This window comes from Molothrus aeneus, chromosome 3 (assembly GCF_037042795.1).
Source record: "Molothrus aeneus isolate 106 chromosome 3, BPBGC_Maene_1.0, whole genome shotgun sequence".
Classification (NCBI taxonomy): Eukaryota; Metazoa; Chordata; class Aves; order Passeriformes; family Icteridae; genus Molothrus; species Molothrus aeneus.
Genome location: NC_089648.1, coordinates 69,885,352 through 70,165,651, shown reverse-complemented (window position 1 = coordinate 70,165,651; position 280,300 = coordinate 69,885,352). Strand labels below are relative to the sequence as shown.

At 43.0% G+C, this 280,300-nt stretch overlaps 3 protein-coding genes and 1 non-coding gene across 4 annotated transcripts; 3 read left to right on the top strand and 1 right to left on the bottom strand.

Annotated features, from left to right (window-relative positions):
* Positions 1-6,911: 6,911 nt before the first annotated feature.
* GCFC2 (GC-rich sequence DNA-binding factor 2) lies at positions 6,912-24,323 on the top strand. The gene is made up of 18 exons (XM_066546130.1): positions 6,912-7,485; positions 8,618-8,725; positions 10,125-10,295; positions 10,791-11,018; positions 11,975-12,054; positions 12,966-13,081; positions 14,807-14,993; positions 15,475-15,598; positions 16,877-16,955; positions 18,172-18,284; positions 19,021-19,220; positions 19,627-19,777; positions 20,051-20,172; positions 21,325-21,401; positions 21,579-21,645; positions 22,315-22,461; positions 22,797-22,921; positions 23,254-24,323. The coding sequence occupies exons 1-18, from the start codon at positions 6,912-6,914 to the stop codon at positions 23,366-23,368; spliced, it is 2,784 nt and encodes a 927-aa protein (XP_066402227.1). The 3' UTR covers positions 23,369-24,323.
* A 405-nt stretch (positions 24,324-24,728) lies between these two features.
* On the bottom strand, positions 24,729-29,569 carry MRPL19 (mitochondrial ribosomal protein L19). Its single transcript, XM_066547149.1, has 6 exons — positions 29,474-29,569; positions 29,162-29,273; positions 27,429-27,547; positions 26,746-26,880; positions 25,817-25,998; positions 24,729-25,064 (listed from the first exon to the last, which is right to left on the bottom strand). The coding sequence occupies exons 1-6, from the start codon at positions 29,529-29,531 to the stop codon at positions 24,849-24,851; spliced, it is 822 nt and encodes a 273-aa protein (XP_066403246.1). The 5' UTR covers positions 29,532-29,569; the 3' UTR covers positions 24,729-24,848.
* Positions 29,570-43,246: 13,677 nt separating this feature from the next.
* On the top strand, positions 43,247-246,054 carry LOC136554032 (protein eva-1 homolog C-like). The gene is made up of 8 exons (XM_066545826.1): positions 43,247-43,346; positions 99,497-99,711; positions 109,920-110,043; positions 127,146-127,298; positions 141,401-141,544; positions 233,731-233,895; positions 237,637-237,828; positions 244,891-246,054. The coding sequence occupies exons 1-8, from the start codon at positions 43,247-43,249 to the stop codon at positions 245,259-245,261; spliced, it is 1,464 nt and encodes a 487-aa protein (XP_066401923.1). The 3' UTR covers positions 245,262-246,054.
* Positions 165,738-165,809, top strand: TRNAC-GCA (transfer RNA cysteine (anticodon GCA)). The gene has a single exon. It is a non-coding gene; the product is annotated as a tRNA-Cys (tRNA).
* Positions 246,055-280,300: the final 34,246 nt, after the last annotated feature.

Below are 280,300 nucleotides of genomic sequence, written 5' to 3'. Positions count from 1 at the left end.
GCTTGCAGCAGGCATAACAGTTTACAGAAACACTATTGTAGGAAGGATTAAGATAACAATAAACCAGATAAACATGTTTCTTCTCGTAAGACAAAATTGATCACAATAATGATTACAGTAGTTAAGGATTCTGAGGGCAATGTAAAAATCTGTGAAGGAAAGTCTCTAAGAACAGCTTAGGCAGATGTTGAAGGAGTTTGGTAAATACAGTTGATTGTGCCTTGAACATTGAACTCGGTGACTTTTCAAAGAAACTCACAGTTCCTTTCTTCTGTAATTGATGTTACTGCCACATTCCACATGCAAATGAACTTGGGCCATGTCTGTGCTTAACCACTGGCTTAGAGGTGACAAAATTCATAAAGCAGGAATTGCATAAAGGATGTTGGGATATTTGATTCCATAAATATGACAGATAGGGAATGAGCTGTCTGCTTTATTAAATGTGAGATCCCTATAGGTAAGCAATGTACCTCAGTTGGGGTAACTACACCTCCTCCTTTGAGACAAAACTGAAGCCAGGAAAATCACAGAATAGTAGCATAGAGTTGGAAAGGACCTTTAAGGGTTATCCAGTCCAAACCCCCTGCAATAAGCAGGGATATATTCAACTAGATCAGGTTGCTCTGAGCCTGGTCCAACCTGGTCTTGAATGTTTGCAGAGATGGAGCATCAACAACCTCCCTGACAGTGTTTAACCCCCTTCATTGTAAAAAAAAAAATAAAAAATCCTTCCTTATATCTAATCTAAATCGATCCTCTTTCAATTTAAAACCATTACCCCCTCTCCCACTGAAACAGGCCCACTGAAAATACTTCCTCCCATCTCTTTCAGGCCCCTTTAAGTACAAAAAGGCCACAATAAGGGCTCCCTGGAGCCTTTTTCTCTTGGGCTGAACAATCCCAACTCACTCAGCCTTGCTTCTTACCAGAGGTGCTCCAGCCCTTTGAGCATCTTCATGGCCCAAACTGGACTAACAGGACCACATCTTTCTTGTGCTAAAAACCCCAGAGCTGGACACCCAGTGGGGTCTTAGAATCACCTCTTTTGACCTGTTGCCTGGGGAGGGAGGAGTTGTAGGGAATTAAAAATTCAGCTGACTCCCTAGCAAGATAACCTGGTATAAAAATTTAGCACATCAAAGCTTTATGTGTTCTGATTCTACACAAATTGAATGCATCTACATTATCACAATGAACTGGAGCTGATCAGAGATACTAGAAGAATAAATATCTCTAAGATTAATTAATTATCAGGAAGAGGAGGAGGACTCACAATCTGTATTACAGACACATTTAAATGCAGCAGCCCCTCAAGTCACTCTTCCTTGGAAACAGAGTATGTAGACATACAATGTTGTGTCAGCTATGAAAAATGCATCCTTGAAGTAAAGCTGAACTCTTACTCAACCTAAGAGTCTTACAGAGATGTTTTATTAGTAATGTCTAAGGCACAAACTAGTATTACATCTTTAAAATGGAGAATGACATTTGTTTCCACTCAGAGTTTGACTACTGCTTGAAGCATGTTCAAAAGAAAAGCACTGCTTTTATGAAGGTGGAGTTTCTACAGGCACTGTTGCAGATACTGCCTTTGGGCATCTCAGGGTTTGGAAAAAGTGCTTTTTACAAGCTTTGACCTGTAGTTTTGGGGGCTGATGTCAAATACATGTGCCTTCTGATGACAGTACCCTTCTAGCAAGGAGTAGATAAGGAAACTTAAAACTGCAGGAACGACTTAGTTTGTTCCAAAAAGCCATTAAAGTAAGAGAAATTGTTTAATAATAACTGATAATAGAAAAGGGAGCTGAAAGGAGGAGAAACCAAAGGTATGGTAAGATAGAGGCTTGTTCCAGACATAGGGGCAGGGTTGCAGCACAACAGCTACTCAGAGGACACCAATTAAGATGAAAAGTGTGGGAGGAGCAGAAAAGAAGTAAGGTTTACTCTAAGCAATGTTTCATCCTCTAGGATTGTTATGGTATCATTTTTTTTATCCTGGGCTTTTAGTGGGAGGTGTCCCTGTCTGTGGCAGGGAGATATGAACTAGATGACCTTTAAGGTCAAACTCAACCTCAACCCATCCTATGGTTCTATGATATCCTTGTCATGTCTGAGCCAAAACCAACACACAACAGCAAAACCTAACAAGATATAATGATGGAGAAACTATTCCTATTACTAGCAACTCAATTTTCACATTAAGGCTTTACTTGTTGATCATTATCTGTACTCTGTCTCAGTTTCCTGTTAGAAGCAATTTTCCTATCTTTAGAGTAATAAGGAAAGATCTCCACCGACATAAAAAAAATCATGAATAAAATTGCTTAGTCTGAACTGAGTGGCAAAAGGTAACATAACTTCTTCTCTGCTCTTAGCTTACCCCCTAATATTGCTCTTTTTCTTTGCTCTGCTGCAGGAAAACACACCAGAAGTGAATGCTTTATTCTCCCTGTGCAAGCCCTCTGACCAGGCAGTGTCTAAGCTTGATGACAGCCATCTTTCTGTAAATGTATGTTTAAAATACATAAAGTTAAACCAGGACCAAATGTACACCTGAAATCAGTTACTGCAAGAATAAGCCATGCTTTGTGCACTGGTCAGAGATCAAGGGACGTAAAGTGACAACTATTTCTGAGTGGTCAAAAAGCAGTAATTGCTCAATAGTGACCTGCACACATTCCTCCTGTAGTGACCTGTTTAATTTTGCTTCCTAGTAAGTGGCATTTCCTCATCTGGAGAGTCCAGCTCGTTGTCCCAGCTATAAAGAACTACTAAGGAACAGCCACACCTACCTGATGAGTGACAGCTCTGACCCCTTTATTAGATTCATCTCTCTTATTCATGCTACATTTTCTTTTCTACCTCCTCTTTTTTCTCTCCAGCAAACAGATAAGCAATGAGCCCTCACTCAGTGCTGCTGGAGGTTCCATATTTACAGCAGTGCCAATTGCTTTCCTCCTTTTGAGTAAATGCTAGATACTGTCTTTTGACCCACATCTTTATTTAAAAATGGAGGCAAAAAACCAGAATGGGATAAACAAAAGGACAGGTTAATATTTGCTTTCCACACCTAACAGAAGAAACATTTCTGATATAGATTCTGAGTAACAATTTATCAAAAAGGTGTAGAAGGCACAAAGCACACACTGCATCAAAAATAGAAGTTCTAGAGGTGTTGGTTTGGTTTCTGAACCAGAAGCCCATATAAGTTTCAAAATAACAAATGGCTACTGTATTCATTTTGCAGGATTTTCTATTACTTCATAGCTGTATGAAATAAAATATTCATGTCCCAACTTTGCTCCCTGCCAAGCACTGATATTATTTAGTAGGGGATGGGGAGCTGGACTGTATTTGTTCAGTGTGGCAAAGGCTTCTTTGCCTACCGCACTGAAATTATTTTGAGATTTACAGAACATCTATGTAACCATAGAGAAAGCAGCTTTCCAGACAGGCCAGACCATGCTGTGAAGGGAGGCAGTGCTGACTCATGCAGACTGAATTATTGCAAATAAAACTTTGCCAACTGCTGAGCAGACACAAGGATTTTACTTGCTATCCCTAGCTGCAGTGCAGGCAGGCAGAAACGCTCAAGCACACAGGAATTTCACAAGTGCCAAGTGCTGACAATAGCAGAGTAATAGGGTTAAGCAAGGTTATTTGTTGCAATTTTACAATCCTGATGCCACAATTAGTAAATAAGACCTCGGTAAGAGAGAGTTGCAGGTTCATTTCAGACACATTTGTTTGTCTGTGCTCAGGTTTTGATGCAAGCCAAGAAGCCACTCTGATCCCAATAGGCTGGGATCCCTACTGCATTTGCAAATGTGAGTTTCTTTTCCCCAAATATTTCACTTTTGGGTGCTAAAAACCTGTTATTTCATACATACAGTTGGGTTCTGAGGACCAGTACTACTTTTGAGTAGTGTACCTCTCGTATACTGAATTTTGTGGGGTTCTCTGGAATTACACGTTGCTTTTAAGGGATGAATAACATAAATATTGTGGAAAATTTGAAATAAATGGTCTCAGATTTCAGAATGTTTTGTGAGTTGCTGTGAAAAGGAAATTTTTTCAGATTCACAGATTTCTGGAAAGGTGCAGGCATGCTATGAAACAAGTATGTCCTATGCTAAAGATATGCAAAACAGTGTAAAACAGTAAAGTGAGTTTATGATTAATAACATAATTAATAAAAACAGGGTTTCATTGAAAGGGCAAAGAGATCACTGTGGTTTTAAGCTGGCTTATGGAAGTTTACACAAAAGCTCTGTGTTGATGGGACACAGAAATTTCCCCTGGCTGTAGCTCTTGCTTGCCTGGTGTAAAGCTGAGAGTTTGAGGTGCTGCTGCCCCCATCTGCCTGACATCCTGCAGGACTTTTCCATGAAAAACGGAAGCAAAGGCAAATTCTTCCACCAGCTGCAACTAATAAGGTTGTGCTGTACCTCGAATCAGTGGCAAACTTGTTGCATTCAGGGGGTTAGAGTTATTTTTGCAGTCTTTCCCCAAGACAGAGTTGACCTCTTAGGTTTAGGGTTTGGTTTTTTTTTTTGCAGTTAAAAGTTGTTTTTGACCAGAGGTAAGTCTGTCAGAGCAAGTCACTTTGTAACTTACATTGACATTAAAGTTTAACAGAGTTCAAGCCAGAGCTGAAATCAATGGAGTGTGAAAAGAGATCATACTATCAACCATTAATGCTTCACTTGAATTTTCATGCAAGGTTTGTCTTGCTTTTATCCTGCTTCTTGCTTTGGAAAGGGAAATCTATAACAATTTGCTGATCTACTTCACTGATCTACTCCAAGTCTTTCTGAAAATTCATTTCCCAGAGGAATTTTGGCTGCAGAGTCACTAAAACACTTAAGAACAAATGATTCTAATATTTATGACCAATAAATCCTCACCTGTCTGTTAAGTTTAACCTTCATGGCTAAATAGTTTAAGGCAAAATTTTCCTTCTGTTCTGTGTCAGCAGTGTCAGGAAAAGGGCTTTTACTGCCTAACAAGATAAATCCATCAGCACTTAGCATTGGCAGTCCTTCCAAGAAATACTGTGCTGCGTTGTTGAGGCTGAATTTGCTTTTCCTCTTCTGAACTGGGATCATCATGGACTGGATGCCACTGCCTAGATCAGTATCTTGGCATTTAGTGAGCAAATTAACTGGAGGGACAACTGCAAACATGGCAGTTTCAACCTGCAGGAAAGACAAAGAGTACAAGGGTTGTGTCCCCTGTTTTTGCCATGCTGAGGTCCTGGCCCATTTTGTCTAACAAGGAGCCAGCTCAGTCCTGCCTGAGTAGTGCTCACAAGACTGACAGGATTTAAAATCAGATTAAAAAAACCCCACTTAAATACAGAGACACAGCCAGGCAAAGAAGCTCTGTCATTATTACAAAGATATTAAAGGCTCCTGGTAAAACTCCCATCTTTGCTTGGCATGATGAAGCCTTCATCAGTCATGGAGGGGTAAATGAGAAACAGGAAACTTATGGGCATTATTCCAGGTAAATGTACATCTGCAGACTTTGCTTTGCCCAGGTTGCAATGGAACAACTCAAGATACCTGTGCATCCCCAGACCATTCTTGACTCCACCTTTCACTCAGAGAAACTACCCATGGAAGTCCATATCAATTCCACAGCAATAAGGCAGTTTTGAATCAGAGCCTGCAATAAGTCAATTTAAACACAAATCCATGGACAGGTTTAATTTCAGCATTTACATAAGTACTTTATTTTTCCACCAGACCCCCACCCTTTTTCAGTGCAGAAAATGAATAATGCTGCAAGATGAATTGTGTTTCCTGAATTCTTAAAGTTTTTATAATCTTCCTTATTCACTAAGTAGCCTTGGGTTTTATTTAATAATAATTCAGAAGCTGCACTGAATAAAAATATATTTTAGTTGATTTTCTCTTGGGTTTTTATGTTATTCTTACTGTAACTGGTACTTCACAAATGCAGCTTTTTCTTCACAAGATTCCTGAGGCAAGTTAATATTAGCATCCTCATATTACAGCTGAAGAACAGAAAGGTGGAGCAATTTGAGCAAGAACGCTTCAAACGTTTGCTATTCTTGGATGCTTCTCTTGGGACACAAAGGCTTACTTGAAGGACTTGCCCTGCCTGGATTCATGGTTTCATTTGGAGTGGGATGCACTTTCTTTCCACAGAGCAAATCACACACAGCTCAAGTCAGCACGGCAGAAATCAAAGGCTGGTACAAGCTACAGTGCAACTCCTCTCTAAGCAAACCAATTTGTCATCACTTGTCACATTCCCACCTTCCTTCTGTTCCCAGCCATATGTTCCCCTCCCCTTCCACCAGCACTGGCACCTGCCTGCTCCTTCTGTGAGCTCAGCCTGAGGAAAGGGAAAAAAATGTGTGATTACTTTTTGACAACAACAGAGTCAGTTTTATATTTATAATAATTGCAGAATCATAGAACGGCTTGTGTTGGAAGGGACCTTAAAGATCATCTAATTCCATTTGTCCCTTCCATGGGCAGGGACACCTTCCACTAAACAGGTTGCTCAGAGCTCCCTCCAACCTGGCCTTAAAAAGTGTATTTATTTGTTTGTGGTGTATGTTAGTACTAATTCTAAAACAGCTATTTTATTTACGTGTAGTTAGGCATTAGCAATTACCTTTCAATTTACTATTCACTTACATAATACATAGCAATCACAAAAGTTTATCAATATTAATTATTAATTATCGCCATATAACTTTTGCATATTGAAATAATATCTTACCATATATTATTTATAAATTATATTTTATAATACCAGAAGTCCACAAGCTTTCGATGGTACTGCAGAGGAGGGGGAGCACCCACCCAGCACGGCAGCCCCTGCACTGAAGGACTCACGGTTTACCCAACAAGTTACATTTTTAGGCATCAATGAATCACCAAAAAACGCCTTTCACATTTTTTTACACCTTTCCCTTCTGCCCCTCCGTCCCGCCCAAGCTCCCGCCCAGCCGCGGGCGGGGCGCGCCGGGGTCGCCGCGCGTGCGCGTCGGGTCCCACGTTGGGATCGCGGCGGTTCCGGCAGCGATTCCCGGCAGCGATTCCCGGTCGCGATCCCGGCAGCGGTTCCCGGGGGCGATGTTCCGCCGTCCCCCGCGCAACTTCCGCGGCCGGCGGCGCGCAGCCTCCAGCGGCAGCAGCGAGGGCGAGCCGGAGCCACAGCCGAAGCCACAGCCGGAGCCGGCCGCAGCCCCATCCCCGGACTCAGCCCCGTCCCCGGACTCGGGCGCCAGCTCGCCCTCGGAGCGGGAAGCGGAGCCCTCGGAGGCCGAGGGCGATCCCGGCGCGGAGCGGGCGCTGCCCGCGGAGGAGCCGGCCCGCAGCCACCGAGGGCGGGCGCGCAGAGCCGGGGCGAGCCCGGGGCAGCGCCGAGCCGGGGCCGCAGCGGGGTCGGGCCGAGCCGGGAAGGAGCTGCTGAGCTTCGGCGGCGAGGAGGAGCGGGAAGGTGAGGAGGGATCGAGTGTGTGTGAGCCGCAGAGCACGGCCCGGGAGCGGAGGGGCTCTGCCTAGGGCTGCCGCCTCAGCGAGCCCCTCCTGCCTGTCTCTGTAAACACACCCAGCCGTGCTCTGTCAGGGGAAGGGCTCTCGGGAGGGTTTGCGCGGTAAACCCGGACTAAAACCTGGGCTGGGCCTGGTTAGTCTGGAGAAGCCAGAGAGCTGGGCTCATCAGTCCATCTAAATATCTCGAATGAGGGCGCGAGAGAATGGTGCCGGACTCTGTTCGGTGATGCCCAGCAAGAGGATGAGGAGCAATGGCCACAAGCTAAAACACAATAAGTTCCACCTCAACACGAGAAAGAACTTTTTTACATCAAGGGTGGCAGAGCACTGGAACAGCTGCCGAGGGAGGGCGTGCAGTCTCCCTCTCTGGAGGCATTCCAAGCCCACCTGGACACATTCCTGTCTCACCTGTTCCAGGTGACCCCGCCCTGGTAGGGGGGTTGGCCAAGGGGATCTCCAGAGGTCCCTTTCAACCCTGACAATTCTGTGATTCTGTGAAAAGTACTTTGGCAATTGTGTATGTCCACGTTCTTTCGGCTGAAAACATCTGAAATCTTCTTACAGTTGGAGAAAACCAGAGAGAACAAGTACTGTGTGGTTCCATGACTGAACAAGCTTAAATAAATGAAACTTGAATGTTTAACTGACACTTCTGGGCTGTTACTGTTGTGGTTGATGAGAAGACATCAACCTTGGTGGGCACAAGCTGCAGAGAGACCCTGCATTTCAGCAGTGCAGTGTTGCTGTGTAGAGGAGGCTGAGCTGCAGCTTTTACTAAGAGGTGATAGATCATAAATGATAAAGCCACTGTAATATTCAGAATTGATCCAGCCAGAACTGAAAGACTGGACATAGATAGTCCTTAGTGCCATGGCCTTGTTGACATGTTGGTGTTTGGTCATAGGTTGGATTTGATCTCAGAGGTCCTTTCCAACCTAATTGATTCTGTGATTCAGAAGTTATGCTGTGCACACATGGAGTTTACATGCACGTTTGTATGCAGTACATACACATATATGTGTGTATATTGTTGGCTTTATGAATGTTACTCAGAATCACTTTGTTTTATCTGGTAGGTGAAGAGTTTTTTAAAGTTAAAAAGCCATCCTTCAACGAAGTAACCTTTAGAATTAAAAAGAAGGAAAGCTTACTGCCTGCGCAGACAGAAGCTGAAGAAAACAAAAGTAAGTACTTTTTTAGTTAAATATTTTATGAAATACATGAAGAGTGATGTAAAAATACTGCTGTTAGATGTTTTTTGCTTGTTAATTGAATGCAGAATTATACTTGCAGTTGTAATTTACAGGTTTATAATTGTGATGTATTTGTGCTGAAATTATTTTCAGTTTGACCTTGGTAAAAGTTTATCAGAACTTGGAGGCTGTTCTTGAGAAAACCTGATTATGCAGAGCCATGTGCTACATCAATGTTAACAAAGTTTTGATAAGTTTATACCTCAGCATCATATATTTCAAACTATGGGCCAGGTATCCACTGCTTTTTGCTGTCAGATTGCAGTTTGATCTGAGTATTGGCATTGAGGGAAAATGTGAGCTTAGTTGCATTTTGTCTGATGAAAGTTAATGCAAACATTATTACTTTGTGTGCTCTTACAGCATTTAAATGTTTTCATTGAATTCAGTCAATAGCCTAGATTATTCTGGTAGTATCCCTAGTTCCATTGAAATACAGTCAGTTGCCCAGAGAGGCTGGGCTCCCCATCCCTGGAAATGTTCCAGGCCAGGTTGGATGGGGCTGTGAGCACCTGGTCTAGTGGAAGGGGAATTGGAACTAGATGATCTTTAAGGTGCCTTCCAACCCAAACCATTCTGTGGTAACTCTCTTGTTTGAATATTTGGAGTTTGTGTGTTTTAGAAACAAATGCATCTAAAAGTTCTCTTTATGTATTCCCCTTTTGACACTTCTGTCAATTCACAGATATACCATATTTGCTAATGTTAGATAAAAGTAAATTAGATTGAGATTGGTCAATAATTCCCTTTGAGGTTGTGATTCAGCTGAGATAGTAAATTTTCTTAGTAACTTATAAAATCATATCATGTTCTTATAAAAGGTGGTACATTCTGTTGTTCAGTAATCTTATGATTTACTGAAAGTGTAGTGGCAGATGAAGAGAAATCAATATTTTTAAAGTATTTGATAATAACTGGAGACAAGATAGATATAAATGTTTATAGTTTAACTAAGACTGCTTTCTAAATGCAGTTTTTCAAGTCAAGAATCCAAATACGCTGTGAGCAATCAGAATATTAATTAGTTGTTATCTGAGAGCTGATCTCATTGCTTTTGTGCATCTAAATACACTCTGTGTCTCAGAAGGACTCGTAGTCTTTCTGTGGGAAGCATCATCAAAGATGCTTTTATTCAATACAAGAATTGGCTTGTAAGTGACTCTCTTGGAATGTTAAAATTTGACATGTTTTGGTGAGAACAGGTGGAGATAGACAAGTGACCAGTCTTTGCAGCAAGGTGTAAATAATTTCTGGTAACCAGTTATGGCACATCATATTCCAGCAGCTGAAACTGAAATAATGGATCATACTTTTTTCCCCTATAATGAAGAAATCTGTCAGTTGGAGCCTGGAGTTGGCAACACCAAAGATACTCATGAAGAGGATGAGGACAATGAGGATGAAACTTATTCTTCACTCAATGAGGATTACAACAGCTCAGATTCTGAAAATGAATCCAGCTCTCCACAGAGGGCACAGAGGGGGAAGGATTTATCACCAGGTTAGTTCCCTAGCTTTTTTTTTTTATCCAAGAAAGCTATTTTAGAACATTTTGTGTTTGAAGGACATGACAGGTTAGGTGAGATGAGTTCCACTAAGCTTAAACCACCTACGATATTGGCATCTGTTCATCTGTTTATCCTGATTCAGGGCTACCCTTCTGGAAGAATAGGGGTTCCCCCACATTTTTAGTTGCAAACATTTGTTGTCTATCTGTGCTAGTTTTGGGAATGGAGCAGAAATTATGAGCCCTGGTTATAGAAGAAAGGCAGCAGAAAATTCCTCTTTGGTGATGCACAATTCCCTTCATGAGGAGAAAATAAAACCTCACTTTGAGGTTGAGAGCCACTTTTTCATCTCCACATATTCTACATGGCAGCCATCTTGTGTTCTGTATCCAGGGTTGTACAGTGGTGCTGAACAGTTGTCATGATTGGCATTAGATACAGAGTGTTGCTTTTAGTCTTTTCTTAGATTTTCTCTCTCTTTGATGCAGGCAATATCCCCAGTGCAGCTCACGTTGAGGCTGCTCGGAGGAAGCGTCACTTAGCCAGGGCAGAGGCTGATTATCTTGCCCTGGATGTTTCAAACAGTCCTCAGGTCCCTCAGAGAAGAGGAAGCAGTGATTTGGAGAGTGAAGATGAGTCTGAAACAAAGAATCTCGATTTTGCTCCTAAAATGAGACCTCTTAGGCAGAGGATGACTGAAGACATGGATAAGATGGGTGAGTTTGTGGTGTTTCTCCCAGAGGCTTTGTTTTAGTCTCTGGAGCCACGTGGGACTTGTCCAGTTAGGAAGTGAGGCTTTGCCTCCTCAGGGCTCTTGGAAAAAGGCTGTGCAGTTGGTACTTGAGGTTTATTTATATGGGTCATAGGCCTGGTTTAGGTCTCACTGGTGGTGGTGCAGGATACTTTGAGAAATGTTTACAAAATTATTTTTGGCCTTGTTGACTGCAAAAAAAAGGCCTTGTAAGAGGCATATTTACTGTGAATAAAGTTACTCTAGGTCCTGTCTCCTGCTTCTGGTCTGGCCTTCTAAGTGCTCTTCCTGCACTGACATAAATTTCAAAAATGGAAAACAAACAAACAAACCAGCATTCCAGCCCTTCAGAAGTAAACAAACCTACTGCATGCAAAACATAATTGGCTTTTCCATTGTTTTTATTCCCTTAGAGCTGCTTATAGTGTTATGAAGCACAGGTTTACTTAAGTATTTGAATAAGGGCTATAAGGTATGCATATCTATGAGCAGAATCTGCCATTCAGGTTAATGCTAACGAGATCTTTTTGTATCTGTAGTTGAGTGTATGTTCTGGAATGCTCAAGGGTTTGTTGGGTGTCATGTCTTGGTCTATACTTACACTCTTGTTTACATGTATTATGCGTGTAAACTTTGTTTTGAGAAATAAAAACAAGATGTTTATGTGCCTCCTACTACAGTAGTAGTTGCTTGAGAAACAGTTGGGGGAATTAATGTTGGTGTGAATCCTACAAATCCCAGTAGCCTTTTCCAAGCCTTTCTTGCCTTTCAGTTTTGCAGTCCTCCATCTGCAGGTTTTTCATCTGCTGTTTTTTGTGTGTATCACTTCTCAGTATTGGCTGGGAGACCCATGTTGCTTTAGATGGAAGGGAAAAACTAAAGGGTGTAGTTAGATCTAATAACAGTTGTTTTACCTTCCAGTGTCTCTGGGTGATGCATCAAGTGACGATGAAGCCAAGTGGGAAGAGCAGCAAATAAAGAAAGCTGTTAAGCTCTCTCAGGTGACACACATGCTTTCCTAACCATTGGAAGTTGCTTTTTGCTTATAGGCAAGAGAGATTGTCTGGAATACTGTTGTGTCTCTGTTCTGCCCTCTTGTTAGGGAGGGTCTTAGGAAGTTATTCCCTGATTCTTCAGGGAAAGATGATTAGAAATATGGGAAGATGACAATGAAAATCTGTAATCTCTGTCTGCGTGTTGAGAAGCAGTGTGGTGGTGTCAGCCCCAGAGGCAGATACCTGTTGTGATTAGAGATCACAAGAAGCAGAGAAGAAAATTCTGAACTCTGATTTTTTTGCTGCTGTGCAAGGGATCTTGAAAGCAAGAGTATGCAAGTGATACAAATGTTGCAAAGTTGCAAAGCAAAAATTATTGTTTTATTCTGCTGAATTTCTGTTGAGTGGCAATCTGGGAGCTCTCTTCACAGTTCAGCAGAATGCTGTCTTTTTCTCAGTAAGTAATTGGCAAAAACTAACTATATTCTGATATGCTGGCTTGGATCACTTGCTCTGGATCAGACTTAGGAGTATTTGAATAACCAGCTCTTTATTGAAGTCAGTATTGACAGTTGTAGAAATTTTTCCAATTTGGGGAGTAGAGGAATGAGAGAAAGTTACATCCTATTGAGACTGTGTTCAAATCCAGTATGATCTTAGGTCCTCATACTCCACTTGCTTATGGAAAAGTTAATTCTACTCTTCAGGAAACAGCAGCAATTTATAGCTGTAGACCTTGTTAGTTATGGATTTAATGCTTGAGTTGATTGGGTTTTGTCTAGATTTTTTTGTGGTTGAAATATATAGCTTTGTATTGGATGTTTAGTATTCAAATAGTATGTCTTGATGATCTGTAGAGTTGCAAAGGGAGAAATTGTGTAAATGGTGTATTAAAAATTGACACTTAATTTTTGTAGGAAATTTGTGATGACGCCTCTGTGCGTAAATATCAGCCAACCAAACCCAAGTTTGATACCTCTGTTTCTCTACCACCTGTGAATTTGGAAATTGTGAAGAAGAGACTGACTGAAAGGTAATGCCTTAACTTACTAGTTGTCTGAGTTTTTGTCACAGAATGAGGCAACAGCTTTGAAGTCTTACTCTTTTTTCCAGAGTGTTGAGCTTTGTTTGGGTTGTTACCAAGTGTAATAATGTCTAATGGAGTGCTACAAATTTTTTACTTTATGTGGCAATACTTTGTTTCAGGGGAGCATTTGGACTTTCCAAGAGTGTTTCTGTCAACTTGAACTTTAGAAAGTAAATTTTTTATTTGGCAACAGCTTTTTATGGTTACTGGTGGTTCTTGACAGGAGCCTTGGCTTGATGTTACATTTGCCCAGCAAGCAGAACTTCTCTGGGGGCAGGTAGAGCTGGCACTCCCAATCCTCCTTCTTTTAGTAGTTCTTCTGGTAGTTCTTATACCAGCTGCAAAAATATTTCCTAAAGCAGCCGAAGTTCTTTACAGCCTGTTCAGAACATGCCTGGATCTTTTTCTTTAGTTGTGTGCCAGGCTGTGACTTCTTTTGAGCAGCTCAGCTGCTGTGTGGGCAGCTGAGGTGGACATGGGAACCTCCTAGAGGGTGTGTGGGAAGGACAGCTGGGTCAGACATCCCAAGGTAAGCCATCCCCTGTCATCCCTCCCAGCACTGGGAAGCAGCTGTTCAGATAAGTTTAGACAAGTAACTTAATACAAGTGAGACATAAATTCTGCTGTGAGCTTGCACCAAGCTCTTTGTAATCTTTACTTTGTACAGACCATCATTGCTGCATTTGTTCAGAGAAGTGAAACTAAGTTGGACTAAATATTTTTGTGGAACTGTATGCTTTCTTAATCACCTAAAGGAATTGATGTACAGAGTTATGTACAGAGTCAAATAAGAAAGCATGAGAATACAGCTGTCAAGAGTGGGAAATTTTTCTGGGAAACAGCAGGAAGGGGAGGAGGAACCTGTTTGGTGTAGGTACAAACCTGTTTTGTTTGTAGATGTTTTTAACATATTAAGTGCTGAAATAAATTAATATTTTTTTATTTATAATATGTAGCACAGTAGAACACAATAGCTTAGTTCATCTGTTTTCTTTGGAAAGTGTTTAGTTCAGGGAAGTGAAATAAATTGTAGTCTGTGCTTTGATTCTGTTACAGACCTGCTCAAACTGAGCAAATACTTGGGATATGTAAGGAGGGAAGGGGTAAAAAAGAGAGGAAGCAGAGTTGTAATATATGTAAATGTTTGTATGCTACCTGTCTGCTAGAGACAGCTGTTGACAGAAGCTTTTGGTGTTTATCACACAATAGTAAGAGTTGTCAGTTGGTTTGTATTTAATAGTGAACACATAGTGAATGCTTACAGGTACTTCTGTCCATACAGCTTTCATTAACTGGTATGGACATGCTGATGTGAGTTGTAGTTTTTACCAGATTACTTTGGGTAGAATCTATTTAATAATGTGATACCATGTAATTTTGGCTTTTATATTTTTGGGAAGTGTGGTATATTGAGGAGTACAGATTAAATACCTGTGGTGCTTTCAAAACCAGCACCATATAAATGACATTTGGGTTGCCAAAGTGTGATGTTTGTCCCTACCCTGTAAATGTTGGCATGGGTAAATCTTTCAGTGCTGCTCAGGTCAAATGCAAGTGCTATTATTAGCACAGGCAAAGATTTTGTATGTGATTATAATGGGTGAAATGTTTTGGAGTGCATCAGCTGTTAAATTGGCAATAGTTCTGATTGTCTGGGTTTCTCTCTTTCAGGATAACATCCTTACAGGATGTGCACCGTGCCCACCAGAGAGAGTATGAAAAATATATGGAGGATATTGAGAGCTCAAAGATGTCTGTCCAGGAGCTGGAGAAGTCTTCAGATGCAGCTATGAATTATAAATTCTACAGAACCATGAAAACATATGTAGAAAACTTGATAAACTGTTTGAATGAAAAAGTATGTATATTTTTCTTTTTTTTCTTTTTTAAAGATGATAAAGGTGTATTCTGTCAGGAAAAAATGAGAGATACCACCCAGTTAAAAATCAGTTCTATCAGAATCAAATTTAATTTTAATTTAATTTTGTGTCACTTTGCAGTTGTGTATTTTTTCAAGTAACTTTAAAGAGAAAAAATGTTAGTTAGGGAATACATTTTCTTCAGTGGCTGGTGCCTCAAAAGCAAACTGCAATAAAACAAGGGACACCAGTGGTGTCCTGGTGAACCCTTTTGTATGAAGTCTTAGTCCTTGATGTGTAACTGGCATACAGTTTGTGTTTTCAGCCTGAAAACTCCCATGACCAGGAACTTAGTTGTCAATCTCTGATACTTCTGTTTTAATTTCACAGCCATACAAAAACCCCATTGAAGTTGGTTTTTGCTCATTCTTGTGAGATTTAAACTGATTGAAAGCCTGATTGGTGTTTGCTGTATTGCAGCTGAAGGACATTAATGAGCTGGAATGGGCTATGCATGCCCTTCTGCAGCAACGAGCCGTGAGAGTATCGAAGCGAAGGCAGGAGGAGCTGAAAAATGAATCTGCTTATATTCAGCATCTGACAAGTTAGTGCAAAGTTCAAATTTTCAGTGAGAAAGTAATTTCTGTCTTTGAGCAGAAATACAGTTAATTCCTGGTTTAAGATTTTAATTTTCACCTTTGATCCCCTTTCCCCTTCCCATTGTCAGTAGGTGTGTTTCTACTGTACCTCATTTGAAATTCTTGCCTCAGTAATGCCCATGACACTGTTTTTCTCTGGCTTAATTTCTCTGAATATGAGGTGACCAAGTACCTTGTCAATTTTTAATTGTTCAATTTCCCATCAATATTTAAAAAGAAAAATGGGAGTCAGTTTTCCAGTAGGTTTCAAGTTGGAGAAAGCTTGCTTATTACTGAATTCTGTGAATACCTGAAAAAGCTGAGTGTGTAATTGGCAACATCACTTTTACCTGAGGGTGTCTGTAAGGCTATGTATGTGCCCAGATTGGGGATTTCAAACCAGGAGGTGACACCAATGCGGCAGAATATGAAGTGAGAAGCTACTCTGTGTAAGGGTTTTATCTAAAAGAAAACTGTGTTTCAGTCACTGTAGGAAAAATTAGTACAGTTTTCTCAGCTCATATTTTCTTTCCTCGCTAAGGTATTGTTTACATGCTGTGCGAATCTCTAGCTGCTGCTATTTAAAAAACCCAAACAAACCAGACCTCCAAAACCCTTTAAAACTGTTCAGGCAAAGCTGAGAGCAATCTGCTTGGAGCTGCTGGAACAGATGGAGGGCAGATGCACTGGATTCTGGTAAATACTAAATCATATGGGTTCAGTCTTCTCACTTGAGGGGATAAACTGCTGATGAGAGAAAGTAGCAGCCAAGATGGTTTTGTAAAATGGAGTGGCCAACTGACAGTAGGTGTAAGGAGAAAAGAGTAATGCCACAGTAAGAATTGCTATTAAAATGATTTTACCTCCAGCTCATTACAAATGAGACTGTAGTTGCATGTTTAGCAGCACATAGCATTGTTTTTTATGTTCCTAGTTGTATTTAATATAGTGGAAAGGCTGTTTTTTCTTACATGATAGTACTTCAGTAGTAGTACACCCTTTCTCTTTGCCATGTTTTGCACATCAGCCAGTTATTAAGGCTACAAGCAATTCACTCTGACTTACTCTGGGTACTGTTAGACTTTTGATTAGGTTTGTTCTTTTGTTGGCTATTTTCCAAATTAAAAAAAAAAAAAACAACAACTTCAAAACAATAGAAGGAGATTCTTTTTTTTTCCTGTTTGAAAATATAACAGTAACTTTAAAAATGTACCACTTTATTTTTGGCTGTTTCTGTCTTATAGGTGGGAATGACAAACCAGTGAAAAGCAAATTGGGAGGTGATGAGAAGACACAGGTCCTGGAAATGTGTGAGCATCGAAGGTAACTCTTACACAGAGGTGCACTCAATTCTGATAAATGTGCTGTGCACTGACTTCCTGTCATTCCTGCAGTCATGAATGTAAACCTGTAGGATTACTAAATGAGATTACTCTAAAAATATTTCAGTATTTGCTTTCCAAAACTTGAAGTACATGGAAGCCATCTATGCTATAATGTCATTCTCTTCATATTGATTTGAACCTGAATGCTAATAGAGCTGGATATTTTAAACTAAAAAGTCTTAAGTGAGACAAAATTATGAGGGGAGCTTTTTTCTTCCTATTTTAATTAATAATATTATTAATTTCTACAGAAATATATTTCTGTATTATGTATAAATAGCAAAATTGGGCAGAATTGTTTCTGCTGGAGAGGCAATGGTGAGTGAAACAAATCAACCTGTAGCCCCAGGTCTGCTATCAGTGTAGGTCAGACAGATGCTACATTTTGGATGTTAGTGTTCACGGATTGGTACCAATTTTTTTTTTTTCATATTATTGGGAGCTTTGAAAATTTTATAGTTGGTACCTCAAGTCATAACTATACTTTGAAGCAGCAAGTACCTTGAAATTTTACTGGAGGAAAAGTGGTATAATAATAATAATAACTTCCTCTCAAAGCAGTTAACTTTTAATGGTAATGGATGTGAATAACTGTTTAAAAGTATTTATGTAATATCACTTCCATATTATTTATCATTTTCCTGTGGTAGAAATTCAAGCCATTGACTTTGCAGTCTGTTTCTCTTGATGCCATGGCAATAGTTTTTGGAACCCCACTGGCACATGGGTGCTATCACCTTTTTCCTGTGGGTTGTTGAACAAGTGGTCCAGGACTGGCAGGACAGTCTGAGAGCTCAGTAAATACACATTAAACTGTCAGACAGGATCCAGTTGAACCACCAGATGCTCAGGTGGGATGAGTTGTTAGCCTCATCAGTGGTGATGAGGTTAAGGGAAGGTTATTGCAGGGCTCATGGGGGAGGTCAGAGATGTTGCTCTAAGCTCTTGGATGTCAGTTTCCAAATCCCCTCATTTTTCCACAGTTTAGGAGTTCTTTCGGTTCTGTAGTCACTGTTGTTCCCCCATTGCCTCTCCTCAGGCTGTTGTTCTCACGACTTGTTTTAAGTACATTTTTTGAAGTTGGATTATTTTTTTAAGCTGTTTCCTGCAGACACAGGAGAGGATAACTCATCTGAGTTCATTCCCAAATGCAGGGCTTGCAGGAGGCAGGCGAGGGAGCACTCAGGAGAAGGAGATCACCACGAGGGCTTGTCCAGTGATGAGGAGCTGACTCCCACAGAGGAGGACGAGTTCCAGAAGAGCAAAGGTTGGTGACAGGCCTAATGTCATGTCCTAGAACAAGATCTCTTGTTGATATTTCTTTAATGGTTTGTTTTTTTTTTTTTTAGGGAAAAGTAGAGGAATATTTCATTTGAGTTCCATGTTTGTATTTGCACACTGTAGAAAAAAATGCACCCAGGCAGTTCTGACTAATGACTTAGGAGGAATGAATGAATGGTTGTAGATTTCCTGTGGTGGCAGCACTCTACATGGCTTTTTTAACTAGAGGTTAGCTCTGTCAGATTCTGCCAGAGCTGATCTGGCAGTACTCAGTGCAGTGCTGCAACATGTTTTGTACAGTCAATTTATTTCCTGAAGCTGGAGTGTGAATTAAAGGTTGCTTACAGTGTTTTAATTATCTTGAGTGAATGGATGAAGAGGAGGAGAGAAAGGTATAATAACTTTTCTTAACGTAACAGCAGAAGGGATTTTCATGCCTGAAATTTTATCATTCTGGAACGAAGTTTGAAATACAGTGGTTATATAAATCTGTGAAAAAGGTCATGTCTTTCCTTGGTCTTCTGACACTATTTTTCTGTACAACTGAGTTTTTGTGGGAGCTGCTTTTAAACCATTTCAATGTCAGGTGTGTCAAAGATAAATAACAAATGCAATTCTCATAAAAATATCTCTTATGTCCTATAGATGCATAAACCCTTCAGCTTATGCCTCAATAAGTTCTGTGATTGTTTCTTTTTATTCCCAATGAATATTATCCATAGATAATGTTTTAGAGGATAGTAGGAAAATCTTTGAAGATGTCCACGCAGATTTTTGTGACATCAGAAAAATCCTGTTGAAATTCCAGGAATGGAAAGAGAAGTTTCCTGACTCTTACTGTGATGCTTACATCAGTTTCTGCCTGCCTAAGCTATTAAACCCATTGATCAGAGTTCATTTAATAAGTTGGAATCCTCTTGAGGTAGGTGCATCAGCTGACATTTTTGTTAAAAATTGTGTCTGTGTGTGTATGATGTATTAATATGAAGAATGATTTTTTTCCTATACCTAGCACAGTGAATTAGAAATTAAGAAAGCTACTGTGTTGTCTCCAAAACTGAAGCATATTTTGGAATATTCTTAAATTTCCCCTTTCCTTTTACCTCCAGCTCCTTTTACACCTCCTGTAAAAACAGTTCTCCTGGGTTCTTTGAAGACACTTGAAGAATCCTACCCATTAAATTGCAGCTTTTAAACTAGTTTTGCTGTTTTGGCCCATTCAGTGATGAGGATGAAGCTGAAATTAAGTGGGAATTTGGGTGTTGCTGGATTGAGCTTTTCTGTTAATGCTGACAGCTGAACAACTAACAGGATTCATCTTTCAGCAGAATTTTACAGAGTTAGAAGAGATGCCCTGGTTCAGAGCTATAGAAGAATTTGGTGATGCAGAAAATATATCTGAATCAAAAAGAGATGATGATCATGATAAAGAAGTTTTGCCTAGAGTGATTGAAAAAACTGTTCTTCCCAAAATTACAGGTATGATAAGATTGTACTGAAAGCGTTCACTGCAGCTACGCAATCAAACCTTAAATAAAAATGATAATATCAAATAATGTGGGTGATATCCCAGTGCTCCAAGATGTAATGATTGTGTAGTTCCACAGAGTGCGGCTGAGGTGGCCTCTTCAAAATTATTGGGGGAGGCTGAACTTTTTATATGTTTACTTCTGTTACATTGTAATGGCTTGAAACTAGGGCAGATAAGTAACTTGCATATTATGAATGAAATAAATTCCTGTTTTTTTTCAGCACTTGTGAAGAGTGTGTGGGATCCTTTATCTACTTCACAGACAAAGAACCTCGTACAGCTTTGCAATAACATCTTTGGGAAACAAATCCTTGCCAAAAACGAGTCCAGCCGAGCAAGAGAGGTAAAAGCTGTGGTACCGAGAAAGGGGAACTTCACCCACTGTGTACTTCTGTGTGTGCTCCTGTGGGCACTGAGAACATTCTCCTGAAGCTGTTTGGTTCTGATTACATTTTTGTTTTGCCACTTAGATGATTGAGCAGTTAAAACTTCCAGCTCATTGATGCTCTCCTTGCTGAAGATGATGAGGCAGAAATCAGCTGCTGTCAGTTAAAAAATTCTGCCTGTATCTATCCAGAATCTGTTTTAGATCTAATCTTCCTTCACTGCAATAACAATGATTTGCATTTAATTATCTTTTCAAATTTGAGCTTTATATGCTAGTAATGCTTCAGTGGTGCATCCCTTAAGCTTTTATTTATAAAGTAGGCCTAAAATTTTAAAACTTGAGAATCCCCAAAGGTTGGTTAATTGGTGAGGAGGAAAACTACTATGTAATCCTAGCAATCCTTTAATAATTACTTTTATATACACAGTCACTCTAGGAAGCCCTTCTTAGCCTGATTCTGGGTTTATTCTGATGTAAATCAGGAAGTTTATCTAGTGAAAATGGGATGGATTAAGTGGTGAAATGGGATGGATGTTTGGGCCCCGAGTATGAAAAGAAATATTTTAAAGAAAATGTTTATGCCTTCCAAAGTCTGCTGTTTTGAAACCATGGCTTAAAGTCAAGTGATACAACTGATCTTAGCAAGAACTTAAATAAATAGGCTTAAAAAAAAAAGCTAGGTGGCAATCTATGGCACCTGAAAACATGTTGCTCAAAAATGCATGCTATCCTAGCTATGGTGATTTTTCTTTACATAAAATTTAACATCTTTTAATGGAGATCCCATGTGTATAACTTGCTTTGATTTTAATCTGTACAGTTTTCTTGCTGCCTTGCAGATTAATGTGTAAAAACAGGCCTCACCTAGGGATATAGCTTAGGGATATAGCAAAACCCTCTAGGCTAAGCCTATAGATAATTACAGCTGTGATTTGTCTGCTGTTTCTATTTTTTATTCAGGGTCTCAATGTGTGTTATATTCAAATGGCAGCTGCACTTATCTCTAAGATATCAGACCTCTGGAAGAACTAAATAACCTTTGAGGTTGTTACAAATGGAATATGAAGTCTTTCTTCTGAGGACACATTAATAATTCTTTTTTAATAGGATTTGATGAACACGGTTGTCCTAAGAATGAAGAAATCTGTAGAGGAAGATGTCTTTATTCCTCTGTATCCTAAAAGGTAAGCTAACCCTCTGACTCTCTTCAGTTTGTATTTTTTTAGTTCCTCTACCTTTCTCCCCTACAGATGTAAATGAAATATTGTACGCATCCATGTCTGAGAGATCAGATGTCTGTTTATCTCCTTTTAAATCCAGCAAAAATAATCTTTATTTTGACTTTTTCTTCCCATGACCAGCACTGTGGAAGACAAGTCATCAGTACGTTCCAAGTTTCAAGAGAGACGATTTTGGTCAGCTGTTAAGGTAGAGAAAATAGGGCTGGATTTGTTTTGTTTGTCCTCTCTGAAATTCATTTCACTGGAAACATTAACATCCCAGACCATATTTCAGTTTTTCTGCTATTCATGTTGCCTGTCCTCCTCCTTGGCTCATAGTAGTTAATTTTCAGGTAGCTTAACCTCAAGGTGTTTTCCCTTCACAAACACAGCCTTACACCACACTCAGAAATTACAGTTGTAAGGATTTATAGTGATAGAGGCAACAGAAAAAACCCTCAGTGCCTAATAATACTGATATGAACTACAAAAAAACCTTTGTGATGCCACAAACTGTAGCATCATCATGTCATGAGGGACTGTGTGTAGTCTTGTCCTGAGCAGTTGATGTAACTTTTTCACTTCTGTCTTTGCTTCTCTGACAGTTTTCTTAGTTGCCTTCTGTACTTAGCAAATTGTTATACCCCCTAGCAGGGTAAAATTTTCTTCCCACCCTTGGGAGGTCATGTATAGACATATACAGGTGTATCTATACATACAGAGAGATCCACTTGTAAAATTAATTAGGTTATTTACTGTACTTGCATTGGATGCACATATTACCTTTCTATGGTTTTTTTTTTAATGAAACTTGTAAGAGTTTTGGCACACTTAGAGCCAGCAGCTCTACAGATTCTTTGTTTCTTCATTACTGCAGCTGCTCTCCAACGTTGTTCTTTGGGATGGGATTGTCCAGGAAGACAAGCTCCGTGATTTGGGCCTGAGCAAGCTGCTGAATCGTTATCTTCTGCTGAACATCCTCAACACACCACTAGGGCCAGATAACATCAAGAAGTGTGATAAGGTAAAAGATAACAATCAGTGGAAGAGGGTGTATGCTCAAAGCCTTTTGTTTTTTATGAAGAGGGGTCAAAACTGAAAATGGAATATTTTAAAAAAAGAAAATGTAAACATTTAAAATTTTATTTTTTTTAGCAACCTTGCTGCATAAGAGCATTTTAGAGCAAATACTGGTCTGTAGGTTCTTAAGCATAACTACTTAGAGAGATAATCAATATTGGTTTGAAGGAAAAAACACAGTAATAATGACTGAACATGCCAGAAGGTTCCTGTCAGAAATGATGTGACTTGGTTATATTGAAATGCTTGTTAAACTTTTTCCAAATACTCTGTTAACAGGTGGTTGCATGCCTCCCAGAAAGATGGTTCCAAGATCTCAAGGGTGGATCAACTCTCCCTGAATTACTGAACTTCAGCCAGCACTTGCTGCAATGTGCCCGTGCACTACACAAGGAAAATCACAGGTAATGGACGAGGCTGTCCTTGACATTCAAGTGCTTCCCCAAATACTTTGTGTTAAAATTTAAAAAAATTCCTTAAATACCATATATTTGACACTTTAAAGTATGCTCATGTCATGTGTATATATATATATATATATATAAAAGAAAAGACGGAGTCTAATGTGAAGGAGCACTTGAGCAGTCCTTGTTTACTGTGAGAGTTTGAGGTGGTTGATGTTGGGTGCTGTTAATGATCACGGTAGCCAAGATCAGGAAACAAAAATTCTAGTTTACACAGGTCAATAAAAGTGCTGCTATATTTTTAAAATTTTTTTTTTATTATTCTTAAATAGTGATGAAACAAAAGAAGTTCTTCTCCTGCTGGTGAAAATTGGAGCTTTGCATATTGTAGAAGACTTCATTGAAGAGCATAAACTTGAACACCTTAAAGCAATGATTGGGAAATAGAAACCTTTGAAGGAATGTTTACATTACTGGAACAAGCCTGCTATGCACAGTAAACCAGTTCTAATATGAAATTTAATTAGTTGATCCTGCCTGCTCAGAGGTAGTGGTAATCACTTTCTTGGTATTAAATACATGAGGTGTTTGTTCAAAATGTCTTTTACGGCCATCTACTCCTAGATTATGGAATATTTAGAAGTTGCAGTTGTCAAAGCAATGGTTCAGGCATTCTTAAATGTGTGACAGTGCTTTAGTGCTGTATCCTTCTTGGATGGAATCCTGCAAACAGAAAGTGCCTGTGAACTTCATCACTGCTAGCCAGTAGACAACTGGAGAGGTTATTTTCAGTATTAATTGCCAAATGCCATTCTGACTCAGCAGTCACTGAGCTTTTCTGACTTGTGGTCCACAGTGATTTTTGGTGGGGTTATTGTTCAGCCATTCCTCGGCTGAACAAGGATTCATGATGCCCCTGATACAGAAACAAGGGGGGGGTCAGTGTGCAGGTAAGGAATTAGGATTGTCATCACAGACACTGTGATGATGAGAACAGAACAAGTTACTTTCTAGTAACTGCAGTTCTAGAAATCTCCCTTTGCTTCCCAGTAAGCTCTACAGAGCTTTACTTCTTCATATCCTTATTAGGATATTATTGCTAATGTTTTGTAATTTTGTATATTTGCAATGAATATTGTTACAGAATAACAGGGATGTTTCATTGTAAAAACTGTAATGCATCACAGAATCTATGTTTGTGACTATTTCTCCAAAATCTTCTGGGAATAGAATTTAAATCTTGTAGACTTAATCCTTATGCCTTCTCTTTATATTTTTTTAAGTTAAAAATATATTTTTGTAAAATATTTCAATTGTAAATAGGTTTGATCAGTATTACAGACAAAAGATTAAAAATAATTTGGGGTTTTTTTGAAAATAAAATATTTTACTTTGCTAATGACTCTTACAGCTCAATTCTTTAACATGTGACAAAATGTTATTAAGTCGTATGAAAAGAAGCTCCTCCAGCTCCACTAACTTACAGTAGCTTCAGGATTTATGTTGCAGATGCTACTTTATAATAATCAGTTTCTGCTGTTTTTCCTCTCAGAATGCCAACAAAAATGCAACTGCTGATCAGCAATCACCACAAGCTCATGATCTCATTGCTTTTCTCTTGTTCTGCTTTGCCTCATCCCAGCTTGTCTCTAGCACCAGCCTTGTGCTATGACAAAAATGTGATTGATGTTCTGTCACAATTTAGCTCTGTAGATGTTTGTTCCTGGAAGAAAGATTCCTTGTAATGACTTGTAGGCATTGAGAGGGCAGTGGACACTTAAGCCACAGAAATCTGTTCATGCCGAAATCTGGAAAGGTTAACTTTATTGTTGCTTTACCCATGTATATACAAAACTTGACAACTGATCATTCATACAGTAAACTAAAAATATTAATTTTCTCAGGAATTCTAGACCACAAAAACCCATTATTTTTCAAGTTCTTCACTCAGTTCTTTCCGAATCTTTTCCTCTATTTTTGAAGTATCATATTCTCTCAGCATGTCAAACTCCAGCCATGGCTGGCTCCACTTCTGTGCTGCTTGCATTTTATGTTCTGGTAGCTCAAACTTGATTCCCTTTATATTGTATTTGGGTCTTTCCCACCGTTTTGACCATGGTTTAGGTTTCATTCGTACCTGCACCTAGAATGAAAGATTAAAAATTTTTAAAACCCCATAACAATAAAAAGGTACTAAGAAAGTAGATTTTTGATTGTGATCTTAGCAAAAGTGACAACTCCTGCTCTAACAGGAGGAAAGTAAGAGAAAACGGACCAATCTGTCAGTGTGTTGTTTAGAAACTATTATGATACTATCATTGTTATTGTAGTATCTTGTAAAACTTTTTAATTAACTCTGTCTTGATTTATCACAGAAACATAAACTGAAGCTAACTCATCTTTTCTAGTTTTACTCCTTATTAAGAAAAAAAGAAAAGTAGCATGAGAGGGAAAGGGGGGAATTACCATACTGAGTTTCTACACAACACTCTGGCAGGGTCTGATGGTTTCTGGATCTTCCCAGAGATGCAGATTTTAGGTGACTCTTCTATCTTTCTTACCTTGTTTCCTGACACCAAGCACTCCTGAATCAGTAACTACATTAACAAAAACATTCCTGTAAGAAAAGCTTTCCCTTCTGCACAGTTCTACAGCGGAATGTAGAAGCTGCTCCTCTTTGTGTGTCTTCAAAATGAACTCCAGAGGATGGTAGGTGTTTACATTCTTACCATTCTTTCATTATAGAAATGGCACAAAGACTTGCCTGATTTTATCTACTTTTGTCACCCTGGTAACTGATGTAGAGCAAAGAGCTGCTCCAGCCTGCCAGGATAACAGTCATAATGGAAGCTGTAAACAATCCTGTGCTTTGCCCCTGACACACGTGGCTCCTACCTTGTTCACAGGGATTTCCTCATGGTCCATGCGAGGCACAGGTTTCATATTGACATCGACAGTGCTGTACTCGGGGAGGGCGTCCCGCAGGTACATCAGGTTATCATCCAGCCTCTTCTCCAGCTTCAGCACCTCGATGGCCTGGATGCGAGGGCTGTACAGTTCGTAACAGATTTCAACCCCTTAGAGACAGAAAGCCTGGTTTAATGGACCAAATTCAGGAGCAGTGTTGCTTCAGTTACACATTTCTGTATCATTGCAAACTGCTGTTTACTACTCAGAGCACTACAGTGCTGTGTGCAGTTGTGATTGTACTTGTGCACTGTGTCTGCACATTTCTTTGTAAATCAAATCTATGAAACCATTCTGTAGAAGAGACTTCAATGGCTCGAATTTAAGGAAGATGAGCTTGGGTTTTCAATTTCATTTCCTTTTGGTTACAGTGGGTGTTAGTTACACATCTCAGTGTAGGTGTAGTGTGTCCAAGGAGACACCCACCCTTTTCATATTTGCTCTCAGAACTCCACTATTTGCACTGTCCCTGATTTTGTCATAATCCAGAATATGAACCTGTGATAAAACTCTTCTAATCTGCTGCTTATTAAAACAGTTCACACCTACATCCCTAGTTTATGAAAACACACAGTGCTCAAACTGGGCTGGTATTTACATGGTAACACACAACCCAGGCTCAGACATAAGCACAACCTTCACAAAATGTCTGAAAATTACTGTGCAATTCCATACCTTCAAGCACAGAGCACATCAGCATTTCTGTGTACACAGTTTTAAACTTGCACAGTATACTAACAGGCAGACTCATACTTACACTTCAATCTGCTGTTTTCCTCCCCACAGACTAAACTTCTACAACATAACTCATTTTTTGCTGAACATTTGCAGCACAATTACCACAGCTGAAACCCCACCTTGGTCTTCTATGACATTGCGGAGGACAAAGGTGGCGCCGAGCCCTGTCCCTCCCCTCTGGATGCAGATCCCCACAAAGCGGCTGGATTTGTCACTGGCCAGGGGATTCGCAGTCGTCACAGCCAGTATACTGCCTACCAGAAAATGGATTAGAATTAATAGTTAATATGTTCATTTAATATGTTAATAAACAGTTAATGTGTGCCAAAATGTGGGAAGAATCAGGCAAAGTGCATTGATTCAGGTGCATTTTGAAAATACTTTTGCTTCCCATAAAAACTACCAGAAACAGAAAAAGCTGCTAAGGGCTAAGGTGACCTGAATTAATATAGCCTGATACTGCAGGTTAACTGCAAACTTTCTTCATCTTTTTTTTTTTTTTTTTGCTCTTCTCAATCCAAATTGAATATAATTAATCTAATGTATTTTTTTTTCCTTAGCTCTTCTGGTAAACCATATGCTCAGGACTGAAAAATACCCACATAAGGAACACATTAGGATTACTCTTTTAGTTAATCAGGATACAAATATGAGATTAAAATACAAAGTGTTACATATAGAAACACATCCAGTTGATCTAACACACCTGAGACTTTATGTTTTATGCTATTCTACATATGACCATACCCCACACAATATAAAATACTGACAGAATTACAAAAGTTTTAGTGCTGACACTGACCAACATAGAATTCTGGGATGTTGAAAACTTTTCTTCTCTGTATCATATCCTTTCTTTCTATATAGTATTTAAGAGGATCTTTTCTCCCTCTGGGAGGTATAAATTCAGGGCTCAGGAACCTGTAAGAAAAGCCAGACTTTTAGAAGTATGAAACAAAAGCATTTGCATAAAAACTATGAGAAAATTCTAAGTATTTGGCCTAAGAATTACCAGCTGTTGCCTTTTCAGAGATATGAACTGCAGTCTCTGAAGTCACCAATTTTATTTAATTATTGGCTTTGTTATCTAAAAGGATTTTTTGTGTGGTTTTGATGTTGGTTTTGGGTTTTTATGTGGCTTTTTTGTTGTTCTTTTAAACAGATTTTTTCCCAAACCAGTAATACATGTTGGTCTCAGAGGAGCTGACTGAAAGAGGCCAGTTCAATTAGTGCTGTCACAGCTTAGAAACAGGTTATTTCATGGTTTAATTGTAATCACCATGACAAAATTCTTACTATTTGTTGACTTTAATAACAGATATGGAAGAATCTATTACAGTTTTCACAAACTGATTCTACAGGACACACCACATAAATGTCCTTCTGTGTTACAGAAGCTTAAATAGACTGGTAAAACTAATTTTTGCTACTAAAAAATTACACCATGCCAAAGAATTTCTCCATGGCCTGGACCTCAGTTATTGACTGTTGAGCTGAGTGCATATTTCCTGACATGGATTGGCTACAGCTGAGAACCATTTCCATGAGATATTTGGATGTGCTTACTCAGGTTTGGATGGCAAGACCACCTGCCCTCAGAGCAGACAGATGAAGGTAAACTTAATTCAGTTGTACAGATGCATCTTAAAAGTCCTGGATCTGGCCAGGAGAGAAGTGCCCAACAGAGAGGAGGACAAATGCAAATCTGCCCTACAAACTTTATGGGGCTGTGGGGGCAGCAGAGGTTCTGGCTGGTGCTGCTACCCACAGGCAGCAAACAACACCAAACCTCCTCATGATCTTCAAAGTGAGGTTTTGGAGGGGGCAGATGAATAATACAGTGCTACCACTCTTCTTCCAGACACAGCACTGCACTTTGAACCACTGGGTCACTTAAAGTAGGGCAAATTTGGTTTAAAACCCAGGGAGGTTGTGGATGCCCCAATCCTGGAAGTATTCATGAAGAGGCTGGATGGGACTTGGAGCAAGCTGCTCTAGTGGGAGGTGTCCCTGCCCATGGCAGGGGGGGGTTGGAATGAGATGATCTTTAGGTCCCTTCCAACCCAAACCATTCTGTGATTCCATGAAATGGGCTGAGGTGACATCAAAAGTACCCAGAATGAGACATCTCATGAAGGCTACCAGAGATATCAGGTCCCTGTCACAACCAGTGATGCACAACCAGCACTCAAGTCCAAGGCAAAGGCAGACACAGGACCTGTGTCCCTGTCACAAAAACATGCCTTTAACAGACATGATCTCCCACATTAACCCGAAATTTGCAAAAGTATTTACTGCTCTATGTTTTTTTTTTCATGTTTCATTGCTTTCAGAAACTCCAGAAACAATGTTTTAAGGTGTTTTGAGCATATTCCAACTCAAATGTCTTTGCTAGAATTTTACAAACCGTGTTGGGTTTTTTCATTTTTGTTATAGTAATTCCTTGATTCTTTAAGTGAGTGCTCACACAGTGAGAGCCCGAGCACGGCCCAGGTGAGGCTGTACCAGCCCAGGTGAGCAGTGGGACACCCTCACCTGCTCTCCTCCTTCTTCGTCTTCCTGTCGATAATGACGGGCTTCGGAGGCGGCTGGAATTTCGGTGTCTTTCCATCGCTGCTCACTCGATATCCCGATAAAGAAAAACACCCTGTAAAATACAACAGAATGTTTAAAACACTCGTGATTTCAAGTTTAACCTCTCCCCACTAAAGCAGGGCATGGCACCACAACCCGCCCGCCAGGCCAGGAGCCTCCTCCCCCCCGATCTGTGGGCCAGGGAGGGCAGGAGGAAGGCGCGGGGCCCGGGGAAGGCTCCGGGGTGAGGGTGAGGGTCCGGGCGGTGCTCACGGCCGGGCAGGGCGACGGCGGCACCCCTCGGCACCAGCCTCCCACAGGCGGCCGCCATGGCGGCTGCGGCGCGGCCGCTACGGCGAGCGCGGGGGGACAAAGCGCGGCGGGACGGAGCGCGGAGGCGGCACCGCCTCACGGGGCGGAGCCAAACTGGAGCAGGTTTGGGTGGGATACCGGGACGGAATTCCTCGCTGTGAGGGTGGCGAGGCTGTGGGACGGGCTGCCCGGAGAAGCTGTGGGCTTCTCATCCCTGGAAGCGTTCCAGGCCGGGTTGGAAGGGGCTGGTTTAGTGGGAGGTGTCCCTGCCCCAGGCAGGGGCTGGAAGGGACATTAAATCCCAACCCGTTCTGTGATTTGAGGATGAAGGGGAACAAAGCGGCCCCTTTCACCTCCATCCCTCAGGGTGTGGCAGGAGGCCCCAGAGCAGGGGAGAGCGGCAGGGGCTGTCCCTGGGATGCGGAGCTGGAGCTCCCAGTGCATCCCCGGCATCATCACAACTCAGCACAGGCACATTGTAGGAGCTCCTTGGACATCACAGAGGTTATGAATTCACCAGAGGTTATGAATTCTGACTTTGCCATATGAAAGTGATGGTGTGTTTTCCAGGAACACGCTTCTGTGTGTTTTCATGATAAAACCACTCAACTAAAAATTTTGTTGGAGGCCATTGTGTCCATAATTCAGATATCCTGCAGTCCCAGTGCTTTTCACCAAGATTAGTTTAGAAATTATTATATGCAAAAGTACTGCTTGTGTCAGTTGGGTTTCCTTGGCCATCAGTCTGGATTCAATTAGTGCCTACAGAGGCAGGAGGAAGGTGAATTGTAAATGCAGGTCTATAAATAACACCCCACAGTTTAAACTTTGCAGAGATTCACTTCAAAATATCCCTGACCCCATGAACTAATTAGATCCATCATGTTATCTGTGATGTTCCCCCAACCCTTTTATTATTTGCAGATAACTGCCCAAGCCCCCTCATTAACACGAATAATTTCCTACTTTGTGATCTGTTGCTTGGCTCCTTAACTGTGCTTCAGCAGACGATAAGGTGTGCAGAACACAAGTCACAGGTTCTGTAATCTGGTTAACAGCGAGTTAATCAGCAGGACATGGATGGTCCAGAAGAGGGCACTCTGACCCTTAAAATACAAAAAAATCGCCCGTAGTGAGCACACACTCCTCAAGTTTAATCTTTTCTTTTTTTAAATGTTCTTATCCGTTATGTGAGCATTATTAAAAAGGCAGCATAATATTTTTCAGGGGGTGAGGAATTATCATGTAGAGGTAATTCCAATACCTTAATGATGATTGAGGAGATAACAAAATAGCTGTAAGGAGATGTGTAGGCTATGACTTGGGAAGTTACAGGTTTGTAGCTCACAACTGTCTTTATGGAAGAGAATTGGATGTTTCAGTGTCAGGGAGCCACTTTTAACTCCCTGACTGACCACTGTGGATTGCAGGCTAACAAAACCACTTTGGTAGGCTGGAACTGCCCTGAGCTCAGGGAACTTCCCTTGAGGTGCCCTACAGGGCCCAGTAACTTGCCCCTGTGTATTTCCCAATTCCCGTGTGGGTTGTTGAGGCACCCTGGCATCGAGACACTGGAACATGTGTTGTTGGGTCTCTTTTTTTCAGGAACAGCTTCCTTGAGTTTGAAATGCAGGGGCAAGACACTCCCCTTGAGTTTCTTCATTCTGTCATATCAGACAGAGTAGGAGAAGGGCTGCCTCCCTACTCTTCTTGACTGTATAACAAAATCTATGAGAATATGGATCACTTTACTATCACTGGGATAGGGTGAGGCTCATAAATGAAAGGCATCACTGTTCTCAGGTGTGATATAACAAGGAGGGCAATGAAGATGGTGAAGGGCCTTGAGGGGAGGCCACATGAGGAGTGGCTGAGGGCACTTGGCTTGTGCAGCCTGGAGAAGAGATTGAGGGGAGACCTCACTGCAGTTACAACTTCTGGTGAGGAGAGAGGAGAGGCAGAGGATGATCTCTTCTCTGTGGTGACCAGTGACAGGACTTGAGGGAATGGCCTGAAGCTGTGTCAGGCAAAGTTTGGGCTGGATATTAGAAAAACGTTTTTCACCCTGAGGGTGCTTGGCACTGGAACACGATCTTCCCCAGGGAAGTGGTCACAGCACCAAGCCTGACAGAGTCTAAGAAGTGTTTGGATGATGCTCTCAGGCTTGATGATCCTTGAGGGTCCCTTCCAACTCAGCTTATTCTGTGATTAAACAGACTTTGGTACTTCTCTGAATTAATTCTGACTGAGTTAAACTTATTTCTAGTCCCTCCTGTCCAATCCTGGGGACGCTCACTTATGGTTCCTTACTAATCAAATCTGAGTTTCTTTGGGAAGAAAAGGAGGACAGGTAGTAAATAGTGCTTAGTCTGATCCTCTCTCATCTGTGGAATTAGAATGTGACCAAGATCTTCCATTGAATGCCATCCTTCATGTTAGTGTCCTTGAAGTCTCCTCCCTAATTTCAACACCCTTCTTGAAGTATTTGTTTCAAAACTGAACATGGCAGTTCAGCACTGCTTGCAGTCACCCTAAACACCCTCAGTTATCCAGCTGGACAAACTTCCACCTCCAGCCTATTTCAAACCCAAATCTCTTTTGACATCAGCATTTCAGTGTCTCCCTCCCTTTATGTATCAATAATGTCAAGAGATTCTCTCCCAGGTCAGCAGTAAAGAGATCCCTCTTTTCACTTCCTTGCTGAAGATTTCACTGAACGATGGTCCTGCTCATTAGAGGAAAAAAGGCCAATGTTTAAGGAGGAAGGAGACCTTGTGTTTTGCTCCCCACATTCTTTGTCACTCTGAGCCATTAATTTTTGATTTCTTTGCTTCAACTCAGCTTTGTTGTAACAAAGGCTGAAGAACAGACCTTCTCTGACCATATGCTGCATTTGCAAGGTAAAGGAGGGGTGCACATTTTTGGTGTGGAGATGCCCAACAGATTGTACTGGCCTGAGCTGACCTGCTTACCTGGATTTAACCTGCTCATGTCCCCAGGAATGCAGTGCTTCAGTCCCAGCACCACCAGGATCAGGGCTGTCAGTACCACCTTCCAAAACAGTCTGCATTGCAGGCTGAGATCCCATAGATTTCTTCTGAACACCTGAAGCCACGTTGCAGCAGCCCCAGCACAGCTGTCTGTGGCCTGTCAGAGGGTGTGAAGAAGGGAGTGAGTTTTCATGTTGCCCAAAGGAACATGGATGTCTTTTTGTAGGAAACACAGCCAAAAGTGGTGACACCTGCTGTTATTATTACTGTGTCTCTAAAGAAAAAGAGGTATCTGTGAGGGGCTAAGCTGCTCTGGAGATCTGGTCTGTTGTCCCTTAGGAGCTGAGAAGAGGCAGCTGGATGTCCCCAGATTACAAAAGAAATGGGACTGGCTCATGGAGCGTCTCTCCACCTCATCTTCTAGCTAAATTACACCCATTTCAACCTGTCAAGCTATTCATAGCTGCTGTAGCCCCAGCAGTGGCTGGTGGAGCAGACATATCTCCTTTCAGACTGTCCAGAGGTATCTGAATCCTTCAGGCTCTCTTGCAAACCTGTGCGAGCAGAGACACAGGCCATGCCTGGATTCCTCTGTGTCCTGTTTATCCCAGGTACCAAAGCAGCCCTATAAACTACTCTGGAAAGGTTTGAGTATAGTGGATTTTATTAGAACCTTGAAACAATCTGATGTAAGTTCTAGTCTTTCTGGAAGATTCCCTTTAATGAGACATTAATTATTGGTTAACTTAAGGTGATTCGACCTAGCTGAAAATAATCAAAGAAATCCCAAAATGTTGCTTAAAATGACGTCAGGTGCCAGACCCTTCTGGATAGAGCAGCTGCTCATTAAGGTGGCCATCAAGCATCCACAATTACATTTTTTCCTTACTGTAGAGCAAGCAAAGAGGAGAGGGAGAGCTGTTCTTCTGACACAGCATCCCAGCACTGAGCTCAGGAAAGCGATGGACTGGAAAATCTTCCGCTCCTTCTGTCAAAACAGCCCCGGGCCTCTGTTGTTTTGGAGCCTGGGTTGTTTTGGAGCGTGCATCCTGCTGGAGCCACACACAGTTAACCCTGCCAGGCCAGTGCCTGCTCTCCCCTCTGTGCAGTGCTGGGAAAGTGGTCACATCTGCTCCTCTGAGCCTGAGGCTTCCAGAGGGCCTCTGGCAGCAGGCATGGCTTCTGTGGCACATCACTGCCATGTTCATGCACACCCATGCTCTTCCATTTCCTTTTCCCTTTGTTGCATTCCAGCCCTGGAGGGTAAATTGTTATTGTATAACCTGTATGGGAAAGGAAAAAAAATGTGTGCCAGTGATTTCTGTCAGGGTGCAGGGGATGTATGAAATGTGGTCTGGTTTGTTGGTAGCTTTGCCAGTGCCTCAGTAGTTACTGACTCTGTGTTCAGAGTCAGAAGTGTCTTTAAATTCCTCTTGGAATCTGTGATGTTTTAAGATCATTGAGAATTTGAGCTGTGTGGATTTGTTGTTTTTCTTGTCTTATGCTCTTGATTATGTCCCCACTCCTCTTGATTATGCCCCCACTCAGAATTCTGTTTCCTATGGGATGCATGGCACCCTTACAGGTTACGGAAGGGAACTGGCTGACTTCAGCATTTATAAAACACTTGATTCTACTAATTTTCTGATTTAGTAAGAAATTTTAAAGAGGAATTGTGTCTAATATGGAAGACAATGTTGAAATTACTCCAATAATCCAATAAACTGTGTAGAAGGTATATAATTGCTTAGAGGTTAAAAGAGTGAGATGTTATGAGTTTGCAGAGTTATGAAGAGTGTGTGACAAAGCAAGGTTAAGTTCAGTAAATGATGCCACAGGTCTTTCCCTTAGGCAGTAAATTCTTAAAGTCTCCTTGGACTTCTTGAGTCCTGTATGGGGCAAGATGCCAAGAGGTGTTTTTGCCTCCAAGCTTCTATAGTCTGAGTGATGGAGGCCAAGTTCCAGAGCCATTTTACAGAAAGCTGCCCCAGGAACACCATTAAATAAATAACTCGTTGATGAGTCCAGGCAGCTCCTTCAGTACTTATCTCAAACTGGAAGACATGTCTTGGGTTGGGAGCATCTATCTCATTCCAGAAATTGGAAGTCCTGTCCTTCAGAAACAGTTGGGAACCTAAAAAGACCTCCTGTTTCCTGAGATGCTTAAAAACCCAATTGAAATGAATTATTAAAGAAATCCCATTTATCTTGAAAGGCAAGTGTAATCGAAAGACTGATGGGTGAACTCCCAGGTACCTTTACATTTCATAGAGTCAATATTTGTTCTTTCTCTGTTTATAACCCCATTACTCTCTCTAGGTGGGCAGGAGATTTCAGGGGGAACCATTTGTTTTTCTTGATTAACGCATTAATGCTGGTGGTTTGTCATAGTAAATTATATCTATTATCTCAACCTCTGTATGCAGGAGGAAAAGCAAGTGAAAAATTTATGATCATATTGCTCAAAGTTGTGGCTTCTCATTATTTTTAACAAAGCCAATCAACTTCTGCTCTTCATTTTTGAATGACTAGTGACTAACCTGAAGAGAAAATGTCTTTTATATCTTTTGTTTAGCAAAAGCCCTTAAGAAATCATAATGTTATTTTCCAATGCACTGGCTCAGCTGTATGCATTTCTATTGTGTGAAAATAGGCGGGAGAGAGAAACTGCTGCCTTGTCTTATGTCTCACTTTGCTTCCCTCTGGACTCACAGCAGGGCTTTCATCTGAGAACTGGGCTTTACAAGCTTTGAGTCTCTGCCTCTTCCACCACAGAAGCAGCAGCTCTGGACACTGGCTTCCTAAACCAGTTGAAGAAACTCTCAGCTCTCCTAGTTGTTCACAGCACCATTTGTGGCAATCTTCTTTCGGTGAAAACCAAACTGCCTCAAATCAGACTCCTTTTAATGGACAAAGCTGCTCTTCCTCTACCAGAAGGAAGCTGCTCTTCCTCTATCAGAAGGAAGCTGCTCTTCCTCTATCAGAAGGTTCATTTTACAGAATGAGCATTAGGTGGAGATGAGCTGGGATGCTGTGTTGGGATAGATTCAGTGAATGGAAAAAAAACTGGTTTACCTTTCCCTGTGGGAAAGAAAAAGGGAATTTGATTAGTTATGCATGTCCAAGATGGGGTTAGCAAGTGAAGCAAGAAATTACCTGCAGTGTAGTAATAAATGTAAGAGATTCTCCATGGGCAGCAATACCTGAGATTGAGAATGACCAGGGAAGGGCTGTGCATGAAACAGCACCCAGAGGATAAGTGCAGGACAGGGCAGAGCACAGCGCCAGTGTTGGGCAGGGTAAGGCTGGGAGGGTGATGCTGGCTTGTCAGTCTTCACAAGGGGATAGTCCAGCAAAAACTGAAAATATTTTGGAATCTAAGTGGGCTCTAGTCTCTTTTTGCCTCTGCTGAGGTGTTTCTGAGGCAAGTTACTTGTGTTAGAAAAGCCATTTCATATACTTATTTTATGTAGTCTCTGGATGCATGCACCCACTAAGCTATGCCCATACACACACAGCTCTGCACATAACACTGCTGTCTGTCCAGGCAATGCCCAGCCTAGTGAACTCTGACATTTTCAAATCTCATGTAAAATAGCTGTAAAAACCTGTAAAGTTTCCTTCCTTCCTCTGCATCCTTTCTAGCTGGTCTGATGAGTAGTGTTACCACATTAGGTATCAGTGATGTGTGGGCCAGGTGCCCAGAGACAATGACTGCAGCCAAATTTCAGTATGAGCTTTCTGCAATGAAAAGCATCTCTTGCCCTAGAACCAAGTTAACTAATGATAGTGTTGTGGCTACAGAGCGTGGAGATTTGACTGTCTTGGACTTCAATGCCCTTGTAAATTCCTGGGGTTGTTTTAGATGACATAGTCCAGTGCTGTCTGTACTGCCCAGCACACCTGGACTTTGTCACTGGATAGTCTCTTGGGACCACTGTGAAAGAAAATACCTGGTGATATTTTTGGCCTGAGTACTAAAATGCATGTGAAAGCATATGGTTACTCTTGAAACAGCCCTCTCAAATGGAAAAGATTTAAAAGAGGAAAGGAAAATGTATATTTAAGTGCATGTGAAAGGAGAACACAAACCTGTTCTTCTTGCAAATGGTAGATGTAGTCCATTGTTGAATTTGCACTGATGCCAGTGAAATTACACTTGGGATTAATTATCCCCATTCAGCAGAAAAGCATTTCCTCTGATTCCCTTTGATTTTTTACCAGTTTGTGATCTGTGAGCCAGAGGTTTTTTGTGTAATTTGCTATCTGTCCAAAACCAAGGGAAATACCCTCTGCTCCGGAGGCAATGATAAATCTGAGGTGAAAGCTGATCTGTCCGAGTTATGTTGGAACCAGGGAGCCCAATAAGATTTTTTCATTGACTTCTCCAGATCCAGCTTAAGCACAGTCCATGCTGAATGCTCCTGAAGGAATGGTCTGTCCTGCTGATGACTGTAAATAGGTGGAGCACAAACTCATGGCAACCTGGGCTGTAGCTGTGCTGGAGTCAGGAGACTACAGGATGCCCTGTCATTCCTGGGCAGCTGTGATCAGGCTTGCCAGAGTAGCAGAAAGAGAAGATGCTGAGCATTGGCAGACAGTCTGCTCCGGGGTTATTTTTTCAGTTCTCAGCCCATGCCACTGTGTCTTTATCAAGGATATTACAAATTCCTGAAACACTCTTGGGTCTCTTAGAGCACATCATCTGTTTGTGGTCACGCTATTAAACTCCAAGCCATGATTCCTTCCTGCCTATTGGGAATGGCCAAAGCTCCTGCCAACTTCCAAGCCATGCTCAGAAATGTTCTAGATTGTTTGATCCAGGTGGCCTGGATCAAAAGTGAACCAAGGACTAGTCCAAAATGTGAGTGGCAGTGCCCGTGTTCAGACCCTTATGTGGTTCAGACTATTAATATAGAAGTGGATTTTATGAAAAGACTTCATTACAATGTTTGGAAACAGTCTTTTTTGTGGGAAAGGTCTCTGGCAACAAAAATGGCTTTTTCAGTGTAAGTTATAACAGTAGTTTCCATGAGGATGGGCTGTGTGTAGAGGATGTATGCCCATGAGGACAAAAGAACCTGGGGAATGCTGAAGGATTCTCTTGTTGTCCTACAATCTACTGCCTTGCCTGCCCTCAGAGTGGAGTACAGAGTTTGTGATAAATGCCCATGCTATCATTTTAAGAAGGAATGTTGAGATTATTCCTTTTTTAATCAAATAACATAATAGCATGTTACTTCCACAGGACAGGCAGAGAACTTCTAAACAAGTTAATCTGAGAAACAATTCTGGTTCCTGTGGAAATTAGGGACAATGTAAATTATTTGTGAGGGTTGATAGTAAAACAGGAAAAACAACAGGGAAGAACCTAGTGGAGTTCCAGATTAAAAGGGATCTGTAACCTGAAGTGACTCATGCCTACATAGCTGTAGGATTGAGACAATTCTCCCTTGATTACCATAGGTGAGATAATAGGAAAAACATACTGCTGCTCACATTGAACCAGCTGGGATGTTTCTGCTCTTCAAAGCCAAGACCAAGGAGGTCAGAGATAGGTATCCTCAGGTGTCAAATTCAGCCTCTCATCTAAGAAGCCCTCCCAGAGAGCTATTGAACATACTAATGGAAAGATAGGGGTGGAAAACAGTAAAGCCAGTACCCACCACCATCCAATTAATGGAGAAATCTACCCAGAAAACCTGTTAGAAGAGGACTTATGAGTCAGGTCAAGTGGAGAACAGTTTCACTCTACAGATATCAGAAGACAGTGTAGATCCTGAAGGTCTCAGTGAAACTTGTCTCTTTAAACCTTTATGTGACTTGCAGTGTAGTACAAAGATCAAGATGAGTCCAGATTCCTGTAGTTCTAATACAGTGAATATTAACCCAGGAACATCCTGTGCACAAGATACCAACTAAACCCAACTGGATATGCTGCTCCCAGAAAAATCACCAGATTACACAGCACCCTCTGACACAGACCATGGAATTATTAGAATAAAGAGAACTGAGAGAGGTTTCAACACCAGTTACTTGGTCAGGCATGAGGAGAAAGTTTTCAGCTTTTTTGTGGATCACTTTGTAGTCTTCAAATATTTTACTTTTTACATTTTCATGCATTGGAGGATTTTGCACCACTTTGTTCAGTTTCCCAATGTTTCAGTGGGATAAGTGCATCACTTGAGGCTTTTACACTACACAGAATTTGGTTGAAGCATGACCCCCACTTGAAACCTTTCCCAGTATGGAGCAAAGTCCTCCAGGTTTTATGTTCGTTTTGTAAACTGAAGTGATTGAGTGACACAAAATGTGAAAACTTCAAAGGCTTTTGAGTTTGAATATTCTGCACAGCTGTTGTTTAGCATTGAATATGGATTTTACTTGTGAGATACTTGGTGTTGTATTGCAAAACTGCATTATGTGAAGTCCTCTGCCTTCAAATTGATGAAAGCAAACAGTGCTTACTTCCATGAGTAACCCCATCTGTTTCCATAATACACTCTTAGGGGAAAGATTGAGAAAAAAAGGAAACAAAGAGCTGTACTCTGCTGGGAAACTTTGCTATTTTATATTGAAGCTCTGACCACCCGGTTTACATTTCTTTCTGTACGTATAAATGCACATATATTTTGTTATTAATTTACATTCATTTAGAAGGAATATGGCCAAGTGGAAAGAGCTCTGGCTGGACTTAAAAAGTATTTAATATTTTCTTATCTCTGTCAATTTCCCCTGGCTGACGTTGAAAAAGTATTGACCTTAAACATGTGACTGTTCTTTGTCCATGTGTGAAATGGCAGAATGCAACAAGGCCTTTTGGAGAGTGCTTTGAGACTTTATGGAAAAAAACAGTAAGAAGTGAGTAATGTTAGTAGGGTTAGAAAGAAAGAGTAGTTTTAGAAAATTTTGTACTAATAAATCTGCATGTGACTGTGTAAACAAACAGGACTTCAGTCCTACAACTGGTTCTCTAGCTGAGTTCTATTCCTAGTCCAGCTCTTCTACTGACCAGCCTTTGGCTGTTGATGGTTTAATCAGAAAGGAAGAGGTTAATGGTGCCAGGTCAGTAAAAAATAGGAAAACATTACCAAAAATCAGCCCTGAAAGGAAGCAAGATCAGCACAAACAGCATTAAACTTGGAATCATCCTAACTGGGTCCATTCCTGATTACTATTTATGAACTGGATAATGTTGGGGTCACAAAACTGAATGACAAATTACTTTCTTTCTCACTGCCTCAATTTCCCCACTTGCAGCTGTACTTAACTGTACTTTGGGAATTTACATGCATGTTTCAGATATTACAGTTTTATGTGCAGCAGGAGAAGGAGAGGATCTACAAGAGAGGAGCATGGGAGGAGAGAAAAATGCACTTAAGTAACATAGTCTAAAAGGAGGACTGGGGTACAGTTGTTAAGCATCTTAGACTTAGTGAGACTTCTCCACAGTTAATCTGTGGAGGGAAAGAGAGCAAATATCATTCCTCCAAGCTAAGATGTAATGCTGGACTGCATCAGTACTGGCCTATTCCCACTTCTGGGTGGCTTTGGGAGCAAGAGATGCAAGAGAATGTATATCATTATATGTGTTATTACCTATCCCCAGGGACGTATTTGAAGGCATGGATGGATTTCAAGGGCTGTTACTCCTAAAAGTAAAGTTCCATTTTGGTGTTGCCTTGATTCATGTTTACCCCATGAGACTGCCCATGACAGACATCCTTTATCTGTGCTGTGCTGGGACAGGTGGCCTCTTTGCCTTGCAAACACAGCTGATGTTCCCACATGCCCCAGGGAATAAGGGCATTATGGAGATGGACTTTAACTGAATTGTCTGTTTCTCAAAGGCCAATGTTTCTTTTCTTCTTTTTTTTTTCTTGTTCTTTTTGGCAAGAGTTGCTTTCTTCTTCCTTTTGGAAGGCATCTGTACAGACTTACTTTAAAAAAAGCCCTCAGAGGACAACACCCTCCCCTTTGGTTTGGCTTTTTTCACATTAACCTTAAGGGCTGCTCAAGCACACTGCCCGTGTTTAGCCTTAAGCCCTTTGTCACCAGAAGTTTTTTTTTTCTTCCCCATAGACTGAGTCAGCCAAACCTAATTACCCTTTAATCAGTAAAATCAATACCTGCTAACAGGGTGGGCTCTTTTCAGCAAATAGTGCTTCCCTTTTCCAGAGGCTGCTAAATTTCCAGGGGTCCTATTGTTTCTTTGTCTTGCTCATAAGGAGCTTTGACTGATAATCTGGTAATGGGTATGGTTATCTCATGCCTGTAAAACAGCAGTGGTGAATCTTCCTCTTGGCAAGGGTAGCAGAACTAGATGAGACAAGAATTATACATAGATGCCAGGAGTCAAAGCTCCTGGTATTTTCCCTTTAAAACTTAGGTCTGCCCTGGAAAAATATGGGTCAGAGGGGTTTGGCAGGTGGGATTAAAGTATCAGGTGAAATAAAGAGCAAGGCAGCCTGTAGAAGCTCCTGGTTTTTTATCTTGCTTAAGCAGCCCTCTGCAAAAAAAAAAGTAAGGGGGCAGAATTGTCTGCAGAGAGCAGGGACTGGGGCTGGATTTTACAGAGCCCGTTGGATCTCAGGCTGTGTCTGTGCTGTTAGGGCAGCCCAGAGCCACCACTGTCCTTGAGGAGACTCATCTGCAGCTTCACGGGAGACGCTCAGGGTGTGAAGAGGTGTTGTGGGAAGGAGGTGCTTAGGTGCAGACCAGGACAGAACAGCCTCTTGTTCCTGTGGTCATGGACAGGATTTGAGCTCGAACTCCAGATTTACCACTCTGCTCTCCTCTGGGTGGCTGCTTGGAACCTGAGCAATTGGCATATGGGCAGAAGACAAACAGGGCCACGGGACTTACAGCTCCCTTTGGGGTCTGCTTCTAGTACACAGACCATCCCAGGACAGACTTCTGGTGGAAAAAATTACTCTGGTATTCATGGCAGCACTCTTGAAAATGTCTTTCACATGTAATCAGGCAGCCAGTCTGATATTCATCTGAGAACAGCTGAAACATTGTTAGAAATTTCGGAGTAAGAAACACTTTACAAGTTCAGTCAACTCTGAAAAAACCTTGGAGCCCTTTGCGCTGAAGTTTCTTATACTTGTTTTTAGCTCTAAAATCAATGTTTTTGGAGAGCTCCACTTAATTTCTTGTGGATGAACAGGACAGAGGAGTAAAAACCACTTGTGGTTTTCCTTGGATGTCTCCAGTGAGGTTGTTTTTGCTGGATAGGTGCTGCAGCTTTGTTCAGCAGTTGTGTGTGAGCCTGGCCCTGTGGCTGCCACCCTTGGCAGCCCCACACAGTGCAGCTCCTTAGTTTGAATGTATGGTTACACAGGCTGCTAAATTGCTGGTGCTGGCTTTGCCTGTGAAATACATCCTCCTCTCTCTGCACCAACACTCAGCTCCTGCCCTAGCCTGGATATGTGGGATATGGCCATTATTTACATGCAAACATATGCCTGAGCTGCAGCTAAAGCTGGTGACCAAAGCCTAGGATCTCCTTCCTGTACCCATCTATCTGTGTCCCCAGTTCTCAGCTCTTTCAAATTAACATGACTAACTTGATGCTGCCAGGATACGGATGAAAATCAGGCAGGATCAAATACTGGATGTGCTTCCAGGTGAGGTGGAGCCATCATTTGACTCCGCCGGGTGAGCAGTGCTCAGTGAGCATCTAGAGCCGTGCTAGGAAGTTAAAGTAATTGCTAAGGAAGGAGCCAGGACTCCTGGGTCTCAAGGCCAGGTTGGATGGGAATAGAACAGAATATAAAAAATTATATTCTGAGCCTGTGTTCTCTTAAGAGCAACTTGGTCTAGTGGAAGGTGTCCCTGCCCATAGTAGAAAGGCTGGAGTTAGATGATCTATAAACTCTGTTCCAACCCAAACCATTCCACAATTCTATGAAAACCACAGGTCTGGATCTGCTGAAAAACCCTCTGTTGAGTTTGATGGAGGATAGAGGAGTCCAGTGGGTTAGGGGAGACTGGCATGGCTTTCTGCTGTCAAAAGATAAGAGAGTTTTGGATATGTGGCTGACACCAGTCCCAGTCCTGCAATGAGATCCAGGAGGGTTTGATCCCTGGGCCTGTGCAAAGTCTCCTCCACTGTGGGATCACTCTCAAGAGGGGACACAGAATTTTCCTGTCACCAGTCTGGCAGGACACTGCTGCTCACACTGATTTCAGCAGCATCTACAAATACCTGTCAGAGCAGAAATCCATGTGAATTCAGATGCTTTGCGTTGGGCTCCCTGCTTTGAAAACTCTGCTCATCCTTCTGTCTGTCTGTGCCAGAGAGACAAGAGCCCTGCATATCTAATCCAACAATAGCTGGGCTCCTCCAACCCAGCCCCTCGGGGCACCCCTTTCCCCGACTGCCCCCCCAGCAGCTCGCAGTGCCACAGCTGGACAGCTGCACAAATCTGCAGCACATTTGGGCAAAGACGTGAAGAGGTGCCTTTTAGGACCCTGGGAACTCCGCCAAGGCTCAGGTAGGTCTGTCTCATTCGTCAGCCGGGATTCATTCACTCCCAGGGATGTGTGTGTGTGTGCGTGTGTGTGTGTGTGTGTGTGTGTGTTGTGTGCGCCGAGTGCTTTTCCTTCCCCGCCGCTGGCTGCGAGCCGTCCCAGCAATGGGACTAACGCTGCTCTCCGGGCAATGAGGAGTGCTGGGCAGGGACAGGAACCGCTTTCCTTTCCTCGGGAAGAAAACAAGCCGTGAGGACACCTAAGGATGTGCTGCCCAGATGTGCTGCCCACCTCCACCTTCCTCCTAGGACTCATGTGCTTGACAGCTTTCAGCAACTTTGCCAAGACTTCTGCAGACTTCTCAGGTAGGGAGAAGCTCCGATCCCTCCTATCCCTCCGTGTGCTGCTCGTGCATGGGGGCTCTTATCCCAGTGCTCAGGAGCAGCTCGGGGAAAGGGGATGTGAGCAGATCTGGGATAGTTATGTGGGAAGTAATTTTAATCTTTTAAAAATAAGCCAAAGATGAGAAGTGTCTTCCGTAAGAGGATTTTGAGTTTCTTAAAAGCCTTTCTCAATAATTAGCAGACCTATTTCAAAAGAGTTAGTCTGACTAACTTTGGGAACAAGAGAAACAATAGTGTTAACTTGTGTAAGTTTGTAGCAGGAATGGTATTAACCTGTGTAAGTTTTTAGCAGGTTTTGTGCTGTGTTTCTCACAGGAGTGAAAAGAGGTGGATTAGGAGACTGGGATGGTTTAGGGCGTAAATTAAAGCTAACATAGCAAGTCTGAATTATTTTGTAGTGCGCCAGATTCCCTCATCTTAATATACAGCTCCTGGTTGTTGCAAAAGCCCCTTGAGCTGAGATAAAGGAGGTGCATGCACAGAACAAATTATATTCTGAACCTGTGTTCTCTTAAACTGCAAGAAAAAGTCTCATTTAATAATATCTTCTGAATCTAAAAATGTTGATAGCACTTGTTTGGAGTTGTACACAGCAGGTAAATACCCAGTACTTTCAAAGTCTGGAGCCCCATGTAAGTTTTATAACTTTATAGCTGCACTAGTTGATTTAAAATTATGTTTCTGCTTCTGTTCTTTCTGGATGTGCATGTGGATCTGAGAAAACAACAGATTTCATTTTGCAGCTTCAGCAGGGCTGATCAGTTTGCTTGGGAGTGCCCAGTGAGGGCCACTTTTCTTTTAGGATATTGGTTCTAATTTTGGGTCTTAGTGTGAATAACTAGCCTGGCATACTCTTTAGGGGTGTTTTGCAAAACTCTTGTCGTGGATAAGAGCTGCCAATTATAGTTTGCTGATGAAAAAGAGTCATTTGCAAGGGTTGAACCTCACTGGACTTGGGTTTCAACACATCCCAGCACTGCTGCTCACTGCCTGGGAGTGCATGTGTCTGTGTGCTGTGAGAAATTTGTGTTAGAAAGGAGGAGCTTGTGGTGGAGGGTGGGGGAAAGAATATGTACGGTGCTGGAAGTCTTAATGTGAATTGAAGGGGGCTGGCTTGCCTGTGATTCAGTCTCTTTTGGGGGCACATCAGTCCTGGGGGCTCCCATTCAAGGCAGATCTGCCTCTGAATGGAAAGGACTGAGGCATTTCCCTGTTTCTTGTGTGCTTTTATCCTTTTCTTGGCACTGAGCTTTCTCTGTGCTCCTGCTTGCAAGCAAGTTGATTCAGAAGGGGTGCATGGACTAGGCATGATGGGAGCAAAAGCTGCAATGGGGAAAGGAGTTGTCTTTCTGAAATGTAGATAAAGTTTTCCCAGCCAGGCCAAATTGCTAAGTGTTAAAATGTGTCCAGGTGTCCCAGGGCAAAGGTGCTTTACATCATGTTTGTACAACATAGCTGCAACAGTGGAAGGAAATTAGATAGGCTTCAGTGATGCTGGCAGGAGGACCAGATGCTGTTCTTTTAAAAACGGATAAGAAAGTTGCTGATAACAAAATAATGTTTTCTGTAGCATCCAACTGAACTGTCATGCTTTGGGAGAAGAGGGGTGGCTGGTATCTCTGCATATGTTTGTGGCAAGACTGTACTCTGAAGCAGGGTCTGTAATCCCAGCAGCACAACCTCCCATGAGTTTCCATAACTGTTGAAACCTTCTGCCAGGTCCAACCTATGTTTCCTGATAGCAGGCTTGGCAAATGTCCCCAGTCTCGTTGGACTGACTGTACCTTGCAGGACAGGAAACATGATTTGCTGCAGGAAAGGGCTGTACCCAGTGTGTAGCAGCTCAAATGTAGTTTTGTAAGCTCAGGAGCTGAGTACCCACAAGATGATAGGGGGTAGGGAAAAGTACAGCATTTCCCAAATCACACCTTATGCTTTCCCAGCACATTTGCATTCCCTCCAATGCATGAGGTTTTGCACCGTGTGCCTCTCTGAAGGAGCAGCAGCCCAGGTAACTCTTCCTACCTGATGGAGCATCTTGTTTCTCACTGTTATCCCTATGAGTGAATTGTCAGCTGGCTTAAGGAATGCAAGGAGGACATCCTTCTAATATTATTTGACTGTAGTTGTTTCTGGCGTGTTATACACTTTTCTATACTTCAGCATGTTCTGAATTCTTCTCTGGCATGACTGGAATTGAGCAGGTAAAAATCTTTGGGGACAATTTATAGCTTTACATGTATGCCATCCCACCTAGAAGTGGTGCATCCAAAACATAAATTGTCTGCACCCCAGGGAGATGAGTGGATTTGTATTGGGTATTACTGCTACGGAATGTAAGGCTTGCTGTGATCCCTCAGAGTTTTCTGCAGCAGTTGGTGCTGCAGAGAGATGACACAGCTCTTTGGGATGTAAAAGCTTTTCCAGCTTGCAAATGAATAGCACTACTGTCCAGAGACAGCAGCTGATGCTCTTTGGGGAAGAATGGGGGCTTAAAACTCAGTCCTGTAGACCTTGTATAGCAGCAAAACCACTCTGGCTTCTCAGCTTGGTTTCACCCAGCATTACCAGGAGGTGCTGCTGTTTGTAATAGGTCATGGTTGTGTGGTGGGGGCCAGAGTTTTTGGATTCAGCCCTGGAGGGAAAAGCTCAGGGATAACCAGTCTTGAGCTCTAAGAGATCATAAGTCAGCAGCACTGACCTGACTCTCATGCTGCAGCTCTACAATAGGGCTGGATAAAAGACTTACCAAGGATTTCAAACCCAACCACATCCCACTGCTCCCAGTACTCTCCACTGCCGGGGTCTTCAAGGGATGTGTCTCTCAGCTGCAGGAAGATTTGATTTTTATGCAGGTCATGGCAAGGCACACCCTGAGAAGGTGGTCAGACATGTGGTTAATTGAGTCTCAGCTCTCACAAGAGAGCACAAGCAGAGCTGGTGGGGATTTCTAATCCCTGAGCACACAGCACACTCCATATCCCTCCTGTTTGAACAGCTCAAATGCCACAACGTGAACATGAGCAGTGCGTGTCCTGCTGGGGACTGGTGCAATCTGAGATGTAAGAATTCAAATTCCTTTTAAGTGAAGTATTTGAACTATGTGAAGAGTTTTGAAGTTGTTTTCTTTAATAGTTCTTTAAACATTGATGTTTGTAGCAGGGTGTGGGGGTAGGAAGCAGATCCTGAGGGAGAAAGTGGACTTATCAGGCACTTTGCAGCCACTTCTTAAGAAGACCTGGACTTTTTCTCTGTGGCTGCTTTTAGAATGGACTCTTGGTTTAATCTCATTCTGTGATCTGTTCTTGTGCTCAGGACTGTTTGAAGACTTAGAACCTGCTGTCTTGATGTGTCACTTTCCCCTAATGTTAAAGGTGATACTTGAGGACTGTGATGAGGTGTGGGGTTAGAATCTGATCTTTTGAATCTCTGTACATTAACCATAAACCTCTGGTGCTAATCTCTGCAGCAGCAATGAATTCTCCAAAATCCTTGCTGTTTGATAAAACTTGACCTTTGTTTTAGTCCCTTTCTAATTTTAGTGAGAGTCTAAGACAGAGCAATACCCTTGGCCCTGCCAGGGGAAGCTGTGCCATAGCTCCTCTGCATGGGCTCTGGGAGGCAGTGATCCATGTGCACTGCACAGGCCTTGCTCCTCAGAGGGACAAAGTTAATGAAAATGTGGCCAAAATTAGGCTTTGGTGCTAACTTTAAATGCAGGCATTGAAAGCTAAGTCAACAGCTATTGCTCATATCCTGTGTGCTCTCTCTGCTCAGCCAAGATGTTCCTGTCTCGGAAGCTAAGTCATGCAAACACATTTTGAATTTTGCTCTGCCCAGTGCTGCCAAGGTGACCATTTAATTTCCAGCTGCGTACCTGCAAGGAATTAGTGTTGTTATCCTGCCATGCTCTGATTCTCCTCAAGGATTTTCCCATTCATTAGCTGATTTCAGGCATGTTGGGCAGGAGTGTGGTGGCATCAGATCTATGGGATTGCCACAAGTTTCATGTTAGTGCAGACAGGTACCTCCACTACTGCAGAAAGGGTTGTGAACTCAAGCATTTACAGACATCAGAGAATCCACTGCAAGCACCTAATCCAAAAACTTAGGTTTCTAGGCATGGAAACAGCTTGGCTGGGAGCAAGTGCCTTTTTTGACACAGGAGAACCCAGCTGAAAGAAAAACCAGCCCTGGTATGCTGCTCCCCTTGGGCCTGCTTTAATGTTTATGTTCTTTGCATTAGATTTTGGCACAAGCTGGATGTGAGCAGCACTTTGCTTAAGGGAGCTGATGTGGCATTGAGCCAGATGAACACAGGTAACTCCCATCCACACCCTGCAGGTGAGCCCTGGGTAGCTTTTGGAACCTCTCCCTGGGGGCCCATCTTGGTTTTGAAAGCATAAAAATTTTTGTTGCTGTTGTTATTATTATTGGTGGTGGTGATTGGTTGTTTTTTTTTCCTTTTCCCCAAGAATATCAGGTTTCAAGTGAAAGCTGCTCTTGCCACCTCCCTGCTAATTGGCTCAGTGTGTTTGTTTGAGTGATGAGGGTTGGAGTTGGGGAGGGGAAAGGCACTTCTCCCTGATTGCATTTAATCAGTCCATAATAAAGGCAATTTGTTTGACAACTCCATTCACCAAATTATCATCAAAATCTACATGCTAACAGGTTCTGAATGCCTAATAGCCCTGAATGGGTCCATGGTGTCAAGGGGGATCCAGGATTTCCATGTGTTGAAGGTTTCAGGCTGTAAAAGAGGGAATTTTCAAGAGAAAGGCAGCCACACTGGAAAATAAATTTTAATTCAGTAATGAGGGTTGAGTTTTTGACCTCAAGGGCAAGCAGACATACTTTAGGCTTTGCTTAAAGCCTGGGCCATGTCCAGGCCACCTCCATACCTTGTCTTGGGGAAGGGCTCCGAGTGATGAGGTAGGATGGACCTCAGGTTGCTGCATAGAGAGGTCCCTGCCCCAGGTGATCTTTTCCTCTTCAGCTGGAGGCTGAATGTGCTACCCCATCCATCCATCCATCCATCCATCCATCCATCCATCCATCCATCCATCCATCCATCCATCCATCCATCCATCCATCCATCCCAGCTGCCTGGGCTGCAGTTTGTCTTACTGAAGGCAAACTGCCTGTGCTGGGGCAGAGAAATTCTCCTTTGCAGAGCTGACAAAATCCAAAACCTCATCAAAGCTGCTTTAAAACCACTTGGCTTCTTCTGATAACGTTCTGGAGATGTGGCTGCATGGGGTGGGAGCTGAAGAGGGGATGACCGTGTCTGGGAGCCATGGCTGAGGGCTTCTTACAGGGGGAAGCTGTAGCTGGGGTTTGTGTCACATATGTCTGTTTGCCAGTGGAAAAGAGTCTAAAGACCTCAGAGAGCTGGGAGATGTTGGAGGAAGAAATCAGTAGGAGTTTGGGTGGGTATCAAGTGCCAGATCTGCTGCTCTTGGGAGAGCAGGAAAAGAATCAGCATAGAGGCTGGGGCTATTTGCATGCCTGAGAGAGTTGTTCTGGTTTATCAGCAGGGATGCAGCTTCATGTTATCAACAAAACCATGTTATCCACACCAAATACCATTTTAAGCAATGATACAGGTTTCTGTCCACCTCTGTATGGAGGCATGCTCCAGAAAACACTGTGGCTTTCCCAACAGTTGTGATGAAAATGCTGTGAGGGAGGACTCTGTGCCTGCTGATTGTAAAAATATTCAGCATTTACTTTTACTGACAGCTGAGGGGAGCAAATTGAGCTGCAGGATGACAAACACGTGCTTCCAATTCCTTGTGTTTGTAGTCCTGGGCAGTCACCAGGGGCACTGCTGTTACTGCTGCAAAAACACAGCTGCTGGCTGGTGTTTGTGGAGCCAGGGAAAGGAGACACAGTCTGGGAGGGATGGATGGGGCTGCTGTGGGTGCCAGGATGTCTCATGAGGGGTCTGTGTGAAACCTCATGTAGGCAGTGACTCCAGGCTCAAGAGCCATGTGTGTGCATCTGGCTCCTGTGATGTGGAAATCCTCTGGTTTGGCCATCACAGCTGGCAGCAGGAGCCAAGGGACCTCAGGGATCCCAACATCTGGGTGATGACTGGCAATATTTATATTGTATCTACTAATTGCAGGAGCCTAGAAAATGATGAAGAATTTTGTTACTACCAGGAAGACTTTATTTAATTAGTAGTAACAAAAAAAGGAAAAAAAATAATCTGCTGTGGTAGTTTTAATAACTTCAGAGTATCCCAGTATCCCACTAGATGCACAGACAATTTGAGGAAATGGTCCTTGCAGCATTCTTCCTATGTCTGTGTGTTATCAGGGATACAAATGCTGCAGAATTAAAGAAAGCAACTGTTTATATCCTCAGGTAAAATTTTTCCCTGACTTAAGGCACTGTGAAAGCAGATTTTATATGCCACAAATTTTATATTTTTAGTTTGGTCAACTAAAAATAAAAAAGTGAGAATTTTGACATTCTTTTTTCGACTGAGATACTTAGAAGCTAAACTCACAATTTCATCTGGGGGATGGGGAGAATAAGCTTAGTCTCTGCAGGAGGAGAAAAACTGTGTATTTATGCTTGGCACTGTGCTGATCCTTTGTTGATGCTAATTTAAACACAGCCTGATCTCCCAAAGGGCTCAGTGTTCAGAGCTGAAGATTGGCCTGGGCTGTGTTTAGGTGGGTGTGCAGTGATTTAGTTGGCCAACACCAGGGCTGTTTACATGTCTTATTTGAGACTGGCTGCTTGTGCTTGGCATGTTTGTGCAGGTAGAGATTGAACTTTCTGTTTTCTATTCCAAAATAGCAATCCCAATCCCTGGGGGTGGGGGGACGGACCATTTAAAGCAGCTACCCATTTTGTTTTGGTTTTTTGTACTCTTGTAATTTCTTTATACAGGTACCCAAGAGTTTCACAGATTGTGTCCCTTGAAAGGCATGTGACTGCCTGCAGGAAGAGAGCCAATGTGCCCCTCAAAGTGGTTGAGGGGATTTTTTGGTCAGGATGGTTTGGTACAATACTACAAGGCTCCTTGTGTCCTTGCCAGTGCTGTGCCTCATTGATCCAGCATTGCTGCTGTCTGGGATTTTTGTGTTCTTTCCAAAAGGCAGCCATGGGCCAAAATCTGCTCAGCTATGAGGCAGCTTTGCTGGCTTGCCAAGAGCTGTGCAGAATGAACAGAAGCACAGAAGTTAATCCCAACTCATCTTCTTGCAGATTAAAACTAGTGTAGAAGTAATAATTAGGAACATGCTTAAGAGAGCTGCTTGGGTTACCTGTTATTATTATTTATTTACTTTTCTGCTTCTTTTGCCCAAGGATGGATGGTGAATTGTGACTCTTTCAGCCTGGGTTTGGGCTAATCCAAATATGCCTGGCTCAGCTCACTGACTGAGGGTATGAACTCATTTGTAGTAATTAAAACTGTGAATGTCTCCTCTTTCAGTGTGTTCAGTGCCTGGCTGCCTGGAGCTCAGTGTGTCTCTTCTCACATCAGAGAGACAATGATGAGTTGGTAGTTCTGGGTTGCACAGGAAAATAAATCTTGGCTGAGTCTTTTCAGATATACTCTGTGCTCTTGAATTGTGGTGTCAGTGTTATTGGGGCTCCTTTGGATGCTGAGGCTTGCTGTTCAATAATCCCTCTTGGATCCATCTGGATTCTTGCATGAAGATGGAGCAGTGTGTGTGTGAGCTGCAGTTTGGCCAAACCCTCTGAGAGCTCAGGTGTCAGAAGTGTGTTTGAATGAACAGATGCATGTAGGTGCTGCTGAGGAATTTGCAGTAGATGTTGTCCAAGCACTTTAGTTGTGGCAGGCAGGGGAGCTCACATCCAGCTGTTGGCAAAGTATCTCACATTCTTAACAAAGAGGAAGAAAGATTTAAAAATATATTTTCTTTTTTTTTAATGTTATATTTAGAGAAGGCCTAGAGACCTAGAAGAGATTCCTCAGCCATTTACAATCAAAAAACTTCACTGTGTACTTTTGTGCACCAACTTTTGACCTGATATCAATACACTGTTTGCCAGAAGAGGGATTTTTTCACTCCCCCAGCAGCCCATAAAAGAATCAGAATCCTCAGGGTGTGAGAGGGAGCTGACTTCAGGTGAAATAGACAAAATCCTTGACAAACTGGGTACCTGATGGTGTTGCTTCTCAAGAAGGGGCCATTCAGACCACCTACTCTGAGACCCCCAGTGTGCATGTGTTATTTTATTTTCATCTGCTATCAGATGCCTGTGGTTTTGCTGCTATGATATTATCAACATGTGTTGTATCAGCCTCAAGGGTTTAAAGTGGGCTTTTACTCCCATTAGTAAATATGAAAACAAACACAGCAGTGTGGGGATTTTCTGCTAATGTTTCCTCTGTGATTTCTGTATCATACTGTGGCTGGTGTTGAAATTAAGGGTGCTCTACAGCAGGTGCAATTCCTGACATTAGTTTCCCATGTTTGCTGTATTATGCAAAGGCTTTTGGCTCACACGCTCTTCCTAAAAGTTGTGTTGGGCCAAGAGTGCAGACACTTGGTGCAATTAAAGTGATAGGTGGTAACTTGAGCTCCTGTGGCTGGGTTATGGATTATTGTTTTGGGCCTCAGTCTTTGGGAAATCTCCTCCCTCTGTGGTCTGTGTGGGGCCTGTACATGCAGTGCTGCTGTGGCCCTGGGTGCCCACAGGATGCTATGGGACAAAATTCTGCCGTTCGGTTTGGAAGAAGGTTAGCTTTTGTGTGAAACATTTGAATAACAGTGTTATTATTCAATCAAACATTTGGAAGTTAAGAAAAGTTACAATTAAGGTAGTCTTAACTGCTTGAGTCCAGCCCTTTGGGTGTTTAAGTTACTCTTTAATGAGAACATTCTTTTTCTCTAATTCCTTGGGATTCCTATGTTGTCCAGGGCACGGAACAGTGGCCTTAAAATTGCTTTCTTTATTCTTCTGTTCTTTATAGCCCTGGGGCCTTATTGCCTGTATGTTTAATGGTATTTAAATCCTATTATGTTATTTAAACACTATTCTGCTTGTTGTGAGGGATGTACTTACAGGGATGTACTTACCCTTCTGGAAGGAGTCTGGAATGTTACCTGCATTGCACACATAAGGATCCAACGCAGAGAGATTGGCATCAGGAGCTCAAACTGCCCAATATTTCAGAGATTGTTTAGTATCCACCTTCTTCTCCAGGAGCAGCCCCTTATCTATTCTCTTAAGCTGTCGTAAACAGCTGTGTACTCAGTACACAGTTCCTTCTCCAATATTATGTTATCTGTGTGCAAATGGATGGCACAGGTTAAAATGGACATTTCAGTTGCCAAGTCAAGTGCACAGAACTGAGTGTTGTGGGTTAACACCTGTAGGCAGCCAAGCACTGCCCAGCTGCTTGCTTGCCTCCACTTCCTACCTCCAAGTAGGACAGGGGAAGAGGGAAGACTAAAAGCAACAAAAGTCATGGAATGACATAAAAAATAGTGAAAGAGAAGTGGATGAAATAAAAAAAAAAAAAAAGCAAAATAAGTGATGCAAAGGCATCACCACTGCTTCCCACAGGCAGACTGATGCTCAGTCAGTTCCTAAGCTGATTTACCCCACTCCACTCTGTTTTATTGCTGAACATGACACTACATGGCATGGTAGATCTCTTTGCTTGGCTGGGGTCACCTGCCTGGCTGTATCCCTCCCAAAATCTTGTGCACCTTATAATCTATTTGCTGGGAGGGCAGAGTGAGGGACAGACAAGGTGCTGATGCAGTGCAAAAGCTCTTCAGCAATAGCTAAAACATTAATATATCATCAGTAATGTTTTGGCTGTGGATCCAAAGCACAGCACTGTACAAACTGCTACAAAAAAATTAACTCCATCACAGCCAGACACAGTACACTAAGGAAAGGGCAACATTACACCTGTATTTTATGTGTAATATGAGCTAGAGGTTGATATTATAGGAAACCTTCAGCTGGCTGATATGATCTGAGCCATAAAGTGCAGTTGTGAGAAGGGTCTTGTTTTGCATAGTTTTGGTTGAGGTTTCCTTTTTTTCTTTTTCCTCTATTTTTTTTTTTCCCTAGAGCAGTCATCCTTTGAGGGTACTTTTAGGATGAGATAAGAGTTCTTAAAATTGAGTTACAAATCTGGGGTCAGTCCTTGAAACACATTCTAAAAGATCTTTTAAAATGAGTTTTGAAGACATTTCCCCCTCCAAATAGTTCTTTTTTTTTTTTTTTTTGCTTTCTTCTGTTCCTCCATAAAAGAAGAAAAAAAAAGTTTGTGTGTCTATTCAAAGGCACAAATAAAGATCCTGCAGTGCAAGTGATATTGCTAAAAATAGATCCTCTGGGATTTGTTGAGTTTATTTCTCTCTGGATTTTTATTGTGTGGGTAACCCCTTGGAAACCGAGGTTGTTGATCTGACTGTTTCCAAAGCATGCCCCTCTCTTCATGTATCCTTTGTGCAGGGGCCACTTCTGTTGTGTTAACACCCTTTGCTTCCTGGTTTATGTGCTCATCTGAATTCCAGCTGAAAGAGGTTCCAGCCTTGTAAAAGTGAGTGTGGCGAGGCCGTGGCTTGCGGTGGTGCCGGAGCGCGCACATCTGTGACCCACGCTGTGCTCACATGCTCCTGCATTGTTGGCCTCACAATAAAGGAGAGAGCTGGGGTTTTGTTCAGCTAAACAACTTGGATGGAATGGGTTGTATGGGAAAAAGAATAGATGAAGCTTGGCTGTTATTTGCCATAATGTTCTTTGTTTTAGCTGCAGTGTGGGGGATGCAGCACTCCCAGAAGAGGATGGCCTCTATAGCAGCCAAGGGGAGCTGATAGGTTGGAGAGGGATGCAGAGAGATGTTCAGCAAGAGGGGGTGAAGCATTTTTCTGATTTGGATTTGCTTGTCTTTAGCTGACAGCCCCAGGCTTTCACTTTGGCTTTACTACAGGAGCAGAGACTGCTGTACCAATAAGTTGGAGTATTAATGTGTTTGGTGCCATTTGCCCTGGGTTTGGTGCAGAGTTACTGTGCACAGATAGTAGTTAGTGCATTTGGCAATGGTACAGCCCAGGGGCTGGACTGTAAAGGTCTATCAGCAGCTGCAGGAAACTCAATGCTTGGTGTCAGACAATCAATTCTTCTTGCTGGATAAATGAAAATCTCTTTATCTCTCTTTTCATAAACATTGTCCATATAATTGGAGGGCAAGGTTCAAGTTCAAACTGATAAGATTATTTTGCTTCCCTAAGCTCTGTGACAATGGTCCCCTTGGTAAATTAAGCCATGGATCTCCTTTTGCTGTAATGGGAACCAATCTCATTAGAAACAGAGCTGGATTAGTGATGAGTCCAACCTCCCATACAGATACACATTCTGACCCCAGCAGGCCTGAAGTGCCTTTTGTTCACTCAGCCTCCTGTGTATTTTCCCAGCGCTCCTGCATCTGTGTGATGGAGCTGAGGGTGATTATTTCTGCTCAAGCAAAGCCTGCTGAGGGTGGAAAACAAGCTGATTGGTCAGCATGATATCAGAATAGGAATGATAAGGTGTTTTTAAAATGTTTATCTTGATTTAAGTCATGGGAGTACAAGACTGATTAAGTTGCCTGTTACAGGGTATTGAAGATTAAAGGCCAATTGTCACTGCTTTGACCTGTGAGGAAGATGATCCTTTTCTGCCTCTCAGCACTGCTGTCATCTACCCATCAGAAAATCTGAATCTATTCACACCAGCCTCCCCAACATCTGAACACAGGAAACTCTTTTTTGGGGACAAAGAAAGACAAACCTTTTCACCTCTGACCTGTGTTTGTTCTGTCTGTCCTTCTTCATGCCAGTTTTGACTCCTGAGGGATTGTTTGCAGCCATGTCCAAGCTGCTTTATCAAGGAGGTGGGACTGTCAGTCCTGAGCTGGCTCTGGACACCAGTGCCAGCAAGAGAGCAGCATGGCTGTGCCTACAGCAGCCTCCTGGGCAGATGTTGTGGCTCAGGAGCAGTGCTGAGCTCTGGGGGTGCTGTGCTGGGATCCACTAACTCTAGTGAGTGGAACTCTATCTAGTCTGTCTATCTATCTATCTATCTATGTCCATCTGTCTCTGTCTATCTATCTATCTATCTATCTATCTATCTATCTATCTATCTATCTATCTATCTATCTATCTGTATTATCAACAATTTTTCCTTTTGCTAAGGGTCCTTAGCTCTGGGAGATTAGAGGTGCAGCCCTGGCTGATTACAGCTGTTCCCATGAGATGGAGCCTTGCTAAGGATGCTAAGAGGGGTAAATCCCACTGCTTCCTGGGTTAAAAGCCATTTTCTGATCCTTAAGGAAATCCTTATGCCCTTACATCTCTCTTAGATCCTACTTTTCTGATCTTGGAGGTATTGCCAGGAGCTTGATTCCTGGATGGAAGTTTGTGCTTGAAGCAATCTGGCAAGGAGGGCAGACTGTGAGTGTGATATTTGAAATTGGCACCAATGGAAAAATGAGCCTGATCTGTTATTGTAGTAACTATTTGCTATTGATTGGCCAGGGGGCTGATGCTGAAGTGGAGGGGAGTCCTGACTTGGTGAGTAATTCACTAAAAATCAGTGGGCCTATTAACATGAGGGAAAGTTGGCTTCTCTATATGCCCACTCCTGATGGGTACAAATGGGTACAAAGTGTTTTTTTTTTTTTTATATTATTCTTATTAAGTGTGATTTTCAAGAACAAGGGTTAACCAGGTTAACTAGCACTGCTAAGTTGTAGTCTGTGTCTCACCAGCCAGACTGCAAACAGAAACAGATCTGTTTTCTGCTCTTGTTACATTTCTGGATTTATTTTGAGATTTCTCAGAAAGATCAGAACAATGAAACACCCTTTGACAATAGCAATCTCTTTTCTCCGTGATGCAGCCTGAGGAAGCATTCAGACCCTTTCCTTCTGGGATTGCTCATTTCCTCTTTTTTTTTTTTCTCCTGAAATAAAAACAATACTCTCCCAAAAGCACAACTTCTGCAGTGCTCTGGCAGAGCCAGCCTCTGTCACTCCATCAGGGAGGCATCAGATGGGACATTGTCTTCTGTTTTCCCCCTCTAAGCTGCAGCTCAGGGACAACAAATCACAGCAAAAAAACCTCCACCAAAAATAAAACAAAAAACCCCAAACTACTCCCTTTTCATATATTGTTTAAGGGCTGTCAAAAATAGTAACTAATGCCCACCCTGAATTTCTCTCAGTCTTTTTGCCAAAGTTTCCATCCTTTATGTGCACAAAGGGGAATGAGGCGTGTGGGAAAGAAATCACATGCAGTGAAATGAAATATCATCAAGTCACTTGGAGCCACAATCCTTGGGTGTCCTGAAGTCTGAGGCTGCAGCCCCAAGCCTGATTCAAGTGTGAGAGGAGCCTGTGATTAAAGAGACTGTCACAAAACTCCTGTCCCTGCAGACACAGCCCTGAAGCTCACTGTGAGAGCTTGAGATCTGCGGGACTCTGCCTCTGTTTTCATGCCTGTCCCTTTTCATTACATGATTCCTAATTGTCTCCATATGTCTTTCACTGTAGCTTGAGTTTTTGCTGGTTTTCTTGGAGCCCATATTCCACAGTTACCTGAATTGTGGTGACTTCTAAATAGTTTGGGGGCTGAGAAAACCTCTCAGACTGATGGTGGCTGCCTGCCTATGCCAGGCAGATGTGGCTGGTGGGAGCATTTTCTTTGTCAGCTTGGCCTGATGATGGGCTGTGCTACCTTTTCTGTTGTCCCCAGGCATTTCTGGTGGAGGTGGTAGAGCATTAAACTCTTCTACTACTTTTTTTCACCACTGCAGCTGTGTCCACCCTCTTCTGCTCTCCAGTACAGTATCAGAATTATTTTGGTTCAAACTTTATTTTTGTCTTATTAAGGACTAAATCAGCCTGACCCACCCTGATCCCTAGGGGAGACCTTGTCACAGCCTTTCAGTACTTGTAGGGGACTTAAAGACAGAGAGAGAGTTTTTGCCAAGACCTGCAGTGACAGGACAAGAGGTAATGGTTTTAAACTGAAATGTTTAGATTAGACATAAGAGAGAAATTTTTTATGATCAGTGTAGTGAGACATTGGAACAGGTTGCCCGGAGAAGCTGTGTGTGCCCCCATCCCTGTTCAAGATTATGATGGAGAGGGTTTTAGGCAACCTGCTCTGGTGAAAAATGTTTGGGGGAGTTTGACTAGGTGGTCTTTGAAGATCCCTTCAAACCCAAATTATTCTAAGATTTCAGAATTCTGTTTAAACTCAGGCTTGTTCCTTTTTGCAAAACTTTTCTGTTGGTTGATAACCACTTTTCTTCTGTAGGGTTAGAGAGGGCTGCAGGATGCTGTTAGTACTCTGGGTGAGAAGGTATTACCCTTGTATCCATGCCTGTTGGATGTGGAATTGCCTTATAAAGCTCTCCTCAGCCTTGTCAATATTGGTGGATTAGTGCAGAGCTGCATTTCTGTCTCTGCTGGCCAAAGCTAGAGAATGCTGCATGTGGAGGGAGGCTGGCCAGATGCCTGGTCCCTTGTTTCAGGGCCTTTGTGGCCCAATTCCTGGTATAGTTTTCTGAAGAACATCAGAGCTGCCTCTATCCCAGCTGTGTGTCATTGGCACTACAACAGCACTGATGGATGGGGAGAGAGATCACGCCTTTTCCTCAACACCTGGGCTGGTGGTGGTGGAGCAGGAGGGAGGTCAACACCCTCTTCTGCTCTGAAGGAGTAGGGGCAATCACTTCATTTAGGGTTTTTCCCACTGGCAACAAAGAGTCTGATTTGCATTGTGGAGAAGCTGACATGTAGATGGTGTCTGGCTCATTTGATAAGAGAACTCAGCTGTGCTCCAGCCCCTGTGAGATGTGCAATGAGGGCATGAAGTTTTCTTGGACATTAGGCATGGGGAAGGAACAATTATCACAGAAATGTGGTGGGAAATGTCTGTCTGATGGTGTGTTTAAACAGAGAGTGAAGATGCACAAAATTGTCAGACAGAGGTGAAAATTTAGTCTCCCAGACTCTTCTCCATCTTAATCTTGCCTGGCTATGTGAGGGGAGGACCCAGGCTTCCTGCTGCCCCGGCACAAGCAGAGCTTGCTGTATTTTCAACACTCTGAGGAAGGATGTTTTTTTATCAATCTGATGGCCTGATCATACTAGTACTTCACTGATAAATAATTATTGGTGTTAATGAGGCTTTTAGGATTGCTCTGGAAACTTTAAAACTTGCAATAATATAAGGCAAGGCTGCAAAGGAAACACCTTAGGGGCTTGGTGTGCCTCCAAGGCAAGACGGGCCAGGTGCTTTTTTGTTTGTGACTTTACTAAATGTTCTAGCTTTACTTGAAAGTTCTAATTTTCCTTCCTACTTCTTCCTCTAGTCCTGAATTTCCATCAGATCTCCAGCTAACATGTTCAAGCACATTAAATAAATCTATGAAGTGGAACTCACAGAGATCATTGATCATTCATGAAGAATGAATGTAGAGAATAAATACCAATAGCACTATTTTTTAGCTGAAGAAACTGAAGCACAGATTGTACCATTAGCAGTGGAATTCCGTTTTCCTTGGCTGTCCCAGAGACCTTCATCTCACCTAAGTTGTTGCTTTGGACTTCTAGGGGATGCATCATCTGACTTATATTACAGCTACTTATAGAGATTATTGGCATCCCATCCATGGTTGCTGGTTCCTTCTGACTGTCTTTTTAGGATTTTCTTTTCAGGAAACTTCCTATTAGGGGTGTGAGGTGTGAACTGGAATACCACCCTCTGTCAGTGTCCTTACAAGGAATGTCTGGGCTGCATTAGCCTTGCAGTTGCTCCCTTACCCTGAGGAACACCAGATAAAACTCCCTGTACTGCTTTGATGGAGCTAAACAAGCCCAAAGAGCCTCGCTAGCCTCAGTGGTTTGAGATGAGTGTATTTGGGTTTTCTATTTTTCACTTTCCATCCTAAGGATGTTTTGATTGTTTTGATGTATGTGCCATCCCCTATTCTTAGAAATGCTGTGCTTGTTTAAAGAACAGAATGACATTCATTCACTCCGAAACAACCTGGGGATTTGTTTTCTTGGTCATTGTAAAGCAGACAAGGTGTAACTGCTGCAATTAGGAGGTGATGGGCTAATCTCATTAGTCAGTGGGAGGATAACTAGGGTCAGTGGGCTGGATAAAGAAACGTGAAGATGGATTTTGATGTGCCAGATGGCCTGGCATAGTGGTTCCACTAATTTGGGAGGAAGGAGAGCCAACAGTAGCTTTGAAGAACAAAAGCTGTAGCAAGAGTTGGCATGTGATTTCTCTGAGCAAAAAAACCTGTAATTTCTCAGCTGAGTGGGGACTTGTGGGATCCATCCATGCCTGCTGTATTTTATTTTATCTTTTTTTTTTTTTGCCTTATAGACCAGTTTTGGGCAGTAAGAGACAGTCCTCCAGCAAAAGTTAATGAGGCACTGGCATTATATCGATGTGCTTGGATGATTAGTGGCTGAGCAAGAAGAAATAATCCTGACATCTCATTCTTTTAGAAGAGGTTGATAATTTAAATATCTCTGTGGGGAAAGTTGTGTTAATGGTGTCCCCTTATCCACAAATATGTAAGATTTTAGATTTAGAAATACCAATACTTCTTTTGGGGATGAGATTGTAGGCTTTCAGCACAATGCTTTGGGCTCAGTCCTTCATTTTCTGACATTAGTCTTTTCATCCTTATGGAAGTAAGCGAGAGATAGAGGTTTGGGGGATGAAAGAATAGAGAAGAAAAAAACCTATAGTTTTCAAGAGTGAGCTCTGAGACAGGAACATCTCTGCTTTGGCTTCGCCCAACTTGAGATACTGTCACCAGATTTTGCTTTCACAAAGAACCCAGTGGCTGCTTTAATTTCCACTCATTTTTGTGTTCTTAGTACACACAGAAGCACCAGCACATGCTGAGGCACTTTCCATCCTGAGTCTCTGCAGGGCTGTGGCCCAAGAGATACCCACAGGTAGGTAGGAAGAAGGTAGATGGAGCCCTTCTCCTTTCCACTTTGCTCCACACTCAACACAAATACTCATTCCTTACCTCTGTCACCTACCCTCACCTGTATTTTTCCAGGAAAAAACCAATAAGTAGTCTTTGCCAAGCTTGGCTGTATTGCCTAAAACAAAAGCTGAGGAACTCAAATTACACACTCTGGCCACTTCACCTGGCAACACCACAGTGCTCTTTTCTTTTAGTGAGCATCCAGCACAGCAAAAAGCTTGTTCTGGGCTCTGGGCCATTACAACAGTTCTACTGAGGAGTGCCCTAACTTGGAACAGTCTGATAAGAGCTCTTAGTCTCTATAGCAATGGCCAGGCTTAATCTGGCTGTGAAATAATGAAAAGTATATTTATGATAAGAAGCCTTATTGAAAAATGTACTTGTAACTGGGACACAGCCAGTCAGCACCTGTATTTCCTGGCAGTAGGAAAAGGAAGAATTTTTCACACTGGTTAAGTGTGTTTGGTATTATGAATGTTCTAGGGGCTGGATCTTCAGCAAATGGACAAATGTGGGTCTAATGGCAGTAATAATGATCTGTGTACAACCTGAGAGTGCCTCAGGTTAAACATAGCTGCATCCTTTCCATCCTCAAAGAGCAATAAGGGCTGGAGTTTCTTAGCCCCCATCTTGAGTCCTATTTACATTATCATTAGTAAAAATCAACACATTTTTTAACCTATAAATGCCATGCACACAGCAGCACTTTGACACAATACATACAGCCTAGCCATTTCCAACCTAATGCCTTCCTAAGAGTAAGCCATGTAGAATTTAATGTGGAAAACATTAATTTGGCAAGAGATTTCTTCCTTCTGCAAAGGGTGTGGGTTCTGCTGCTCAGAGGACGTGACTGCCAGGCACTCCAGTGAGCAGAGGCACTCACAGTGTCAGGGAGAGTCGCCATCAAGATGCAGCCCTGGGGAGGCTGTTGTAAATCAGAGTGGCCCCAGATGTCCTACAGGGCAGAGGGGAGATTGATGGGGTGGGTGGGGAAGCCGAGGCAAGGAAAGTTCAAGCATCACCCTGACCCTCAAGAAGGGAGAATAGCCCCAACCCTCAGCTAGGTTTGATTGAAGCCTGCTGTTCCCCCAAAGGGGAAAGGTCAGGCTCTGCTCCGTCAGGCTCCCTCAAACAAAAAACCTGTTTATACAGGACCCACCCCTGTACCTTGTGAGGTGGAGGGTAAGTGGGCTTGGAGACATTCAATGCTCCTCTCTCTGGTAACCCTTGTGTCAATGAACAGTGGAAATTCAGATGGGGCTGGTAGTAAAAGCCTGGAAGGAAGTGGTCAGCTTAAACCCTACATAAACATTAACTGGAGTTAGCCCCCATGAGCACTCCATTGGTGGTCCTGGGATGGTTCAGCTATGGATCCCTTGCAGAAGGGATGGTTTGTGTCTGGTTGGTGGTGGTTGCTGGCATGTGCCTGAAGCAGGTCACCTCTGTGCCCAGCCCTGTGCCCCACAGCCTGAGCACGGCTCAGGGTGATGCTCACCCGGGCAGAGGAGGGTTCCCACACCTCTCTGCCAGCCCAGTGACCTGGAGCAAAGTTTTGCCAGCCCCAATGGTTTGGCTGGAAGTAAGATGTATGTATGCTGTGTGTCTGGGGACCTGTGGTTAGGAGGGCAGACAGAATTCACAAAACAATTAAAGAAGAGACCTTAAAGATCATTGAGTCCAACCCATGCCCTAACACCTTAGCTAAGACATGGCACTGAGTGCCACATCCAGTCTTTTTTTAAACACATCCAGGGATGGTGACTCCACCACCTCCCAGGGCAGGCCATTCCACAACTCTGTCACCCTTTCTGTAAAATATTTCTCCTAATATCCAACCTATATTTCCCTTGATGCAGACATTTTGATGTGTCCTGAATTTCCTGCAGTGGAGGTCTCTGCCAGAAAAATTGACCTTCTCTGCTCCCAGACATCATCTTTCCTGAGTCCACTAAATGTGTGGACAGGGAATAGCTTCTGGCCACCTGAACTATTAACTGTTATTGTGACCTGTGGGAGTCTTACAGAGGGACTCTTTTGATCCCATGTCACCTGATGAGCACTTGTCCAAGTGTCATTTGATACAAAATGCTTCTGTCACTTGTATATACAGGACAGAAATGTAGATATTTGGGTTCAGGTATGATTTTCTTGTCCTGTCCTCCATCTGGCTTGTGCTCACATTGTAATAAAGCTGTTTGGAATAAGCAGCCTGTTTGACTTGCCCTAGCCAAAGGTTGGGCACCTCTTCAACTAACCACAGTAAGAACTGGCAATTTCTGGAGTGAATTGGATGTTTCCATCATAGGAGAGGAAGCAGGAAAGTAGCTTCAACCATCTGATTTTAATGTAGCACCATGCATCTACTGGCGCCCTCCCAGCTGCTTTCCAAACTCTCCTCTTCCTTTCTACCCTTAGAAGAAGCTGAAGTAAGTACAGCTCAGCCAAGCATGGCACCTCTGCTCTGGTCCTGCATAGCTTCTTTCTGTTTGAAAGGTACCAGTATAGAATACATTGATTAATAGCCCAGTAAATTAATTGGCAGCCTCTGTAGCTTGCTTTGCAGCTGATGGCTTTCAGGGAGCTGTTGGAGTGGAAAAACATCACAAAGTGCCAACTTAGCAGGCGTGGTAGTGCCCACTGTATGGCAGGCGTTTTCCTCACAGGAAAGAAAACAAAGGCTTTTCTCTCATGAATGTTGCAGGCAGAGACTGACTCACAAGTAGGGTGAAGGAAGGAGTTTTTAAAAGTCTAAAACCAGGGGGATTTCCTTAAACATGTAGCTCAAACACAAAGTTGGCACTTTTCAGGTAGTGGAATTTTTTGCCATAAGATTGTAGCTGAAAACTGACCTGGATTTATTATTTACAGAATTTGATTCTATGGTGATTCCTGTGTTGAAGGGAAGATAAAATTCTGCCCAGATCTGAAGCTGTGAAATTTTCCCTCCTGCTCTTTCTTTCCAAGGCAGCAGAGGTGTAACTAAAGAGGGAAGTACAGGCTGTATCTCTGCCTGTATCTCAGCTGCTGCTGAGGCACTGGCTTTCCCCAGCTCTTCAGAGTCACTTTTGGAGTAGCAAGCAGAGCAGAGACTGGGAAATATGACCTTAGAATACTGTCCATGTGAGCCAAAAGAACTGCTGATATTAAATATCAAAAGCGAAAATTTCTGTGTTCCTGTAATAAATTGATATTCCGATCTGTGTAGGAGCAAAAGGTACCATCAAGAAAGAAAAAAAAAGAGACTTGTCAACAAGAAATGAAATAAATTGTATAACATCATTTAAAAAATGTTAGGGAGAACATAATTTTGTCTGCCTGATGCATTCACTCAGCTCTTTAGTGTGAGCCCCATTGCTTTGTTTCTCCAATTTTGTATCAAAATCTATTGAGGCTTATTTGAGTTGTCTAGGTATTGCAGGAAATAAAGCAAAATTGCCTTGCTCTGCCCTGGTCTGAGGTGGTTTCTTGTGCAAAAATACTGCTCTGCAAAGATGCCTCCCTACCCGGGGGGCTTCTACCACATTCAGTTTTGTTATTGTTGCTTTAATGGAGAGCAAGGAGCAAGATGCAGCTCCAGAAATCAATTCCTCTAAACAGACTTTGAAGAACTAAGACTTAAGTTGGATCTTAACCAAGTAGCATTTTAGCTCTTGCTTAAACTCCTGGTTTCTTGGTTGTGTTTTGGTGGGAAGTAAGGATTCCAAGCAGGACTGGAGAGCCAAATATTGTGTTAAATCTGGGTCTTAAAGTCATGGGATGGTTTGGCTTTGGCATAAGGAATGGAACAAAACTTTGCTGTGGGAGTCTAATCTTACCAAAAAGGAAATCTGACTTTATGGCTTTTGTGATTCAAAATGCTGAGCATTGTAATACAAGAACTTCCTCTGTGTGTTCAAAGTTGTTAAAAATGATTTTGATGGGTTTAATTTTATATTAATTCAGAAGTGTGGTCTTGTTCAGCAGTTGGGATAAGAGAAATGTGTGGAAGGGATCACAGTAGAGAGCAGATTTCCAGCTGTTTCCTGGCCCCATGCTTTTTTCCCCACTATGTGGCTTGCTGTCCCTCTGCCTGCCATGTGAGGTCTGTGCATGGAATAAAGTGGAGCACGGTTTGGAGGTGAGAGCTAGAGATAGTGGGGCAAGTCTGCTTGTGTGATGTTGGCTCTGGGTTCCTCAGAGAGTTGCGAAAGACCAGGAATATTTTGCCTGAAAGACCTTGCTGTGAATTTCTGCACATTGTACATCCAAGGTGGTTGATCAATAGGATTCATTATAGGAAATTAATGCCCCAGCCAGCAGATCTTTATTTAAACACAGTTGTGCCTCACACCAGTTTATGTGGAGACAGACTGGCAGCCTTCGTGTTTTGCCTTGTCTTTGCATAATGAGACACTGAGATATTGCTTGTCTTGGCTAAACAACAGAAACGGGCTGTGATGAATTGCATTTATGCCTGTTCCTGATTGTTTTAAGGTGCCTATTTCTGGTGGCCAGGAAGAAATATGAGTGTTTACATTTTCTTTAAATGCTGACACAGACTCTTTGCCCCTGAGTAGTCCAGATTAAGGCATAGCCAAGAGTTCTGGCATAGGGCCACAAGGACAGATTATTCACTGTACTTTGAAAGGGTGTTGGGTTTCTGTATCTGACCTTTTGGGTGGATAAATGGGAGGATTAGCTGCTAAGGAAGCAATTATCCACTCTCTATAATTAATATCTCCTTCTTATTCTCTGGTGTTACTTGACCTGGAACTCTGAGAGTCTGTTGGTGTTGCCAGTTCTGTAATTACCAGCTTTAGAATGAGGCCTGGAGTCCCCGACCTTCCAAAGTCAGCGCGGTGGAAGTGGAGAGGAAGAACACAGGGGTGAAGTTAGTGAATCCAGCTCCAGTGATGAAGACAATGGAGATGGGGATGATTAAAGACTGTAGTTTTGTTCCTGAGGTAACTCTCTACCCTTTAATGCCACAGTGGCTTTTGACATGAAGATGAAACATGCCTGCTATTCTTGTGAAACAAAGCCCGCCCTGTCAATAAAGCAAACAGGTGCCTAATGCCTCTGCACATGCCTTTGGGAAGGTTGCCTTTCCCATCAATCCCACGGTGTTTTCAGCTGTCACTGCTGAAAATGCCATCTTGATCAAGTGCAGCTAGGGATTGTCATTCTGCACTATCATTTCCCATTTGCAGATGTAGCCAGAAGCTGATACCATCTGACAGTTCTAGGAGGAGGATGCATTCTTTTTACTCTACCTTTGAAAGCAATTCTGGATTCCTCACTTATCCCTCTCTGTTTTGAGGTACTTATGCTGTCCATTGCCATTGGAAAGGAGATTGAGACTCAAATATTTAATGACTCTTGGGAAATCTTAAATTTTGTTGTGTATCTGGATTTAAAAAAAAATATATATACATTTGTTATATATAAATCTATCAATATATAAATATAATTACATACATAATAACTAAATCAATTATTTATATAATTTTACATAAAACAGAGCAGTGCTTCGGCCAAATCAAATTGGAATTTTTTATTTGAATACATTTCTTGTTTTCACAAAAATCACTTTTGAAACAAAAAGCCAAAGGAGCGTAAACTTTTAAAACATATAAGTATAAAGTTAATATTTAACTTATTTTTCAATTTCCAAAAGGATTAACTGGTGTTTTTAAATTGTGCTTGTAATTTAGAGATTTATGGCAGACTCTTATTTGATGCCATTGCTGAAGAAGCAGCATAGGTGGAAGTTAGTTATTTTTCCCCTGCACTGTATTTTGAGATAAAGGGCAATCAGAGTTAATAAATTTAAGACAATTAAACCTTTTATATAAATTTTGTTATTCAGGTATGTGCTACCTGAATATCAAGGGTTTTCAAGGGGATTTCACCTGAGTGAAGACTTGGGAAAATTTTCTGGGAATGATGAGGCTTGAGCAGGTAAGGTGGGACTTTGTACATCACAGAGGTAAATGGGAAAATCACATAAAAACATGGTGAGATTATGCACCACATCTCAGCTGTGGGATTATCTTCTGCCTGCCACACACTGAAAGCAAATACAAGCAAAAAGGGTGAAGCATTTACAGTGCTGAAAATCAGCATTTACTCAGAGGAGACCTCCGAAGTTGTCTCCTGGGACCACATCTAAGGAAGAGCTAATCTGTCAAATGGTCTTCTGCAGAGCACTAATTCAGGAAATAATCTGTTTATCAAGCCTTGAGTGAATAGAAATTTTCATTGAATAGTCAAAAATAATGCAGAAATTTGCTATAATGTGAGCAAAGATTTTTTTCTCCTACTGAGCAGGGGAGGCTGAATTCCCAGAGAAAGCACCTTCCATGCTTACAGCAGACAGTAGAAAATGTCACTTTATTGACAGAAGAGGGTGTCAACTGCTACTAATAGTGTGGAGTCATTCTCAGAGCAGTGGGGTCCCCCCTACCTGGGCTGGGCTGTTTGTCTGAGCTCAGTGGGAGACAGATTGAATTGGCCTGACTTAACCCTGTGCATCACGGGAACCTGAGGACTGTGATATTACCCTTGAGGCAAATTGAACTGGGAGACAAACATTGACAGTGCAGATTCAGAAGAAGAAAAACATGTGAGGAATGTGAAAGCTGAACATCCTGTATGCTCTTGCTGCTTACTTGGTGCTGCCTTTTATTAAACCATGGAGGTCACCTTGTGTTGTAAAAGATGTTTGTCTTGGTTTTCAGAATCCACATGGACTAGCCTATATGGAAGCTTCAATCAGATCTCTGCTGTCTTCTGATAAACTTACTGATTCAAATAAAATAATAAATTCAAATCATAGAGTAACACAAATCTTCTTCAATTAATGAATCATAATTAAGTAGTAGCAGCAATAGTTTATAGGAATCATCATTTCTCAGCTGCTGTGTAGAACTTGCATGTCTTGTGTCAACATTTGCTTTTTATTATCAGGACTTTTTAATATGCAGGATGTGCATCTACCTGGACAATCTCAGATCAGGAGCATGCTGAATTTTCTGCATCTCAGCTGAAATTGCATAGAGCTATAGAAGCACAGAATAGTTTGGGTGGGAAGGAACCTTAAAGATAATTTATTTCCAAGCCCTCTGTCAAGGGCAGGGACACCTTCCACTAGATGAGGTTGCTCAGATCCCTTCCAGCCTGGCCTTGAGCACTGTCAGGGATGAGGTATACACAGCTTCTCTGGGCAGCCTGTGCCAGGGCCCCACCAGGGCCTTCTCAGGGAAGAATTTTTGTAGACTTTCTTGGCTAGAGAAGATTTCCTTTGGCAAAGCAGTCTTTGGATGTTTCCAGTGATGAGATGCTCAATCTCTCAGAGCTACCAGCAGTGCTCCTTTGGTGCCTGTGTCATTTCTGCCAGTGGTGACTGTCCCAAGTCTCAAAACTCATGGTCACCTCTTATTTTCTCAGCCCCAGAAGAAGAGCTTTCTGGTTCTTTTGATATTCTCAGCCTTTACTTGTCTTGGGTATAACTGCAGTTTCTCTCCTCCAAACATTCAATGACAGCAAATCATGACATCTGCTAGAGCAATAATAATTACTTTATTGAGAAATAAGTAAAGTTAGAATAAATTCAATCTGTCTGTGGTTGTACCCATACATCTAATGGGGTTATTCAAAGCACTTTTAGATTTTTCCACAGTGTCTAAAATGTACTTTAAAAGTAAGTAAAATAAGGGTTCTCCCATAATCACCTGTCTCCAGGAGATGGAGCTCCAAGAAAAACACCAATTACTGTTGGGTTTGTAATTTAAATTATGAAGGTTAGCAACACTAATTCTATGTCCCTGGCTGGGAAGACTTGTCAACAGCTCAATTACCATGAGTGGATCTCATTTTGTATTCCAGAAGTGTAGGGAAAGAAACTGAGAGGAGAAAAATACACCAATTTACCTCAGCTACAGAGTGCCTGGGCCTGTATCCAGTTGTGAGTACTTCTCACTGGAAACAATACATGAGCATTTAACAAGGAGAGTAATTAACTGTTAGTGTAGCATATGAAGATTTGCCACAGATTTTTTGCTTGTTTGGAGCTTTTCAATCTGAAGCTCAAGGGTTTGCTTCATGAATGCTTCTTTTTGAAGTTACTGAGCCTCAGTGAAAGGTTTGCCATGTGAACACCTCAGGCCTGTGTTACAGTGGAGGTCTGGCTAAACAGCCTTAATGGCTCTGCTTGGCTTTGAAACCTCCGTAATTGGGTTGCACACAGTGCTAAGATTTGCTCTTTACTGATTAAAAATAGTCATGCCAAAGAGACCCTCTGCATTTGGAACTTGAATAGGCCACTCGCATTTGGCTCTGACAGCTTTCAAAGGAAAGCCCTGAAAGAGGGGAACCCATGGGCAGCAGAGCTCCTGCTGTTCCCCTGCCCCAGCTGCTTCTCCTCCCTCCGGCCTGGAAGTGCCTCCCTGGCCTTTGGGAAAGCTTTGCCTGGAAGGGGCTCTGCTTCCTAAGGGACAGCTGGCTGGGCACAAATGCAGCTCAGCAGTTCCTGGGAAGAGGTTTAATGGAGAGAAATCCATACTGTTCAGTGCTGGACTTTGCAAATGGGTTAATGCAAAGTTTTGCTTCTTGAGAGGGACTATGACTTCACCTTGGCCACAACAGACCAGCCAAATATTTCAGAGCTGTCTAGCAAATGACTACTCAAAAGTGTTAATTATTATTGTGGGGGTGGAAAAACATCTCATTGTAAAACATAAAGCCAAGGAACAGACACAGTTTTTATTTAAATAAAAAGGAAAATGGGTTCTACAAGTTTCTTTTTTTTTCTATGAGTTTTTCTCCACCCTCATTTTTTAATTTGAAAATTTTAAATAAGGTGACAAATTTAAATTAAGAAAACAAAGCTTTAAAAAAAGGAAAAGTGATAAAAAAAGAAAAATCAATAACAAAGTGCACAGTCATGTTTTTAAATTTCTTTTTATTTTAAATGATCTAAGACAGGTAAGGGCCTTTGGTTACAGTGAATTTTTAAGTGCTTTAGGAGTTTTTTAACCATCACTAAAATCAATAGTGAAGATTATGAAAGATGGCAGTTCAGCCTGAAAAATAGCTGTTGCTTGTGCAGGCAGAAATGTTCACATATACTCAGCTGGAGCCCTGAATATGTTTTTATGAGTTCAGACCAAACATCTACCCCAATAATATTCCATCTAGGGGATAAAATCAAATTAACAGACAGCTTCACACTGTTGGAAATATTCAGAGCTCTTTTTCTGACAATGAATAACGCAGAAATTAAGATATACCTTCAGACAGTGGAACCTGCTTTTGTGAGTGCAATATCACTGTTCTTTAAAGTTATTTTCTGACAAAGTGGGAATGCTTTTGTGTGCAGGTGATATTTTGGAGTGTTGAGTTCTGTTTTTATAAGCCATAATTCTTCCTGGATTTTATTATTTGCCATAGATTTTGGGCATTGATATCCTCCAGTCACTTTTAGACTCTGCATGAAGTACAAAAACAACTGAAGTGCTCCTGAGAAGTTCCTGCTAAGTCACAGTTTTGGTATTGGCTGTATCCTCTCTCTGGTTTTCCCTTGTGATTTATAGATGAAATCATGGATCATGACCATAGTGCCGAGGTTTTTTGATGGTCTCTCATACTGTCAGACACTTGGCACTTTCCTAAACAGTTTGAGTCCAGTTTCCGGAGTTAAGGATGGGCACAGGCCCAGAGAGCTGCTTTGAAGGCTACAAGGGTTTAACCACATAGCCAAGGCCAGGCCATGTCAGTTGTCTCAGGGCAAGAGAATGGATCCACCACTCATTACTTTTGAGGCTGTGCACGAAAAATAGGTGATCAGGGCATCCTTTTTTGTCATATTGCAAATATGTGAAGCCCAAAGAGGGAAATCAGCCAGGTGAGGATTATGGAGTCTCTGGTGGGGCCCATGTACACCCACAGGTGCCTGCATGGTGTGGCAGCTGGAGGAGGAGCTTCTGTGCTGCAACTCCGTAACTGCAGGAGCTGCCTGTTAGGGAGATCTCCAGGCAGTATCAGTGTTATGGAATTACAGCAAAGGCAAGTAGGATAGATGGGCAGAAATAAAAAGTTGTGAGATAAGCAAGGCCTTGAACACAACCTAAAATTTAGAATGATCTTGGGGCTGCCTCTAACATCACCAGCTCCACTGGCGCTGCCATTGCAGAGGGTTAAGTTCTGTGGACAGCCTCAAATAAAGCACCAAGGCTGCCCTTGGGTAAGGGTGTGCACACAGATGATATCATGTTAACAATCACTAACACGTTGCTCTCTTCAGGAGCTCAGGGATCATGTCCTTTCTGGAAGAAGGAACAGTTCCTCTGGTCCTTCTGTCATGATCTAAGAGCAGCTTGGTGAGGAAATATCCCAAGTATCACGTATTCATGGGGCCAGACTGTTTAAGAAATAACTTGGTGCCACACAAATTTTGGACCAGTGTTTCCAGAGAGTCAGTGGTCCTCATAGCTGCCATTCTTAGTTCTGTGGAGTGTTTGCAAGCACCAGCTTAAATTCAGCTGTTTTAATGGTTGGCAAGAAATTGGTTTGCTTTGCTCCTTCTAGAATAATAAAATTGCTAGAGGTTGGAAAAGAACATTCAGACCATCAAGTCCAAACATCAACCCAGCAGTGCCATCATGTTCACCAATAAACCATGTTTTCAGGTGCCATATCCACACATTTTTTGGAATGCTTTCAGGGATGGGTGGTGACTCTAGCACTTCCCTGGGCAACCTGTTCCAATACTTTACAACCTTTTCTGTGAAATAAATTTTTCTAATATCCAATCTAAACCTCCCCTGCCACAACTTGAAGCCATCCATTTCCTCTCATCGTGTCATTGTTACCTGGTGGGAGAGATCAACCCCTACCACATGACGAGCTCCTTCCAGGTAATTGTACAGAGCAATAAGGACCCTCCTGAGCCTCCTTTATTTCCAGGCTGAGCCCCCCCAGCTCCCTCAGCTGCTCCTCATAAGATTTCTGATTGAGGTGCGGGTGCTTGGCTCCTTGAGAATTGCTGATCCTCATTGTTTATTACTAGGGAGAACTGTCAAAGGCTTGGGGGTCTGTAAAAGCAGTTGAAGTGCATTGCCTTTCTCCCTGATTTTCCATGGCAAATTCTAGAGGAGGTCCCTCACTGCTTGTCAATGCAGAGTCATGAACTGGGCTTTCTATGAGCCCAGTGTTTCTTGGCAGCCTCCTCACATGGGGTGTCTGAGGAAATAGATGTTGCTGCATGCATATTTTCCCAGGATATTCCAGGGGTGATTCAAAGAATCATGGAGGGGTTTCATTCCTCACCCCAGCAGACCGTCTCTCCCACTTCTCCCACCAGAGCAGTGGAGCTGCCACTAATTGGCCTGACAAGTGGAACAGCTCCTTTCTGAGGGGACTCCACACTCCCTTGTGGAGAGGAATTTGCTTTGAAGTCTTCTCCCTGCCCTGCATTGACTACACACCTTGCTTTGTGTGAGTGTGATAAATGGAAATCAAACAGTCCCAGATCAAGGAAACAAGCACTAAGTCCTGCCTGCCTTTCCAAAACATTTGCTGTGTTTATTACAAAGCTGTCAGGACTGCACAGAACAGCCAAATTCAAAGCAGCCAAAATGCTGAGTAGCCAAATGCTGCTCTCATCCTTTTGACTCATTTTTTGGTGTAAGAACACATCAAAGCTGATGGAAGTGGGCTGAAGTGAGCTTGTTAGTACTAATGTCTGTGTGTGACACAGTGTCAGAAACACTGTGACCTGGCACAGCTATACTGTTGCAGTAAGAGGCCCAAATCAAAGTTTGTAATTAGGATACTCAAATGGATTATTCCTATTATTACTGCTTAGAGCCCTCAAATTCTTCTCAGCCATGAAAAAATGGAGATTTCATGGTCTAATGGTTTGATGAGTAGAGCAGTATCAGGAGGGCACAAGGCTGGGCTTCTGTTCCCTGTTACTTTCACTGAATTGCAATGTGAACTCCCTAAGTAATTTCATCTCTCTGTGTCTCTCCTCTTCCTCTCTGCCTCTATTGTCTGTTCTGAATCAGATGGTAAGACTGAATTAGACTCTGCACTTATAGGGGTAATAAATCCCTCAATTTTCTTTATTTAGTGCATCTGGATGTGGAAAAGGAGGCAACTTTCCTTAAGAAAATAAAGGGGGAAACACTCATTAAAAAAAACCCCAAAGGTGCAGGTTTTCAGCTGCTGCTCATAACAACCTCTGTGGCTTGAGAGGGAGCCTGGGACAGAAGGGGGAAATCAATATTTTTCAAAAGATGGGATTTCACTACAGGGAAATCATGGATGACAAATTTGGTGACCCTCTGTAATGGGGTTACAGCAGAGGTGGACAAGGGAAGCACAACTGATGCAATCTACCTGGACTTGTGCAAAGCATTTGACACTGTCCCATGTGACATCCTTGTCCCCAAACTGGAAAGACATGGATTTGACAGATGGACTGCTGAATGGATTAAAAACAGTCTGGATGGTGGCACTCAAAGAGTTATGGAAAATAGCTGAATATCCAAGTGGAGACCAGTGGCAAGTGTGATTCCTCAGGGCTGGTATTGGGATTGCCACTTTTTAACATTCTGTCAATAACTTGAACAGTGGGACTGAGGCACCCTCAGCAGGTTTGCTGGTGACACTGAGCTGTGTGGTGCAGGTGACACGCTGGAGGGAAGGGATGCCATCCTGAGAGGCCTGGACAGGCTTGAGAGGTGGGACTGTGGGAACCTCATGAAGTTCAGCAAGGCCAAGTGCAAGGTCCTGCACCTGGATCAGGGTAATCCCAAGCACAAATACAAGCTGGGTGGAGATTAGATTGAGAGCAACCTTGGGGACAAGGATTTTGAGTGCTGGTGGATGAAAAGCTCAAATGTGACCTGCCAAAGTGCACTCACAGCCCAGAAAGCCAAACGTGTCCTGGGCTGCATCAGAAGCAGAGTGAGCAGCAAGTCAAGGGAGAGGTTTCTGCCCCTCTGCTCTGCTCTTGTGACACCCCATGAGCAGTGCTGCATCCAGCTCTGGGGCTCCCAACACAGGAGGGATGTGGAGCTCTTGAATGAGTCCAGAGGAGGCCATGAGGGGATCAGAGGCAGCAGCTCTGCTGTGGGGACAGGCTGAATGAGTTGGGTCTGTTCAGCCTCATGGAAAGAAGGCTTTGAGGAGACCTTGAAGCAGCTTTCAGTACCTAAAGAAGCTACAAAAGAGGTGGAGAGGGACTTTTGACAAGAGCATGTAGTGATTGCATGAGGTGGAATGGCCTATTGGCTCAGCAGAATTTTAGTTTCTCACCTAAGAGATTTCTCTTTCCCAAAGATGTAAACTGTGTAGGGAGGGAAATTATGTGGCTGTTCAGCCAGTCCTGCTACTCTGGAAGAGTGGAAGAGGATCTCTACCAGCTGAAGAGCTGAGCTGTGTGGGGTGGGGTTCAGTGGCATTGAATGCCAGCAGCTCTGTTATCCAAACTTTTTGTTTCCTGAATAACTCAGTTTCTGGGCACAACTGGGCTTTGGTGATGTGGGAGGAATCTTATTAGGAGGTTGCAATGAGGAAAGACTGGCTTTTGTAAGAGGTAAATGAACTAGTTATTAAAAAGGAAGGACAAAGCTACCAAAAGCCTCATTCATGTTACAGGTTCAGGCATGGGACAGAAGAGAAATCCACAAAAATCTGCCTTTCAGCTTTTTCTATTGCCTGTGTTTGAATGGGAAATTGGATATCCCCAGGATCCTGGGAGACAGCACACATGAAAACAGCACTGAATTCCTTCAGGGGGATGTGAGGAGGAAGTGACATCTGTTTTGCATCCAAACATTACTTGAAGTCTAGTTAAAACTCTTGTTGTGACAGGGAAGTGAAAAAACACAGAGAAAATCCCCCTTCCTTTATGGTTGGGAATCACTGCAGCCAGGCAGGGGGAATACTAATGGGATCTCTGATCTTTCCTCCACTTACAAATCAATGCCATCCCAGTTTCAAACAAGCCACTTAGTCACCCATGATCAAGTCTTCAGTAAATGTGGAACAACTTGTTAGTGATAGATGGGATCATTCATGTTGGGCTAACTTGACCTCTCTGTATGAGAAAGAGAACAATATTAATCTAAGCAGGTATTTATTTGCTGTTCTTCAGTTAATTATCTTGACTTAATTTGATGTATGGAGAACAGTGGCTCATGTAAATTAAGGCTGGTATTTCAAAGGCAACATGGGGATTTGGGATGTTGAGACCTCTTGGATAGGGAGGGACAGAGAACAAACCTGTACGTCATGAAATGTTTTGAGGCTTTTGGCTTTGAAGATCCTTTAACTTTTTCACAATCAGAGCTGCTAGCTCTTTGCCTTTATGCTTTTTCTAGAATAAGCATTCTCTTTGTATGCTTGCCTTGAAGCTGGAAGAGCCATATACAAGTGCCTGAAGGCCCAATTTATAGGGTCAATTTCTTTTTGAATCCCCCATTTGAAGCTCTTCTATCCTGTGAAACATCCCTTTGGTGTATGAGATATTACCTGATCTTCACCATGTTCAAGAAATGACCTGGACATGGCACTTAGAGCTATGGTCTGTTTGACAAGGTGGTGATTGCTCAAAGGTTGGGCTTGATGATCTTGGAGGTCTTTTCCAATATAAATGACTCTGTCTTGCTTATCATACCACCCAGGTAAATCCTCCTGACTGAATATCAGCAGTCCCTCCCCACACTGGCCTCTGACTGCAGTTACCTGAGATAGAGAATTCATGGACAAGGACCTATCCCATACAGGACAGCCCAGGGATTTCCTTGTCAGCTGTTCTAAGGCTGTAGCTACCCTAGCACCTTGCTTTGGAAATCAGGAAACATCCCCATCAAAATGAAACCATAATGAAAACAAGTTTGGAAGCGTGGAAATATTGCATTTTTCTTTGGATTCTTACACACAGAAGTAACTTTGGGGTTTTTTTTAAAGGGTTCTAGTTCATTCAGCCCGCAGCTATGCAAGTAGGCACACCTAATTTAAAATATCCCCACGTTTTGCATGTGCCCTCCACTCAGCTGCTGTGGTGCCCACGTGGAAGGCTGTGGTGAAACAAGAGAACAGCTGAAGGCTGCATGTGAGTGCCTCCCCCAGATCCTCTCTTTTGGGGCACTTAGGTGAAGCACATCTCTTGCCCTGCTTGCCAGGGGCACTTGAGCTGCTGCTTTCTGAACCAAGATGCCTCTAAGCACCCATGTAAATCAGGCTGAAAGCTGAATTATTTCTTTTTCTTAAGCAGAAGGATTAAGCAGGCAAGTTTGGGCTAAAGATTACTTTGCTCTATGGGACCACACAGCCTATCTCACCTGCTGTCTACTAGACAAAGCACAGAGCCTGGAGGTGGGAACAAATGCTGGAGGAGGCCAGTGTGGGGAAGGACTGCTGATATTCAGTCAGGAGGATTTACCTGGGTGGTATGATAAGCAAGACAGATGTGCTGGCTTTCCTCTTCATACAAAAAATGAATGATCAGCATATAAGCTGCTGGCATTTTCCCTGTTTCATATCCCAGTTTGGACTACACTTCTAATTAGCAGAAGACTGAAACAGCCTCATGCTTGCTCTATGTCTAATCATGGGAGCAGGTGCTTAGGAGATTTGTAGATTTGTCTGATAAAATCCTACTTTCTCCCTTCTTCCTTATTCTTGACACAGTTCCACAGTCTCCTCAGGCAGGCTTGAGCTCTTCTCTGTGGAAAGCAGAGAGGGAAAATGGAACACCAGAGGTATCCTGGCATGTGTGAGACCGAGTGCCATCAGTCAGATGATGTTAGTGTGAAATCTGCAAGGAAGAAGATGCTGCAGTGCAGTTATATTTGGCCATGGAAAATTGCCAAAGAGCAGCTTCTGGAGCTGAGCTCCTAATCTTTGTTGTTGTTGTTGTTGTTGTTGTAAAATTATGAATAGTATTAGCATGAAGGAGATTATTAGAAGGTCAGACCTTTGTGTGGTGTGGGGCGTTAGTTTGACTCTTGTAGAATTAAGGTGCTGGTGTCTTGCATGGCCTTTCTCAGACTGACACAGGTAAGAGGTACATCTGCACAGACCCCTCTTTGGGAGGCAGAAGCTGAAGAGTTCCCCTTGCTCATCATGGCAGAGATGGTGATTTAATGCCTCAGATCTGCATAGACCAAAGACCTGGTCAACCAAGACAGGAGTGAGTGCATGCTCACGTTTTCAGAAGCAGTATATCTTGTCTGAGTTGAGGGTCAAATACATAAAATATTTGCCTGGATTTAGCCCTAAATGACCTAATAGCACTAGGTTCTGGCTGAAATCGCGTCCAATGTCAGGAATGATGCCCGTTCTTGATCATAACACTTGATCAGGCTCTGACTACCCCAGCAATCAGTATGTATAAGGCTCTGGAAGGGAATAATTCTGTTAAGTTTTAGCTCCTCAAACTGCTCTGCTGTGGTTTTGTTCTCCCAGGGGGCCTGATGTACTCCAGTGGCTGTTCTTGCAAAGAGCTGGATTATAAAAGTCTCTTGATTCTTCCCTTGTTAGAGGCTTGTGGTTTATGAGGTTAGATACCTTTCTGGCATAAGCTTTCACTTTGTCATGATAAGCTGTTTTACATGAGTGAAATTAATTTCTCTTTGGTTAATTTCAACTAAATGGCCCCTTTTTCCCTACAGCAGAAGAGAGACCATCTTTGGGATTTTGAAATAAAGTCTTGCAAGTGAGAAAATCAAAAACAAACAGTGGGCAGCTGTTAAACTTCCTCTGCACAGAAAAGCAGAGGAAGTTTATTGAAATCAGGAGACTTTTTTTTTGTTGAACTTGGGAATTGAACTTCAAATTTATTTTTTCCATTACCATAACACCTTTGCACAGAAGACAATGCCTGATACAGCTCTCCTGCAGAGACTGGGTGGATTGTGAGAGACTGGATTTCTCTGTGTGACTCCCCTAGCTCATGGATTCTCCAAAACCTGCCTAACAGTTTTCAGAATCTAAGTGTTAGTCTTCCTGTGGGCGTGTGTTCTTTGTGCTGCAGACTGTAAGGCAGCTGCAGCAGAGAGTGGATTTGAAAATTATTAATTTTGGTGCTGAGGTATTGGTATTCTAATACTGGAGGCAAAAGAGGTGCTGTAGGAGCACCTGTGAGACTTTCAGAAGCAATATCTGGGGCATAATGGGAGAGGATCGAATGGGAAGTTACATGAAGCAAAGGAAGACTTCAAGAACATCACAAATTAGTTCAGTGACATGGCTGGAGCCCCAAAAACCCAGTCTATCCTTTTCTCCACTAGACAGTGGCCCATTCTTGGCACATTCATGTTTTATGAAGGTTGCATCCTCACATTTCCCTTAGCATAGCAGCAGTAAGTGTGATGGGGTGTGGAGTGAGCTGTGTCACAATTGACCCTTGGACAGTGTCCCTTGTGCTCTCCTGTTCAAGGGACCCTGTGCACATCTCCAGAGAAAGTGATGGAGGTTCATCTTCACTTCTTCCTCAGCCTCAAAGTGTTCCTGCCCTGGGAGTGACCCTGCCCATTGGAATTCTTGCCCAGAGGGCTATGTGGGGACATTCTCTGAGGATTTCTTTTCCCCATCACATTATGTTCATTCAGGCAGTGTGTGGCCCTGTTGACTGCAGAAGGTCTGGCTTCCTTTCTCTGTCTCCCTAGCACGCTCTAATGTTTGGTACTGAAAGATACAAGCAAAAGAAAGCCAAATAATTAGCTATCCCAGCCCTAATTCCCTGGGCAGAAGTTCACTTTTCAGTAACTGAAACTGGCTTAATCCTAATCCCCTGCAAATCCCCCTTCCTAAGAGTCTTTGTGAGGCTCCCTTATTGGTAAGAGCTTCCAAAAAGACCAGTGCTGCTTTTAGGCTGCTTTTTTTTAAAGCCTTTAAGTGTTGTACCTGATGTGATGTAATTCAAGGACAGTGAATCTCTGAAGCCACAAACCCCTTTCTGTGGGTTATTAATGTACAAAACAAACTGGAAGAAGTGCTCTGGTGTTGCAGGCACAAATCTTCTCCCCTCTGTTATTGCTATAAACCTCGTTGCTTGCCCCTCCTGCAAGCTGGCCATTTTCTAGGAGACAACCTTCTCTGAAAAACTCTCACTGCCCCTTCTGCTTTGCTGACTGACAGTGGTGGATTTGAGGGGATGCTCTGGGATAACTTGTCATTGCTGCTTTATTTAGCCAGTGAAGAAAATTTCCCATAACTGATACATTTGGTACGTGTTTCTGATCATCTGAGTCATGGGTTCTGCTTCTCTGTGTTGTCCATGTAAGGAACCAGAGCCTGACTGCCCAGATCAGATCTTTGTGCTCTTGATGACCCAGTAGTCAAGGCACTGAGTTGGCCTGTCTGAGTTGTAATTCATGGGCTGTGTGTCTCAGGCATGTATGGGAGTTAAAAAAGGTGGAAATCTCAGCGAGGAATTCTCTTCAGCTTCACAGGGAGGGGGGAAGAGAAAGATTTGAGGGAAAATTAGATGTTCCTGTCCTTTGCCTGGAGTGGATATTGCTGATGAAACCTACACTTTTCTTTTTGCAAACAAATGGGTCAGATTTCCTTGTCTCCTCACATCCTTCTTTTACCTCTTAGTTCTTACCTCTGCTGTTCCAGTTTTCAGTCCTGGGAAAGGACTGGATGAAAGACTCTGAGTTTTACAGGTGCTGCCCTCACTTCCTCTACCTTTTTTCTCTGCCACAGGGATCAGGTGGAGCACACCTGGACTAAGGGGAAAAGGCCAGTTATTTATTATGACAGCTTGATAGGTGAGCACCTTTCTTTGAATAGACATGGTAATTAAAGGCAGTCTGTGTGCTAATTATGTTTTTCTGCATTGTAACCAAGGACTCTAAGAAACTTGCTGGTCTCAGCAATAAAATGGAGAGAGGTTGGTGGTAGGAAATTTACAGTCTAATGCTGAGGGAAACTTTCCTTGTTATCACCACAGATTTAAAGAGTAGTCTCTTTCTGCTGTCTGCTTTACTTATTTCCTTCATAAACCTTTGGACTAATTAGCTTCTATGACTTTCCTCCTGAAAAAGGATTAGAACGAGGAGTTAGGAGATAAATGAACATGGAATGTGCATTTTTACAGTGTTGCTGGTATTCTTCCCCACCCCTTTCTCCTTTTTTTTTTTTCTTTTAAAATCCCAAGATACTTCCATCTCCTTTTCATTGTGCACTTCTGATGAAGTGTCAGGGGTCTGATACAATTCTGAAGCTTCATCCAGGCCTTGTGGCAGAGTTGTTTGGTAATTGCTTCTCCTCCTCTATGAGCTTAAGTCTCACCCCAGTTCAGCATATGCAGCTCTGAGGAGCAGGGTCATGGTGGCTTGTCCCAAGCTAAATCCTAGATCAGTCTTAGATCCAGCTGCTTGGGAATATCTGGGTAGGATTTAAAACAGTCATGGCTCAGATTTGTGAAGCTGTTACTCAGACATGAAAAAGATGATGTTTCTTATCTTTAGATGAATTCACACCTGTCAAAGGCTTAAACAGCACTGGCAGAAGTAACCTGCTCACTCCTGTATTTAAAGACAATGTCTGTGTCAGGAATGTATGTGTCCTGGGCACACTCTGGGATCTGTGGAGGGACAGGAGGCCAACTTGAACCCCAGGCTGGCTGAAATGCCCTGCTGAAGTGCCCTTCCATCTCCACAGATGGCAGAGTGACCCTGGGGTGATGCTGCTCCTACATAGCTCAGTAGATTGGCAATATTTGATAGTTGACCCTGCCTGACCAGGACTGCAGTGCTGGTTTTAGAGATGCTGTACAAATGCCTAAAAAATGCTTCTCCCTAACCTAAAGTGAGCATGAAGTCCTAGATTGCAACATGGCCAATGAAGTGCCAAATGCATTCCCCCACCTTGCTTGCAGAGGAAAAGTTGTTTTTGTGCTGGGATAGCCACTGACACCCCTGGTTGCTGAGCTGTCTCATGGTCAATGAGTGAGCCTTAGGATGTTTCCAGAGCCTCAACTGATCCAAATAGCTCATCTGAGGGAGAAGAGATGCACTCATGTGACACTGGCTCAGCTATCCTTGAGGACTTTCTATTTTACTGGCTTTTGCTTCTTTAGCTAAATCTACCAGCCCTTACCTTTCTGCAAAGTTGCATTGGTAGAAGTTGATAGCCCTAAGGTGAGGGACCCTGGCTTTAATGAGGGAGCTGACTTGAGTGTACTGATGTGCAAAGAAAGGCTTTGTGAGAGGACCTGTGCTCCTGAATCGAATTCTCTGTGCTTCACTGCTCCAGAGACTCACTTGTCTGGGACTGGGAGAGTTGGATATTGTTATGCTGAATTTTAGGAGCTGTCTAGGAAATGACCTTCCCGGCCTCCAGGCTGAATAGGGCTTACACCAGCCTCCCCTTGTGTCCATGGGTCATTTACATTTTATGTTCAGGGACAGCATAGCTCAGATCATAGTGCTTTTCAGAGAAAGGTGATAGTTCCACTATCAGCTGAGATTTAATACCTCCACAGCAGGCAAAGCCTGTCATATCAATTTGTTGTTCTGGCCCATTCCCAGGCAAAATGCCATTCCCTGGTACAAAAGCTCCTATTGTTGGCATTGGGCTGATTCCTAACATGCTCAATGCTTCCTCCCTCACAGAAATGCAATGTGCAGTATGAAATACAATTTTAAGGCTTGTAGATTATAACTAATTCTCAGTAGTCCAACAGAGCAGACAATGATAATTATGGAAATCTTAGGAGCTGCCTGAAGATAAGCAGGAGATGGAGAAATTAGTCTACTATTACAAGTTTTTATTCTTCCAATTATTCAAAACACATTTAACAAAACATTCTATCTTTTGGCAAGAGGAACTTTGATTAAATTTTTTGGGGGAAAGAGGAGGTAAAGAAACAGCTCCCTGACTCAGGAAATCATACCTGTCCTGTGGAGAGCTGCTTACCATATGGTTATGCCTGTTTGAGAGAATTAAACACTTTTAAGGGATTGGAATTCAATCAGAGAATAATCAATGGATTTAGGGTGGAAGGGACCACTGGAGTTCTTGTAGTTCATGCCCCCACTTAAAGCAAGGTGCACCTCAAAGTTGTGTTAGGGGGGTGTGATCTTGCCCAATATACGCTGAAAATATCCCAAGGATGTGGCTTCCACAGGCTCTCTGGGCAACCTGTTCCAGGACTTAACCACTCTGGTGCTGAAAAATTTAGCTTGGTTGGGTTTTCCCTTGTTGTAACTTCTGACCTTTGCATCTTGTCCTCTGTCTGTGCACTTCTGGGAAGGATCTGGCTTTCTCTTCAATAACCAACCCCATTAGGAAGTGCAATCTGCAGTCAGGTCCTGCCCTTAATCTTTCCCAGACTAAACAAACATACTTTCATTACCCCTCTGTGTTATGTGCTCCAGCCCTCTAATCATCTTGGTGGTCCTCTTGGTGAACTCCCTTCAGTTTTTCAGCATCTCTGTCTGACTGGGATTTCCGTGAGTGCTGGGGAGATAGGAATCATCAGTCCCTTGGCTGCTGAAGTGAGGAGGATTTCAGCACATTAGTGTCTCTAAGTGCTTTCCTGGAGCTGGAACAAAGCTGTAACCACAGAGGTTTTGAAGTTGCTCAGGGTCTTGTTCAGCTAGGTTTTGAGCAACACCAAGAACAGAGATTATACAAATTCATGGCAAAAGGATCTGGGATAGCTCACAAATCGTTCTTGGGAGGTGACTGCTTCTCATTGTTGACTTTAAAAAGATGCAAACAGTGATAGTCCAGATTTTGATGTAAATTTAAATGCCCTATTATGAGGTTGATGCCTGCAAGATAATGTCCTTACACAGTCTGTCTCAGCTTAGATCTGCTCCTGTAGCCGTGGGTGCTGAGTCAGGTGCGAGCAGGGCAGAGCAGGTATGCTCTCCTCTGCTCACTGGTGTGGGAGTTTGGGTTTGAAGGAGGATGTTTTATGGGTATTGTAGTGGTAAATTTGTTCAGTATTCCAAATAGGGAAGGCAGAAATGGCTAAACTTTGTATCACCGACATTAGAACTGGGTAAATTCCTATTTCCTGCATTTACTCCAGTTTTCAGATGAGTGGATGTTTCACCTGGTGACTGAAACGTTCTCAGATGTGATTTTGAGGAGTGTGATGTGCTGCTAAAATATGAGTATTTTTTTTGTTTTTAAAGCTCCAAGTCACCTGAAAACATCAAACTGGCTTTGACTCAATATTACCCTTCTCAGTGATGGGCATATTAAGCACTTAAAAGCTTCCAGCTCACACAAGCCTTCCTTCTACCTTTGGAAGGATTGCCAGGGATCAGCTACCTCCAGCCCTTTTTGGGAAGACTATGTCCTTCAATCTTCCTTTGATATTTTGATTGAGAACTAGGTGAAGGGTTGGAGTGACCATGAGAACCTGATAATAGCCATATGCCCTGTCTGCATGTGAGCTATGCTGAGAGTTGCTCCAAGTATTTATAACCCTGTCCCCTTCTGCCTCATCTGAAAAACATCTTGATAGCCAGGCTGGCTCAAGCCTGAATGAAGAACAATTCAATTGCACTTGTGTTAGGTCTAGTGCTGTAATAGAAAGAAACAGACTTTAAAACTCTTCCAACCAGCCTTTCTGCCTGGGCTGGACAGGTTGTTGAAAGGCTCTTTGTATTACTGTTGGTTTTGGAAATCCCTGGATCACAGAGCTGTATGTGAGGCTCTGAGCAGCAGATCAATCTCTTTTAGCTGTTGTTCCCAGATGGGATGTATCCCAGTAACCTACCACTTTTTCCTTTTCCTGTGGGGAACAAGAGCTGCTGGGAGGAATTATTTCAGTCTTGTGAGATCTTAGAGTCACTAAGCTCTAAAAGCTGCTTTTTGGAATTGTTAATTTGTGTTTGGCAATTATTCCTTGCTGTCCTACTCTTTGCAGTCCTGAGGAAGGTTTCCTTCCCACCTAAATGCTCTGTTTTTCTTTGGAGAATAATTCTGCTTGACCCCTATGACTTTATAAACAATATATAGAAGGTTTTTGGTGCTTTTCCCTACAGCTTAGCCAAGATATAGCAGTTCTGTTGTTTCTCAATGCACAGAAAGTAATGTCTATACTGAAATTGTATCCAAGAAGTTTCTCTCCTTGTTATGGTGCAGTTTGTGGAAACCCAAGATTTTGCCCTTGGTTTATCCTCTGGGAGGGACAGTTCTGCTCCACAGAACCCGAGGCATTCTGCCAATTCCCCACTGTTGTTTTCATCCCCTGACCTTTCTCCTGGCTAACCCCCCTCCCACCTCAAGGGTGAGAGGCAGTGGAAGGAAGATGGAGTTACAGCTTCCTAGACATTTGGCTGTTTTGTCTTTTGTACATCACTTTGTGGCTGACAGGACGTTATTTTTTTTCTTCAGAAAATGCCTTGCATGCTAATCTCTGTGCATTAGCTGATCACAACATAAATGCTTGTCCATTATTCCAGTGTCTTCCTGTGTGTCTTTCATCTCCATGCTCTCCAGTGTTCTCCTGTTTCACATTTTCCCCTCTTTTGTCATTAACTCTGCTTAATACAATCCACCTCAGTACCACAACTCCAGGCTACAGAAACAGGGACAGATACTGTAATCAAATTGATGGACTCAGTTAATAAACCTATTATTAGCTGACTTAACTATTATTAACCTGATTCTGAAGTGCTCTGCAAAGTCCAGGCTTCATGGGACTGTGACAATGATGTCCCTTTCCAGTATTTATTTATCTGCTAATAATAGAGGCCTATTGACTTTTCTGCTGTACTAAAAGCTAACTAGTATGCTCCAGCTTATTTCCAGAGAATTGCTGTTATTGTTATTATTATTATTATTATTATTATTATTGCTCTTTTACATTCTGATATTTTGGGTAGCTTGAGAGCAAAACTCAGTGCAAGTAGGCTTGGGGTTTCTCTGTCCTTACTTCTGAGTCTACCATGCAGATTTCTATATCTAAGATCCTGGGCTCTCTGTACAGGCACTGCAGAGATGGAGGCATTCTTACATCATGCAAGAGCAGCTGTACCAGCCTGAACTGAAGGAACGTCATAATCACTCTGTTCTAGTGTCTGAACAGCCTCACAGCTCAAGGACTTCATAAATCAAGAGCTGTATGTGAACTCATTGGTTCTTCCTGGGGTTTTTTTCCATTCATGGATGTTTTAGTGGTTTTGGTCCTTGTGAATATTTGAGATCAGCAGAAGGGCGGTGGCAACAAATGCCACAGTTCAGCTTCTCAGGTGGTAAGAAAATCCCCCCTTGTGTTTAATCAACCTTTTTCATTTAAATTGAAAGAAACAGCACTTTCAATCCCTTCATCTCCCTTCCTCACTTCCACTTTCTGTGTGGTCTCTCACCTCCCAGTTGCCTGTCTTCCAGGTAGAGGAGGGTTAGTTGCAGTTTAACACCTTTCTCTTAAATGTCTCTGAATTCTCTGCATGATTTCTGAGTGGGGAGAGGGATGGGACGTGGATCTAGCAATGTAGACACTCTTCTGGGTATGAATATGGAATGGTTACGCAGTGACACCATGGTGCTTTCTGCATTGCCTTCTATTCCTTCCTAACAATTCCTAGGTTTTTTTCCTCTGTTATTAATGAGTATTGTTTTTTATATTTTCACAGAATTTTGACTACTCCAAGACTCCTATCATATGTTCCTTTGTTTTACTTACATTGTCTTTTATTTGGGATTTTTGACTAAACTTCAGTACCTGCAGTAAACTTGGCAGAATTTTCACTGTGTGACACTTCAGACCTGGGCTAGGTGTGTGCTTTAGCATGAGACATTACAGGAATGACTGCCTGATTTTTCTCCATTTTGCTGAGAGATTGCTTGTGGTGATCCAGGAAGGCATTTGTTGAGATTCGGAGACAGAACTTCAGGAGGAGTAGTCAAGCAGGCTACAAGGGAATGCTGTTGGTTGTGAAATATCTGGATGCTAAGTCATTATGTAAAACTCATAACAAATTTTTCAGATTTCGTTATCTAAAATTGTTCCTGTAGCTCTCTCCATGTTTGCATCAGAATAAACCTAATTAATAAACACAGATGTGAAGACTAAACAAATCCTGAAAAGTGGTATTGTTACAGTGCTTACTCAGCAGTCAGAGTGGCAAGTGCCATTTCCATTGTCTGGAGCAGCAGTTTGCTTGAGTGATAACATTGTTTATAAAGGTCAGTGATGCTGTTTGTGCAGGAGATGTACCTGGGAGGGCCTTTTCTTGCTTCCCTTCTGTTGCAGGACAATTCAAGTATAACTAATAGGCATCTCTGTGTGAGCAGAGCTGAGATGATGCTGAAATGCACCTGGGGTCATAACAAACAGAATTTCTACTCTGAATAAAGTTGTTTATTTCCAAGCTGTTTTAAAGGAGACTGGGGCTTGTCAATGCATCCTGAGAAGTGATTATATCACAGAATGACTGAGGGTAGAAAATCACAGAATCATAAAATTATTTAGTTAAAAAAGACATCTAGATCATCTTGTCCAGCCTATCTGCTTAGAGCAGGGTCACCCACAGCAGGTTGTTCAGGGCTCTGTCTAGTTGGATTTTGAATATCTGGAAGCTTGGGGACTCCACAATGTCTCTGGACAACCCACTCCAGAGTTAGATCACTCTCACAATTACACATACATGTTTAAATGGAATATCCTGCATTTGATTTTGTTCCCACAGCTTCTTGTTCATTCACTGGATACCAGTGAGAATACCAATCTGGCTCTGTGTTCTTTTCTCCCTGTCCCATCAGTTATTTGTAGACATTGATGAGATCCCCCTGAACCTTCTCTTGCCTAGTCTAAGCAGTCCCAGCTTTCTCAGCCTCTCGTTATGTAACAGATGCTCCATCCCTTGAGCTTTGTGTCCCTTTGATGGACTCATACCAGTGTGTCAGTTCCTTTTTTGTGCAGGGGAACTCAGAACTGGGCACAACACTACAGCTGGCTCTCGCCAGTGCTGAGGGGCAGGCTTTGCTCTCCTGACCTACTGCTGATGCTCCTCCCAAAGGCTGGCTTTGCTGTGAGGGCCCATTACTGGCTCATGGTCACCTTGGCATCTGCCAGAACACCCTGGTTCTTTTCTACCAAGCTGCTTTTCAGCCTGTGGTTCCCCAACATGGTGCACAGGGATATTCCTCCCTATGAGCAGTCTTGAGATTTCCCTTTAGTTAAAATTAATGAGATTCCTGTTTGCTCATTTCGGCAGACTGTCAGAATTCCCTCTGAATGATGGAACAACCATCTGGTTTCTCAACTGCTTCTTCCTGTTCTGTGTCATCCGCAAGTATGCAGATGCCATGCACAGGTTCAGAGGTATTCCTTAATGTTAGAAAACATAACATTTACCTCAACAGCAGAAAACCTGGGTGCAGGTGCCTGTCCTGACCTAAACCAGGATAATGTAGGAGGGAATATTCTTCAATCTAAGGTGTCTGAAGAGAAAAAAACCCAAACAAACAAAACCCCAAAAAAACAAATCACTTTTTCTGGGGAGGGATGATGTGTCTGAATCCAGCATGGGGTTGGGATACAGCTGGGACATGCACTCAGATGCAGCAACTCAGAAATTCTCACAGGTCTTGCAGTTTAATCCCAGCCTTTAGCTGTAACACTGTACATATATGAGCACAATCCTCACTGACTTTTCCAGCAGCTGCCCCTGAAGCTGTTTGGGCCTGGAATACAATAAGTACAAGGAAAATGTGCACTGTGGATGTAGCTGTTACAGCTGTGAGGCAAAGAGCCCATCAAAGTGCTACTCTGCTAAAGAAATCCCTTCCTCTAATCTATTAGTCAAAACAACTGCTCTGTGTCAAAGCAGCACAAATAGCTTTTAGCCAAAAAGCTTTTCTAGCTGCTGTTTGGCTGGGGCCTGTCTGCCCTGCCCGAGTGCTGTCCCTATCCAAGGGGTGACTGCAGCACTGGGGTTCATAAATTCCACTGTCAGCTTTCCATTGTCCCTTTGTTCTTTGTTGCCAAGGAAGCCAAATATTATTTCTGTCCTTGAAAGAAGTTGCAAATATGGGGAATGGCTTCAGTAAAAGGTGGGGAGAAATACCTTTTGTGTTCTCTCTTATTGCCTTTAAGGAGCTGATTTGGGTGATGTGGTAGAATGGGGCTGTTCTGTCTTTTCTCTGTTAGTCAGATGTCTTTATCATTATTATTAACTTATATTCCAGACTAAGCAGTTCCCTCTCTTTGTGTATCCTTTCACGCCCTTTGTCACATCCTGAAGTGCTACTGAGTGGTCCTGAATAAAAATCAGCCTGCATTTATATCTCTTTATCCCCAGGCTTTCTGTGACCCCTGCTACTTCACATTCACAAGCCCTTATTTTTTTTTTCCTGGTCTTCCCATGAATATAGCTGTAGGATCATCCTCAGCTGACATTTGGAAAACTGAGGTGCAGGTGAAACTGATACCAGATGAAGTGTACTGGGAACTCCATCTGGTCCTGTGGCTTCCAGACAGAGGTGACCATTTTTGATCACAGGATCAGAGAATGGTTTGGGTTGAAAGGAAACTTAGAGACCCTCTCATTCCAACCCCCTGCCATGAGCACAGACACCTTCCACTAGACCAGGTTTCTCAAAGCTTTCTACTTGAGCACCAGGAAGGTAAAGCTTGTTTAGCAGGTAGAAAGGAAACTCCTGCATTAATACTTGATCTTCAGCCCAAGGTACAGAGACAGTCCTGCCTTTACTCCCCAGTGCTAATTTCCTGTCTTTTCCAGGAGGACCATGTGTAACTTGAGGTTAGGTGACTTCAGGCTGCCTGGGCAGTGTTACAGCTTGGACTGGTGATGCTCAAGATGCCTGTCTATTGATAGTATTGTTTATATCAAACAATAAAAGAGCAATTTACCTGTGACATCATCATTCCTGCTATCCTGAGTACATTTATCATGGCTTAAAGTTGTCCAGTTGCTGGTGAATAATAAATTCCCTCTTGGCTAAAGTCAATGGCTTAAACAGCAGATGCTGATCTGGCAGTTTTGCCTGGTTGTGTCCTGTTAAGACAATACTTGAGGTTTGTAGCCAGGTCATCAGAGACAGAGCACATCAGAACTCAGGAGAGACTTATGCAAATCTACTTTTGATCTTCATTTTTTTTACCCCCCTCTTTTTATAGCCTCTCGGAGATCCCATTTTTCCCTGGATTTTTTTTTTCCTTTTTGCAAGCAGGTATGATTTGGAAATAAGAGATCACATGAGGACATAAAGACAGGTCACTTACAAATGGATACTCTCGCTTAAAATCTTTATCTTTTCTCCTTTTTACTATTTTAAGGCTGCTCTCTGTTCCTCCAGTTTCAAGTGACCCAATCTCCACAATCCTTCCAGCTGATTCTTGCTGTCAGGATGAACTCCTGAGACCACCCTTCTAACTGAAAAATGAGAAAGAGATTTTATATGTCTATTCTAACCTCTGTCTTCTTTCATTTTCCCTTTTTCATTTCCTTCTTTTTCCCTTACTCTGCTTTATCCTTTGACTGTTTAGCCTCTTCTATCTTGTCTCAGTCTCTACTCATTTTCTTTCCTCTCTTGAGGTTCATAAAGCTGCCAAGGCCTGGCCAAAGCAAAGAGAAATATGCATTTCACAGGCAAAGGTCATGCAGAGGGCAGCATCATAGCTCTTACTGCAGGTCCTGGGGAAAAGGATGCAAGTTTGTTTCGGAGCTGTTGCTTTCATTAAATTTGACAAATCTACTTTCAATAAGAATAAATAAATAAAATATGGAATGTAAAGCAGAAGGAAAAGGGAGATGTGAAAATCTCAGTGCTGGAAACAAGCTTTTGCCTAACTTTTGGATTGTCCTGGGAGGTGAGTTCTGGGAGAATTAAGCACGAGGTCTCTATTCTGGAGGGAAATCACCAGTGTGGGTTTTCTGCAGTGTCTCAGCAGAGCTCATGCAATATGACTATAAGCAGTACCTACCCTTCCCAACATAGGCTGTGATTTTTCATTATCCTCTAAAATTTTCTGCTTTTTCACTGGAAAATTTGCCAGGTGGGAAAGCAATCCAGTGATTCGACCTCTCTGAGCGTGGAGATTGCCAACCTTACTTATCATTGCACAGCAACAAATGAGAGAGGCCTTGAATTTTAGTTTGCAAGGCAAAAAAGAGTCTAATAAGAATGACCATTGCAGTGCTGAACTGCTTTTTAAAAACAGTGGGGGAGACTACAACCTGATTGCAAAGTTTTTCTGTAGGAAAACTCTTCTCTGCCAAGTTGGTATTTGCACATGTAAGTCACACTCTATTATTTCGTGCAAGGTAACAGGATTTCAGATTTGCTCTCTGGGATCACAAGAATTGTTCAACATTTTCACCTGCCAGTTGAAATCTACATTTTTCAGGGATGTGTGGTCACTCAGAGAGCCCCAGAGCTGGCTCCTGGCACTGTGTGCAAAGCAGTCATATCTGCTTGTGATGGCTTTAGCAGCAGCTCCCATGGGGTTATGCACTTTTGCCTTCCCTCCTGCCACTTGCCCCAGTCTAAATAAATATGCCATTTCCCTGTACTCACAGTCTTGTCAGAATAATTTCTTCTGAATGGGCAGAAACCTGTTTATCCAGTGTTGGTGTTTCTTAGCCCTTGTCAGATTGTCATGGCTGAATTCTTGATTTGTTTAAAGGATTGGTCAGTGTGCATAAAGTCTTGTCTGTCACTTGTGTGGTCAAATAACCACTTTCTTTGTCCCAGTGTGATATGCTGTGCAAAAGATTTCTTTTAATTTGGGTGGTAGCAGGATACTTCCCTGTCACTCCCAGTAAAGCTGTGAGCAAAGGCCAGGCTGATTTTAGGCACATCTTCTGCTGTAGCTCTGCTGAGGCTCACAGTTATAGAATGGCTGATTTATAGTTCCCTTACTGCATGTTCTGGTGCAAAAAAAAAAACCCTGCCCTCTGTGTTTGCAATGGTGACAGCCTGGGTTTGGGTAAAATTTGTTCTGTTTCTCACTGTCACACTGTGTGGGGACATGAAGGAGCTGTTACAGACCTTAATAGAGATAAACACTACCTGCTTTCATGAAAAATGCCAAATATTTCCTATTTCCAGAGTAGATTTGGGATAACATTTTCTTTGGTGTGTGGTGAACTGGTAAATCCCTTGCTTCCTAAATACTAGAGATAAAAAAAAGGTGCATTCATTGTGCATAAGGGTGCATCAGGGGGCTGCTGACAGGTTCTGTGCTTGCCAGCATTCACTTCTGACACAGCTGAGGGCCCAAGAAGGGATTTGATGGAGATCGAGCTGCCAAATGACACAAATTTGATTTCAGGAATTTTAGTGTCTGGACCAGAAGGTGCAGAACAGTTATCAGTCTCTTGCCCTAAGACATAGTGATGCTTCAAGGACAGGCTGAGTATGGGGACAGATCCTGTTTGAGCTCTTAAACCTGGCTGCTGAAAGACACCAAGCTTTGGGATTGTTTTTAATTTTGTAATGATGTTGATTTTCAAGGTTGAATTTTTCATAAGAATTTATCACCTGAAGGGGTGGGATCAAAAGGACTTTAGTAGGAAAATGTAAGTCCAAATGAACACCAATGAGACTTTAATACATGAGGAAAGGTGCATTGGTAGTTATGCATGTATCATGAAGTGTTATATGGGTATAATTATGGCAGACTAATTATATCACTGTAGTTTTGCTGTTAAAAATCTCTTGTATATAAACCACCTAGATAAAACTGTCTTTTGAATAAAATAAATCTGTTATAACTTAATTTAGAAGAGCTGCATGGCCGTGGGGGTGTTAAGTTCTTTGTTGCTACTTAGAATGCAATGGCAAGGCCAGAGTGAGCAGTGCTGTGATTTATGTGTGGGATGACTGTGTTTTGGAAAGGACTTGGTTGGGAGCCAAGGAGAAAGAGCCAGCTGAAGCTGCTCAGGAAGTATCACCCATGCAGTTCCCTCAGCTGTAAAGCAATGACCTTAAGCCTTACTGCAGCTGTATCTCTGGAATGAAATAGTGCCCAGCTTGTCACAGTGTATGGAATTGACCTTTGGGGACTGTTGGAAGTATAGTCTAAATCTCTCTCAAAATCACAGCTCTCATTCTCTGAGTGCTGAACAAACCCCATAAGGCTTCCCAAGACGACCTGGATATGCTATAAGATGTATTTTATAAATTTGATTGCACTATATGCAATATAATTTATGTATTTGACACATAATACATACCACTGAAAGTTATCATTTTTTCAATTAAAGCAAGACATTAATATTTATAATGCTGTAACACTACCATATTACTTATATAATATATTAATATTTATGAAGTTATGACATTATTCTAACAAAGTGTTATAAGAAATATAGTACTGCAAAAAATGAATTCCTCAATTGTAGTGAGGTTCAGGTTCTTCTGCAACTTAAATTAGGTAAAATATTCTGCAAAGTTGCTTGGTTTTTTTAATACACATGTGTGTGCATATGTCTACATATAAATATATTTTTCATAAATACACATACCCATATGTACACACACATGGAATTTTGAGTGGGAAGGGTTAGGAGTTGCCAAATCTGGCAGCCTGATAGAGGCAGAGAAACAAGAGCCCTGTGTCCCCGGGTGCAGGCAGCTGTGGTGCTGAGCAGCTGCTCCTGACAGAGCAGGGCTGGGTCAGGCCACTGGATTCAGGCAGGAACACTTGGCTTACACACAAACACAAACAGCACCAGTGGCCTCATCCTGTTCCCCTGTCCAGCTGAGCAGGATGAAAGCCTGTTAGTAGGAAATGTAAAATAAATACATTTGATGTGGCCCTAGAGTGTCCACTCAAGTCTGTGGTCCCCAGTCACCTCACACAGATGGGAGCATGCAGAGAGGCTTTGTTGACTCCTGGTCTTGCCGTAGCTGTCCTGGACCTCCTGTAGACAACTCAAAGCCTCTCTGGCCTTGGCAGTATTTGACTTGTGGCTGCTTTCATACCTGCCTCCTAAAGCTTTTATTCTACTTGCCAGCCAACCCAGCTTGACAGCCAGCAGTGGCCACAGATGTACCTACACACTGAGCACTCCATCTCTTGCTCCAGTGGCTGGCAGGACACATCCATGGACACTGACCTTGCTCCAGCTATGGCTGCTGTCAGCTCCATACATCACATGCACACAAATCACTGGAAGAGGCTTAGATCTGAAACAAGGGAGCAGGAAGGAGTAGCTGGAGAGAGGGTTGCAAGGCTAGTGAAGTCCTTGTGCACTGCCTTCCAACCAAATTCTCTGTACTGTCAAATTTCTTGCAAAATTGTGGCTGCCTGCAACCATACAGCTCAGCAAACAAAAGTTTTTTGAGAAATTCCTGAAATCCAAAGGAAGTGGGTGGACAGCACCTTGAGTCACCAGTCATGATACTGGTGCAAATTCTAGGAGAAACACTGACAAATGGAGGGAGTCCAGTGGAGGGCCAGGAGGATACTTTGAACCTGAAGCACATGGCATAGAAGGGATGGTGGAGAAGAGAAAGCTAAGCAGTATCCAGATGCTTCCTTTTGCTTCCTGAAAATGGCTATACATAAACCAAAGCTGGGCTCCTCTCAGAGCAGCAAGCTAACAAGGCAGGAGGCAAGAAACATGAATTGTGGCAGGAGAAATTATGAGCACTTATTTGAAAAAAAAAAATGGAAAAATTTGAATGACAAGGGAGGTGAAGCCCTGGCAGAGGTGCCTCAGAGGCTGGGGAATCCCTGTTGGCAGCCCTTGCTCAGGGCTGAACAAGGTGCTGAGCAGCCTGATTTCATTTTGGTGTTGACCCTGCTCCAAGCAGCAGTCTGGGCTGGGTGACCTGCAGGAGGCCCTTCCAGGATAAATATTCAAACATTAAAAAAAAAGATAATTTTTTAAACTCTGTCCATTTGTTTTTTCAAAACATAGAATTTCAGGAAAAATAAATCTCCATAGGTGTAAAGGCTTAAAAAACTTGTTTTAGAAAAAAAGTAAGCTCTCAAGAAAATATGGACTTATGGGACAGTCAAAGAAAATCATCAAAGATGATAATTCAAATAGCAAAAAAAAAAGATTTTTGGTATTGAATTTTTAGACTGATTGTTCAAAGTTGTAGACCAAAAATACTTGCAGTTGGAGTTGCTTTTTAAATTCTCCAGAGTAATTCCAACTGTCTGTGTAAAAGCTGTAGTGTTTTATTGAATTTTGTAGAAGTTTAGAGTTAGAGAATTTAAGGGAATAATTAGTAATCCTCAATAGTATCTGTGTTGTATTCAAGCCTGCAGAATTGAAAATGACAGTGTTTTTATTCCTGCCACCCCTAGCCTTCACCAATCTAACTTCCAGTACTTTCTCATCCCTACACAAACCTGCTATGAAATACCCATCAGCATTTACAAAACCTTACCTTGTTTAGACTTTAGCTGGCACTCAGCTGCAGTTCTAAGTGCACTCTTCTTTCAAAACCATTTTTCTGAATTAACACTGGATGCTGCTTGGAACTGTAGCTGAGGTACAGAAGATCAGATAGTGGGCAGGGAACTGTTGACTTAAAATAAAAATATTTTCCTTAATATGCTTACAAGATGTTCAGGTTTGTTCAGAGTTGTATGGTATCTGAAAGGTGAAAGGCTTGGGGAGTAGCTGAACTGAAAGCAAATCTCTCTGTAGAAGGATTGTAATAGCACTTTCAATCTCCAGCATTAGTAACAAAGCAAAACAAACCCTACTTGTCTGTACTGGGCTGCTCTGTGATTTGAGAGAGCTGCTTTTGCTGCCACCACCACAGGATTATCAGTAATGCCTGGTATGAAATGCACTCATTGAGTCCCTGCTCTGGCTTCAAGCCTGGCCTGGGGTCACATTTCAGCCCTGTTGGCCCATCCTCGTGGCTGTCACTCAACTCCCCTGGCTCAGCTCTGTTTCTGTGAGATGTTACAAGGATCAGTGCTCTGCCCATAAAGGAAAAAGCTGAAATTCTCCACTCCACAGCCTGCCTGAAGACCAGTGTGGTTTAGGGGTTGTCTGAACTCCAGAAAATCTGATTAAGGTATCTCCTGGAAAAAAGTTCTGTGTCACATTCAGTGTCTCTATAACATCTGCAAGGAAGCTGAGGAAATTAGAAGAAAATGGCAGCAGATACTGAAAAAACAATATGGATTTGGAAAATAAGAGGATTATAAATAAAGAATCTGTGTCAAGCAGCAACAAGGGAATACTTTATTCACTAGCAGTTAATTGCAGTGACTCCATGTGTTTCAGTGATTGGTAAATCACTTATTTCTAAGTATAAAGTCCTTTTTTTATGAGGTTGATTTGTCTCTATGATATGTATGTACTCCTGTATTTGTAACCACAAGAGCTCAAAATGGGATATTTTAAGAAGACATTACAATAGCTTGGATGTAGCTCGATGCAGATGTTTATGAAGCTCTGGCTTTAATTGTATGTAGTAATTCATTAACCATTAGGATCCTTTGAATTTTCTTGTAATTTATTAAAAGTTTTGGATCACATCCAAACTGTAAAAAGAGTTAGTTCTATTGTGATTTTCTCTATTCTTCCAGCACATTCCTACAGGGATGTTCCCTGGTGAAAGATAAAATCTCTGTTCTGAGGATTGGTGAGCTGGTGAGTTGCTATGTGCCTTGTCAAGAAAAACTAGAGCTGGTTTTAGTGGAAGCCGGAGAAGAGAACTTGCTGGTTTTAGACAGCCATGGTTAATTGGGATACATGAGTGAATGTTTGTGTGCTCTGCTGTTATCAAAGAACAGTTACAGACTCATAGACTCATGGAATCATAGAACAGTTTAGGCTGGAAAAGGACCTTAAAGACCATTTCATTCCAATCCCCTGCCTTGTGCAGGGGCACCTTCCATTATCCCAGCTTGCTCCAAGCTCTGTCCAACCTGGTCTTGAACACTTCCAGAGATGGGGCAGCCACAGCTTTTCTGGGCAACCTGTGCCAGGGCCTCACCACCCTCGCAGTAAAGAATTTCTTCCTAAGAGGAGAATTTTCTAGTTTAAACCCATTCTGTCTTGTCCTCTCACTTTGTGCCCCTGTGAAATGCCCCTCTCTGGACTTGTTGTAAAGCCCCTTTACGTACTGGAGGCTGTATTTTCCTACTTCTGGATGGGGTGGAAGCTCTTATGCCATCTGTGCTTTTGTGAACTGCTCCGTCAGCTGCGTTGGTTTCAAAAAGGAAGGGCTGTAGCTCCATGAGAGTAATAAAGAAGGATGTTTAGATTTAAAGTTCCTGTAAAATGGTGATATTCTGTATGAAGCTGTTATGTTTCTCTTCCTCCATATGTGTTAGGATTTAGAACTGACTGTTAGATGGGAACTGATCAACAGTTTCCTGGAGAGGCAATGGTTCAAATGATTCTTGGGAGCTGACATTACTGGGGGGATAAAGTTACAGTCAGGATTAAGCATTGTGTTTGGTGAGTAGTGTAAAATAATTGCTGGTGACTGATAGCCGGCAAACCCCACACTTTGGAAAAATAAATTGCAAGTGGTGTTTGAAGGGAACATTTCCTTCTTTTTTGAGGGAAAAATGATCAATCATTTCATGATGCATTTCTTTTGGTTGTTTATTCTGTCTCCAGAATGTAAATCCCTGCTTTGGTGGTGACACTGTTTTTTTTGAATTGAGGAGATGTTTAACTCTGTCGCTCTATACATTGATTTAACTTGGGAGTATGAAAACCCACCATCAAAGATTCCACATCCTTGACACAATCCTTAAGAAAAGAAAAGTGTTAACATTCCCAAAAACCTTTTGAGATTATTTTTCTTATCCCAGGTTTTCAAAACATGAAGCATTTCAAAAAGGTTTAATGGGCTTAATTATTTAGATTTCTTTGTTGCTTTTTACATGTTTTCAAATGAAATTAATATTTTTTAAGAAAAGCTCAAAAAAAAAAGCTCATTGCCACCTGCTCTAACATTGTCTTACCCTGGTATACAAGTGCCATTAAAGTCCTCAATCACCTGCCATTGGCTTCATGTTTAAGTATTTCATTCAGCAAAGAGAGTCCCAGTAGTTCCCTCCCTGGTACCACATGTAAGGGTATAAAAGCTTACTTGGAGACTTGTTATTGAAAATTCAACAAGTGTCCTGAAAAGAATTCAGATTTTGGGTTACTGAACAATGAATCAATGGGTAATGAAATGCCAACACTTTCAAAAGAACTACCAGTGAATTAGTACAAATCTGACACACCTAAAGAGAAAAAAAAAAGCAATAATTCTCTACAGCCTCTTCCTTTTGCACTTTGAAGAACATCATCTCCTCCATGCCCATGCCCATGCCTAATCCAGTCTCTTCTCTCTGACAGTGGTAGTGCCAGATGTTTCAGACATTGTGCTTTGTGTATTATGAGTCAATCACCATCAAAGCATTCAATTCCATCAATATCTTGAGCTTGAGTGAACTCAAGTTATTTTGAGATTGCTGATGGAAGATGAGAGGAAGGAGCTGTTTCAACAAGTGATCTGCACTAATTGCAGGGGCTGAAACCCTCCTGATTCTGAATTGGCAATATGAAAGGCATGCTGTAGGAGGCTGTTCTGACAGAGTAGTTGAATATTCAGAGGAGACAGCAGAGTCCTGACTGCACTTTGGTTGTATTTCTCTGGCTCCTTAATAGGGTGGCCTCGGGGAAAAGTCCTAATGCACTGGACTAACAGCATGGAAATGCATTTCAGTATTTTGTGCTGTATTCTGATTCTGTTTGTGGTTTGCCTGCCCTGATGGCCATCCTGCATAGTTGCCCTACTTTTGAGGGAGAGAGCTGAACGAATTCCAGGACTAGGTGTGCAGCACCCCCAGGGCATGTATTCTACCAGCTGGGAAAGCAGGTCCACCCCAGTAGTTAATTTTGTCCCAGAGTGCCTCCTTGAACAAGTGAAATAAAGGCACTAAATTAAGTTGTGTTTTTTGCTGATCTGATGCAGCCCTGTCACTCACTCTGATAACTGAGGCTGTGTCTCAGCTTTTTTCTTATGAGCAAAAGCTGCCCTTGGGACTTGGAAATTAATATGCTGATTTGAGTAAATATTTATTTGGCACACACCTCGAGGCACTGCAGCAACGGAACTGTTAAGTAAGAACTACAGGCTAAAATTTAGAGAAATCAGAGAATCCAGCCTCCACAGTGGCAGCTGAGCAATGATGCTAAATTACTGTGTGTTGGTTTTCTCTAAAACCAGTAATCGTAGTTGTTTTAAACACCTTGAAATTTGTTGAGGCTGGTGGTCTTTCACAGCACTCATGAGCTAGGTTTTGGTGTTGGCATGGAAGAAGAGCTATTCCCAGTAAAAGGTCTGCATGTGGGAAGTAAAAAATTAGGAAAGTGGGATTTAATTATTGTTTTAAAGTACCTAAAGGTATAGACAAAATGGAAGCAGTCTTCTCTCTGAAAGGTTTTACTGTGACAGCTGTTAGGCTTTGGCACAGGGTGCTCAGAGAGGTTGTGGAGGCTCCACCCTTGGGTTCAGAACTGGGAAAGCTGGACTAAATTGGCCCTGCTTGGAACAGAAGGCTGGACTAGATGTCTTGCAAAGGTAAGAACCTAAGTCATTCTGTGATTATGGGTCACCAAGAGAATAGTCTTTTTTTTTGAAAAAACAAGTTTTATCTTCCCTCTTAGGAATTTGTCCAGGGATTGTTTCTTTTAATTGCTCTGTCTTTTTTTTCTACTGTATCTCTTAAGAGTATAGCAGCAGCCATCCCACCATGTCCTCTCTCTGTCTTCCTCCACAGAGGAAGAGGAATATAGGGACAGGCATTGTGGGGTGGCTGCTTGTAGGCTTGTGTTGGTGGCAGAAGTGGGAAGGGGACTTTCAAACACATTGCTGAGAGGTCTGTGGGGTTGAATGGAGCCATAGCTGACACTGACATGGGGCATGCTCTAGGGTTCCCTGTATGGATGGATGTCTCTGTATCAGCAACCAGGAGGCTTCCCTGAGTGTGGCAAAGCCAGGATTGTTAGGGAGCTCCCATGGCAACCTGACTGTAATCAGCCCTTTTGACTCAGTGTGATTTTAATGAGACTTTGTCCCCCTGCTTCATTCTTGTCAACAACTGCATTATAGTGGATAACATAATCCTCTAAGAAACAAGGAGAGATTTGGTTTTGTGCAGTGCTTTTCTTCTAAAAATATTGTGACTGTTCAAAATGAGAGAGAAAGTAAAGCTCTGAGGAAGTGTCAAAGGCCTAGGACAGAAGGTGCAGCCAGAAGAATTAAAATGGTATAATGTGAAAGGAGATCAGAGATGGGACTGATGTGCCAGGATGAAATAGGACCTCATACAACCAGTTGTACCTCAACCTTCCCCTTAGTGACTCTGCATTTGGGCCTTTTTGCCCATGATCATTAGTTTATAGGAGAAGTGATGTTGGAAGGGACTTCTGTTCTCTAGTCTAACCTACTGCTCTAGAATGTCAGACCAGGTGGCTCAGGGCTTTAGCCAGTAATGTCTTGGGAACTTCCAATAATGTAGGCTGCATGGCTTCTCTGGGAAAGCTGCTCCATGGCTTCACTGCTCTCTGAAGGAGTTGCTGCATATATCTGGTCTAAAACTCTCCTGTTTCTCATTGTGCCAGTTATTTCTCATTCTCCTACTGTGAAGAGCCTGGCTCCATCTCTTTGATAACCTCAGAGTAGATACTGGCAGGCTGCTGTTATTTTCCCCCCCAAAATGTCTCTTCTCCAGGCTGAAGAAACCACTTCTTACAGGGAAAGTGCTCCAGCTTCCAGCCTTTCTGGTGGCTTTCTGTACTCACTCCAGTTTATTCAAATCTGTCTTGTATTGGGGGGCCAAAAATTTCATGTGGCATCTAGATTGAGTCTAAATGATGAGTCTGGCTCAGCATTTCCTGTAAACTTGACAGATATGCTGATGTAAATAAGTTGTGTGATTCAACTAAGAGTTAGAGCATCCAAATGTTCTTTCCACTAAGGATATGAAACATGGCTGAAGGTCAAATCAAAAGTGTACCTAATGTCCCTGTCATCGTATCTCTCCTTTGCACCTTTGTGAGATGAGTAATAAATTTCCTATTATTTTGTATTTGTTGGCTGCACTGCTGTAAATCAACTAATTGTTAACTACTTTTCCCTAATGATGGTTTTTGTTGTGTTTTTTGCAGGTTACATATCACAGGTACTAAAGAATTACACTGACCATGCCTGTGATGGAGAATATGTGTCCCTGAGATGTCCCCACAGAACCACCATCAGCATCCAGTCTTCTTTTTATGGCCGAATTGTACCAAGTCATCAGCTGTGTCCTTCTCGCTATCCCCACTCCTATGCAACTTTAATTAAAGAAGATGTTGCCTGCTCAGTTGGCACTTCTCTTCAGGTATTGTTAAAATGCATTTCTTAATTTTGAACTTCACCTTTCCTTGGTCAGGCAGCTGCTCTCAGTGTTGGTGCAGCACAGACCTGCCTTAAGCAGGGCTACCCAGCATGGGAGCTTTGATATCTCACACAGCTTAGTGGATAATTCATCCTTGTAGTTTAGACAGGACTGAATTAGATTTTGATAGTGAATTTCTTAGTTTTCCTGCAACTCTAGTCAGTAACAGTTCAGGAATGTGGTTGAAGGAGAATTACACTTCAGGACTGCATTATGTTTGACTGGGTTGAAGAGCATTATTTTTATAGTTTTCCTTCCCAATTACTAGCTTTTTCAACACATTCAGAAATTGCTGTAGCATTCTTTTTACTTTAGATACTATTTCAAGAGGCTTTTACTTTGGTAACTTGAAACCCAAAAAGAATCCTTGGCTTTGCTTTTTGTGACTCATTTGGCTCTTAGGCCACTGTAAGTGGTCATACATCACTTAACTCGTAACATCCCCCAGTAGTTAATCAGCTCTGACCATCTGTGTAGGGAAAGTTGTCTCTGTGTATTGTCCCAAGAGCACGTGTGACGTCAGCAAATCAAAGGATTACTTGGAAGGTGCCAGTGTTACTCAACTGTCAGTAGGAGCAACTAAAATTAGAAACATGAGTTGGCTGATGTTGTTGAGATGAATAGGGTCTGCTCCTGGGTATTGGAGCAAGCACAAGTTTTTCCAAGTGCCAGATTTGGGACTGTGAAAACTTTTGGGCAAAGCTCTCAGTCATCCAGTGTGTTTATGGCTTAGAATCAATAATAACTCATAATAAAAAATTATAGCAGACTAGATTAATGAACCTACAGGGTTAGTGAGTAATTTCTTTTATAATTTGGCTAAAGGCCAGCATTTTCCACATCACTTCTCCCTCTTGCATCCAGGGTTTTTAAAAGACATTTACAGCATTTTTTAAAAAGTTGATGTGAGTGCTTTGGCTTCCAAATGCCAGTGGTAAGTTCTCAAGAATTTGCACAAGGTTGGTGTTTGGCTGTAGTGTAACCCTTAAGCTGACAAATTTGAAGTTGCCTTCCTGACACTACCACTGCTCAGCGAAGGACTGGGCTGTAGTATGGGAGGATGTGGTCCTTATCAGTGGAAGGTTTTCCCAGATATGATAACAAAAGTTCATAATGAAACAGGCAGTTGTGTTGTTTAGGGTGGGAGAACACAGAGAGAAAGCTTTGGCAGAGGCTAGCCTTCCCTTCTTTTATTGATTTACTGAAAAATTTACTTGCAACATTTCATTTACCAAGGTGATTGATAGCTATGAGCATCACCTGAACCCTTGTGGGTGAATGGCCCACTTAAGGCATCTGGAAGAACTTGAGAAGAGGGAAGATATTACCCTAGGGTTTCCATTTCATGATTTTATGTGTAGGAGGGATTGAAAATAAATCCTTACCTGCCTCTCTTAGCTTTTTATGTCCTCAGACCTGTTCCCCATTAGCTTTGCCTTCAATACTTTGCCTTCAATACTTAGGTGGCTTGTAATTCCCAATCCTTGTTTATCAGAGTGAGAATTGTGTTCCCTGTAGGTAGTCCTGCAGCAGATCCCTTGTGCAGTACATTTCTTACATGACTGTGACCAAAACACTTTTATTAACCCATTTTGGGGGATGCACATGTGCTGGGAAAGCAGCTGACATTCTCTCTTCTGCCACAAATTTCTTGGGAGACCTTTGGCAAGTTCCTGAGCCTCTTTGGAGGAGACTCACAGCCTCTTTGGTGCCTCCAGATGTGGCTTTGATTCTTCCCTGTCTTGTGGTTGCCCAGGGTAGGATGAGTCCAAATGCCAGAGATGAATCTCATCTTCTCTCTCAGTACTGGAGGGGGTGAGGCCTCTCTGACGGGTAAGCCAGGAACTCCACAAGCTGAATGGCAAGCTGCCTGCAGCTCACTGGTAGGAAATGCATGTGTGTAGGAAAATTGGAAAGCTGTAGACAAGGAAATTGTGTGTATTTTTGTGGTTTTGCAACTCAGATATATGGCTGCTACAGGCAGGACCAATTGTGTGTATATTCTGCTTGTCAGTAATTGAAAAAGTCAGCCAAACCAAACCCTTCATAACTAAGTATATAAAATCACTGTGTCTAATCAAACCCATGACTGTATAAATTTGCTGCTTCTCTGGAGAGTGGTCTGGAGGGAGTGAGCAGCATTTATTAACTGTGCTCTGCAAACACTAGCTGTGCATGTAAACTCCCTTTTACAATCTCTCTCCACTGTAAATGTCCAGTTCAGATATTGTTTCTATATTAAAAAGGGAAAAGAAGAAGTTGATTACACTGAGAGAACCACTACTAATTCAGCTTTAAGGGATTGGCTGCCAGGATTCCTTGCTTTAGTCACTTGTTTTGTTTGCAGACCACCTGGGAGAGTGTGTATGAGACATTAGGGCAGTGACCCAGTGACCCCAGACTACACATTTCTGTTGTTCTAACACTGTAATGTCAGATTCAGTAGGAGCTTTCCAAATGCACAAAGAATTTGGACATTCATAGAATCATCACAGATTCATAGAATGGTCTGAGTTGGAAGGGATCCTAAAGATTGTCTTGTTCTAACCCCCTGCCATGCGCAGGGACACCTTCCACCAGATCAGGTTGCCCAAAGCCTCATCCAATCTGGCCTTGAACACTTCCAGGGATGGGACAGCCAGAACTGGGAAGTCTGTTCCAATGCCTCACCACACTCTGAGTAAAGAATTTCTTAGTATCTAATCTAAATTTACCCTTCTTCACCTCAAGGCTTTTCCCCCTTGTTGTATGACTCCACTCTCTTCTTGTAAGCCTCTTGTAAGCCCCCTTTATGTACTGGAAGGCTGAATTCTGGATCAGTATTTCTGATGCCACTTGTTTTCAACAATGAAACACTTGAGGTTTGTATGGAAGAATGTGTAATGGTTGGCTAAAATTATTGCTTATTACCAGAAAACTATATTACACTTTACAGCTGATTATCTGCAATTTTCTCATTTTGATAAATTAGCAGAAAATAAAACCACAGCTTATTTGTAAGGAAAACAGAAAACCCTGGAGAGCCACTTAATTTGTTGTGCTTCTGCCTCCTGATATTTACCAAAGACATTGAGGGCTAACTTATCTCTTCATTTGCACAGGTACTTAAATCAGCAGATAGATGCTCTTCCAAGGGCAATATTTTGCCATGTCACTTGTTTTCCCAAGAGGAGCTGTGCTTAGAAGGTGCTCTGGAGCTGAATCCCAACTGTCCTTAGAAAGACTAGCTAAGCTAGGGAGGTCCTGTGGGCATGGCCTGTGCCCTGGGTCTCTTTCAACACTCTCCAGGACAAGCAGTCCTTGGTGACAAGGATCACTAGTGCTGCTGATGTGGTATTTCCTTTTGTCCTTTGGGTGAGAGACAGGACACCTTTGCTGCCACCGTCTCCTGCTGTTGCTTCAGCAGCCCTGCAAAAAGGAGCAGATTCCTTGCATGCTGAGCCCAGGATTCCCTGAACTCTTCCTCCCCCCTTTTTTTTTTATTTTCATCCACCAAGAAGGTTTCTGTGAAACAACAAAACAAAAACAAAAACAAAAACAAAAAAACAAAAAACAAAAAAACCCAAAACCCAACGAAACAAAAAAAAAAGGAAGCAAAAAGGAGCTACCTCTTTGCTGATGGAAAGATGAGACAAACTTCCAGAAATGGCTCTCAAAGCACAGGCCAGCTGTTGATCACAAGAAGAGAGGGCTGGTGTTGCTGTTTCCAAAGTGGATTTTGTTTTCCCTAGTTATTCTGGATTAAAGGTAAAATACCAACTAAAAGGAAACATTCCCAGCTGCCCCAGCTTTCTTGGCAGGCCAAGGACAATGGCTCCTGACATGTCCAGTCACCAGATATTGCATGGTCCCACTGATGTCACAGCCCTAAGTGGCCTCAACAGGAATAGAAAAGGGGCCTTTCTCATGACTTTGAACATCTAGAAGATGATGATGGTCAGGGGGAAAGAAGGAAGAAATTGGTAGAAAGGAAGAATAATGGTCATCAGTACCACTGGGAGGAGAACCCATTGTTATATTGAATATTAGAACTCCACAGTTTCTGGGCATTTTGAACAAGGAAGGTTTCAGTCTAAAAAATGTCAGTGAACTAAAGAGCAGCGTGGGAAACTCTTTTTCAGACCACATTAATTACCTTGCAGAGGATGGTGAGCAGTGAGCTCAGGGTCCAGAAGAGTTTTCTGCACTGCCAAAATTGCAGTTAAAAATCACAGAACCAATGCTGTTTCATTCATGAATCTTGCCTAAGCTGAAATAGAACTCTCTGGCAAGTGGCTCCTCCAGCTAGTTATTTGCAAGTAGAACTGTTGGATGCAGAGGTCACAGACTATCTCTAAATTGCTGTGTCTGTGAAATCTTTGGCATGACTGAAGTAGCTCATCAGAGCAGAGTGATTATGTCCTGCAGGAGAAGAGGCACTGGAGGCAGAGGTGGCCAGTGCAGCCTGTCTCCCTGATGAGGTAGGACTGCTCCCCAGGGTGTAAGCCTCCTAATGCTTTGTTTACTCTAAATTTAAACTTTCCAAGTCATGGGGCTTCCATCATTGCCACTAAGACCCTGCTTGACAGTGTAATGGTTTGCTCCCAGGGCTTTTTTTTTTTCCACTTTGTGTTTTAAGCTTTCCCTTTCTTTAATCCCATGACTTTTGGTTATGCATCCTTTTGTATTTCTTCAGCTTAGACCTCCTCTCCCTTTGAAGTTGACCCTGCATACAGATTAAGTTTCCTACTGTTAGGAAATGTAGGTAATGTTAATTAGGTGATATTTGTAATGCAGCTTTTATCAGGCCCTTCTATTTGGTGAACATGTTGCTGCTCTTTGTGAATTGCTGTTTCTGGGCTCTTTCAAGGCCCTGCCAGAGGAGCACTGGTGAATCCTGCTGGTGTTTTAACATCCCAGCCCACTGCTGTCTGCTCTACTGTCCTGCTGGCATCTACTACCCCCATAGCAAAGCTGGTGACAAGGAATGCATGCCCAGTTTTCAGTCCTTTATTTCACAGTCTGGTATGTTTTTGTGAATCTCCAAACATGTGGGCATAGTTCCCTCCTGCTGACTCTGCTTTGAGCACTGCAAGATCCATGGGAGAGTGATAAGAGATAGTAGAGCACTAAAACCTGCTAAAGATCAAGATTCAGGGCCTTGATCTCCTCTTCAAGTGATGCACAGATGGAATGCAGTAATTTGGGCAAAGCTGAACTAGTTTCTAGTGGAGCAGGCTGGGAAGGTGGCTCAATGAAGCCATAGGCAGGTCACCTGCACCTCATCAGCATGGATTTCACTTCCTTATGTAGTCTGTGCTTCCCTGTTTCTTATTCTTGGAAAATCTTCCTCCATGGACTTCAGTAATTTGCATGAATGGAGATGAATGTTCAGTATTCAGAAACAGGACCTGTAAATAAGTTTTCAACTTGAAAGCACTAAGTTTATAGCATGTTTTAATGTATTACCAGTGTTCAAGGGTACATAAAAGAGTATAAAAATTCGAATGAAATGTGACATGAAGACATTATGAATGCACTGTGCTGTAGGGAGAGTTCATGCTGCCTTGTTTATTGTATTTACTTCTTTCCATTACAAGAATTCTGAAGGTGCACCAATATAAGTGTCGGTGTAACTCCACCATAATGTCCATGCCTGGACTGAATTTGACCTAAAAATACTTAAAATTACTGGTATCTTCTTGCATAAATGTCTTAATACAAAGCTATGTGCATCTTCATTTGACTGCACATGGCTCTGATACATTCATGCAGCTTGGTCTGTGAGTTACTCTCCTCAGCAACACACAATTTGGGCAATTATTTAGTAGGGCTCCTCTGTGTAATTTCATGCATGACTGATATGCCCTGCAGTCATCCTTATGGTCCTTTGAAGATGGAGGCTGCACAGGGAGCAGCCCTGTGATAAAGCCCTCGTTCCCTTTGAGTTTCACCATTGGCTTCTATGGGCCCAAAGTTTCACCCTCAGTGTGTTGAATCTCTGAACTGCTCCAAGGGACCAAGAACTGAGATAACTTTAATTGCCTTGGGTGTTAAGCTCAGTTGTGGTTTATTTTAAGTGTGCAGGGGAAGCACTTCTTGAAGAGTGATTTGAAGAGACAGGCTAAAAACGAGCACACCCCTGGGAATGGCTGAGGATGGCCTCCTTGCAGAGCTCACATCCAGCTCCTCATTTAAAAGGTTGTTATCTAATGAGCACAAGCAATTACTTAGCTAATGAGCACAACAAAATGAGCACGAGAATGCTGTTTCATCTGCAGTGGCTACTTGAAAGACATGATTTTGAGCTTGAGGCTGCCCTTGCTTTAAGACCCAGTCACTGCAGGGAGATTAATCCAGGGCATAAATCACAGGGGTTAGATTAGTGTTTGTTTTACTTGAATTCACTTTTCTTGCTCTCTTATCTCCTCTAAATCTTGCAGCTTCTTAGCTCAGTCATGAACCAGGGAGTGGAATGGGTTTAAACAGCCACAGCTTCCCTCCTGAGCACTGGCTGTCAGCCCTCAGGCCTGATTTACCACTGCAACGCAATTATAAAATGGCACAGTGCAATTAATGTGTCTTCCCTCCCCTTTCATGCCAGACAGGAATTCCTGAATTCCTCCTCCACCTTCCTCAGTTGGAGTGATTGTTATAGTATAATCTAAACTGAGATGACTTTATTTGGCTTTAGTCAGGGATACACCAGACTTGGAGACATTAGGAGCTGGTTGTACTTCCCAGTCAGGGACAGTTCTGTGGGCCTATTGCTGTTCCTGTGCAAGTCCAGATTGTTTGTGGGCCTCTTTCTGGCTGGTTTTGTGGTTGTGTTTTCCCACCTTTTCAGCTGACAGTTACAACCAGAATAACAAGGAAAACATAGAATTAATTGCCTACATTTTTCCATTGATTGAGCAAAAACCATGTGAGCTCAAGATATGCCCTCACTACGAAGTGAACTCCCAACCTTCCTGGTGTCAGTCTACCTGATCATCTGCAAATGCTTCAGAAAAAACATCTGACATCTGCCAGAGCTCTGATACTGCCTAGATGTATGAATTTTGAGAGTAAGGCCAGAAAGTCAAGGTCTTGGCTTCTGGTAAACACCAGAACCTCTGGACCTGCAGGGAGCTGTACCTTTGGGGGATCATCTGGTCACACATGTTCTGCACAGTGTTTGAGATGCTGGTATATGTACCAGCATACTGATGAAAGCAGTGGGAAAGAAAATTTCTGTGCATGCAAGGATAGGTAAAAGTTATATGTGCAAGTTTTTAAGTTAACATTAAGACTGGTGTAACAACATTTTTTTTTATTTTTAATCAAGAAAATGCACCGTCAATGAGAGGTAATTTTCCCTGCATTTTTTCCTGATATATTTCAGGAAATATATACATGATGAATATATATATTTTTTTATTTTACTTCTTATGGATATGTTTCATTATGCATGAGACATTACTCAAACTGTGTACAAGAAACCAGAAATCTTAATGATTTTTTTAGATTTTCAGGAAAAAATGTTGTCCTTTGGGGGAGGTAAAATAGAGTTACATGAATGAAAAGGAAATATTGATTTCTTTCCCCCCATGAAACTTTTCAGTCATGGCTATTGTCAAATTAAATTGGAACTGTAGCTAAACACTATAACAAATTACTAAATGGCATATTGAGACTCAAGGAAACTTCACTTTTTTCTGTGCTCTCACAATGGTAGGGATGACTTTTGCTCCTTAATTTAGTTACAAATTTCTCCCTAAGGCTTTGTTTTTTGCTGCCCTCCATCCTTTGCATACCACAGGAAGTAAACTCAGGAGGTTTCACTTATGTGGAGTACAAGGAATAAGCAGGAGCTGCCAAAAGTTAGAGCAGAGCCAAGACAAAGTGGCACTGCCTGAAGGCTTCCCATGTCCATGGTTCTCTGAGGTCAGTGAATTGTTGTCTTTGTTCCTGATGCTGAGCCTGAGGACAGATGAACAAGTGCTGCAGAAGTATCTCAGCTGAGGTTTTCAAACTTGTTTTCTTGTTGGCCTAACTCAGTCTTGCTGAAACCCAGGGAGGTTTTCCAACTGGTTTTAACAGCACCCATGACACAATGCTGAAGGTTCTTGAAATGCCCACCTGTCTGCTGTGAACAGGTTTGTAGTTCAAAACCCGTCTGATGCCTTTGAGGAGAGAAAGCTTCCCTAGAGGGAAAGGAAACATTTGGGATCCTGCTTCTTTTCCCTTGCTCAATATTCTTAGTTTTACTTGTATATAAGCGTGGCTGTCCAGTACCAGAAAATCTTTTCAGGTGCACAATGATTTGGAGAAAATTTCTTTCAATATGTGTAGCCCTTCAGAATGGTTTCAGTTTTTCTTTGCTTTTTTGAGATGAAAAGAGTTATCTGTGCTGGAACCATTGCTTAAATTCCTTTGCAACTCACTGGATTTTGCATTAAATTAAATTTCACATGCTGAGTGAGCAGCCAACCCTTATGAGCCTAGAGGAAAGAATATGCTCTTTCTATGCATTTTAATGTGATGGTCAAGCTGGGGCTAACGCTCCCAGGCACCTCCTTCAGTGTTCACCTCACCATCCTAAATCCTGTATTTTTAAATGAAATGCCTGCATTTTATTACCTTTGTAAGTGGAAAACAACAGCATATGTTCTCTGCCTGCTAGAAAAGGCCTGGATTGTTTTGGTTTGAACTTTAAAATAAAGGTCAGACTTGAGGCAGGCATGAATTCTTGCATGTGTCAGCCCAAAAGGTGAAAGCTGTAGGAAGTTATGAGCAACTGCAAATGAGGCAGCTTCAAATTGCACTTGAAACTGGAACAGCTGTTGTTCAAAGCATGACATTCAGAGTTATAATGCTAAAGATTCTATATATTACATTCAGGAAGAACTCAAAAATAGAAAGTACTCACTGAAGCAGAGAGAAAATTGGTTTGGGTGGCACATGGTTGAGCAGGAACAGCCTTTATGTTAATGGCACAGGGAGAAGATTGTGGGAAAGCCCAAATATCGAGGTAGGTATAAGAAAAGTGAACAGAGAGAAGACAAAAGAGACCAGGGGAGCCTAAGGGAATTTCTGAGGAAGGATTTTCCAGTGCCTCCTTGCAAGTGAAATTAATTGTTTTGGGGCTGGAATTCACAGCTCTGTATCACAGGGACTTAACGAGGCTGGTGGATTACCTCGCTCTGTGGTCTCAAAATGCTCTGACAGGTTCATATGTGTCAGGCAAACATTATGGTAATTTTAGTGCTTTAGGGGCTCTACAGGAGTACATAAATACCACCCTAGCCATCCAGCTGAATTTAAAACTTAATTACTGCCCCACTCAATAATATTCTCCCCCCCTACCACTGCTTTAGAGGATCACAGGGTTAAAAGAAATCATTAATCTTCCTTAATGAAGCTATTTTCTAGCAGGAGACAGAATGTCTTGCCCCCGAGGATTCTGAGATGGAGTTTTTGTGAGTGTTGTGAATGGGGGAGTGGGGAGCAAGTGCTAGAGGAAAAGCAGAAAAGGGGGTAGGACCCAAAATGCCAGTAGTGGGAGAAGCCCCTGACTCACAGTCCCTTCCTGAGTTTAGCTAAATGAATGTAATAATCATGGGGGAAGAGGAATGAGCCCTATTAAAAACTGTCTAAATTGGCTGTATAACAGTGTTCCTACCACAACTACTAATTATTGGAATACCAGCAATTTATATATCTATGTATTTACCAGCTTTTATATAACTGAGACAAGACCTGTCTTGAAATTGTGTATCTCCAGAGAAATCTAAAGCAGTTTGGTGGTGGCAGAGTTCAAGTCTTTACTTTTAACTGTCAAGGTGGATCCATGTCCTCAAAGCTGCTTTTCCTGGGATTGTACTGTCTTGTATTATGATTAAATGGCATGCAAGTGTTTCAAAATATCTGACCATCCCAGTGCAAATCCTTCCTTTTGCACCCATTCAAGGGGATGAAAACCTGCTCTCCAAACAGTGCAAGGAGCACTGGGTCCGTAGCTCCTGTGGCACCCGCTGTGTTGGGCACCATCACCTGCCTCCTGCCAGGGCTGGTTGTGGAGGCAAGGATGGCCTTCCCTCTCTGCAGGTTGTGTCTGTTTGATGTTCCCTTTAGCGGGGACACTGAAGTGCTTTTGTTTCTCTGTTTCTGGTGCCCATCGCCGGCTGCAGAAGATGCTGGATGAGTGCCAGGATAGGCGGAGCTGCCAGTTCCTCGTCAACAGCCGGCTCTTTGGGACGGACCCCTGCCCCGGGACCGGCAAGTACCTCCTCGTCTGGTACAAGTGCAGGCCAAGTAAGTATTTCTCTATCAAATCTCTTTGCTCTGTTGAGACCAAAGCATTTTCATACTTAATACTCACCAGAGAGCCCTTCTAGGACTTGTTCCTTTCCACCTCTATTTTCAGTGTAAGACAACTCCCAGTGTGGAGCATTTCCCTTTCGCCCCTCACTTGCTGCCTTGCTGGGATGCTCCTGCTCTGCCTCCTTCCTGCTTGCCAACAGCCCGAGTTTCTGCAGGTGCCAGTGCCAGCCTTTGCCAGTGTTCAGCTCATGGTGTCAGTGGTGGGTGGGCTCCTCCTGATCCGTCCTGCTGCTGCCTTCCTGTCCTGGTGGGTAGAGGCACTTGTCCCATCTCTGCTGGCTGCTCCAGGGGCAGTGGGAGCTCCTTGCCTGGCCCTCAGAGCTGGGTGCCTCAGCAGGCCCTGGTGGTGGTGTGACAGGAACTTCACCTGCCCACACCATGCCAAAAGCCAACTTTTAATTGCTCCCAGATCAGGCTGGGAAATATTACCCTGTGTTTTGCATGATCTCATTAGCTGTTTTTAAATTAAATGGGGCTGTATACTGGGGTGCAGTCATGTGTGCTGCAGAGGAGTGAGCCCAGAGCAGCTTTGGCTCAGGACAACCAACGCCTTCTTGGCCAATTCCTGGTCCCAGCAGGGGAGTTAGCACGGCCTAGACACCATTCTCCATCAGGGCTTTGGAAGCAGATACATTGTTTTGGAAACTGATCAGGTTTGATGTGGACAAACTGTGCCCACTGATGTCAGCTTGAGAGCAGGACCCATTTCTATTTAAGCACAGGTCTGATGAGGAGCATCTGAGGGAGCTGGGGGCATTTGGCGTAGAAAAAGGAGGCTCAGGAAGGACCTCATCACTCTACAACCACCTGAAAGGAGGTTGTACCAAGGTGGGGGTCAGCCTCTTCTTCCATGTAACAAATTATATGACAAGAAAAAATGGCCTCAGGATGCACCAGGGGAGGTTTAGGTAGGTTCTAAAAACTGGAAAAATCTCTTTACTGAAACAGTGGTCAAGCATTGGAGCAAGCTGCCTTGTTCCACTCTTCCAAGGGAAGTGGTGGAATCACTGTGGTTGGAAGTATTCAAAAGTGTGTAGATGTGGTGCTTAGGGACATGGTTTAGCAGTGGACTTGGCAGTGCTGAATTAATAAGACTTGGTGATCTTAGAGATGTTGTACAACCTCAATGATTCTATGAATTAACTGGTTATGGCAATTAATCTGGACATGGCATTTCAGACCAGCCTCAAGATTTTTAGATGACCTTACAAACATGGCCCCAGCATCACAGCAGCAGTATTTTTGGGGAAGAAACAAAAAACTGGAAAGTTTTCACAGGAGAGAAAAACAGATCTGACTTCAGAAAAGGTTTAAAACAAAAGCAGAAACATTCAGACTGCCAGCAGCAGCACAGAAGAAGACTTTTTGCCTCAGCAGGCAGAGACCTGTGTTAATGAAATGAGGGGGTCTGGCCAGATCTGTGTGGAATTCAAATCAGAAGTAGGTAATGAAGCACTTACATTTGTTGTGGGATTTTCGTGGGTGATTGTAACATCTCTTGTTGGGCGAGAAATGCATCTCTTTGACAGGGGTGTTCTCACAAGTCCTCCTGAACCTGCAGCGGTTGTATCAAAGCTCACTTGAAAAATGTGACTATTGAGGCCTGAGCTGAACTTCTGAAGGTACTTCAGAACCCTTCTGTGCATTAATATTTATGGCTTGGCATTCTCTGCTAATTACAGATATAGTAGTAAAGAAGGAGTTTGTCAGTGTGTAGAGTAGGTGATTTTCCTGAAAGAGAGCAGGGGAAGCTGCTTGAAAATATTTCCCCCAGACCTTTTTCAAGCAGCTCAAATTTTGCAGAGTGAAACAGGATAATCTGACAGAAATTATTGTTTCTTAGTGATTGGGCAAACTTTTAATCGGAGCCCACTAGATTACTAACAATGTTTGAAATATGTGAGAATTAGCCCAGTGATACCAGGTCATAGTCAGCCTTTCCCTGGTGATTCAAAATGTTAATTTTGAGTCTCACAAACAGTATCTAGTGCTGTTGTGAGTTCAATAAGCCTTTCCACCTCTCTATAGGGAGAAGACTAATGAGGGGACTGAGGAATGATGCATTCATAAAATGCGAAATACAGGACAATGAGAAATTTTGGTGGGCTTTTTGGGTTATTGACCATTTGTGTATTGTTTATGAGCTGTAAGTAAATATATGCTTAAGAACTGAACCCCAAGACTGTGGTCCTATGAAGTTTTGAGCTGTTCCAGAAAGTGTGAGCACACAGAGTTGTAATCAGAGTCCTTGTGAAGAGCTCACTGCCTGGCACAGAATTTGATCATAAATTTACCAAAAGACAAATATAATCTTTTGTGTTATGTTTCTAAATTTGTCTTAACAGCAGACATAAGAGAAATACTTTAATAAGAAGCTATTTAAGGTCTGAATTGTCTTGAATTGATATTGATATCTATTTCTTTTTGTTGCTTATTGAGGGAGCCTGTTATGATCATGTCTCTGAAGTAGATGTTTTGGTTAAGCACCTACTAGGTAAAATGAGTGTGAATTTTCTGGTATACAGGTGTTAGAGGCACTTTGGGAAGTGGCCTGCCGAGTTTGGACAGGACATCTTTAATATAAAATAAGGATACCCAAGCTCCTCCATTGCCAGAGTCATGCTGAAGTCTCAGAAGGCCTCTGATCAGAGGTAGTTATCCAAAGAGAAAGACTTCCTTGAAAGAAAGCAAAACTGAAGGTTGTGGCATTTGCTTGTACCTTTGCTGAGGGATTAAGAGATGGTGGAGTCATCCCCTCGAGCCACTGTCACTGCAGCTTTGTCTCCCTGACATTCCCCTGCGTTTGAAATCGAGTGGTTCCGATGCTCGGTGCTCTGTGAGGTTCATGCACAAGGCAAGGTGCTATTTTTGGGCAGAATTTCAAGGAGATGGAGGACAGTAAATCAAGCTGAAACTGAAAGACAAAGATTTTTCAGGTGATGGGGCTCTGGGGGGCAGAGCAATGAGGGGATGTCTCCTGTACTCATCCCTCACAGACTGCTCTTGCTGGATGCAGGGAAAACTTGTGCAGAGGTGTTGCAGCTCACCTCCTCTAGAAATTAAAATAAATAATTTAGAGAAGTGCATGCTTAACTAGAAGCAGTGAGAAAGGAATTTGCTTGTGTGTTTTTTGGAAGCCTTGTGCTATTCATGGTCTCCTAGGATCCAATAGATGGACCTGGGATCTAATGGGCACTCATCTTGCATGTACAGGAGTCAGATATGTGCAAGGAACTGCTTTTAAGTGTCAGGAGTTTGGCAGTCCAGTAAATTCTCTGTGCCTGTAAATAAATAAATATATGTGTGTACTTTTAAAAGTTTAGGATGTGTAAGGAGATCAGAAATGATCAATAAAATACTCTGTTCTGTCTCAGTTTGGGGAAAGGGGGATTTACTTACAACTACCAAGTGTCTTGAGGGCCAAGGTCCATCAAAGTGTAGAGAAGCTTAGATTTTATTTTCAGCTGACGTGGTGGTGTTTGATCAAAGCTTGGACTCTATGATCTTGGTCTCTTCCAACCTCAATGATTTATTGGTTATTGATTTATTATGGTTTATTTTCTTTTTCTATATCATGTGTGTCTTAGTTCCTAATGTGTGCCACCCTTTGGGGGGATGGTCAGAGGCACAGTACGGGTCTCAGCAGAGCACAACTTGTGCTTCTTTCCTTGGAGGTGCCTCTGCAAATCTCCTGCTGTCCACAGTCTCAGCAGAGCCTCTGCAGGCTCCCTGCAGCTCAGGGTGGCCATGTGCTGCTGCAGCACTGAAACCTGGAATTGTTCTCTCCTAGTGTAGGTTTAGTTTGGAATTTAGCACTGGCCAGAGATGGTTTCCAGTGGGAAGTCTGGGTATGGGCACCTTGTTTTAGAAGCTAAAAAAGTTGATGAGAAGGGTGAATGAAATTTGGTCCTACAACAGTGGGCCTTGGTGCCAGGGAATGGGCACATTCAATTTATCAGGGCCAATGTATCCTGAGATCCACATCCAAAGTGCATTGAAGCCTAGGATCAAGCCCTGAACACACAGGGGACTTAAATCTCCAGGGTACCTTTCAGGATCATTAAAAAATAGCACATAAATCCAATTATTTCCCAGGTAACATGCTGATTTGATTTAGACCCATTAAGTGTAATTACCGGGTGGGCTGCAGGAACAGATAATTAGAGGGAATTGACATACTATTTAATTGGACTAACATGAATTCCCTCTAACTGAAATTTGGATTCACCAATATTATTCAAACAATTCAGTGTTTGTTCATCCCCCTCACTTCAGAGATAGAGAACTGTGTAAGATTGTGTGTTATTGTAAGCTAGGAAATATTTGCTCCGTGTGCCAGACTTTCTGGAGGGGCTGTGTGATCTAATCCTGGCTGGGAACAGGATCTATGGAGCTGCCCAAGTCATGCTGAAGAAATAACTTCACCTCTCTGCATCCCAGCAATACCACTGCAGGTGATTTTATTTGGTTTGGTTGCTGCTCTGGGCTATTGCACCAGCAGAGATCCATCTGCCCCTGCACAGCAGCTCTTTGCCCATTATGGCTTTTTGGTTGTTTGATTATTTTTTGGCTTTGCTGTTTCAAAAGTGTCAATGCTCCTGAACAAAATAGGGACATAAATGTTTGTCCTGCTCTGCAGAGGGAATAGTTAGGGTGAGATGTGTTGTCTGAGTGGCCATTTCAGGCAGTGCTGTCAAGAAAGGAGATGGCTTCTACCTTATTTATTTGACTTACTTCATGAGATCTCCACCTAGTGCCTTTCTTTTGTGTCCTTCTTTGCCATTGCCATACTGTCCTGGATGGAATGATTCCTTCTCAGCTCTGAAGAGCCTAAAGCTGTAGCTTCCCATAAAATGCTACAGTGATATTTTCCCACATTTCTCTTGGGCAGTTACTACTTTAGCTTATGACTTTAAGGATTCTGGGAGGGATAATCTACATCCATTTTTTAAAAATTATTTTTCTTTCATTTTAAAATGCTGAGTGAAGCAGCTGAATGTGATAATTGAAGGATGGTGAATATGAAGCTCCTCTGTACTAATCATCCCAGTCATGTAACAAAGTGTAAATCCAAACTTTGCTCCTCTACCTTCTATTCACAAATGTAAGCCTGAAGCCTTTGAAGTTTCAGAAAGACTGGATTGTGGAGCCTAGGCTCCAATTTCAGCTCAAATCCCTCTGTAACAATACAAAAACTTATTTGGGAAAGGAACATCAAGGCTCTGAGAAATGTATCTGGAAAGGAAACGTTTGCTGGCAAAGGGTGAAGTGCCAAAAGTTTCTGAGGAGTTAGAAGGAGGAAAGGGGGTGAGGGAGGTCCCTTTGTCCTGGTTTGGAACCTGTAGCTTTGATTTACTGGAAAACCTTTGGGCTGAGAACCAACTGGACACATGTTTTGAGGAGAGCAGGCTTTAATTCTCTTCACCATAGATTTGACAAAATGTAAGATACAAATGTAAGAAGCCCAGTTAATTCTTGTGAAAAGTCAATGACTGATTTTCAAACATGGGAATGACCATCCTGAAGTCCTTACCAAAATCTTACTCAGACAACTTTATTTTTCTTAACAGCCCTAGGCAGCTTTAACTAGAAAGCAAATGAATTTAAAAAACAATTAGGAATTAATCCCATTTAGATCACCTTCTGATAAAAGTATCATCTTCAAAATTCTGCTCTCTATCATACAGTGACAGCACTGCCATTCTGTATCCCAGAAGTGTCTGCCTTATGGTGAAGATGTGCAAGTTTTTTTGCCACGGCAAACAGCAGAATGGCATCAGTGTTGCCAGAGCCATTCCAGCTATCAAAGAACAGTGAAGAGTCCTGTTCCATGTTGTGATTTCATGTCTTTTGGTGAAATGGTCAGGTCTGCTCATCAGATTTCAGCTGAATTGGCTGAAAAGTATAGAAAGGACATTTTGGAAGGACCACCTAAGCTTGCAGTGAGTGCCTCTTGTTCAACTTTTAATTTTCCTACAGCCCATTCCTTCAGTATTGAATCTTGTGTCTTCTTTGCCTTTGGCTTTGCTTGGCTGGGTATTGCATCTTTTCTGTTAAATTCAGTGAACACAGCCTGAAAAGCCACATCTCATCACACATCTTCAAGGCTTGCATTCCCTAGACAGAATTTGTAAAATGCTGTGAGGAGAGCAGAAGGCTATAGAAAGTATAGAGGTTTTGTGGAAGTTTAAGATGAGACCAAAGAAGGACCTAAATGTATTCCTGGTTGCTTTAATGCTGGTGATTGATTCTAGTGCTGGAATAGATTGGTAATTCAGTGGTCATCAACCCTTTCAGAAAAGCATTAATCTCCTTCATCAGACAGTTTTATTGGTGGCAAGAGAAGTTCACTGTATTGTTTGCTGCATTGCTTTTTGGTGGGCCAGGCTTCCCAAAGCAGCATGATGGAGTTGGGGATGTTTAATGGGCACATCCCCCTGGCCCAGCCACTGAGGCAACAGAAAGAGCCTTTTGCTTCCTGCATTCACCAGCTCTCTCTTGCTTATCTGTATTATTTCAAAACTGTTAAGGTGATGCAGGGAGTGGAAATTTATAAGGGCAATAAAACCTCAGGCAGCAACTGCTGTGGTGATGAAAAGGTGTAAATAAAGGAATGGTGTAAATAACAGAGGTCAGATCTATCAGCCCATAATTGTGGCCAGAGAAATGCTAATGCTAATGATTAATACTGTTTTAAGCTGTTGATGCACAGAGATTTTCAGGAGCTGTCAAATAGCCCTATCTCTGTAGCACATTAATCACTTAACTGCCAGAAGGAGGATTAACAGGAATATGTGATTCCAGTGTCAGCAAATGCAGAGATTGTTGTCAGTTTAATTATAAATATGATTGCAATATTAATACAATATATTAACTTATATAATAAATGGAAATATTATATTATCACTAATGTAATTATATTACAGTATTTTTATTATAATCATAATTTCCTGCTCCTGCAGAGAATGAAACTGCTGCTGGACCTTGGAAAGTAAAAAAAAAATAAAAAAATCCCATTTTGCTTTCAAACGTAATAGTCAGCCCCATAATAAGGAGGCAGTGAAAACCATGGTGTTTCCTACTATGTAGATATAAGGATTCCCTTTGCTAGATCAGGTCTCCAGTGTCCAGATGTGAACCACTAAAAAAGACAAATTCTGAAATCTGCCTAAATTGTTGAAATTTCTGAGCTGTGACTTTACAGATCCTCTTTGTCCATTGTCATTTAAGTTTTCTGTGGGTTGGGGAAAAAAACCCCCACAAACCAGGGATAACAATACCCTTTTCTAAGCCATGAATTTTAAGTGGAGGAAAAGGAAGGGTTAGACTTTCAGTTCTGGGATAGGTGAGTCCACAGCAGTGCCAGGAGGAGCTCCCCGTGTTCCTCAGGAGATCCAGCCCATCCTTGGGCACTGTGGCACCCGTGGTGCCTTTCTGTGCTGAGGGCAGAGGCTGTGTGGTGGCTGGTCCTGCAGGTGTCAGAAATGGCATTGGCTGCTGGCAGGGGCAAAGTGATCAGGGAGTCTTCTCAGAAGATCCAGGAGTGTTGGAGCGATTAACTGGAACACAAGGAAACCAAGTTGTGAAAACAGAGCCCATAAGTCTATATCCCACCAGAGTTCTACTATGGTAGAGGTTTGCAAGCTCTGAAGGACAGATTTCAGAATTTTCTGGTGCACTGGTGAAGAGCTGAGATGAACAACTTGCTCCAGAAACCATATTCTTAAAAGCAAACTGCGATGCTGCAAAAGTTAACTTCTGTGGAAGTTTGGGTCTGTTGTATTACTCCACAGATTAACCTGTGAGTGTAGAACTCACAGAACAGAGTAGTAAATTTATACAGCACTCCTGCAGGATGTCCTATATATGGACTAATTCAAGACTGAAAATATGGACCAATTGTTCTCCTCAAATAAATGTCTTTTAGGGGAAAAAAAAGAGGCAAAAAAAAAAAAAAAAGCAAAAGAAAAAAGGCAGAGAAGAGTAAATCTCTGGGGCATTGTCATGGTTATATACTCTTTCCATTACTGTGCATTTCCTCATTATTTTTTCAATATCTGTCCTACACTTGGTTTGCAAATTGACTACATATTTTTTAAAACAAGTATCTCCTGATAGTTTGAATGTTTTATCATACTAATGGTGTATCAAGCTCTTCTAACTTGCACACTGATTTTTCTGACTACTTCAAAGGCACTGGAGGTTGTCACCTATTCATGTATCTGTGAACTGCGACCTCTTCTAAAGCATCCATGATGAATTTTGGAAATTTGGTTACTGTATTTCTCTCAGCTACATTCTTTTTTCCTTTCTAGGCAAAGCCATTGAGGGAATACTGTGTAGTTAATTATTTAGGACAGTAGTGAATTGGCTTTTAATCTAGTAGACCTCATTTTCCCATATTGTATTCTCTAGGCAACTCAGTGGGTTATATGTAAAAATATCAATCAGGTGTCCTTTTAATGTTCCTGTGTCAGAATTATTATCACCATTATTTTAACGTCTGGAGAAGACTATTTTAATGATATAAGACTAAGTTCTCCCTTTCAGCTATTTCAATAATGACTTTAGCAGCATTACTCCAGATTTATATAATTACTGGAAGAGCAGAGCAAAACTGCTGTGAGCAGTGGTGCTAATTAAGTCTTTTTCCTTATGTATCTTTAAGCTAATTTCCCTTATTGCATCTCTCTCATCTTTTCATTGGAGTACAAAATTTTGGCTATGCTTCCCATGTTGCCTCCTATAATGTTGGTAGTCCTGATTTAAGTCCATGATAGCTGGCCAAGTTTACAGTTTACAGTTTATTAATTGGCTGCTTTACAGGTCATAAATCCATGCTGGTTGACTGGTGGGACAGTGCAATGAATACAACCAGCTTTGGCACTGGTTTGGCTCTCTTCTGAAATTGGCTACCAGCTCTTAAAAAATGTACAGGGACTTCACTACATTTGTCATCTCGATGTTTCTGTCAAATCTCACTGAACTTTGGCCAGCAGGTCTTTGGAAGCAGAACTAACAAATGGTGAAGCAGAGGCTTAGGCAGCAGAGCACCAGTAAGCCAGAGCTGCTTCAGAAAATCAGCCCAATTTCAGTAATGGAAGAAATAGGAAGAAAATTAAATTTGTCCTGGGCTCCCAGGTGTTATTTTTAACTCCTACCTCATAGTCTAGTGCACATATTTTGATTTTTTCCTTTTTTTTCCCCTCCTTAGATAAACATATACCTCTCTTTGTCCAACAGGAAAGTGCAACTAGGTGCATCTGAACTCTGCTTTGGAAATGAAGTGTAGCAGTTAATTTGCAGCACGGCCAGCCTTTTCACAGCAGAATATAAAAGGACAGCTACTTCAGACTAATGAAAGTGACAGTGGGGAGAGGTGCCTTTTAAACACTGCAAATTGGATAGGTGCATCAGGAGTGTAATTTTAAGGGAATCTGACAAGGTCGTTTGCAAAGAACAATCTTCTTACTTGTCAAAAGGGTTTCAGACCTCCAAAACTTGGCACTCTTGAGTTTTCAGGGTACTTTTGAAGTTGGCAGGCTGCCTGTTTAATATAATTTTGGACTGTCATCTGAATTGTATCTTTCAGAATTTCAGATTATTTCCTGTAGAAGTAAGTGGTGCACGCCAGGCTGCCGAGGGTGGTGAACTTCAGTTCTTAAAAATTATATGAGACCATCTTCACAAAAATTTTCTCAAGGGAAAATTGAACTGAAATAATGTTAAAAGATATCTGTATGCAAATATATGATTTTGTGACACTGACTTTTTTTAATGCTCCAAATAAAGGTAAAATCCTTTTTAGATTCCTTTGAAATGAAGGAGTCACCTGGTAGCCCACAGTAAAATGCTTGTGGGGGAGTGGTAGTGAGGGCTGTACTCCAGGACTCTGGAGACTTTTTTGTCCTGGAAAGGTTTTCTCCATCCAGCCCTGCCTAAGGGAATGCTGACTGGATTGATATGGATTTATTCAAATCCTGATATGAACAGAAAGTTCTCATTAGTAGCAGGGTCGCATGGAATTGGAGGAAGCTCTGGAAATCAGGATATGAAGTGCATATCATAAGTAAAATTAGAAGAAAACAGAAAAGAAGGGAGCCATAGCAATGTGAACTGGTCTAAATGTAGGCTTTTTGTCATTGGGAGAAACTTCTGACCTTTGTTGACTGTCCCCTGAAAAGATGAGGGGGAATGGCTTTAAACCACAGATCTAATTTAAGTCTACTCTTTAAAGGAGGGTAAATTCAGATTGGATATTAGGAGAAAATCCTTCACACTGAGTGTGTCGAGACACTGGCACAGGTTGCCCAGAGAAGCTGTGGCTGCCCCATTCCTGGAAGTGTCCAAGGCCAGGTTGGATGGAGCTTGGAGCAAACTGGGATAGTGGAAGGTGTCCCTGCCCATGGCAGAGAGTTGGAATGGGATGATCTTTAAGGTGCCTTCCAAGCCAAACCATTTTATGAACCTGTGAATCTATGATTTACATTCAGGGTCTTGAAGGCCAGAACCTGCTTATGTCTTTCAAAGCTCAAAAGAGGATGAAATACTAGAATAATAAATGCTTTCTTCAAATGAAAAATAAGTAAATATATAACGTAGGAATAGAAGCATGGGGAAAAGATTTGAAGTGCTGCATTGACTGGAAAATACTCTTTAATACAATTTTTTCTTCTCTGCAGGGTGTAGTAGCAGTGAATGCTGTTGAAGGCACTTTTTCTCTCACTGCTTTGAGATGCACTCCCTTATTTTAGTTTTGGGATGGACTTAGTTCTACTTAACCCTAAAATTATTCTCTATGTTTTACAAAAGTTCCTGGAAATTAGCTGATTGTGGAGAAAAAGAAAATATAAAAACAGGGGTCACAGGTTACTAGGAAGGGCACTGGATTGGTATCTCCAGGATGAGTTGTTCATGGGCAGTCCTGTGCACAGCACTCTTATTCAAGGATGCTGCTTAAAGGTGTTTGTCCTAGTTTTTAATAGGTTTACTGTCTTGGAAACTCATTTTTCCACTTCTCATGGAAGAGATGTAAGCAGGTTCTCACTATACTCATCTCTCACATGACTAACAGGATTGCTGGAACAACTTGCCCAAGGAAGTTGTGAAGTCTCAGTCCTTGCAAATGTTAAAAGCTTGAATGGATATGGCCCTCAGCCACCTGCTGCTCCAGTTTACTCTGGTCTGAACATGGGGGTTGGCCCAGACATTCTCCAGAGGTGCTTTCTGTTCTCAGTGACTCAGTGAATTATGGTCTGGAGTGACAATGTCCACAGTAAAAAGTTCAAATTTCCATGGTTAACCCTTACTTTGGCTTCTCTCTTTAGGCTGACACAAAAAAATTGATGTGGTGGCTTTGCAATGTAAGTATTCTGCCCAGGCATGTGCTGAAATCACCAAAATCTCACCACATGCTTTATCACCATCTTTATTATTTGGGGATGGTTTCCAGTGTCCATAAAAATTTGTTGAAATTTAACTGGTGGCTAAAAGGTTGTGTATTCCACTTGTGCATCTCAGCTGTTCCACTTTAAAATCAATCCATGCCTGACAGGTGCAGTAGGAGCTGGAGGAGGGAAGAGTGACATCAAGCATTGGAGGTGTGCCCACCATTACTTGTGGAGAGAGTGGCTGGAAGAGAGTTCTCCCTATGTTCTTTTTCACAGACCAGCACAAACCACCATCCAGTAGTTAAATGTAGCTATTTGTCAGCTGAAGGGAATTAGGTGATGGTGGAATGGTCACAAATAGCTACATCCATATAATGAAGAGTTATGAGTTTCAAGGCAAAAAGTGTTCTTTCTTTTGGGTGGCATGAAGAGGAACATATAACAAAGCTGCGATGAATGTGAGTGAGGCAAAAATTGGGTTAAAGAGAAATTACTGGCTAAGATGATGTCCAGTTTGGTTCTGAAGTGACACTTTGGGTGCAGTCATGTTAATTTAACAGTTATAACCTATATAAGAAAGTCTTCTATGGGAAACAATCCTGACCTGATAAAGAATTGGGGAAAAGCATCTCTGTTTCCTACAAATTCACTTTGCTCAGATGCTCAATTCTAAGATTTAAATCCTTTAGGATTTTGTGAAGAAAACAGATTTCTCTTTACATGTATTTCCAGCTCTTTGATCTGGGAAATAGGGTCAGCTATTATGCACTGATTAAGTGAAGTATGCATACTTGGAATAGCAAATTTCATAATTTTTTCCACAAGTTCTGTTCAAAATTATAATTTTAGGCAAGGTGAACCTCTGGCATTGATGCATTTCATCATTTTGTTAGAAGCAAAATATCTTTAGGAGCTTTTGTGTCTAAGGTCTCACAGAGATTGAGGCAATTGACATTTTGTTTTGAGATTCCAAATCAAGATAATTCAGAAAATTCTTGTGAGCCAAAAGGGAAATCATTCTTAAGATACTGGCTAAATGTAATTGCTAATGGTCATACAGGTTAATATTATTGTACACATCCAATAATTACTAAAGGTCTTCTTATTGACTTTACTGTTTGAGAGAGACCATTTTTCTATTAGAAACATTTATAATTGTTTTCCTGTAATTGTCTGAGATAAGTTACAATTGTGTCATATAATGACCTTTAAAAACATGTCTAGAAAAGCCTGCAGCTGTTCCCTCCTTGGGTTCTCTCTACCGAGTTATATTTAAGCCAGTGTCTCTGAAACCAGGCGGTAATAAAAGGGATATTATCCTTAGCAAATATCTTAATCATGGTAAATCTCTGTTGCCCTACAAATGACTGCATGGGGGATTAGAGTGGAGTAAGCCATTTGCTGAATATCACTGCCACCTTTCCGAGGCCATTTAAGCGTGTTTAATTTTTCAGGGTGAAACATGAAACCCACTAATACAAATGTTTGCATTTGGCCTGAATTATATCCAGACTGTAACAGTTAGAGCAGGCTTAGGACCAGATTGTGAGTGATCTGTAGGAGGCCAGTTCTGCTTAGGAGAGTGAGAGAGAAAAATGCATTTTTGTTCCCAGTCCCAGCTCTCTTATGTCACTTACGCTGCCTTGCTTCTTTTCAATATTTATGTGAGGATATCATGGGGTTAAGTACCAGTAAATATATGGATGATGCTTAGCTCTGTATTTTTTAAATATCAATCCTTACTGTCATCCAGTGCCTGGGAGCCGTGAGTGTCTGACTTGGGTTCATCCTGGCTAAAATGGAGGTGACAATGCTATGAAGTACAAAATACTGTCAGGGACTTGTGTCCTCCATTGCATCACTTCCTACCTGTGTGTTTATGCAGATTTCTATCAGGTTGCCCAGAAACACTGAGATGCCCTGTTTTCCAGTGGTCAAGCTTAAAATCTTTTGGGAGACTGAAATGCTACTGTGCATTTCATGCTTTCTTTTTTCCCTTTTAACAAAGCAGTGTCTTCTTTCTGTGCCTGCCCAGGCAAATGCAACCCTAGCCAGTCAGGACTCAGCCAGAGCCTTTGGACTGGCAGCTCCAGGAGGTGTTTCCTGGGACAGAATTCAGTGACTGGGAGATGATACATGTTTCAGGTGGCACAACCCTCTTATTCCACACTGCAGTGTGCCAGGAACACATCACCCACATTCCTTGTTTCCAAGGATTCTACACTCGGCTTCACCTCCCCAGCCTGATTTCTTGAGCTTTCCATCAGGCAGCTTTCCCCATAAGCCTGAACATGACTTCCCAGAGTGGCTGTGAGGATAAGAGCTGTGAGTGTGAGAGGCAGTGTTTTGTTGTTCATAGAATCATGGAATCATAGAACAGTTTGGGTTGGAAAGGACTTTAAAGACCATCTAGTTCCAACTCACTTGCTATTATCAGAGACACCTTCCACTATCCCAGGTTGCTCACAGGCCTATCCAGCCTGGACTTGAGCACTTCCAGGGATGGGACAGGCACAGCTTCTCAGTTCCAGTCCCTCACAGTAAATAATTTTTTCCTAACATCCAACATAAACCTGCCTTCCTCCAGCTTAAGGCCATTCCCCCTTGTCCCTTCATACATGTCCTTGTGAAAAGTCCCTCTCCAGCTCTCTTGTAGCCCCTTTAGGAACTGGAGCAAGTTGTTGTTTATGGTCTCATGACTGCTGGACAGATCTTCAGCAAAGGTGTGAATGTCTGTCCATCCCAGTGTTTACTGTGCTCAATGAAATATTCTCTGCTTTTAAATCCCAGGCAAGTTTCCAAATGACAAGCCTTGACTTTGAATGGTCAGCAGACTTTAATAAATATTCTAACGACCTTAAATGAGATCATAGGATGGGTGGTTAAGCAGTTATACTGTTAATTGGGAGATGTAGCTAGTAATAACCAAATTGAGAGAGAAAATTGAGTTAGTGCCTGTAAGAAATGAGACACTCACAGTGGACCCTCTCATCAGAGACTTAAAAATGATTATTTTTCTAAACTTAATTACCTATTTCATTTTTCAACCACTTCAGCCAGACATAAGTATTCTTTTCTGGGACAGTGGTTTAACATAAATTACGTATAACTTGTCTTATTGGAGAGTTTGTGTCTTTCTGCTTTTAGCTTGAATCCATGTTTTTTCTCTAAGGAAAAAATAAATTCTGTTAAATGGATAAAGTTTTATTATACTCTGCTAAGTTTTCTACTGTATAGGAAGGTTAAAGCTTTTATTTAATTTTCCTCACAGAAGAAATGAAATTCCTGTGGGAGACAATCATAGGTGAAGATGAAAACCCCTTGGTGTTTTCAGTATACCTTTCAGATGCTTTCATGGTGATTTTGGATGAAATACCTACATAGATAAAATGGACATAGAATAATAGAACTATTTGGATTAGAAAAGCCCTCTAAAATCATCAAGTCCAACAATTAACCTGACACTATCAAGTCCACCATTAATTCTTCACAGGTGTATGAGGTTTCTGTCTCTTTACTTTGAAGGTGCAAACTTCTATTTCTGATTCCAGCAACTGTTTTGTACACTCAGTGGTTGTGGGTTTATACCTGTAGCTGCTGCTGAGGGATGTCTGCTCTTTGCACAGACTCTCCCATGAAAGAGTGAGGCCTTAATTGCTTCATCTAGAGAGGTGGATCAGAAAGTGTTTTCACATTCACTAAATATTTTAGAGGTTTGAAAGTTTCTCTGCAGCAGGATAAAAACTAGAAATGTTCAGAGATTTTTGTAAAAAGGCTGCAAAGTGTGAAGAAAAATGATGTACTGGAATAGGGTCCAAGGTTAAGCTTCTCAGCTGGACTGAAGGTTCAGAACAGGGTTTTCACATTCCAGTCGATACTCTCATCACCAGGTAATTGGCTGTTTTGAGGAGGGTATTTTTTGGCTTCAAGCAGGAATTTTCAAGCTGAGCATGAAAAGTCATTTTGTTCTCAGATGTTTCTTTTAAATCAGTATGCCTCTGTTTTGGTATAATACATGTTTTCTCCATACAGTTTCTTCTGAAAAAATCTAATCTAAGGTAGAAATTAGCCCTTCTTTGAACATGGATTTAACCAGATGACCTCCTGAAAAGTTCTCCAACCTAAATTCTGTGATTCAGCTTGGAAAGATCACCCTTGATCTCTAATAAGCAAAAATGATTCCTGAACCAAGAGTTACAATACAGTAAAAAATGTCACATTAAGTGCTGAATGCCATGGTCTAAAGACTTAAGTATTAACTTATAAACAAATTATTAGTTAGTGTTCTCAGTTGCTGAGTAGTTTTATGCATATGAACTTTGCATAAGTTCTCATATATATATATATTATATATATATATTTACGTATATTTATTTATTTATTTATTTATTTTCATATAGATAGATATATAGATAGATATATATGTGTGTGATATTACACACAGAGAACTGTGTAAGGGAAGGACAAAAATCATGTCTATGCCAGTAAGTGATGCAGGGCCAGGGGCATCCCCAGGCACTGGATGATGCTCATGTGCTCTATGGCCCCACTTTGACCTGGTACAAGTGGAAGCATTCAAGAGGAAATGACTGCTCATGCCTGGGATTTTACCATGGGCACAAAGCCTTCCCATTTAGCAATCTGGATGCTGTTGTGGCTACATTTCAAATGGTAAATAACACAAGGAAGTGGAAGGTCACTCTACAGAGGCTGGGGAAGTTGAAGTTATATTCCAGTCTGTGTCCTGAGTTGCCTGCGGTGTCCATAGACAAGCCACTTCAGTTCTTATAGTCTCTTTATGCCACTTGCATTATCTTAGCCTCTTTCTTTCATATGTGTAAGTGTCTTGCTTTAAAAACTCAGCTTTTCAAAATAGTTTTTGTTTTCTGTGGTATATTGGCAGGCACACATGGGAAGGGCCTGTTCTAGGTTGGGACCTCTAGAGGTTCCCATAAACCAAATAATAAAGACAAGGGAATGACATGTGATTTCTTATGAAATGACCATCCAGTGTCCTTGAAAGATGTAAACTGAGTGATTGTTCTGTGTGTACCAGCTTTACAAGAGCAAGAGTGCCCATTTCAAGAAGGATTTGGGGACAAGCTTCTGCATATCTGTGTTTGCAACAGGCAGGAGCAGCTTCTGAAATTATTAAATTTAGTATAACTTCCATAATTATTAAATATAGTATAACTTCTATTGGATCTGTCATGGAAGAATGCTGTGAAAAACAAGTCATGGAGCATGATTATGTTTGCATTTGAGCTGCTGTGATATAGAATAAATGTCTGGCACATAAAGGGCTGCTTCATGGATGAGATAGGTTCCTAAAGATGGGCTTTTACCTTCCCTTTCCATATTACCATGTAGAAAACACTCAAATGCCATGCCTCTTCACTTATCTGTCTGTAAAACGAAAACATAGGCTATTTAAAAGAACTGACATGTGCTGGGTTAAAATACATTTTTAAATCTGTTAATAATGCCACAGAGGGAATGTGTAATGGGAGAGATCAATGCTCCTGTAGCAAATGCAGTGCTGAGGCTGAGGCTGTGCTGAGGCCGGGGCTGTGCTGGGAGCTGAGGTGTATCCCTGAGCCCACCCTGGATCAGCTGAGTAATGAAGTGTTTGTTTGCTTCCAGATGAATACAAGAGTAAAGTAGCCTGTGAAGATGACAAGCTGAGGCTGAGCTGTAAGAAGAGCATGGTGATAGCCATTTACTCTGCTGTCTTTGGGAGGACACAAGGAGGCAGCCTGGAGTGCCCATACCAAAACCTAGGGATGCCCATGATTGGTAAGCAGGGGAATGGCTTGATGACACACTGATGTGGGCAGAGCTGGCACAGACCCTGGTCAGAAAAGCAGGACTGGGAGGTGCAACCTGCCATGGTGGTGCTCCTGATGTGTGGTACCTTGTCAACCATCAGTGAGCTTCAACATGAGCACCAAATGAGGTGCAACTATTTGTCCTAGCTGAGTTCCCAGGCCACAGGCTTTTCACAGATCCACTGATTGTATGATTGAAGGTGCTTGAATTTATTGTTCAATCTTCTGTCTTTGTGGTGGTTCATCCACTGAGCCTCTGCCTGTAATTTGGAGGAACATATTATCTGGGGATGTCATGTACCATCTGCAGCCACTGAAGCCTTGACATTGCATTTAAACTTTTACTGAAGTTAAAGCAAATTCAAAAAGCAAGTTGTTAAGTTTCATCATATTATGGTTGGCTTACAGTACCTTCAAATATCTTCTTTACTCTCAGACTATCAGGGTCTCTTACAGTCATGAGTTAAAGATAAATAATTGAAAAACATTCACTGGAACTTGAGCTGATGTGAAATGACTTTGAATATTTTAGGCTGTGGCAGAGAAAGCAACAGTCACAGTACAAAATCCTGTGCTCAGTATTTGTCAAAATTCTTTGCAGAGCTGAGAGGGAATTAACAGGTTTCCCAAAGGAATTGCCTCCAGAGAGGGAAAGGCTTCAGAGGAGACTGCGCAGGGAACCTTGATCTGCTGCTATTGCCCGTGCTGGGATCTATTCAGCTATATCTGAGGATCTTTGGCTTCACAGCTGCTGATCCAGTGCCCTTAAGGAGTTAAATGCTATTCAAATGGAAGCATGTCAAGTGAGCAATATGATATTCAGATGATGGGTGTCAGTAGAAACCCACAGGTGGAATGAGGCCAGTCAGGTTATTTGTGCAGCGTGGTGAGTGTCTTGCTTGTGTGGCTGTGCAAATCTGAGCACTTGTAGCACAGCTGAGTTGTGCAGGGTCTCCTGAGGTGACCAGTGTTCCTGGATGTGCTCCTGAAGTCCCTCAGTTGCCAGAAGCCAAAACAGATGTGTGTGGCAGGTTAGCCTGGACCTCTTTGCTGTGGTCTTTGGGGTGGGCTGTCTGTGCCCTGGGTGCTGTGGTGGTTGGGCTGCTGGGTGAGAACTTGCCAAGTCAGTGAAACAGGATGGGTTTCTGGAGTAGACCTGAGCACCCCATCGTGTTGTCCTTGCTGAGAGGGCAGGAACAGGCACTTGCCAGTGACAAGGCACCAGCACAGGGACCCACTCTTCAATGCCAGCATGAAACAAAACTCTATGTGAAGCCACAAAGGGTAAAGTTTTATTCTTCTTTTCCCAGCTGCAAAATCATGAAACTGGTACTGGCTGAGAGCAGGGTATGAGGGACCAGAAAATGGGACAGCAGGCACAAACAGGGACAACAAGCAGTGGGGTCTGACAGCAGGGCTGCATGTGCCATATGATCTCTAGCACCTGTATGCCCTGGTGTTCTCAAACTGGGCTTGTGAGCTCTACAAATTGGGATGTTTGCCCAAGGAAATGAGGTGTCAGATCCTAGAGTGCAGCACTCGGTCTGCTGCTGGGATGAGGCAGGGCCTTCCTCAAAAGTCAGCTCCTAAATGAAATTACTTACATGAGCAGGCTCAGTGTAATGCCAAGTCAGGGGTGGGAATGCTGAGGAAACTTTACACTGAAAAACCAGCTCAAGGTTTTAAGCTGTGAACAGATGCTAAAAATGACAAAGTTGTTGTACAGGGGCAAATATCCACATGTTTGGAATTGCTGGGGTCTCAAGTATCTTAAGTCAATCTGGTGCTCCTGGGGTGCTGTGGGAGTTGGTATGTCCTATCCATAAGAGCAAAGGGAGGGTGGGAAGGGGTCTGGAATGTCTGCTGGCTGCATGCCCTGCAGGGCTGGGGAGGAGATGTGAGGAACTCACCATGGAGCAGTGACTTCCCCAGGCCTTGCCCTCCACTTGGGCTCTGTGTGTGTGGGGTGAAAGACAGACTATGGCTGTTGATGTTTCCTTGAATGATGAAATCCTGAGCGAATTGTGGGGGCAGGGTGAGCTTAACTAAAAGAAAATTGGAGGTGAGCAGATGGTCATTGCCAATTCACCATGCTCCAGCCCTTAAATCCCAGTCATGTTTGGGAGTGTTTGTTTAGGTTTCCTCAGCTACAGCTCAGGGATCCCTTTGGCATGAGTCTCTGCTTATCACAGCCTTCCCTTCATCTGCCTGTGTGAGCTGACCCAGTGGGGCAGAGCTCCAGTGCTGCAGGAATGGGAAGGTGAGCTCTGGCTGTAGTTTGCACTTCTCTTGGTCCCACAGGAGAAACTGGTGTAGGATCCTCCTCCAACCCAAATCAGCAAAAATCACATTCACACTGTGCTTCCCCATGGCACCCTGCAACCCTCCCATTCCTGTCTCCAGGGACAAGAGCAGGTTGTGCTCCCAGCTGCCAGGAGTGATTGTGGGAGCAGCACTCAGGGTCCCCCAGCCTGCTTCAGAACTGCTCTTCTAACAGGCCTGCCTAGCCCAGCAGGCAGCTCTATTCCTTCAGGAGCAGGTGGAAACATCAAAATTTATAAATCAAAGCTTCTGCTAGCTGGAGAACATTTCCCTGCACGTTTCCACAGCCCTGCAATGTGGGGAGGGCTCCTCCGTGGCAGACTTTGATCCCAGACATTCACAACAAGCTGATCTTACAAACATGACTGTATGAGTCAGACTTTGCAGCAACATCCAGTTCCTGTAAGGCAGAACCCAGCTATGTTCTGTGCATGGGAGATTTATTTTGTTTGAATTTCATGGGTGTGATGATTTGTGTCAAGTCTGAACCTTAGCAAAGGGCATTTTGCTGGAAGTAGGACCTGCACAAGTTTGCAGTGATTATTTTTATCCATGCAGCCTGAGCTACTTGATGAGTGAAGAAGTCCTACTTGCCTCAAAAGCAGTGAAGATTATCTGTTCTTCCTCTCCTAATGAAAAGCAGTTCAGAAAATTTGGTTCCATTTTTCTTTCTGTGGACAAAATGCACATTTTGTATTGAATTTAGAAATATGCAGCTTCTACAGGTGAGGATTTTAAAGAACTGAGGTCTAAGATGGGCAGGAGAGTTGACCTAATAGAGCATTGCATATGTAAGGTAAACCAATTCAATTTGTGTTGTTTCTGCCTTGTACTCCTGTGGAAGTGTTGAAGTATACTACCTGAATTTCCTGGATTCTGCATTAGGTGCTCAGCTGGTTTCTGAGGTATCCTGGTGTTGCAGACATTTTAACCCAGCTATTGCTGTGCTGCTTTTTGGGTGATGAAAGATCCCCAAGTCACCCTTGACATGCCATGCCATGCCAGACACATGCTTTCTCTTTGTATAATGTCTATGTGAATGTTCTTAGCATGTATGAGGAGAAAGTTATGGTGGAGAACTCCATCTTACTGCTGTCATGTTAAAGTGAAAATCTGTCAGGATCCTCTTTTAACTGGAAGCATGCTGAAACTTGCATCTCTGTCCGTAATGGGAAACCCCTGCAAACAGCTGGAGCCCTCCTTGAATGCCTTGGGAACTCTGAAAAGCTCCTAAAAGAATTTGACCTTATTTGTAACTCTCTTAATAAAGCCTCCACTTTCCTGCCAGCATGTGCAGTGAGCATACACAGAGCATGGAGAGGTCTCTGGGGAAAGGGCTATTTACAAGCAATGAACCATTAATATCCCTCAGCCAAGTGAGCCCTTTGCCCCCTTTTCCTGCTGTTTACAGCTGCCTCTGCCTGCATCTCCAAGTGGCTTGTTTATTCTGAGAGAAGTAATTTAAAAAATGGCCTTTTTCTACATGTGTCTGAGTGCAAGGTAGTGATCTAATTAGGAGGCTGAGGAGGAAGATCTTGGATGTAAAATGATTAACCTTTTTGTTGCTTAGTGCAGGAATATCTTTGCTCATGTTCAGGACACCTGACTCGTTCACATTATTCATTTTTAGTGTCTCTCCCCCTGAACCACAGGGAGTGAGATGGACGTGTTCAGCTGACTTCTGACACAGGATCCAGGACTCCTTCTCAAGTACCCTGTCTTTCTCATCATGTATACAAAAAGCCCAAAGCAATTTAAGGGCTCATCCTGGGTAGAAGGAATCTGGGCTTGGTTTTGGAGTCACAGCAAGATCGTGGGAACCCTGGCTCCTCAGCCTTGCTCTGGGTCCTGGGGTGTGGATTAATCTGAGGCTGCTGAGACTGAAACATCCTTGTCACTTAACATACAAGTTGTCTCCTGTGCCCCTGTAAAGGGGAAAAATGAATGTGTTTACAAATCCCTGAGGAAGCTCAGATGGTCGGTGGCACTCTCTGACTCATGGGATCTGATAATGGAAGAGCACAGGAAGGAGTTCAGCAAATAAGCCCGTGCTTTAGGTGCTCATTCCCTGGCATTTTTCATTCTAATGCAGTGACAGAAGGTGATCCAACCCAGTTTGTTTTGATTTCCCTCTCTTAATGTAGATGTATATAAGACTTGAAGCAGAGTCCTCATATAAATATTTATTACATCATATAAATAATGGATCGTTCTAGTTTGTTTATCTGTGACCAGATCTAGCATGTGAATGAATATGAATTACATGCAGTAAAAACTCCATTCTATTCCAGGGTACATGTTCCTGCCAGCAGAAGAGCTGGCTTTAAGAAACTGCTGCCCCTCCAGCTGTGCATTTCTGGCTCTCTTCTGCTTTACCATCTATGACCATTTTCTATCCTGTTTCCATCAGGACAAGGTTGTGGCTGTGCTCTAATCTTAGTCTTAAGTCAAATGCTTAAAAGTGTTGAGCTGGACAATGAGGAGTAGCAACCCCTGACACTACTGGGGGAAGCAGAGGATGGCTGGGACTGCAGGAAGGAATGGGATATCCACAGAAATCTGTGATGGCCAGACAATGCTATGTAGCACAGCTGACCTTCAGCAGATCCAAGTGGCTGAAAGACTCTTGGGCTTCATCCTGGTTTCCCTGTCTGGCCTTTAAAGCAGCTGCAGTGCTGGGTCTGTGGGATGAGCAGCAGCTGGGGGGCTCAGAGCCTGCCATTCCTCTCTACAGAGCACACCAGGCTTCCAAAGCACCCCTGCTGTAGGTGTGACTCTGTGTATGCTTCATTTACATTCAGGGCAGAAACTACTTTATTATGTGTATAGCTCATAATTAAGAACATGTTTTTAGAGGCCAATCTGTTTGTATGTAATAAAACCCATAAGTATCCAAATCTGAAGGCTAAATAAATATCAGTTGCTTTTTAATTCACATATCATACCTTGTTAAATTTAAATTGAAATGCAGTTCCCATTTAGAATGCTGAGTTAAAGTGGGACAAAGCCTGCTTTCAGAAAGTTGTTCAATTTTAGATACTTTATGTGTTTCACTTTTTGTTTCAAAACAGCAGGAGGTAATTAAAATCACTTTACAGCTGTTTCTAGAAGACTCCAACTATTGTTGGATTCCATAGAGCCATAAAAATGATTTATATGAAATTGTTTTTATATGCACACAATAGCTATTTTAAAAAAATAATTAAAAAGTACATTCAAATGTGAGTCTGGACAAGATCTTTCTCTAAACCAAGGTTCGAGTTGGTTTTGAAATGCTGTTTACAGTAGAGTATGACCCCACAGAGTGATTGTAATTAAAAAATCTGAAACTAGTAATTGAAATAGCACTAGCAGGCTCTGTGATGGTATTTGAAGAAGTATTTGTGTCAGTAATATCAACTTCTTTAGTGGCTGATATTATAAAAGTTGCTTATTGCCCAACTGTTAGTTAAAAGCAGCCCCAAAATACAATCCTAACAATAAAAGGGCAAAGTTCAAGAGATTTAAATGTGTAGCATCTCAGTTGGTTTCCATGGAGTTGCTTTGAATGAAAACCAGTGTAACTTGTTCAAAACTGATAAAGTTCCTCTTAAACTAATTCAGATGTCACTCAAGAATATTGCAAAATTGCCACAGTGAGAGCCTGAGAAACAAAGGTAATGTGAAACCTGGGAGTTTGCAGGCATGCCATGCTTTATTTTAGGGACCAAGGGCAAGAAGTGACTTGCAGGCTGTGTTAGCTGGGTAATCTCTTTAGAAAATGGGCCAGTCCTGCAGCTTGTGAAGTTCAGACCTTGCTTCAGACTAGGTCTAGGCACTTGTTGAATATCCCCATGTTCAATAAAAGACTTTTTTTGGGCTATAATGAATAGGAAGGAGAAATGAATTCAAGGACTTCACAGAGAGTAGATACATTGAAAGCACTATCTCTTTATTCTGATATCTTCTGAGTGATGCTAAAACTGTTACCTTCTTTGCTTCTTTTCTTGAATGTCTTACAGCCCACGATCTACTCTGCTGCAAATTAAACAATAAAATTTAACTGTTTAAGTGATTTGCCACAGCAAATCTTTTTTGTTCTCTGAGACTTGGAGCCACGTTTGAAGCTGTCCTTGGATTCTCACTTCAGCCCCTAAACCTGAGAAATGATAATAATTTGATCAACTTTACAAACTCTGAATCACTCCCTGCAAAACTGGGGGCTCGTATATTTTATGTGATTTCTGGTTCCAGATCCACGGGTGATAAGATGATTTAAGTTCACATTACTAAACCAAGTGTTTCTAAATGTAACTATAGGATATGTAATTAAATCTGTAATCGATCCTTCAGTTGCAGTCTGTAAATGTGATAGGTTTCTTTTGAGATAATTTTCTCTTTTCTGACCTACTGCTGAAGTTTCCAAAGTTTTATGAACTGTATAGTGACTAATTTTTCTCTCTCTTTCTGTAAAACATACTTTTTTAATGTAAAGTTGGCGTTCTCTGCATATCCTTCTAATGTTTGGATATAGATTTCCTTTCTAGCCTGTTCAGTGACATTGTGCAAGTTATATGTTCTATATATAGCTGTATCAATGTGAAATTCTCTGCTGCTATTTGTAATATGATGATGACCATTTATCATTCTACAAATACCAGCAAGGAACTTCACCTTTTAATTGTTTTGGGTTCCTGCTCCTGAGCTTCTTCTGTTTATGTAAATACACTTCTGCTTCTGTACCTTTTTTGTTTAAGGGCAGTTTTTGGTTTCTATTGGCTGAACTTCACATTGTTTGGTCTTAAGGATACTTAAATATTTGAAGTTTGGTTTTCTCCCTCTTGTCTTGTGGATCTAGACCCAACTCACTTCTTTTGTTCTCTATTGAGACTTGTGTGCCATGGCAGGGAAGAGAAATCCGCTGTATTTCAGTTGCCCCCAACTGAAACTGACAACTTTACACTGATAAAGAAATTAATTCCCCAGGCTGCTAAATGAGAGAGAAAGTGGACAAAATCCATCTTTATTAACAGTCTTCTGCACTGGCTTTTAAAGAGAACATTAAACTTAATGGGTATGGGCTTAGTCGAAAATGCCTGGGGTTTGATGTACTGCACAGAGTGCAGACTGGCTCATTGATATTCCGTGAAGACATCCTTCACAGGCTGCTGGATGGCTAATTTTTGGCTGAAGCTGAGGCTTAGGCACCTCTAGCAGCTGCCCCTCTGTGAAGGAGCTGATGTTTGTATCAACCAGAGCTAATAGAACATCTTTAGAATGGATGAGAAACTGCCCAAAACCAGGAGAGCTTCCTTCCCCCCTACTTATGAAGGAGGTTCTTTTTCAGATTGAGGCAGTCACTCCTAGGTAAAACATGAAGGAATTTAGGCAGTTGCCTCACCTGAAAGGTTGGAGTTACTTCCTGCTTGTGTCCTTCCTGCCATTCTATTGAAATTTGCTTTCTCTTTTGGCAGATAAGTGGATAACCACAACACTGATTCAGACATCTGTCAGCTTTCTTTGCAGGAATGAAATTTCTCTCCTCTTAGTTAACTGACTCCTTCCATCTTTCATTCTGTCCTCTCGCATTCATAGCTCCCAGCAAGTAACCTTTCCTCTTTTGTTCTCGAGCAGGAAGTCAGGCTGGCTGTTTTAGGGGAAAATCCTGTCCTCTGCTTGAGGAGTGTCCTCCTCAAGCTGTCAATTGTTTGTAAATTACATCCCTTACAGGAAAGTTTATCTTAAGTTGATCCTTTCACCTGCTCCTCAAAAGACAGCAAGGAAAGCTAAGGTTCTGCTGATGATTTAATTTTGAGATTTGGGTCTGCTCCTGATGCCTTTACACTGAGCCAAAGCATCCCACAGAATTTGTCTCTTGATCGGCTACCACCAGTCCTGTTCCAGTTCCTAAACATTTACTTCCTGTGTACTGCTGGAAATAGTATTTTAAGGCAGTAATCCCCTTTCTGAGGTCTTTAATTGTGGCCAACCATTTGGTCCTTTTGACACCTCAAGGTCTTATATTTTCTTGGCTGAAAAAAGTAATATGAGTGCCCCATTTTTCTTGAAAATTCACAGACTCAAGAGTCTGACTCATCCACTTATGAGTGGGTGGAGTTTTTTCTCAGGCTCCAGTTTTCTTTCTTTTTAAAGTGTGTGCATGTTAATATTGGGTTTAGCTCCATGTACTGCTGCCTCTCCAGCTCCATGGACAGCCCGTGGTAAACTCCTGCCTGGCAGCTTCACAGCATGCTAACAGATTCACCTGACCAGCTGTGTGTGGTCCTACTTGCTCTGGACAGCCTGTCTCATTTGTGCAGGAGCCCACCTTTGCAGGTTCAGCAGGGCTGTGACAGGTGAGTATGATCATGAACAGATAAACAGATGTTCTTGAACATCTGCAATATGCCCAACTTCACTGTGGGATTAGTCACCCTTCTCAAAACTCGGGGTTTAAATCTGTTTGTGAATCCATCTGTGATGGCTGCTGCCTTGGAAGAGGCTCCAATCTCCAATAGAGCATTTAAGAGTTACCAAAATGCAAAAATTAAAGAGTTTGGAAACATTCTTTCAAACCCAGATAGGTTTTGCAATCAAAGCAGCAAAGCATGGCTCGGATTTCAGATTTGGATGTATCACCCTTACTGGAGAAAAACAAGTAACAGGGAGTAACCAAAATTAAGGATATGATTAATAGGCATTGGCTCCAGTTTATTTTATTTTATTTTTTTTACCATGAATAAAGAAATATTCATGCTGGGAAGCAGCCTTAGACTGACTAAAATCCATTCATTGTGGTGAGCTTGATGATATGGACATTACATCACCGAGACCAATTCCAGTTTTAAAGCCAACATGGTCTGCAAGCTGAGCCTGGTAAAATCCTCCATCATCTCTGTTGCCCTGGTTTGGGTTTTTACCCTGACAGAGGCTGGGCTGATGGCGTAAGTAAGGTGAATTACTGGTAAGGTGAATTACCCACCGAGGACTTAGATGGTTGTGAAATCCTACTGGCCAGTGGTCTGCATTTGTGAAGTGATCCTGGGAAAGGGAATTCACCTTGCACCAGGAGCAAGGCTGGAGGGATGTGCAACTTCTAGAAATTGGGGCCAGAGGTAAAGAGAATAAAGTGAGCTGATCCCACTCCCCCACAGCCCCAGTTTTAGCTGAAAATGCCATGTTTGAAAAGCACAGATGATACTTTTAAACGCTTTCACATGTGAAAGTTTCACATAGCCAGGATTCGTATGTGCTCTCTGGCAGTGTACTCAAGCAATCCAAGACTAATGAAAGCCAAGGGTAACTCTGGCCCAACCTCTCCTAGAGGGCTCTCTATCATCTATGAGGTCTTAAAGCAGTTTTTATTGCTGTATCATGGGATTTGAGCTTTTTTGGCTTTAGGAGGTTCTCGACAGGGGCCTGGCTCTGCTTAGCAGTGCTTACCTCAGACTTAGTGATACGGTGTTGGCGTTTGTGAGCATCCTTCCCACATCTCTGACACATGGAGTCACTTGTTTGTTACTGGTGCCAGGGTGGTATTTCATAAAACATTTGGAATTTGCATTTAGCAAGCAAACAAGCAGCAGAAGAAAGGAGATTGTGGAATATAAAATCATTAAGGTTGGAAAAGACCTTAAGATCATCTAATCCAACTGTCCTGACTGAGCATGACATCTGGTACAATAAGTGCCATGTCTAGTCTCCCACTTCTGAAGACCTGGAAAAAATGAATTTGACCCACTGAAGGGGACCACAGCCCAACTCTGCTGCACCACATTGCTGGGCTTGGCTTCCCCGCATCTTTTTGGCAGGATAAATGCATGATTTATGGATAAAACCCCTCTGTTTTCTTGCCTGTCTGAGCTCTGAGGATGGGCACCTGGAGGTGAAGATTTCTGACCTAAAATCACCTTCTGAAGAGGTATTAATATAATTGGAGCTTTCACTGCAATGATCTCCCCAAGGATTTATCTACATTTGGAACTTAAATTACCTATGTGCACTTCATAACATCTAACAAGATTGAATTCACTGTTTTTATAAGCCCAAGACACAGGGGTAAAAGAAAATACCATGTTGTCCCTTCTAGAGCTCCAAATGCCATGGTGGTGACTGTGATTTATGAAGGTGCTGTAGTCTCATCTATCATTCAGCCACCTCTCAGATGTACTATTGACATCTTCAGTGCCCATTAGTGAGGGAATAAAGATGCTTGAATACGACATTTTGGCAAGCAGCTAAATGAACTCCTTGTCAGAAACCCTTTGAAGTGTGTATGGAAAATGGTCCCATTTGGAGGTTGTGATTGCTGCTCTTACATTTTCCAGTTCAATATGTTATGTGGAAGATGAACATGCTGACAGACAAAGAAATTCAAGATGGGAGACAAAGCTAATTTCAGCGTTGGTGTAGTCCTCCCTCAAAACACTGAAAGCTGCTTGCCCTGGCCCTTATGAGAATGTACTAGGCACTTTTGCATAGAAATTGTATGGAGGCAAAACCAGGGAAAATTCCCTGTTGTGAGCAAAAGGAAGTCTTTGAAGTGAACACTTGGTCAGAATTTGTGCCTAGACTGCATTTCTGTTTTTTCAGGGCTAGAAAAATATGACTGTTTCCATGAGAATGGCTCAGGTCTTTCCATGGGGAAAATGGGAAGAGTATTTGAATTTACCATGTGGGAGATTGTTGCTCCAGTAGAGTTTAGCTGGATCTTGTAACATGGATACCTCAGATGACTTTCTGCCACTTCTGCATTCACCAGATTCTGGTGTTCATTGGGTCTGGAGGTGAGGGAAAACAGTAAGACTTTCCTAAATTGTGTCTGTTTGCAGCAAGAGCCAAGGAAATGGAGCACTACAAGAAACCTCCACTGTGCTATATTGAAGTCACACTGGCAGCCACTTAAAAAAGCAGTCAGAGATTGCTTGAAATCTTCAGTAATGACCTGGGACAGGGTTTGTAGGTGGTACCAAATTGGGCAGGACTTGTTACAGCTTAACTAGAACACTGAAGTGTCTGGTTTGGGGTTCTCCAGGTAAGAAGAGATGTTGGAAAACAGGAGCAAGTCCAATGGAGCTCCACCAACCTGTCAGGGGCTTGGAGCATATAGCATATGGGGGAATACTGAGGGATACAGGGTTGTTCAGTTTTCAGACGAGAAAGCTTTGGGTGGGATATTATTTCTGTTTTTTACTAAGGAATAGGTGGTTCTACAGAAGATTCTTTTTGGGAACACACAGAAGGAAACAGCAGTTGAACACCAAAAGCAATGAACATGAGTTGCACCAATAGAAACCTGATTATACACAATGAAAAAATTCTTCACCTGGAGAGGGGCTTAGCCCCGGATCAAGTGTCCAAGGACTTTGGGAAATATTTCTCTGTGGAGATTTTCAAAACTTGCCTGGGCGAATTCCTGAGCAACCTGATGTAACATCAAAGCTGGCTGTTCTTTGGGCAGAAGGTTGGAGTGGATAGGATCCAGATATTGCTTTCAGCTAAATTATGGGATGGTTTATGTGCTGCAGTCCCAGCAGGTGATGTTTTCCCCAAATATATTTTTTCATGCTATGGTTTGCAAAAAGTCCATGTCAAAGAGCCTTTTACAATCTTGATGCCCTATTTTCTATGTGAGGGACTTTCATCTTCAGCTGTAATTGAAGCATAGAGAGCTCCTTCTACTCTTCTGCTCATTGTGGCTGGTGCAGCTTGAGCTGGAGCAGGGGAGTTGGAGAGTTGAGGACTTCACTAAGGGTGTTTGTGACTATGGTGGCCTGGTCTGTGCCCAAAGAACTTGGGTGTCTGGGGTTATATGTGTACTGGTAATTGAGTAGTATCAGTGGCACAGGTACTGGAAATTGATCTGTACTGTGAAACTGCAGCATGGTCCATGGCTTGTTGTCTTGGCCGAGATAACTCTCCCAGGCAGTCCAGAAGCTCATAGAATTCTGGAATGGTTTGAGTTGGAAGGGTTCTTAAAGATTATCTTGTTCCAATCCCCCTACCATGGGCAGGAGCACCTGCCACTAGACCAAGTCGTTCAAAGCCCCAAAAATACAGTGGGGGCCTTCTGCAAATTGACTATTAGCACTAGCCCTGTTATATCTCAGGCTGTATTACCTGTTTGGAGTAATGCTAGCTGGCAAGATCATTCTAAGGTATAGGGTATCACTTAAACAAAGGGGGTAAAGGTGTGTCCATAATTTAGCCCTCTTTGGTTTCCTGATACAGATGCTGCTGATAATGTCAGTTTGGGTGGAGACCATGGCCTGTTCAGAACTGCTTGGGAGGAAGGAGGCCATCAATACCAGGACATGACTAGTGAAGGCTAAAAAAGCTGTGAATGTTAGTGTGAGAGTGTATGACAAATAAAACTCCTAGAAGCATTTTCAGTCTGATGAATCTACAGCTTTGGCACCTGAAGAGTCAATTTGATCTGTTAAGGTGGAGAGCAGAGTCTGTAGTTTAGTGCATACATATTCCTAAATGAGGAAGGTCCCAAAGGCTGCCCATCTCTGGGGATGCTGGATGCAAAAGCCTTGTTGGGACTCTCACAGGACCAGCAATGTGTAATTCCCCATGGATACAGTATGCTCCTGTGCCAGAGGGCAAGGCCCCTAAGCAGACAGCTGTGGGATGTTCTCTATTATGTGTGAGAACAATAACAAATAAAAAGAATAGGCACCCTCCAAGAAATCCTCTGCAGCATTTAGATTTGCTGAGTTTCTCTAGCTGGACGTTTGCAAAAAGACAATGAATCAGGATTGCTGCATGCCAGATGTTTCCACTGAAACCTCTGACACTCATTGGATCAGAAATCCCCTAAGGAAGTTTGGGTCATTCAGTATGAAAATGTTCACATGGAGCCTTCTTCTTTTGTCATTTGCAGCATGTGAAATAAAATGCTGCCCTTGATTTGAGAAAAAAGGCATGTTACCATGTAGGCTTGGTTTTCTGTGGCTTTCCCGTGTCTCTCATGGCTTTTATTGTTATGCTGGTTCTAGCATTCCGTACCTTTTGAGGTCCATTTTTCATTTCCCTTCCTCCTAATTAGTGACCAAAAGCAGTTTGTATTCCATTCTCTGTAGCTGTCCTGTTCCTTTTAGCAATGATTTGATGTTGAAGAAATGTCTCCTTGCAAGTTTCCCCCCTCATCTTGGTTCTGGCTAGACAGTGAAAGCAAACTGTCAGTCTTGCACCTTAAAGCTCAGGACTTTATCTGTGCAAATTGTTCTCACCCTAGGTAAGAAAACAGGCAAAACCACCTGGTAGAGAAAAATATATGGGAAAACAATTTTGGACCTTCCCATATTCTAAATTTCTAATAAGAAAAATGTTTCTACTTGCATAGAATGAATGTGATTAAAACAATATTTCTGCTTACATGGTAGATGATAATGTTATAATTATTACACCTCATACTAATTTTCATTAGATTTAGAAATGTAACATCAAAGAGCAGAGACACTGATCACCTTTGTATTCAAGAGGGGTCAGAGAGGGGGATTTGAGACACCTCTTGTGGTTGTTACAAAGATGAAACATCTTTTATTCTCAGCCTTCTTTGTATGGATGTGTGATTATTCAATGTTCTTTCAATTTATTAGAGGTGTGTTAGAGTCAGATGCACTTTCTCATGTAAACATAAAGACTTTTAAACATGGAAATCTTGTATGTACTCTCACAGTCTGCAACTGGTAAATTATTTTTAAGCAATTTCTGTTGTGAATGGACAAATATTCACAGATAGGTATTGTTTTTCCCTTTTAGAGTGTCAGTCAGCTACTGCTCTGCAGCTCATGATCAAGCGTTGTCATGGGAAAAGAAGCTGCAGCATATATGCCAGCACCTATGAATTTGGAGATCCTTGTTACCCAGGCATCCAAAAGCATCTTAATGTCATCTACACCTGTGGTAAGTTACAAAATTCTCTAACTCTCACTGGGCTCTATGTTTGTTGAGCAGTGGTGTGTGGAGAATAAGAGATGCAAAAAGTTGTTGAACTTCCAGTTGGCTCCTGGTGATTCATATTTGGTTGACAAGGAAAAGCTTTGGATCACCAGAGTAGTTTAATTCTGTCACTTTTTGTACTCATTGGCTCTATAGAAAAAGCAAAAAATGTGGAAATTATATTTATTAACCCATTCATCTGCTTCTTCAAGGCAGGAAGATCTGGCAGTGAAGTCAATCTGCTCAGTGGACATTTACACACTGAATGTTGGCATCCTGCAGCAAAGCTGTGGTTATCAGTAGGATCCTTATTACTTTATTCTGTATTTATTTCATTTTGTACCATAGAATCAGGTGATTACTAAACCATACTCATTCACTGCGTTAGTAGAAAATCACTCCCAAAATCCTCAGGTAAACATTGCAACAATTTTTTTAACAAAATACTATTATTAAACAAAAAATAAACAGTTTGCTCTCAGTTGGGAGCTTAGGTCATAACATTGAGCAGACACTCTGCTGTTACCTGACTAGTCATCTTATTTTGCAACAGAGGAAAAATTGTTCCTGTCTGAGCTCTGTAGTATAAAAAACAACATCTGTCTTCATACTGTGATGACATTTTGGTCATTTGTAGCTGACATATCTTAAAATATTTCCTTCAGGGTTTTGCTTACATAGTTGTCACTAGGATCAGCTCCGTCTCTCTCTCTCAGTGTTCCTTTCTGTATCCATCTGGAAGTGCAAATTTTGGTGCTGTACTGAATGTGCTGAGCAGACAGTGGCTCATGTAGTGAAAGAGAAGCTGTCTGTGCCCTAAGACAGCAAAGGGTCTGTGGGTCACTCTGTGTGTAACTGCAGCATGCTGAGTGTGACAGAAAGCATTTGAGATGCAGTCACTGTAACATTTTGTGTAGTGGCTACAGCATGGTGGCTGTGCAGCACCCTGAGGAGCAGAGACATTGATGTAGGAGCATCAGGCTCTCAGCTTGTCTGGCTGTTGTTTCATTTGGCAGGAAGTTTGGGTTTTGCTTGAAGTGATGCAGCAAGAAGTAGCAAAGCTATCCTTGCAAAGCCCTATGAGATTTCTAGTCAGGAAGGTGATGTTTTAATATCACTTTTCTTATAAAAAGGCTGGGGAGAAGCTTATCCTCATGGGGATTTGACAGAAACAAAGGCAATGTAGAAGTCAAAACAGGAGCTCCATCCCTCAAAAATCCAGGGAAAACAAACAGAGCCCCATGATGTATTTCCAAGAGGATTTCTCCTTCAAAGGCCTCCAGGGCCTTATTCTAGAATTGTGGTCCTGGTCTCAAAGTCCACTATAAAAAGCACTAATGATCTCTTAATATGACCTTAACTCTCTAGTCCAAGCCTAACTGCATCAGGAAATGAGTCACACTTGAGAGCACAAAATGGCATGTTTTGCTTTTCTGTGAGTAAAATCTGCCTCATCCTTTGAAGGTGGCCATGGCTCCTTTTCAAAACCATGATCTCAGACATGTCTCTGAACTGGATTTTGTGATCAACAGACACATATTTCTCGCCTCAAATAGCAAAGTCCTTCAACATGTGAAAATGAAATAAACAAGAAATCAAATTCCAGTTTCATGTGCTTGTGCCAGACAGAACTAAGTCCTGGAATTCTTTTAGAAGAAATGATAAAACCAAACATTTTGGTATTCTCATGACCTAGAGAATGATATCAGTGTAGAAAACCTCCTGCTGGCTGTCTTTGTTTCAGGTTTCCTTAAAGCTGTACACATTATGGCTCCTGGCATAGTGCTCTCCTACTTTCACCAAAACTGTGGGAGTGAAAGGGGACAGGCTGGGATAAATGGGCATGACTGCACTTCCCTGTTGCCTGTATCTCAATACATATCCCTGTTTCCCACCTCTTACACTTGGAAACATGTTGTCTCTTGCTGTTGTTGTCTGGAGATCTGTGAAAGATGCAGTGACCCTGGCATACTTGGGAAATGTGATGGGTGTACAAATGGGTTTCTCCAAGCATCACTTCATTGCTTTTTGCTGCTGCTTCAAGTAAGTGACCCCATTACTCTCTGAGGTCAGGCAGTGCAGTCAGCCTGCTCCTCTCTGTCACTCCCTGCCTGCCCAACTGGGGTAGAGATGTCCTGCCATGTGTCACTGGTCTTACCTGTGAGAAAAACTGCCCTGTGTCCTTGGCCAGTGCTGCTGACCTGCTGCGCTGCTTCAGAAGAGTTGGTGAGAGCAAGAACTGTGATGGAGGTGGCTGTGGATGGGAGAGTCTTTATGCAGACATTTCCTTTGTGAGGAACTTCAGTATCTATAGGGACAGAGCAGCTGAGCTTGGCTTCTGGTGCTAAAGCATGGGAACGACTGGAAGGAGACCAATATTTCTTCTTCTCATAGCAACTAATGAAAAAAAGTCTGCTGAGTAATTTATGAGGTGACAAAAGATAATAATAATGAAAAGCTCATGAGCTGTTAGCAGAAATCACAGCTGAGATGGACCCTGTGAGAGATTGGTAGTGTTTATGTAGACCAAGGCCTAGTGAAGAGCTAGTGAGGTGTCTTATCTCCCAGTCCTGGCAGGAGAACATCTGTAGGGTCTCTCAGGTCATCGTGTCCACTGTTCTTCTCTAGCCTGACAGAAGGACCTGGGCCCTATTCCAGATCTCCAAGAGGTAAATGGATGAGGCAAGAACTTTGCTTTCTTTAAGCCATATCCATATTTCTTGAAGGTTCATTCCTCCAGCTTCCATGTTTTATTGGACATGAAAATTCCTGCCAGATACACACAATTTTGCCAGATGAATCTGTTCTTAAATAAAGGTGTCATCTAACTTCTTGCCCAGCTGTATATTTTAAAAATATTGGTTGTAATTACTTCAGCCAGTGGGAATGGCTCAAGTCAGCAGATCTCCATATCAAATTATATCCCTTTGCACTGTGGGCTCAAGGTCTGTTGGCATCACCTAGCTGAGAGGGAAATGCCACCAGTTTGTGTGTATGTATGAGATGATTGAAGCAAACAAGCACCCAGCAGCATGGTGTGATAGAGATCTCTCATGTGCATTAGGGTCCCATTAGCCCAGCCAAGGAAACAGATGAAAAAACCTCCAACATAAAAACATTCCAAACCTGAACCTTGGCAGGAGCTGAAATACAAATATTTGGCCCAAAGCCACATTTAGCTAATGAAATGGTATGGAAGGTGGGATTTTCCAGTATGTGGGTCCCATTACTGCACTAATAAATACATTAATTACTTTTTCAAAAGAAAAAGACAAGTTCATTCTGGGAAGCACATAAGGCCTGGTGAGGTTGAGCTCTGAGTGTGGCAGCTGTAATAGAGGCAAATGTAAAAATTTTAGTTCTGCCTTTTCTTTAAAATACCCTTAGAGTGGAAAAGAAAATAAAAAAGCAATTATGCAAGTGAGAAAAATAGTACAATAAAGACTTACTAGAAGTCTTTCTCTCCTTGTTTCCTCTTCCCCTAAACTTCTTCTTTTGTCTCTGTATAAAACATTGTAATTTTTTGTAATAACTGTGAGTAGCTTGGTAGTGGTTTTGTACTTACTGATAAAACTTACTGTGCTCACAATCTTTTCATTTTCTTAATTGTCCAGTTATTAACTTCAAAGTCACTCTTTAATTCTCTCTATCTCTTTCCTCTCTAGTTTGCTAGATTAGGTTTTTTTGCCTGTGCTGAAGTCCTAACTGAGCACTGCATTAAAACCTGTGGAATTTTTTCACACACACAGTGCCACTTGGACTCAAGGAAGCGTTGAAGTGTGTGCTTTATTTTAGGACCTACGGATAATTACCATGAAAGTTAAATATTTTCTCAAATTCTTCCTTGAGTGGGGATGAGGGACCTGTCTGTGTGTAAAGTGAAACCTTATTCTGAAAGTCAAGGGAGCCATTCAGAGAGCCCACTGTCCCCACTGCCAGACCTGCCTCCCTGTGCATTCCATGCAGGCTGCAAATATAAACCCTCTGCTAAGGACCTGCTGTTCTTTAAATGCAGGCATCCATCAGAAACGGTTTGATGAGAATAAAAGAAAATAAAAGAAGGGGGATTGTGAATTTCTTTGTGTCTAGATGTGCTTCAGTGGGTTGGTTATCAGTCCTGATAACTGGTGACTTTTTAGTGCTGCAGTTGGACATGTGCTGAACAAAATGGAGGAAATATGGCCTTGGATGTGTTTTTGATGTGAATATCTGTCTTACATTTAGATGTGTACGTGCCTCCTGCTTGATTCATGCTTGCCAGGAAGGGGTCATTGGGCTGAGAGCTAATGAACTGCCATGGTAACTCATAAATTGCTTAGAAAACCCTGCAGTTCTGCCACATTAATAATCCTGCCATCCTGCTTTATGAGGCAATAAGCTGAGTCCCAGGGGCCAAGTGCTGCACATCCCAACGAGAGAATTGAGCAGGTAAAGAACAAAGCCTGAGCACAGGAGCAGCAGCTACTGTTGCTTTGGGGTGTCTGGTGCTGCTGGGAGACCAGATGGGGTCAAGGAGAGGTGGCTGAGGTGCTCTGGGGCAATGGGGGGGTGCTGACCTTTGCTTTCTCTGAGTGCTTGGGAAAGCAGCCTGGCTTTCTCTAAAATGTGTTTAGAGAAATGTTCTTTCAAGCTGGACTAGAGGCAGGGTCTTTGTTGAACAAGGCAGCTCTGAGGTGGTTGCCCTCATGATGATGATGAGGAGGAAAGGAAAAAAGCTGCACAAATTCTCTCCTGTCATCTCAAAGGGACTGTGCTCTGGTCCATTAGCTCCTGTGCAGTAAATCTATCAATGCCTCAGGCTGGATGAATGTAATGGTTCCTTTTCCTCTTAAAATTTATGAATTCATGAATGTAGAAAATGTATTTTTATCACTGCAAAAAGCACTTTCTGTTGCTATAAAACTCAATTCCAAGACCTACATAAAATAGAAAAGGAGCAATTCCAGACTTCCAAGAAAAAAACAAAAGCCTTTTACACCCCTTTGAAACAGGGCAATGCAGGCAGGGTCTTGCTAGGGAAAGACACACAGAATGTGTAATGCAGACTTTCTTTCTTCCAAAGTTGAAATAAAATTTCTGTTTACAAACAAATAAACATTTTAGGCAATCTACCTCTAGGGATGTTCCACTGAATGTATAATGTCTGATAATGTTTGTTTAACTGGGTTTCTTGTATAATGCTGTGAAACAGAACTCACAGACATGTAGATTTGAAATGCATGGCCACATAGGTTTGACCTACCAAATAAATAAAGAACAGAATAATGATATGATATAATTCCATGTGGCTACTTTCATTGTCAAGACACTGAGTTCAGATATAGTTTAGGACATCTATTCAAATCCTTTGTCATATTTTCCTAAGTTAATAGAGGTTTGTCAAGCAATTTTTGTATCAAGCCTATGCTTCTCTTCAAGCTATAGAGTATTTTAAAAAAGCTATCCAATCTTCATGTAATGACTACAAATATTGAAATATTCATGAAGTGGGATTCATTTGACCAAGTGTAGACATATAAGCCATAGAGATTTATAGTGTGTACATCACCTTCTGAGAAAAACTCCTTTTACAGATAATGTGGAGAAGCAGCTGCTTTTGAGGCACAAATCATCTCATCCTAAAGTAAGTGCCTGAAAGAGATGAACTGCATATTTGAAGTGACAGTTCTCCTGTACTGACTGTAAATGGGGTTCCTGGTGCTTAGCTGGAGTATAGTTATCTACATGTAGAACCTCTACAATGCAGACGTCTACATCTACATCCATTCACCCCTGGAAGTGTTCAAAGCCAAGTTGGATAGGGCTTTGAGCAGCCTGCTCTGGTGGAAGATGTCCCTACCCATGGCGGGGGTGGGTTGGAACTAGATGAACTTTGAGATCCTTTCCTACCCAAACCATTCAGTGATTCCATGGATTCATGACCTGGTTAGATGCTTTCAGCCACCGTGTTCTTATGCAAATGCTTTTTTGGTCAAAATTATCATTTCTACGTAATGATAATACCACTGTTTTGTCCTTATTTATTGGTTTCCACTCCCACTCTTTGACAGATCTCCAACTCTTAAAGATTCATCCAGGTAAGAGAAGAATATAATGTTTATTTAAGTTCTTGAGAAATTACCTCTAGCCATGAGTGTTAATGCTGAAAAAGTTCTCAAACAGCAGCTTGGTCTCTCGCACCTCAGCTCATAGTTATATCAATCTCTACATGTAGGTTTGGAGAGGGGTTTTCCTATTAACTGGTTTTGAATGGGACTGAGGTCAATTTTCTGCATTTTATCTTTTTTAATTCCCTAAATGTTTCCAGGAGTTAGGATGGGATCAATGTATTTGCTGACTTCTTTGAGTGGCTGATTGTTCTTTTGGGCTTTTGTTCTCAAGGTCAGATTTGTTCTAAACTGTCAAGGAGTGCATCTGGTGGTATGGCAGAGGGGGCAGAGTAGATGTTCCCTGGTGATGTAACATTTGTTACCAGGTTCTGCAAACAAATGGATTTGTTGACCCTCCTCCTTCTGCATGTTTCCATCCAGGTGAAGAAAAAGCAAAGAACTTGTTTTCTTTTCAGAAACTTAGACCTCAGATTCAGAATTACTCATACTTCAACAGACCCTGTTAAAAAAGCTGTGGCAGCGTAACTAAAAACTGCACCATGATAGGTGACCAGACAGATCAAGGCTGATGTTTTCTGACTTCTGAGGCTGTGATTTTATCACCTTTGGTGATGACTTAACAATTTTTGTGGATGCAGTTTCCTGCATCTCAGTGAAAAGCAAAGAGGAAACCCCTCAGTCAGCAAGACTCATAATCTGGATTCGTGGCATGGATCTGTTGGAGTTCACGGATTACCTGAGGGTAAAGGCAAGATGCCATCTCTTTTGCTTGCCAGTGCTGAAGTGAGTGGGGCACATGTTTTACTAATGGACTTGGAGGTACCTGCTCATAACAGGCCACAGCAGCTCTGCCATCCTGCACCAAGGAGGAACCTGCTACAGGGACAAAGAGCTGTTTATGTTTAACAGTAGTGATTGCACTGGGATGTGAAACTTGACACAAACAGCCTCATTAGTTTTAAGATGAAGGTTGGTAAATCAGGTAATTGAAAACTGTCATTGTGCTGCTCCTGTTTGTCTTTTCTTGCTGCACAGCTCGCTGTAGCTTGATATGAATCAACCCAGGAAAGTCCAAACACGCCTGGCCTGGCTGGCCCAGACACAGCAACTCTTCATTACCAGGGTAGAATGAGCATGTTTCTGATGCAGATTAAGGTAAATGAATATTCTGAGGAAGCAGAGCTCTGCATCTCAGGTGGAGGAGGAACAGGTAATGCTGTCACCTCAAGGGAAAGGCTTGAAACCCCTTTGATTCCTGCAGAGAAGAAATGGAGTCTTGGAGATAAAGATCATTGCCTTGGGAATGGGGAGGAAAGAAGATGGGTCTGGAGGAAGCAGAGAGGGAGTTCAAAGGACACTTTTTATGATGAGCTTAAGCAGAATGAGCTGTAAAACAAGTGCTACCTTACAATTAGGGAAGGTTTTCAAGCCTGCTGTGGTCCTTCAACTCTGTGAGAGCTTCTGCTATGGAAAGAGTCCCATAAAGAGTTAGCTAAATTACTCTGCAACCCCTGAGCTCCGTTGTTCATGAGGTGTGTGCACCTGAGACCTTTAATCCTTTTATCTCTGTGTTTCATATGTTTTAATTTGTTTTGTTTCATTTGGTAAAGCCTGTGGCCTAAAAGTCACAGGGGAAGACAGCAGGGAAGAAGGGTCAGTCAATTGTAGTGAAGTGGTGATAAGAAGGAGGCAGGTGGGACTTTAGTTTTTCATTCTGGTATTATTAATATATTTTATAAATTTAGAAATTTAAGAAATGTTTTATAATGGACCTGTAGTTTCCACTGTAATAACTGTAATGCTAAACTGTAATGTAACCAAGGTTTTATGGTGGCTGACACAACTTTGAGGTTACTAAATAGATTTTCTCATGGAATGATTTCCTCTGGCATAAATATGCCCGAGTCCTTGAAGCTGAACAGCAATCTGCCATCTAGAGAGTAGATTTCAGGCCTGGGGTGGATCTGGAGGGTTCTGCCTGGCTGTCTTGAGATCTCCATGCTTGAATAGGAGGGGTGCAGTCTCAAAATGACTCATTATCCACCCATGATTTCACCCCAGAAAAGCAGTTCTACCTGAGAATGATTGTGCAAGATGACATCTGAATGTCATATGTCTAAAGGAAATCTTTCAGAAACTCTGGAGAGAGAGAAGTGGAGCAGAATTAAAGTTATATTGTTTCTGTGGTGATTTTTTTTCCCTGTAAGCTTAACCCTGCTCTAGAGACGTTCTATTCTTTGTCATATCGATGCCTTTAATGATGCTTTAAAATTCTGACCATGAGTAAGTGGTAGATATTTATAATTTTAATACCACAGGTTATTTTTTTTACCTGGGAACCACATTGAATAGCCTCATAAATAGGGTTACTCTTGTGTCTCCATGACTGCTAAGACCTGTGCAGATTTCAAATATAGTAATTAACTGTAATGTTGGCAGGTATGAGACTTTTTTACTGGTGAGGAGTTTGGCAGCCAGTCTGCCAGCCCTTTTGAAGCAGGAGACTGCAAGCTGCAGCCAGAGGAATGTGTCAGCAATGAATGGCTGACCCTTGATTCAGTGATCACCCTAACTCCTCCTAATTGAGGTTAATGCCAGAAGCACTGACACCTTGATGCTCACTCATTAGTGCCTGGAGGCTAGTGGAGATTGCTGACAGCTCAGTGAAACACACATTAGATTAAATGTAAAGGGAGCATTTGACACCATGACCAATTAAGATATATTTGCATTTATGTATATTTGCCTTCTCTTTTTTAAAATGTATCAAGACAATGACATTTCCTTCCACCCTTTATAGAAGGATTCATGGCCTGTGCCCTACTGCCAGCACATGCACATTTGTCTGCTGTGCACCTACCACTGCCCTGCTGGTTTCTACTGCCCTCTCTCCACTTTATTGTGAAACAAATAGGAAATCTTCTGGGATTTTGAAAATGAAAATTTGGAAAATTTGTTCCTGACCATGAAAAGAGAATTAGAAGACTAGGACAGCGAGAAGAATAAAAAATAGCAGTTTTTTGAAAGTTACCAAAGATGCAAATATATGTGACCTCTGTAGTGGTGTCTTGGTACAATGGAGGTTTGTGAGCTGTTGCTGTAATAGAAAATCAATATAATAGGCACTCAAGGGTGTCTATAGCCCATTGATGAGAGCTACATGGGCATGGGTACATTTGAGGGATGTGGTTTACTGGTGAACTTGTCTGGGTTAATGGTTGAAGTCAATCTTACAGCCTTTTTCAAGCTAAATCATTCTATGATCAAATGTGTAATTTAATTGCTGGGAAGTTCACTAATGAATGTTACCACAGCTACAAGAATCAGCAAGGATTGTTGTGCAATGTACTCAGTCCCTAAGAAGCATTTCCTGCTGTGGGTGATGTTACACCGGCAGGGCCAGCCAAACTTTGGGAGAAAGTGGTAGTCTCATTTTGGGTGTGGAGAACATTTACACAGGGGTTGTGTCATGGCAGATGAACCAAAGAACTGCCAACTCTCTTACCAATGTATATTCTGTGCAATATATATATTCAAAGTATATTCATTGTTAGATGAGTAGATACATACTTTGTTCTCCAGGTGGAATTCTCACCATGCAGTGTTTGCTGCCCAGTCTTTGATTACATGAAAGAAAAGAAAGCAGTAGGATATGGCAAATTAATTTCTAATTCACTGCTGTTTTGAACCTGAGGTGTGGCTCTCCATGGTCAAACCACTAGTCCTGTGTGGACTAGGCAGAGAGGAGGATGCTGTGCCTTGTGTGAATTATGTGATTTATAACAGCTGAATGATGGCCAACCTGGGTCTCTTTAGTGTTACTAAAAATAATTTCCCTTATTCTAGTTCAGGTTCTTGGTTTGGGAGAGGCCAAATAATGGCAGAGTGTAGAGACTGACATTTATGAGTCTTCTCACTACCTGTGTTAAAACCCAGCCCTACATCATCCTTCAATACTATAAGAGAACTCCAGAGAATCACTCTTTCTCCTCACTTTGGACATTTTCTTCCTTTTCTGCTTGATCTCTGAAGCCCAAGGTATGCGTATTTTATCTTCTGTTTGTAGGGAAGTTTTGGAATCAGCTTTTATTGTCATGCTGTCTGGTTGTCTCTGCCCTGGTGCTTAGAGATGGGGATGCCAGTGAGGCATCCTCCATCCTCCATCCACACCTCCCAGAAGTTCCTTAGGTCATGTCTGCTCAGCACAGATGACTTTTTGGGGGGCATCCCACCTTAGAATGGGGAGGAGATTGCCATGGAAGTTTTGTTCTTCAGGAAACTTTCCTTAACATTCATCTGGCACTTGCATTTCCGACCTCCTTTTCAAGACCTCCATTTATTCAAAATATCCACACCCAAACAGTTAATGCCCCTTCAGAGAGACACTTCAAATACTGTTGACAGGGGCTACTTTTCATGTCCTGTTTTAGTCACTGTTTAGCTAAGCCATTCATGTTCAGCTCCTTTAATCTTCTCTCATAAATCAACCTGCCCAGCCACTCAATTGTCTTTTTGTTGTTTTTTTCCACAATTACCTGTATCTTTTAACAAACACTGAGATGGCTTATGATTATTTTCTCCCTGGGGGCCAGCAGAGACTTACAATCTCTTTGCCATATATTAGCCATGACTTGTGTTTCAGCATTGGGCAGCAGCAGCACCATTACCTGGGAAGAAAAGCTGACTCTCTGCAGTTTCAGTCCCAAGTATCCTGCTGCTCAGTATTTCACTTATTATTTCTTGTTTAGGTGAAATGAGCCAAAAAATGCAGGAGTTTCTGAATGTCAGAGGAGGGAAGCATTTCTGCATGGGGAGGACAGGATCCTGAGGAGCAGTATCAGGATCCTTTGCTGGCTGGTTGTGTTTCCAGCTTTACTGACACACAGGCCTGGAGTCTTAAGGATGACCGATACTGCATAATATAAACAAGGAAGCAAATCCTACTAGATCCCTTCCACAGATATTTTACTAAATTCCTTACCCTTGAGCCCACCCTGGGCCATCTCTTATCTTTGAAAGCCATCTCACAGCTGCCTGCAAAGACTCTGAAGCTGGTTAATCCCAGCAGATGGACCTTGGCGTCTGTGCCTGGAGGGGAAGGAGCAAGGGTGGGAGGGCAGAGTCTTGGAGGTCTCTTTGTTAATGGGTGTCACTCTATTTTGGTTCAAGCCAAAGCCTCAGGGAGAGGCAGAAAACTGGTATGCAGCTTCATTTGGAGTCCAACAAACCTGCTTTGGGTCAAAAGTTGCCCCAGCCTGGATAAGCTCATAGCTTGCAGGGACCCAGGAGTGTGTACTAAGGACCAACCTGTAAATGAGGATTGCACTATTTAGTCCCGGATCATATGTATTTGCTTCAAACTTTGATGAAATTCTCAAAGTATTTTCTTTAGAAGAAAAAAAAAAAAAACAACAAACTCCTTCTTGGAATGGACAAAAAATGCCTTTTTTGAAAGGGTCCATGAAAAATTAGAAAGAAAATAACAGCTTACAAAAGGGCAACCCTCTACTACATCTCTTCCCCAGGCATGGTAGCCAGCATGGCCCAGTGGAGGGGTGCTGGCCTAAGGGCAAGAGGTTTTCTGCTTAACCCTGATCAATCATCAGCTCCTTGGGCAGTCACTGTGCTTCCTCCTGCCTGGTGTGGTTACACCCTGGGGCTGTTTGCTCAGCATCTGGCAGAGAGAGCTGCAGCCTCCCCACCTCCCTGGTGTTTTGGTTTATGCATCGAGTGCAGACATGATCACACAGATGTGAGGAGTCTCAGCTTTCAGTGCCTACAGTTGCTGGTGAACTTTATTGACATGAAGCTTCAGAATGATTGGGTGTTAAGCTCCTGCCTCACATGTCCATTGCTGTCATGATCATTCACTCAGTCATTAATTCAATGACAGTCTCACATTTATCTCACTTTTTTGTTATTGTTTCTTATTGTTATTGTTTCTTTTTTGTTATTGTTTCTTATTGTTATTTTTATTACTATGAAAAGGAACCAATAAATTCTCCTCTTTACGTTTTCCCCAGTGAAAAAAATCACTAGGGATATAACTCAGGATTACATACTAACACACGTTTTTTAACATGCTACATATTGATCAAAGGGTCTGACTTCTGCTGTGTGAAAGCTGTATCCCATAAGGAGGAAAGGCAGATTTTCTCCTCTGTGCTATTAGAGATGATCAAAACCTTCTGCAGATGCTTTGAGTATCAATGAAGAATGAAGTATAGGATGTTGGTGCAATGCTGTGGCCATTTTGGGAGGATTGAACCACCCAGAAAATTGGAGTTGGAGCACATGTAAAGTAAATTTTCTGTCAGATATTTCTTAGCTTGTTACAGTACTAACAAACAAATGGATTTACTTTCCTTCCTCACCTCATAATTCTTTGTCCTTTAAGTTGTGCTGAATTAGATATGAGGGTTCCTCTGACAGTACAGAAAATTAAATGGGGAAGGCATAGATACTGGTTTGTACTTTCTGTTTTTCTTTTCTCCCTGTCCTGTTCAGCGTTGTCAGGGTAGTGATTTTCTCTTAAGCAACACTTAGGCCTATGCATATGTTTGCATTTAATTTCCAGATGGGGAGGCAGGCCTCTAATAACAGTGTGAGCTGCTGCTTTATGGATCTGGCTGGCTGACTGAGTTACCTTCTTTTTGCAGCTGGCCAAGAAACTGCACCCCACACCCGGGATGCCGACACACTCATGGCTGAGCCAGGCTTTTGGACTCTCAAGCCAGACTAGTGCAAAAAATTATTTACCTGTCCCAGGCTGTGCAAAGGTTCACCAGCTCTTTACATGTGTGGGGCTGTTGAACCCAGGATCATACAAACTGCTTTACTTTCTGACTGCTCTTCATACATGTTTTTCCTGAAGTCTTGGGCAGATTTTATTCAAGAAAATATATTTAAGCATTAGCATTGACATTTTGGTTATGGCAAGAATATTTTCCTGTGTAGAGGGACTTTTAATGATCCCTGTTTCTCTGTAAGTGCTCTTCTGCAGGCTTCCTGAAGGGATTTCTGTGTTTCTGTGTCTCAGGGGTCTCATCCTGGCTTGGAGAATTGGGTTTTCCTGAGGGACCTTACTTAGCAAGTTGTAGTTCTCAGTGTAGCTGGGTCCAACCCACTTTGAAGTTCAAGACTAAGGTTTGGACTAGCAACCTGGAGTCTAAGTAGAAGGCTGGAGTACTGAGTGCACAGACATATTGATCTGAATAGGAATGCATTTGCAAATAGGTGTGTTATTAAACACGCTCTAATGCTGACCAGATGTAGCTGTCTATGGTATAATCAGATACATATGGACTAGATACCTTGGCCTCCCTTTGTAGTCAGTATATGAAAAGAAAAAGGCATTTCTAGGTTGCAGCTCATCTCATTTTCAAGTAGATGTCTCAGGTACCCCTTACAAGTGCTTGTTTCTCTCTCATTTTTAAAGGAACCCATGGTGACTGGACCAGATGTGAATATCTGCATTGTTGACATCTGAAGTTATGCCAGATAGTTCTTATCTTGAATATGTTTTGTAGAAAATTGTCTATTTTCAATAATTATTTCTCATTACTTTCCTGTCTTCAAACCTCATGATGTCTAAATTATCTTCAAGCACATTGTTGATTACAATTTTACTAAATTGCTTCAAATAATCTCTTTTTTTAAACATATTAGTCTTTGACAGTTTCACATCTTATTACCAGACAAGTAGAAAATTAGTGCATAGTTAAATAATATCTGCTTTGTGTAAATAACATCTCTTCTGAAGAGTTCTTAGTCTTCAGTGGGTTTGAACCATATTTTGCAGGATGGGATTCAGGTTTTCATTATGATTCTGAATGTAACTGTCTAGAGGTTTCGCAGCTCTTGCTGTAGCCAAGGAAATTTGTTTTTGTACTGACTAGATACATAGAGCTCAGTAGCCCATATATACTCATAAAGTGATATTTTAGACAATTTGGTTTATTTATAGATCCTGCCTAATATTTGCACAATCTGTCTTTGATGCTTCAGCCTAAGGCTGTTCAAAAGCACTCAACAGTCATATTTAACTGGATCATGGGTATTGGACCAGCTGGATTATTCTTGGATCAGTGCTGACAATAATGGGTTCTCACACACGGAATGCCCATGTGGACAGTTACATTTTCACTTCCCAGCTTCTTGTCACTGTGCAAAGATGAAACCTTGGGAAGAGTTTATCTTTGAAGGATGCAGTGGTCTTAATATAGTTTCCTTGCTCTGGCAGCTGTTCCTGTGAAGGACACAAGAATGCAGGAGAGAGGCATGTTGCTATTTATTTCTTGTTTTTACCCATCTTTGAAAACAGTGAATCCCAAAAATGGACATGGCAATGATGTCCTTCTTACAGCACAGAAAAGCAAAGATTCTCTTTTCTGTTTTGGGACATCAAAGGAATCCATGTCCTTCTGAAATGCATTTCCTTTTCCCAGTTCATGAAAAAAGAAAACCTTTCCCAGTCTTTTGTTTCAGTGGAAGCTTACCCAACTCAGAAGCAGGAGTTTGCTGTTAGGGCTAGAGTTTGTAACATTGAAAACATGAGAATTCTCAACCAGAAATGCCTTGAACCAGCACAAGGATAACAGTTTATCCCACAGTCAAAGCTCCTGGTGTGTTTATGCACTGTATCAGGCAGAATGCTCCTGCAGATCCAGTTTCACCAGCTCTGTGTGGTGTTTGTCCTCATGGAAGCAGCTGGGCTCACACCACTTCCAAACCCTCCTGCTTCCTGGCTGTCCAGCCATCCTGTGTGCCCAGCTCTGCAGGGGAGGTTCTGCCTGGCTGGAAGGATATGCTGCAGCCAAGCCTGCAAGGAACTGCTTGCTTGGACAACCTGTGTCACCTGGAGAAGGGACCAGGCCCCTGCAATGAGGTGAACACCTCCAGAAACACAGGGAAACTCTCCATTCTAAGCAGAGCATTTGGTGCATGCAGCTTCCAACTAGGTCCAGTGGTTTGTGAGGCTATACCAGGATCTACCCAGTCCTAATCTTGGCAAAAGACAACACAGCCTGATTAGGGCCTTCTCCAGCTGGCTCCAAAGCCATCAGCACCATCAGCCAGTCTTGCAGCATGCCATGCTTGGCCACTCCACTGTCCCTGCCCCATGGAGGTGTCCTGGGAGTTACTGGCGTTGGTTTGGTGCCTACTGGTGGGAAATCCCTGTGCCAGGGTGAGTTCCCCAACCCGCAGCTCCCAGCATCTCCTGTGCACTTGGTGTCTCCCAAGCAACAGAGGGGGCAGGGAATGAGTCTGAATACATCAAGGAGGCAGCTATCACCTGCCAGGCATCCCTGATACTGGGCAGCCAGATTGGAGATTTAACTGTGTTTTGGAGAGAATCCCCATGGGCTACAATTGTACAATTAAAATGTTCCCTGGCCCTAAGGGCAAGTGGCAAGGCATAGCTCATGTCTGAACAGAGGAAATCTCTATACGCAAACTAGCTGCAGTGAAAAGCTGTGCTGTCCCCTGCACCATTCCATGGCAGAGAACAGACCAAAATTCCTCTGGAAATTTTATGAGTTACAATATGTGTACAATTCCAAGCCAGTGCTTGAACCCTTTAGTTTATTTATATATATATATATATATATATATATATATATCTCCTGGATTTAAAGTTCAGATCAAGGAGTTTTATTCATCTTTATTCTTCCTGTCCCTCTTTGTTTATTCTTCAGTCTTTCTGGGATAACAGGCTATGACATTCATTATCCTGGCATGCTAAAAAACATCCCTGCTACAGATCAACCCAGCTTTACTGTCAGAAAAGGCTATGGAGCTGCAAAAAATATGGGGGAAATATTGAGACTGCCCTGTGAGCTGGAGAGTGAGTCTGGCATTGGCCAAGGAATGGCCAGTGAACCCTGAACTTGGCTCCCATCATAGTTAGAGAGCAAGAGAGGAGCAGAGGTGAGGGCTGTGCCCTGCCACTGCAGAGGATGCTGACCCATTTTTTGTTCTTAGGCTGTTATCAAATATTTTTGTCCAGTTCTTTCTCTCATTTTTGTTGCCATAAGGTTGGCAAAGCAAAACCAGCTAATGCTAGTTGTTCCTTCTGTCTACAGGACACGGCCACTTGGCTGCTCAAGTTTCCTCTTCTCCTTTTGCTGTTCTCCCTCTCTGAGAAAGGAGCAGCTGTTCCATGCACCTCTGTTTGGGACATTCAGAGACAGAGAATGCCTCTTCTCTCACACTAATGACCTTGTCCATGATTCCTCAGCCTCCTTGGAAGGAAAAGAGATTAGACAACATCCATCATTATTTAGACAGGCAGTGGAAACTAAACTGGGCTAATTTGATAACTTTGAAAAATACAGACTTCTCAGACCAGTGTTTCTTTTGGACATGTACCTTCTAGTAGCATTTAATTTATTTCTTTAATTACCCCTCCAAATCTTTATTAAATATTACCAGTTCAGTCTGAACTCTGGTTTTCTTTGAAGGTTCTTAGGATCAGATCCTATTGCCAAGAGAAGCTGGAACATTTCTAGTCATTAACCAAAAATGACTCTGAAAGGGGCTTTGGGATCAGAAATATGGAGATATTGAAGTAACCTTTCTAGTCAAAGTTTGAATCCCTTCTTAGATAACAGCTCTTGCAGGGAGAAAGTTCAAACTCCCTAAACACAGTGGGCAGAAAAAGTCAGTAAGAGATGATGTCTTGTCCAAGTGGCTCCTAGGACCTGCTGCAAAGTACTTCCAGTGGAGTCAACAGGTTTTGAGTCAGGTCTTGGGTGACTCTGTTCTGCAATAAACATAGCAGTAATTGTAGACTTGTAGACCATGGTGCTCATTTTGGTTACCATGATATTATTATAACAGATTCCCAGTCCATAAACACACCCTTTCCTTTGCTAGCCCAGCAGATCCTGTGAACCTAACATGCTGTTGAAAGAGAGTTCCAGATAATGTGGTTTCCCTGAGCCTTTCAAACACGTCATAAAACCAGAGGAGCTGCAGTAATCATCATTATTAGTAACCGGACTTGGAGCCTGAGTCTGAATCTGCTGTGAGTATAAACAACCTGTGTTCGTGTGCATTCTCCCTGCCTTTGGTGATGAGTGTTTCGCTGGAAGATTAGAGGATGAAGGCTCTGAGATAATGATTTCAGCTGTGTGCCTCTTAGCACTGTAAAGCCCATAGAATATCAGAAAATTTATTGCTGTGACTTAGTTGCAAACTCCCTGGAGTGGACAGGGGTTGTGGACCTCATGATAAATAGCACACGCTAATATTTAGCAAATGATAATGCAGACCACAGAAAAATGGGAACAGAGGAAAATATACTCCCAAGGGCTGACAACTAATGCAAAGAGCCAAGAAATAGTTTATAGTGGGAGGGAATTTCCCCAGCTTCCCTCCTCCATGCATAAGTCACTGCATTATGGATGCATTGCACAGGGCCCAACATTGATCCCTCCAGCACCAAAGTTACTCCTGGCAGGAGTTCAGAACATACAAACTCACAAAGCCCTGCAGGCAGAGCAGACCTGATGTTTTCCAGCCCCAGCTGGAAGGTGGTAGAGCCTATATTTGAAGCAGATGAAAGGGCTTGTGACTGAAGCTTAACTGGTTGTTTATAGGGCTTCTCTGATGTGTCTGTGCCATCTGCTTCATGCACAGGGCAGGCATCTTACCAGACCACTTCTCTGTCAACCCTTCTCACTTAGCCCCTTTCCAGAGAGCTAAAAAGTCCTCCATCTTCTTTCACCCAACCAACAAGAACAAATTTGCGCTAGAAATCTCCCTCTGCCTGGGGTATGCCCTCCTGGAAGAGTGACATTCCCTGACCATAAACAGAAGTGTGTCATTGCAGGGGATGAGACACATACAGCATGATGTCAGAGGGTGGTGGGTGAGCCCTTCTGGGATCAGGATTCCTTGGTGAGGTATTGGACATGCACTTGCACAGACAGCACTGCTCTGGTGAGTGCTGTGCCAAATTATGTCAGCCCTTGAGGCAGGAGGTTTTGTGCAGCTGGTAAGGGGTTGGGGTAAGCTGGGGGCTGGGGTGACCTACAGCCCCTTTTTTATGACCTTTAAAAGAGGCAGCTGAAAGGTGGATGATGCCAACCAGCTGTGCCTGCCACTTCCAGTCTGGGATGGGCATGGTGAATTCCTGATGAATGAGTAGAAACGAAAGAGAGGGAGGAATGAGGGGCGGGCAAGTCACAGTCTTGAGACATGACAGGTCTGCAGTGGATGAGGCAGCTTCCCCTTGATGCCTGCAGGAAATCTGGGTCATTAGAGGGTGATGGATGCCTTAGCAGAGCTGTCTGTCCTGTGGTGATGGAAAATGTCCACCTCATGCAGCACCACTGTGCTTAGCCCACAACTGAAATGAGAAAACTCAGAGGCAGAAGGTGGCAATGACCAACGGCTTTAGATGTTACTTTGGGATAGAAGGTGAAAAATGATGTGGGTAAACAACTGATTGTGAGAAGCAAGGCTCTGATTGCAATTGAATTTGATTTTTCCTTCATTTGTGGGAAATACAGACTGTTGGAAATCAGACATTCAGTCATGACACTTGTGAGAGACAAGGATTAGAACTGCAGACTTGGGCTCATAAGGTGAGAATTAAAGTTTCCTGTGTGATTATATGGAAACTACAGTAAAACACACATAAAACCAAATTGCGAGTCATGCATTTCAGATGCTGGGAAGGGAGGAATGATGGATAGCCTGTGGCAAAATCCAGTGTATGTACGTGTGACTGCAAAAGATCAGAAGAAGGCATAAGCATCTGATTTAGAGTACTTGTAGTGCAGAGGCAGATTCGTAGCATATGTTGAGAGCTTATAGGGAACAGGCCATGCAATATGTGATACCACACGCAGAGAGCCAGCACTCTGGAAACTTCCTTCTCCTGGGAAAAAGATCATGGAGCAACATTTATTTTTAAGAGGCACCCTCATGTTTTATATATTTGCGCTTTCTGTCATGATATTTGATATCATTGCATTTCATCACTTGGAGACACATTGCTTGGGAAGGCAGGCCTGGATAGTATACCTGTGCTCTGCTCAAACCCCTTGTTGTGGCTGCATGCCATACTAGTCCCTTTATTTGGCCATTGTGTGTTCTGAGAGCAAATTGTGTGTAGTTGGGTTGAACTGATGAAGTATATCCTGGGAGACACGCACTGGAGGAAGACACCATGGATTGATAGACCCAAGGAGTAGATCAGTGAGATGCTCACAAATAGCAAGTCCAACCCTTTCTCCTGAGTTCAAAAAGAACTTAACATGAAACCTGTATGCTTTCAAAACCCTGTGTTCTCAAATCAAAGCAGCAATGCCCTAATTAAAGCCATGTCTAACCCTGACTCCTTACACATAACAGCTCCAGAGGAGCTGGCTGTCCTGCTTGTGCCCTCCCTCTGCCCTCCCTGACAGCCCTTTTTATGAGCAGACTGGAACACTGTGCATTCACCTCTGGCTGTGGGCAAGCAGGAGCTTCTGATAGTGTCCTGCCTCTTGCTGGAGTGGAGGTCACTGGTGGAGGCACATCTCTACCAGCCAAAATACCTCATCTGTGATGACACAGACCCTTCTGTCAACATCTCCTTCATGCTGGATGAAATATCCTTTGGTTGAGGCCAGGGGAAGCAACCTTCCCCCTTCAGATCCATTTTCCAGTGAGTAGGGGCTGCTTTCAGGTATTGAACAGGCAGCCAAGGCCTCTTACTGCTCTTTGCTGACACCATCACTCAGCATCCTCCTGCAGCATAGCTGGGGGGGAGTGGGGGCCCTATGGCTGCTTTCCAGCCACCAACAGCTGCACATTCCCCTCCAGAGAGGTGACTCTGGTCTCAGGGAGAAGGCCCGATGCAATGGTGTTTGGAAAGACCTGCAGCAAAGAAGCAGAACTGGGAGGAAGGGATCATTACTAGGGTAAGAATGTTGGAAAAGACTCCAGGAAGGAAACTGGCAATGAGAGATGTGGTTGGCAATGGGAGAGAAGTGGGAGTGATGGAAAAGGAATGACAGAGAAAACTCTGAGAGGAGCAGTTCAATCACTCTGTAGATAATACAGGATACTTGAGCCAGGATTTCAATTTTTCTTTTTTCTTTTAATATTCCAGCTCTGATCTGAGTTACTGCAGAAGAATTGTTTTATTGTTTTGTGCCTGACTTTCCCCATTTATGAACCAGATAATGGCCATTAGCAAACCTATAGCAGGTGAGGGCATCTTCAGATCCAAGCCTGGAAGTGTTGACACTTGAGCATTATTGATAGACAAGTGGAGACAGGCTGTCTCGGTGAATACTTCTGCAAAAATCTTCTTGAGTCTCTCTAAATTTGGCAGCTCCTAGAGCACATGCACCAAACCTGAAGAACCTTCCCAAGGTCTGACACTGGTACTTATACCCTTAACTGTTCTGCCAGCTCATGACAGATTTTGCAGTGCTGGTGTCGTGAGGGGAGGGAGCAACAGAGCTCCGAGCACATCCTTAAGGACCAAGCACCCATAAGATTTGTCTGCAGTTCCAAAAGTGCAAGTGAGGTCTCTGTCTGAACCAGTTGGGGAAGCCTGGACAGGCCTGGGTGACCTTAGACAGGTCAATTACTCCCTCATTTGTTCATCTCTGCATTTAAAAAATAAAATATGAGGATACTTTGCAGAAGAGTGATGAAGGTAAGTAAGATAAAGAGTAGGATGTGATGAGATATATTCAGAATCAGTGGAAGTGCTCAGATAAAAGTTCTCCATGAAGGTGGATGCTGTTATATGCCATTCATCTGCCATTCACCTCACTGCACTCTACCCTTGGTCACTAATCATTAACATCACTCAGAGACTTGAAGTGATTTCAACAAATTGTCTGAGATGTGCTGCTCTCATTTCAATAAGTCTTAGGCAAGACAACAGGAGAAAGTAATGCAATGTCACAATGCTGATAGCAAGCGAGTCACAGATGCTGATACCAAGAGACTTATTTAGTCCATTTTGATCTTTTTTGCCTTGCTTTTCTGATCTCATCAAACAATCATTGCTGTACTCCACAACTGTGTCTCCTGGAGATCCTTCCTTACGACCCACAGCCCAGGCCTGAAGCTCCTAAAGAACTGGCCATTTTGGAGATCTTCACTGTGTCTTCAGCTTTGTTCGCATCTCTTTTCAGAACCCGTGTAAGTGATGAGGTGGAAGTATTAGACGCTTCAGATGGAAACATTATAGACACAGTCCTGACTTTGATAGGCCACTGCTTGTGCTTCACTGGCCTGTGTGTGCAGCAGCATGTTGGAACTGGTGGGAGCCAGGGATGTTCAACAGTCTGGTGTTCAGTTACTTGAAAGCTTCACATCTTCTGAACCGAGGCAGTACTTGGCCTTTATTTTCTCCCCACTTTGCTGTCCCAGAACTGTCCTGGCCAGTTCCTTATGCCAGTCTGAGTCACACAGCAGCTGGAACAAGCTTCTTTCTGCATTAGTTTTTGGAAATGTTTGTGCTTTGAAAGGGCAGGGCCCACGTAGAGGACTCTTCATTTTGTCCAATTTACATAGTTTTGCTGCTCAGATGTTTGGTTGTTTTTTGGGGTGTGTATGTCTTCAAACTTCCAGAACTCTGTTGAAACAGCTATTTCATGACTGGTGATGGAAATTTGTATTTATGTTTAGTGGAATGACACAAAGAAATAAAGAGTTTAGACATGAAGCTGATACAGAATCTTGTTCTTGTACTGGGGTGACCCCATGTCCATGGTGGAAAAGGAGTTCTGATCTGTGCAAAGGGTGTCTGTAGGCACTACAGACAGAAACTTTTTCACATGCCAATATACCTTACTGCACTTCTAGTGGGTTAGCTGACTTTCACCAAGTTGGGGAACATCCATAGAGTGCCGTGAGTGGAAGTGACATATTTACCTCGCCTTGTCTCCTTTCATCCCATTTTAGACCTCAAACTGTCTAACAGCATTAGGAGGCCCCACAGAATAAGAACTTGAAGTCAGTAGTGCTGGACTTACTGAATCTCTGTGCTATCTCCTGACACTAACATTAACTGAATACATCAGGAAAGGGGCAAATTTTTAGGGATATGGGAAACAGGAAAATCTTAGAAATGAAACTTCGGAAACCAAATCTGCCTGCTGTGTTTGTCATGCAATTAGTCAAGGAGCTGGCTCACAAAGTTGTCTCTGAAAACCAGAAGAATCAAATGAGAACCAGAGGACAGAGGAGAATATGTTGTATTGATCTTTACAAATGAGCAGCAGTCACTAAAAGAGTTAGTAACTATCCGATAAATTTGGCTTCCATGTCTAGTGAAGGAGTCTAAATAAGGAAGGAAGAAGAATTTGCTGTGCCATGCATTCACATGGAGCCATATGTATATTAGTGAACCCTCAAGAGAGTTGCCAAAATGGAATGTAAATGATGGAAAAAAGAGGGGGTGAATTTTGTTGTCATAGAATACTGGAGAAAAGACTAAACAAAGTAAATCTGTAAGCAGTTAAAGCAAACCTCATCCCTGGTGAAGAAGAGTTTATCGAATTTTCTGTGTGACTCAGAGCACACTTAGTTATTAGTTTGATTCCTTTAGTAGCATGTAGGAAGTATGCTGCCCCTCTACACATGTTGACTTCACCATTGAAAAGGAACATGGATGACACACACATTGATTTGTAGGAAGGAAATCCAGACAAAACTTAATCACTTAGGCCAAGATCCAACTGCAGGCCAAGTAGATGAAAAAAATATGGTCATTTAATCTGTGTAAATAAGATGTCTATTCGTGTACTGAGGCAATTAATGTATTGTTTCATGAAGACTGAGCTGAAAATTTAATTTAAATTGACTGGAGATGAGGATTATAAAGCAGACTGAAAACAGGCTGGAGGCACCAGAAACACATAGCAATGAATAAATGCCAAGACTTGGTGGAAGATACCTCAGGGGAACAGAAGAGAACAATGTTAGACTGCTTTTGTTTAAGATCCCTGTTTATGGCTTGGAAGGAGGGTTGGCTATGGTAGCTCATTGTGGGATGGTGCTCATCTTGGAGAGATCATCCTTTCCAAAGCCCTCATACTAATAATTTTTGATGTGGCAAACTTTGGATGAATCAAAATCACAGCAAATGGTGCCAAAAAGTTCAGTCTGGAGACCTTACCCAAAGTCCCAGTGAATGTACCTGTCTGTAGGTGCTTTCTACAGAAATCTCAGTCCATGTGGTCCACCATTTAGAGCAAACAAATTCTCTTAGTTTCTATTAGGCTTCAGCCTCTCCCATTTATTTATTTATTTAGTGTTTGTCTGACTTTTCTTGCATTGGATTCTCCAAACCAGAGCCTCCTGGCTGACCCCATGGACATGCTGTTTCACTGCCCTGGTGTTTGAACGCATATTGTGATTCCAGCAAGAATCTTGATACTAATAAATATTTCAGACAGAGGGCTGGTGATGCAATAGGGACCTATAGGATCTCTGTTTCCTTACTAAATTTACTGTTCTCCAGCCTGTTTCCAGAGACCTGGGAATTACTCAGTGAAAGCTGAACTTCAGGACTGTCCTTTGGGAATTATCACCATTGCTTTGAGATGGGGATTCAGTCCCTGGAGTCATCAGGCCACTGTTACTTCTGATTGTGGGTGTTCAGCTACCCTGCTGAGGGGACAATGGCATGGTGCTGGCTGAGAAAAGGGATGGGCAATGCAGCTGGCCTTGCTGTGCACATCTGGGCAAAGGAGCTGGACAGGTAAGCCTGTTGCATATCTGGAAAGAAGTGCAGGGAAGGAGTTAAATGGAACGCAGAGCAATTTTCCCATAATTTTGCAATTCATTGCCTGGTACTGTCCAGCACAAGCTGTAAGCTTCAGTTTTTATTTGTTCATAAGATATTGCTGAGCTACCCGAGAAGTCCTACACCCCTGTGTGTGTCTTATACAAGGCTCAGGAAGAAATGAAGTGAGGTTGTCTGTGCTGGACCAGTTCTGCAAGGCTAGCTCATATTCATATTATGAAGTCCCTGGGGCAGAGAATGTCCTAATGGGTTTCATTTACAGAGCAGTACTTCCCAGGAAGGGGGTATAGCTCAGTGGTAGAGCATTTGACTGCAGATCAAGAGGTCCCTGGTTCAACTCCAGGTGCCCCCTTAGGTGCTTCTTTTTGGGCAGATATTAGAAAAACAACTCTTTATTGTGTGCGTGGTGAGGAACTGGAACAGGTTCTCCAGAGAAGCTGTGGATGCCCCATCTCTGGAAGTGTTCAAGGCCAGGCTGGATAGGGCTTGGAGCAACCTTGCCTAGTGAAAGATGTCCCTGTCCATGGCAGGGGATTGGAATGAGAGGATCTTTAGAGTCTCTTCCAACCCTAACAATTCTTATGATTTTATGATTTTTGTGGTTTTAAGGAAATAGACATGGTGTTTAGACACTGAGTAGCAGGATCGAGATTATGAAGGAAGTTAAAGCATGAGCAACCAAAGGGACAAGCCACAGCCAAAAAGCAAGTAAAGATGGAGAGAAGGAGTGAGTGTTAACCACAGGAGCACATTTATTTCTACCCCTGCAAGAATCTCCATTTTCTCTGCATAGTCTTCTGGTTTGGGTACAGATACGGCAATCTTAGGGTCAAAAATGCTAAATTTCCCTCTTTTTCTCTAGTGCTTGGCTGAAGGAAACATTCCTCACATATTCCTGTGCTTAAGTGAACATTGGTTTGGGTCTTGAGTGGGAGGGATGACTAAGGACTAAGAATTAATTGCTTGATTCATTCTCTGATTATTCTTTACAAGTATTAGAAAAGGTGTTATTATCTGCTGAAAGATCATTATTTTAATTGTGCTTTGATGAGAAGAGAAAACAAGGGAATCGGTTACTCCATTAGTAGTGTATTAAAGACAAATGCAGAATCCCATGAAACTTTTCCCAAAGATGACATTTATTATGTTGTAAAATAACCTCCCACAGAAGCATTTGAAGCCCTGTCACTTAACTGATAAATTACTGAGGCCAAGAGGCCATACGACCTCCCTAAATTAATTGCTGTTTGAACTGGAGTGAAAATTAAAAGAAGTTGGTTTGAAGATTCCCACTGACTTTAAGTATCCCACAAAATTGTCAAAGATACCAGATTTATATCTGTTCTGAATGTCTAGATTTAACTTCTACCTGCTGGCCACTATGAGATCTTTTAAGGTTGAAGGAACTTTGTTAGCTAATTCCAGTTCTCTCTTTGAATACTTATAGTCTGTGATTAAGAAACCTCTCAGCCTTTTCTTTGTAAAATTAAAGTGGTAAATCTTTTCATGTCTTTCTCCATAATGAGATTTCCCATTTCTTTATTCATTCTTGTGTCTTTTCCCTCAATTATTTTTTGTTCCTCAGTACCTGCAGCCTTTAGAATAGGCTCTGAATAGCAGCAGCAGTTGCACCAATGCCAGTTTGGGTTGTTGTAGCATTTCTTTGCTTCTTCTACTTGGTATTACATCTCTAGTGCATGCATTATGCTGCTGAAGATGTCTATGTTACACCACTTAGATTCTATCACTTTCTAGGCTTTTTCCAGTTTGCTTCTGGCCTCCTTTCTCATGCCTGAGAAGCAAGTTCTCCACTGTTTAATCTTACATTCAGGACTTTACTGAAATTCATACTGTTGGCTTGTGTTCAGTTTACTGAATTCCTCTCTGGATTGTTTTGCTTTATTGTCCTCTGTATTCCACAAACTTACTAAATAATAATCTAACCTTTTCTTCTGTGTCAGCAATGAAAACACTAAATAGCACCTGGTAAGATAACATCTATAGGGGCCTGAAAGTTCACTTGCTGAGTGAACATTTGCCATTTATTATTTAATTTGGAAAGCTATCAGCTGGTCTCCAATTAATCTACACTGTACTATGTTTATTTTAAACCAGCACAGTATATTACTCAAGAATTCAAATTTGGTGCTCTTCAAAAGCCCATTGCCTCAACGCTATTACTTTTATCAAGCTCATTTGTAGCCTGATCAAAACATGAGACTGGATTAATTAATAAGACTCCTTTTCCATTACACGTTGTTAATGTATATTAATTATTTATTTGTTGAGCCCTGTCAGGATGTTCTGGGATTTTGCCTGTGATTGATGTGCTGCAGACAAGCCCAGGATGACAGGCCTAATTATCCCTTTTTAATGTGTGTGGTGTATGGAGAGCATCCACTTATTTATCTCCTAAAATATTCCTCAAGTCTCAGGGAAGCATTGTGTTGCAGTGAGTTGGACACATACATAGCAAGCAGCTACTGGATTTCACTAAGGGATTTTAATTTTTAATACTATTCTAAATGTGTCTGTTGGTTTTTATTATTGTATCATGCTCCCTTCTGAGTAGCTGTTTGCATACAGAATCTCTTGGGTATGTGCTTCTTGAGAAAAGAGACAGGAGCAATCTTTGGGAAGATCACCTGACCTGGTCTGAACCCAACTATGTTATTTTCCATTCTTTTCCTGCACCCACCAGATGAGCATGGGAACATCTTCTGGTAGTGCATTAGTCAAAATGATCATACATCTTTCAACTATTATTTTTATAACCTCTCCTCTGGGGAAGAGTGTTTGAAGTGCAGCATATTATTTTCTTAGGATTTTAAGGCAGTTTGACTTTTATGAAATGTGTATCCTCTTACATCTTTTAGAATCACAGCAACATTAATGTTGGAAAAGACCGTTCAGGTCATTAAGTCCAGCCATTAACCCAGCACTGCCAAGCCCACCACTAAACCATGTCCCTCAAAGCCACATCATATCTTGCAAATATCTCCAGGGATGGAGACTCCACCGCTGCCCTGGGCAGCCTCTTCCCGTGCTTGACAACCCTTTCAGTGAAGACAATTTTCCTAATATTCAATCTAAACCTCCACTGGTGCAACTTGAAGCCATTTTCTCCTGTCCTATCACTTGTTACCTGGGAGAAGAGACTCATCCCAGCTTGCTATAACCTCCTTGCAAATACTCTGCCTTTTCCTCATTCTTTGTCATTATGTTCTCCTCTGCTTCCAGTAAAGGATGGAGATTCTTGACCCTTCTTGGGTTGGTAATATATTTATAGAAACATTTTTTATTGTTTTTTTAAGAGCAGTAGCTGCACTTTTATTTCACATAACAGATGCAAAAGAATTGAACCATGTATCTTTAGTGAAAGGGAATGGGATTTGAAGTAGTCTGCAGTTCCTACAGGAATTCATTCCACCATTTTGATAAGACCCTTTTTTCGTTTCCCATTGATCCAGAAGATCATAGTTGTTAACCATTGTCTTCTTCTGGTCCTTGACTAAGTCTTGGAGATGTCCTAAATGCAGATCACAAATATACAGGCACAGATTTCCAGAGTTCTTCAGGAAGCTGGAATAGACAGTGGAGGAAGGATTTGCTGTGCCATGATGCTCTCAGCCAGATGAGTTTCTTGTATCAAATATCTCTGTGCCCATACCTGTCCCATGGATATATCCATCTCTCTAGCCTAACATGACAGACATTACTCAAAAATAGTAAGAGAAGGGAGCTTACCATCAGCATTCCCTGTCAGCTCAACTACTGCCTGTTGGAAGGAAACCTTCCTTCTCTGAGGCACTGGGGATTTCAGGTTGAAGTGTTACTATGGTATAAATTAGGAAGGGGGAATATTTGATTCAGGAATCTTAGCTCAGAGTGTGGAACATGTTGGCAAAGCTGAGTTCTGGGTATGCAGATGCGCCAGTGATTAATGGCTAAAACCCAAGAAGAGCTGCATTATAAATGAAGAGATTTGTGTTATTTCTCACAGAATATGACTGTGCTTCTTTGCAATGGCCAGTTTTGATACACACTGATAACAAATTGGGGCAAAATTTATAGGCTTCAGCGAGGTCAGATGTGTTTTGTTTTATTTGTCCAGGTGTTTTTTTTTTTTCTTTTTTTTTTTTTTTCCCATTTCTGTCAGCTTCCTTACATGGTAAGCCCCTTGCTCAAATTTGTCACCTTCCTGAGGGTAGAAATGCAACTCTGAGATATTGAAAACAATTAAAACTTAACATGACATGATTATAGGCATCTATAGGCATCTAAATAAAACTCCTTAAGATCAGCAATTCCCAAAGGTTCCTATTTTTGAAACCCTTTTTGCGACCACGGTACAGTTTCCCTTTGCACATCCAGGTCTATGATCATTTCCAGTTTGGGACTCAGGATCCATCCTGGTTTAGGAACCCCTGTTCTTGTCCTGTAGGAATGTCATGGTTCTGTCCATGGCTATACAAAAAGAGTCCAGCAAAAGCTACTCCATCATCTCTTCCCACTAGGATTCTTCTCTATTCTTCTACTATCTCTCACTCGCCCAGACCTCTCTCACACTGGCCCATTTCCTTCCTCATCTTCCACTCTATCTTCCAGGAAAGGTCAATGTTCTGTAAAGTTCTCATTCTCCAAAAGCTCCTACAAGCGGCCGGCTGAACCCCCCCCCCCTTCTCCATCCCAGCCGTGCTGCAGGCACAGGCCCATGTTTATCCAGTTTCAAGGTTACAGTCCCAGGCAGCGGCTCTTTCTCTCTCTCTCTGTGTCTCTCAGGGGGGGCTGCCCGATGGCTCCCGGTCTCTCTCTCTTCCACCCTTCCACCCCCGGGCTCAGGCCTACCTCTCCCGGCCTCATGGCTTTCCCCTCCCCCTGCCCAGCCAGCAGCTGGGCCGGGGGAGAGACCCGAACTCTTTCCCGCCGGAAACCCAAGAGGACCCTCCCAGGGGAGAGCTCTGCTTTTAACCCCGTGTTCTCAGAGGCGTGTCCATGTCCCAATGGCCAGGTTAAATGCCAATATTAAAGCCTGAATATCCATTGGCCAAAAACACAGCATCACAAAAAACACATTTCCTGTCAAACCACCACAAGGAAGTAAAAATTTCCCTGCTGAGCCCCTTGGGTCACAATCTGCACTTTCTATAACCTCTATTAAAAATGAGAAAGCATCAGCAATGCAATGCAAGAGAAGGAAGGATTTAATCACTCCTCTGTCTGTCCCTACCTTTTCAATTTTCAAGAACAGGATCCTTGATCTCCTGTTTTCTTCTATAGCACATGGGACACACTCATGGCTAAGTATTTACTGGATGGATTTGGATTTGGGAACAGATCTTTGGAATCAAGAGCATGGAGAATTTTGCAGGTTGCCCAGTCAGTTTTGCACCTTGATTTAAATAATTGTTCATTGAAAATTTATGTCACTTTCATCAACTTAGTGCAGCAAAGATGATGTTGGTATCTGAGGTACAAACTGACTGAAAATCCATCCTGTTATTAATAAATGGTGTCTGCAAACACAGTGGCATTTTACTGTTCTTAAATATTTGCCTGCTTTTGGCTGTGCTGTGGAAAAATAATGCCTGCTGGAGTGTTTCTGCCTCTGCCTGTCTTCTGCTTGTGACCTAACATGAACTGGTTTATGTAATGCTCCCTAGCAGCAGTGCTGCTGCTGGAGACAGGGCTGTTCCTGTGGCCAGAGTAGCTCCACATCCAATTTTAAAGGGTTTTTTAGCCATTCAACTTAACAAATGCGATGCCAGGAAGAAGGTTTTTTCCAGCAGTGTTTTATCTCCAACTCCAGTTAGGTGAGATTGCTGAGAAGGGCTGTGTTTGTTCTTTGTCTTGTTCTCTGTGGCCAAAGACTCCTCATTTTCTTGTGCTCAGTTCCTCCTCTCCAGCAGATAAGGTGAATATTGCAGTGAGATGACTCCTGTTTGATAGGTGTCACTGTGTGGGATGGGAAGAGTTGATGCCTTAGCTCAGGATGGTGGAGTTTCAATCAGTTGCCTTCACAGGAGCATTGCTACAGCAGTCCAAGGCTCTGCAGCTGACGTTTCATGGCTGTGGTGTCATCATCTCTGCAGGAGTCAGTTTCAATGGGACATAATATAAAGCAATATTTAGTTTCAGGCCAGGAATTTTCTTCATCATTTATGTTCGTGGAAGCCATGATTTCTTTAATGCAGCACAAATCTAACATATCCAGGGAATAGATACCCTCCAGATGTGCTTCCAGGCCTAAATCCAGGTCTAGAAATCCATACCATACTTCATTCAAGAGCAGTGGAAAGAGGGCCTGGATACCCCTTGATTTCTTTGAGCTGCCTTCGTATTTCAAGAACAGAGGCTTTGCAGCATGAAATTGTAATTTAAGGATAGCCTTTTGCTGATTTCAAGCAGTCAATTATTTGAATTTTAAGAATTAAGTGCTCTCGAGGTGGAAGTGATGTGTCTCAGTTGAAGTCTATTTTAAAATAATTTGCTGGTGATCAATTGTCTATGACCAGACATCTGGCAAGAATCATGTGGCAAGAATCAAATCTGTAAGTCCAACATAACCCCCCTGAGAGGAGTTTAGACTGTACCAGTGGAGTGTGTTCCCTGGGACAGAAATTCTGACTCATTTCCATGCCACAGACTTATGCATCCATACACAGCAGACCTCAGACTGCAGCACTGGGCACCAGGTATTCTTCTTGGTTTTTCTCAGATGCTAAAGCCTATATATAGGGCTTTCCCCCCCTCTCTTTTCTTTCCTCATTGTCTTTTGTTCTTAATTTTCTCTCTTCTCCACTTTCTATATGGGTAAAATGACACATCTCAGCTTAGAATTTATATTCACATGTACTTGTCTCCTGTTCATGCTCGTGATGGCTTAGAAAGCCTGAAGTGATATTCTGTAATTCAGTGTCCATTCATGTGTGTTTTCAGTACTTCCCATTAAACAGCAGCATGCAGAAATGTTGGCAAAAGAGAGATAACAGAAATGCTGTCCTCACTATTCCAGGGGGTAAAAAGCAGGCATTACAGGGACAAAATCGCCTTATTTTCTTCAGGGACATCTAATCACTTCAAAAGCTCTCCCTCTGACTTCCCAGTTTTTCCATCTCTCTGTGAGCTGCTGCAACCTGGAATTGGGAGTTTTGAGCAGATGGTGTCAGAGACACCTCAGCTGTCTTCCCAGCCAGGGAAGCTCTGAGAAGTGCCATGAAACTCGATTGTATCCCTGTTTAAATTCCCTACATCCCTGTTTATATTCCTAGAGAATACAGAATAGAGTATGGTATGGACATGTTTGGACTGGCTCCACACAGGGTAGGACTGACACCCATGGAACCTCCAAGCTGATGTGCCTCTGGACGGGGTCCAGCAGTTCAGCAGATGATGTCCCTGCCATAATTTCACTGCATCTGGACCAAGCTGGTTCATCTCCCTACCAAGTGCTGTCCTGCAGCATGGCTTAGCAAAGCTTGGTGGGGCATCAGCTTGGAGATCTCTTCGTGTTGTGACACAAACCAGATAAAAGCTACAGGGCAGCATCCAAATTTGTATTTCATTTGGGAGCATCCTCAAAGGCATTCAGTACACTTCTGTCCTCTCTTTCTTAGGTGTCTGTTATACCTCTGGCTCTCATGGCTTAAGGCAAATTTTACCTTAATTGGCAAGCTACCTCATTTTAATAACCTTTTATTTTGAATTTGCAGGACATAAGCATCGCTTTGGTTTGCTTCAGATGGCCAGGGCTGTATTCTACAGCATAAAAAACACTGGTAGAAAGCAGGGAGTGGAACTGATTCATCAGTAATAGCATCTCAAATGCATTTATTTATTTCTTAAGTGCTCTGGGAAATGCTTTCCTTGAAAACCACAAACTGTGACACATGTGGATTGATTTTTGTGGGTTTTACTGAATATGGAAACCAAAAACTCTGTATCTAGAGTGATTGGAGGCGTGGAGACCTTGCTGACACCTCTGTGACATAGGATCTTTCAAGCAGGATAAGGTCATACCAGAAAACTTGCAGGAATCTCAAAGCAGGATCTGACAAATCTTGCAAGATCAAAACCCTCAATGTTCTGCATTCTCCTTTCCAGCCTCTGGAGCCTACTTCCTCAAAAAGAGGTTAAAGGAAGAAAGGTACTTTAAAGTTCCTCTTTGTAAATTAAATCATAATTGATGGAAAATTAAAGCAATTGATGTAATATAAACCTCCTGGTAACTGGAGAAGGTGCTACAGAGGCTTCCCAGCAGTTATACATCAAGAAACATTCTTAATCTCCTAGATAATGTGGAAAAGGAATGATATTTATTATCTACAAGTCCTTACAAGCTGAGGATGCAGTTTATAAAACTGTATTGCGCTCCCCCTCCTTTTCCTCCTTTATTGTAATCCTTCACCATGGATCATTTTACATCCAAACTCACCTTCATCTGTTATCGTACTTTGGTGATTTATCGGCATCATGAAGTTCTGATTAATAAGGCTAGAAGGACATCCATCAGAAGAACTAAGAATCTGTGATCATTTCCTCTCAGGCTCTCATTAGCTGTGGCTGTCCTTCTGGGAGTTTTATCTTTGTCTTTCTATTTCCAGACTAAAGCACATGAGGCTTAAAAATAATATCCTAAGATTAATCTTTTGTTTCTCTTGCCTTTTAAAACCTTTGGTCAAGATGGAATATGATCTCCACGCTGTCAGCTGAAATAAGTAGAAACAACACAAACTGTACAAATACACTCCTAATGAATGAGCAGGCAAGTCAGAATAATGGATGGTTTGATTCAGCCTCCTTCATTCTAGATGGAAAATACAAAGCTCTACAGATAATCCTATGATCATATAAAATATTTGTGGGGTAGATAGGAATTACACTCAACAGTGTCTTTTCCACAAGAACTTCCTTTTTCTTTATGTTGCTTTGGTTTTTAAAATGACATGAGTTGTGGTGAAATACCCCTCTGGTACTTTCAGGTTGCTGTGCTTAGTGAAGTGGGAAAGGTTTTGTTTCAGAGTTTCTATACTAAGCTCTCTTTTTAATGAGACACTCCTAGGTTAAAAATACCTTCTGAAAGCAACTTCCCACGTCTTTCCTACATCAGTGACAGATTGGAGCAGAAAATGTGGAGTACGCCTGAAAGTGATAAGTTGAGGTTAGAGGTCTAGCCAAAGTCAAGTGCTAGGGAGTTTCAGCTGTAGAGAGCTGATGCTTTGAATTATAATAATGTGATTAATGTTTCTAATGTAAGTGGGTTTGGGAGTTACAAGGAGTTGCAGCAACAGCTTGGATAAGAATGGTGAAACCTGCTTTTAGAGTTTTATTTATAGCACATTCATTAGGTTGGGCAAAATGGACAACATGTGCTTATGTGGTTAATGATAAATCCATATGAGGACTAAACTAGTCTGCTGAGTTATGAGAAAGCCATTTGTAGGTCAGATTTTTCTGGAGAGAGACAGACTTGAGAGGAACAATTCCTATCTGTTTGAGGGTAGGGGGAACAGGGAGAGGGGAGAAGAAGAAACCAGCTTTTCTCTTTCTGTAAAATACATAGGATGTTATGTTACATAAATGTTACAGATCTTCATTAGTTTTTAAAGGTCATTTGCCCCTAAAGTTTATGTAGATGGCTTCATAAATGCCAAAAATAGCATGGGAAGGAGCAGATATGTATGGAAATTATTCTTTTTTTTTTTTTTTATAAAATGGCAGATAATCTAATGTTAACATATGAAAACTGCAAAAGCCAGAATACATCTCTGATGCATTATATTTTTTCTTGTGAGATTCAGACAATCTAGAATGAAATTAAAGGTACTGAAGGAAAAAACCAGTTATATAAGACTATTCCTTCTGTTTGAATTCACCACACCTTAATCCTGCTGCTGTAAGCAGTTTAAAGTACTCTTTCAAACAGAAATAGTTTCCCCAGGTGAGAGTATAGTTAATAAACCCAGTATTTTGGCACATGGTTCATGTTGTGGTTTTAGTTATAGATCTTCCAAAAGGATAAAAAATGATTGGTTCTCCTCCTTTATCCTTATCCAGGGTTGTGCAGGTCCTTCAGCCACAGGTCCCACTGGTTTCCACCAGAGACCATGATGCCATTTGGACTGAAAAAATAAAAAAGAAATAAAAGCAAGAAAAACAAAGACAAACTAGTAAAAGAAAACCCTTATAAATTCCCTCTATATAGCAGCCAAATGCATAAGTTCCATGCTAGAATCTCAGTAGTTGCATGCTGCACGTCCTCACAAATAAACAGGCAAAACCTATCCATTTGCAACAAGCTATTTCCCTTCTCTGCTCTTATTCCTTGGTAGAATGTAAATGTGATGTTCATTTTCAAGGAAACAAGTTGCTGAGTGAATACTCTCAAATGTGTTCCCCTACCTCAACTGGGTGTTGCTGCAGGTGCTATTTGTGAATGAGCTCAGATTATCAGAACACACTTTCAGAAAAGCAGACTGATTATAGTGAGTATTTTTAGCAAGAGAAAATGGCACCTAGTGCAGAGATATTTAATGATATATATGTATATGTACAACAAAAACAAGCACAGGAAGCTCTCTCAGATGAATTCCTTTTGAAAAGTAATTTATTACTCTCAGGACAGTTAGTTAATAAAATACATGATGGCTTTCCCCCACCCTTGACACCCTGTAATCCACAGTGGATCCCTGCTGAGAAGATGTACTTTAGTACATCTTGGGCTCCAGTGGTAACTGCATGAAAACTTAATGGCCTAATCAGAGTTTACCTCATTTAGAGGCTACAGAAGATGACTTGTTTCTGCCATCAAAAGTCATGACAACACTATTATAATATTTATTTGATAGATATGAAATAATCCATGTTTTGCTCCAACATCTAAACACGTTTTATTTTTGACCCCCTTGGTAGACACAGAAAATTAGGTTCAGAGATTGCAATAATTAGCTAGGCTAATAATCCCTGGTGCAGGAGGGTCAGCTCCAGAGGGGATTCATCTCACCTGTGTTAAACTGTGTTTGGACAAAACAAATTATCTTCCACAAGGACCAGTCTCTATTAATTAGAGAGGGTCACTACAGATATTTAGCTCAGATCTACCCTTGAGCTGGCTAAGCACAGTGCAGGTACATCCCACCCCATGGATTGAAACACTGTTTTTTTGAATGACAAGCAAGGACCAAGCTTTAGGACTAGATGTGCTCCTTACCTTGGAGAGCTTACAGACTAAAACCAGTGTCTTAAATACAAAAAATAAGGATGTTAAATCTGTGTGGAAAGGTCTGAGACTCACAGGGCAAGGCTCTATTTACCCGAGGCTTCAGGATGAAGAAAAAGTCATGTCATTCTGAAATTAGCTATATTTAGTTTACTGGTTAAGTTAATTAAACAGCACTGGGGCCCTGCCACTGGAAAACTTTTATGGTGTTAAATATTATCATGGTCCCTGTTTATCCCAGGGTGGGGTGCCAAGTCTCTGGCGTAGCTTGACCAGTAGCATGACCCAGAGATTGTTCCCAACAGGAAGTCTGCATGGGGCCATTCTTTTTTGGAGGTTAAGGGCATTTAGCCCCCCTGTACATGAGGCTATGCCTGCTGGCTCTGGGACCAAAGACCAGCCCTGACCCTGTTTAGCTAATCTCTTCCTCTTCTCATTTTGTTATTTGACCTCTTCATGATCAGAACCATGGGGAAGCAGCTATGGTGTGCTGGGCTTGATGCAGGGCTAGCCTTACTTTGAAATAATGTGGTGCTATCTAATTCCCTTCTGCTGTTCTCTCTAATCTGTAAAGACCTCACAAATCTGATTTTGGCCTGGTTACCCTAATCTGCATCATGGGCTGCCCAATTCACTGAATTCAATGGGCCACACTGGACTGTGTCAGGATTTTGAGCTCATACTTGGTTTTTTGAGCTGGTTGAGCAAACAGATCTGCAAGATCTCGTCTTGACAGTGCACTAGCTCTGATCTGAAAGGAAACACAGCTTTAGACATCTGTTTTAAGGGCAGGACTATTCTGAGCTTATTTAAACTTGATACAAGGCTCTGTTTATATTTCTTTGATTAATTGAAAATAACCTCTCATTAGGGAAGTGACAACTGATACCGTATGATTGTGCTCAAGTCATTCACAGGAGCGAAAGAAATACACCAAGGGTTAGGCAGGTCAAAGCCCTTGTTTGGATCAAAGCATATGTTGAACACTGTATAAATGCCAAATCTGAAAGTGTTTTGTGTTTAAGGTTGAAGTTTGGAGTAAAATGATACTATAACAATAAATCCCTAATTCAGCTTGGTAGGTCGCTACTGCATTCACAAAGGCACAGCAAAGAGAGGGATGCATCTGATGGAGCAACTGGATAGGAGTCCAAGTCTGTTAAAAATTTACAGTATAGGTGAGGTAATACCACATCCAGGTCTGGTAGGCACATTTGAAAAAGAACTTTAATACAATGGAAATGGATCTTGAAAGAGTGACAGGCACAGTTTGTGGTTTGTCCATAAATCTGCCTTACCGTGAGAGACTAAAAAGGCTCAGCTATTTTTATGTATTCAGGACAAGGTTATGAGATGACTTGTCTGTGGTTTTGTAAAGCTGAGCTTGCAGGGAGAGGGAGCAGCAGGCTCCAGTTTCCACTCAGAGCTGCATGGCTTGGCTGCTTTCAACCAAAATATTGGAGGGTCCCCAGCTATACCTAGGCTTGAAATATTCCTGCTGTTCTGGGGGTAAACTGAGGATGGGCTGTACTTTGGTGGGCTCAGCCTTCTCTGTCCATGCCTGATCTGCAGCTTCCTGGAGAGACTGGTGAGTGATGGCCAGGGTTGAGGGTGGAGAGTGAGACAAATGCAAATCAGAAAGGCAGCCCTTCTTCTTGACAGGGTGATAGCCACTGAAATAACTTATCTGGGGTGGATTGTCCTTCCCTGAAAGCCTCTGATTTGGGGGGGATGTGTCCTTGCATGATGTGCCATGATTTGTAATGAGTCAGGTGTTGCTTTGGGACACCACACCATTCTGTGGCCTCAGCTATGCAGGTGATCAGGCCAGGTGATGGAAATGATCAAATGAGTGATCTCACCTGGCCTTGAAATATTCCTATTAAATAGGAATATTTAAATATTCTTGTTTTAGTGGGAATATTATATTTTTATAAAACTGATTGGTAAATGGAGATGTCTCAGTGAGGCCATCCTTAGCCTGAGGAAGGTCAATTTTTAGGAAAAAAAATCTCTCACCACTTTCATATTTGTAGGTAGAATGGCTATGTTTATATTTGCTTTCCAGGAAAGAGTTAAATCTGAGCTTAGACCTGGGTTCCAACTGTCCCTGTGGTTTACTATATCTGGTAGGACATCTTTCAGTAGGATGAGGAGTGATACAACTTCTTCCAAACAACATTTGACCTTCTGTTCAATCTACAGTGACCTGGTTGTGTGGGCATCTCATCCACCTTTCAGCAGTGGTGTGGGAACCAAATCTGGAAGATGAGGACCCCTTAGAAAGTCCCGTGGGCTCCTGTCAAAGAGTTTATGGCACTGTCTACTGCAAGGCCAGGTGGGATTTGCAGAGAGCCCAGAGTCAGGCTAGGTCTGGGCTGACTGAGAAGGGCACATTTTAAGTTTAAAGGATACTTTAAAACTGCAACCAAGTTCAATAGCTGCTGTGCCCTTGCACCCACCATGTAGAGAGGTGTTCAGAGGGTTTCCCTTGCTGGAAGGTTAGAGTGGATATTAGGAAAATAATCCAAATAGATTAGGAATGATGCTATTAGAAAAATCCATTGGCTTGGATATCAGGAAAAATTTCTTCACTGGAAGGCTGGTCAAGCACTGGAACAGGTTGGTCAGGGACATGGTGGAGTCACCATCTTCAGAAGTGTTCCCAAAATGTGTAGGTGTGACAGTTGGGGATATGGTTTAGTGGTGAGCATGTTGTTACTTGGACTTGGCAACATCATCATTACAACATTCCATTCCATGGCGACATCCTTCCATTACAAAATTTTACTGTATCTTGATTAGTAATCACTACATTGGAGTGATTATTCTGTGATTTTTTTTCCTACTAATACTCTTTTTTTCAGCCTTCTGACTTCAGAATTCAAAGACTGAGGTATGAAATACCTTGAGGTATATGCTCATGGGACATAAAATCCTAATGACTTTATATGATTTTAAGGTATCCATCCAGCTTTGTTCAGTAAAGGCAGTTTCTTGCATCTATCCAAGCAAAGGTTTGACCGCACAGTGTGATTTTCTGCCTCTGTGAGTCGTGCCACTGGCGCATCTCGCGGGTGCCTGGGCTGTCCCTTGTCCTGTCCCGGGCCGTGTGCTCCTGTCCGGGCTGGGCACAGCCCCAGGAGCCCGGCCCGCCCCCTGCCCTGGGAGCTGCGGGCAGTGCCGCATTTCGGAGCGGCTCCTGGGGCAGCAGCTGCCGCTCAGGATGCGGGGGGGACCTCGCTCCTGCCTGCTGCCCTCAGGCACACGCTGGAGCATCCGAGAGCTTGGAAAAGCCAGGAAACTGCTGAAAATGGCATTTTGCTCTTCGTGTCTAACATCATCGCACCACTCCTGCTCAAGTAAATAAACTCTGATGGGAATCCCGCCCCTACCCCCTTCATTCCTTGCTTTAATAAAACTTGTCACAGTGATTTTTTTTTTTTCCCAGTCAGCAGATTTTTACGCTCGTTAACGAGGGCGAAAAATTTCTCTTCCCCCCCAGTCGCCCCCAGTTGCCTCCCCTCTCTTTCATGTCAGGGGCCAAGTTTGGATTGGAGCCTGGTGAAGTTTCTGTGTCATTTCCTGTTGCTGCCCTCCCCGACACTCGCTCCGCGCTCCAGCCCTCCCGCAGACGCGCAGGGCGTCCGCCCTCCCTCCCTCCTGGCCGGCGGCTTTTGGGGAGGATGTGACAGCGCTGGGCACACCTCACGCTCCCGCCTGTCAAGCCGCATTCCTGCTCCTGCTGTCGCCACGGGCTCAGCTCCCAGCCCGCTGCCAGGAGCGCCAAGAAGCCGAACGCTGGAGCAACTTTCTTCTCTCCAGGCAGCTCGCGGTGCGTCCCAGGCTGCTGGGAACCGGAGGCGGTGAGAGCAAACCCATCCTTCTCCCGCAAACTTCGCCCGCTCCTGCTGTCCGTGCAGGAGATGGGGAGCGAGGGGCCGGGGATGCCGGCGCTGGGTGTTTGGGTGGGCGAGGTGCTGCGGCGGGATGGGGAGGGGACAGGAGCCCCGTGCGTCTCACTCCGTAGAGCAGGTCAGCTGTGAGGGCTGGCATTGGTGCTTTTGGGCTGGTGGCTTGATGTGAGTGACGGAAAAAGGGCTGTTGAACAGAGGGGGAGAGCGGCACGGGGATGTTCGGAAGCCGGGCAGGCAGCGAGAGGAGGTGAGGCAAAGAGCAGGGGCTGCTCAGCCTTTTCTCTTACGTGTTTGTCTTTCAGCTTCAGTTTAGTGCTCACAGGTTTTCCCAGGGCTGGCTTGCGGTAGCGTTCACAGGGTTTGTGAGTGTGTCCAGTCCCGAGGACTGCTTTTCTGAGCAGAAATAGCTGATACATGTGGAAATCTGTGTTACCCTCGCTTGGAGGAGCGGGCACGACTCAACTGGCATCTGTAAAATCCTGCTTGTGTTGCCTTTCCTCTGCCATTGCCTTATTTGCTCGCTGAACACACGTATATTTGGTACGAAAACGACACAAATGCTTGTGCTTTAAAGTGGAGCAACTGTGACTTCATGTACTATTTCTGTCATTCCTAACTCGTTCAGTCTTGACTGTTTCTTGGACAAATAAGGCATAACAAAGTGACAGATAAATCCCGAAGCATGTGCTGGAGCCGGTTCCCGGAGCTTCCAGAGTTAAAAGGCTTTCTTGAACTCACTGACACAGGGCAGTAAATCTCAATGTGTCATTAAGCGAGGGAGAAAAGCGCTTGCAGAGCATTGCACACCGGCAGATAGAGTCGGTGCTGCACAACCCCAGGTCTTCACAGGCAGGATCAGCTCCCAACACCTCCAGCTACCCAGCAGCATTTAGAAAGGTCAATTTTATGTACAATATTTACCAGCTAATTGTAAGTGGGGCAATAAAAGCCTTGGAGTTGGCCCCAGGAGAAATGATCCCCAGGCGTTGTGTACGGTGTGTTTACCTCCCAGTCACTGCTTGATTCATGTTGCTTTCTCATCTCCCTCATTTTATGCTGGTTTGGCAGTAGAGTTCTCTCTGTCCCTCCTTCCCTAATGAGAAAGTGGTGGAAAAAGGTACAAGATGGGTATGTAGGAAAGGGGCTTTGGGCTCACTCTGAGCACTTCAGTCACTCTCCCCTGCCCCCAGCCAAGGCATATCTCCTCACATGGCTGGGGAAAGTTCAAGCCCCCTGTCCAGCCTTGGCACCCCTTGTCTTGCTGCCATAAGCAATAGGGGACCCAGGAGACATTTACTGACAGCTTTGCCTGGAGCCAGTTTCTAGGTAAAAGCTCAAAGTTTCTTTCACAGCTCTTCCATGAAAGGCTTTTTTTTTTTTTTAATTGAGTTGAGTAGGAAATCCTTTTTTGGGTCTTCCAGTCTCCCAGACTCTTTCTGGGTGTTGTGCTACTGGAAGATTTAACAAAAAGTATCCACTTTCAGTATTCTCACAACAGGCTTATACATGTACTAGTGAGGTGGTCCTGAGGATCTGTGCTACACACAGGGCTTGATCTGAGACAACTTCTGGGTGTTGCTGGAGTTCAGGAAGGGCCAGGACACTCCAAAGGCAGTTTGGATGTAGTCACCTTGTTTCAGAGTATAAGAGAGTTTAATACTATGTAGGCGTCAGGCTGTGCCAATTGGCTTCAGGGCTGAAGAATGGGCTCTGGCAGGGGTTAGTTTACTAGCAGAGACACACATAGCCAAAATTGAGTAATGAGCTCATGTAACAGAGGGAGGAGAGAAACTGTAGCAGGAGTTGCTCTCAGCACCTCCTAGGAGCCCAGGAAACAGCATTTACCTGGAGATATGCTCTGTATTCTGTGTGTGAAAGGAAACGGGGTGACAGACTGGCATTTTCACAGGGGTTCAACAGGCAAGTCAGCTCTGAGGTGAATGGAATCATTGCCTGTGCAAAGTGACTAGGGGGCTGACTGAGCTTCAGGGGCTGCTTTGGGTACTTGAAGGGGGGATATGACCTCCAGGCCTTTGGAAATGCACCCATATATACAGCTGTTAAGAGATGAACCTCAGTCTCCAGTGAAGTTTTTGGGAGTGCCTTTCTAAACTGTCCCAAAACTTTACCTCTGTGCCAGGGAGGTGAACATAATTTCATCCTTAATTTTTTTTGGATTTAAATGTTAACCCTGTTCATTTTAAGCTGAGATCACCCTGCTGATTCCAGTGATGTTATTTTTGATTTACAGCAGTGGAGAGCAGGTAAAAATCAGTCCCTTAATATTAGTCCCTTAATATTTTTCTGACACTTGCAAAGAAGAAAGCAAAACAAGAGAAACCCACTCAGGGTGAGATCATGATGGGAACTGAAGGGTCTAAAGTACCACCAAGACTTGTCTGACTTTTTTTTTCTTTCTTACTTGCCCTACATCTCAGCTTTTGCTTTTGTCAATAGAAATCTGTTCTGTGCATGAGCAAAAGCTGGGTCCCTATTTTTACACAGAATGCTGTAACAGCAGCAAACTCAGGGTCCCTGTCTCCTTGTGTGAGCGTGCTCTCCACACCACACCGTGTTCATGTAGCCTTGACAGATGAGCCAGGGGATGGCCATTCCTGTTCTGCTGCTTACCTTGGGAAAGTGCTCTGGAGCCCAACAGACTTTACTGTCTGGAAATATTTCCTGTTGCACAACATAAATTGTCTCTTTCAGTTTAATCCTGTTGTCTTAGATTACCTCACCAAAGTACTACTGTGAGTAAAGCCTCTCTCGACAGCCACTCCACTGCAGTTCTAAGAGGCCACAGGGTGTGAAGACTCTGCAAGAAGGTGGGGTGGGTATGTGCTTCCCTTCCCCCTTTCTCATCTTGCGCAAGGGCAGGGCAAGCCTGCTTTTTAACATCAGGTCTCTGTGACTTCTCCTCCCTGAGCCAGACCCCTCTGCAGCTCCACAAACCCATGATGGCCACTGAGATCCCCAGGAGAGATCTCCCATCACTGGTGGCTTCTTGTGGTGCTGGTGGTCCTTTTCTCTGAGCTGCTTTTTCCTGCTTCAGTGCTTGAGCTTGGTGTGGTGCTCCCTGTCCTGCCTGAGGTTGCTCTGAGGATTCTGTGCTGCCCACCAGCATGTTGGCTGCCATCTGCTTCAGTTTCTCTCATCTTCTCCTGGGGGACAGCAGCAGCATTTGGGGTCGCCTTGGCCCAGTTTGTGGGTGCTTCCCAGCTCCCTGTGCTTCCCCATCTCCCCAGGCTGAATCAGACACTCTGTGTTCATCTGCTTTGCTCTTGCTCAGCTCCAGCTCCAGCTCTCGTGGTATTTAAATGCTGATGCACAAATTTAGGTAACATTTACACGCTCTAGTGAGTCTTCAGCTCGCCTGCACAAATTTCTTGTTTTCCTTCTTCTAATGCAGTGCCACTACCTGAGGACAGTGCTGCCTCCTTGCTCCAGGGAGCTGCTGATCCCTGCTCTGTTTATGGGACATTGCCATAGCAATGAGGATGTGTAGTGGAGATGATCAGGATTAACCAGACCATATCCCTGCTGCTGGCCAAACACAGCCAAAAAGGTGCCTGGCTCCTTCCCTCCCCAAACAGAATCCTGTTTGCTTTGACTATTTTTAAACGTATTTGCTGGTGGAGCCTGGAGCTCACTGTCAATCTGAGCCTTGCCACATGCAACCCACAGCTCTTTAAAATGAATTATTGTGGCAATGGGAAGGACAGTTTTTGGTCTTCTGTCCACTGGCTTGGGGCTACCTGACATGATGGTGGTTGTGGCAGTCACTTGCTTCCCAGTAAATCAGCTAAAGGCAACAAACTTCTCAAAGTCAGAGGCTTTTTCTCCTTCCTCCTGACTTCTGGACTTGAACTGGTGAGAAGGAGGTAAGAGGCCTCTGTATCTCATCAGCAATTCCCTCAATCATCCTCTCCCTCCCTGGAAGTGTTATTTTTGGTTAATTCATACAAGTCTGGGCCTCCTTGGTCTATCCTGTGGGAGGAAGCTCCAGGCTGGAATTTTGTAATAAAAGCCAGATTTTTCTCTGGAGGCAGAGTGGAGGAGGCCACTCCTGTTGCTCCTCCAGTTCTTGTTAGTTCTTGATCAGCTTAATCTGGCAACTGTGAGAGGTTTTCTTTCTCTGCTGAGAATAAATCTAGCTTCTGAGGAAGGACAGCATTGTGGTGCTCACTCTGAGATACCTGATTTCCACAAAGCCATTGGTGGAAATCACAGCTCAAGCTGTTTGGACCTCATCTTCCTGAAGGAAGTTTCCAAAAGTTCACTGGGTCTCTGAGTGCATCACAGGCCATTTGCACCCATGCAGAACCACAGCTTTCCTAAAAACAAGGAGTTTCCCTCCAGTGTCCTTGGCCAGAGTTAGTTTGCTCTTAACCTTAGGAGCACAGGGCAGTCTGTCCCCTGCCACACCACGGAGAGGCTGGTTTTCACTGGAGTGAATATGTCTGTGTACCTGCACCTGGGAGAGTTCTCAGAAGTGTTCTGTGGTTATGAAAAGAACACAGATCTGGCCTCTGATTTCCTCTGTGAGCACGATAATTCAGCGTTCTCCTCCTTCACTGACCATTGGCAATAGAAAGACCACTATTCTCTGCTCTCTTCTCTTTGCCTGTCCTTAAAGTTGGAGTTGTTTCCATAGGGGCTGGTGCAGTGACAAGCTGAGAACATCTGAAGTTGCCATAATTTAAATATGCAAGTGCTATCTTAAATATATCCTGGGAGCTTACTAACAAAATTTGAGTTTTCTTCAGACCCAGTGCTAAGGATGGAGACAGCAGCTGAATCTGACCTATAATCCTCACTGGTACTTCTCACACTACCTGTAAGACAGTCTTTTGGAGTTTCCCATCCAGGCTTTTTTCACTAACTTAATAAAATCTATCTTGTGCTCCTTTTATTTTACTAGTCACTGTGATTCTCCTCTGACATAGCCTAAACTATGCTTGGACTACTTTTTTTCCCCCTTCTTTTTTATTGAAGTATCCATGGACTGTATAGTCTTCAGAGATTTATTTTTCTTTAATGAAATCAGCCTCATTTTCCTGGCTAGAGTACTGCATGAATGTCACATTTAAATATGTGCTTTCAAGTCCAGTCCTTTCCCTCAGATATATTACTTTACACTACATTTGTCTGTGTTAAACTGCAGTGCTGATTTACTACATCAGTGACCATTAAAGATTCCAATTCCTCTGACTCCTGTTTTGTTGTTTCTCACTGTTTATTATCCACAATGATCTGATTTTTAGAATAGTTGGCGCATAGTAAGCTGTAGTTTCTTAATTCTTTCCCTCTGCTTGATACAATGGTTACAATTAGATTCAAGCGTATTTAGTGGATTTGGATGGCAGAGCAAGTACGAAAAGCTCTCCTGGGAGCCATGAATGTCACAGCAGTGTGTGGTGCCAGGTGTGCACAGGAATGAAGGGGTAAAGATGTGCCCAAAGTGTAGGGAAGATCCCTTGCCTCTGTCCCACAAGAAGGAGGTGGAAGCAGAGAGTGATCAATTGTCAGAGGTCAGTCCTTTTTTTTTTCATGAAGGCCTCCCTTTTTTTCTTAGAGAGCTCTGTAAGTGTTTTCTTCCTCTGCTGCAATTCAGAAGTCAGAAGGGTGCTCTTCAGCCTGCTAAGGAGGCTTGAACAGCACTGAGCCTGCAAGATCTGAGATACAGTCAGCAGGATCCTAAATAGCTTTCAGTCTTGCTGTTTAAACATGCAAAATTGGGAATTCCCTTCGTTCCCTTCATTTCCTTATTTGAAGAAGCCCAAGCTAGGCAAACCTGCCAGGCATGCTAATGCCTCCTGACAAACTGCTTCAAAACACGAGTTTCATGGAAGGACAGCATCACTGCAGCACAAACCCTTCCCAGAGAGACAGAAGTACACCTTGGCCATATTTTAGTCAACCTCCACCCTCAGGCTGTGCTTCCCTGCATGGCTCTGCATCACCTGTCCTTCAGGAGGGTGCCAGGCCAGGTGGTGAATATCTCATGCACCACTTGTGAGAAATTCCAGCTGATATTTAGGAAATGCTTCTGTGCCATGTCAGCCAACTTCTGAGAGGAGCAAGCCAGGAGGCAGGTGCCTGTTCAGATACATCCCTGGTGTTCCAGCTGGCTGGCTCTCAGCAGCTCCTCACTGGGCACACAAGGGAACACCTATTTGCCCTTCCCAGACCCCCTGTCTCCTTGGACCCTACATGTACAGTACAGGTTCTGAGTCACTCCTCAGAAATCCAGTGCTCCTGACTCCTTCTGACTCTGCTGAATGCCTCAATGCTTAAAATAGGTGCTCCAGGTCATGCTGCTGTGTGGGATGGCTGCAGGTTCACTATTGTGACATGCGGGTAAGGCTTTTATTAAATGTGGCCTCAAGTCAACTTTCCATAACTCAGGTTTTGCAGGTGCAAAGGGCAGGCTACAATCTGGGGAAGTATTCTTGACCTTAATCATTATTTGCAAAGCAGTGTGTAAGGCACTGCCTGCTGTTACTAAGAGAAATGATGCATGTTAGAAGGGGATCACGTGGCTATCAGGCTGTGCAATCTGGCTTTATTTTCCAACAACACTAAATACTTGCTGATTTTGTCCAGACCTTGCCTGTAGTTTTCTAGAGTTGTCTCTGAGGCAGGAGCTTTCTTGCAAGAAAAAAAAAAAGTATGCACCAGGGCCCTTGTTTGCTCTCAGCACAGCTCTGACTGTGCAGCTGGCTGCCAAGCATCACACAGCAAGGCAGAGCAATGCTTGTGAATCACCATGGAACAACATCAGACGAGCCAAACAGACCCATGTGATTTTAGGCAGGGCTCAAGAATTTTGTTCTTTAGCTTCAACCCAGAGGGCAAATTTGTTCATTTTCCTGGCACTGCAACAATGATAAAGTCTCTGCACCCATTTGCCCTGAACTGGTATGGTTTGTTCTCTGAAACATTTGCTGTTCCCGTTTTGTGTGACAATAGCTGTTACAGGATAGGTAGAGATTTTGTGGAACCAATTGTCAGGTACATTAAGCTACTTTCACCCCCTCCTGAGTATATAAAATGTCCTTAAAGCAAGTGTAAATTGTATTGACTCCAGAATCAGACAAATAGGTTCCCAACTCTGAAGTGAGTTTGTGTTGCAAACTTTTGTGGGGAGATGAATAACTAAATTATTGTCTCACCCTCTGAGACAGGTGCTTAGGACAAAGTGCTGATGCCTGGTGGCCACAATGGATGTTGGAGGAAAATTTTAGGAAGGTTGAAGAACCTGTGCCTGAAGACATTGAGGGCTCCAGTGGTTCATGCACTTGACATATGCAGGTTCCTGAGCCTTATCTGGTGGCTTGGACTAAAATCACAGAATCATGGAAGCACAGGGCTGGAAAAGACCTCTAGTTTCATTGAGTCCAACCATTAACCCAACACCACTGTGTTCACCACTTATCCATGTCCCTTAGTGCCACATCTACACCCTTTTTGGATACTTCAGGGACTGGCAAATTCCACCAATTCCCTCAGCAGCCTGTTCTAATACTCAAGAACAAACCTTGTGAGAGATGTGTTTAATAGCATAGATGGTAAAGTTCTGGAACCTGAAATGTTCATTACTACAGAGCTCATTACTACATAAAGACCACTAGAGCTTTTTTGACCTTTGATTCTTTCCCCTCATGGCAGAGATCACATAGTGTGAATCAGCTCAGAGATGAAGGGAAAGCCTACAGCAACCAGCAACAGAAAACTTGACCTAGGGAGGAAGGTAGGTATTTTTTGTGAAATACAGTAATGCAGGCAAAGATATGAGGAAAACCACCTACTAAAGAGAAGCAAGCTCGTGAAGCGGACATGAAACCTCCTATGTTGACTTTTCATGTCTCCTAGACAGCCTACAGTTATTTCAAAAAAGCACAGCTTGACACAAGCACCCTAAATTATATCCCTGTCTCAGTGGTTTCTTGGGACCCAATCTGCCACACAGGACCACTATGGACCTGAGGAGGAGCCCAAGTGCAGATGGAAGAGCAAGGAAGCCTGTGACCTCCCCCAGTCCAACATCTATGACATGAGGAAGATCATCTTATCCAATTGCGAAGTGGAGGTGCTACCTCAAAGACCTCTGTCAGAGGTTTCATTCCTTCTTGCTTGTGGTACCCTGGAGAACTGAAAAGCTCTATGTGATTGCTAGTGTTAATAAGGAGGAAAGGGTGGAAAAAACCCCCATGACTTTTTGTTTCATATGTTGCTTGAGAAAACACGTGCTGTCTGCAGTGAGACCTCACTGCATGCTAATTCTTAAAGCATATATGCAAAAGTTTGAAACAGGAGGTTTTGTTGACCCTGGAAGAAAAAGCAGATTCCAAACAGAAGCTCAGGAAGAAAATCTGTGGTTTCATCTGTATTTGTTTTTGCTTTACTGATAAATGGATGCAGCTTGCCTGTGTCATGGTTTTGTCCTGCTTATCTTCTGAATCTGCATAAACTTTATTTCTGGGCAATTATAATTTCAAGACCTGGTCACAAGGTAGGCAGCTGAGGAGCTGCATCAGTGCTTCCATCCTCTCTTTCATTGAAATCCTGAGCTTTGGGTCTTGCTTTTGAGCAGAAATTTTGTGATGGAGACTGTAGGGACTAAATGGCTACATGGAAAATGTGAACCTCCACAAGGGTTTGAACTTGGGTCTACAGAAAACAACCTGATGATTTCAATCTGCAGAGGGCCATAAGGACATTCAGATTAAAAACTCAGTATGGGAAAACTTAAAATAAAATCTCCGTGGCTTTTAGGGGAATTAGTTCTACCTTTGTTTTCCACTGGGCCATGGACTACTCGAGGGTGTCTGAGGGGTTGTTTCCCCTTGGTGCATGCCTGGCTCGTTGATTCAGCTGTGGCACTGCTGTGGTGCAATAGCCAGTGGGTGACAAGTCATTCTTGTGAGGCTCAAAGGAGAAGGAGAAGGAGTCAGTGCTAAGGGAGGCTGCAGTGTTTGTGAGGTAACACCTGTGATCCGTCCTTAGTTCTTCTAAGTGTTTAATCTGTTACATCATCATGCAGAGTCTGGTGCTGTAGGATGAGATGGAATTGTTCTGTTTGACTTCAACTGAGCTTTTTTTGGCCCCTTCAGTCTGAATGTAGGCTCTTCATGGCTGCAGTTTACCAGGAGGCACTGTAGAAAAGTTCTAGCATGCATTTATTTAAACATCTGATACATTCTGGAGGATAAATGGTATGGAGCAGCTCCAGTGCTGTTTCCAAAGACCATCCTTGGCAAGAAAACAGAGAGGAAGGAAAGATCCGTTACGTGTGCCTGTGCATTGCCCCTAGAACAGGATCAAAGTTATGAAAAGAAACTCTGGTTTTGTTTCTCCACAGTTGTTAAAGTTCACAGGCCTCCCAGGATCTACATTTCAAGGCTATCATCAACCAAATTTTGTACATTTACATTTGTTCAAAATAGTTTCCAGGCAGTGAGTAATTAGTGGTTAGAAATGGCTTGCAGTTTGGTGATGATTTGATTAAGTGAAATCCTTAAGAAAATGAGCATTCCAGGTTCTTTTGTGTTTCCCTCCTTCACCTGTGGGCCACAGCTTCTTCCCCACCCAATCTCACAGGAGGCATCTCCTGTGTTTCAGTAAGGAATGGATGGATCCTAGTCAGGAAAGACAGGAGGATGCCTCCAGCCAGAATGAGCAGCAGGAAAAGACATTAACTCCAAAAAAATTGCCACTTTAACATTCTTCCTGAAGAACTTCAAATGCAGTAATTACATCCCTCTCCCCAAGAACTCCACGTACTCTGGTCTTTTGAATTAATTAATCCCTAAGTCCGAGGCATTCTGCAAACAAAAAAAGAAGACCCATCCCTGTACATTTCTATGCTGGCCAGTGAGCTAGTGAAGAAAAACGGGGAAACAAAAGTAAAGAGGTAAATAGTCAAAGTTTACCAAATTATGTACAAATAAAAATAATTTTCTAATGTTGTGCAAGGTGGGATATAGATTTTTTAAAATAAGATGGTGGAGTGATAGAAGAGTATAATTTGACCTGTCGGTCCTTGTTAATAAAAAGACCATTTTGTGTCCTGCTCCTTTATTCAGAAGTGGGGACAATGGAAAGGAGAGTTAAGTACTTAGGTGGGTTCTTTTATAAAAATCTTTGTTTTGCTCATTTACTTCAGGAAATTTTGATTAAAAATATTGATTTAAAAAAGGATGGTGTCTTTATGCCTTCCTGTATAACTGGAGATTTGTCAGATAGTCACTAAGCCATGTATTCCCAGCTGGTGGGAATGGATTTACAAGTGTTTGGACCTAGAAACCCAAATGGATTTACAAACTGTTGCTTGAAGTGGTTTTGCAGATCTCGTTGTGACAATGACATATTGCTCATGATTCCAAACCATAAGCTTAGTACCAATGCAGTGCTACCTTGGGTGGCAGAAGGAGAGAAACAGCCTCATTTTCTTGGCTCTCTACAACTCCCTGACAGGAGCCATGTGGGGGTTGATCTCTTCTCCCAGGAAACAAGTGAGACGACAAGGGGAAAAGACATCAAGTTGCACAAAGGGCAGTTTAGATTTGATATGAGGAAGAATTTCTTCAAAGAGAGAGTTGTCAATCATTGGATCAGGCTGCCCAGGGCAGTGGTGGGGTGACCATCCCTGGAGAGATTTTTAAGAGACATGTAGATGTGGCTCTGAGGGATATGGTTTAGTGGTGGGCTTGGCAGTGCTGGGTTAATGGCTGGACTTGATGATCTGGAGGGTCTCTTCCAGCTTAAATGGTTGTATGATTCCTTGCACCCTGGAGAATTTTCCAGTATTTGGCAAGCCAGCAAGGTCCAGGGTGTAGCACCCATCACAGGCCACCATCTCACAAAGTACATCTCACGTCCTTCTGGACACCATCTCACAAAGTAGGCAAACCCAGCTGTTTAGGTACCTCAGTAAAAGGTCAAAAAGGACTAGTGAGACCATTCAGCCCATCTTCCTGCATAACAGCAGCTACAGACTTACCTTGGCTTAAATCCCATGGCAACCACAACCACCCCTACTTTTCAAGTGGTACTATCCTTAGCAGTGGTATTTCCACCACTGCCAGCAGCTGACCTGGGTAAAGCTGTTACTGTCTCTCCCCTTGGCCCTGTTTCCCTCTGAAGCAGCACATGTGACATTAGTAGTCCCTGTATCCTTGCTGGGAACCCCCTGAGCTGTAGTAGATTCTCCCAGGGAGTCCATCCAACTTCATTTGCAGGACCTGTGTATGCAGAACACATGAGATCCCTCAGGAAAATCTGCAGTCTAAACCCATTTAAAACTTTATATGGAAAAAGAAAAGTCTGAAAGTCCACGCTCAGCAATATTGCATACATGAGGCTCAGTTAATTCACCTTGAAAGAGGCCTTTAGGAGGACTTGCACATTCCTGGTGCGTTTGGGACAGGACATGGGTGAGTGCCCAAGAGCAGCACCAGATAAGCAGAAATCATTGCAGCAGCCTGGCGAGGGGGCCATGGGATCTGCAGGGCTGGCGGCGCTGCCAGAGCAGATCGGTTTGAGCTGCAGCCGCTCTTTCTCACAGATGGGATAAAAATAAGATAGATTAAGTACATCCAAGAAAAAATAGTTATGCAAAGGCTTGAGAAAGCTGCCAATGTCAGCAAAGGGAGGCAGTAATGTAAGCAAACTTCAGAGGAGGGGAGCTGCAGAGCGTCCTGCAGGAGTGAGCAGAGGGGACTGGCTCTGAGTGTTGGCTGGATGTGGGGTGAGGGGCTGGCCGGGCGATTTGGTTGAGTTGTGTTTACCAAGGCAAATCCCAATGGAGGGAGAGGTTTTTCTTTTAGCTGAAAAATGTGCCTGCCTCTATATTAAAATGTTTTTGCCCCTTCTGTGGTTCTTTGAGTCAATTTCTTCCTGGTTGAGTCACTCAGGCTGATAGGTAGATGCTGAAGTCTGCTGAAATCTGGAGCTCCCTGTCAGTGCTTTTGATGTCTATTCTGCTTCTCTGGGGTTAGATATCATCAGCTTTCAGCTTTCATCTTGCACCCAGCTTTCCATCAGATCCTTGGGAATGTCCAGTTTAGGCAAGATGAGGAGCTGCTGCCTTAAACTGGATCTTGTATGAGTGAGCAGCAACACCTCAGCTGTCAGAGCTTTAGGATGGTCCCCAGTGAGCACAAAGCTCAGTTTGGATGACTGATGGAGCATAAGCAGATGGAATATCAGGGCTTTGAAGGGCTCAGACAAGCAATAGTTGCTGCTTTTCAGTGGCTCTGTAGTAACTGGCTGTTACTAGATCTCAGGCAATGGCAGATTAATCTGCCTTGATTTAGTCAGCTGTGAACCTGACTTCTAGATTTCTGCACTTTTTTTTTTTTCCTTTTTTGTTTTTTTGGACAGTCACTACAGCTGGGTCAAGGCTAATGCTGTAAGGGTCTCCATACATTAAGTTTTCAGAGGGGCTGAGCCATAGAAAAACCTCTTTCCTGGCACTAAGAAGGAAAGACTTATAAGTGCATATAAGTATATGAAGAGAGAGTGTCAGAGGATGGAGCCAAGCTCTGCTTGGTGGTGACAAGCAATAGGACAAGAAGCAGAAGCTGATGCCCAGGAAGTTCCACCTGAATGCGAGGAAGAACTTTTCTGTGCAGTAACCAAGCATTGGAACAGAAAGAGTCCAGAGAGGGTGTGAAGTCTCCCTCACTGGAGGTGTTCCAGACCCATCTGGACACAATCCTGTGCCCTGTGCTCTGGGTTGACCCTGCTTGAGCAGGGAGTTGGACCAGATGAATCACTGTGGTCTCTTCCAGCCCAACTCATTCTGTGATTCTGAGACCAAGTCTGAAATGGTGCTTCTCTAATTTGTCAACATTTACTCTCCTCTGGGGAGGTGTAAACAGTGAGGGGCATGACCAGAAGGAATGAAGTCCACAAGATATCATTCTCCACTAAGGAACAGTAATTTTTGGCCTCTGGAGTAGTTGCTTCAGACAGGTTTTTAAATGCACTTAATTTAGACAAGAAATAATCTCGGTGAAAGGGGGTTGAGAACGTGTAGGGAACATTCTGGGGATAAACATCTGCCTCTTTTTGGTTAACAACCATATTTATTACTTTAAAACAAATACCTCTATCTGACCCAGACCAGAAAATAAACTGTGTTGCTACCGATGAGATAATGGATCAGAAAAATAACCCTAAAAAATTTCTGCTAAAACAAAAAACAAACCTCAGTCAAAATCTGTTTCTCATTTCTTTTTACATTCCTCTGAAAATTAAGACAAGTGTAGTTTTTCAGCTAGGTTTCTCTTTGTAGTTGGTAGATTTTACACTTGCTCAAAGAGAACTACAACTTTTATTTCCCACATTGTTTGAGAACCGCATCAGAAATGTGTCTGAGCAGCAAAGTTCACTCCCCCCGTGCATTAGGGCTGGGGAATTGATGTGCTCTTTACGAGAAAGAGTAACCAGATGCAAAGATTGTATCAAGAATCTTAGATGGCCAGGAGGGAGCTGGATCTAGGCCTTCCCTTCAGCCCTCTCCTCTAGAGCTGTCTGTCTGTCTGTGTCTGTGCAAGCAGTGTCACTGATGCCAACGCAGTGATCCCTCTGTCTGCCTGGCCAGCCACACTGCTCTCCCATCTGGGGATGATGCAATTTCCTTTGCTTCTTTATTGGGAGATTAAAGGAGCTGCTTCTTCTCCCTTTTCCTTGTAGATAATTTATTGTTTCTGGATTTAATAACTTTTTGTATTTGAAGGTTTCCTGCAGATGGATTAGGAGGCAGTGCAAGCAGTGCAATGACAGCGTTGTCAAAGCAAGTATCTGCAGTGTAGGCTACCTGTTCCCTGATCCTTCTGTTGTATACATTGAGATTCATGTGCACATCCTGTCTGTCACTTCAAAGGCAACTTTGGCTATTGGACATTGTTTACTATTGGAATTGTAAAAGGGAAATTGTCTTGCATGTCTTTCTGGTAGCTGTTGATAAGTTAAGTGGTAGCCTCCTGCCTGAAAGGAGGCTGTAGACAGGTGGGAGTCAGTCTCTTCTCCCAGGAATCAAGGAAATGGCCTCAGGTTGCACCACATAAGGTTTAGGTTGAATATGAGGGAAAAAGTGAGGTCAGGCATTGGAACAGATTGCCTAGGGAAGTGATGGAATCACTCCCTGGAAGTGTTCAAAATGTATAGATGTGTCACTTTGGGACTGATTTAATGGTGGGCAGAGCCATGCTGGGTTAATGGTTGGACTTGATGAACTTAGAGGTCTTTTCCAACCTAAATGATTCGAAGATTAATAACTGCATCAAAATTTTCAGAATTTTTCTCGTCTTGGTGTTTGGCTCATTGGTAATATATATTCTTTTGAAACAGTCAGACAGCACTCATTACCACCAAGTTTTCTATCTAGGGGACCCTCCTACCCAGAAGCTTCTGTTGCCTCTCTTGTGAGCAGCAAATGGCACCTGCCACAATGAGTTAGGAGGGTTATGTAGGGATTTGCATTAATAAGACATTGAGCTGGAGATTTGGCTGGAGGCTCCAGCCCACCTGCTGTAGGGGCCAGATGTAAATCCATGAGGTCCTGCAGGGGTATGCTATCCTAGCACATGCCATCCCAGCCCTGGGAGCCTCCCCTGCAGCTGTGAGTGGAGCTCTGCTGAGCTGCCTGGGAGCAGGTTGGCTCCCCTGAAGCCATTCTGTCACCACAGCCTGGCACCCCATGGATGAGCTCTGCTTGTGGGATGAAAGGGACTGCTGGTTCTTCAGCCTGAGGGGTGAAGTTGTGCCCTTTTGGGCTCTCTGGGGCCCAGTTTCAGTCCTGACATCTTGGGGGACTTGCCACATGATGTGGCTGTTCTTTCAGGACACAGATAAGTACAGCTATTGATTTATTTTGTTGTTAAGCACAGGAGGAGCACAAGGGAATGCAGATGTCTGTCAGCTTTGCAGCAAGTTGCCGAGACCCCTTTGTGGCAAGTTTGGGTTGCTTCTGCATTTCCAATTGTCCCATTTTCTTTGATGTAGAAGACTCTCCTGAGTCTGAAATTCTTCCCTTTAGGTTTCCAAGGTCTGATTCTTTCTGTAACAGTTCTCATGAATGTTTGTTTTTTTCTTAAGCAAAAATCTGCATGGGAATGCTCAATATATGAAGGGCTTGCAAAGGTCTGTCCTTTGAATCCATGGACACTCTCCCCTGTGGTAGGGCAAGGATTGATATGCAAGGTTTAGCTCCTAATAAACCTCCATTTGGGGTGGGAAGGCACTTGGACCACATCACAGAGGATTTTAGGAGTTCCCTCTGGTAGAAAGGTGGATCCATCTCTAGTGGCTGTTCACAGCCCTACAATGAGCACATCCTTTGTAATGACACTTTTTTCTTCCTCCTCAAATGCAGGGGTTGCTTTACTTAACTTGATTTACAACTCTATCAACCATACTCTATTAATACATTTTCCCAGTAAAGACAAAGCTAGTCTCTGACAATTTTTTTTTTTTGTTTAACTCTATTGCTTAGAAGGAGAGATTAAGCAGCAAATAGAGTACCTGGCCCCAGCATGAGCTGCTCTGTTTGCATAGCCCTGTCAGCTGTGCCATTTTTCACACATCTCATGGACAAAGTGTAACTGGCAAATTGTTTATGTACAGAAGGAGCCAATGTCACGTACCTTCCCCATTCCTGCTCACCCACCTTTTACTGAAAGCTTTATAGAGAGAGCTGCAGAGCAGCTGATAGCTGCAGTAGAGAACAGAATGAGTCCAATGCCAAGTTTTGCTGCAGAGATCTTCCTTGTTGGGACAGTAACAAGTGGAAATACAAACTGAATAAATGGGTCTGATGATGCTGGACTGTAAGCAGGTTTTAAACCCCCAATTTTCCCAGTACACCAGCATTTAGCCCTCAGTCTCTTGAGTTACACAACATTACACAACCCTCTTAAATAGGCCAATTATTTCTCTATGCAAGAGTGACTCAGAGAGATTTTCCTGTCTGTTGCATATGAAATATATATTTAATTTTCTCCAAGAAAGCCCATTTTTATTTGCAACTCAAGTGAAATCAATATTCCAAAATGGCATTTCAATAAAATCAAAGTTGTAAAGTAAACAAGGTAATGGGAAGAAAAGTGCTGTAAATAGATTTTTAAATGTCAGACAGTTGATATATATTTTCAAATATGCAACTTGACTTTACAGTGATAAATATGGGAAACTGGGAGCAGGTGAACAAGAACTATGAAAAGAGAGAAATTATGTGAAGGTACCTGTGCTTTCCTTTTAGCTATGGCAGCCTGCAGGTGTGTGGGACCCCCCTGGGTGGAAGGGTGAGAACAGGTATTGTTTTTGGAACAGAATCATAGAATTAAAGGATAGTTTGCATTGAAAGGGAACTTAAAGGTCATGATGTCCAAGCTGTCTGCAATAAGCAGGGACATCTTCTGCTAGACCAGGTTACTCAGAGTCCTGTCCAACCTGACTTTGAATGTTTCTGGGGATGGGGCATCTACCACATTTCTGGGCAACCTGTGCCAATGTTTTACCATCCTTATTAAAAAAACAAACAAACAAGCAAACAAACAAAGAAAAAACCCTGAAAAAAGGCAATTTGCAGTAGAGCCTCTATTGTTTCAGCAAGCCAGTTCCTGGATTTTTTTCTCACCAGGGAATTCATAGGGGTTAAAGAAGGAAGAGAGCATTAAGGAAGAGCTGCGGGGGTCATTGCAGGAGTCAGTACTGCACTGATGGCCAAGCTGATGGTGCTGGAATCACCATCTCTTCTTCACCTGTAAATCCCCCAGCTTTACCTAATGTTTCACATGCTGCACAAATGACATTCCCTCTTGCTTTTCCCAGGAAGGCACAGGGTGTTTGTGCTCTGCTGAGCAGTGGCCATGTCCCAAGCAGCAGCAGCTGGTCTTGTATTGGGACAGGACTTGCATAGTTCAAATTGTCACTTGCAGTGACCCACAGCAGAAACCCTCATGATTAGAAACTTGTGAGGACATCCCCGCAGCTTGCAAAAAAGGTTTGTCATCTTTCTGGGGAGAAAATCAACTGGAAGACTGAAAAAGTGTTACATCCTCAGACATGAAAATTGATGCAAAGAATACAAGTGTAGAAATGCTACGTAACTCCAAAATGATTTTGAGGTGGTAGAAGAATAGCAAACAATGCTATACATATTTTCTGCTTTCTTAATCACAATATCCCTCCCTAAAATCTGCTCCAGATTTACCACATATATTGTGAAGTCAAAACTGGTTAGCTTTCAGGTCAGAGAGGTTGAATGGACCTTAGTCACCTACAAATCAAGATTTCTAAATCAATTGCTATTATTTTGGTTAGAAAGTTTGGAAACACTATAACATGAATGAAAGAAACAAGAAAATAATTGAACTAATAATCTGTTTGAGGGCAGAACTGGGACATGGTTTCGAATTGTTTAAAAAAAAAGGCAAGACATGGAGGCTGAGAATCAATACAACCTGTATCTCCTATCTCTGGAGTAGTGGTAAGCAGGAATGGGACATTTGGTGGAAGAAGATACCATTGCTTTGGGACTGGAGTTCTCCATCCTGGTGCATTTTTCGGGCTTTTCAGGTCACCCCCCAAACAGGCATTTCTGAGAGTGGGGAGTTTCCCCCCATGAGTGAGTGATCCGCAGGGTTGGTGTGCCCGTATTGTGATGTCCAGCAATGGGCTGAGCTTGGTTGAGCTGCCTCTTGTCACCTCCCTGGTTTTACCTGGGTACTCTGGATTTCTGAGCAATGGTGATTTTTTTAGTTTGGGAAAGTGCTGTTCACATCACCCTAAAAGTGGGCTTGGGCATTATCTTTGATGCAGGAAGCAGATGTGGTGCTGTCCCACTTTGCTGCCAGGAGTCCAAGATAAAACTCAGACCTCCCAAGCTTTCCTGTTGTTTTGTCTTAATCCAGGAAATTCAGCTGGCATCTCTCTTATTCCTGCTGGTTAGAGAGACTTAGAGTTTTCATTAGATGCTGGATCTTGATCTTGGCTAATGAAAAGCAGAGCGAAATCACACTCACAGTCTGGCAGGGAGTTTGAACACTTGTGCAATAGGAAAGGTCCTCTCTCAGGTGCAGTTTGTGCTGTATGGTTTGTGTAATGCTCAGCAAAGCCCTGTCAGTGCTGAGGTTTCCTGCTGCTCATAGAATTCCTTTACTATTTTTTTTTCTTTTCCTTGCTTTGTAGAATTTGATCTCTGCTTTAAATTATATCATCAATAATGTGTGTGCTTTGATAATTGCAATGTGCCTTGCTGGATCGGGATCATTCCCTTCCTTAGTCTCAATTTGCTTCACCTTCACTTCTAACTTTACTTTCTGGGGAAAGGAAAGGATTGTTTTCCTTTGGGATTGCCAGAGATGACGATCTTTGATTTCTACGTCCACGGCCCTGAAATTGTTCTCAAATCCAGCCTGTCATATTGAAATGATTTACTTCTTTCATTGTTTGAATCTCCCTATTATTCCTTGCCAATTTTGTGTGTGAGAATGTTCATTCCTGCATTTACCAGGGTTTTCTGCATCTGACTGGACTGGCAGGTTCACATCTGTCTTTCATAAGGAGGATTTTACAGACAAGAACTCCCTGGAAAGGGATTAAGCCTTTTGGCTGTTGTTGTTGTTGTTGTTCCTGAGTTTGTCACTGCTGAGAGGATGATAAATGCTGTGCACGAGGCCCACCATGAGCAACTCGTGTCCCTGGTGGGGGGTGGATGTTGTCTCTTTGCCCATCATCACCTGGATTACAATTTTTGTTAATGAAAAGCCAGCGAATGCTCACAGTGCAACAACCTGGGCAGTGCAGAGCAGCTCTTAGGCTGTGGCTGAAGGCTGCTTGGTGATTCTGAGGCAGTGTCCAAAATGGATAAAGCAGGGAGGGACTGCATATCAATATTTTCCCCATCTTAAGCCTATTTGTTTACTAATTCCCTATGGAACAGGTATCTCCTGCTAGTGGTGGATAACATGAGAATTATCACTCTGTGCACTGAGCTAGCTGTTCTTATATTTCTGGGGGTGGGGCTAGATTTTTTAAAAAACAGATAAAGTGGTAGATAGCTGGAGTTTTTAATATCTAAATCTGCCCACTTGGCACAGCTGGAGTGCATAAGCCCAGAATTCCAAGTAGTTGCCATCATTATGTGGTATCTGCAGGTAAAGTTGTGTCTGAACATCTTGAAGGGGTTTGCTGAAAGCCCTCAGAAGCAGAGCAGTCCTGTTCTCAGCCCTGTGATCACACAGCAGTGTGGGCAGAGTGAGGAAGCAACTTTGCTGGCTTTTTACCTCGACACAGATTTGCCTTGGTGGCCACAGGCAAGTCAATTAAGTTCCATGGTTCCGCTTTCTCACTTGTGAGAGGTAAATGCTATGCTGCTTTTAAAACATTTACGGTGTTTCTGAGAATTAATTAGTTGGTGTTTGAGGCACAATAGTTTTCCATAGGGGTTTTTCACTGACTTCTTGGTCCCTTTGCTCTGGAGGGTGTTAATTGCTGTATGCTTTTGGGATGGCCGTAACGAGATGAGAGTAAAGGCATATGGAGGTGAGTGTGTGATTAACAAAACAAGCCTGGGGTAGAACAGAGTTCCCCAGGTGAGAAATTGAGTTGCTATTGGCCTCTGGCTTTCCTTTTGGCATGTATTCCTGAAAAGGCCCCAGTCCAGAGAACATCCCATGATAAATCCCACTGTTCATCTCTCTTGGGGCTCTCAGGGCTGCCCCTTTGCTTTCAGAAGTGCTCAGCCACGTAAGGGCAGGAAGGATCTGAAATTGCCTCCCCCTCCTATCTGTGTGGCCAGGTGAGGAAGTGAGGAATGTAATTTCATGCACCATAAATACTAATAATTCCAAGTACTTAGGACTTGAGCATGCACATTACTGTGGTGTGAGCTCTCTCCCCTGGCTGCAGTTGGAGCAATCACACTTAGGACCTGTTTGTCTTGGCAGAGCTGCCCTCAGGAATGAGGTAACTTTGGAAAAGACATTCCTTCACTCATGGTAAATGGATAAAAATATCTGAACTTCCACAGGCCTGGGGAGGAGAGCAGGAGCCAGGGTAAAGCACAGAGCACAGACCTCTTGAGCAAGGGCTGCAGGTCTCCAACACTTTGCCACAACACCTTTGTTGGACCAGGAACTACCACGGGGTGTGTCATGGGCTTCATAATGTTTTGCTCAATTTGGCCACTCAGAGCATGAAAGTTACAGCAAATGACCTCTGTCCTTGCTGAAAACCCTGTTTTGCAGCTCAGTGGCTGACATACTGAGTTTACAAGAGTGATATAAGAGCCTCTGCTCTGCCAATAGCTGTGAGAGTATCTTGGACAGTGCTTTGGGACAGAGTACACAGCACTGCTGTTAACCAAAGATGGGCTGAAGATTAATGTGCTTTTCCTCCTTTAAAATAAAATTAGGCAGCCTTTCTCTTCTATGACGGAAGAGATGCTGGTAAAGGCTTAAAGTTAGGGATGTTAAACTATGTGGACATGCAGGAATGGTGTAGTGTGAACTGACTGAAGGCTGATAGTTGCCTTTCTTGTATAAAAGGAGCTTTTCAGAGTGAAACAAAAAAGACATAATTTCACAGCTTGAAGGAAGGTAAGGAAGTGATGCAGTTACGCCTCTCCCTGAAGATCTGTCCCCAAGCCTTCACAGGCAAAGCAAAGGGCTTGCTCAGGTAGTTTATTATGCAGTGAGAGTTCCTGCTGCTGCTCTTCCCGTGCAGCTGGAACCCTAGCCCTGGGTGTTCTTATGTGTGATGCATGCATTTACTTAGAGACACTTCGTAAATCATGTTTGAAAAGTGACTTTTCTGTGTGTATGTGTTTTGCTTAGTTTTGTTTTGGAATTTGGCAATAAACAACCCAACTAAAAGAAAAATCAAGCTTGGGATTGGCTCAGTCATAAGCTGGGGGAAGGGTGGCTCTGGAGATCAACATATTTATAAGTGTGCAGTCGTTGGATTGGGTGTATTGGCTACTTTTTTGGCAAGGCTGACGTTGCTTGATTATTAAGAATGATTCTGTATTATTTATGTCACCCATCTGAGGTTGCTCTATCTTTGCAGATGTGCCCTAAAGCAGGGAAGCAGCGCACAGGCAGTGCAGCCAGGCTGTTCAACTTTTATTGGAAATCACTGCTTTCATTGTAAGAACAGCTTTTTACAGCCAGGCAGCTCCGTCCTGTCCTTGTTTTCCTTCCAGGAATGCAAGGGGCTGGGGGGGGGGGAAGAAGCAGAGAAATGCAACTTTGATTGAAACTCAGGGGGACCATGACAAAGAGCAGAAAGGAAAGCAAGAAAACCATAAAAACGCTGTAGTGGGGGCCAGTGAAATCATGATACAGTCCTGAGAGCATGATGGGGCTGTAGGAGCTGTAGTTCCTCTTTCCTCAGGATGCTTTTGGATTCTTGCTATGAGAACTCCTCCAACTAGAAAGCTTCACTAAGGAGGTTGGAAAGAACATGGACATGGTTTCACTTGTTTCCTCTTGTGGTGATTGCAATGGGAAAGGCTGTACCTGTCTGTGAGGGCAATGTATGGGTCCCACTCACTGTCCCTGAAAATCTTGATGTCAGCCCTCAGTGCCCCACAGAGGTGCTGAATGCAGGACTGAGGCCAGGAGAGGTGTAAATCCTGACCCGCATGAGCTCTTAGGTGCTTGTGTGCATGAGCCAGCAATTGGGACCACACACCCATTCTCCCAATCCCATCTTGAAGGCTGCAGGAGCCAAATTCCATGCTGCCAGCAATTTTTCTGCCTCCCTGATCAAGGCCCACTGGAGGGACCGAGTAGTTGTGTGCCTTGTGTGGCTGATGTCTGAAGCAAGGAACAGTTCCTCATATTTACTCATATGGGATGACCAGGATGGCCAGGCTCTGGTTACTGAGAGAAGGGCAGCACTGTGTATCACTGTGGCTGCTGTCAGGGACACAGCCCATCCTCACTGGAGTTGCCAAAATCAAATCCACCCATGTGGTGATGAACCTTCGCAGCAAGGCTCTGCCCTGTGCCTTTGGGGCTCAGGGCTGTGCAGAGCTGACCTTCCCCAGGAGGAGAAGGCAACTCCTTCAGCAGGGCTCTCTGCTCCCTTCAGGATGTGGAAATTATCAAGCCCTCCTGAGGCTGAGGTGAGGTTTGGAAGTGCAGCCCTTGTCCCCTGAGCTCCACTGGCAGTGTTGCAGAAGGTGGCTTTTATGTGCACTTGTTTGATGGAGAGTGGCTGTGACTGCTGGGCTTTGCTCCAAAGCTGGGGCTGTCACTGTGACAAGATCCTGCTGGAGAAGATGAGTCCTTCAGGAGCGAGTATCTGAGCCAGTGGCATTTCCAGGCATGTGCAGAGGATGCCAGCCTTAGATGTCAAAGTAAGCCTAGGTGTGAAGGAATTTAGTGAGGTGCCTGGGCAGGAAATCAGTATTTTTTTTTGTGACTCATTTTGTTAGTGTTAAGCACTTTCCTTCTCCCTGAAGTGAAATCCACAGCCTGCTTGCTGTGTCACGAATCCTACCTCCAGTGGTACTCCCAGGGTGAGAAATAAAATGAGGGCAAAGAAAAAGCAGGCAGAGCCCAACCTTAGGGCTTTGTCTTTGCTAGAGCTGATATAACACCAACAAAATCCTTTATGCCAGTGGTCACAGCTCTGGAGCTCTCCTCTGTCAGTTGTGGTGTCTACAGAAAAAGGCCACCTTGTCTGCCTCTCTTCTTTTCTGCTTGTTTTGCCAGGATGATGTATTTATTTGGGTTAGGTGTCAAGCAACATCCTCTGCTAGAACAACACCACTGGCTGCCAGAATCAGGTCACTGCTGGTCACTCCCTGAATGCTCAGTTATTTCAGGCTTTGTCTCTCTGCAACACTTAGGTGATGATTTTAGAAATGCTGCATTGTGGAAGCTCCTATTCCCAAATCATGGTTTGGGAAGAGCTCCTGGTCAGCTGGGAACATGACACCCCAGTGACTTATTACAGACTTTGGCATTGCCACCTGAAACTGAGGTGACCAAAACCCAGTTGTCACATCCAGGTAAAGGGATTTGATGTTCAAGCAAACAACTTTGACTGAATTAGTCTGGATTAAGTCTGGAAGGCTCTGGAGATCTGGGGAAAGTGACTGGGAAACCAATAATGATTTTAATAGTACTGTGTCTATGATCAGCAGACAGTTAAAGACTGCTGATGCAGGTGGGCTTTGTCAGCATCTTCTGGTTCATGTGGAGAGGAAAGTGCTCACTCCTGAGTCATTAAGTGAGCACTGTGAGCTCCTCTTAGAAGCTTATTAGTCACCAAGCAGGGTGGACACTGACCACTCCTGCCAGACATTCAGTCAGGGGAGACTCTTCTGGCAATGCGCATCCATGCTTTGCTTTCCTTTCCATTAGAAGTGTTTTCCTAGTGAGTAATCAAGGTTTTCCTGATGTAACTTCTTAGCCCATGACTTGTCACATGTCCAAATGAGTACAGAAAACAGATTTTTTCTTTCTGCTATCTAGCAACCTCTGTATTTTTGAAGGCTGTTTTTATGTCTCCCAGGTTCCTCCTCAGTCTCCTGCTGTTGTAGTGACAGTATCAGTGCTGCCTAAAATTTGTGATTGTTCTTTCTCTTTCCTCTGGAGTCTCTCATGGAGCTCCATGATTGCATTCCAGAGCACCAGACCAGGCAGAGGACTCTAGCTGAGATCTTCCTACTGCTGAGCAAAAGAAAAGGGTTTAGATCTTCTGGTCTGAGGTCCATCAGCCACTTGACATCACTGGTTGTTGTTCACCATTCTGATCTGCAGGACAGCTATGCAGAAAGCTGATTTTCATCCTGTATCTTCCTTGAGGAATGTTCCTGGCTGATTTTGGTATCTTGGACTTGCCTGTATCTCCAGTCTCTCAAGATCACGTTTGAATCCTCTCCCTCTCATTTTATTGGAGTCCTTCCTAGTGTGGTATCATCTGAAAATGTAATAAACATTATCTATATTCCAGCATCCTGGTATTCATCCAGGTACTCTGTGTTCAGGAAAATGAAAATATTTTCATTAGAACTGGATCTAGGACTGACCTCTGCAAAACCCTGCTTGATGTATCCTTTCACTGTGAGAAATGAATCCTTGATAACTACATAAACACTTTTCCAGCTAGTTTGATTCCTGCCTTAAGAATACACTGTGCTTCTGTAGTTTGATTATGAGAAGGTCCTGAGAGACACTGTTCTTTCCAGAGCACTGCTGATGTGGAGCCTCTGAATAGGGAAGGTTCAGATTAGCAGTAAATTAATCCTCTGGTGAAGGCAGACCATAAATGAGATGCTAGAACACACAGTGGGCACTCTGAAGGCTACTGTTCCTTTTTCCTCCACATTTTCTGAGCAGCAGCACAGCTCTCAAGACCACACAGCATTTGATGCTGCAAGGCAGACAGTGCATCTTTCAGAACATTTCACTGACTTTCCTACTAGAGGCACATGAATTTTTCCCTCTCCAAAACACCTTTCCCAAGACAGGGAAATACTGTCTAGAATGAGTGTTGGTGTTCCCACACCTTTCTGAAGAGCTGCACAGTTGGAAGTCAGCAGCCAGCCTTTGCCTGGAAAATAGATTTTACTTGCAGAATTGGCAAGTCCTGGTTTGCAAAGACATTTTTCTAGATTAAAACATAAGAATCAGATACTTACCAACAATAATAAATGAGAAACAGCCAGGAAGAATTTATTATGAATTCCACCCTAGAGTACTGCATCCAGGTCTGGGGTCCTCAGCACAAGAAAGTGGTGGACCTGTTGGAGTGGGTCCAGAGAAGGGACACAAAGGTATCAGAGCAGCACCTTCCCTACAAAGACAGGCTGAGAGAGCTGGAGTTGTTCAGCCTGGAGATGTAAAAGCTTTGGGGAAAACTCATTGCATCCTTCCAGTGCCCTAAAGGGGGTTATGAAAAGGAGAAGAGGGACCTTTTATATAAGCAGACAGTGACAGGACAAGGGATGATGGTTTTAAACTGAAAGAGAGCAGGTTTAGATTAGATGTCAGGAAGAATTTCTGTACTCATATCACAGTGAGACACTGTAACAGGATGCCCAGAGAGGTTGTGAATGCCACATCCCTGGAATTGTTCAAGTCCAGGTTTGATGGTGCCCTGAGTGACCTGGTCTAGTGAATGGCATCTCTGCCCATGGAAAGGGGATTGGAATGCGATGATCTTTAAGGTCCTTTCCAACCCAAACCATTCTATGATTCTGCAGTTCTATGATACTGCATATAAATATAGGTGCTCAGTAGGAATTTGCTGTTAGGATTTTTTATAGTACAAGTGCATTAGCTAGAAGAGGAATGAAAATTAATTTTCTTTCTGTGTTGTTTACATCACAGATTCTGACTTTAGCTCACTTCTGATCAAACGATTCATTAAAAATACAGACACAAACTTTTTGCCTGTGTTTCTGACCGCTCTCACTGGCTGCATCCATATCAGCAAACTGCACAGGTCCAAGGTGTGGGTTCAAGCATCATCCAAATGGTTTAATTGTTCCTGTGCTCTTTGCCCTGGCTTTGCCCCCTGTGACATAACCTTCATCCACACATGGTTTGGGAGCCAGCATGGCTCTTCCCTGTGAGCAATAAGAATGAAGCCATACCATGTGGGAGGGTGTTAGGGAGAAAGTTTAGCCATATGGACACAATCTGTGCTGTGCCTGTTGCCCTGGGGGTCAGAGAATGAGCCTTGACCTGTCTTATTTATAAGCAGAGACATAGAGGCTGCAGAACTCTTGCATTGTACGTAAAGGCACAGAATAGTTCAATAACATTTTCATTTATTTGCAGGGTTTCCTTCCCCTTGTGCTTCTGCCAGGTTTGTTTCTAAGTCCAGATGCTAATACTTGCACATAGGTGAGTTTCACGACCACTCACATGTGGCTGAATTTGTTTGGACAAAGGCTCTTTTGTGATTGAGGCTTAGCACTTTGTGAGCCATGGATTTGTCTTCAAAATAATTTTTTTTTTCATTGATATCTAATTTATGGTGTGGAGGAAGAGAAAGACAAGTTTGTTGTTTGGATTTTTGACTCATTAAATTTATTCTGTGAGCAGCTGAATGTACAAGGATGCTTACACATGTGCTTCATGCCATGACTGGTGCTAATTACGAACTCTGGAGCACAAAAGCAGGACAAACCTGGCTGATTGCTCCTGCACACTGTTTGCTAAATTGGCTCATTCAATTCACTGAAATGGTAGAAAATTAAAAAGGCAAAAAAGTGACTGCTTGGATTTGCAAGTAAAACCAGCCTACTTTTGACTGGGCAGGGGAAGAGATCAAGTGTGGGTGTGGGGATAGCTAGAAGTAGGCAAAGGGAGGGAATCAAAAGGAGTGAAAATCAGGACAGAGTTGAGGGTAAGTTAAGCCCCTTCTTACTGGTAACAGTAGACTCTCAATTGGCTTTACTCTTTTGGTGAACACTTACTTTTCTAGGTGATGGAGAAGGGTAGGTGACTTCAAAGAATCAGTCAGGCCAAGAATCAATAGCACCTATTGCAGGATGGGTTGAATTGCCTAGGGAAGGTGAATTGCCTCCACCTGTTAGTGACATAGGGGATTTCATCATCTAGTTTAAACTAACCTTTAATCTTAGACTGATATTGGATAAAGCCTGATATTGGACCAGTTCACATTAATTATTAACATTAAAAAGTCAAGACAAAAATGAAGCCTGACATTTCTGTATGCTTAGTCTCAACCCGGGTTTCTATCCGTTCTGTAATGGAGCTAACATTTGGTACTTTGAATGATGCAAATACTGATTAGCAGAAGCATTTCTTCTTGCTAAAAGCCATTGGTCACCACACAGTCCCACACCAGACATGTTGGATATTGTGCCTGGTTTTTGTCAGCCAGTGGATGATACCAAGATGAGCAATGCAGCTGATGAGCTTGAGGGAAGGGGTGCCATCCAAAGGGACCTTGGCAGTCTCCATGAACTTCAGCAAGGCCAAGTTCCAGGTCCCACACCTGCGTAATCTCCAGTATCATTAATGACTAGAGAGAGGGTGAAGGGATTGAGAGCAGCCCTGTGGAGAAAGATGTGGGGATGAAAACTGGATGTAAGCCAGCAATGTGGACTTGCAATGTTAAAAACAGAGAAAGAGTTTTTTCCAAGGTCCATGGACAGGACAAGGGAAAATGGTTTTAAGCTGAAAGAGGGTAGATGGGGTTAGGTATAAGAAAAAAAAAATCTATTATGAGGGTGATGATACACTGGACCTGGTTGTCCAGAGAAGATGTGAATGCCCCATCATTGGAAGTGTTTGAGGTAAGGTTAGATGGGGCTTTGAGCCATCTCAGCCCCCATGTCAGGGGGCTTGGATTTAGGTGATCTTTAAGGTCTCTTCCAACCCAGACCATTATATGATTCTATGATTTGGACTCCTGTTAACATACCTTGAGTGGTTTTTTGTTTGTTTTATACACCAGATTTCTTTGCAACTCTCTTTTGTAGATATCATAGAATCACAGGATCAAGTTGGAAGGGACCTCAGAGGGTTGGTCATCATGTCCTGATGGGTCTCTAATATCTCCAGTAAGCCAGGAGCAACCTGTTCCAGTGCTTGGTCACTGCACAGGATAGAAATTCTTCATATCCCTGTGGAACTTCCTGGGCATCAGTTTCTGCCCATTGCTTCTTGTTCTGTTACTTGGATTTCAGGCTTGTTGTTCTGAAGTGTTTCTGTCAGGTCAGGAGGGTGGTCTGGGGAAGCATTCAAAGTCAAAATGTGAAACAGAGAATAACTCTCCCTGAGCTACAAAGAATACCGCAGTGAGAAACATTTCATCAGAAGAGTGGTTTCTGTTTGGAGTTCAGGTGTGTTAAAGGTACCCTCAGTCACTGGCCTGCTGTTCCCAGGCTGTCATTTCTTGTACTGGAGCTGTCAGCATTGTCTGTCAGTTCTTGCCTTGAGAGGCCATTTCAGGTCTCCAGACTAGGGATGAAACTGCTTTTCTTCTGGCTTTGTGCAGTAATGGTCCTGAAATGGGCCTATGAACCAGCACCTGCTCTGTCACACAAGCACCTTTAATGAAGCATATGAACTACCAGGGTAATTACATCATGGAGCAGGGTGGAAATGTATTGGGATATTTGTTTTTTTTCCAGATGATACTTCTGAAAGTTCACAGACAGGTCTCTCTTAAGTCCTCATGTTGATCATTGCCAATTAAAAAACTTTCTGAAATGTCCTTAGCAGCCCCAACAGGAACTGGCCCACCCTCAAGATTTACCAGCTCCATGATGTTGATTAAGGGTTGATTTTTTCACACTTCTGATTGATTGGCAATTATAAGGTCTGCTTGTTACAGGTTTCCAGCATAGAATCAGTGATTGTTTTTTGCTGTTAATGATGTTATGAGCCAAGCCCTAAGCCTCTGGCAATTCTCTGAATTGCTCATCATCATCTTGAATTTAGATTTCATGATAATTAGGATGTCTGAGTTGGACAGTGAAAATGGGCACTCTAATCTAACCCTCTACTATGTAGGTTGTTATTTTCCAAGCCATCTGCATGCTGTGAAAGCAGGCTGGGAAGCTCCTCAAATTTTTAAAGGTGAAGAGGATAAAAATAAGTTTTCCTTAACAAGCCATTCCTGAGTGCTTTGCAAACCACATCTTGAGTGTCAGCAGGACATCAAGCAGAGTCTGGTCATATAAAGCCGTAAACAGGAATTAAACAGACCGTGTTTTGTAGCTGCACATTGCTGAAAGTTGCTCCCCACTTGCTTTTGGGAAGACTCAAACCCTGTCCCAGCACAGTGTGGGGTGGTTTGCCCCTTCTCTCAGTGCTCTCAGAAAAGGAAAGAGGCCAAAATGGGGCACTAGTCACTACCAGATGTTGGGCTGCCTCGAGTGCCAGGAAGTGGAGGGTGATAAATCCCAGGCAGGCCTGAGCTGGGGGGGAGATTACACACCCCCTCTCACATGTGATTGCCATTAACCATTCACTCTGCAAGAAGGGAAACAACAGGGCAGTGAACAAACAGGGCTCTGGGTCTGAGGGGCCTCAGGACAGCTTTCAGAGGTGGCAGGGTGAGACACACTGACTTACGCATTGTCTCCATGGGGCAGATGAAAGTGCAGGAGGGTTTTAAGTAGCCTTCAGGAGTCAGGAATGTGAGAAATGAGCATCAACATGAAATAAACACATGCAAAATGCATTTATTTATTTAGGTTAGAGAGTTTTATTAGCTCATCTTGGAGAAAGAACTATGCATAAGAGTCCATTGCCTACTTTAAATGCTATACCTGGTCAGGTAGACCTTCCTGCCTTTTTGCTAATTTATTTTTCATCCCCCAAGCACGTGATCCACAGTGTTGGAACAGAAACAAACCCAGAGCCAAACCAGGTAAAATAAACCCTGATTCTTGCAAGTGGCTGCAGGCAAAATTCCATCACAAACAGGCAATGAAATAGGATCATGGGATCACTTGCCATATGGTAATTCAGGTTGGGAGGGAGCCCTGAAGGGCTCTGGTCCTACGTCCTGCTCAAAGCTGGATCAGCTGCAGGGCAGACTGGGTCGCTCAGGGATTTGCAGCAGGCAGCATATAGGATGTTGGGAAACAGGACAAATGCTGAGATGGTTATATAGCCTTTCTCTCTGCATAGTGAAAACCTCAGCCTTTAGCTTTGGCCCAGTCTGGTTTTAAATTAAATGTTTTTGTTTGAACCACAATTAAAGAGCTTTGAACTCTTACCCTACAGTCATATTCAGCTACCACTTTACACATGGACATGGATACAGCACAACTGGTGCAAAATGCCCTAAATTATCTGTCTGGGAGGTCTGGGTGGGAAAAGAGAGAGGATTAAAAGCTAAGGAGGGGTCATCCCTAAGTGTACTGGGAGAAAGATGGTTCCTGGAGGATTGGCCCAAAGCAAGACAGAGAGTTTAAGAGGTGATGTCTAATTTGGGGAATTCTTTAGGGACAGTAGGGTGGAACAAGCTCAGGGGAGCAGGAGAAGAAAGAGTGTTGGCTACATGAGAATGAGGGGAAGAGCTGGGAGGGGACCAGACAATTCTAGCAGAAAAGAAAGTAGTCTGATGGTGCTGAGATCACAGGAAACACTATCTGTGTGTGCACAAAAATAGCAATAGTAATGCAGAAGCTGAAAGTACAGGACTATAGTTCATGTTTGGAAAAACATGAGGTTAAGTGATGTTAGAAGCAGAGTTGAAGATGCATGCTTTAGCATAATGGGAAACTCATTACACATACATTTAAATATCTTCTCCAGTACATCCAGTGCTTTATAAAGGTCATGGGCTCATTTGTGGAGTTTAAAAGCCAGAAGAAACCGTGGGATCATCCAACATGATGTAATACATACAAATCGAATTACATCTTATCCATGTACCTTTATACTAATCTCAGTACAATAAACACATCCCATCTTGGGGTTTAGACCTTGTCTAGAGAACCCATAAGAAGGACAAGGCACCTGTGGCAGTGATAGTAAAGATTAGTGATCCTGACTGTTTAAGACCTGCAGTGTTTCCATAATTTGGGGACTGTGCTATGACTGATATGTTCACTGGAAGCTGGCAGTTTCCTTCTCTTCATACATCAAGGGATCTTTCACAGACTCCATGCTGATACAGTAAACAGCATTCTCTTTTCATTTTCCAGCATTAAGCATTTTTTCAGGTCTTGAATCACATTGATGCCTTGGAGTGGCTACCTAGAACAGAGGCTGGACAAAGTTAAGAGAATAAAGTGGGTGTTTATTAAAGGCCTTCAATAGATACACCTTGGGCAGTCAGAAGCCTCTGAGAGGGGCTACACCCAATATGGATGATGGTCATGAGTTTTTCAGATAGATATAAATTTTGTCTATTTGCATATCAGGGGTTAATTCTCCAATTACAGCTTCATGTTATGAAGTCATATTCCCCCAGTTTGCTCCTCCCAATTCACTTTTGTTTATGCTTTTTGGAGCCTGATGCTGTAGGATGTCCTTGGGTTCCAGACCCAGAGGAATTGCTTTGTCTGACCAAAGTGGGAAGACAGTAGTTAACACTTTATATGAAGTTTACAGTTATGCACTAATGCAGCACAGGATTTGAAAAATATAAAGGCTAAAATCTTAAGGCATCAACACAACAAACTCATCTCTGTGTCTTCATTCATCTTTTTTTCAAGTTAAAGCAAAAGGACTGCAAGAATCATAAAATCATTAAAATTGGGAAAGACCCCTGAGATCTGTTAAACCAGCACCACTGTGTTCACCACTAAACCATATCTCTGAGTGCCATATGCACACCTTTTTTAACACTTCCAGGAATGATTTTGCCATCTCCATGGGTAGCCTGTTCCAGTGCCTGACCACCCTTTCAGTGAGGCAAAACTCCATCCTTTGGGTAGGATTTAACTCTCCTCCTGCTCTGCTGCCTGATGGTTTGCTGCCACAGTTGTGTGGGCACGAGCAGGCTGAGGTCATCAACCCAAGCACACCCTGTGGCTAATGACCAGCAACAGATTTTCTATTTGGATATTTCATATCTGAACAATTCAAGATTTATTGCTTCCCCTGAGGTTCTTTTAGGACCAGATTTTTTCATCAAGTTGTTTGTCTAACTCCATCCTCACATGCAACTTCCTACCCCACCACAAAATCAACTATGTAGTATTTATGTTTATTTAGAAGCATTCTGTTCCCTGTTTTTTTTGTTTTGTTTTTGTTACTGGTTTGCTATTTTGTTGTTGTTCATTAGAATTAACTTTACATTTATTACAATATATTCAGGGTCTAATAAATTCTAATATTGCTCCAGATTGGCATAAACAGTCTGGTATTCTGTGGATATGCTGGAATTATACTTGCCTCTCCTGTGTGAGTTATTTGAATTTGAAATCATGGCAGTCCAGGGCATGTAAAATGTTGCTAAAGCATAAAATGACAACAATCAGGGAATTTATGTGTGTGCTAACTTCCAAAAAAAAAGAATTCAAATGGAGATTGCTCAGTGAAGAAATTGGACAACAAGGAATGCACGTACAAACTCAGAAGGCCTTTTTGGAAAATTCCAAATTTTACCATTCAGACAATTATTAATGTTTCTACCTGAAGGTAATTTGCATGTACATTAAATCTGATATGCAGAATCTTTTCAACTTGTATTCATTGTTAGGGTTTGCCTTGCATGTAAGTGTCAGGCAAGTAATGATCATTTTGTCTCAAGCTCCCGTAGAAAAAATATGATCTTTGGAGAGCTTTGAAAAATGCCATTAATCATCTCTGCTTCACCCACAAGGAAGAATGGTTTTGAGATTAGGGCTTTGGAGGGGCTCTTGGAGGATCTGGTTTGTGTTTCCCAGATCTGTCACGAACATTCATACACATCTTCAAGTTGTAATTCAAAATAGTTTATCTAGCAGCTCAGTAGAAGCAGAAATAACCCCATTTTCAAATGCAATAATTTGGTTAGATATTAAGCCTTCTGTAAACTCCTTTGCAGCTATGGGAGTTCTCAAAAAGACTAAACATGTGTCTTTCTGTACCAAGTTCCTACCTTTAAAATAGGAATCATGGACTTTGACCTTTTTGCCTTCATCTTCCCTTGATTTTCTGTCAATTATAAACATTTTGGAGGAGAAACCCCCTTAAACTGTGTTTATGTGGTTCCAGGGAGAACATCAGTCTTGTTTTTGCCTTTGGGTACATTTGTAAAATGAATCCCAGTTTGCAGTTATTTAATCTAAAATTAGAAGTCTGGGGAGAGAGTAGGTAAGGAGTTTTCAGACACATTAAAGGCTGTGGCAGAGATGTGGAGATGGCCTATTGATCACCTTGCATGGGAGGCTAAGAGCGTTGAAGGCATTTTGCAGGTTGAGGAGTTTTTGTAAGACAATAGCCATATTCAGCTGATGCACAATCCAGCCTGCTTGTAATAATGGACAGTAGACACGCTCACAAACAATGAATTATGGACATATTCAGAAATGAGGTCTTGAAAAAGATACTAGAAGAAGAGTCATCAGGACTCAGCAAGTTTGTCAGCAAGCTTGGGAAAGTGAGCCATTGGTGGGCCAAACAATCACAGCAAGATGCGTGAAAAAATTGGATGATCCAATCAGCATTCTAATTTAGATGCGTGAACAGCTAGGATTAACCAATCATTAGCTAGAGATGTGTAGACAGTAGAGACATATTATAAATAGAGTCTTTTTAGGAATAATAAATTTGGCTTCACTGGATCATATTAGTTATGGTGTGATGTCCCTGAACCTCTGCACCCCGTATAAGAGCATAAAGTGTAGCAAAGGAGCTCTATATATTCGAGCTCTATATTCAAAAAAATGTTATAGAGGTGAAAAGAGAGATGTTCTGAAAAAGTCTGAATGGTTGTCACTGTGTCTACACATCACTGAGGGTCTTTAAAAGCAAGCTAGATGGGATCCTGCTACAGGTCTAGAAGGGTAGACTAGATGGCCCAGCAAACTCATTTCCAGCCCTGCTTCTCTGTGACACTCAGCTCTAATTTGCAATTGCCTCAGGCTGAACTAGTGACTTTCCCAAACCCACGCGGTGTGCTGTTCAGAGGGCCAGGATTTGCTCTGCTCTCCTCTGACTGTTTGCCAGTCGAACTCTCCGTGGACTTCTCCTCAGCAGTGCCAAAGCTAATGCTGCTCTTTCACTTTGGGATGTTTTTCCTGAAGCACAAAACTCTACCTTGAAATATGAGTTTTCCAGCCGTGAAGGCGAACGTTTGTTTTCACACAGAACTTGAGGCAGGACAGGAGAAGGTGTTTGGTTTTTGGTGACGCTACCCACATGTGATTTTTGGCTGGGTGCAGAGTGTGGAGTGGAAAGCCTTATGTTCCAGCTGGCTTCACTCTACAGCACTGGAGCCCCTGCCAGATTTCTCAGGACAATTTAAATCAGCTCAGGCTGTGGTGTGCTCTCTCTTGTGCAAATGGGAAGGTATGAGCATCTGTGCTGGGGGTCTTACTCCTTACCAAAACTCCTGGAGTTAGCCGTTAATGAATGGTGATGGATGGGCACTGCTCAGAGCACAGGGACTGCACTTGTCCTATGAAATAAAATGTAGCAAAGCTTCTCTTGTCCTAGGGGTGAGTGGCACAGCAGGACTGACATCTAGCCAGATGTTTTTCCTTCAAAACAGGGCAGTCACACGTATCCCAACTGCCTGAGGGCAATGATCCAGTCGATGGCCAGCTGTGACTGGGGAGAGTGCTCGCTGGCATGGACCAAGTTGCTGTTGAGCACTGTTTGAACATTTAAAGAGTACAAATGATCATTTGCTGTGCTTGGACCAATGCCCTGGGCCTCCTTAGTTTGCAAGGAGGACCTACAGCAGCAGTGCCAGCACACCAGGGAGCTCAGTGCTGGGAAGGCCCTGCAGCTGAGCTCTGTATGATGTGCTGGAGTTCCATCCTGGCAGAACAGCATGTCACTCAGCTGAAGCCTGTGCTGATGCAGCATTGACTCACACCAGAAATCCAGTGTTTAAACCTTCATCTAAACTCATGACAAAGCTCTGTGCTGTGTTCCAAAGGCTTTGGCCGGGTATCCAGACTCTCAGCTGGGAGCACCCAGACAGGTGGGGTACCAGCTCTAACCCCATCTTTTGCGGTTGCTCTGAGAGCTGACAGCACTTGTGGTGTGAGCCAGTGCACCTCTAAGACCTGGTGCCTGGGGGGAACGTGCCTGTAGATTCAATGTACCATGTATTTGGGAGATGTTTTGGTTGGGTTCATTTTTGAGGAGAAACAGTTGGTAATTGTCAGCTATGGTCCAAGGCTGTCTGAAGACTTTAAAAGGAAATGTTTTCTTCTTGACAGAGGATACATTCAGTCAGATTTGGTGGTAGTGCATCTATGGCACTGGAATGAATCTTCTAATTTAATATACAAATCAAATTTACTTGAGTTTTTTTGGGTCACTGGCTTGTATTCTTTGCTACACTCTCTGAGTCTGTTGCAGGCAGCCACACAGGACCAGTCTCTAACAGTTTATAACAGTCAGCATTTGATTTACAAATGGGGACTAGTGAAGGCTGTGGAGCTGACAGTCCTGTAGCCTGGGGTGGATATGCACTGGTTGTCAGCAGAAATCACACAGTCTCAGCCATGTCAGCTTCACACATCACCTCCCTGTCACAAGCTTGCTTTGGAAGGACCATGTCTGGCTACGAGAGCCATGCCATCCCAGGGGAGAGGGGACATTCATTATGTGTTTGGTATTCAAACCATGACAGCCAACAAGTCTTCCCTTAGAGTTGTTGGTAATTGTGATTTTTCCTGCTGACTGCTGAAACAAGGGTAGCACATTCATTTCACTTAATTCATCACTCAAACATAATCTTGTGCCTTTTTGGCATATTTTTGACTGACATCTCTGTAGTGCTTGAATCCCAGTGTGTTGATGCCTGACTGGTTGTGTCCTGGGGAAAAGAGCAATTCCTGTATCCAAACATTCCTCCCAAGAGGCCAGGATGCGGTCTGGCTCACTCTGGCCTGGTGATGCCTTTTCCTGGTCTTAGAAAATCGAGAGCCAGACACAGGTAAGGGATAAGGGGGTAAAGGATAAGGGGTTTTTACCTCAGTGTTTTAACAAGGATCCTTATGGTGCACCACTTTGCCCGGTGAGATGTGCTGCAATGCACACACACAATAGCTTGTGTATACAATTTATAGACCCTGCAAATTAGCATATCTAACAAGGATGCCCCAAATGGGAGGCCTGGAGGAATGGTGTGATATTCCCCCATCTGAGGAATTCCCCCTGGATGAGCCAAATCTCTCGTTTACAGGATATGTTCTAGAGAGCACTTTGGTTTCCCAAGGCAGCATAGGTTTTCTGGCCTCCTACTACAAGGCCTTTAGGATGTTTGGTCTCCTGGCCTCACCAAATACTAGGGCTATGCTAAGTTATCAGACTTAAGGAACTACAAGTATGCATGCTAAGAATACTGAGGATACATAGAAGTTATATAAAAGGTGTAGAAAAGAAAAGGCAAAAATCGTCTGGGCATCACTGGCAATCAGAAACCTCAGCAAACTCTGTTCAAATGCCACAGTGGTCACTTCTACCCTATGGATGTAGAAGGGCTCAACTATTTTGTATTTTCCCTATATTTGTAAAAATAAAATTATTCCTAATTAAATAATTTAAAGTGCTTAGTTTGATTAAGGCTCACATTTATCAGCAGTATTTTTACAGCTCTTTGCTCCCATTAGTGCTAATGCTGGAGAACAGAACAGAGAAGAAGGCTGGGTCAGGACTAATGCCACAGCCAGCTTTTAATCCCTCTCCTGACAGTCCATTTTTCATGGTGGCTTATGTCCATCTGTGTTCATGTGCCAACAGTAGCAGAAGCCAGCATAAGACATCCTATTGAGCTTTTTGTCAAGGTGTCTTTGCAAGACTTCCATTAATAATTTATTCTAAGAGGAGTTTGTGCTCTCAAGAGTTGGAGCCAGGCCTGGGAGCACAGCCATGGTAAGCTGTACCTGTATTTAGCTTGGGTGGAAGGCTTCTGTCTCAGGAGAGCTGCAGTTCTTGTAATCTCTGCCTGTTTTGGAAGTGGGAGGATGCAGTTTGTTGTGTCTGTGGGTAATCACCTTGCTAGAGCTCTATGTCTGCTCCACATGCTCAGTGCTGACCGGGACTTATTTCTCTAGGAACTGTTTCCTCTCTTTTGTTTTTTTAAAATCTTTTATTGAGAGTACAAACAGGGTCTTCTGTGCTGAAAAACACTTGATAAATAACAATAGAAGTACAAGAAAATAAATAAATGCACAACATGTCTGTAAGATATAAAAACTTCATTGCATCATAGAATCATAAAGTGGTTTGTATTGGAAGAGACTTTAAAGATCATCTCATTCCAACCCCCTGCCCTAGGCAGGGACACCTTCCACTATCCCAGGTTCTCCAAACCCTGTCCAGCCTGGTCTTGAGCACTTCCAGGGACAGGACATCAAAAACTTCTCTGGGCAATCTGTGCCAGGGCTTCATCACCCTCGCAGTTAAGGATTTCTTCCTAGTGTCCAATCTAAATCTACCCTCTTTAGGCAGGGCATTCTTCTTTCAAGAGCTCAAAGTGTTGGCCTGTGGGAGCTCCATCAGAAAATGGACTTTTAGTTAAACTCAGTCAAACTGAGAGAGAAGAGGATTTTTAATATCTGACCATAACATCACATTTTTGGAAAAATGAAGTCATGGTTCATTGTGTCCAAGTGTGGCTCTGAAGCCTTGTCTAGATGGAAATGTTTGTGGGCTGAGAGTATGAGAAAGGATGTTATCTTTTATCTCTACAGTTTGCTCTATCACAGGAAAAAAACACTAATGGGAAGCAATCTTTGCTCATTAAATCAAATGATTGATACAAGCATGGCTTAAGAATAAGTTCCACTGTAGTTTACAGAGTGGTTGTAGTGGCATTTACAAGAGAAATCTTGGGGACCCAAGAACATGGGGGAGGTTTAGCTGCGCATCTATCATCTATTTTAGTTCTCTGTCATTTGCATCATTTAACTGAGATATGGAAAGATTAAAAGTCAAAGACTTCCCTTTGGCATGAAAAGGAACAACATTTATGAGTTGAATTTGACCCAGGAGATGATTTTATCCCACCATTTTTCCCTTAAACCCTGCTGGTGTCCTTGATGGATGAGATGTCCAGTATGAAATCCTTTTGCAATCACACGAGCCTGCTGAACTCTCTAACACAACCTTTGTGTTCCTTGTGTTTAACAGGACAAGAGGACATTAGGGAAAGATGTGGTAATGCATTTCCTTCCTGTTTCTGGGCAGTGGCAGCTCTATGCTGTGCTAACAAAGTGGTTTGATAAAATTGGTTTGGTAAGAGTGTTCAGCTTGGGTTGGCTGAGTTCAATCCCTTCATCCTTGGAGGAGGCTGAGAGCTGCTCTCCATGGAGCTCTGACAAGTGGAAGGGATGTGTCCTGCTCCATGAGGGCAGATGGTGCAGCACAGATGGGCTGTTGGAGCAGGCACCTCTGTACACAATCAGTATTTTTGCCACAGATGTGGCTGGAACATGTGCAGGGACAGTTCAGACGAGTCCAAATTTTTTCAGCCATGTTCTTTGCCTGTGGAGCAGTTCAGCATTTAGTGTTTCTAAAGGGCTGTCCATTCAGATAACACACAGCTGATAACATCCCTGAGCTGAGTAAGTGTCACGGCCCTGTGTCTGGGTACAGTCCCACAGGGCTCTTCCAGCTTTCTTTGCTGTGGACAGGCAGCAAATTCAGCTCTTTGCTTGGCCTGACACATCTCCAGGTCATCACTGGGTCCTTTGTCCGTTGTGCTGCCACAGACCTGTGATGTGATGCCCCACATGCTCTGAGCCCTGAGGAGCAGCAGTGACCTCCCAGGCTTGGGCAGCTGCTTAGTCTTTGTGTTTGACCTCTGGACTTCACTGAGCACTTCTCTACTGATGAACAAAATTGTGCCAAAGCCCAGCTCTTGACACCTTGGTGAGGCTGGTGGTGCCCTGGCAACTTGATCTAATGGGTGGCATCCCTGCCATGACAGGGGCTTGGAACTAGGTGTCTTTAGGGTTTGTTTCAGCCCAAGCCATTTATGATTCCATAATTCTATGATCCATGACACTGGACTTCCTGCTGAGTTACAGAAATGACCTTTAATGTTGCATAGTCTGGACGTGGCTTAGAAGTCAGCAGGGACCACATGCTGTTCCCAGCAGGCATTTTGGATGGAGTCACCTTGTTTTGAGTGTGAAGACAGTTTAATGACACAAAGGCCACACTGTACCAGGTGAATGGTGTGTTTAATTTTCTTGCATCACAGCAACCACAGTTTACCTCTTCTAGAACATATAAGAGTGGAAGTTAATGCTCTTTGTGTCATTGTAAACAGTTTCAAGGATAAAGTGATCCTTATTTTATCTATCACAAAATCTTCACAGGTCTAAACAGAATGCTGGAAGGACCACACACATTTTCCTTCCCAGGTTTCCTCATTGTTTATGGCAATCAAGCTGGTGAAGGGTCTAGAAAACTTCTTATGAGGAGTGGCTGAGAGAGCTGGGGGTGCTTAATGTGAAAGCTCAGAGAGGACCTCACTGCTCCCTGCAACTTCCTGAAAGGAGGTTGTAGCCAGGTGAGGGCCAGTCTTTTCTACCATGTCTCAAGTGAAAGGACAAGAAGAAATGACTTTCAGTTGTACCAGGGGAGGTTTGGATTAGATATTAGAAAAAAAATAAATTCACTGAAAGACAGTTGGGCATTGGAATAAGTTGCCCAGGGAGGTGGTGGAATCACTCTCTGGAAGTGTTCAAGAGGTGTCTGGATGTGGATATGTTTTAGGGGTGATTATGGTGGGGCTGGGTTGATGGTTGGACTAATTCATCTCGAAAGTCCTTTCCAATCTTGATGCTTCTGTGATTGTGGGATGATTTCAGGCACCCTTTGCTTGAGGGCCAGGGTCTGCTGATGTGAGTAGAGACATCACTCCTATGTGTGGAGTCCTTTTCAGATCACAGCATCCCCCTTCCTCCTCAGCCAGGTGTGTGTTAACTGTAGATAATTGTAGGTATTGGGTATTTAGTCTCTGATTTTTCAGGAGAAGCTAAGAAAACACATCTTCAGATGACATCAAGATACCACTGAGGCAGAATATTTTCTGCCTCTGAAGACAGTCTGGGGAAATACAAAATCTGAGAGTGGACATTGTCTTCATGCATAACAAGCAGCACCAACCACTTCACTGCCTGCTTGGCCTGCAGGGAAACAGGGAGGCTGGGTCTTCGAGGTCAGGTACATGTCCATGCTCATTCCAGGGGTTTGCATTAGGTGACCTTTAAAGGTCCCTTCCAAGCCAAACCATTTTATGATTATTTGAAGAGTCATCTGACCATTCAACTCATCAGTGTCCTTTCAGTCCTGTGACAGCAGATTTACAGAGTGGTATGAGCTGCATGAAGCTTGGTGCAAGACCCTGCAGTGCAAACTGCTATGATTCCCCTTGGAAGAGCCTGGGAAACAAGTGAGAGATCAGAGTTACTGCTTATATGTCCCATTAGATGCCTGAGTTTGAATAATGTCCCAGCCATTTCACTCATTTTATCATCCTGCTGTAGGGAGACCAGCCTGAAGATGGATTTCGATTTCCAGCTCTGTGAAACTTGTCTGCAAACTGATACTTGGGTGCCTCCAGAGTTTGGGTTGCTGTTGGGAAATGGGCAGGCAGTTCCTTTCACCAGCTGCTGTACAAGCACAAAGATGCCATTTCTTCTCCATATAGTGTTTGTAATTAGTGTGTCACTTTCACAATGAGCCTCACTTTCAACTCTATTTGTCTTAGATTTTCCATTACCTGGAGCGTAATTGGAAGTGAGTTATTTGCTCAAGGGTGAAAAAAATAGCTTTGATGCAAGATTTTTTTAAAAATACAGATTTTTAAGATAGGTTCTTTATTTTATCACAGAGAAAAGTCTGAATCAACTCAAAGGTGGAAAGCCCAGACCAGCCAGAATAGTGATCCAGTTCTCACCCTCTACTGTAACATTGATTTTAATGGAATGGCAGAGGTCTAAACAAGGCAGTGATATAACGGACTTGTAGAGTGGACTTGCTGCAGTTCTTGCTGAACTAGGAGAAAGTTAGGAAGGAGGTTTACCTGAGTGTAAATGAGATTAATCTCCTGTCTTATTCCACTGAAACAGCCAATGCTTTGATCCTCGTTCAATTATTTGTTGTATTCCCCCTGTGCCCAGGAGTTATGGGCATGAATCACAGCCTTCTCCTGCCAAGCTGAGGTCAGTTTTAATACTATAATATTTGATATATCTCCTATCAGCAGTCTGCATCTGGCAGTCAACAAGTTAACAACTGTTCTTCTCCTCTAGCTGTTATGATCCCATGCAGTTATTAGAGTTAAGGTAATTAAGGTGGATTACTTCAGATTTTAGGTAATGTGGATGGTTATTGGAATTGCAATTAATAACATCTTGTCACTGTAACCCAAGCAGGTTGTGAGGTAGATTTTATCCTGTGCAGTTGCATTGATAGGGATTAGTTTTCCTTTGGCAGCTCCAATTTGTGAGCTGAGCCAATCCTGCAGCATGTCTCTTTACAGAGATGGGCAGTGGCTCCTGTGGTATGAGGTGGGGTCATCCCAGCATGGGACAGAGGTACTTTGAAGAACTGTATTTATGAGTTTCTCTGCTGTTTACAGGGTCTCATAAACCATCCCTGTCTATCTCCCTCTACAGGAAATTTGTTTGTTAAAGGTTTACTTGTTCAAAAGGTGCTCACAGCCTCTTTGTGCTGGATTAATCCTTTTATCTGATGATGAGATATCAGGGTTGGTGGGCTCAAGATATCCAGTGGAGGGAACAAATACTGCAGTACAGAGCATTATATTCCACTTGAAAGAAGTGGCACCTTAAACGGAGTGCATGCCAGATAAAGGCTCTGCCCTGGGTTCAAGTTGCTAGCAGCAAAGGTATGTGTTAAAGTCATGTTTTTTCTAAGAGTCCCAAAAAGGAAGCCTAAAAATAGAGGTTCCACAGTATGGAGTTCCTTGGCTGAGTTAGCAACCTGCATTTCCTTTGGAATATGTGATAAGAAACACTTTCAAACACATGGCAGGATAAGATGTGTCTCCATTTATGTGTTTTAACTGATTGAATTTAGTAATTTTGAGAGGGGAGCAATGCCAGTGGATGGGCCTTGCTACCCAAACAGGCAGAAACTGGGCAGTGCTTAGCAAAGGCCACCAGCAGAGGAGCGTTGCTGACCTTCCCAGAATGATCCGTGGGGCTTGGCTGCAGTGGCAACCTGGTAAATCAAGTATTGCAGGTAGCCAGGGTCCTCAGAGACCTGTCAGCCTGTTAGAGAGGTCTCAAGGGAGACCCAGGCAGTCCTGGAATAATTTCTGTACTAATAGATGGGCAGGATTTGATTCAGGATTGTTTACTTCTGTTAACTTTGGAATAAATGAGAGAAGCTTTTTGCCCAGCAATGTCCTGAATGTATATTCATACATAATGTGCAAGCTTGCAGCTCAGTCTTGCCAAGCTTTACGTGCACTAATGCAGGTATTTACCAGAAGGGGTTAAACTGAGGGATTAGTCAGCCTATCTGAACAACTGATGGAGAGACAAATTAACCCCCTCCCATCCCAGTAAAATACCTTCAATTAGGTGGTGTGAATCCAGGTATCATTTAAGATATTCATATAAATGAATCTTAATAACATGTGTGGAGAGTGGGAAAGAACAGACTGGTGTGCAAGAAATGTCCCTGCTGAACATTTCATGAAACCTAATAGAAACAAACACTTAGCTTTAAAAAACCTTGTGTTCTCTTAAAAAAAACCAACCCACTATTAAGTACTGGAAAGCTGCCACAAGAATCCAGTACTGAGTATTCCCACAGTTTCTTCCCAGTGCTCCCAGACTGTAGCTGCAGGGCAAGTTGCATAAGAGCGTGGGGTAGGTGCTCAGGAACATCCTCACTGGGCTGTAACAAAACCCTGGCATTGTTTTCCATGGTGTGTATTTGCTTTTATGTGGGGTCAGGAAAGTGACTGTAATTTGCTGTTTCACAAAACTGGCAGTTACTCACAGTAGCAATTGTAGTAAGATTTGGGCTTGCAGTCCTTACTGCTCCCTTGGGCTATGCATGGAAGCAAGATGATGCATGCTACGTGTTTTTCTACCAGAAAAATAAATAAAATAAAATACATAAACCATGCAAAGAACTTTTCACAGTCTCCAAGCCAGATTATTTAAAGCTGATGCTGTGTGTCAGAGAGGTTCTGCCTGTAAATGTACTTTGAAAAAACAGGGGAGGCTTAATACTCATAATTAAAAAACATCTATAGGGTTTTTCCTCAAACTTTCCACTGTGCTCAGGAAATCTCAGCCCCAAAGGGGGATGTCTCACAGGTTATAACCATGCGAATGGAAGGATTTATATTGAAAACAGTTTTGCCACTTTGTTCACAGATCCTTGGATTTCAAGTTTGTTAGTGTAGCCTGGTTTCTATAAGCCAAGTGCTGAACCACTGAGGAGCCAGTGATCCCCACACTGAGTTTTGGGTCTCAAACTAAGCTGTGTTTTCATTCAGTAAATACTGATCTGCATTCATCTGTGTATAATTGAAGGGTATTTAGTCCTGTAGCTGCCTTACACAGTTTTATTCACTCCTAATCTTTATTCCAATGCAATTGATAACCTTTCCCTGTGCAGGGTTTCCAGTTTAGGCATTTCATGGGACCCTGAGAATTGCCACACTAAGTCAAACATGTGACCAGAATAAGTCACTGCCTTTAATGGCAGAGGTTACCAGCTGCTTTCTGATGACATTCCTCATCTCCTGCTATCAAGACACTGCTCTTTTTGGGAGAAACTTCTAGCCCCTTGCTTAGTTCTCTACTGTTTGATTGCAGAGAGGAGAAGGTGATGAACTGATAAAGAACTAGCACACACTTTTGGGTTAGTAGCACGTAGATAGAAAGAAAATATTTTTGTACACAGCATAGTTGTGCTGCCGTAATTACCAACAATTTACTTATGCAAGGAGAACAGATGGAAGAATCTCCAATCTGTGCCTGCCAGCAGACGCTGAGACAAAACATGGGGGAACTTCCAGACATGTGCTGGTTGTGGTTTCTCTTTGAACTAAGTTTCTTTTCTGGATTGCTCTTCTGGTGTCTCAGAGGTCATCAGTGCTCAGTGGACTATAGGGTGGGTGACATTGCTACAGAGCCAGGCACAGAAAATCCCCTAAATATCTATCTTGGTCAGTAGCCTTGGAGGACAAATTATATTCCTAATTCTTGGAATATAACGATTGGATCATACCAGGCTAATTGTTGGCTCAAATGCTGAAGCATGAGGCTTCTTTATTAAAATATTTGGGCAGTGCAATGTAGTTGTAGATGTTATTTTCCCTGGTACCTTCCTTTCCTGCCTGGGTTCTGCTTCCTGGCTGCTCCTCTCCTGTGCTTGATGGAGGCTGGCATGGCTTCCCATCAGCTCTAGAGGGTTTCAGGACCTCTGGCCCTTTACTCCATCCCTTTCTCCCTACTTTATCTTGGATATTCTTGTCCTGGCTCTCATTTAAGTGACTCACAGTGATACATAATGCTCACCCAAACACTGCTTCTGGGTACACAGTCATGAAGATCTCCAAGGGCCACTTTCCCTGACAGTATTTGTGTACACCTTTCACTGAAATTTAAGGGAGTGTCTTTTGGCCCAGGTTTTACAGAATTGGTTGCTGTGACTCAGCTAGTTCCTGATAACTTGCAGGGCTGGAACCACTTGGGTAAGGGCTGGCATCCTGAGTACAGAGACTCTCCCTTACTGGTGAGCAATTCCTCACATGAGCAATACCCTGACTCTGGATCAGCCACACTTGAACACACAATACTCACTGCTCTGTCAGTGTTCTCCTGGGAGCCACATATTGTGCCACACATTTCCTGAAAAATAGATAAGCAGCACAAAAGAATTTCTGCCAAGCCCTATAGCCTAAATGTCAAACCAGTTCTGTATTATAAGAGGAATCCCCGTACTCTGAGTTGGAAGGGACCCACAAGGATCAACAAGTCCAGCTCTTAAGTGAATGGCACAACCTTGGCATTTTTAGCACCAGGCTCTGACCAACTCAGCTAAAGTCTTGCAACGTTAAATGTTTGACTAAAATGAGTGAAGATGATGAAAAGAAATAGGAGTGTGTCCAAGTCCAAAAATTGGTGTAACTCTGATCCAAAGTGGAGTGGATATATTCAGAGCATTGCATAAAATTCCAGTTTGTAATAAGTCTCTCTGAAGAAACCAACAAACAATATTCCCTAAATGCCTAAGAAAGCCAGGGCTGGTTTGCAAAGTACCAATGAAAGTATGTAACAAATGCAGCCCAAAGAGGGGAAATAGACTGGCAGAATGAGCCTGACTTCCTTGTTAGTCTGATTCTTCTGGGCCTGGTGGAGATGAGATGCAGCTGTACTACCAGCAAGATGCCATGGTGGGATGTAGCTGAGCATGCTGGAATTTGGACAAGAATCAGCTTGAGTCTCATCCTTCTCAAGATGCGTTATCTTGTGAAAATTCAGAACTCTCCTGACTTTGGGAGCAGGCAGAAATTTACCAGATGAAAGTAACTCTTTGTATCTGCAGGTATCTCTTACAAGGCTTTCTTCCTTTTGATCCATTTTTCTTTCCAAATAGAACGTGTAGGGAGCAGACTGGCGCATGCGATGCTTTCCCCTGTGCCCTTTGGAGACCAAAAGCCACATCAAGCAGGAGATTTATGAGTTGCTGGCAATAGATGCTTCATATTCTGTTATTACATTTCAGATGATGAAAGAAGAACAACCGACTTTCATGGCTGTGAAAGCAGTAGGAAAACTGCCTGTGGACAGATCGAGCACATGCATCACTGGATAGAAATTAAGGTGTTTTATAGCTTCAAGTTCAGATTTGGAAAGTTCAAGATAGCAGAAAAATATCTGAGTAAAAGATGTGAGGCAGTTAGTAAGATTTCAACTCAGATATACTCAGGAGAATAAATCCAAAGGTAACATTATGATTCATTAACTATCCCTAATTGGGCTCCTAAATTTAAGTAGACAGAATCTTCCCTGGAGGCTTTCAAAGGCACCCACCATTCACTGTTGATGATACAAGGAGCTTAGGAACATAGCTTATTTAAGGAGGACTTCTTCCTTAGGTATCTACAGGGCATGGGTTGAGTTCCCAGATTAGGTGAATTGGATCTTCTAATAACGTTATTGCATTTCTGGGCAGGCAGAAGTCAGAGGAGTCAGAGAAAAGTGATCTGTTGCCCTGTGCAGGAGGAGGAGAGCCTGGGAGGGATGGTGCTCCTGTTTGTCTCTTCCCCATGGAGTCTCAGTTGGATGTTAAGCGTTTCCTAAATCTCCTTCATCTCCCAAAGCCTCTGACATCACTGAGCCTTTCACCTGTGAGAGATTTCACTGGAAGCAGTGGTGAGATTGAGTTAATTTGTGTTCCACAGCCTTTGTTCCTGGACTGCAATTGCTTCCACTTTGGAAATTGCTTCTCTGATTGCAGCTGCATGAGGAAAGGATAAGCATGTCCTTTTCTGTGGAGGGCAAACAAGAGAAAGGGTGGTCTGTATTATATTTATATTCTTATTGCACAACACTTCTCTAGCAGGCTGCTGCTAGAAGATACAGTAAAAGGCAAAGCATCTGGGCTGTCTCAAGAGGAGTCTTGGCAGAGTGATCTGAAAGTTTTTATGGGTTGTGTTAGACATCCCAGCTTGTACCACTTCCCACCACTCCCAAATCACCAGCAGAACAGAGAGATTCCTGCTTTGGGCAGAGTCTGGGGGGAGGGCCCTGGTGCAGGCTGCGGGCTCGGGGAGGTGTAGGTGGCTTTGGTTGTGACAGAGCTCGTTTCCCAGTCAGTCTCCTTGCTTTCTGCATGGTGCTTGGAAGTGGCCTTACTGTAATTGGCATGAGTCACTTCCTTGTTATTGGTGGTTTGGAACACCATGGAGTGGAAACACGGCTGCAGCAGGCTGAGGAACTCCTTCTTGCTCTTAGGCTTTGCATTCAGTTTCAGGATTGCAGCCCATACCCATGCTGAGTGAAAAAAACTTTTTTTTCAAAATAACTGAAGGAGATGGAAGCTGAGGTTTGGACCACTTGCATTTGTTAAATCTCTGATCTGGTGTTTGGGGTGTTTTTTATGATAGTGAACACTTTTCTTGGCAGTTTGTTGATCAAATCCCAACTTTCAGACTTATGGTCTGTTGCAGAAAGTCCCTTCATGTCTCATGGTGTCTCCTGGGACAATTTACACCTCCTGTTTAAATGGTATTGTACCTTCACTCTAAATAAAATATGGGATGGTATGACATACCTTTGCAGCCAAGGTACAGAGGGGATGTCAAGGGTGCTCAGCCTTTTCCAAGGCTCATGGAGACATTTGAGAGCTGCAGGACCTGATGATCTCCTATCAGGTGATTGTACTCCTATCTGACCAAAAATCCAGGATGTCTGGTGGTGGGCAGGACTTGAAGGTAGGCTTTGGATGTCTGACAAAACAGATGTGATCATGAGAAGAGACAAAACTTCTTTCCATGTGAGGCCCTGAGCTAGATGTAGCATGGATAGCTGGAAAAGGTTTCAACTTGTTCCTTGGCCATGTCTGAGGCCCTTGGGATAAAACCAAGGGGGTAGGCTGTGCCTCAATTTATTTTTGTTAACCAAATTATCATCTTCCCACCCCTGTGTTTCCAGCTCCACGGTGGTGTTACTGTTGTCACCAGGCACAGAGCCTTCTCTTGTAAGGGATTTTTCCTTCTTGCTCTCTGACTGTTCTGTGATACTTTATGGTCTGGCACAGCCAAAATCCATTATTTTAATAGGTATTGTTGACAGACTGCTTAGTGAATTTAAGTTTTACTGCATAAAACCCACTGTTAGTTCTGCAGTTTGACAGAGCCATGTACATGTGTACTAAGGAATTGCTTTCTTATAACAACTTGGAGTCATGAATGATCCTATTTCAGGCTGAATTCTGTGAATTCTTAAGTCTCAAAAAAGAATACTTCAGAGATGCTACCTCTAAAAGCATGCAGTAGTTTATATTGGGTGTTTACTCACAGGAGTATTTTTTTATTATTATTATTTTAAAAATATGTTGAGAACCAACAGTTCCTGGCCCCAACGTGCCCAGATAAAAGGCTTGGTTGTAATTTTCCTTGGTGAGGGAGTAATGTTTTTGTTCAAACTGCACTCTGCTTCAAGCATGCTCAGGAGAGTTTGCTGAAGGTCCTGCAGATTTGCTTTAATCATGCTGAGCTTTGAGAGCAAATGCACAAGAGAATATAGAGCAGAGGACTGGAAAATGACAAGCCCCTTGTCTGTGCGTTTTAAACACTGAGCTTTCATTGATCCCCTCCAGCTGACTGATGTGTATATCCAGTGAAGATGGAGGTCAGGGGATAATTGCTTCCTGGGAGTGGAAGTCTTTAAGCCTGTTTAGGACAGAACAAGCATCAGAAAACACCAAATGATCAAATTAGCAAAAAGAGGGAATGGTTTCAGTGCAAGGCTGAGCTTGTTTCCTTTCTTTGGCACAGACTCCCTCTGTGAGATTGGACAAATAATTTTGATATTTAAACACTTTCAAAACTTTGTCCCTGAGCCAATTCCCCATCCATAAAATATGGGGACTATAGCATCAACTGTTTGGATTAGGGGAGTAATATATGTGTTTAAATTGAAACACTCAGCAACCCTGGAAAATAATTACACAGAAAGAGCAGTATTTCTCTGAAAATAATATATTGTGGCAACTGGTTGAACCCCCAGGACTGGAGTGTTTAAAACTAGAGAGATCAACATAGGAAACCCAGCAAATTATCTCATTATGGTCTTTTCATACCTGAAGAGGGCCTGCAAGAAACCTGAGGAGGAACATGGGCATGTAATGACAGGCCAAGGAGGAATGGCTTTAAACTGAAAAAGAGTAGGTTTAGACTGGGTATTAGGAAGAAATTCTTGATTGTGAGGGTGATGAGGCACTGGCACAGGTTGCTCAGAGTTGCTGTGGCTGCCCCATCCCTGTAAGTGTCCAAGGCCAGGTTGGACAAGGCTTGGAACAACCTGGGCTTGGTGAAGGTGTCCCTGCCCAGGAGAGGGGACTTGGAATAAGATGGTTTTTAAGGTCCCTCCCAACCCAAACCAGTCTGAGTTTCTCTGCCCTTAATGAACAGTGGAGAGGTATTGACTGGCTTTTTCCATCTCTTAGCACTGCAGTTCAGAATGTTGCTGCTTGTAGACACAGTAACTTTTTCTTTTCATTAGCCCTGGCTTTTCTGGCCACACAAGCAACGGCTTGTGTGAAAATTCCAGCAGAAGGCGTCTCCACCAAGTACAAATAAGGATACTGTCAGCAGCACCAGCATGTGCCTTTTCACACTGTCCTGCTGGCTGCTCCTGCCGACTCTGATGGATCTGCTCTGCCCATGAGAGCACACTCTGGCTTTGATTTTCCTTCACCTCTGTTTCTGCAGTGTGGGGAGGCTGCCAGGCAGCAGAGGAGATGTTTTATTGTGAGATGGGTGCCATTAATTCATTGCAAATGGGTAAGGCAGCTCTTGGGTTGGGAACTGGTATAAATTATTGCTAGCATGATGTTGATTCAGACAGATGAGCAGTGGGAGCTGGGATTGCTTTTAAAGCAGACACAGAGGGGTTATGTAAAGACTTGAAAACCCGTAATGGAAGAGGAATGAACCTGCTGATCCAAAAGAATTGCAGATTTATAACCTAGAACCAACTTCTGCAGGTACCTTCAAGGAGTGTCACAAAGATGGTGACACTTTGTCTCCAGATCAAGTCCTGGCTGGCATGGAATCTATGTGGCGATGTTTGAGTTGAACCCCAGGGTGCGTGGCTGAGCAAGGCTTGCCATCTAAAAAGTTACAGCTCTGCCTGTGCTTCTCAGATGCTCAGCCCAAGTTGCTATAGAGTTTTATAATATGGATAAATACCCACATTTCAACACTGACTACTACCCCCTGAGAGACTGAAAGTCCTTAGAGGTCCCCAGAGCGACTCATCTCCTCTCTTGCAGATGATCCAAGCTCATTTCTCATGTGCATTTTTAAGTGCAGGGTTCCTGACTATGAGGTGTGTGAACACTTTTATTGAAGCTGTTTCTTCCCCTCTTGATCCATCACTCATTCTACTGACTGAGTTGCTTTAACTTCTCTGCTCGATTGCATGGAGCAGGACAAGTGCCAACCCTTCCCTGCCAGGATTTCTGTGCTTAATATTGAGATAAGACTAAAATCCTTGGTACTTCTTTTCTGATGGTTTTAATAATAAATAACTTTCCTTGACACTTTTCTTCAACTCATGCCATGCTTTGTGTCAGATGCACTCCTCTCCGGAGAATTTAAGGAGGGCATTTCAAAGGAACCAGATGTTTAATCTTACTTGTGGAGTTGGCTGCCACACAGGAGCTAACTGGAAATTGTGAGGTATTTTACACTTGAGAAATGCTTTCCATTTCACAGTCTTTCTAAATCAAAAGAAAGCTGTGTATCGGCTGAGCATCATATAAACTAGAAAAAGAGCAGAATTGCTGCGTGCTATCTCTCTGTGTACTCATTGCAAAGATGGGCCTTTCCTGGCAAAGTGTACTCGAGATGTTCATGGAGTCCACAGAGAAAAATGATCCCTTGAAGTGGAAAAATCCAAGTTTGTGTGCTGTAGACATCCTGTGCTGCTCTAAGTTGCTTCCAGAGTTTTAAAGGTATTTACTTGCCGATGTGAAGAAAAGCACCTCTTGGAATTTTCCAAAGTACCAAAGTGTGTGCTAGTCACAGGTGTTAAGCACGTGCCTGCTTTTGGGAATCTCACAGCCACCTCTGTTGTAAGGCACCAAATGACTACCTGATAGTGTTCTTATGTCCTCAGCCACCCCAAAGAGGTAACAGCACAGCCCTACTCCATAAGGTGCTGTGACAATAATACTCTCTATCAATGCTTCTCCTTGAATACTTCTCCATCTCTGCTCTTCCTTGGGATACTGTTGACCAGTTGCTGACTGATTTTGCAATAGTTTGCTTTACCTGGCTCCTCCCCTGGTCCTGTAGGTAGCATTCAGGTGGTGGTGGCACAGATGCCAAGATGGAAAAACCATATCTCAGTTCTCTGGGCGTGCTTAGGAGCACCCAGAGATGATGGTGTTTCTTTCCCCTGCTTCACTCAAATGTTTAAGTGTTGGGTAGTGTCACTTTTTCTATGAAAGATGCAGGTTCATCCAGCCTGTCTTGTGCCCTGGAGATGGTTGTGAATGCTGAGAGGTAAAAGAGATATTTATGAAGAAGAGTAAGTCTGAAACATGAAAGCTTTTTGCTTCATTTTCTTCACTGGATGCCTATCAACAGGTTTTTGGGATGTAGTTTGGGTGAAAAGTTTATAAAGGAAAATGTCCTGTGTCTTTTAAATACTTATCACGTCCTGAGTCTGAGATACAGCAATAGGACTCTTTATTTTTGGAGGGTGCTGAGCCCTATGCGCTCTGCCTCCTTTTGGATGCCTCAAATTCATCACCCAGAGCTGCAGTTCTCCCTGGTTGTGGTTTGCAGGATAATCTCTGTTCTACTCACCCCCTCTCCAGACTTTCTGATATTTCCCTGGCACAGGTATCCCCCTCATTCCTGTCTGGTTCCTACCAGGGGATGTGTTTTTTTGCTGCCTTCCAACTGTTGCCAGTTCAGGTTTCACTAGAAACCTCTGTGCCAGCTCTTTGATATTCAGAAGCTGAGGGGTTTTCTGTGTGTTTCTTGACCTAGCATGACTCTTAAATAATGCAAGACCTTCAGTGCTGATGTCCTGGCAGCCTAATACAGGAGGTCAGTCTGTAAATCTAGTTACAATTTTCTTTGCCTCAGCAAAGACAGTAAGTCAAACATAATGTAAACAAAGTGGTTGGATCACTTCACCCACCAGTAATGTGGTGGGTGATGCAGGCAAATTTAATGGATGCGATTAAATCTCCTGTTCCAGTCTGGCAGCTGATTAGCTGCAGGGGGCAGGCAGGAATTTCCTTTCTGATCCAGAGTTTCCCTCTTTCCAAGTTCTCCTTCAAGCTTCTGCCAAGCATCTCAAAGTGCTTTGCATTTTTAATTGTATTTCTTCACGCCCCTGTGAGGGTGGAGATGAGAGATAGCATGATCCCAAGTGGAGCCCTCGGGAAACTGAGGCACTAAGAGGGGGAAGCCTGCTTGAAATGAGAGAGGAAGGTGGCCTTAGACTTGGAGAAAGGGGAAATGGGCATCCTAGAAATCTTCTCTTGAAGCTCATGTGAGTCTTCTGAACTTGTGCCTAGTGCTCAACAGTCTGTGTCTAAAGAACCCTAAAGTCTTGGTTGTCTGCTAGGCATTAATGTATAGTCACTGACAGGAAAAATAAATCTTTCTCCTGCGGAAATTTTAATTTATTTTTGTCTTTCGTCACTCAATTCCTCTACTTTCTGAAGAGAATGACCTGTATACATATTTCTTCTCTTTGTATGGAGAAGCACTTTGCTCTGAAATAGCCTGAGGTGTTGGCTGTGGCTGAGGAAGAGAACTGGTTCAGCTCCATTCTTTGTCCCTACAGGGGAAATTAGTGAATTCACTGTGTGGATTCACCTTCAGTGGGTGTACACTGAGATAGCTACACCAGCTTTGATTTCTTTACCTGGTTATACAGCTGAAGAACTGGCCAGTAAGGAGGAGAAAACACTCCTGTTATTAGGGCATGCTTTGGTCCAAAGAAGAGACCAGAGATGTCCAAAAAATCTGTCAAATATTAATGCATCATTCCACCTGCATATTGCTCATGCTGTGGCTGACAAAACAGAGAGCAGTAGGGGTTAGCTGAGTCTTCATGTTCCTTGGGATGGTGGGAATGGGCCTTTCCCATCTTACAGCCTACAACTCAAGGGGAAACAGTGTATTTTGGATCTCACAGAGTGGGGAGGGTTTCTTACAGCAGGAACTTATTTTTGTGGTGGATTGTTTAAGCTTTATGATTTTACATGAACAGCGTCCTCTAGAGTTCAGTTTTGTGAATCTGAAGTGGACAAAAACTTCTGATGTTCAGTCTTGATCCAGCAGCTTGATGGCTGAGAGAGGCAGGATTTCAGGCATAGCTATAGCTCCCATTGCTATAGGGCATCCTGTCCAGCCTGCTGTCATGGTAGGAGCAGAGAGCTCTAACTGGAGTGCTTTGAAACCTAGAACTGAGGCCAAAGCCTGGCTTACTAACCTCTGTTTCAGTTTCTGAGATGAGTGTCTAAATAGAACATCTGAATCTGATCCTTAGCCTAGTCTCAAGGCTTAATTGTAAATAAACTGTATCTTAATTGCTTTATGGTTTCCAGCATTCTCTCATTGAATGTCTCTGTGCTGTCATTTGGAGAGCATTCATCATAGTGGAAAATCAGTGTCTGTTTGGGCTGCATGTGGTATAATTAACTATCAGCTGAGCCTGTAGCATGACGTGACAATTCTTATTCTGACCAGCTGAAATAACTCACTCTAACAACTGTGCTCTTCTTGCTCCTCTCTTTCAGTTCCCAAGAAGCTTCTGCATGAAACTCAGGCAGGACCAACCAATCAACAAGGGCATCAGAAGTCACATTTTCCACTGCAGCCAAGAGTGTTTGACCCCAATGTTATAGAGGACGGTGTGCTCCTTTCGGATGTCTCTCCTTCCAACATAGAGCCAGCTCTCCCAGGTAGCTGTGACCATTGTCATGTTGGCCAAACCTAAGGGTGTTGTGTTAACTGTTTCTTCCCATCTCCTCTTTTCTGGATTTCTGTATTGCTCCTAAATCCCATCCATGTCACAGTCAGAATGGGTTGTGACACCTTCAAGGTGTGACCAGCAATGGGCTGAAGTGAAACTGTTCAAGAAACACTGGGTTTCTTGGGATAGCAGTCATGGCCATGCCTGTTCAAACTCATCACAGAAATACTTTCCAGACCTGTTTAGTGGCAAAGGAAAAAAAAAAAAAACAACAGGGAAGAGACAGTAGATCTGCCTCATGGGACAGAGAAGTTTTCAACTGAGCTTTGAAACACAATGCTATTTTCATAAAATGCAAAGTGAAAAGATATGAATGAAGTCAGATCTTAGCCATCTCTAGGGATAGGTGAGTAGGAGGAAGGGGTGGTGTATGAATAAAGGAAAAGAACAGGTGAGCACGTGTTGGATTCCTCTGTGGTTTTGTGTTGTTTCCCAATATGCAGGAGATGGTTTATGACACTACTGAAAATCCCAGTCTGTGCTCCCAGAGATTCAGCTTGAGGGTGGGTATGGGCAGAGCTTGTCTTTGTCTACACTTCTGGCAAAGTTAATCTACAGCTTGGATAGTCAATTCAAAAATAAACAAGAACTGGCAATAACAGGTTTGTCAGTTTGGAGGTCTTACTGAAAAACTGTCAAGGAAAAGAGTTTTAAGTTAGCTCCAAATAAATATTGTGATCCTGGAGATTCTTTTAAGCAAGGAAAAATATCCTGAACTCATTTCACTCATCTAAACATTTTAACTTGTACTAATGACACCTTTTGTTTAGTTTTCACATAGTTTATTCATTCACTTTCAAAATATGCACCACTTTTCAAACAAAGATGTCATTTTGAAATTAAAACCTAGAAGAATGTTTCAAAAATAACAAAATACTTGAAAATTTCTGTAATCTCCCTTCCTGTTTTATTTCTTTTGTTAAAACTATTTGCTAACATCAGCCCTGGTATCATGAATAACCTCTCCTGTGCTTATACTGTGGTGTTGGGCAAATTTACTGCTGGCTGAAAGAATTTTGTTCAGCTTTGGTGTAAACTCACAGAGAAATCATTCAGGTAACTGGCAACAGCTAAGAAAGGGTGGTAAGGAGAAAACCAGTAGTAGTGAGCTGATTAGGCATTGAAAAGTCTCCAAAGCCAGCAGGGAGGAAAGGGAATATCTTTTAGTATGATCCTTAAAGGAATGGCAGACCAGGGAACCCCATAGTGTAGTAACACATGGCCCTTGAGAAATTGTGTGCGTTTGTTTTTTCCTTCCTGCATAAGTCCAGTCATTTTCTGCCTTCTGTGTCTGTGCTTGTACAATCCTGCCAATGATAAAACCAGTTCTGTGCAGTTCTGTGGTTTTGTGGTGCTCTTTGCTGGAGTTCAGGGTATGCAGGCCACTATTAATTTAAAAACATGTTTGATTGCATCTGTTCATTTGACAAGTTAGGAGAAAAAAAAAAAAAGGGATTCTTCTTATACCTCACATCTCGAGAGGAGTTATCCCTTACTCTGCCTCCTGAAGACACTGCTGTGGCACATGGTTTACAAGGGCTGCTCCACACCGAACAGAGTGGTGTCCCTCTGACATAGGAAATATGGATGAGATTATTTCCTGGTGGTGCCCTTCATTTTCCTCAATTGTGAAGGGATCTTACATTAACTAGCTCAGAGCCAGACCTCAGTCAGAGACATCTCGGGCAGGATTCAGTTACCCCCATACAAATGTGTCATTTGTGATCACCTGGGGTGTTCATCTGGCTTCTAGAAGGGTGGGCATTTCCCCTCTATCCCTTCTCATACCTACCAACTCTGCATGGATGTCCTCCTGACCCTGGGGTGTCTTAGATGTTTTTGTATGAGCAAATACATTGAGCTTCAAGTGTTTGCTGTGGGGAGAGCTGAATGACTCTCTGCTATCCATCAACTAATAGCAGGATTCTCTTGCCTTAGTTTAGATCCATGGTGCTACTTGAGATGCTCTGAAATATCCAAGTTTTAGGTTCAGTTTTTGGAAGTTAAATATTTACCATGCATCTCTGGATTTCCTTGGAACAGCAGTAGGGAAAAATTCGAACACTTGTACAGGCAGATTTACCAGACAGGGAGGATAAAGGAGATATTAGAGGGCATGTTAATGTGAATTTTAAAAAATTCTGAACTAAAAAATATTGTGAAATGTTGCTATTGATTTCCTGCCAAATGTGCCCTTGGACCTTCTGTGTCCATTTTGCACAAGGGGTCTGCAGTAACCTCTATTCTCCTAAAGCAAGAGGCTTTTGGGATATCTTACTCTTTGGGATATGACACCCAAGCACTCATGTTTAAACATTTTGCTTGGAGTCTAGTCATTAACACCGTGGTAACCTTGAACATTTGGCTTTCCCAAGGCCATGCAGCTATGCAGTGGCAGAGGTGCAGCTGTGCCCACATTCCTTGGGGCTGATCCCTCACAGTGACACCTGGACATCCATCCCCGCTGGTTCTCCTCCAGGCAGATCAGGAGTTGGCATCACTGCACACACATTCCTGCCCTCAGTCCCTCTCCATCCAGTATTACCTGTTCTCTTTGACACCCCTCACTTTCTGTTACTGCTTCCTTGGGCTGAGCTGCTTCCTGGCACCCACAGCAGGAAGCTGAAGGTGATGTCTCACTCTGCTGGGTTTGCAGGGAAAGGAGATGGATCAAGCAGCCAAGGAACAGAGACCATCTCACATCACCACTCCTGACAGAATGCCTTTGCTGCATGGCACTGATGGCATCATTGGAGATGGAGCTGGCAGTGTCCTGAATTTAATACCTGCAGATAAGCAGAAGCCAGGTGCAAGTCTGTGATTTTACAGAGTGGTGCTTGCTTTTGGCCAGAGCTAGACACCCAGAGAAGGGAGCCTGGAAATCTATAATAGCTACAGTTAAAAACTCACATGGATGATGGAACTGGATCCTGTGCATTGACTTTTTCCTGTGTTGAAAACAATTACTCTTCTGTGAGTAGTGGGGGTGTCTTCCTGCAGATCAAGGTGTGGGGAGCCCTCAACAGCGAGCTGATAAGGTCTGAAAGGGTCTCTTTGAGCCTCCTGGAATGAACTGCCTCCTTAGCTCTAGTCCTCAACAAATAAAATCAAATCATTAACCCATGTTCACTCACCTCTCCAGAGCGGAAATGGTGTCTGGGTGAAACACAATACGAGCAGGCTTCTGAAGGAAGTCATAAACTCAGGTCTGCCCTTCCCCACCAAGGTTGGAGAGAAAGCACGTCTGTTTGCCAGCTGTGGATGGATCACTACAGCACCACACCAGCAGAGGGTTGTGGGCCCTGCCTGTGTTTTCCAGTCATCCTTACAAGCTTAGCTGAACCCACTGTTGATAAAAGCTCCTTTGATTTACATAAGAGAAAAGAAACCTGATTATATATTTGCTGTAGCATAGGTGGGTGTGTTTAAGCGGTGACATGAAAGAGCAGGAGATGGGGGAGAGATGATGATGCCTGGATGCAGAGGAGGTATGTGCTCAGCTGAAGCTGCTTGAGAAGGTTTAGTTACCCCCCAAAAAGGGGCAAATTTGGGTGGCTCCCTGTCGAGCAGCTCCAAATTTCTGAACACAGATGCTGACCTGGGGATAAAGCGAGGTCGGGCTGGGTCACGTTCTACATTCCTCATTCCTCATTCCCTTTCTGTGTCAAAGCAGAGAAGAAGAAGGGGAGGTCAGCCACTTTCTACCCTGTAGACAACACTCCACTCCTGCTCCCTGTGGATGAGACAGAACCGCCGGGGCCCAGCAGCAGCAGCAGCAGCAGCAGCAGCATGGAGCCCGTGGGCGTCGGCACAGAGATGGCCCTGCTCAGCAACATCCTGGCAGCCTATGCCTTCATCACAGGTACTGTTTGCCTGGTGCCTCACACCTCCCTGAGCTCCTGCAAGCTTTTTGTAGACCCTCCTTTCACAGGTACCCGGGGATAAATCTGCCTCTCTGAACTGTTTGTGTATTTCATTCTTCTCTCAGCGAATTCTCCCTTGGAAGGCCTGACCGGGGCAGCTCTAGCAGGCAGTATATAACTGAGTTTATTGTGCACTGCTTTCCACTGGCTCTGCTCTCATCTGCAGTTAAACACAATGTAATCTTACATGTGGTATTATTCCTAATGCTTCATTTTCTTGGAGATCAAAGCCTGGCTCATTAGGGAGGCAAGTTTGTTGTCCTGTAATTTGGAAAATAAGCAGCACTCAAATCTTTACACTGCTTAAGAGAATTTGGCTTATCTTCAGTAGAAGTGTGAAGATGAAGTAACTTGAGAGTCTACTTAATTGTACATTTAAATCTACTTTAGAGTGAGATTTCCTTGGATCACAGTTTATCTTTCACCCACGTGTATCTTTCAAGTAACGGGGGAGCAGTCTTCAAAAAAATTCAAGTTAAAAGGTGAATGAAAAGTGACAGAACCAGGGGGAATGCCTTTAAACTGAAAGAGAATGGGTTTAGATTAGATATTAGAAAGAAATTCTTTACTGTGAGGATGGTGAGACACTGGCACAGGTGGCCCAGAGAGGTTGTGGCTGCCCCATTCCTGGAAGTGTTCAAGGCCATATTAACTAAATCTCCAGAATTTGTGAGCTGCTTTTTCATGTCTGCCAGCTCATTCAGTCTTGCTAATTCATTAAACAGTGTGCATTCTTGCTGCCATGCTCTTGCTCTTGCTGAGATGCCCCCATGCTGCTAATCCAAGTATTTGGATTTGAAGCAGCTAACTTGGGCTTTGCACTTTGGAACCACTGAATAGATTAATGAGAGTGTTTCTGCATATTATTTAGTAAAGGATTCTTCTAAAAGGACCATGAAAGGTTATACAAATTTCTGCTCTTCTACACATCCAGTGCTGTCATCAGGATGCATTTTTTCATGACAGCCCTCAGAGTCAGGCAGATTAAATGGAATTAGTAGAGTTCTTCACAGAAGATAGCTGAGTAGGATAGATTTGTTTTCTTGCATGGGTATCTCCAAGGAAAAGTTAAACAAACAGGCTTTAAAGGAGTCTTCTGTCTATCCCACTTCTTCCCCCTTACCTACAGCTACCAGTTTTAACATGAGAATACCTACCTTCCTATCCCTACTATAAAACAAAATGCTGTTAATATTGTGTTCCCCATCTGAACAGTAATGGGCAGAGAAAGCTGTAGGATTAATGGTCCAGGATATTTGGAACTGTGATTCAGGGCTGCTGACAATGCTCCATGGACTTTGCTTCCACTGACCATAGCAGAGGTCTTGGACTCTATGTTGGTTTTGGGGCACAAAGTGTTGATTCATCCCTGTCACAAGGTGTCAGCCTTGGCAGGAGCCTCCAGATTTTACTGCAGCACAAACAGCTTTAACTGTCCTGTTGCTCTGGGATTTGTCTGCCCTGTCTTCGCATGGTTTCCTTGCGTGGTGTTCACATCCACTGGATGTCAAATAGGTAAACTCAGATCTCAAGACTTTGGTTTCATATGCTGAGTTCAGGACTTATGTTTTCCAATATGTATCATGGAACCATAGAATGTTTTAGTTGGAAGAGCCCTTAAGGATCAGCTGGTTCCCATGTTCCTCACCATGGCTGTTAGATGGGTTTCAGTCTCAGTGACATATATGTCCAGTTTGTTATTTATTATAAAAATATTTGATGACTGACCCGTGGATTGAAACAGCAGATGTCCTAAACCATCTTTATCTGCTGCATGTAATTTAGCCTCTGCTTTTAGTTGAAATGATGGATTTGTCATGATTTATTTCGTTATATGTGAGTATGGAGATGTTTTGGCTTATGACTTCAAAGACAAACTGTGTCACAAGACACAAATATAATTTACATAAAACTAGAGCACTGCTAAGCCATCCCTCTTCATAATGCATTTTTTGAACAGCAAAGCAGTTGAATTTTTTTTTTTTTTTTGTGCCTCCCTGAGTTTGGGGCCCTGAAGGCAGCTCAAGCCACAGCTGATGTCCATAGAAGATCCATTATAGTGGCTCAGGAAAGTCAAGGTATTGAGCAGCCAGGGAGGGCTGGTTCTGGGTCACACATCTTCCCACTGCTCCTGACCACAGTCTGGTGCCAAAGAGAAACAGCAGTGCAAGAGCTGCTCTGTTCCATGACACTGACAACATCCCTCAGGTGCTCTCTGCAGACTGAAAGTGCTGCATTCAGGGCTTTCCTGTGCTGATGAGCTGTCTCAGAATAGGAGTTTGCAAAAGAAAATTGTAAATAGGCAGGGGCAATATAAAAAAGTGCTTTTTCTCTTGGGGCAGAGGGTGGTGGGTACTCTCAGATCCACTGCAGGGAAATGAAGCTGTGGGTTTTTGCTATTTCATGGGTAAAGTGCAGGCTTGAAAGGATGATCCTCTCTATTGCCTTTCCTCTCTCCTGGCAGCAGGGTGTTTTTTAGCCTGGGGAGAGCATCCACAAATAGTGGAATCCCTTCTGTGCTCAACGGTGTTCAAATTTTGTGCACAAAATGGCAGTTTTTGGGTGGGCAGCTGCAGGTGAAGAGTGTGCAGACTCAGTCACTCACACATGCAGAATCTTACAGTGCACAGAGAAGTGCCAGTATTAGCAAAAGCCTCTGTGCTCATTTCCACCATCTTTTGGACTGATATTCCCACATAAGAGCTGGGAATCTTCCTATGGACAGCTGAATAGTAAAAATCACAGCAGGAAGCAAAAGAGTCCTGATTTGCAGCTGTCATGGTTAAGTATCAGAGCCGGTTAGGTGTCAGTCTCATCACAAATTCCAGAACCTATTTCTTCAGAAACAGGGAGAAAGTGTGAATAATGTCAATGAGGAATGAAATTAGTAGCTGATCCAACAGATAAATATTATTTAGAGCTTAGTCTTGCAAAAGACTCAGAGACACTCTTTATTTGAAAGCTGATTTTCTTTATAAAATTAGGTTTTTAATTAGAGGCTATCTCTGCCTACAAACCTCAGACATGTAATTTGTTGTGGTCCTGTTCCTGAATGTTTGGAAAGTCTTCACCAGTCTCAGTGACAGCTGGAACTGCCCTTGCAGTCACAGACTATCCAGACCAGAAATGTCCCTCATGATTATATAAATATTAAACATTCAAAATGTATCAGAGCTCTTCCAGTGCCTCCTTTTGGACAGGAGACTTATCCAGTTTTTGACACTACATTTAGGATGAAGCAGTTGGAGGGAGACCTCCACAAATTCCTGTTTTATTCTTCTTTCATAAGCAAAGCTTTGCCGCCAAGTTATTAACAAGGGCCTTCCAAAATACAGCCCAGGGGAGATCATTCCAAATTTTAGACTGGTTGGCCTGAGCCTTATTAATAAGGGGCTCCTGGAGAGCTTCCTCTGTTCTGTCAGGGGATTTCAGCAGCCTGTGGGGCTGACTGCAAATTCCCTAGAAGATATTGCTCCTACTGTTTGTCTGGCCATGCTTAGTGCTGAACCTTTTACTGGGGGCCCTCTGAAATTTTCCTCCCCACAGAATGCATGAAGCCATTACAGGAAGCCAGCAGTGTTAATGCCTAGATTGTTTTTTATTTATTGAAACAATTTATTATAATAGCAATAACAGCCTTGGCCTGGGGCATTTCCTGGGGAATTAATGGCAGTCTGGGCTGATGCTCCCAGCAGATTGCTAGACCTCAGGAAACAAGCTCCATAATTGATGCTGGTTTGGTTGGAAAAATAAAATAAAATGTGTTTTTAATTTTTTGTCCAGTTTGAGTACCTAGAAAATAGTGGCTTTTGTGTAGAGGGTTATGTAGAGCATATATCTTTTGTCTGCATGGACTAATTTTAGGGTTAAATCAGTGACATTTTTATCAATCCTTCCACTCCAGAGAGAGAAATACAAGGAAGGAAAAATGTAGCCCCAGCCAAAGAGATTGGCAGAAACTGGGTTCTGCTAGAAGCTGGGAGATGTCATCTACAGCATTGGAAGAAAAAGCTTCAGTGGTCAAAATCTATGTTTTAATGAGTGTAAACACACATAAGCACACAAGAATGCATATCAAAATTGTGCTAACTCCTGATACTCATGCCAATACACATTAAAAGAACTTTTTTCCCAGTATAATGAGTGTTTTGAGAAGTTTCGCTGTTGATGTGATGAATCTGAGCCACCTTCAAGCTTTTGGAAGCTGCTGAGCATCCATTTGTCTCAAAATCACCAATCAGCCATCAAACCCCCAAAGCTAGGCTATTGCTGACTTGGCTACTTTAAGTGAGAAAAAGCAGAGCCTGTGGTTTTTAGCTTAAGTTGCTCTTTCTGCTGTGAAAAAAAAAAAAAAAAAGAGATGCTGCTGTGCAAGTGGATTGTATGTACGATAAATGTCAAGACTGCAGCTGAACACAGGGTTACATCTCTGTGAGAAAGTCCACTCAGTGTCTCAGATGTTGACAGAGTAGCTGTAGGAGCTCATAAATGCCACTGGAGCCCAAAAGTTCGATTACAGCTCTTGCACTGCGTGAAGGGCTGAACGGACGAGCACAGGCAGGGGAAGAAAAATGGTTGCATAAGGAGCAATGGAGGTAAAATTGCTCATGTACTGGATACAGTAGCATGAAAAAAGGAGTGTGGAGGAAAAAGGAAAGGCAAGACAAGGGCAAAATTGGGGGCAGAGAATCCACATGTGTCTGTGTCTCAGGCTCCAATCTATGTTTTTTTAATGAGTTGCTCTAAAGGAGTGAGCAGTGGAACTAATGCAACCAAATCAAGCCCATGTGTGTGCAGGACTGGTGCTCAGGGAAGTGCTCATGGCATCCTCTCAGCCAGGCAGAGCCAAGGCAGACTGCACCCAGTGCCTTCCAGGACAAACACCCCAGTTCTGCTCATTTGCTCACACTCCCATGATCCAGGTGGTCCCAGAGCCCTTCTTAGGGCTGCCCGCAAGGGGAGCTGGGTGATTACTGTCCTCAGTTAAATTGCACATAGAGGTAAAAGTGTTATCAGGTAGGGACTCTGCTTTTCCTGTTTTTTTTTTTTCTTTACTGTTTACATAGGACTGGATGGACAGCAGCATCTTTTGCTTTTTCCTCCTACTGCACAAAGGAGGCTGCAGTTTTAATTTGAGTCTTGACCCTTGCATTCAGAGTAGCCATTGCTTCCAATGGAGGCAGGATTCCACTCAGCCAGGCTGCTGCAAGGGCCATTGGCACATTCTCCATGCCTGCTCTACTATCTTTTTTACCTTTGGAATTTTGCTGTCTTGCTTTTGTCAAAATATCTTAGTTTAAAGCCTGTGGCTTTGGTCTTACTTGACCTTCCAACTACTGCTGCATTTTGTAGAATATTTGGTTGGAAGATACCTTACAGACCATCTGAAGACCTGAAGGCCATCAGTTCTAACCCTCTGTCATGGGCCCACTGGCACATTCAGTTCAGTGTCCTGCTTGTTCTTTGCATTACAGCTAAGTTTGCAGGAGGCTGGTCCACCCTTTTCTTTTTTTTTTGACTTATCTGCTGCACTTTCCTTATCTTTCTTTGTCCTGTCTTCAGCCTGATTTTTTCCCCATGTCATCCACACCAACCACTCTTGGATCAGTCTAATGATTTATTAGCCAATTTTCAGACTGTCTTGACATCTTCTTCCACTTTGGCTCATCAGTCACCTCTGAGATTCATTTGGAAGAGAAGTGAAGAGCACAAAGGCATTTAATCTCTTTAACTGCTCCATGAGCACCTACAGGCCCGGAACTACAGGCTGCTTAGAACAGCACAAGCCAGTGTTTGGGCTCTGACCATGTAGTCAAAGAATAATTTAGATTGGAAGAGGCCTCTGCAGGTCACCAGGTCCAATCCCCTGGTCAGAGCATGGCTAACTTCTAATTTAGAGCCAGCTTTGAAATTAGAGCAGGGTCTTTCCCTCGAGTTTTGAACATCTCCAAATAGTTTCCAGTTCACCTTTGACAAACTTTGCTTTAGGAGATTGGCTGGAAAGGGCACTTCTAAAAGCACAGTGCAGAGAAGTGAAGCCTTTTAGCTACAGAGATCTTTTGGGGTCAAATGTCAGGGTCTCAGCTGGCAGAAGCTGTTACAGATCCATCTCTGGGTTCAAGGGAGTAAAACTCATCTGAGGAACTGACTCCATCCTTGAGCTCAAGAGACTCAGCAGACACTGCAGAGTAGAGCTGGCCTTGACACTTCTGCTCAGTTCACCTTTACTCATTTAGTGCACCAATAAACTAGGATGATTCAGCCCAGGGGAATGGCAGTAACACCATTTATCATAATTACACATCTAAGTAGTCCCATGAACCAAAAAAAAAGCTAAAAAAAAATTAAGGAGGTGGTACATAAACAAGATGACCTAGTTTGAAAGGCATTGTGGATCCTTTGGAGTCTCATTATATCACCTCAGAAATGTGGTTGTGCAGGACTCATCCTGTTGGTGCACTGACTCCAGTTCTGCCTGTGGAGCACAGGTAGATATTTTGGTGGTCTGGGCAGGGAGCCAGCACTCTTGCCTTAGATAAGCAAATGAAGTCTATGAATAAATAATGTGCATTTTTGCCATGCTGCCAAGCCTTCCATTTCAGCTGGGCCACAGCACAGGGCACATAAAGTTTTGCAATCATCCTTATGCCTGGTGTGCAGGCAGAGGATGCGACAGTAAGATGCACTTACCGGCAGCTGGCTGTGCAGCAACCCTGTGGGAATCAGATTTAATTCTGGGGGCTGCTCCCTTCCTTTCCAGACAACTCCAAAACACAACTGCAGCAAACCCACATTCTCCATGTGGGCAAATGCCTTGGCAGCAAATCCAGGGTTTAAATTCCTGATTGCCCTGGGGGGAGGAGAGAGGAGGGCATGGAAGTAAAAGCGGCCATTGGAAACTCGGCCCCTCCAGAAAGTGTTGTGGTGTGTGCACGGAGGGGCCGCGTGTGTTCTGCTCTTTAAAGGGTTCTTTTCCTCCATCATTTCCCTTCTCCCTGCAGAAAACCCCGAGCGGGCTGCGCTGTATTTCGTGTCCGGAGTGTGCATTGGACTCGTGCTGACCCTGCTGGCCCTGGTGCTCCGGGTGTCCTGCCGGACGGACTGCAAGCGCTCCTCCTCCAAAAAACCTCCCCGGGAGCGGGAGAGCGACAGCGACAGCAGCGACAGTGACGACGACTCGGACACCACGTCGGACCTGTCCGCCCGCAGGCACCGCAGGTTCGAGAGGACTTTGAACATGAACGTGTTCACCTCGGCGGAGGAGCTGGAGCGGGCGCAGCGGCTGGAGGAGCGGGAGCGCATCATCCGCGAGATCTGGATGAACGGGCAGCCCGACATTCCCGGCACCAGGAGCCTCAACCGCTACTACTGAGCCATGGGGGCTCCGTGCTCCTGCCCTGCTCCCCGGGGCTGCCCCACACCTCGGGGAGGAGAGGGAGGGGACAATACAACACAGACATCTCCCCTTTTCCCATCAGGTGTGCCACCTGGAGTGCGTGGATGGACAGCCGTGATGATTCCCCAGATCTCTCCCTGACATGTTGGTATCACCCCTCTTCCTGGACACTTTCTGGTTTCAAAGAAGTGAGTGCCAACTTGCCAACTTCATTTCCGAGCAGCAGGAAGGGAGGAGACAATGGCAGCTCTCCCGTGTGGGATGTGGCATTGGGCACATCCTGGTGTGAGTGCTCCTTTCTTGGCTGGACAAGGAGGCTCTCCAGGATCTGGTCTTCATTTAGGATTTTTTGGTTTCCCTTTCCTGAGGACTGGGGAGAATTGTGAACAAAATGACAACTCTGGAAAGATGATTTGGGGGAGGTGCATCCTGACCGATTGTCTTGTGACTTCAGAAGCCATGAGATTAACCTAATTACAACCCAACAGCAAATAGGACTTGTTAAGTACTGGGGGATGGGAGGGAGGGGGATTCTTCCATCGTGAAATCATCTCGGTGCTTGGATGTTTGCCATAGCGTGTTCAGTTATTTATGGCTGTCTTTTCATCTTCCTTTTCAATGGGAACAGTTAATTTTTTTACTGACACCTCAGGGATAAAATCCTATTATTTTTTTGAGTCTGCTCTCCCTGCTGGCCCCTGTCAAACACAACCCAACCCATCTCCAACAGTGAAATTCTGGTAATATAAGAGATGTGTCAGTCACTAGTAAGAAGTTAACAACCTCAAAGAGGTTGAAAAAGATTTTCTTTTTGTTTTAAATATATATATATATATATTTGAAGATGCTGCACAGGAATGTGCCTTATTCTTTTTTGTTGTTGTTGTTGTTGTTAAACTACAGTTTTCCTATGGATAGCAATGCACAATGTTTTATATATTTTATTAAAAAAATAAAATTTAAAAAAATTCTGTGTTTACCAGAGGAAAACCAACACAGAAGAAGCCATGTCTGACAACAAAATGGGTAATAAATGCTAAATAAACTCTGGTTTCCTTCAATACAATTGAATTTGCATCCTCACTTTTGGCATAGGTGTTGCTTGAGGGAGAACTCTGGAAGAGTGGCACACCTCTGCAAGCAATCAAGGCTGATGTTTTCTGCATGCGGGGAACTGGCAGCACCTTTTTTTTCAGCTGCGGCCCATCTGTCAACTTGTGTGGTGCGCATGGGCAGGAGAGCTGAGCAACGTGTTGTGTACTCAAGGGGTCACCTCAACGTGATATCATGATGCTTTGAGTCTGTCCCCACACTCACATCATACCTGGGCCAGAAGCAAATGTTAAATGAACTGGAAAAAAAAAAGTGTGGAAGAAAAGGTGCAATGTTTTAAATGTTTTAGTGCTTCTTCAGTCTTACCCTGGAGTTTTTAATGGGATGTCACCACCCTCTTCACTCCCCAAGCAGCAGTTCACATCACCTCAGCTGAAGAACTTGGTGTTTCTCACATCTGCATGGCTCTGCTGTAGCCTGCATGGCTGTGGGGTCTACTCCTCTGTCATTTAGGCATGGAAATATTAGTTCCAGAATCTTAAGGGTTTGCAAGGAAAATAAACATCAAAAGCTCTAACTACCCAGAGCTTTTCCCAAGCTTTAAGGAGAGGTGGAAATGGGTGGACCTGCCCACAAGATGACAGGATGTTATGAGGGATGGTGTGCTGTGCCAAACAGCTGCATGGTGGGACAAACCCCTGGCACCTGGGGCCTTCCTGGCACTCTTTGGAATCACTGGGGCTTTTCCCTTAATGAGGAAAAGTGGTTGGGAGTACCCTAAATACTCCTCGTGGCTCTTGCAGGGTGAGAGCAAAGCTGAGTACCTGCAGCTGGTGGCACTGGCACTGTCTGAGGTCAGGCTGGCTGGTCAGAGGTGGCTTCACCTGGGAAGGCAATTTGAGCCCTGTGGAGTGATTATTTGGTCTGGTCCTGTGAAGATTTGAATGAAAAGGCTCAGTGTTGGAATGGAATGTGATTTTTGCATCTAATATGTAGAAATAAAGCAGGAGGCAGGTCCCAAGCCAGGTGCTTTAGCTGGAATGTTGAACACATTCTGATGAGGCTGTTGAGGAGCAAAGACAGGGTGAGGTCAGCGGGGTCAGTTCTGTTGGCCGTGTGTTTTCCCCTACAATGACACAGTCCCTCAACCCTGGTGATTCAAGGACAGCATGTTTTCAGATTTAGAATGCTCTGTCCTGGGACATAGCTCGCAAAACTGATTTTGAAAATGTTATAAATTAATGGATTTATGTGTATGATTTTCCCAAATGACTTTTTGTTTGACCAGAGGAAAGAACAACTGTGGTAAATCCAAGTATACCTGATATGCAACTGTGGGATTAAAATATCTGCTTCAAATGTAAATCACAGCCAAACTTGAGTTGCAAATGGATGAACAGTCTTCCCTTAGCATTGCTAGTGCTGCTGTAAATCTTCCAGATGAAGTTTGAAATAAAAAGGAGCAGGGTTGAGCAGACAAACCCATCATAGCCTTGCCCTAGGTAAAAAAATGTAATACAAGTAGTCTCACTGTCTTCACTCCATGAGCAATACCTTCACGTACTTTCTAGCTCCTATTTTGTGTCAGGGACTTGCACTTCTAAGAAAACTTTGACTAAAAAAAAAAAGAAAAACTGCAATCCTTGGAGCTATGGAAAAGACTTTAAGTCATTGGGTAACTATTTCTCAGTTTGTATCAGAAGTGCTCAATAGTTTGTCTGGGGAACAAAACAGCCAAAATTCATGGAGCAAGAGTTTGATGGTTTGTCTTTAGCTCCAGCAATGGAGCAAAATCAGTCTCCTGGAATATGGAAGAGCTGGATTCACTGGGGGTGGGGTCAAATCTGTATTTCTTACCCTGCAAAAGAATTTCTTAAGCACACGGAGGTTTGGACTTGTTTGGTTTCCACCTTCATTGTTGTGCTCAATGTGCCATGTGAACATTAAATCACTCATAGAGCCAGGGAACAGAGAACAATTGCTTTTCTACAAGCCTACTGTGAATCCCTCTTGTAGGAGGTTATGCATAGCTCTGCTCTCCTCCTTGCATGCTTAATTAAATTTTTACATTAAAATAAAATATTATTTCCAGAATAACACTCTTCAAATTCACCAGGACAGATAAAGGAGTTGAAATAAATTTTTCCTCTTTTCTGAATGAAGTTCCTAATTTACATTTTGGGTAAAGAGATGCTGAATTCATTTTCCATGTGGATCTTGTTTTTGTGCCTCAGTTTAACTGTAGAATTTTATAATGGGGATAACAGAGCAATCCTGGACTTGATCGTAGTGAGAAACACATGACATTATATTTAAAGGAGCAGCATTGCACCTGCTGTCCACATGCTGTCTGCTGGACCCAAGGCTTGGGGCAGGTGAGCCTTGAGCAGTGAAGTGCTTGTGCTGAACTCTTTCACACCTCTTTGGAGCTGCAGGATACTTGGATTAGTAACCACAGAGCCATGCAGTTGTACCATGTTAGCTTAGTGAATGAGTATGATGGGCTAGAAATCTGAGGGTTGCACTCCTGGGAGAAGATGGGAACACATGGAAGAGATGAGTCAGGTTTTCAGAGCCTCAACTGCATGTTCATTGTCCTCCTGTCTGGTGGGGCAAATGGTTACAGAAGCCATGGCTGTGCATGGAGAGGTGGCAGAGTGAAGGTTGCTCCAGCCAGACCCCCACCCTTGTGTCCCACTCTCTTCCCATGGCTCCTGACTTCTCTGCCACCATCCGGCCACGGGCACTGACCTCCTATGAGGACCTGTGTTCAATGTACCCTGAAAATCACAGTAATGTGGTGTTTGCTGCCTTTCCCATGTCCACCCTGGTGTTCATACCCTCAGTGAATTCCAGCTGGTTAATGAGGCATGGCTTTCCCCTCCAGAAACCATGGTGCCACTACTTAACCCCTTGCCTGCCATCCTTCCCAGCACCCCAGGGGCTACACAAATAAAATGAGCTCCCTGAGTTGTGGTACTGCCAGGATGCACAGCATATGCCTGGGGTGCTGCAGGGAATCTGAATTTCCTTTTGTGCTGCATGGAGCATCTCAAGTTTCTGGAGGTGTCACAAGCAATTAATCATCTAAGACTGGCCCAGAAATCCTTCTGCTCAGAATCATTGTGGAGGTTTTTTCACAGTGAAGTTTTAATAATCTGATCTGAATTTCTACTGTCCTTAGATACCCCAAAAAAATAATTCCCATTGTTGCTTGCCTTTGCTTGTACACTCATTAGAAGTGATGCAGCTTGCTCCTTCACACAATTTCCTCTATTTTTTGTGGTTGTCTCAAGGACTCTCAGTTAAACACAACCAAGCCAAAAGGCAGACATGGTTTTGGTTCCTCACAGGGCAGCTCACCATTGTTTGCTTTCCTACACCCCTGAGCTGAAGGGCCTGTCTTACTCTGAGTGATGTGGTGGTTTAGTAGTATTTAAACAAATATTTAGGCAAATCAGTTGCTTTGGGGGTTTTCAGTTGCTGGGCACTGAATGGATCTATTCCAGTGACAGTGATGTAATGTCACCATTTGGATCCCTGTCACCAGGGAGTGGGGTGATGTCCCTGGGAATGATGTGTGGGCTGAACCATGACGAGGGAAGCTGCCTGGAGGGGTGTGTGCCGTGGGTGCTCTAGGGGCACACTTGCTCATATCATGAGAGCCAGCCAGTTCCCCAGGTGGATCTCTCCAGAAGGATGGATGGCTTTGTCCTCAAAATAAACTCAAGTGCAACTGGCCCATGATTTCCCTTGGGAGGTCTGTGTTTGCTGAGAGGAGGGGTAAGATACATTCCTTGTTCAGGTTCCTGGAAATATGGACAGAACTCCTCCAGAGTCTGGTTTAATGGATATCAACACTCATTCTCTTTTCCCTCTGTCTGATCACTGGTGGGGAGCTCAGGAAGGTCCCCAGAAGGAGGGAGGTGCTGCACCAATGTTCTCCACACTGAACCTCTGATGAGACCCCTTGATGGTTGGGAGTGAGGGACAGGGGACTCCTGCTGCTGATTTACCACACCTGTAACCCCCAAACAGGGCTCCCTGGGGCTGAGGCTTCACCAGGAGCCAGGGGAAAGGGGCTACTCTTTGATGACCAAAGGCTGTTGACACAGTACTGGGCACTGAGGTCAGGACCATGAGCATGGCCAGGCAAATGTGACACCCACCACTCCTACTGCAACCTGCCAAAAATGGCAAGGTTTCCTTGGCAGGTCCTGAGGGACAGGAGGGACAGTCTGATTTTTTGGTGCTAAGAGAAGTGTCTGCTAGAGAAGACACTAATTTGGGGGGTGGGAGTAGACTGGTGGTAAGTTGCCCACCTACGTGTATGTGTCAGTGATGGCTTCACACTGCACATTGGCACTTGCAAACATGTGGCTGCTTCCCAAACCACCCAGGACTGTCAGAATCATCCAGAAAACATTTCAAAGTCATAGAATCATAAAATATCTTGAGTTGCAAGGGACTCAAGGATCATCAAAGCCTCATTCCTGGCTCTGCACAGGACACCCACAAGTCACACCCTATGCCTGAGAGTGATGTCCAAACACTTGAGTTCTGTCAGGCTGGTGCTGTGACCACTGCCCTGGGGAGCCTGTTCCAGTCCCCAGCCACCCTCTGGGTGAAAAACCTCTTCCCAATGTCCACCCTAAACATCCCCTGCCAAAACTTCAGGCCATTCCCTTGTGTCCTGTCATCACAAAGCAGAGATCAGTGCCTGCCCCTCCTCTTCCCCTCTTGAGGAAGTTGTTACTGCAGTGAGGTCTCCCCTCAGTCTCCTCTTCTCCAGGCTGAACAGACCAAGTGACCTCTGCTGCTCCTCCTAGGCTGAGACCCTTCACCAATATGGATACATTTTTAATTCCAGAAATTCACCACCTGATTTTATGTTTTGTTACACCTGCTTTGTCTTTTCACCTTCTACCCTAATGAAGAAATGAATTGGTAAAACTAAAGCCTCAGGATCCCTCCCAAGGTCTAAGCCAATGCAAGTGTATTTTATTTTATTTCATTGTACAATAATAGAATCTAAATAAAGTGCTTGGAAAAGTATTCCTGTGGGGATTTTTATTCTTTTTGATTTAAAGGCATTCATTTAAAAGAGAGTTCTTTGAAGAGTATATGATGTTTTCTTATCAGCTGTACTACTAGAGGAACTTCTGATCAGTAGAGAGGGGTATGCTACTGTGTTAGTGCCCAATCCACCATTCTTTGGAAGTATTTTTAATTTTACATGTCCCAGTCCCTCCTATGTCACTCCTTTGCTGAGCAACCTCTTAGAGTCCTTCTCTCATCTCACCCCTAGATTGCCCAGCTATGGCTAGGGCTGTAATTTGTGGCAGACCACATTCCTGTGGCTGATTTTTCATCCTTTACTTTTCCTAGGTGGCTGGGATCCTGTGCTACCTGTTTTCTGCCAGCTGCTGAGGAAACATTGAGTTATGACACTGGGATGGACCTTGGCTTTCGATAGTTTATCTGCCATTTTTCTGTTGAAAAACATGTGAACTGGGGGCAGGGGTGGTGGTGGAAGGGAAAAAATAAAAACTTGGATTTGGATATTTTTTTCTAATGAAGGACGTTGTTCTGAGCAAAGCTGGGTGGCTGAGAAGGAGAGGAAATCCTCTGAGCTTGAACAGGGGAAACGCAGTCTTGGGGGGAACCTGTTTCTGCCAAGCTTTGTGTCCTTTGCCAAATGCAATCATTGCTTCTTTGGCACCTTCAGTCATTTCTCCTGCATAATAAGTTTATGTTTCTGAAGCAAAAACTTTCTGAGGACAAAGAGTGACAGCAGATGGGGAAAAAAATTGTTTCTTTTTCTTTGAGCTATATGAAAACACCTTTCCCTTTGCATTATGACTTCATGAAGAAATATGAGCTATGAGGATGGATGGAAATTGGCATTTAACAGCCCTGAAATGGGACATCTGAATATCTTTTTTTGCAGTTTCTGACAGAGCATTCATTTGGCTTGTTTATTTTCTGGTGGTGTTTGGAGTCTGATGTTACTCTGTATCATGAGTGAAACCAAAACTCCCCCAGGCACTTTATGGGGATGCAGTGCCATGCTGGAAAAACATCCTTTGGCTTTTGAAAAGGCAGTAATTTGTACATTCCATTTCTTGTAAAAGTCTTTGAAATTCCCTTTTACGAGGAATGGTCCTCTCCTTATTTCTGGTGTGAGGGGATTTTTTAAATGAATGGATTGTTTAGAAGGGACAGAAGTAGTTCTCTTTCCTCCTGCATTTTTGAAGCCTCTAGACCACCCATGATCAGCAGAGTTCAGAGGCATCTGATGGTTTTTCAGAATTGTTCTTTGTATTAATTTCTTTTGTTGCTGGCTGCTCTGAAGTAGCAGACCCAACTGGACCTCTGTGTGTTGCTGTTTCAGGCCACAGCTCTCCTGGGTGTCCAAGCTCCCAAAGTGATTACAGCACCAGTAATGTATCTGTGCATTCCTAGCATCTTTTAAAAGGACAATTTAAGAGAAAAAGTTCAAGCGGGATCAAGCAAACCAATGTGAGTCAGAACGGGTGACTTTGCATCCAAACCAATGCAGGATTTTTCTCCTGGAGCTGGAAGTGGTCTGGCAATGACAAGTTTTCTTCTGAGAACTGACTGAAAAAGCAGAAAAATAATTGCTACTGATAGTGCCTTGAAGATAATACATTTCCCCAGACAGCAGCTCCAGAGGATGCTTTTCCTGGGAAGGAAAGTTTAATGCTGTCTGACAAGACTCTGAAAGCTGCCACTCACAATCTTGGAGTGCTTGTGGATACTCCCCTGATCCTTCCTGTAGTAAATCAGCATCTCAGCAGGCTCTTGTGCCTGGATCTGTGGTCAGGGCTGCAGCCCCAGACATGCTGATCCCTTGTGCACCAGGGAGGACAAACAGCAGCAGCACAGGCAAGGATGAGGCTGGTGAGGAGGAACCTCTCCCCAGATCTTGCTGAGGGCTGGGGGCCACCAGGGAATGGACTCTGGCTTGCTGGTGAGGTGCGGAGAGGAGAGGAGAGGTCTGAGAAAGCGGAGAACTTGTTGAATCTAAGCACTCTGCTTCCCAGGTCCCTCTCCCCAACATCGAGGCATTCCAAAACCCCTCCCAGCTATAGCCCTCCTTCTGGAGGCTTCTTTGCCTGGTGACATAGGCCATGGCACAGTCTCCACTAGGTTGCTTGTTCCTTTTGGATGAAAGCTCAAGCCTCAAAGCTTTATTTCCAGAACATAAGCCATTTTTGTGGGAATCCTTAAAATCAAAGGTTTTGGGAAAGCTGCAAAAAGGCAGGCCTCAGAGACAGCAGAACTGTGATTAGAGCTTAGCAGTAGCCATGAGATTGGTCAGCAGAAAAATTATGTAAGGAATAGAAAAGTAAGGACAAATAGAATGATCTGTGTATTAACACTTGTCTAGAAAAACTCCCTAAGCTGCAGAAAAGTTTATCTAGTGAGATATTAAGAAGTTCTAAGCTTAATAATGGAGCTCTGTGCATTGTGTTTTAAGGCTTACAAGCAGGTTTTGTATTTGAAATAAGCAAGCATTGTTTTAACCAAAGGTATGTGTCCTTATAGTGGTTGGATAGAACTACTTTCAATATGCTTTTGCTTTGTGTGATTGGTCAAAAAACTTTGAAAGTAAGTTGTAACATTAAATTCTTGGTCTGCTGCCTGGGATGTGAGCTGATGGCATCTTCCCACTGTCATAACCAAGTAATGAGACTGATGCTGGAAAATAAAACAGCTCAAGACGCATTACTCAGCGGTCCCGTCCCGCTTGTGATTTGTACACAGCCCCTGACCGATGATAACTTTCAGCAATAAAAAATTTTCTGTTGAGGAATAAGTCCTCTCTACCTTCCAAAAAGAATAATCTCATTTCTTCTTGGTGTGGTGGAGCTGTATGGCCAACCAATGGGATGTGATTTACCACAGATTTATTTATACACTGGCAATGAAATATGCTCAGTTTTCCGGGATGGAAAAATGCCATTTGAATGTGAACTAATTATATTTACTTCCTTACTGTAAATTGCCATTGAAAAGCAAAAGCAGCAGTGAGAGCAGTCAGTGTTTATGTCTAATACACCCACACAGATCTCCTCCAGTGAAAGGAGGAAGGAGTAAATAGTTTCAGAATGTGCCATTTTGATTTGGGTCATTTCTAATTCATATCAAGCTATTCTAATGCATTTCCACAAATCTGTCTTTTTTTTCTTTTCTTTTCTTTTTTTTCTTTTTTTTTTTTTTTAGGAAAATAATTATTTTGCTGAAAACTACTTAGCTAATCCCACACACCCACACACTAGAGCTGAAACTAAAGTCACATGAGGCTGGACATAAAACCAGACTTTTTCAATAACAGCAAAAATTAGGGATTGGAAGAAATTAACATGTGATGATTTCTATGTGAAATTTTTAATTAGCATAGAGGGTTTCTGAATTACATTCTTCCTTCTGGATCAGGTACAAATTCAGAGAAGGTCTTGATGTAAGTGATATGAAAGGGGTATTAGATGGTCTGGACAGCTCCTGCTAAATGTATAATGTGTGACACTGAGTGTCTTCCATGGGCTAAGAGCAGAGTGTGCTCTGGCCCACACGATGGTGATAGAGCAACCCAGAAACAGCATAGGGCGATCAGTACCCTGATCAGTACCCTATCAATGCCCTGAGCTATCAATGACCTGAGCTATCAATACCCTGAGCTATCAATACCCTGAGCTATCAATACCCTCTTCAAGTGATGGCCCTGCCCATGGGGTGAGACTTCTGTCCCTGAGCAGTAGCCGTCCTAATTAATTGAAACTGGCTTGTTATGAAAGTCGTCACAGGAGATTTTCCTTTTATTTAAGAGCTGAGAAGCAGAAATCCTGAGTTCACTTCCCTGGCACCATGCTGACCAACTCACTGGAGGCCCTTGGTGGGACCAGGGTCCATCACTGCTTGCTGGAGTTTGTAGCCATCAGTCACTGAGCTCAGGGAGGAAAAAGGACATCTTGTGTCCAAAGCAGGTTTTGGGGCTGTGAGAGACTGGCAGGATGGGGGATGCTGGTGTGCATGGAGCACTTTGCCACCACTCAGGGATGGAGCCTCTCCAGCCACTCCTCTCTCATGGAGACTGATGGTGTGGCAGAGGAATATTGTTAGTGAGGAGCTGTCCTGCCTCCCCAAGGTCTGTGAAAGCCCTCCAGGCTGTTTGGATGAGGCATTCAAAACAAAAGCAGGATGAGGGCTGACAGCCACCTCTGAGTCCCCCAGGAAGGCTAGCATGATAACAGAGTTACATGCTCTGGTTCCATGACTGCTGGAACCAGAGCATTAACGTGGTTATGAGGTGTTTCTTTGCAGATACTGCTTCCTCAGGCTTCACTTTCTGGATCTGAGTGCCAACACCCTATCAAAGCCTGCCATGGCTGCAATCACTCCTTCGTCCTCTTTGCAGGTCATGGGAGTGTTGGGGCGCTTTGCAAATGGAACATTTCCAACGTGCCTGAAAGGACAGCAGCGTGTTTTTTCTGCCCATTTCAGAGCTGGTGGGGAGGAAAAGCAGGGAAAAACCCCATCTCTGCAGCTTTGTTTGGGCATGACATCATGAAATGGTATTGTGTCTAGTGCCTGGCCACCACTCAGAGAGACTGACCATCAAGTTCAGCAGACAGGACAAATATTAAAAGAACAGAAGAAGGGAATTCAGACATGCAGGGGGATAACAAACACCAGACAATTTTAGTGTGTAGGTAGGGAAAGGATCAGTGCATCTTAAATCTCCTATTTATGATTCTCAACCTTACTTCAGAGGTGCTTACATGTCTCTTGAGTATATCGCAATGGCCAGTATTGGATATTAAAGATTCAAAACTGTGAATAACTGAAGAAACTCTCTGCATCCAAATGCCCTGTGAGATCTGCTGCACTGAGTGTGTTGGCTGTGTAGTCATTGTGCTCATTTGAAATGACACAGGAGTTGGGGCACTTGCCTGGGAGAAGGTGGCTCTGGGCTGCTGTGGCTCTGCTCTTAGTCTGGTCCACTGATGGAAACGAAGGCCCAGACTCAGATCTCTCTGGTTTCTCAAATCTCCTTTAGATGTCCAAGCCACAGGAAAGTCTAAACACCAGAGAGTAATGAGACATATAGATTGAAGTCTGTGGAGTGGAGCAACCATAAGGCTTAAGACAGGTCCTGTTTAGGTCATGGCAACATGACCTTAGTGTGTTTTATCAAGCAGAGGTTTTCCTAACTATGCTTGGGTGGAAAAGCACTGTCTACTGCTCAGAGCTGAAGAAATCTCAAGATATTTCGGGAGGACTCTAACCAAATTCTCCTTGTGATGATTGTGAGATACTTCCTGAATGTATTGATGTTGTGGAAGAATGATATTTTTGATTTCTAAGCAAAGTTCTGAATTTATTGCTGAGCCTATGGAAATAACAGAAACACGAGTGCATTCTTGTGTAAAATAAAACTACTTAGGGCAAAACAGTTATAAAAGCTGTTAGAACTTTCTTTTGAATGTATGAAATATTGATGGTCTGAAGGTCCAGGGAAGTGACTTGCACTGATTAGCTCAGTGCAGACTCTGAATATTGCTTTAGAGCCATTTATCTCAAAACCAACTATCTCCTCTGAGAGAGGGACCTTTGCAATGTGATTTATAATTGCAAACTTCTAAATACAAGATTGCCTTGGTTGTGAATTTTTTAATCTTTCAACCTTAATTCCATGTCATGTGGTTCTAGTGTAGTAGAACCACATGACATTTATCTTTGGTTTTATTCATAACATGGCCATAATTTCCTTGCTGACCTTCTATCAGTGAATTCATTATGTTTCAAAGGGCACATTGTCCTTCACTGCCTCATAGCAGCAGAGGCAAAACTACTTAATGGTGGTGTGTATTTAGAATAGTCATTGGGCAAGGATATTTTATAAACATGTCACAGTGAATGGTGCAACAGCTCACTATGCCTTGAAAAAACCGACTGTCTGTGATTTTTCAGTGGTGATAGAGAAACCCAAAAATTATTTTGTGACTCATGTTAGAAAGATCTGAGAATTAGCAACGTTTTTGGTGTCTTTTATATCTAAAGTTCTCACCTTGATTGCTGCTGTAGAAGTTACTCCTTCTGCCTTATGCATATGCACTGAAAGGCTCAGCACCCCAGACAGAAGCCAACCTTTGCTGTTGCTCTTCCTTTTTGGAATGAGATGAGGTGATTCATTAATACTGAAGTTGTAGCAGTCTGAAGAGACAACTCAGTTGTTGCTATAACTGCTCATTCTCACATTTCACTCACAGAACTTAGAAATATTTTTGAGATCACTCCTGGTTTCTGTTGCAGGGAGAACTCTTATCCCACACAGAAAGGAAAACTTCAGCTGGAGAACTGGAAGCACATTAAAATGCATGCACATGTACACCTATGTACAAAGAAACACACAAAACTGCGTGATGCCTGATGATCAGCCACTCCTCTAGAAAATGGGCAGTGTATTCAGCCACAATAATAACAATTTAATTTTACTTTTTGGGGGTCCACCTCAAAGAATTAGTAAGATTTTTTTGCCTTTCTGCATGATTGTGTTTAAGGATTTTGTATTCAGCACTGTAAAGTTGCAAACTTTAACAAGTTAAGAGTTTGTAGCCAAAACTTAAGAGGAGCAGTTACTTTGGGGTGGGGAGTTCTGGTGGAACAGGATCTCAGCTTCCCTTGGGGCAGCAGCAAACAACTCTCCTCTCAAAGACTGCTGAGGTTTGTAAGGAGCTATTTTTTGCCACATGAATCTGCAGCATTTGAGAATGTACTCCTGCATTTACCAAAAAAAAAAAAAAAACCAAACTAAAAAAACCCCCACTGTACATCCAAATCAGGGCTTCACTGCTGGTCTCTGCAAGCTGCTCCATTGTTCCATCATGTTTAATATTGCAGTCTTGCCAATTATTCCTTTGTTATTTTTCATTCAATTGTCATTGTCATTTGCTCATGAATTTCTGACTCAACCCACTCAACATCCGTGTTGATTTATGCATTTCTTTATTCAGGTAAAGCAGATGAGTGTGCTGTAGATCTTTCTTTTTGAATAAAGAACAATCAGGAGAACAGATGGCAAAGGAACATGAATTGCACTTCAAGTGGAACATGAATTCCACTTCATGCTGCTTTTCCCCATCACATTATTTTTAGTGATTGATGTTTCATCTGTTTTGTGAATGTATACATAAGAGGTTAAGAAGGTCCCATGCTATTAATTCATTAATTAAAAGCAAATGAACTACAGAGAAGCTTCTACACTGATCTGTTACAGGATGCAAGAGAATAATAAGATCATTAATATTGGAAAAGATGTCTAAGATCATTAGGTCTGGCCATTAGCCTGACATTGTCAATTCTAGCACTAAACCATGTCCATAAGTGCCACATCTCAGCACTGGCTTCAGTAGATTTATGCTGATTTAGGTTGAACAAGAGAAAGTGATCAATAAATGCATCAATGAAATCAGCAAAACCTCCACTGCAATTACTGAATTCTCAGGAGTGAGAAGTACAATGTTCTGGTTTTGCTGAAAAGGAACCCACCTTTATGTCTGAATCAGACCTAGTTTTCTCATTTACCTCATATACAGAATTATGTATAGACTCACCTGTGGCTTTGCAGATGGGGCAGGAGGCAGGGACACTTCCCTGTGGATGTGCATGGACTGGGGGACAGTGTCTCTGCTACAGCAACCTTTGTCTAGCTGGGAAAAAAAGTGTTGGACAGACAAGCACATCTTCCCATACCTTTTATCTGGGCTCTGTGCTATATTGAGATTGTTACTTCTATGCTGTCCTACAGATAAAAAGTCACACAGAGACAACAACTTGATGCTTTTGTGCTGCAGTTTTGCACTGTGGAACAGAGATGGTTAATTCAGAGCCTGGGGTGAGACAGTATGTGTCTGCCTGAAAAAGTCTTAGACCTGCTCTTTGCAACCATTTGTTTTGATACCTCTGTCCTTCACTACCCCAATGGCAAAAGGCTTGAATTTCACCAAGCTTCTCCTCAGTTGTCTGGGACTTGATCCTCATTACAAGTTCATACTGGTGTTAAGTGAGAGTCAGTGTTAAACAGGAGCTTACTTAGTGAAATATTTCAGGGCTGGTATCCAGTGCTTGATTAACATTTGTGCTGTGTATTTTTTTGGGTGTCCCCTTCAGGCTGCAAGTCAAGGACAGATAATTTCTAAGAACCAACAGTTGTGATTCTGGCACTGATTAGTTTGGGAAATGTTGCTTGGTTGTGGAAGTAAGTAAGCTCTGTCTGAGATACATCCTTTGGATCTTACTCATGAGCAGCAAGCTGATCTCCAGATGTCCTCAAAAGGTTCCTGCAGCTCTGTGCCACATGTGGGCTCTGTCTGTCTGCCCACAACTGCTCTCAGCTCAGCATCACTGGCTTTTCACAATGAAGCCTGAAGCTGGGCAGGCTGCATCCAAGTAATGGGCTGCTGAAAAATTAATCCACTCTGACAAATTAGCAAAAAGAATCTTTGGACCCTTCTCAGATCTGTGCTGATTTGACCTAAGCAGTGTCAGCTCTCTGGTGTTAATCATAAGCAGAAAAACATGGCATGGCCATCATTAAATAGGCTGTTTTCCTGAGTTTTCTCTCTTTTAACTTTTCCAAAGGCAGAGCCATGTACACAACTTAGAGGCACTTTCCTGTGTGTAGGAAGCAATTTATAATGCTCATATTGAGCTTTAAAGGGGAAAAAAAAGTCTTTTAAAGACAGAAGTCTAAAAACAGAACTAAGAAGTTGTGGGCACTACTTAAAGGGATCAGTGCTTTTGTTTAGGCTGAAAGAAGTGAAGTGCTCTGAATAATAACCTTGAAATTGAGCTGGTGCAGGAAAAATACTTTACCAGAGAGTTACTCTCAGTCTGTAACTGTTCAGTCAGTTTGAGCTTTGGCTTGTAGCAGTGTGTTGGAAAGTTTTTCATTGTTTTTACCACTCCTCTCTTGTGAAAGGTCTAGAAGATGTAGCCATAAAGTGTTTTAGGCATTGCAATGCCCAGCTCCTAGATAACACAAACCTAGGTGAATCCCCAGCCCTGAGTAGGTCTCTAGGTCTCTAACAAAGTATCCATCTTCAGCATCACCTCCTCATCACTTACCTGCTCCAGGACTCCATGCTCAAAAAATATGTATATACTCTGAGGGCTGTCTCATTGTCTGACTTATGTCTGCTGCCATAGGATGCTTGGCACCATGTTGCAAAGACTCAGAGTCAGGAGAAGTTCATTGCTGTGGCCCTTGTCCTGTGGCATCCTCTGATCTTGAACCATGAACTGTGACATGGGTGGTCACATGTGTATATTTTGGGAGAACAAGAGGCACTATGTGGTCCTTAGATATTTTGTCCAAGTGTAACAGAACCTCTGAAAGGTGATTCAGCTCATCCTGAGGTGGGTATCCAGGGCAGAACAGATTAATTATTCTCTGAGGACTTTTCTGGGCACCACCAAGCCCTTGAGACTTCAATGTTTGGTTTGTTCCTGGTCCAAGGGGGCAATGCAATGTCTCAGCACTTTTGCTTAGGGTCAGTGAGAGAAACCTGAGCCTCTGGAGAACTTTGATGGAGGTGGTTCAGAGAGAGCCCCAGGCATCCTGAGGATGAGCAGAGTTAAATGTTCAGGGTAGGAACCTACTTCTCCCTGCAGCTCTTGCCCCCATTACCTCACATTTTGTAGCGTGTTACCCCAGAGAATACTGAATCCAATGCTTTGGCAAATGTTGCATTTGCATTAATATTTTAGCAAATAAAAGAGAGAAAAACTTTGTAGATGTTGCACTGAATCACCCTGCTGGTGTAGCAACATGGAGTTTCTACATAAGTGACATAATTAATTCTGACTAAATTAAGCTACATTTCTAATTAGATTTGAGTTTCTCCATATCTTGCATTGCCTGGGCTTTTGGAGCAAGACTTTGCCATTTAGTCCTGAGGGCAGCTTAATCCTGCCAGAGAGGCTCAGGCTATGTTTTCTTCACATCACTTTGTTTTAGTTCATCTTTTATGATTTCACTTTAAAAAAAAGGTTTGTTGTGTTTTTTTTTAATTTTCTTTTTTTATATATTTAAAAACAACGAATGAAAGCTGAAAAAAACCCCAGTATAGAAAAAAAAATATATATATATATAAAAAATTAAGGCAAAACTGTCTGGATGAGAAAGCACAGCTTGCATGTCTGCTGAGAAGCAGTTTAAGGTTAGACATCTGCCTTGTAATAGGTTGCGTCTGGACACAAAATACCAGTGCTCACCAGTAAGCCTCAAGAAATGCAAAGAGCCTAAGCATAAATTTTTTAAGGTCTTTTATAAATCATGCATTTTATTTCCAGGTGCTTTTAGTTCTGAAAACAGATCTTCCCCCTCCCTTGGGAAAGAAATTAAACAAGACAAAACAAAACCCTAGAACATTTCTGTGGAGATTAAAAAAAAACATAGTACTTTATTAAAAAAGAAAAAAGTTATGGGAAAAACTGATTATTTCTGATGAGCTCTGGCACTGGAATTTCATAGCTCATTTTATCTAATGAGCAGAAAATATTTCACCTTTGGAGGACTCCTCAGCTCTCAGTGTTAACTTTTCCTGAGGCACCTGTGAGAAAGTAGCCTTACTCCTCACCCCTGGACAGCAGACATGGACTGCAACTGATGGAGCAAAAGGAATTTTACAGGCAGATCCTCTCAGGTGCGGGACAGGGAGGGGAATCTCCCTGTTGGGACTTCCCAAGCATACTCTGGTATCCTTAGTTGCCTTTAGCAGCTCCACCCACAGCAGCAAATAAAATAGGGGAGGAGCTGCTTTTGGCTGAGGCCAATTTGTGCCATTTAAGTTTGTATTAATCCTTCTAATCCTCAGTCCAGGATGGCTGCATCCAAATCACCCACTGGTCCCTGTTCTGTGTCTTGAGCCCTGAGAGTGGCCCAGGTCTGACCCGTGCCAGGGGGATGCCAGTAATCCAGGAGTGTGGATGGCTGAGTGACACTTTTGAGGCCCATGTCCTCATTTCATGTAGTCCATTAAGACAGAGAACGAGTTCCTGACAGGTGCAGAGATGAGGAGAAGGCAGCAGGACTTCTCTGGATGCTCAGGCATAATTCAAGCACTAATTCCTATTGCTGTAATCTCTAAAGAGAGAGGTGGACCCGGACCCTGTTCCCTTGGAAGGGTTGCACATCAGCCTGAGGCAGCAGCTCTTGGGTGACTCTCCATGGCTGGGATTCTCCAGTGACCTGGCAAATTGAGTGGGACTCAGATCATCTCTTTTGCCTCCAGACAATGAGAGGAGGAAACCACAACCAGATGGGAAAGAATGGGGAGAAATTCCCATGTCTTGGTTTTTCCAGCCTCTTACAATGAAAGCAAGGATAGAGGTGATACCATGAGGAGCCTGCAGAACGAGCAGATGTGGAGGAGAAGGGTAGGAGAGCCACCAGATGAGGTTTAGCTTAATCCCCAAAGGGTAAATCTCCAACTGCTTGGGGCATTGGGAGCACATTTAGCTGTGAAAGTGTTTAAATGAGTTAATCGTGGCTAAGCTCCTTGTTGAGGATACCAGATCTTTTCACCAAAAAGCAGATCATGTTAATCCAAATAAATTTCTCAAATCCACTTTTATTCAGATTATCAAACTTTAGGGCACATTAACTGTTCTCTAACATGTATGTGCAGGCTACATGGCAGGTCTCCCCTTGTTAAATCTTTTTTAAGCATCTGGATTGAGGGACAAAGCAGTGTTTGGATTAACTCTCTCCTTTCATGCTCTCTCTTTTTTGGAGTTGATTTTGGATTCAGTTCTGAGGATGGCCTGGCACCTGATCTTTGGGAGCTGTTTTTGGCAGAAGGAGGATTAATCACCCCAAGTTAAAGGAGTTGTGAATAATGTGAACACATAACTTGCTTCAGGCTTCCTTTTTATAATGAGCACAAACCCTGGAAGTCACATAATCCTGTTGATCTCTGAACTGGCACTCAAACCCAGGCTGTTTGAGATCTGATTCTGGATGGTCATCTTCTGGAACAGACATTATTTGCAAAAGCTTAACATCATCACCAAATATCTTTCATAGCTGGAGAGGCTATTAGATTTATAGATTTTTGAGGCAAAATTCATATTGGTTGGAAGTACTGATCTGCCTTCTTTTGACTCTCCAATCTTGCAGACTAGGGCAGAAGGACTAAACATTTCCTCACTACCTAATGTGCTGTAAACAATTTATTTAAAAGCAAACGTCCAGATGTGCTAAATAATGCAGTGGGCTTGTCCAAAACTCCCATTTCTGAAGCCTGTATGAATAATACATACTAAAATAAAATGGACAAGAATTTGTAAGTTTGTTTAGAACTGAATTAAGTGCTGATAAATTAACAAACACGGTTGTCAGTGCTGGTTTGGGAGCTGAAATATTCTGGGACACCAAAAAAAAAAAAAGAATCACAAACATTCCATGTCCTGAAATAAGCATCTGCAAAATGTCAGCATTAGCATTACTATTATGAATTTAGTCTGAAGAGACTTTCATGCCAGAAGGGGCCACTGGATCCACTTGACTATCTCCATAACACAGGGTGTAGAGTTTCACTGAATGATTCCTGTCTTGAGTCTTCAGGCTCTGGCTGAGCCAAAGCAAAGGGAGGCAAAAAAGAAAAGATGAATCTTTGCAATGGCTTGGATGAGAATTGAGAGAGGAAAACTTGAGAAGTGGAGGGAGATAAAAAGTGAAGCTCCAGATCAGTATCTGAAGGTCACTCACCATATGTTGGTTTAAGATCTAAGGTGCAGCAATTGACCCGCAAAGCAGGGAAGAAAGTATTTCTGTCTCTGGCCATCAGTCACTCTGCTCAGGCTACTGTCTCTTCCCATCTTTGACTTTCTGCTGGAAAGCCAATTCCTTTCCCATAAGCCATCATGTTGGAGCAATAAATCTGAATTGTTTCTGGGATCAATTGACAACTGCATGCCAGGAGAAGGAAATCCTCTTAATTTCCCTTTCACTGGAGCCACATAGTCCAGATAACTGGAAGCTGAAATTAAGGATGGGACTACACCAGAGAGTTCAGAGCAGGATGTGAGTTTCTCCAAAACATGGTAGTGTTTGGAGGCAGGCTGAGCCAGAGATGCAAGAAATGAACATATCAGGAAAGATATTCTGGATATCTATTTTGGAAAAATGTTCATTGTCACTGCACATTGCTAGACTGACAAATCTTGCTGGTTCCACAGGATGTCCCTGCAGATATAGCTCAGAAATGCCCCATTAACTTTTTCTTCTACTTGAGAGTTTCCCTCCTGCTCTGTTCCTCTGTGGAAGGTCTCACAGACAGCTGAGAATTAATGGGAATTTTTGTGTTGCAGATACCAGGCTGAGACCCCATGGTCAAACCATTAAACTAAATCATCAAACACCAAACTTCTTCATCACTCATCTTGCTTCATTAGGCTTGCAGTTTAGTTGAAAACCACAAATGGAAAATGGAGATAAACCAAAACAAAGGGGGGGAGGGGAAAGGAAGAAAATGGACATTTTTGCAGAGGCAGAAATTAGGGAAATCTGTTGAGAGGTTCCTTCTGACTCTTTTTCAGAATATAATTGGAGACAGTTTCCTTATCCTCACAATGTGGCCCAAATTAGATTCAACTGCTCCTGATGCCAGACTGGTATCCTGATGAGCTTTTTCCCTGCCTGGGCAAAGGGAGGGTCTTGCAGCTGTGGGGGTGTCTGCCACGACTCCTGGGCTCTCAGTTTATCCTGCTACTTAATAGGACCCTGTAGTGGGGGACAATCTCGACCCAGCTGCAGCAGCAACTTAAATACTCAAGGCAGGCAGGAGAACCAGGACTTTTATTCCTACCCTATAGAAAGGAAAGGGAGACCCACAAGGTGACAGCCAGCTGTGTCCTAGTTTGCATCCAAAGCAGGTGGGCTGCGGAGGAGGGGGGAAAATCTGTCCCTCTGCTCTGCTGGGACCCCACCTGCAGTGCTGCATCAGCTCTGGGGTCCCCCGCACAAGAAGGACATGGACCTATTGGAGAGAGTCCAAAGGTAGGACAGCTCTGTGAGGGAAGATGGTTGGATGGATGAAACATCTCTGCTCTGAAAGGCTCAGAGAAATGGGATTGTTCAGCCTGGAAAAGAAAAAGCTTCAGGTGACCTAATTGTGGCCTTCCAGTACCTGAAGGGAGCTGACAAGAAAGAAGGAGACAGACTATTTACAAGGGCCTGGAGTGGTAGGACAAGGGGAAATGGCTTCAAACTGACAGAGATCAGGTTTAGATTGGATATTAGGAAAAAATTCTTCCCTGTGAGGGTGGTGAGGCACTGGAATAAGTTGCCCAGACAAGTTGTGGATGCCCCAGAGATGTTCAAGGCTGGGTTGGAAGGGGCTCTGAGTAACCTGAGAGATTGGAATTAGATGATCTTTGGTATCTTCCAAAACAAACCATGCTGTGATTCTATGAGTGCATTGGATCCAAACAACTGGGAGGACTCAGCAAACCAGAGACCCACGTTCCTGCTGGCAAACCAGCACCTGATTGCCACTGGTATGTGTGGAAGTTCAGTACCTGTGTGTTATGGAAAACAACAAGCTGAAATACGCCCTGACCTGAGCTAACCTGCAGAGCCCTGGCCCAGGGCCCAGTGCAGGGTCACCCTCTGCTGTTTGGTTAAGCCCCAATTTCTGTGTACACAGACCCAATGGCACTCAGATATGGCCATGCTGACATGCAGGAGCAGATCAGCCTGAATCTTTCACCCCAGATTGGCTTCAGCCTCTGGTAGCACTAAGCCATCTCATGGCCCCTGCTTACAAACAGGTCCTTTTTTCCCCCTGCAAGAAACTCGTATTGAGTGTTTGGTCCTCTGGAGCTGCTGTTCTGCAGTGCTGGTTCTGTTTCACTTCAAAATCAAGAAATATTTCCCTAGTGCCCTCTCTATGCCTACTGCAATTTATTAGATTATGCTTCAAACATTTCAGATCACAGTTGGGCTGCAAGACACTACACAAAATAGGAGCATTTTGCTTGCAGAGTGCACAAGATGTTTCTTTACTTGTGGGATTCTTTGTGATGTTTGGCCTGTCTCTAGTTCAGTTTATATTGATGGGCAAATATCCTGGTTCTTTTATTTTGATGTAGATTGTTTCCTGGGCCAATCCCATATTTTAGCTCCGTAATAGGAGAGTGGGTGGAAGCAAATAAACTGATAAAATCTCCCTTTGCTGCTGGTGAATTTCTGAGATGTTTACTTCAGCTTAAGTTTTGGGGGTTTTTTAATATTGTGGTTAGGAGTCCACATTTAGTGCCACACTGTTTGATATTGAAGAAGCCCTGACCAGGTTTTTCTTTGGTTAGGGACAGGAGAATGCCTGGAAGGCAAAGAGGAGGTTTCACTAAAGTTCATGGGTATGTTCAGTGTGCAGGGATCATGTGTTCACATGGACGCACTGGAATTGCAAGGAGCTGACTTTTACTATGTGTGAAAATTATCTGTCTTCTGGTTTGGGTTGAGATTTGGACAATCTTTCTCTCAGAGCTAGGCAGCTTGCAATGGGATGACTGCAGAGGATTCCTTGGATATTAGGAACAAATTTCTTTCCTGTGAGGGTGGTGAGGCCCTGGCACAGGTTGCCCAGAAAAGCTGTGGCTGCCCCATCCCTGGAATTGTCCAAGGCCAGGTTGGATGGGGCTTGAAGTGACCTGGTCTGGTGGAAGGTGTCCCTGCCCATGGCAGAGAGTTGGAACAAGGTGATTTTTCAAGTCCCTTCCAACCCAAACCTTTCCATGGTTCTGTGATTTGCCCCTCTCTGTGTCGAATCCCCTTTTCACAGACACCTTGAACACTCATCTGGCAGTGCCTGAACATTCCTGGCATCACAAAATCCCAGCTTATAGGGTAAAACAACAGCAAATTCAGCTTGCTTTGAACACCAGGCTGTGATGACACAGAGGCAGCTTGGCTGTGATGGACAGGGCAAACAGCCCAGGGTGGCAGATTTTTCAGGTGGGCTCATTGTCTGACCTTGATCAACAAGGTTTTGGCACAAGTTGCTCCTGCACACTGCGGGATGGAAGCCAAAATAGAGTTTTTTGAGGCTGCCCTCAAATGTAGATGCACCCCATGCTTGCAAACATCACTCTTGGATGAGGCAACATGCATCCCCCAAAACTTGCTTTGCCCACACAAGCTCAGAGGGTCATATCCAAATGCCCTTGCTATGTGGCAGAAAGGAGGACAGTGGCTGGAAGCTGTCCCCAGGCATGGTGGCCTTTCCACAGGCTGCTCTTTTGGAGCTGCTGAAGCTCACAGAGCTCTGCTGGGGGGAAGAGGAGTGAGGCGGATGCGAGTGAGGCTGCCATGTGGGATGTTTCTAATGCTAAACATGTGCACAGATCTTTCCAGTGATTCACTGGAGAGCAGGAATGTCGTGCTCCTGGTGAGCCGGGGCAGGAGGGGCCTCACGTGTGAGCTGAAGCAGAGCCAGGCCCACGATGGAGCCCAGCAGAGGAACTTCCGCGAATCAAAGGCGCACGTGTTTATTTACAGAGCTGCCAGCAGCAGGGGAGCCGCCCCAACAAGCTCATAAACATATTTACAGGGCTTTCACAGCAAGGTTTGTAAGGAACAATAAAGCAATCACTCAGCACCTCTGCTTAGGAGCTCTTTATGGTGAGGAGTCCTACCCAGAGCTGTGAGGCACTGGCTGAGGCCTCGGGCCCAGCCTGCTGCACTGAGCTTTATTGCTTTTCTCTCCCGGAAGCTTTCCCAATTCCCTCTGCTCCTGTAAGGAGCTGATCTGTTCTTTAACTCAGCTGGGATAGGGATAAGGATAACTCAGCTGCCTGTCCTTCTCCAAGGGGTGGAAAAGCATCTACCTTCTACATGTATTGTCTTTGAGTTTCCACATTTTTGCATGTGTGAGCACCATGTCCAGTCTCCTCTAACCATTTGCTCTCCAAACACCAACACTCACCAAGGAAACCCCCAGGTGCTCTCCCAAACACTGTAAATCCACGGCCCTTGGTGCTTGCATTGGTACTTTACCTAACATCTTATACCCATAGCACTTTGCTTCACCTCTGGGCTCAGAAAAGGAACCAGATAAGACTATTCAAGTTTTCAAGTCCAGGGGATACTTTCTTTCTGTATTAATTGTTTTCCTTGAGGGGGATGTGATGCCAGAGGTAGAAAATGTCCCAGGACTTGGCACCATGATTACACATAGGGTCAGGAGGAGTGGATTGAACAATGCAGGAGAACAACGGAAGGAGAGCAGAAGAACCAAGGGACAGGACTGCTTTCCTCCTCCATTCATCCCTGAGCTCCAGGCCATCAAAGCACACACAGTGCTGCCACCTCAGCTTGGCCAGCAGCCTCAGCTGCAGCCTGGAGCCTTTGGAGCCTGTGCAGGGCTCCTCCCTCTGCAGGGCACGAGAGTTGAAAGGGCCTGTGGTGGTATTTTTAGCAAAGAGCACAAAAGTATGTGGGAAGGGTCATGAGTTGTCCTGTGGAACAGCAGATGTTTCTCAAGACATCACGTAGGAGGGCTGACGGTCTGGAGGAGGAATCTGCCAGGCTCTGGCATGAGTGGAACCCCTGGGAAAGGGCTGGTCTCTCACTGCCTTCGAGGGCAAGTGCTTGGAATGAAAACAAACTGAAGGGTTTTAGTGGTCCCAAACAAGAGGCAAGCTGGGCCCGTTGCAATTTGGATATTCTCCATTACTGACACGATTCAGTGCCCCATTTTATTTTATTTTGTTTCTACAACATCCAGCTAGTAGCATGACCTTCTTAGGCCTTTAAAAATGGCCTCTGTGTGAAAGGAAGAAGGGATTTTGGCCAAGATTTTTATTCTGACTGCAAGCTGAGGAATCATTTGGGTTATTGGGCTAGTGCTTGGTTTCCTGAAGTGGTTGTTGCTGCTCTTCTCTTTTTGGAGAAGAATGGGGTGGTGGCAATTCTTGGACCTAAGGCTGGAATCAGAGCTGGGAATGAGAGGTTAAGAGTGGTGCAGAGGCTCCAGACTTAGACAAGTCTAGTCCTGGCTTTGTGAGTCATGGTCCTGCTGGGAATTTGGGTTCAAACTCTGGGTAGTCTCCTCCAGCAGCCATGGTTCTGTGCAGAGTCAGCTTATGGCATACTTGAGCAGAGAATCATATAATCATTAAAGCTGAAAAAGACCTCCAAGATCATCTGGTCCAATAATTAACCCAGCACTTCCAAGTCCACCACTAAACCACGTCTCTCAGTGCCTCATCCACATCTATTAAATACCTCTGGGATGGTGACTCAGCCTGTTCCCTGGGAAGCCTGTTCTAATCCTGTCAACCCTTTTAGTGAAGAAATTTTTCCTAATATCTAATCTAAACCTGGTGCAACTTGAGGCCATTCCCTGTTGTCCTGTCCCTTGTTACCTGGGAGAGGAGACTGACCCCCACCTGGCTCTTGTGCTTCATCTGTTTTAGTCATGTGCAAAACCCTTGGGGGCTTTTTCATTCTGCATTTTGGGGCTGTTACTGCAGTTTCCAGCTAACAGTTTTTAACTGACAACTAACATCCATGGAGTCACATATGGGAGCTTGGGGAATGCCAAAAAATTGCACTATTTTGAAGGTCCCTTTCTGACTTGGCTTCAGAGTTTCAGGACATCTGTAGGTGAGCAAACTCACAGTAAATCACCAGTAAAGTACTATCAGAGACACATCTCTTGTCCCTGATCTTTGCAGGACTAAATGACCTTTCAAGGTCCCTTCCAACCCAAAATATTCTATTGTTCAATGAATTTGGATGCCCTTAAAGAAGCTAAATGTGCCAGGAGTTTTAAGATGGATATTGATTACAAGCAAGGGTCTTTTACACCATGTGAATGCATGCTCTTCAGAAAGACAATTTCCCATTAAATTCTCACAAAAATATCAAAAGTACTACCAATGTTAAGAAATGGTACAGTCATGCTTGGAAAAATATCCTGAAATCCTGGTGGGGTTTTTTTCCCCTTCTTTTTTTTTTTTTTTTTTTTTTTAATGTTGCCTTTATTTTGAATTATTACTAGTATGTTTGATGATTTGAAGGTTTTACTTTCATTGCTCTATTTCCCTTGTTTTCCTGCATTTTTCATTGATTGGCTGCCAGGGAAGTGACGAGTGGGTTATTGATGTGAAGAGTATCAGAGAGTATTAGATTAGAGCTGTTCAAAGGGAAACAATTTGGGCAATTTCTATTCCATTATGAAATTTAGAGCATTGTATTTTCATCCCAGGTGGGACTGGGAAAAAAAAAGAGGAAACATTAAGAAATTTTTGCTAGAGAAAATTGTCTTGTCAGCTGTTTCACCTCAGTAGAGTTCTGAAGGAGCAAACATCTTCTATTGAATGTCACCAGTCAAGGATTTCCTTGGAGGCTGCAAATGCCTCCCTAAGAGCTTGAGAGCTGCTAAGACAGGTCTGCAAGTGTTGTTGAACTGGAGGTTCACATTTTACAACCACTTTTTAGAAGTCCCTATTCTCACTCTGAGAACCCTTGCAAATGTTTTAGGAGCAAGAAGATATTTGGTTAAGCAACCAAAACCACAAATCTGCATGGAGGCCATGACCCCTCAGGTAGCAGCTTGCTCACTCCAGGGTTGTATGAACTGTGATTTAAATTAAAAAAAAAAAAAATTGTTTCCTGAGGTCTGTTGAGGCATTGATACATCCTTTCTCCTCCTTGGAATGAGAGCACAAACCAAACAAAGGTGAGAAAATACAGTCTTGCTGTGCATTTCTTCTGCACAGGAGACGAATAATTGTTGCCTAAATTCAGTTTAATCAGCACGCTGTCCCTTGCTCCCAGGCTTTGCTCTGTATCAGCCAACCATAAAGCCCTAAAGAATGGGGAAAAAGTTATTTTTGGCTTTAGAATTGCATAATCCTTCAGGTGAGGTGTTCAGCAGATGACAGAGCAGAGGGGGAAGCAGTGGAACTGGCTGTGCAGCTCATCCCACCGCAGAGCTGAATGTGCTGAGCCCCGAGAGCCCTGGTGTTAATGGGCTACAGCACATAGGAAGTGAGCAGGGTGAGTGATAAGGTCTGGATCTGGGCTCTGACAATTCCCCCAGGTGCCTGAAAGATCCAGTGTTTCTGCCTGAGCTGTTAAAGGGTCTGCTGCAGAAGACAGACTGCATGATGATTAGAACCATCTGTTCTTCATTCTTGCCATAGCAAATTCAATATTAAGGACTCACAGAGCTTCCAATGGGGTCCAAACCCCCCTATTTGCTGATATATACCACATGTAGCACATCCATTTCTGACCAGCTTCCTCTGGCCTCTTTTGGGCCTGGGGCACATACCAGGCAAGAAAGACTGTAAAGGGCTCTGCCAGTGTGTGACAGGCACCAAACAGGATCAGTAAACTCTGCAAGCCCTGGAGAAGGGATGCCCTGTGTGACCCTGCCCACATTCACTGAATCCTTTAACAATGTCATTCATGGCTGGAGCTCCTCTTGCTTATTCCCGTCACAAGAGGGAACCCATGGTACATGGCTTGCTCATGGCCAAAGAAACCACCTGGGAAATCCATTTCCACATTTGACCATCAGAACTAGGGTCTGATAGGAAAGGGCCATATCTCTGTCTCCAAGTCTGCAATGTCAGGCTAGTCATCGAATCAGAATAGTTTGGGTTGGAAGTGACCTTTAGAGAACATCTAGTCCAATCCCCCTGCAATGACTAGGGACATCTTCAGATAGATCATCTTGCTGAAAGCCCCATCCAACCTGGCCTTGAATGTTTCCAGGGATGGGGGCACTTCTACAATGTCTCTGGGCAATCTGGCCCAGTGTTTTGCCATCCTCAATATAAAATACTTCTTCCTTATATCTAATCTAAATTGCCCCTCTTTCAGTTTAAAACCATTACCACTTGTCCTAGCACAATAGGCCCTGGTAATAATTGTCAACCCCTTTCTTCTAGATCCCGTCGAGGTACAGGAGAGCTGCTATAAGTTGTCCCCAGACTTTCTCCAGGCTGAACAATTCCAGCTCTACCAGCCTTTAATCATGAGTGACTGTGTTATTTCTCCTTTATTAAAAACAAAACAACCAACCAAAAAAAAAAAAAAAACCAAAGAAAAAAGAGGAAATTTACCCAAGATGTCCAAGTTTTTGGCTGCAGGAGGCAGCATGTCTCTTAGCATGATTTTGACCATGAACCAGTGTTCTGTTCACTGCTGACCTCAGGTGATCCCTGTTGGTAGCACCACCGGGGTCTGTGGAAACCCCAAGAGCTTTTCCCCATTTTGTGTTTGCCTGCCTGCCACATCAGCACTTTCTGCCTCTGTGTTTCTGTCTTTGCACCCTTCTCCAGCAGTTCCCTGTCAGGGATATCCAAATAGAAAATCCTCTGCTCTACTGCTCGTGGAAATGCCTTGTGCAATAGATGGCTCTGACCAACCTGCAGAATAGCTGACACTCAAGAGAAAAGCCTGCTCCCAGATGCATAAATATGGATTATCTCTAGTCCAGGGGGAATAAAATGCTGTTGGTCTGTGCTGTGCATCATGACAACACCCCTCAGAAGCCACCTGGACACCCAGGGATCCAAAGTGTGGAAACCAGTACTGCAGGGAAATGACGCCGAGAGATTACAAAAAAAATTAGAAAATATCAAAATCTAGTGCTTAGAGGAAGGCACCGAGATCCATATGCAGGCACCTAAATGAGTGATTTCACAGCTGAAGGTATTGAGCATCCAAAGTGGCCATGAAAGAGGATGATATAAAACTGCTGTGCAGATTCAAACAGAGCTGAACACCTACTTGATTGTGCTCTTATCTGCTAAATCACTGCTTCTATTGCAAAATAATTCACGTCCCTGTACTTAATACATGTTATTCAACAGAGCAAATTACTCTGTTCCCCTAGGTCTTATTAAGAGCTAAAAGCAATTTTCAGCAAGTTACCAGATTAAGAAGGCTGTGGCTGTGACAGAAAACATGAGAAACTGTTTCTTAACTCATAGAGAAAAACATCCATGATTTTAATTATTAAATTTCACCTGCTGCATTATTTTTTGTAGTTCGTGGTTTAATAATAAACTATTTTCCCTGTTTGGTGATCCAGGCTTGGCACTGAGAAGTGGGTAAGATTAAAAATGAGTAAATTCTAGTTAGATTGAGCATCTTCTAGCCTGCCTTGGGCTTTCCACTGACTTACTGATTTAAGAAAGCCACTCATTCATGATGGGGTTTAGATCCAACAAGAATGACTAGCTATGCCTCTAAAGCAATGCAAATTAAAACAGGTATCTGTAGGGACAGCTAAATGGTATGTCAGCTCTCATTTTCCTGGAGAACAGGATTTTCCCACACCACCTTTCTCTGCCCAGCTGCTTTGAATTAAAGCCAGCTCTTCATGAGCCCATTTTTCTCTCCTGGTACCAGTGTAAATCAAAAGCTAACCCTGTTAATGTCACTGGTGTAAAATTGGAGGAAATGAGAGAAGAATTAGCCTGAGAAAAATCTAATTTGCTTCTTGTGCTCTGTCTTTCCAAGTTCAATCTAGATTAAAAATATTCACCAATATATACAAATGGGAAACCAGCACAGCACACCATCTGTCTGGGAGTGGAAAAATCAGGACTTTTTCTCTACCTTCCAGACTTGCTATAAAGCAAACTAAAATGGACAAGGCACTTCAACAGTTTCATGCTAAGAAAGCACAACAAGAAAGCTGCACAATACCTAGGGATTACAGTTCAAGGCATCTGGTACAAGCCAGGCTTTGGAGTTAACTGAAACCTGGGACCTGCAGGGTTAATGTGTGTTTATATAAGCACCAGAAGCTGTCATTTTAGTTCTCTTCCATGAATATTTGCCGTGGCCCACATGTACAATAGAGCTCTTTTCAGAAATGACATAATGTAGTGTTTTACAAAAAAAATAAAAAAGAAGGGGTGAAAGTTTCCTTTTCATCCTGCCAATGGGAAATGTGTCTTATGTGCTTCAGCAAATTATTGCCTGGAGGCAGAACAAGCTCTTTGTAATATTTTGGTGCAAAAAACAGGTACCTAGTCATCCATCCAGCAGGGTGTCACATAGCTGTGTCCTCTGGAGAGAGCTGGATGCCTTTGAACTTTCTTTCCCAGCAGTGCTGCTGCATGGAGTTATACTCCAGAATGCCGTTCCCCTCTCAGGAGGTCTGCAACAGCTGCAGCACACGTTTTATGGGTTCTGCAGAAAGAAATAGTCCCCCAGAAAATACAGTAGCTACATTCAGGTGGGTATTTTGCTCGCCTGTGTATTCTTCTGACAGCCACTGACAAATGTGAATGCTGTGGTTGTAACAGGGCACACTCGGTGCATCTTTCTCCTTATGAGGAGCTTGACTGCAATAAGTCATATTTTCAAACAGAGTTTGGGTGAGCTGGAGAGGGGAGGGTGACCACTATAAAGAGTTTAATGCCTTCCATGAGGAATGCAGGGGACACCCATGGAATACATATATTTAATGCCATGTCTCTGAGGGACAAAGCAGTGCTCCTGAGCTAAAGTCATCCTAGGGACTGGAAATCCACAAAGAAAATGAGACCAGACCTGGACATTTCCAAGCCCCGCGTCACACAAACTTGTCAGGTCTTGTCTACTTCATGGAAAGGTGAATTTGTCTGCAAAGCAGTTATTCAGGCAGCTGGGCTGGCGTGCTCCTGCTCCAGCCTGGCCTCACAGTGCGTGTGATGGATTCAGCCAGAGGGAGTGGGATGGCATTTACCAGAGCAAAGTTAACCCATGGTTATATACTAAGGGGTTCATATCACAATGGACAAAACCACCCATCCTGTTCTTTCTGATGTTTTTGTGTAAATAAACACCTAACTTGGAAGAAAGAGATGCTGAATGAAGTGAAAATGGTCTTTGAAGTCTCCAAAGACAGAGTTGTTTGAGCAGTTGTGATCTAAGTACATGACTGGGGCAGAGTTTGTGGACAGAGATCTTAACTGGCCCTGCAAGACTTGTCTCACTCAAAAATCACAGCACTGAACATTCCTGTCAGTAAACCAGCCCTGATCTCTCATTACTGGGTCACAGAGTGGGAAGCAAAATCCTTTCATCTTGCTATGGCTCAACTTGATTTTCCAAGTTTCCAGTGGATTACTGAAGTGATCAATGGTGCAGCCTTAGTGATCTCCACCAGCCTTCCCTTGCACAGCTCCATGGAACTAAGAATTGACTCCTCACTGAGGACAGTTACTGGATAACTTGTGTTTCTCTTTGTCCCACTGTGTCCCCCAGTAGAATGCATTTCTCAGGGAGGGAGAGCGGGCTTTCTGTTTGTTTGCTTTGAAATTTCATTTTCTTAACCCAGCCTGGATTCAGTAGGGCAGGCTGTTTAAGCTTTGTTTCCATGAACTGGTTGTTACTATGACCTTCTTAAGTGCATGGAAAGCTTGTCAGTGTTTTCTGATGTTTTTTCATAAAAATGTTGGTTCTCTCACTCTCCAACATTTTACACAATATATATTCATAGTCACAGAGTGGTTTGGCTTGGAAGGGACCTCTAATTCCAGTCAAAGTTCTTAATTGTTAGGTGTTTTTCTCAGTTCTTGAATCAATGGCCCTTTTCTGTGCTTGCTGCCATTGCTTTTTCAACATGGTTTTAAAACCAACTACATGCAGCTTTCTTTCAGCCATCTGTAGATACGTATCTCTGCTTAAATACTTGCCCATCAGATGAAGGTACCTCCACTCTCCCGTTCAGACTCTCTTAAGTTTTACCAGACGATCTAATTAAATATCACAAGACTTCTATCAAACCAATTCTTGTTAGGGCCTTGTTTTCATGTGGTAAAAATGTGGGTGAGCAAGTGACCTGGCCAAGGTGGAGGCCAGACTGGTGCCTAGTGGTCCCTCCTCTCTGGCTTAGAAGGCAGGGTTGCCCACATGCCCTTTTGCCTTGAACTCCAGCCCAGTGACATGTTCAGTTCAGAAACAATCCATTTTATTGCTCTCCCATGTAAATAAAAGCTGCATATCGCCACTGGGTGACAAGCAATTTCCTCCTACTCCCACACGTATAATAAAGGAGAAAAATTGCAGATGAAATCGCTGTAGACTGACATAGAAAACAGCAATTTATGTATTTCCCAGGGGAAAAAAAAGAGAAAGATTAGGGAAGACTGTGCCTCCCTATTAAAACTGCAGCTGCACATTTCCAGTGCAATGCTGTGCTTGCAAATTATTTCTTGGAAAGATACCTTAATTTTTTTGCCCCATGACACCTATGGAAGGAGGGAAGAGGAATAAATCTGGTGGCAAAGTGCACCCCTTAGTGGGAATTGCTGCAGCCACCATCACAGGCCTGCCTGGGAGCTCTGAAAAGATTTTTCATGCTCTTTGCTACACACTGGGATGCCCAGACCCAAAAACCTGCAGACCTCAAACCTGATTTTCTGTGATCTTTCTCTCTGGATGTAATAATGTGTCAAAACAGGACAAGTCTACACAGGGGTAAATATGGAGATTCAACTGTGAAGCCTGTGAGTCTCACTGGAGTTCCCCTTCAGGCCAGCAAAGAAATCCTCAACCACTGAAATTGGACTCTGAGCCTCATCTGAGCCATGCCAGGCCCAGATTAGTTTGGTTCAGAATTAATCTTTTCATTGCTACAAAGAATCTGCCACTCCCATGTGCTGGTAATACAACATCCTTCAAGGTTTACCATAACAAAATGATGCTGTTCTTTTCTGTCTGTGTCTTGGCTGCGTTGTGCCTGGTACTCAGAGCAAATTGATGCCATTTAGTTTCTTTGGAAACTTCAAATATTTTTCATCTCCCCTAACTTTAAGTGTCAATCAGGAAGACACACATATGAAATCCTTAACTCACATATGAAGTATTTAAAGTGGGGGGTTCTTTTCTAGTACCTGGAAAGAAATGCAGCTTTGCTGGTGGTGCCAATACTGTTCTATTTTAGATACCTTCCTCAGACCACGAGGAACCACCTCTGTTCCCTTCATTTGTCTATAAAATGTCTTTGGCCAGTTCTGACAACATTATCTACAGAAAAATTCTGCTCCCTGTGCATCAAAGCTCAGTTTCATGCTCTTGTATTGTTTGTTTTATACTCCACTGAGAAGGGCCACTCAGGACAACAAAGTATGGCAAAAAATTAAAATACAATGAATAAAGGAGGCAAGAGATCAAAGATCTTTTCACAGAGAAGGACATTCAGCTAGCCCAGACTGCATTTAATTAATAATAATAAAAAAGCAATGTTTTCTGTCCCCATCTTGTCTGACCATAAGGCAGCACAGCCTCTGCAAGAATAGCCACTGGGATCTACCTGCAGCTGGCTGAGTCCCTCTCCACCAAAGCCTCGACCTCAGAGCAAAGTAACTGTATTATTCTAGGGAAAAGCCCACGGCTCCATCTAGAGGGGAGAAAGAAATACTGGAGCTTCTGGATGTTTTATCTTCTTCTGCGAGGAGTGCTGTTACCTGAAGGATCAGATGGACATGGAGGTAGGCTGGAGGGAAATGGGAGGGCAGGTTTTTGAGGCTGGAGAGGGAACTGTGAGAGGAATAAAACAGATCCAATTACTTTCTCGGTGGCTGCCTGCAATCAATAATGCAGTGGCTCAAGGATTAGATTTGAAACAATCTGTCTGGAGAGGATGGAAGTGTTGCAGGCAAAAAAATATCCATCAAAGCCATCCTCTAAAGATGCACCAGCCTCTTGAAAAGTCTGAACAGTCTCTCTGTTTTATTCCAGCTCTTTCACCTCCAAAGTTTCAGTAAGTTTACTGAAAGGGTGGTGATTTCCTGCAGCAATCCTTCCCACCTGTCCTTTGGTGACACCCATAACCTGTTGTGGCCCTTTTCCTGCCTTGTACATTCTCCAGGGTGCAAAATACATTTTCACCTTTCTAAGAAGCTCTGTTATTATCAAACTGTGGCCAAATGCCAAAATTATGTGTTGGGAATTCTGTGGTGTGAAAACCAATAAATTGTCAGGATCAGCTGATATCTTGTGTTTATGTCCAGTTTACAAATGGGTGACATCATCTGTGCTTGGCTGCTTCTCAGAGCTTGTGCATCTCAAGGTAACTCAGTTGTTACTGAGTTATCCTACACTGTGACATCAGTCATGCTCACAGCTCTGTGCACTTAAAGCTGCTGTGGGGTGCTGTGCATCCCTGTGTGGGTTCTGTCTGCAGCCCTTATCCCATGGCAGTGCCCCTGCTCTGGTGTCTTGGGAAGGACCCGGTGTGGGCCCCACTCAGCCAGGAGAAGCCCAGATCAGAGGGGTGCAGGTGGGTGTGGGTTGGCTCAAGACATTTCAGCCCCATCCACAGCAACAGAACCTCTGAACCCAGCAAGATTCACTTTGTCCAGAGCTTCTCTGCAGAACTGTGTTGGTGAAGCTGGAACCCCCATCCCTGTGATGCCCAAGAGACACCACAAAGGGCTGGTGCAGAGGGCAGAGCTCTGTGATCCTGCCTGGTTCCATCTCCGTGCTTCAGCCCAGCTCCAGCAGGTGCAGTGGGAAAGCCAAAGACCTTGCCTGTGAATAGGGACCTGGGTCCCTTCTGCTGGCCAAGGAGTGGAATGGAGAAACCACCCTCATCACAGGAGGATGAGGAGGCTGGCAAGGTTCAGAGAGGGTGGTAGCAGTTCTAGGGATCCCTTCTGCATCACAGGAAGTCACAGCTTCATGGTGGCACCCCAGCTTTTAGCCTCAGTGTGTTTTTGCTGGTGCTGACCTCCAAAAGCTCTGACCAAATGGACAATACCACAGACACACAGAAACTCTTCAGACAAAAAATCAAGGGATCACAAAGATTGGAAAAGTCCTCCAAGATCAAGTCCAGCCTTTGAGCAAATACCCCTGTGCCCTCTAAACCATATCATGAAGTGCCACATCTACTCATTTTTTGAACACTTCCAGGGATGGAGATTCCATCACTTCCCTGAGGAGCCTGTTCCGATGCTTTACCATTTTTAAAGTGAAGAAATGTTTCCCAGTATCCAATCTGAACCTCCCCTGGCACAACTCAAGGCCATTATTCCTTGTCCTATCAGACATCTTTCAAAGTATTAGAGGGAGCAGGGAAATTGGTAGTGCCGGGAGGATCGATGATCCTAGAGGTGTCTTCCAACCTCATTATTCTGTGATTCTGTGATTCTGTGATTCTCCCTCCCCGTGTATTTTGGCTCTGTCCCGTCCGTCCGGCGGTGGAGGCAGACTGAAGTGCTGGGGCTGCATCACCACACGGTGGCATGAGCTCTCTTCTGCTGCTGGCCCTGCGCTGCAGCACCGGCGCTGGAGCTGCTGCTCCGCCAGCCCAGAGCGTTTGGCTGCCTCCTGAAAAGCGAGGATGGAGTTTGCAAAGGCACAGGCAGCTGCAATTCCAATCAGAACTGCGGTTCCACTTATCCATCACTTTAGAAGTGTGCAGGCTTGAGGAAGATATGAACACCACAGAAATATTGCTGAGCTGACATAAAATGTTCTGGTGTATGTGTGCAGTCAGATCTTTTCTGCATCTGCTCATCAATGGTATGTTCAACACCAGGAGAATTATGAATATATTCATTCCAATCATACATTCATTTGTTTTGCTTTCCTTCCCCCATCGTCTTGCTGATGCAGGCAAAAGTTTTTGGAACATGTGTTAAATACATCTTTGCACAGAGGGGTTTTGCTGGTTTGGTCCCACTGCAATGTATGTGTCAAATGAGGAGACAGAATCAGTAAAGCACAAGCTGCCGAAGAATGTTGTGAAAGTTTTAATGCTGGAACTAGTGCTGATCTTAGGATTATCTCTAAATCATCCTCAGTAGATGGATGCCAATCTATCATTTTATTTCGTGATGCTGCAAAAAACTTCACTCCATGTGCTCAGGATGAGAGCTGGCATTTTTCAAATGAGAAACTGCAG

Coding starts and splice junctions, on each gene's coding strand:
- GCFC2 (XM_066546130.1), top strand. CDS start 6,912: ATGAATCACCAAAAAACGCCTTTCACATTTTTTTACACCTTTCCCTTC. Junction 19,778..20,050: donor TGTTCTTCCCAAAATTACAG/GTATGATAAGAT, acceptor GTTTTTTTTCAG/CACTTGTGAAGAGTGTGTGG. Junction 21,646..22,314: donor GATTTTGGTCAGCTGTTAAG/GTAGAGAAAATA, acceptor TCATTACTGCAG/CTGCTCTCCAACGTTGTTCT.
- MRPL19 (XM_066547149.1), bottom strand. CDS start 29,531: ATGGCGGCCGCCTGTGGGAGGCTGGTGCCGAGGGGTGCCGCCGTCGCC. Junction 29,274..29,473: donor CGCCGTCGCCCTGCCCGGCC/GTGAGCACCGCC, acceptor TGTATTTTACAG/GGTGTTTTTCTTTATCGGGA. Junction 25,999..26,745: donor CAATGTCATAGAAGACCAAG/GTGGGGTTTCAG, acceptor TCTGTCTCTAAG/GGGTTGAAATCTGTTACGAA.
- LOC136554032 (XM_066545826.1), top strand. CDS start 43,247: ATGTGCTGCCCAGATGTGCTGCCCACCTCCACCTTCCTCCTAGGACTC. Junction 141,545..233,730: donor TAATGTCATCTACACCTGTG/GTAAGTTACAAA, acceptor CCTCTCTTTCAG/TTCCCAAGAAGCTTCTGCAT. Junction 237,829..244,890: donor AGCCTATGCCTTCATCACAG/GTACTGTTTGCC, acceptor TTCTCCCTGCAG/AAAACCCCGAGCGGGCTGCG.